The 228541-nt window shown below is 42.1% G+C and overlaps 14 protein-coding genes and 1 non-coding gene across 22 annotated transcripts; 10 read left to right on the top strand and 5 right to left on the bottom strand.

Moving 5' to 3' along the window:
• Positions 1–3674: 3674 nt before the first annotated feature.
• On the top strand, positions 3675–6521 carry mgp (matrix Gla protein). Of its 2 annotated transcripts, none has more exons than XM_053338469.1 (5): positions 3675–3718; positions 5187–5274; positions 5400–5429; positions 5652–5757; positions 6188–6521. In XM_053338469.1, the coding sequence occupies exons 2-5, from the start codon at positions 5214–5216 to the stop codon at positions 6342–6344; spliced, it is 354 nt and encodes a 117-aa protein (XP_053194444.1). In that variant the 5' UTR covers positions 3675–3718; positions 5187–5213; the 3' UTR covers positions 6345–6521. The 2 variants fall into 2 exon arrangements, with proteins under 2 accessions (XP_053194444.1, XP_053194443.1); XM_053338468.1 differs by having other exon boundaries at positions 3681–3718; positions 5190–5274.
• A 2264-nt stretch (positions 6522–8785) lies between these two features.
• Positions 8786–10391, top strand: LOC128379038 (osteocalcin). The gene is made up of 4 exons (XM_053338648.1): positions 8786–9047; positions 9312–9359; positions 9979–10063; positions 10289–10391. The coding sequence occupies exons 1-4, from the start codon at positions 8990–8992 to the stop codon at positions 10389–10391; spliced, it is 294 nt and encodes a 97-aa protein (XP_053194623.1). The 5' UTR covers positions 8786–8989.
• Positions 10392–14035: 3644 nt separating this feature from the next.
• Positions 14036–15890, top strand: LOC128379198 (pleckstrin homology domain-containing family F member 2-like). The gene is made up of 2 exons (XM_053338842.1): positions 14036–14279; positions 15292–15890. Exons 1-2 carry the CDS (start codon positions 14036–14038, stop codon positions 15888–15890), a joined length of 843 nt encoding a protein of 280 aa, XP_053194817.1.
• Positions 15891–17724: 1834 nt separating this feature from the next.
• LOC128379058 (osteocalcin 1) lies at positions 17725–18135 on the top strand. The gene is made up of 2 exons (XM_053338670.1): positions 17725–17807; positions 18033–18135. The coding sequence occupies exons 1-2, from the start codon at positions 17725–17727 to the stop codon at positions 18133–18135; spliced, it is 186 nt and encodes a 61-aa protein (XP_053194645.1).
• Positions 18136–19611: 1476 nt separating this feature from the next.
• LOC128379197 (pleckstrin homology domain-containing family F member 2-like) lies at positions 19612–21476 on the top strand. The gene is made up of 2 exons (XM_053338841.1): positions 19612–19855; positions 20878–21476. The coding sequence occupies exons 1-2, from the start codon at positions 19612–19614 to the stop codon at positions 21474–21476; spliced, it is 843 nt and encodes a 280-aa protein (XP_053194816.1).
• Positions 21477–24610: 3134 nt separating this feature from the next.
• Positions 24611–30108, top strand: LOC128379160 (WW domain-binding protein 11). 2 transcript variants are annotated; one of them, XM_053338796.1, is made up of 12 exons: positions 24611–24756; positions 25218–25304; positions 25441–25472; positions 25585–25678; positions 25939–26135; positions 26459–26592; positions 26778–26944; positions 27121–27276; positions 27468–27593; positions 27694–27963; positions 28126–28311; positions 28847–30108. In XM_053338796.1, exons 2-12 carry the CDS (start codon positions 25241–25243, stop codon positions 29533–29535), a joined length of 2115 nt encoding a protein of 704 aa, XP_053194771.1. In that variant the 5' UTR covers positions 24611–24756; positions 25218–25240; the 3' UTR covers positions 29536–30108. The 2 variants fall into 2 exon arrangements, with proteins under 2 accessions (XP_053194771.1, XP_053194770.1); XM_053338795.1 differs by having other exon boundaries at positions 27121–27348.
• A 605-nt stretch (positions 30109–30713) lies between these two features.
• Positions 30714–35942, top strand: ddx47 (DEAD (Asp-Glu-Ala-Asp) box polypeptide 47). Its single transcript, XM_053338361.1, has 12 exons — positions 30714–30850; positions 31066–31159; positions 32107–32295; positions 32387–32458; positions 32676–32794; positions 32910–32981; positions 33102–33218; positions 33326–33472; positions 34373–34510; positions 34594–34664; positions 34868–34997; positions 35544–35942. Exons 1-12 carry the CDS (start codon positions 30719–30721, stop codon positions 35757–35759), a joined length of 1497 nt encoding a protein of 498 aa, XP_053194336.1. The 5' UTR covers positions 30714–30718; the 3' UTR covers positions 35760–35942.
• Positions 35943–36961: 1019 nt separating this feature from the next.
• LOC128379629 (myosin-10-like) lies at positions 36962–92106 on the top strand. 2 transcript variants are annotated; one of them, XM_053339321.1, is made up of 43 exons: positions 36962–37137; positions 38928–39305; positions 45455–45611; positions 64731–64758; positions 68319–68421; positions 68968–68997; positions 71920–72012; positions 72975–73038; positions 73973–74071; positions 74469–74612; positions 74761–74856; positions 75603–75721; positions 76118–76270; positions 76554–76727; positions 76819–76992; positions 78633–78747; positions 79865–79927; positions 82181–82374; positions 82603–82724; positions 83164–83233; positions 83536–83696; positions 83816–83924; positions 84125–84256; positions 84368–84574; positions 84710–84847; positions 85037–85160; positions 85333–85504; positions 86414–86626; positions 86743–86887; positions 87006–87212; positions 87998–88102; positions 88194–88346; positions 88427–88675; positions 88886–89098; positions 89247–89459; positions 89553–89714; positions 89837–89965; positions 90085–90173; positions 90376–90499; positions 90715–90923; positions 91091–91199; positions 91332–91504; positions 91891–92106. In XM_053339321.1, the coding sequence occupies exons 2-43, from the start codon at positions 38961–38963 to the stop codon at positions 92045–92047; spliced, it is 6036 nt and encodes a 2011-aa protein (XP_053195296.1). In that variant the 5' UTR covers positions 36962–37137; positions 38928–38960; the 3' UTR covers positions 92048–92106. The 2 variants fall into 2 exon arrangements, with proteins under 2 accessions (XP_053195296.1, XP_053195297.1); XM_053339322.1 differs by lacking the exon at positions 79865–79927 and having other exon boundaries at positions 36963–37137.
• A 2609-nt stretch (positions 92107–94715) lies between these two features.
• On the top strand, positions 94716–95865 carry LOC128378769 (serotonin N-acetyltransferase-like). The gene is made up of 3 exons (XM_053338358.1): positions 94716–94872; positions 95227–95381; positions 95497–95865. Exons 1-3 carry the CDS (start codon positions 94716–94718, stop codon positions 95863–95865), a joined length of 681 nt encoding a protein of 226 aa, XP_053194333.1.
• Positions 95866–100042: 4177 nt separating this feature from the next.
• On the bottom strand, positions 100043–112210 carry evplb (envoplakin b). The gene is made up of 22 exons (XM_053338840.1): positions 112170–112210; positions 109423–109522; positions 108726–108880; positions 108407–108530; positions 107926–108051; positions 107777–107806; positions 107500–107661; positions 107069–107176; positions 106799–106894; positions 106586–106696; positions 106179–106325; positions 105942–106093; positions 105736–105833; positions 105431–105603; positions 105111–105289; positions 104784–104922; positions 104470–104663; positions 104226–104376; positions 103994–104077; positions 103773–103907; positions 103588–103680; positions 100043–103489 (listed from the first exon to the last, which is right to left on the bottom strand). Exons 1-22 carry the CDS (start codon positions 112208–112210, stop codon positions 100043–100045), a joined length of 6045 nt encoding a protein of 2014 aa, XP_053194815.1.
• A 4768-nt stretch (positions 112211–116978) lies between these two features.
• ddx5 (DEAD (Asp-Glu-Ala-Asp) box helicase 5) lies at positions 116979–122799 on the bottom strand. 2 transcript variants are annotated; one of them, XM_053337765.1, is made up of 13 exons: positions 122639–122799; positions 121775–121949; positions 121544–121640; positions 121304–121437; positions 121106–121171; positions 120700–120841; positions 120417–120577; positions 120139–120311; positions 119909–120019; positions 119734–119795; positions 119574–119633; positions 117983–118204; positions 116979–117736 (listed from the first exon to the last, which is right to left on the bottom strand). In XM_053337765.1, the coding sequence occupies exons 1-13, from the start codon at positions 122695–122697 to the stop codon at positions 117324–117326; spliced, it is 1875 nt and encodes a 624-aa protein (XP_053193740.1). In that variant the 5' UTR covers positions 122698–122799; the 3' UTR covers positions 116979–117323. The 2 variants fall into 2 exon arrangements, with proteins under 2 accessions (XP_053193740.1, XP_053193741.1); XM_053337766.1 differs by having other exon boundaries at positions 117570–117736; positions 117970–118204.
• Positions 122800–124911: 2112 nt separating this feature from the next.
• smurf2 (SMAD specific E3 ubiquitin protein ligase 2) lies at positions 124912–174286 on the bottom strand. 2 transcript variants are annotated; one of them, XM_053337751.1, is made up of 19 exons: positions 173830–174286; positions 153488–153526; positions 149987–150095; positions 145882–146021; positions 143033–143098; positions 142270–142354; positions 141948–142031; positions 141198–141415; positions 138042–138126; positions 136829–136987; positions 136646–136693; positions 132793–132994; positions 131131–131234; positions 130774–130888; positions 130327–130505; positions 129507–129765; positions 129201–129402; positions 127111–127186; positions 124912–126950 (listed from the first exon to the last, which is right to left on the bottom strand). In XM_053337751.1, exons 1-19 carry the CDS (start codon positions 173879–173881, stop codon positions 126851–126853), a joined length of 2322 nt encoding a protein of 773 aa, XP_053193726.1. In that variant the 5' UTR covers positions 173882–174286; the 3' UTR covers positions 124912–126850. The 2 variants fall into 2 exon arrangements, with proteins under 2 accessions (XP_053193726.1, XP_053193727.1); XM_053337752.1 differs by having other exon boundaries at positions 145888–146021.
• Positions 174287–176340: 2054 nt separating this feature from the next.
• kpna2 (karyopherin alpha 2 (RAG cohort 1, importin alpha 1)) lies at positions 176341–179893 on the bottom strand. The gene is made up of 11 exons (XM_053337753.1): positions 179879–179893; positions 179542–179654; positions 179292–179432; positions 178719–178807; positions 178323–178591; positions 178119–178213; positions 177680–177943; positions 177295–177528; positions 176943–177125; positions 176686–176835; positions 176341–176594 (listed from the first exon to the last, which is right to left on the bottom strand). The coding sequence occupies exons 2-11, from the start codon at positions 179596–179598 to the stop codon at positions 176505–176507; spliced, it is 1572 nt and encodes a 523-aa protein (XP_053193728.1). The 5' UTR covers positions 179599–179654; positions 179879–179893; the 3' UTR covers positions 176341–176504.
• A 1017-nt stretch (positions 179894–180910) lies between these two features.
• Positions 180911–206488, bottom strand: LOC128378449 (nucleosome-remodeling factor subunit BPTF-like). 3 transcript variants are annotated; one of them, XM_053337968.1, is made up of 32 exons: positions 205758–206488; positions 203845–204667; positions 202166–202386; positions 200305–200490; positions 199881–200057; positions 197900–198127; positions 197689–197771; positions 196855–197207; positions 196324–196455; positions 196000–196129; positions 195601–195736; positions 195233–195511; positions 193549–195052; positions 193274–193398; positions 192711–192839; positions 192409–192559; positions 192193–192316; positions 191843–192086; positions 191122–191289; positions 190004–190140; positions 189796–189907; positions 189456–189691; positions 188321–189335; positions 186705–188212; positions 186515–186597; positions 186183–186408; positions 185530–186065; positions 185257–185433; positions 184864–185056; positions 183627–183711; positions 183119–183305; positions 180911–182697 (listed from the first exon to the last, which is right to left on the bottom strand). In XM_053337968.1, the coding sequence occupies exons 1-32, from the start codon at positions 206281–206283 to the stop codon at positions 182682–182684; spliced, it is 10230 nt and encodes a 3409-aa protein (XP_053193943.1). In that variant the 5' UTR covers positions 206284–206488; the 3' UTR covers positions 180911–182681. The 3 variants fall into 3 exon arrangements, with proteins under 3 accessions (XP_053193943.1, XP_053193944.1, XP_053193945.1); XM_053337969.1 differs by lacking the exon at positions 191122–191289; XM_053337970.1 differs by lacking the exon at positions 199881–200057.
• An 18002-nt stretch (positions 206489–224490) lies between these two features.
• Positions 224491–224570, top strand: trnas-aga (transfer RNA serine (anticodon AGA)). Its single transcript has one exon. It is a non-coding gene; the product is annotated as a tRNA-Ser (tRNA).
• The last annotated feature ends 3971 nt before the right edge of the window (positions 224571–228541 follow it).

Here is a 228541-nt window from a genome sequence, read left to right as displayed (position 1 = left end):
GGTTCAAGATTTGAAATCCACTTCTAAACATTCAGCCTGCTTTACCAGAGGAATTAGCAATCCAAATATATTTGTACTCGATCATGTAACAACAGGAATTAACTGAATTACTTGGAGATTGATTGCTGAAGCAGATGCTATTCTTTGTCCACAGTAGCGGTTAGCGTCGCAGAAATGCACTGGTTAGCATTGCATGTCAAATTATCCCATTTAAAGATATAGACATGGTTAAACAGAGGCTACCTGTGTCATCCAATTCCGGGCTTTATGCTAAACTAAGCCATATATTTAGTGTACAGGCATGAGAGTGGTATCAATTTCCATATCTCCCAAAGTGTCAAACTAATTATTCATTATTAAACATATGCAGATTTTCTTGAAGAATTAAAAACCAACACTATGCATTTCTGCAACTTGCTTCAAAGGTCAGTCATGTTCTTTGATAATACTTTTTAATCTTTCCACTTTTTACACATAAGCACAATGCTTTAGTGCTTTAAGTTCCCTCCTTTCTACATGAGGGCTGCAATTCCACTTGCCTACAACATTGTTAATGTTTTATTCATTTATTATTCATTTCTTTTCACTTTTTGTCCTCCATATTCCTGGATTTCTCCAGCACATGGTGTGGGATAGACATTGATGAAGGGCTGACAGTAGAGAAGTTAGGTTGGACCTGATGTAACAAGAGGTAGGTTACATCATCCTTATTCACCGCATACCTACACTGCTTGCACGCCCTAGATTTTTGTTTTTTTAATAAGTGATGTCGCCTGACAGAAATGCTACAAGAACTGTTGCAAATAAATTCTTCTTCTGCTTTCTGCTTCAGTTGACTTTCCAAAAATAAAGAGACCCCTTGCTGCTGTTTTCCTTTGCATGCAAATCCCACGTGTTTAGATTTAAAATAAAACCATAATTGAAAGAAAAAACAGATTTGAAGAGCCACGTGACCTGTGGGACACCACTGCTATGCAGCACCCGTAACCCTACATACAGTTTTGTTGACAGTCGTATGGTGAAAATCACAGCTGCAGGACAACAGAGCCATCAGAGGCTCTGAGGAGGAGGAGGAAGAGTGCTGAGAAATGTCTGTCCTTCATCCTGTCTGGCTGGATCCCCCACCATCCCACGGCAGAGCTTACATCATTAGATGTTTTCACCGACTCTATCTGAGTCACTCACTCCTTAATGCGTCTACTGTTTTCAAATAGAATTAAAATAAAATGAATCACTGAAGAAAATAAGCCATAAAAATAGCAGGAAAAATATTAGGGCATGCCAGTTAAGAGCCCAGTATGGTAACTTTTTTTGGGAGTTGTTGTTGGATTAGCGCAGGTCTGTGTTCTGTCCACTCTGACCAACTGAACCACAGAGCAGCCCGAGGTACACCTGTTCAACCACTAAAGGAAATGCAATCCTGCTCAAACAGGTTCAAATGTATCTTTAGTGTATTAGAGACATTATTTAGATGGTTTACACATTTGTGGCTGTTGCCTCATTGTGAAATTCATGCTCTTTCCTTCACTTTCTCACTTATGTATTGATTCCTTCTGTTTTCTCCCGACAAAATGCTCATTCTGTCCTCACATTCCTCCCTCTTTCATCCACTTGCTGCACTTCTTCCACATGCACATCTCTTGCTATCATTTTCAGACTCAATTCCTCATAGCCTCAATTGACCTTTTTTCCTCCCTTACTGTAAAAACCACCTCCTCTTGAATGACCTCTCTCTTCAGTTGAAGCCCAGATGTGCTGTGCTGTGCTGTGCTGTGCTGTGCTGTGCCGTGCAGGTGCGCCTTGTTAGTCACAACCGTCACAACCGTCAAACTCGTCCCCCTCGGGAATCTCCCATCCTGTTTTTCACGTCCTTCTGTTTTCGTTTAGCAATCATTTATCTAGATCTCTGGCACAGTTCAATGCTAACAAAAACATGATTCTGGCCCTCTAAAGTGCATTCATAACATGACCAAAGAGAGCTAGATATTAAGTTGCACCACAAACACTGGGAAGGATGAAATGGTGACTGGCCAGCACAGGACATTGGCTGCATAAGAGGGAGTGGAAAAGGGAAAAGTACCAAACTTTCATGGAGGTAAAGAGGAGAATATACGCAACGAGAACAGCAGAAATATGACTTTAGAGATGAATAGAGAGAGGACAGAACATTGGGAGGAGGGGTGAAAACATGTACCATTTTACATTTTTTTCCCATGTGATCAGACTCTCCACATTCCCTCATTCCACCTTTTTTTTGCCTCCCCTCTGCTGTCTGACTCTAAGATTAGGAACAACTTCTAAACTTCTTAACTTTAATAAGCTGGTTGAATCACCAGTCCCCTTTACCAGAGTAAACATCTCTAAAATGTGGATGAAAACAATGAAGCTCATTCACTCTTCCTTTCCTTGTTGGTTTGGAATATGCCTGTAGGCAGAGGATGTTAAATATCTACATTAAAGAATAAAACCACTGCTCAGTGGTTCCAGAGTTAACAGCCTATATGACCACATCAGCTAGTATGTCTGTAACCCCAGCGCCAAAACATCTAGGACCGCAGCAACATATGCTTTCTCTTTCTGCTCCGTCTCCCATCCCCCTCTATCCCTTCTCTGAATCATCAGTTCTCCCACTCTTATCTCTCAGCTGGGTTTATCTCCATCTTTATATCTATCTTAGTGTTTATCTATCTGTCTGAGTCCTGCTGATTCCTGTCTTAGTCTGTCCTTCTATTCTGGTTTGTTTACTGTTGGCGAGGGTCTGCAGCTATTCACAGAATTTTTATGACTGAGCCAAATGTGATGTGGTGTTACGTAACACTCAGATACACATGTAGCGATGTTGTTCTGTGTAAAGCCTACATTAACCTTGACATAGGTGTACAAATGTAATTTCTGGGTGAAACACAGCGCTATACTAGGCTGTGTAGCTTATGCACAAGCACTTAACTCTGTTTGACTTGCACCTCAGACATATTCTCTAAAGTATGCTTTCAATAAGCAAAGTGTCACAGTGATCACTTTGTCATTTCCTGTTATGTTTGCGAATGAAATGATTGTTTGTTTGTGTGCAGAAAAACAGAGTTAATGGCCTATATGAGAACACAGATTCCATTGATGAAAGTTAAAGGGATATTTTACCCAAATTCTCCCTTTTTAAAGTCAGCGTAATATACTCTCTGGGTCAGGGTCAGGGTCAGGGTTAGGGTTATTAACACAAGTACGGCAGAACAAAAAGTAAAGTCCTCTATGTGATGTCTGTGTGTTTGATGCTCTTTTCATATTTTGCTGCCATGCTGGCAAACAGCAACAAATATTATCATGTACCTGCTATGGGGCAGGTTAGACGCCCCCTTCTGTGCCAGCCTTCCCTCTCCCTCCTCTCTTCCTCTCTGTTTACCCTCTGCATGTTTTTCTCCGTTCCTCCTTGCCTCTCTGTCATCTTTTTTTTTTGGTGAAGGCGTGGGAGTTGGGGAGAGAGTGAGCTAATACTTTGGTCTGATTAAATGGTGGAAAAGACGGTCGATAGTATGAGGAGGGAGGAGAGAGGACGAGGGCTAAGGGGAGGTGGGTTGGAGGGCAGGGAGTCGGTGGGTGAAATGAAGGGGGTGGGGGGAAATGAGGTGAGTATAAAAAGCGTTGCAGGGAGGAATTAGGGAATATTCTTCAGGAGAAAATACACACAGAGATATTTCCAAGACTTTCTCACTCCATAATCACGGTAAGTACACTGGAGCAAATCATCAAGTATTTTACATCTTTTTACCAAACAAAACTTTATCAAAAATTCTAATTTTCTGTATTAACTGATGTCCTCCAGATCCTCAAATATCTTTACATGTTTTTAACATTCCCTGCTTACTGTAATACAGTAGGCCTACAGTCCTGCTCTGTTTTTGTACTTGATATGTAACCACATGTTGGCTCTGTGCATGTGTAGCATCATGCCAGGGGCTTTTTCCAGTGAGGTGGGCACATTCTGCCTGCAGGGGAGTCTGCTGAGAACCCACAAGGACCCCTACTAAGACTCAGACGGGCATAAAATTCTGCAGACACTGTTGTCAGCACCTAACACGCACAGACACACACAGAGACACACACATGTCTGGCTGTCCGTGCCAACCTTTGGAAGTTGCTATTTGAACTTTGGGCCCCAGGCTTGCTGTTCCTGTGCCCTTTGTGAGTCTGAATTTGACTGAAGACAAGCCAGCCTCAGGGGCCGATGTCATGAGCACTGTGTGTGCGTGTGAGCGTGTGTGTGAGCATGCGTGTGTGTATGCTTATGTATAATGAAAGCAGCTATTGACAGTGAAAAGGGAGGCTGCTGAAACCGAATCCCATCCAAATCCCACAAACAGAAGATGGGGATGAAAGCTTTTCTGGAGTGCAGGCATGCGAATGCAGCATGTGTGTGTGTGTGTGTGTGTGTGTGTGTGTGTGTGTGTGTGTGTGTGTGTGTGTGTGTGTGTGTGTGTGTGTGTGTGTGTGTGTGAGAGAGAGAGAGACAGAGACTGAATGTGTGTGTGCGCTCAGAGTTGGACATCTGGCTTTGTTGTTTGTACAGGTGTCACACACCTTGCCGTAAGTTGCCTGTGTGTGTGTATACGTGTCCAATGTGAGTGTGTGTGCTGAGTCACATAGAATACCAGCTTTTTTGTAATTACAGTCGATCTCCCTGCATTATGCTTAAGTGTATTTCGACTCCATTAGTTGGCTCTTACACAACTATTCTCAGCCACAAATGTTCTTTCGTGGTTCTTCCCTTCAAACTGAGGTTCCAGCTGCTGATTGGTATTTTTTGGATTGGACCTGAGTCTGTCTAAGTGAAGCAAAGGTCTTCAGTCTCGTCTTATGAATAGAGCTTTAGTTAATGTTTGTCCCATGCAGAAAATCTGCAACATATACAGCATGGGGAAGGCAGCCTATACATCTCCAGAGCTGTTTATATCAGTAGTGTATATGTCTGGCTCTAGCCTTCATATGCACAAAACCACAGGCACAGATTTAGAAACTTTGCCACTTTCAGTCATCTATCCCTAGTTATGGTTCTTTCCTGTTTACACACAAAATCAAAATCTGAGCCAATTTCTCTCTCTTTCCCTCCTTTCATCTTTCTCCTTATTTTTTCTATCTAACTCATACTTTGGTGCTGGCATGACTCACTGAAACACCTTTCTACTGTTTTCCAGCAGACAGGCAGATAAACACGCCACAGGATGAGAAGCCTCCTTCAGTGTCTGGCACTCTGTGCTGTGGTCTCCCTCTGCGTCTGCTATGGTACACATCCTTCCCTTCATCCTCTCTGTGCTATCATTCATCAGCTATTATCTATTTATAAGTTGCAGTTCATCAGATTTAGATTGATCATTTATGATTAACCATATTCCATGTTTTTCCCATAGACTCTCATGAAAGCACAGAATCCATTGAAGGTGATTAAATGTTGTCTCTCACATTGATGGAAAAACATGCATGCAGTTCTAACAAAAATGTGACACAGCCTGTAACACAGTAAAGGATTTACACCCCATTTGACCTCTCACTAACATCTCCCCATCCTTTATATATAACCTGACCCTAGATCAGCTGCACGATAGCCATGCCTAACCTGCTTAAAATAGGTATTTTTGTCTAGTAAAGTTTTGTGGTTGCAGATTTGTTTGTGCCGCCGAACCGAGCCAACTCATTCTTCACGCCACAGAGGGGCAACGTATACAACCCACCCAGAGGAAACGGCTTAAACTATTACAACTTTATGAGGTAAAGCACACAGCCACAGACATGCACACAGAGCACATAAACCTTCTTTTATCACACACACAAAATATGTAAAACCACACACCCACCAAAAGTGACGTGCTGACACCCAAGAAAATGCACATTTTACACGCAAGATGGAGATTTAAGACGAAACATAATGAGACTATTAAACATCTACATATGTTTAAAACTTCCAGTGAGCCAAATGCTGAAAATGCTTGAATGTAATAATTATGTTAATGAGATTTAACAAAACATGCAACCAAAACCAAAGCCACTGGCTGTATCTGTTTCTGATTACTATTCTCTTCCTTGTCTCTCCTCTGCTCGCTTCATCCCTCTCCTCTCAATGTCTCTGTCTGCCTTTGTATATCTGCCCCCCCCCCCCTCTCTCCCCTTCTCCCCCTGCCATCCCTTTTTCCGTGTCCAGGAACAGAAAGTCTCCAGCAGAGAGGCGTGCAGAGACCTGTGAGGACTACTCTCCCTGCCGCTTCTATGCCTATCACTACGGCTACCAGCTGGCCTACCAGAGATACTTTGGGGCCCAAAATCAACCCCAGAGACCAGTTGTGGCTCGTCGATACTAAAACTTAAAGTATCTGTCTGTCTAATGCAAAAATAATCATTCTCATCTGGATATGAGTGTGTATTACCACATTCCACGTATCCTTACTTTTATATATAATTTATATTGTTGTTCTTGTGGCCTCTACTCGATGTGATGTTACAATAGTAGAAGACAACACAACCCTAGACTAACCCTAACCCAGTGAGACTCAAATCTCCTAGCAACCCATCATTATACACATGTAGAAATACAGGACCCATCTCTTAGGATCAATTTTGTATCCACTATTGTAACACCTTGCCAGCATTTATGAGATTTATGTGATGTGCTTCAATGAAAATGACTCCGTTTTGCACACTATCCATTCTTCATTTCTTATATTATCCACCTATCTGTGCAGACCAGGACTACCATCAGAGATTATTTCCATTGCTTTGAAAAAAATAAAAAATAAAATCCCCTTTATTGGGTTTTGTCTTAATCCTGTTTGTGCCATTTGTTTGCCACATGGGAGCTTTTTGTATTCAGTGCCAGTGTTTGCAATGCGCGACAGATGTCACATACTGCATGGTGCAACTTTTGTGAGTGCTCAAGATAGCATAGAAGGGATTTCATTCAGAAAATTGATTTCCTGCTGTAATTTTTTAACAAGCAGCCACCCAACAATATCATGCCATAAAGTTAAACAAGGGCACAAACTGCTGCGAGCACTGCTGAGTGAGGTAAACACTGAGTTTCTGTTGGTCTCAGGAGGAATCTCGCATCTGTGTGTCCTTGTTGCTGCAGACAGTCAGGAAAACAAAGGCAGGTCAGCACACAGTCGATGTCAGCCTAAAAAACACAGCGATATTGGATGTTTGTTTTTCTGTGTTGCCACGAGGCCACAAAACGGGACAATTAAAGATGTCCTGGGATTGAATCCTTGAAGTCGCTCCCTGAAACGAGACAAGGCACCAGCATTGAACCAGACAGTGAAATTACACCCCATATAATGCTGTCAAGACCAGTCCAGCATCTAAATATCCAGTTAGAAAAAGCAACATGAAAAGCCGGACAGACAGAAAAAATCTCAGAAGTCATTTTCATATCATAAATTTTAGAAGTTCAGAGGATTTCTTTCGGAAATATATATGTCTAGTAAAATGCTGCATTTACTGTAGCAGCCACAGTACATCAGATACTGTCATTGAGCATGTGGGACATTTTTAATGTAACAAATGTGGATGTTTTGAAAATGACTAACATACATAAAATACAGTTATCAAGTTTAAAGTTGTGTTTTAATTAAAAGGAAATTTCATCTCCCCCTCTACTGTATGTATGTAACTCTCTACTTCATTGGCAAACAACCACCCGCTTGTTTGGGTAAAAATATCTTTGCACATTTCAAATTACCCTTCTAAAAAGCTTCAAACAGACCGGGTTTGTTTCTAAATGTTGCCGTCTTTATGTGGGAAATCACTGCGGTTTGTAATAAAAGAGAAAGCCCTCAGATTAAAATCATGTCACATAATGAGCGACGGTGGTTTCTCCATTTCGGTGTGTGTGTTTCACTGCTGCGTGCACTGAGTGACCTAAATGGGAAAAGTGTGTGGGTGCGCTGTAAAACTCCGACCTCTCCAGGCTGAGAGCTGGCATTGCATTTCTATCACTTCATAAAAACTTTTTTACTATCATCTTCAAATCTGACTTCAATTAGTCTGGTTAATTTTACTCTGCAGCAAAAAAATCCCATCTTTCTATTTCTCTCTTTTTGATGTTTGAAAATGCAATGAAAACTGTTTATTACCTTTTTTTCCATCTTTAAGCAAAAACCTGCTTTTTAAAGATGTAGAAGAAACTGAGATGCACATGCAGACAGTGAGTCACAAGGACAATCTGGTTTCTTAGTAGTTGCTAAGATGACCTAAACAAGGTGTAAAATGGTGTTCACTGAAAACCGCTTCCTGTGATTGATATTTGTGGCTATGAGTCACCCACACTTGATTTCTCATCACCTATGCTTTAAAACAAATACCCACCTTTTGGAAGCATAGAGTGTACATTCTTTCTTTCTGTGTGAGTGAGCATGTATGTGTATGTAGGCTATCATAGGCTGCTATTGAAGAAAAATGTCAGACTAAGGAAGAGTTAATTGGAGACGGTTTCTCCAATTGGAGACGAAAGCCATGTCCCAAATTGTGAAACAGCTGATTTTTGGATCGGTAGTAAGGTTAGGTTAAGGGGTAGGGTTAGGCAAGTAGTGCTTATGGTTGGGGTTAGGGCCTGTCTCCAGGAATGAATATAAGCCAATGTAATGTCCCCAAAAGTGACCATGATCTGATGTGTGTGTGTGTGTGTGTGTGTGTGCGTGTGTGCGTGTGAGTGTGTGTGTGCCCGTGCATGCATGCGTGTGCGTCTGCATTTGTGCGTTCATATACATGAAATGTAATTTTTTTTTTTTTTGTATAGACGATTTTGGTGGAGGTGTGTATTTTTGCATCTGTGTGGGTGTGTGATACATGATTCCCTAACCAATCAAATACCCATGTCCCAGTGAGGGCCACATCTATAAACCCGAGTGTGTATTTATGTATATATATGTAAGAGAAAGAGAGAAGACCGAACAGTCTCTAGTCCCACTTGCAGCTTGATATCACAGACGCTGAAGAAAGAAGTTGAAAGATGAAGACTTTGGCCGTCCTGGTTCTCTGCTCTCTGGCAGTCATCTGTCTGACTTCTGGTAAGATCTACACAGCTGTATACATGCTTACATCCCATTTGTTAGAAAATATGTTATTATAATATTATTTCAACTTCAAGTATTTGTTACTCTGAACACAAAGTTTGAAAACACATTTATTTGACTGAAGTAAAGACGAGAGGATTGCATTAAACATGGTAAAAAAAAAAGAAAAAAGAATCACCTGAAAAAGTGACACTTCTCGGGCTGAAAATTGAACAACAAAATAATTACTATTCATATTTTTGTCTTGGTATTTGACAGATGCCTCAACTGGCTCCCAGCCTGCAGGTGACAACCCTGGTCAGGAGGGTAAGATGATGATTTAACAATATGACTAATAAGTATTTATTCTGCCACAGTTTACAAAACCAATAACTATGTAAATGTCAGTCAGTCAATTGTTTTTCAGACATTTTTGAGATGCTGTCTGCATAAAATAAAATTTCATAAAAACAGTAAAATCTAATTTACTGTAGAATAATGAGGGGGAAAAGCAGATTTCAGTCTTTCACATATTGCATAAATTCTGACGTGCATTACTGTGCATTTCTATATTATGGTACTATAATACTATCACTGCATGATATTCAATATGGTTAACATTATAGTCATTTATATTTAATCATCTATATATTCTTTAGGTTTTTAATTGTATTTCAAGATATCAGAATCTATCTATCTATCTATCTATCTATCTATCTATCTATCTATCTATCTATCTATCTATCTATCTATCTATCTATCTATCTATCTATCTATCTATCTATCTATCTATCTATCTATCTATCTATCTATCTATCTATCATTGCATTTGTATTTGGTTGATTTAATAAATACATAGGCACATTGATACAAAATCTTATGCATTTATACAATTGTTTTCAAAAACCTATAAGACATAGTTATGCTGAATGTGCATGATGTGCAGGTATGTTTGTGGAGAGGGAGCAGGCCTCTGAGATGGTGAGACAGAAGAGAGCTGCTGGAGATTTATCCCTGACCCAGCTGGAGAGGTATTTCAGTGCTGGTGTACTCATATATCAACATCCAATTCAATTACATATCAATCTGCTTTTTAATCTAACAATCCAATCATGTCCCATCGGTTGTGGATGATCTCTTGAGTCAAAGACTAGATTGGATACAGAAAGATGTATGTCTTTATCGTCTGGAATATCTATATGTTGCCTCTCTGTGGTAATGCCCACCATTTCTCTCTCTCTCCTCTCTCCACTCAGCCTGAGAGAAGTGTGTGAGGCCAACCTGGCTTGTGAGCACATGATGGACACATCTGGAATCATCGCCGCCTACACCGCCTACTACGGACCAATCCCCTACTAAAAGCCAAACCACGTCCAGTGGTTGCTCATCAGCACTTTCTTTTCTGAAAGTCCCTTTTTTTATCACATTGAATCCAGTGATATTTCTTTGCAGTTGCACAAAAAAAAGCTTGCCAGTCTGTACAAATTTTTGCACAAAGGGAAAAAAGCAGAAGATGTAGGAATACAGATGTGAGCAGATGGGTGAGAGCGGAGCAAGAGGATTGGCACGTGCCTATTTTTCCATCCTGCATTGACCCACACAATTATTGCTATTGTTCTATCGTTTCTGTCAGCCTGTAGAATAGTGTGATGAAATGTAATAAAGATGATTAAAACTCTGCTGTTTGTGCTCTGTGATTGTTCCCCACCTTTATTGCTGCAAAAATAAACACAGTTAAATCATGTTCTGCTTGATCTGCATTAAATTTATCCTCAAGCTACAAAACTGACCGACACTTAGCAGGTAGTTAAACAGATAATATTGGATTGAAGACAATGTTAGAAACAGAATTTTAAACAAAACCAGGGCAGCCTACGTATGCTTACATTTATATTTCAACAAATAAAACAAGGGGAAAATTTCATTATACATACATACATTTCAGTTAAACCAATTTGTTCCACACCAGACATTGTTTGATTTTACTCCCTTTTCACCAGAAGTAGATATTTTGGAAACACAGTCGGGGCTTGTCACTCCACCCATTACCCAAACACCATGTAATGCTGATGGTATGAAGTTTCAGATGTATCACATTTATTCACTTGCTTTAACAAGTTAAGGCCACTAGATGCCCTAGTCGAACATGCCTGAAGATAATGAGCCTTTATTGCAACAACAGTCATCAGTTCACCACCTGCTTCTATCTTTAATGCAGACTTTGTCTCCTGGAGGTCTGCTGGGTTGTGAATGCCAGTTCAGTTCAGTTCAGTTCAGTTCAGTTCAGTTCAGTTCAGTTCAGCTCAGTTCAGTTCAGTTCAGTTCAGATCTTTACTGTCCCTCGAGGGGAAATTTGATTTGCAGTAGAGGGCAAAAACACAGACACAACACATAAGAGGTCGTAGGTTAGTGTTTCCCATTGAAAGTAATATTTGTTAGTGCACATTGTTAGAGTCACATCTCTCTGACTGACCAACCAAACCATTCTTGTAACAAATCTCTTGTATTTAGGGTAAATCCACTTCTGTAGTTGTACACATCCATGGCTGGAAATATAAACCAGACACTGAGAACGGTTGCTTATTTTCACTGTTTCCTCTCAACATTACCCTTAAGAATCAATCAATCAATCTCAATCAATCTTTATTTGTATAGCGCCAAATCAAAACAACGTTATCTCAAGGCACTTTACACATAGAGCAGATTAGTGACAGCTTTGCAGCAAATGATCCCCATGAACCACACACAGTGTAAAAAGTGCAACAATAACACATTTGTCACAGTAGTAAATGAGTAAAACAACTCTTAATACACTTAATAGGCTACATTATTCTTTTTTTAAGGCTTTTCTTTATGGAATTGGACTGTAATTAACTGGATGGAATTTCTCTGTCGTCAGAATGCATTCAAAAAGTCAGTTTTCTGTTCTTCATAGGATACCAGAATGCTTAATGATGATGAGTAACAGTCTTGATGTGGTTATGTTTTACTAAGGCTGTGTTGATTTCAGGTATACATAGTTGCCCGTCTGGCCGAACTCTTCAGGTTTTAACTTTAAAGAGACCCAACATTCCCACATGAGCAACAGTGGCAAGAAAAAACTCCCTTTTAACAGGAAGAAACCTCAGAACCAGACTCAGAGTGGGCGGCCATCTGCCCCGACCGGTTGGGGTTGAGAGGAGAGAAAAGGAAGGAAACACAATGAAAATCAACAATGAAGCTAGAAGGTCCGGGACTGGAATCTGTCATCCGGACGTCTACAGGCCCAGATTACCTGTGAGACCAGAAAGCACAGACAACTCCGGGGAAGAAGTTTAGGTTATTGAATGCATCAATAGTACATGAATGTTAATGGATATAGATGGATGGATAGAGAGAGAGAGGGAGGAGGAGAGAGGAGCTCAGTGCATCATGGGAGTCCCCCGGCAGTCTAAGCCTATAGCAGCATAAGCTAAGAGCTCTAAGAGCCCTAACTATAAGCTTTATGAAAAAGGAAAGTTTTAAGCCTACTCTTAAGAATATATTGTTATAACACAACATAAAATGGAATCTAGCTTCTCACTGCTGTATTTGCTTCACATCAGATTCTCCAAAGCTCCTCATCACTAGACCAGCATCATCATCATCATCATCGTCTGACACATCACGACATTTTTGGCAGACATGGATGGGATTTTTTTTTCTTGCCTGACACTGTTCCTTGTATATAGTATCAATCTGCTCTCTTGCCAGCTGTAAGTGGCACAGAAACAGTATCTCTGTTAGCTTGGGGTATCTAGTCAGACAGGTCTATCATGTTCATCATCATCATTACTGAAACTACTTTGTTGTTTTTGCTGTTTCTTGTTACTATGAATAGCGCGCAGAGATTAAAGAGAGGGAAGGAATGAGATGAGATAAAAGATTGTGCACAGAACCATGCAACATAAACAAAAAGAATAAACACATCATAATCATCATAATGTATGAGTCGTGTTCCTTAACTCGCACCTCTGTAGTAACTGGATTATTTTATGCTAATGAAGTAAATAAAATAAAATGTAATGTAAGGGAGTTTTCTCTCACAGCAAGTTACTAAATGAAAATGTGCTGTTAGTACTGAGCTGATTCTTATTCATGACAATTTTAAAAGTTGTTTTCTCGAGAATTCCCAAACCCCTTTGCTCATCCGTTAGAGTTCCCCGTGTATCTTTCATGTTTACCGTACACTGCATAATAGTATTACTACTGATCCAGAGGTGTTTTTTCTTTGATGATGTGAAGCATGTTGTTGGTATCTGGGTTCTCTACTCATGTTTACTGGCACGTGACTAACAAAAGCTGGCAACATGTTGCAATTTTATGCATGTGTTTTGTTATGCAGGTGCAACTGTTTAAGCTGCTTAACCAGTCTCACTATACCATGCCCAAAACATGAAGCCTTTTTCGGATCACTGACATTGTATTTTCATAGTTCAAGATTAGTGTCTGTGTCATGGAAAACACACCATACCACACAATAGAAATACCTCACTACAAGTTCAAACACTGCATCCAAAATGCTGATAATTATGTAAAAGTACAGAGGTAGTGACTATTAAATGTACAGTACGAAAGGTAAAGCATTATGCAGTCAGTGTTATTATATTATTGTAACATTGATTCATCATCAGCTTTATGTCATGTGTGTTGTGTGTACATGTTATTGCATGTAGTGTTTAAATTGTTTATCTATAAAGTAATTGAATCTGTTAAATGAATGTAGTGAAGTAAAAATGCAATGCAAAGTACCACTGGTGTCATATTAATATTTACTCTGAATCTAAGTTATATCTTAAGGAAATAAAATGTAAATGCTGCCCCACACCTCCCCCTCCCTTTTGTAAAACATGTTAGCCCAAAATCTAAACTTGGAAATTACCATTGCGTCACCAGGAAGTATTAAAAGCCTTCAAAAGCCTGCCACTGCACACACATTGCTCATTTCTGATCCCACTCCTGCCACTGATTATTTAGCCACCAGCATGGCCCTGCTAACATTTGATAAGGAGAACCGTGACCGTATCAAGGGAGTGGAGAGCTCCTTTCGTCCTAAAGGAACGTCCCTGTCTAAGCCGGGTCGGATTCTGATGGGAGAGGGTCATCTGATGAAGCAGGGTCGTAGGAAGCCAGAGATGAAGGCCTTCTTCCTCTTCAATGATGTTCTGATGTACGGCAGCATCATTCTCAATGGCCGCTGGCATAAAAAACAGCAAATTATTCCTCTTGGTGAGCAAATCATTTGCATCTACTGCATGTGTCTAACCAGAACACTTCATTCAGTGAGGCAGAAAATGTACCCTGAAGGCAAAGATGATGATCAAACTGTTAACCACTTCATTTTTACCTTAACTTACCTTAAGTTTAGAATTGCTTTAAGACTTAAAGGGAAATATGAAACTCAGGTCAGACCAATAAGCTAAACAAAAACAAAGAATTAAATCAATTTAATAATTTTGAAAAGTAAGTAAGAAGAACTATGTTAACACTGGAAAGCCACTTCGTTGACTGGCTCTGATTCAACAGCCTGCAGCTGGACTGACGAAGAATTTGTCAATACTTTGCTGTTGCCTTTTCATAACTTCACACTGTGTCAATGATTTAACACGTTTTATTGGTGCAAACCATAAAATAGAATAGAAAATATCAAAAGAGTAAAAAATATAAACTGAAATATTTTGTTAATTTTCTTAGTCTTCATGGTATTTAGTCAGGCAGATTTTGTTTTTGTCTCATGTACAGATGTTTTGAGATCTCTGCCACAGTAATCCAGTCAAGGTTAATGTAATATCATGTATGTTGTGCACAACCATGAAATAATAGGTCAAGTATTGACAGAGAAGTGGAATCTGAATTGGCATCTCAGAGTAGCAGTTATTTTTAAATGAGTTAAAAAACTAACATTTCAATGCTTCGAGCATCATAAATGAGATTCAAATGTATTATGTGTGGATATCGCAAAACCTCAGCCCATAAAACCAATATTATCTGTGTGGCTAAATCATTATGAAGCATATCAGAGAATATGCAAATCTGTGTGGATTCACTATTATGCCGTTTGTTTTGTGCAGAAATGTGCCAGGCAAAGGTTCATAATAAATCATAGGTAGAAAAGAATGTTAGGGGATAATGACAGTGAGTTCATTAATCAGAGGATAACTTATTCTTAGAGAACAAGTTTGTCGAGGAGTATATTTTTTCATGTTTAGCATCAGTATGTCATTTTCACTGTCATTTTTAGAGGACATCCAGCTGGAGGACATGGAGGATGGTGAGATGTTTAAGAACCAGTGGCTGATCCGTACACCAGTCAAGTCCTTCTTTGTGGCCGCCCCTTCACTGGAGGAGAAGCGGGCCTGGATGGAGCACATTGAAAGGTGTCGTTCTGATCTGCTGCAGGGCAGCAGCACCCAATCTGGGTCTGCCTTTGCTGTTTCCTGGATCCCAGACCACGCCTCCTACAAATGCATGCGCTGCTTAAATAAGTTCTCCCCAACCAACCGTCGACACCACTGCCGCAAATGTGGCTTCCTGGTCTGCAATTCATGCTCCAAACACCGAGCAGTGATTGAACACATTCACCTCAGTAAGCGGTTGAGAGTTTGCAAGCTCTGCCACGCGAGCAATAAGGAAGAGGCTGAGGAGAGAGCTCGCTTGAGGGGAGGCAGCACTGAAAATCCCAGCTCAGAGGAGCTCAGAGCAGATTTTGGAGCATCCGGTGATGAAGAGGAGGTGGCAGAGGAACTGCAGTTCATCACTCCCAGCAGGTGGCTGGACTCCCAGGTGAGCACCTGGGGCAGGACGGGCTCCTATGTATACCTGAAATCAACACAGCCTTAGTAAAACATAACCACATCAAGATCATCATTAAGCATTCTGGTATCCTATGAAGAACAGAAAACTGACTTTTTGAATGCATTCTGACGACAGAGAAATTCCATCCAGTTAATTACAGTCCAATTCCATAAAGAAAAGCCTTAAAAAAAGAATAATGTAGCCTATTAAGTGTATTAAGAGTTGTTTTACTCATTTACTACTGTGACAAATGTATTATTGTTGCACTTTTTACACTGTGTGTGGTTCATGGGGATCATTTGCTGCAAAGCTGTCACTAAGCACCTTTATCTTGTCAGTCTTATTATTATTTGATGTCAGAGGATTTGACATTCAGATCTATACAGTGTGATTTTAACCAAATGCTAGTGTGTGTGTGTGTGTGTGTGTGTGTGTGTGTGTGTGTGTGTGTGTGTGTCATTCAATTGTTTGTTTACATTTCCACTACATATCTACTATTACATTGAGCTCTGTAAATATGTTTGAACAATAAAGCATTTAGACAACAGTTGAAAGATTTGTGTCATGTTATTTTTTTCTCATTCTCATTTCTTATTCAGATGCAAAAATTGTCTTCTCAACTTAAAGGATATGTTCTCAATTTTTTAAGTCTGTCTTCAAGTAACAGATAGGTGCACATATGAACACTACATTTTGCTCGCTGTAGCCATTCCTCCTCTTCATAAGGACCACTGGAAGATCTCCTCAAAATGTGCTTCCAGTGTCACTGATAGATCATATTAGCTTGAAATAAACCTTTTAATACATTTTTGCACAGGAGGAGGACTATGGATTTTGTTGTTCCCCATCACTTACATGGAAAATACATTATGAGGAATCTCTTAATAGTCAGTATGACCATGAGGAAAAACATTTGTCTATATTGATTTTTACCTGACTGCTGTTTTAGAACAGACTTGACATTTTGTGAACCCATCCTTTAAACTGTATACTGCTGGGATTATTCTTCTGTATACATGAGGCTGAAATAGGACATTTTATGTCACTTATTAATTATAAGTCAAGATGCTCATACAGCAATATTTCCTTTTCTTTTGCAGTTAATCAGATTGTTCCAAGAGGTTTATAAAACTGTTTTGTTGCATTTTTATCCTGTCAGCAAGTCTTTAAGAACTGATTTCATCCGTGGTCAGTGGTAACGCACATACTGATCCACCCGGATGTAAAAATGTTTTAACCAAATGTTAGTGTGTGTGTGTGTGTGTGTGTGTGTGTGTGTGTTTGTGTGTGTGTGTGTGTTTGTGTGTGTGCGCGTGTGTGTGTGTGTGTGTGTGTGTGTGTGTGTCATTCAATTGTTTGTTTACCACCCGGATGTAAAAATGTTTTGCTTTACTGGTATCTGTTAGTTGTTAAGGTAACTTGTCTGTAAATTTCCCCACTGTGGGTCCAATAGGGGAATATTTTATCTTTCATCAAATATGTCAACATAACCAAGCATGCCAAGCTCACCTCATCCTTCATATGCGTCTTTGGACAAAAGTTCCCTGATAGTAAACATCATTTAAACTTGGACCACCCTCAGTCACTGCTACTGCTTTTGATTCTATCCAGCAGGCAGATGTACACATTTAACATGTGGATGGTATTTTTAGTAAAGTATTCAGTTTTGCAACGAGCGGTAAAAACTAAAATGATGCCAAATACTTTTTAATAATTGATGAGTCATTTCTGTGAAACTTTTGTCAAACCTGTTTGACTGACCATTCTCACAAGGAACAAGGAAATGTGATAACTTTTCTTGGAAAACTACATTTCTGATTACAATTATTCTCAAATACCTATAAGACATAGTTATGCTGAATGTGCATGATGTGCAGGTATGTTTGTGAAGAGGGAGCAGGCCTCTGAGATGGTGAGACAGAAGAGAGCTGCTGGAGATTTATCCCTGACCCAGCTGGAGAGGTATTTCAGTGCTGGTGTACTCATATATCAACATCCAATTCAATTACATATCAATCTGCTTTTTAATCTAACAATCCAATCATGTCCCATCGGTTGTGGATGATCTCTTGAGTCAAAGACTAGATTGGATACAAAAAGATGTATGTCTTTATCGTCTGGAATATCTATATGTTGCCTCTCTGTGGTAATGCCCACCATTTCTCTCTCTCTCCTCTCTCCACTCAGCCTGAGAGAAGTGTGTGAGGCCAACCTGGCTTGTGAGCACATGATGGACACATCTGGAATCATCGCCGCCTACACCGCCTACTACGGACCAATCCCCTACTAAAAGCCAAACCACGCCCAGTGGTTGCTCATCAGCACTTTCTTTTCTGAAAGTCCCTTTTTTTATCACATTGAATCCAGTGATATTTCTTTGCAGTTGCACAAAAAAAAGCTTGTCAGTCTGTACAAATTTTTGCACAAAGGGAAAAAAGCAGAAGATATAGGAATACAGATGTGAGCAGATGGGTGAGAGCGGAGCAAGAGGATTGGCACGTGCCTATTTTTCCATCCCGCGTTGACCCACACAATTATTGCTATTGTTCGATCGTTTCTGTCAGCCTGTAGAATAGTGTGATGAAATGTAATAAAGATGATTAAAACTCTGCTGTTTGTGCTCTGTGATTGTTCCCCACCTTTATTGCTGCAAAAATAAACACAGTTAAATCATGTTCTGTTTAATCTGCATTAAATTTATCCTCAAGCTACAAAACTGAACAACACTTAGCAGGTAGTTAAACAGATAATATTGGATTGAAGACAATGTTAGAAACAGAAATTTAAACAAAACCAGGGCAGCCTACGTATGCTTACATTTTTATTTCAACAAATAAAAGAAGGGGAAAATTCATTTCAGTTAAACCAATTTGTTCCACACCAGACATTGTTTGATATTACTCCCTTTTCACCAGAAGTAGATATTTTGGAAACACTTGTCACTCCACCCATTACCCAAACACCATGTAATGCTGATGGTATGAAGTTTCAGATGTATCACATTTATTCACTTGCTTTAACAAGTTAAGGCCACTAGATGCCCTAGTCGAACATGCTTGAAGACAATGAGCCTTTATTGCACAACAAGGGCATCAGTTCACCACCTGCTTCTATCTTTAATGCAGACTTTGTCTCCTGGAGGTCTGCTGGGTTGTGAATGCCAGTTCAGTTCAGTTCAGTTCAGTTCAGTTCAGTTCAGTTCAGCTCAGTTCAGTTCAGTTCAGTTCAGATCTTTACTGTCCCTCGAGGGGAAATTTGATTTGCAGTAGAGGGCAAAAACACAGACACAACACATAAGAGGTCGTAGGTTAGTGTTTCCCATTGAAAGTAATATTTGTTATTGCACATTGTTAGAGTCACATCTCTCTGACTGACCAACCAAACCATTCTTGTCATTGATACAAATCTCTTGTATTTAGGGTAAATCCACTTCTGTAGTTGTACACATCCATGGCTGGAAATATAAACCAGACACTGAGAATGGTTGCTTATTTTCACTGTTTCGTGTTTTGGTGTGTTTTGGTGTGTTTTGTTTTGGTGTCATATTAATATTTACTCTGAATCTAAGTTATATCTTAAGGAAATAAAATGTAAATGCTGCCCCACACCTCCCCCTCCTTTTTGTAAAACATGTTAGCCCAAAATCTAAACTTGGAAATTACCCATTGCGTCACCAGGAAGTATTAAAAGCCTTCAAAAGCCTGCCACTGCACACACATTGCTCATTTCTGATCCCACTCCTGCCACTGATTATTTAGCCACCAGCATGGCCCTGCTAACATTTGATAAGGAGAACCGTGACCGTATCAAGGGAGTGGAGAGCTCCTTTCGTCCTAAAGGAACGTCCCTGTCTAAGCCGGGTCGAATTCTGATGGGAGAGGGTCATCTGATGAAGCAGGGTCGTAGGAAGCCAGAGATGAAGGCCTTCTTCCTCTTCAATGATGTTCTGATGTACGGCAGCATCATTCTCAATGGCCGCTGTCATAAAAAACAGCAAATTATTCCTCTTGGTGAGCAAATCATTTGCATCTACTGCATGTGTCTAACCAGAACACTTCATTCAGTGAGGCAGAAAATGTACCCTGAAGGCAAAGATGATGATCAAACTGTTAACCACTTCATTTTTACCTTAACTTACCTTAAGTTTAGAATTGCTTTAAGACTTAAAGGGAAACATGAAACTCAGGTCAGACCAATAAGCTAAACAAAAACAAAGAATTAAATCAATTTAATACTTTTGAAAAGTAAGTAAGAAGAACTATGTTAACACTGGAAAGCCACTTCGTTGACTGGCTCTGATTCAACAGCCTGCAGCTGGACTGACGAAGAATTTGTCAATACTTTGCTGTTGCCTTTTCATAACTTCACACTGTGTCAATGATTTAACACGTTTTATTGGTGCTAAACCATAAAATAGAATAGAAAACATCAAAAGAGTAAAAAATATAAACTGAAATATTTTGTTAATTTTCTTAGTCTTCATGGTATTTAGTCAGGCAGATTTTGTTTTTGTCTCATGTACAGATGTTTTGAGATCTCTGCCACAGTAATCCAGTCAAGGTTAATGTAATATCATGTATGTTGTGCACAACCATGAAATAATAGGTCAAGTATTGAAGTGGAATCTGAATTGGCATCTCAGATTAGCAGTTATTTTTAAATGAGTTAAAAATAAACTTTCAATGCTTCGAGCATCATAAATGAGATTCAAATGTTTAAAATTGAATGTTCAAATTATGTGTGGATATCGCAAAACCTCAGCCCATAAAACCAATATTATCTGTGTGGCTAAATCATTATGAAGCATATCAGAGAATATGCAAATCTGTGTGGATTCACTATTATGCCGTTTGTTTTGTGCAGAAATGTGCCAGGCAAAGGTTCATAATAAATCATAGGTAGAAAAGAATGTTAGGGGATAATGACAGTGAGTTCATTAATCAGAGGATAACTTATTCTTAGAGAACAAGTTTGTCGAGGAGTATCTTTTTTATGTTTAACATCAGTATGTCATTTTCACTGTCATTTTTAGAGGACATCCAGCTGGAGGACATGGAGGATGGTGAGATGTTTAAGAACCAGTGGCTGATCCGTACACCAGTCAAGTCCTTCTTTGTGGCCGCCCCTTCACTGGAGGAGAAGCGGGCCTGGATGGAGCACATTGAAAGGTGTCGTTCTGATCTACTGCAGGGCAGCAGCACCCAATCTGGGTCTGCCTTTGCTGTTTCCTGGATCCCAGACCACGCCTCCTACAAATGCATGCGCTGCTTAAATAAGTTCTCCCCAACCAACCGTCGATACCACTGCCGCAAATGTGGCTTCCTGGTCTGCAATTCATGCTCCAAGCACCGAGCAGTGATTGAACACATTCACCTCAGTAAGCGGTTGAGAGTTTGCAAGCTCTGCCACACGAGCATTAAGGAAGAGGCTGAGGAGAGAGCTCGCTTGAGGGGAGGCAGCACTGAAACGCACAGCTCAGAGGAGCTCAGAGCAGATTTTGTATCATCCAGTGATGAAGAGGAGGTGGCAGAGGAACTGCAGTTCATCACTCCCAGCAGGTGGCTGGACTCCCAGGTGAGCACCTGGGGCAGGACGGGCTCCTATGTATACCTGAAATCAACACAGCCTTAGTAAAACATAACCACATCAAGACTGTTACTCATCATCATTAAGCATTCTGGTATCCTATGAAGAACAGAAAACTGACTTTTTGAATGCATTCTGACGACAGAGAAATTCCATCCAGTTAATTACAGTCCAATTCCATAAAGAAAAGCCTTAAAAAAAGAATAATGTAGCCTATTAAGTGTATTAAGAGTTGTTTTACTCATTTACTACTGTGACAAATGTATTATTGTTGCACTTTTTACACTGTGTGTGGTTCATGGGGATCATTTGCTGCAAAGCTGTCACTAAGCACCTTTATCTTGTCAGTCTTATTATTATTTGATGTCAGAGGATTTGACATTCAGATCTATACAGTGTGATTTTAACCAAATGCTAGTGTGTGTGTGTGTGTGTGTGTGTGTGTGTGTGTGTGTGTGTGTGTCATTCAATTGTTTGTTTACATTTCCACTACATATCTACTATTACATTGAGCTCTGTAAATATGTTTGAACAATAAAGCATTTAGACAACAGTTGAAAGATTTGTGTCATGTTATTTTTTTTCTCATTCTCATTTCTTATTCAGATGCAAAAATTGTCTTCTCAACTTAAAGGATATGTTCTCAATTGTTTAAGTCTGTCTTCAAGTAACAGATAGGTGCACATATGAACACTACATTTTGCTCGCTGTAGCCATTCCTCCTCTTCATAAGGACCATTGGAAGATCTCCTCAAAATGTGCTTCCAGTGTCACTGATAGATCATATTAGCTTGAAATAAACCTTTTAATACATTTTTGCACAGGAGGAGGACTGTGAATTTTGTTGTCCCCCATCACTTACATGGAAAATACATTATGAGGAATCTCTTAATAGTCAGTATGACCATGAGGAAAAACATTTGTCTATATTGATTTTTACCTGACTGCTGTTTTAGAACAGACTTGACATTTTGTGAACCCATCCTTTAAACTGTATACTGCTGGGATTATTCTTCTGTATACATGAGGCTGAAATAGGACATTTTATGTCACTTATTAATTATAAGTCAAGATGCTCATACAGCAATATTTCCTTTGCTTTTGCAGTTAATCAGATTGTTCCAAGAGGTTTATAAAACTGTTTTGTTGCATTTTTATCCTGTCAGCAAGTCTTTAAGAACTGATTTCATCCGTGGTCAGTGGTAACGCACATACTGATCCACCCGGATGTAAAAATGTTTTAACCAAATGTTAGTGTGTGTGTGTGTGTGTGTGTGTGTGTGTGTGTGTGTGTGTGTGTGTGTGTGTGTGTGTGTGTGTGTGTCATTCAATTGTTTGTTTACCACCTGGATGTAAAAATGTTTTGCTTTACTGGTATCTGTTAGTTGTTAAGGTAACTTGTCTGTAAATTTCCCCACTGTGGGTCCAATAGGGGAATATTTTATCTTTCATCAAATAGGTCAACATAACCAAGCATGCCAAGCTCACCTCATCCTTCATATGCGTCTTTGGACAAAAGTTCCCTGATAGTAAACATCATTTAAACTTGGACCACCCTCAGTCACTGCTACTGCTTTTGATTCTATCTAGCAGGCAGATGTACACATTTAACATGTGGATGGTATTTTTAGTAAAGTATTCAGTTTTGCAACGAGCGGTAAAAACTAAAATGATGCCAAATACTTTTTAATAATTGATGAGTCATTTCTGTGAAACTTTTGTCAAACCTGTTTGACTGACCATTCTCACAAGGAACAAGGAAATGTGATAACTTTTCTTGGAAAACTACATTTCTGATTACCAAATGAATTAAACAGACTAATCATGAGTCTTATTATTACTCAACTTATAAATCTAGTAAGGAGTTGTTTAGTTATTTTTTGATGTCTTTAATATGAGTGGTTAAACATGTCACAGTGTGTTTGGACAACAGATTCAAGCACTCATAGTAATGCTGCAGACTTTTATGTGATGTTTTTGGGGTATATCATCATGAAGTACAATGGTGTTTATTACAAATGTAAATATCTATTTTACAACCTATTTGACCTCATGATAACTAGAGCTTGAAGAAACTAAGTTTCACTGACCTCAGTGTTGCCACTCACTGTGGTGTATGCAAGTGATAATAAAAGGTCTTGAATCTATTTTTAGTACATAGGAGAACACAATACTGTGCTTATTCCATTCAGCAATTAGAAGACAATTTCAAAGCATATCTCAGAAGGGACACTATAAATATAAGTAGTGTATGTTTGACAATATATAGATTTATATGATTCAATATATTCTGATTCATAATTATTTATGTATAATTGTATAGTGGCTCTTAATGCATTTTAAGTTCTGAGCAACCCCTGATTCTGATGGTACAATTAAAAATGGGAAAAACAACAACTAAGAATATGATAAACAATTTATAGGAGTTTCGCTGAATAATTAAAATGTTAAAACATGACCAGTGTTTTAATTACTTTTTTTATTTCCCTTTATTTGATCAGGACACACCTGTGCATTCAGGAGATGCACATAACCCAAGCAGAGTTGATACAGTGCTTAATTTAGTTTGTCCATGATGCACACTGGTATATGGATTTGAGCAAATCAGTGTGCAAGACAATATTTTTGGACTTCCAACTACGTCCACCAAGCCAATGGGTTATGCCACTGACACTTACATGTTGCTAAAAAAGGGTTAGGTTAATAAACCCTTAGTTCATCATCACCCTGGATAACTGATCCTGTAAATGTTTACTGGGGGTTATAATATGTTTTGATTGGAAGTTTGACAGTCAAAATATGGTGGCCAAAAAGGCGGATTAGATCTAGATGCGTAATCTTAAAACCACTTACCTGAAACTGGTGTCACACTATGAGCAACGAACACTCGTGCCCTCTAGTGGTCACATTGAGTAGTTACACCTGTGGGGCATGTACTTTCACACTGTATCCAACAGCCGGCAGTGTAGGCAAATTACTATAAATGCTCTTCAGGCAAAGCATTGCACCTTAATTATGATATACATGTTATAACTCTTAACTAATACTTATATAAATAATTAAGACCTAAAATATCAAAATGTTTTTTTTATTTTATAAAAAGGAGGATTACTCCCAGTGTATCACCGCTAACTTGTTTTGATGACGTCAAACGCGTCTCTTCCGCTCTGTCTCGCGGCCGTAAACATGGCGAGCGGCTAACGATTCAGTCCTGACGGCCTTTCAATTTCACCTCCAGAAAATAAACCATACACTTTGCGTTATATTTGGCGCACAGGGGTGCGTGTGTAGGGCGTTGTGCTCTACAAGTTTTCTTGAATAAAAGGTAAAGTGAAGTTTTGTGCTGCTGTCGAGGCTAACGCGGGCACTAGCATAGCTTGCCGGGCCAAATGCTGCATGAGCAGCTAACATTTAGCTTTGTATCACAGGTGATTTATCTGGCTTCATAATGTTTACTAGCTTATTAAAACCCCCTGCAGCGTTTCATTAAGCAATATTTTTGCACTGAATCCTTTTATATTGACCTACCTTGTATAATAGTCATGCCTTGACTATTAATTAACATGTTAATAGTAGTAAACGGTCCATAAAGCATGCAGTGTTTTATCTTTATCAATGCTAACTTATATTCCCGGATAGCAACAACTGTACCAATACCAAACTGTCTATACTGTATATCAACGGTCAACTATACTGTTATCTGTATCTAAAGTTAGCTGGAGTTAACTCATTTGCAGATGTTCGTATGTTTTTAGTCATCATTGTTGGGATTTTGATACTTGGCAGGGTGAAGGAGACGCACCGGCAAAATGGGGCGACGTTCAACCTCCTCCACCAAGAGTGGGAAGTTTATGAACCCCACCGACCAGGCCAGTAAGTATCTATCAGAACCGTCATCTGGCTCCCCTGACACTGACTTGCTAGTTAACAGCTGTAAGGTTAGTTGTCTGTTGCTGTCAAATGTCAGAAAGATAACAAAATGTGTTCTTCTTCTCCACCTTCCTTACAGGAAAAGAGGCCAGGAAAAGAGAGTTGAAAAAGGTAATCGTAGTTTTTAGGCATAAGATTTAACTTTAAATGTATTCTGTCAAAATCAAATACCAAAGTCATTTGATTGTGCTGATCTCAACTCATTTGTGAATACTCCCTCTAGAACAAGAAGCAGAGAATGATGGTGAGAGCTGCGGTGCTGAAGATGAAGGACCCCAGACAGATCATCAGAGACATGGAGAAGCTGGATGAGATGGGTGAGGAGGTTGAATTTGTATGTTGCTGTTGAACTGGCATTATGTAGCTCAAGATGGGTCTGTGACTCTAACTGTTCTTAGTTCTCCTACTGTAAAAAGAGTTGTAGTTTTATTTAAGGAGGCTGCATAATTTGCACCAAGATTTAAGGACCATTTCAAAATTCATTTATCATTAACTGAATTTCACAGTTTTCAGAATTTCACAAATAATTTGCTGGCTTTGCCAACAAACTGAAGCTCTTCTCTACCCTCTGCATTAGAGTTCAACCCAGTGCAGCAGCCCTTGCTGAATGAGAAGGTGTTAAGAGACAAGAGGAAGAAGCTACGTGAGACATTTGAACGCATAGTCCGTCTGTACGAGCGGGAGAATCCTGACACCTACAAGGAGCTTCGCAAACTGGAATTGGACTATGAGACTAAACGTGGGCAGCTGGCTCTCTATTTTGACTCAGTCAAGGTGTGTTTGTGTGTACTCATTCTGCGTGTATTGACTGTATTTCAAGTCAAGGTTTGTAGAAATGTAACTTTGAATGATGTAGTATCTACTCTTCCTGAAAGGCTTGTTTACCCCTTGTACATAACATCTAGGTTTTGATTAATCTTAATTCAGATGCGGTTGAAGCATTGGCATAAAATTCAGTTCATTAATTAATGGGAAGGACTGACATGCACCATGTGTCTTTTGATGTGTACACAGTATGTTGAGCTTCAATACTTCATTTTCTAGTTGCTGTACTTTGCTCCTGTTTGTGATCATGTATGTCATGTCATCTTATTCAGAATGCAGAGTCTGTGGAGGTTGACAGTATCCCTTTACCAGATATGCCTCATGCCCCCTCTAACATCCACATCCAAGATATCCCACTACCAGGGGCTCAGCCTCCCTCCATACTGAAGAAGGGCTCCTCTTTTGGGTAGGTATTGACTTGTGTATGGGAAAGGCTTCTGTTTTCTCTCAACCTTGTGTAGAGAGTTATAGTGCTGTTGATGCTTGTCGTTGTCTTGTAAGCCAGTATCGGTCAGGCACTCTTTGTTTATGACAATGCTTCCATTCATTCATCATTTCTCTCCTCCTGGCTGTTTTTCATGTATTTTTCAGTAAAGGATCTCTAACGTCATCCTCCGGACCGATGTTGGCAACAGTGCCAGGTGTCCCACGTTTACCTCCAGGAAAGAAACCCCCTGGTCCCCCACCTGGGCCCCCGCCCCCACAGGTCCTGGCGCTGTATGGCATTCCTGCTCGACGAGCGTACGGCACAGACTCAGGTAAAACACAAACTGTTCCCTCAATGGGTGCATTTCTGCATTCATTTAAGTGATGGGAACCGGAGTTGAAGGATTTGAGTGTATTTTTCATTTGTTGGTCATGTGGCCTTGCTTTCATAACTGTTTCTGCTCACATTTCTGTGTGTCTCTTTTTTTTTTTTTTTTTTTTTAAACAGAGCCCTCCATTCCTGGTTTAGAAAAGGACTCTGCAATGGAGCTGGGAAGAGACCGGGACAGTGGCAGTGACAGCGACAGAGATCGAGATGATGTGGATGATGATGACAGCGAGTCTGAGGAGGACAGTGAAGAAGAACGAGATGACGGGGCAGACGGTGACCAAAGAATGATTGTGGACAGGCAGGACGATGAGAGGGAAAGAGAGGATGACAGAGACAGACATGCTAGTGAGTGTTGTAGAATTGTAGAAATTGTAGAAATTTCTCATCATTGTTATTTTGGTTTACTACAGTTCTCCACTCTAATGTATTGTTTTAAAGAATGTGTTAATGTCTTTACTCTTTAGGTCGCATTGTGCGTTTTGCAGACATCCCTGCAGAGGCGCCACGTGAAGGAAAGAGGAAGAAAAAGAGGTTGGTGAAGAAGACCAAGGCCATTACCCCACTGCAGGCCATGATGTTGAGGATGGCAGGTACTAAAGTATTCCAGTGTCAGTGCTGCATACTTACTAAGCTTGTACACCATATTTTTAAATTCTGATGACGTTGTATGCTGTTTTCTTTTGTCTTCAGGTCAGTCTATTCCTGAAGAGGAGGAAGAAGAAGAGGTAGAGGAGGAATACACAGATGAGTCAGACACCTCAGACATTGAGGACAGGGGCCCGCCAGGGGACAACCAGTCCCACATGCGTCCACCCCTTCCTGGTGGGCCAGTGGGACAGCAAGGGCCCCCACACATGCAAGGTCCACCAATGGCAGGGCCTCCACCACTGGGTCCACCTCCAGCTCCTCCAATGAGGCCTCCTGGTCCACCCTCTGGCCCGCCTCCTGGCCCTCCACCAGGTAAGTTACAACATTTTTAGAGAGAATACTTCACTCCAACTTTGAACTGGATACTAAAATGAAACTCTGAACTTGTTTTGCGATGTGTGACTGGTACTAAATCTCCATAATGTTAACGGGTACATCGAGCATCATTTAGATGATATGTTCTGTTATCTTAAGGTGCTCCTCCGTTCTTGAGGCCTCCTGGTATGCCTGGAGGCCTGAGGGGTCCAATGCCTCGTCTGCTGCCTCCTGGACCTCCACCAGGCCGACCCCCTGGCCCTCCACCAGGCCCTCCTCCTGGCCTCCCACCAGGCCCCCCACCTCGCGGACCCCCTCCCAGATTACCACCCCCAGCCCCACCAGGTAAGCACATAGTGCAAAATAGTGTAAAGCCACTCGCCTGTGTGTGTTTGTGCATGCATGTACATATGTTTAGTATTGACATCTGTGTGTGTTTGCTTTGCATGAACTGGGAAAATATGGCAATTATTTTTAAAACAAAATTGCCAACAAATGTATATACTAACTAGGACTGTCACTTTTGTCAAAAATCAAGTTTAAACAAATATCAAATGTCACACAATTTATTCAAATATCTGCTCCATGTTTTTACTGGACAGAACAACAACGCTGCCTGCAGAGTATAACTAGCTTTACATAATAGTTTGAATATGATTGTTTCATGTCATGTTCGAATGAATGTTCCAATATTGAATAAAAAATTACAGCCCTAATACAAACATTAACTGCCATTGCTCCTGAGCTGCAGCATAACCCAAACTAAAGCAGTAAAAAACAGATTTGTGTATGTAAACATATTTTATGTTTGAACTTATGGAAAACGTTCAACTGTGTGGAGCGGCATAGATTGATACATCTGCCTTGTGACTTCTTACAGGTATCCCACCTCCTCCCCCAAGAGCAGGAGGGCCCCCACGCCCACTTGCCCCACCACTCTCCCTCTTTCCTCCACCTCTCAACTCCAACGTGCTCAGTGCTCCCCCCAGCATTGTGCAGCGGCAAAAAGGCCCAGGATCTGGCCAAGACGGTTCACAGAGCAACATGCCTCCCCCTGCCATGCCCATGCGACCAGGTGTCATGCAGATGCCCCCTCCCCCAGGGACTGCTGCAGCCTCGTCAGGCGGCAATCCTGGCAGCAACCCCCCCAGCCACCACCATGCAGCCACCATCGAAAAACGAGCCAACATTACCTCTGTGGCTGCCACAGCAGGTGGCCTGGCAGCGGGTGGAGCCTCTGGCGGAGCCACCATCTCTGCCAAACCTCAGATTATCAATCCCAAGGCGGAGGTCACCCGCTTTGTGCCCACGGCACTGAGGGTGCGTAGGGACAAGAGTGGGGCAATGCCTGGGGCAGCACCCGGGCCTATGGAGAAAGTTGGGGGTGGTATTGGAGGAAGGAGGGGAGATGAAGGCATGGGAGGTGGCATGGGGCAGAAACAGCAAGCAACCGCTGCTCACATGGGCATGGTCAACCCAGCCCAGATGGGTGCTGTGCCTCAGTCCAACATGAAGACTAAAGACCAGGTGTATGAAGCCTTTATGAGGGAGATGGAGGGTCTCCTCTGAAACCTGACGATACTGGGGGATAATGTTTAGTGAACAAAAGAAATGCATTTTTTTTCTATGTTTTCTTTGCAGAGTAATAGAAATAGCTTTCTTCAAAGGAGTCAGCTAGACGAGTTTCTCTTTTTAAACCAAGGAAAGGCTGCTACACTTCACACTGGTCTCAGCAGGCTCATCTTCATTTAATCTGGGCTATTACCTCTTGTGTCAAAGAGAATGTAAATGTCTGAATATAAATGTAATTGGAAACATTTCGATTGGTTACTATTCCTCTACGCAACTCGTAAAAAGAACACTATGCTCTGCACTGAAAAACTATTTTTGTCAGAGATTAACAAGTGCTTTTTGTTCATCAGTTTTGTTTTTGTTTTTTTCCTACAACTGTGTTTTTGCCCAGCCAGCTGTTTGTCATTTACCATGACCAGAAAAACATTTTGTATGATTGTATTTGTTTATTTTATTGACCTCCTGAACATGTTGGACATCAAAACAGTAGTGTTTGAATGTTTGTCAACCTTTGACAAAATATGTCTGAAACTGTTAGATCTGCAGCTAAATAAATACTTCAAAACCTGTTTTTAACTGTTGTTTCAGTGTGATTTAATACTAGCAAGATACTATAAGCAACACACCATGAAATGATTGAAAACAATTTGAGCTTGTTTTTATATCTGCAATCAATCTTAACAAAATCCCTACCGTGAGAAATTAAAATTGTAGAAATACATTTTTTCTTGACGCCACATCTTCTAAATCTTTGAGTCATAGTCTTCAGTGATAAATATCTTCTTTTTTTTATTAAACAGCATATAGTAGAATAGACAAGCAACAAGTCATTCCAAGTAAAAAATAAAGTTTTAAAGAAATCAACATAATTCCGATAAAAAGAAAGAAAAATAAGTAAAAGGTAAAGGCATAAGAGATGGACTTCTTCAATTAAAAAATTCAGAATGCATTTTGATAATAGATGAACTTTTCTTGTTTTTATACCATATAAGAATTCAAAATAATAATTTATATCAATTTAAAAATAATTCAAATGATGGGGTTGTTCAAGACCATAGACGCGAAAGGACGGATTTACAAACATCAATTCCCATCATCCATTGCCGCTTGAGTTTGGACTCATTTCCGGACCTGCGCAGTGTAGCGCGCAGCAAAACACGTTCACGTTGGGGCGACAAGCATGGCGGAGGACAGTAAGGAAAGCTCAAAGCTCAAAACAGATGAAACACTCGAAGGCTCGAGTAGTGATAATGATAACAGCAACGATAATGTCGTCGAAACTGAGGAGGTAGTAAAGACCTTCAAAGATTTGGTAAGTTTGTCTCAGACGTTTATTTTAACACAATACACAAGCCCAACATAGCAGTTTGAGTTAGCTAAAGTAAGCTAGTATCTCATGTAAACATCATTTTTATCCAAGGAAGCAGTCTTGGTATCCAACTAAGATTACTGAATGTTTGTAAATTGGTGGTACAACACTTTCCTCATCTTACAAAGCTCTCTATCCGGTTTCTTTGCTGTTTGCAGGGTGTCACTGAGGTTCTCTGTGAGGCTTGTGATCAGCTGGGATGGAAAAATCCATCAAAGATTCAGATAGAAGCTATACCAGTGGCTCTGCAAGGTGAGAGAGCACGAAAACACCTTCTTTCCACTGATCATGGGTCAATGCAGTAGTTTTTTTCTGTGCAACATATTAAAGGTGCTCTCTACAAATGCAAGTGGTCAAAGAAGTATTTAAATCTATTACATAATCAGAGTAAAGTAGAAACAGACAGTGTAATATTCCTGCATTCAATGTGTTACTTAAACAAAAGTACAGAAGTGTTTAGCAACAGGTTCTTCAAGTATTACAACATATTATATAATGTATTGGGGTTGCAGCATTATTATCATTACCTATTAATCTGAATAAGTCTTTTTGGATTAATTGTTTAGTTGTTTGGCTTTTAAAGTGGTCAAAATATTAACTGCTGTTTCCAAAACCCAAAGATATTCAGTTTATTATCATCATAAAACTAAAGGAACCAGGAATTATACAGCTGGAACCAGAGAAGTTTAATTATTTTCTTATAAAAGTACATGAAACGATGAAATGATTATCAAAATAGTTGGCATTTAACTTGTGTCAATCGTTTACTTCATGAATAGTCGCAGCTCTATATTGGATTGTTGTTTATTACTGATGCTTAAACATTTAAGCAGCATTTTAATGTTGTAGCTTACACTGGTGCAGCTATGTCATATATTGTAGGGTGGTTTAATTCACTGTCTAAACTGTGCACTGTATTTTACATGCTTAGAGGTGCAAGAAAGTTTTGTTTCTGACGTTCCGGTCAGTAAGGCTTTCTGGCACACCTGAGCTCTGTAGTAATTATTATAAGTTTTTAAATCCTAAGCATCAAAGTAACAGTACCTGTCAAGTGGATGTGATGGTGTAAAAAGTGCAATACATCTCTTTGAAAAGCACAGGAGTAGTAGGAGAAAATAAAATAAAAACTCAACCAAGTGAATGTACTTAGTTACTTTCCACCACCGCTATATATCAATATCTGTCTTCTTGAACTGCAGGAAAGGATGTTATTGGCCTGGCAGAGACTGGCTCAGGAAAGACAGGTGCCTTTGCAATTCCCATCCTTCAGTCACTGCTGGCCTCGCCCCAGAGGCTTCATACCCTCATCCTCACCCCCACCAGGGAGCTGGCATTTCAGATCTCTGAGCAGTTTGAGGCTCTGGGCTCCAGCATCGGTGTCAAGTGTGGTATGTGTCCATTAAAGATTACTTTATTTCCAATGCTGCTTAATACTGTGTATGGTTCGGTACTTAACACTTTGTCTTATTTCTGTTGCAGCTGTCATTGTTGGAGGAATTGACATGATGTCCCAGTCTTTGGTGTTGGCTAAAAAACCACACATTGTTATTGGTAAGATCTTAAGACCCAAAGCAAGCAAACGTATTTTATATTTAAACTATTTCTGTTGTAGTTAAATCACTAAAAATCAGAACATTAATACCTCGTTACACTTTTATTATAAATATGTATGTATATATTTTCCTCTCCTTTCAACGATTTTAATGAGCTGATAGTTACAGCATCAGTGTGATGAAGAGTACTGTAAGTGAAACAAATGTGTTTGCAGCCACACCCGGTCGGTTGATTGACCACATGGAGAACACCAAGGGCTTCTCCCTGCGAGCTCTGAAGTTCCTGGTCATGGACGAAGCAGACAGAATCCTCAACATGGACTTTGAGACTGAGGTAGGAGACACATTATTATTAATACATGAGTGGAAATATTCCTTTTAATGTACTGTGAATACTGCAACAAGTGAAAATTGACACTTTGAGGCTTTTTTCCTCTTTTTCTTGTCAGGTGGATAAAATCTTGAAAGTGATTCCCCGGGAGAGACGCACCTTCTTGTTCTCTGCCACCATGACCAAAAAGGTAGAAAAGCACTAGTGGACGGAGCAGATGATCCTCAGTCTTTACAGCCTTGTTTAGTTGGCACACTTATAGAGCCTGCATTCTGTTCCCTTGCACTGAAATTCTATCATTTGTCTACAGGTCCAGAAACTACAGAGAGCAGCTCTGAAAGACCCTGTGAAGTGTGCAGTATCTACCAAATACTCTACAGTAGACAAACTGCAGCAGTACTATGTCTTCATACCATCCAAGTACAAGGTAGGGCACATTCTCATACTGCAAACAGCCAGAATATCAAAACCAAAATATGATATTTAAAATTACTATGCTGTGATTAGTAATACAGTTTTTTTTTTTTGTGGCAGGACTGTTACCTGGTGTCCATCCTGAACGAGCTGGCCGGGAACTCATTTATGATTTTCTGCAGCACGTGTAACAATGCACAGCGGGTGGCGTTGTTATTAAGGAACCTGGGCATCACTGCTATCCCTCTTCACGGCCAGATGACTCAGGTAGAGCATCGGAGCAACACAATTGTTCACAGACACTCTCCCAGGTTGTCTCACACTAGGACACTTATAATCTAGTTAGCTTTAAAAAAAAAAAAAAAAAAAAGGTGCAACATGTCCTTTTCGAACCAGACAGTAGACTTGATGATAATGTTCTACTAGGATGTTTTGATGAAAAAGGTTCAGTTTTTGCATAAGCATCAATTTGCATGCTTGGTTTCTCTCTCTCGATACATTTATCATTAAACAGTTAAATATTGCTGATGCAGAGTCTCCACAGCAGAAAAACATTGTTCGAAACCTGTCATTACAGTGCTGTAACCAACACTGGTGCAGAGCTCCACCACACCCCCTGCAGCATAAACCATACAACCATAAAATGTTGATGATGAGTTTATGATGCCAAAAATGTGTCATTTGTATGTTGTTTTTCGCAAAGAAATGTCAAGCATTCAGAAAGCTCGACAAATCATTTTCATTCACTGTCATAACATTGTCTGTATGTTTACCACTCAGAGATGAACCTGTGTTTGAAGCAACTGATAGACTACATAGACTACATTTCCAATCATCAGTCACTATAGAGATCTTTGCATCTTATGTCGGTAGGTTTCACTGCTGCTTTACTGACCAACATACACTGCCTTTGTTCAGCTGTGGTGTGAATGTCAAAAAGCTTTGGCTCAAATTTGAGCTGGACAAAGAGCGCCCTCTTGTGGTTTTGTGCCATAAAGGCCTACAGTTTGTTCTCCCGCCAGATCTGACGTTAATAAGCCAAGATATTCAGATTAATACAGTGTGTGAGGGTCTATGTATTTTGGCAAGTTTCCATCAGTGCTGTGAGTTTGTCTGCAGTGTGTTTTGCTGTTCATTTAATACTGTGCTCACTGTTGTGTTGGTCAGAATAAACGTCTAGGAGCTCTAAACAAGTTCAAGTCCAAGTCTCGATCAGTACTGCTGGCTACCGATGTGGCATCCAGAGGTTTGGATATTCCTCACGTTGACTGTGTCATCAACTACGACATCCCCACTCACTCTAAGGTATTTTGGTGCTGATATTTCCATTGCTGGTTTATTTCATTAATTGGTTTCATAGATTAAATTTAATCTGTCTGCCCTCCTAGGACTACATCCACAGAGTCGGACGAACAGCCAGAGCGGGACGGTCTGGGAAATCCATCACTTTTGTCACTCAGTAAGAACTACTGCCTGGTCATTTCTGGCTACTCTTCCTCTTTAATGACATGATGTGATTTCATTTTCCCCATTTTGCCTTGCATTAATGTTAAACTCAGGAGTGTGCCTGTCTTCCCTTTTCTTTATTTATTGCTGTTTATATTCTAGGTTAATGAGTGGGCATGAGTTGGCTTCGCTAAACTGACACTCCTGTTATCTTAGGTACGATGTGGAGCTTTTCCAGCGAATCGAAACCCTTATCGGGAAGAAACTTCCTGCCTTCCCTACCCAAGAAGAGGAAGTGATGATGCTGGTGGAGAGGGTGAGCGAGGCTCAAAGGTTTGCCAGGCTGGTAAGTGAATGATTTTCAGATGTTAGCTTAAACAAAACTAACAGGGTAAACATTATTGCGTGAACCCTCTTAAACTTCCAAGCTCATCAGTTAGTATTGTCTGAAAATCTTTGATCCTTCTCTATAATATTAAAATTTTGATTTGTTGAGTAAAACATGTTAAGGAAAACTATGAGACCTGGTAAAATGTGTGTTCATTCATTCAGACAAAGTGAATATCCTTTGTTCTAGGGAAGGGACATAAACTAGTGAATTTCTTCATCGAATTACTTGTTAACCAGCTTAAAAATGTGGTATATTTTATATACAGTATCAATCAATAGTTGGGACACAATGTCATTCAAGTGAATTGTAAGTTGTGTCCCAACTTTTGACAGGTACTGTAGTTTGGGGACAGTTTGATAAAGATGGGATGGAGATGGAACGTAATAAGAGTGTTATTCTTATATTTTAAAGATAGATGGATGTATTATCTTGATTGTATTTGATAAACTCACTCAACCAATGAAATTTGACAAACAAAAAACAAAATCTTGTCTTCTCCAGGAAATGAAGGAGCAAGGTGAGAAAAGGAAAAGGCACAAAGACAGAGGAGGAGACAGAGACGATGATGACACAGAACAAGCAAGTGGAGTGAGGAAGAAAGTGAAAGGAGGAGGAGGAGGATTTGGAGGTGGAGGAGGAGGAGGAGGATTTGGCGGAGGAGGAGGAAGAGGAGGAGGAAAGAAGAGGGGTGGAGCAGCCTGGAGAGGAGGACGCTGAACCCTCCACTGTTAACAGACTGTACATAACCACAACATAGAAAGCCTCTCATGTTTTTGATGTTAAATTTGACTATGATGACAGCATATTTTCCAGCATTTATTATGGAAGACTATTTAATTACAGAAAACGTGTTTCTCTTGTCCCCCTACGACATTTTCCATTTGTAATAAAACACCATTGTAAAACAAGCTTGGGTATGTTGTGGGTGAGTTCGACTATAAAATGCTGCAGTTGTTGCTTTCAAACACAAGAGGGGGATGTTTAGTTTACAAGAAGGGAAAGGTGACTTAAACGAACCAGTGTGTAGGATTTAGTGACATCTAGCGGTGAGGTTACAGATTTCAACCAACTAAATACCCCTTTTCCCTCACCCATTCCAAGCATGTAGAGAACCTTTGATGGCCACAAAACATACGAAAGGCCCTCTCTAGAGCCAGTGTTTGATTTATTTTTTATCTGAACTACTGTAGGAACATGACAGACTGTGAAAGAGGACCAGCTCCCTCTGTATATAATATATACAGCTCATTCTAAGGCTACGAAACTAAATTACACTTATTTTAGTTGATTGTACACTAATGAAAACATACTTATAAACTTAAACACTGGTCTGAAAACAGGATACATCTACAGAACCTTATTTAAGTGAATACATTTCCATGCTTGGATGATTTTTTTACTTAGAGGATATTATGTCAAAGCTTGATGACCTGGGGGGCATAAGAATGCGCCAAAAATGTTTTAGCAGGGATAATAGCAAGTTATTTTGGAAGTCATTTGTAAGGGAGACAAGCAACAGTTGCAATATCCATCATTCTTTAATGCCTGTCATTGGTTTGCAGCAAATTGGTGGGTTGGTTTCTTCTATCCAATGATGGAGAGGGGGAGAGAAAGACCGCAAAGTGAGAGCCCAATTGTCTGCAGCCTGCATCTAGTGGGTGTGTGCAATGCATAGATATGTGTGGGGTAGATTTTAATAAGCGCCCCCCAACAGCACAAACTCCTGATAAATATGTTCATGATTGTGTTTACTTGATAGGCTAAAGATACAGTGACAGACATCAGTACAAACAACCCAAATTTCTCCTCAGGTGAGTCATCCCAAACATAGAGTGACGGCGGTGTATTGATCTGCTCGGTGAGTTTCTATGTGAGCACAGTCCATCGTAGGCGGGAGTAGCAGCGGTCAGGTCTGCTCGGTTTAGGAGGGGCCCCAGTGTAGAGGCAGCACTGTGCCTGTGGTGCATACCAAAGCCCAGATACATGCCTGCATTTCAATTGTGTGTAGCAGCTAGTTGCATACAGGGTGCGCATCAGGGGGAGATCGGACTGCTTGGTGAACAGGATCCGGTTGCTGCTTCGCTGACAACACCAGGTAAGTTAAGTTAGTTCATTAACGTGAGCGTGCTGGGGGTGAGAGAGTCGCGTGGGGGGGTAATTAGTCCATCAGTGGACATATCAGTGTCCGGGCTGGAGGACAGAGGTGTCTCCTGAAACTTTGTTGGACTACGGTTATTATTTATGTGGTGAGTTAACCCACCCGTTAATGTAAGGTATCCCCCCCCCCCCCCCTTCTTTTTTTTTCTTACCTAGACAGGTGTTAAGTGACGTTTAACTTACTAATAATAAGAATTAAATGTTGTTTTGGGTTAAACAAAACATACATATAATTACATTTTCTCTCATTGTTTTTGTTTATTGTAATAGTTCTCCTAGACCTTTTAGTAATAGCTGCCTTATAACGTTATTAACCACCTCATGGCACATTCAGGCTAATTTCCAAAAGCTATGTCGCAGTTTTATTACCGTAAATATTAGCTTAATATTTGTAAACAGGACTTCAGCAGCAAGTTTCTCCCCCCCTCTCGAGCTGCTGGTGCCCGTTCGGTCTGCTTTTTGGGGACAGTGCCAATGCACAGTCATCTTATCTAATATATAAGCTCCGTCTGTAGGCTATAGGAGTGCAGGTAGCTGGTACTTATTACCTGGACGACAGCAGTAGTGTATGTGATAGGATGTTTTCTACTCAGCGAGCATTCTAGAAGAAAACGGAGGACTAGTGCCGCTCACGACGTCGCTCAGTCCCGTTTGATTTGCTAAGAGAGCTGTGTAGCCTACGCAGTATGCGCATTACTGTGGCACAGACCCATTCAATAAGTCATGCAGACTTTCAGACCTACACTAAATTGTGTTAATGATATGATACAACTTTTAACTCATGCCCCCGTACAGCATAGTCATGTTCTGGACTGGTGACATACAGTTTCCCTTGGTAAGTAGGTAGGTAAGTAGCCTACCTTATTAATCTAAGGGGGACATTTCTTTGTTAGCAATACACAATAGAATAACACAACAAGAATAACAATCAAATTAAGGGTAGGGATAATAATAATGATGATATTGACATAAATGTATACAAATACTTTTTAAGAACTGGGTGTGCAAAAGAGCAAATGTCCAGGTGCTTAATATGTGTCTGTGCTGTGGGGTGGGGGGTGGGGGGGGGGGGTTAGTCCAGGGATGAGTTATCCCATCCTCACTGTGTGTCCTGTACTGTGTGTCAGATATGGGTGCAAGTTGGGCTGGGCAATATATTGATACTCTATCATTATCATGAAATGAGTCTAAATATTGATATTAGATATTGTATAAACGTGATATGAGACTAAATATTGCCTTAGATATTGGATAATGTAATCTTGCGATATGGCAGTGTTGTCTTTCTTGGTTTCAAAGGCTGCATTACTGTAACGTGATGTCATTTTCTGAACTTGCCAGGCTGTTCTAGTTGTTCTACTATTTGACTTTACCCACTTAGTCATTATATCCACATCACTGATAATTATTTATCAAAAAATGTCTGTGCAGATATTTTTTGAAAGCACCAATAGTCATCCCTGTAATATTGTTGCAATATCAAGGTATTTGGCCAAAAATATTGTGATATGTGATTATCTCCCAACCCTAGCGCAAGACATCTATTTCCATCCATGCTTTCAGTCACACAGAAAGATCTTATTGTTTATAATGTGACTTTTCCTTCTTGAGTCTGTAGAATTCATCGAATCAAAGGAGACTTTTGAGAAGTTTTAGGGGAAGCATTAGGTGTGGCATGTAATGTCATACTACATGTTATACCAATCTCTGCATTTATGTCTGTTCTAGGTGGCCACGTTGCTCTGGTAAACCCCAGATAAGATGTCTCATCGGAGTGGGCAAGAGGACCCTGAGCGGTACCTGTTTGTGGACCGCGCTGTGGTCTACAACCCAGCCACTCAGGCTGACTGGACGGCCAAGAAGCTGGTGTGGGTCCCCTCAGAGCGCCATGGCTTTGAGGCGGCCAGCATCCGAGAGGAGCGTGGCGAGGAGGTGTTGGTGGAGCTCGCAGAGAATGGCAAGAAGGTGGTGATCAACAAGGACGACATCCAGAAGATGAACCCGCCCAAATTTAGCAAGGTGGAAGACATGGCCGAGCTCACCTGCCTGAATGAGGCATCTGTGCTGCACAACCTGAAGGATCGCTACTACTCCGGACTCATATATGTGAGTGACTTAGACCCTTCAGATTGTTGTGTGTTTTTCTAGCAGTTTATAATTTCCATGCTGCAGAATGATTAACCTTCTCACAGATTGCCTGCTTCTCACGGCTGTAGATTGAATTTCACCCTTACTTGTTATAATTGCAAAATGACAGCCGGTATTTCTGCTTGTATGCACGCTAGTTTTAACTTTTAGCCATTTGTATCTGCACATGCGAGATCTCATATTTACCAGAAAGGGGAAAGACAGGGCATTGAACTTTTTGCTGTTCTGAATGAATGCTGACCACACACACATGTTTTTACGCAGTATGAGCGACAGATCTCTCTCTAGTCTTTTAACCATTGCCAGACTTTTCCGCTAACTTGATCACCTCTCCTCTCCTCCCCGGGGTTACAGACAGTTACCTCCCCCCATGGCTTCTCTCTCACCTCAGTTAAAGGCAGGCCTCTTCCATAAACACTGCTGCTTTCAGTTTGTTTGTCCTGCCCTGTGCCCCTACTGGTGGGCCTTGTTTGATCACTGAGATGACTTGACCTCTCTCTCTCTTGTGCAGCAGTCCCACTGTGTAAAACTAAACACGTTTGGCCCAAAATGTGGGGTGACAGGGAGTGTATTTTTCACCTTGAATATCTTGTTGAAATCTTGATACCATATACAAACTTATTTGAATAAACTTGGAAATGCTGTTTACATACCAGAGGATGGAAACCAACACAAGCATTGTCATTATCACTGTCCACTACAACCCTAAGCCAGTAACTGTAACCCAGATCACAAGACATCATACTGTAAGTTTTAAAAGCTCATTTTTGCTATCCCCATTCATAGTTTTTATAGCAGTTAGGGGAAGCTCTGGTATGTTAAATATGTAATCCAATACACATCAGTGTCAGTAAGGCCAGTAATGTGATTTTTTTGTCTGATCTTTTAATTACATAATTTCTTAATTTTACTCTATCATGGCCAGAGCCTGTAGTAATGTGTATTACTGCATTGCCACTGTCCCCATAATCTAATTTCACTACAGATGGAGCTGCTTTGTGATGTTCTAGTTGTGTTCTTGACCCATTTAGTGACATTTTTCCAAGAATAGTATGTGGGTTGGTTATCACCATAGAGACTCTGGTTCAGGGTCTACAGGGGGAATGTTGAATTTATGATTTATCCTCTTCACAAGACATAATGAAATATCACCACTCACTCTCAGCGAGACCTGATTGCTTCAGTGAAGGTGATATTATCATTTGTCTATGCTAAAATGGAGCAAAACACCACAGTAAGTGCTCAGTTCCCTTCTTGGTTCCTCTTCATTTTCTCTTTTATGCCATAGTGTCATGCTTTTTACGTTTTCGTGGTTCAGAATTGGCTTTAGAGCTCGTTAATTTGCCCCTTGGCTAAGAGAAATTGAAAACATGTGTCTGACTGTTTTGGTTTTCTACCAGGAAGAGAGTTTTCCCATTCAACTCACTCTTAGGAGAAGCATCCCCCTAGGTTATAAACCTTTCCCAGTGTATTTGACTTACCCCCCCAGAGCTTAGCTAACATCTTCTGCAGACATATTATAATGCCTCCCTTATAGCTGAGGTGGTCGGGAAGACTTCCATTGCTGAATCATAGCATGAACATCACAGATCTGCTAGAGTCTGCTAAAAGTTTAGGCCATTTGAAACCAATCTTTTTGTAAACTTTTTCTTTTTGAAAGTACAGGTTTTAATAGGCTTGCATGCTGCTCTTTTGCTCTGTGCCATGTTGAAATTGGAACAAATGATAGGCACATTTTTTAACATAGTGAAAACTAAATTGGTGCATTTGTGCAAAGAACCCCCCAAAAAATAAAAAAGATAGATCAACATGCAAAATACTTTAATACTAGCGGTCTCTTGCAACATAATATCATTTGATTTTGTCTCCTGTTGTGGAACCTTTTAAAATGCTTGTGTGTGTGGTGAAGATTTTGTTCTAAAACAGATTACAGGCCACAAATTGAATTTCCAAAGTCAGATGATGAGTCAGTGGTTCTGATCAATTACTCTTATCAACCCCCACACACAGTATTTATTGACAACTAAACATCAACTATCTTAACAGTAACTTTGGTGTAATAAATGTACATACTCTAACTTAGCCTATGTTTATTATGTGGATTGTACCTTTTACTGGCCAGTAACTGAAACCTTAAGCTGCCACTGCATTTTAGGCGCCTGGTCTACATGTGATTCATCTGTCCTAAGCTGTCTCCTTCCATGGCCGTTTGCCCGTCTGACGGTTACAGTTGTGTGAAGTCACTCAGCCTGTTGGGCCAACTCGTTTATTGTAGCAGCTTTCTAACTGTGAGGTGGTGATTCACAGGCTAAGCACAGTGCTACACACTAGGCTACGCCACACTAGCAGGGCTACAAGCGGGCCTTTGTGTCGTTAGATAAGCCTCAGCTGTCAGAAAGCCTCAGCATTCTTCCATGGCAAAAAGATTGTCCGTCTGTCTGTCTCCTGCCGCCCACTTCGGCTCTGCTGCTGCTCAATGTCCGTCCTATCTTCAGCAGCTCTACTCTTGTTTCCCACACTCCCTCTTCTTCTCTCGTCTTTGCTGGCTCACTGTTCATGGACAATAATGACATTGAGATTGACATTGTCTCGCATTTGCATTTTGACCTCGTCTTACTTCTCGCATCCTCACTTTTTATAGCATATTGAATATTTATGCGATTCAAATGCCAGATGAATGCGAGCTGAGCTCATCCTACTCAAAACTTTTTCTTTTTTCTAACGTGAATCTGCTGCAAGGCAACAGGTAAAGCACAGCAAAAAGAAAACAAAAATGCACAATTGTTCTCGTTCTCACATCCTTGTAGACGAGAAAGTTATTTTTAGTGAAGGGGTGTAAAATACTGCTCCCACAGTTCATTTTATGTGTTTGAATTAAAATCACATGTGGTCTCGTTTTGCAAGCTGTTGGGCCCTGACGTAATCTGTTGCCTGATTATAATTGTACTTCTTTGACATTCTGTTTGTTTTCGTGTCACTATGATTTGAAGCATGAACTCTCCGCTCTTACCCTTCTGTGCGCTGAATATAGAGTGCCACCGATTCATACTGCATTGTTAAAGCACTGCAGTGTAAGTTTGAATGCACTGGCCCCGTGCTCTAAAATTCAATGAGCAAGAATAGCCAACTTATTAAAATGTGGAGAAAAAGCAGAAGGATGGCATTTGACACCATGCATCTCAGAGTATTGATCATCATATTTCAAAAGCCTCGTCTGAAGTATTTGATAGCTTTGTAATGAAATAAGTGGAGCAGAGCACCGTCATGGGAACGGTCAAGGTCTCCTGTACTCCACACAGATCAATGGCACCGCAACTTTGCCTCTGCACCCAGAGCGCCCTCCTCTGCAGTGGGGAGAGCGGCCTATCCACGAAGGCACGCCGACTGACTGATCAGATATAGCAGATGGGGTCGGCTGTTGTGTCTGCTGTTGCCTCTGCGTTGCTCAGCTGTTACTAGGCCACGGCCTCCACTCCCCTGGATCTGATTTCACAGTGGAAATATCACCTTCTCTTTCCTGGACCAGGCCAGCCACAGCGGTTTGGCAGGCGGTGTTGAGTTAGTCGTATGGTCTGTTAACTGGCAACAGTGGTAGTAAATGTTCTCTAGTCTGCATTGATCCTGCTTTAGTACTGTAAGATTTTTTCATAATAACTCCAGCATGGCAAAAAGTTTCTGAGGTATTTTTGTCCAGTCATGATAATGGACATGTAACTTTGCCCTATATAAAAATCACAGACAAATGCAACCACTCTTGTTATTTTTAGAGATCAGATTACATTTCAGTAAGAAAAAAGGAAGGAAGGAAGGGACATGATGCAGCAAATTACAGTGCACCCTTTTGCCCTTTAGCTGGCTGGGAAAGTCCTCACTAGCAGTCCAGGTATCTCTCTGCAGCCTCGCCAGCTGTCTGAGTGCCGCATGTCGCACAATTGAAGAGAACAGAACAGCCCCCCCCCGCCCCCCCTCTTATTTATAGCAGCTCCAATTTTCAGATAAGGGGGGGGGGCATTAATTTTTCATTAGCTTTGAAAAGGAGAGCGGAGTGTTAGAATTTCAGCCCTTGTCTATATATCTGAGCTCTCCTCCCCTCAGGTGGGGAGCAGTTTACAGGAAGGCTGAAAACACGGTTCAGTGTTTGTTACACCTCTGCATCTCGACCGGATTGGACCTCAGGGAGCCCTGTCAGCTTCATTTCTGTCTGCCTCTAATGCTTTCCTCACCTTTTTTTTTGTCTACCCCTTTCTGTTCTTTTTTTTTTTTTTGTCTGTATCGTCAGCAGTACAGAGCAAGCTCAGTGCTAATTGAGGGCCCTAACTGAGCTATTACATAACAGCTACAGTATGCTGTTGGCTCTCTGGGGCCCCTTAATCAACCTAGAGCTGATGAGTCACTCTTGCCACAGTGCCTCACTCGGCCTTGAATGTAGCCTTAATTGAAATGCAGATGTCATGATGTGTGGTGGTTTGATATGAAAAGATGACTCAAGGACTTTTTTTTTTTTTAATTACATCTTTTAATTTTTTGGTTGAGCTGTATTACAGTTTTATGGGTATAGTGCCATTTATTTGCAGGGGGGTATAACAGGAAGGAGTAAAACAATAAATAGCTCTTTAAACTATTAAAGCTTTTTAAAACATTGGCTCCTTCATTACAGACTGCAGTCAGCAGAGAACATGTGTCTTTTTATGAACTGTAAGGGCCATGCTGGCAGTAAACGAGAGGAGGCTGTTTTTGAGGAATTTCATCTTCATCACAAAAAGTTTCACTGATCTTGCTCCGCTTGTTAGTTTTCTTCTCCTACACTTCTGGGAGTTTTTTGTTTTTGTTGTAATACAAGAGTTTCTTGACAAAATATAACTGTAGAGTGAGACAGAACAAACAAACATGTCTGTCACTCTGACCTTGAAGTCAGTAAGGGGCCAGCTGCCTCTGATGATCTCAACTGCTTTGGTGCATCCACCACACTGTATTTGTGATATGTGCCATTTTGTGGGTGTCCACATGTGTTTGTATGACGTATTTATACTCACTGCTCGCTTTTGATTTGCTATGTTGTTATTGTTGTGACAATCAGACCTTTTTTCTCACTCTTGAGCCTCGAGGTTGTTTTCATTTTCTGTTTATCTGACATTTTTGATGATTTATTATTTACTTTATAACTAATTGACTTCCCATTTTAGCATTTTATAGTGTTATTACTATACTCTCTCTTGAATAAGTCCATATACTCAACTGTAGTTAAGGTTTACATTCAGTAGGTGCATACTGTATATGGGTAACTATGGAGATAAACAAGGTTGGACATTGTATGGGCGCTTAGGATTACTCTAACATGCCAATGATGAAAGCTGTACCACTGGTAAGCAGTTCCCAGCTCTTTCTCTGTGTCATCTGTACGGGGAATGCAAAGCCCCTATAGCATCTGCAGAATGAGAGAGAGGCAATGCCCCACCAGGGCCTCTCTCTCATTCCTGGCTGCCTTGCTGCCTGGTCGATTCAGCCTACAGCATAACTGAGAAGTGTTCATACCACACACTCTCTGGGGGGAAATCTCCGGGCTAATTACACAGCCAAGTGCAACACCACAAGTCAGAAACTAGGCTAAATGTTTGCAGCACAGGCTATTTGGTGCAACATGGATGTTAATAATATGCATACACACTTTATTCACATTGTGTAATGCTGTTTCAGATTTGAACTCTCTTATTAGGACTCACAAGAGACAAGAGTCTGTTTAATGTTTCATTAAGTCACCGTCAGTCTGCCCTGCCCTATCACTGTGTTGGATGCCCACCATGATGATGTAAGCTCCTAAAATGTGGGCAATGACAGGTCTTGCTGTACTAATACAATACAGGCCAGATGATCTAACAGTAAAACAATATAACCCCTGATGCTTTTACCATTTAAAGCTATTGATGTTTTATATTTTCTGTTTATATTAACTTAAAATAGAATGTGTCTCTTTCAACCAGGGTTTGGAACACAGACACGTCATAGTAATCAACTTTATATTTCTTGAAAATATATTGTCTGCCGGCTGTCTTTGTTGTTTACTGTCTATTCATGTCCTTTGTTTGTCTGTTTTGTATCTTTAATTACAGACATACTCTGGCCTGTTCTGTGTGGTCATCAACCCCTACAAGAACCTGCCCATCTATTCAGAGAACATCATTGAGATGTACAGAGGGAAGAAGAGGCACGAGATGCCTCCACACATCTATGCCATCTCTGAGTCAGCTTACCGCTGCATGCTTCAAGGTATGACAGACAGTCACTTTCCCCCTTTTATATTGCTTTTATAAAGCCCCTAACTATCAATGTTAGTCTTCATTGACAAATGTAATAACATTTTATAATATTTCATGTTTGTCCCAAGAGTCAATTTTAGTGTTTCATAATGTTACTTGATGGAATCGTATAATTAAAACTGATCATTTCCAGTGAGATAGTAACACTTATGGGAAAAGGGACATAAGCCATGGCTTAGTTTATTAGGATGTTTTGACATTTAATTGGCAAGAAAAAATGCAGTATTGGTATTGTTGGTATTGTGCAATAAAGCTGGAAACTGAGGTGGGTTGTTTGCATTTTGGTCTCTCCTGGCCCAGAGTTTAGCTCATTTGCAGGCAGCCTGGGGTTTGGCTACATAGTCCAGGAGATTAGTGTGTGAAGACAGTGTGTAAAGTGTGTGAAAGGTCACAAGGTCAGAGAGGATGTGACGTCACTGGTCATGTCTGAGAGGAAGATTAACTGTCTGGCAGGTTTTCCAGCTGTATCACTAGTGTCGTGTGGTGAATTGGCAATTAAATGGTCATCAGAGACTATTCAGCACTTCTCTCAACACTGTAAACGCCAGGCAAAGTGTTAAGTTTTATTGTTCTTAATATTATTGGTACAAGTTATATGTTACACATATGTTAGTATGCCATCTTTTCTCCAAACCATAAACTGATTTGTTTTTTGAACCACTGTAATGCTTTTTTAACTTTAAATTCATACACCAGTATCTTTAAATATAATTATTTAAGAAGGTAGATTTGAGCAGCTGTACACCCTTATTTTGCATTTGCTCACTCAGATGTAGCTCCTCAAGGCTTTTCCTCCTACTTGTTTTAATTTTGAAATCCAAAATGATCATTCATCTCTGTAGTCTCCATTTGTTTTGCTCAGTATATCACCATGTACTGGTGTACATCTGTGTTTCACATGAGAGTAACGTGCTGCAAGTGGCATGGGTATGATCTCTAAGCTCCTAATAGCGTGGGTGGTGAGAGGCCTTCCTGCTAGAGCTGATGCCCTGTGACAGAGGGATTTGTAGATAAAATAGGGGAGAGAGAATGAGAGAGTGAGACTGATGATGAAGCAAAGAGAGAGAGTGGGTATAACCCTAACCCAGCATCAGTCTTCAGGTTGTCATTAACTACTTAACCTCCCGCACTGATCCTGTAGAACTGTCTTCATCCTGCACACACTTTGCTAAGCTGCTCCTTATTATTAGCTAAAGCTGCTGCACACTCAAACCCTTAGCATATTCATAGAAAAGCCAGAGCTTACGATTATAACAAGTCCATGTCAAGTCATCCACCCTAATTAATGTTTGGTAAATAAAGCATGATTATGAGCTATGTGACTTGTTTTAATGGGCTTGTATTAAAGCTCACACTTGTCTGCTGTAAAAAACCACAAGACACAGGACTGTAACCCACTTTGGGTACTGACTAATTGTTTTTGAATCTCTGATGTAGAAGAACCGCTGTGATAAGCAGAAGCTTTATCAGAGTCTATCAGTGTTTAGACAGCTTTAGCCTCGATGCTGTGTGCCATCACTGTCAAACCCTGGAACAGCAGCATTACTTTCTCCCTTTTGTTTCTCTCGAATGCTGTTTCACATCTGAGATATTCGAACCTTTAAATAACATGTTTGCCAGTGTTAATGTTGCCCTTTATTTTTCAATTGTATCTACACTCGTCATCCTTAATGTGTCCTTGTCACACATTGTCCAGTTGACCTCCACAGCTGCACTTGTAAAGCTCTGGGTTTTGTGTTTCTGACCGATGTGCTTTAGGATGCCTGTCATTACACGCTGTTCTCTGGTCCCTGGACTCAGCAGGCTGCATCTCCAAACAGCTGAGACCTTTACTGGAGCTCTAGGGTGAGCAGGGCCAGAACATGGACCACATGTCATAGTGCCTCAGTGCTTTAAAGTTTGATTCAGTTGCCGAGCGCCAACCAACCAGTTGCATGCTTTCTTCCGCACTGATAGTTGGCAGGTGTAGTTCTGTAGAAAAAATTGTTCCAACACTGATCACAGCAAGGTCTGTAGATTATCTTGATTAACTGGGTCATTATTTCTGGAAAGAGACATTGCTGTTGACTTTTTCAGATGTATTTTTTGGCACTTTGAGCACCACAACCCAAGTGCCATCCAGTTCTATTGTATTTGAGAGAAGGCAGACATACGGCCAATATCTCCAATACTTGGCAACTCGTACCAAAACAATCTAGATGGATAAATAGTGCTATGGGTAAGAAGAAAATTATTTAATATTGATATTGAGCTGAACTCTCCCTTTCAGTGTAGATTAGAGCCATTAAGTTCACATCGAGGTTCACAGTTTACATGTCGCCTAAACCTTCTGATGTCACTTCATTCATTTCCATCTGTTTGGATCTCTTTTGTCGCATTTACCATCTGTTTCACGCTCCAAATGTAGTTTTCCCCAGAACCACCAACACACAAAGAATCACACACACACATTCCCGTCATCCTATTATCGCCATGCGAGATGTTTGTCTCGATATGGGACATCTCTCTTGTGCCACCATTCTTGTCTCTGACCCCCTTTTTCCCTGCAGGAGGTGTTTATTCTCTCGGACCGCTGTCCCGCACAAGGGGCGGGGCAGTAGAATGAGGTCATCGCTGGTCCCAGCTTTCCATACCATGCTGTGCTAAATTCTACAAGCTGAGTCATCGTCAAGTTGTCACAGTCGTAAGAGCAGCCCATTTCCCACTGTCGGGCTCAAATGAGCAGGAGGGCATCACCATGGATACCTGTGTGTGTATCTGTGTGTGTATGCATGCGACCAAAATAACCTTCCCAAGGGATCTCAAATAGAGGTGTCACTTGGTGAGTGACAGTATTTTCGCTGGCAGGAAAGAGGGACTTTTGTGTGTGTTATTGACTGAATCTCCTTCAGTCTGTTGAGTATGGCGACTGTCTTGTTCAGGGTGAGAAAAACTGTGTCTTTTTAACACTCCAAAGCTATTGCAAAGTATTTAGGATCTCCCACTGTTTTATAATTGCTTTCTTTCTTCTCTTAGTGACTAGACCCACTGGCCTCACTCATTTCCACCCTTTTCTCTGCTTCACTTACTGGTTTGCTCAGTCTTCTCCTTTCTTTTTTCTTTCAGCCAGAATGTTCTGGCTTGGAAGAAACTGAAGAGGAAAATTCCCCACATCCTTTAAGGCATTTTGGTCGCCTTTCACTTAACATGAAAAATACAACCGCAGCTCTGTTGGAAGCTTTGTGGTGGCTCTGTTTCCTTTGTTCCTTCCTTCTCCTCCTTTGATCAGGAAACACGGGAGGAAGAGTGTGCGGAATGTCCACTTTCTTATCACTCTTCCATGTCAGGATGTAGCCAGGGTTGCCATGGTTAGGTGGTTGTTTAACTGACAACGTTGTGTCGCCATTTTCTCTCACATCACATCTCAACCAGTCCAACAAACAAGGCGTAGTCTCTGGCAGGTTTCCAGGTTCCCTGTGTGTGCATTTGACTGTTTAGTAGTTTTCATTCATTTGTTTCGCCCCTCACCTCATTAGTTAGTTGTTTGTGGAGGAAGACAGATATGGAGTCTGACAGTAATGTTACTGCAGCCCAGTTTACTCAACGAACCACAAGGTTGGTCAGACAGATGGTCGTTATTTTGAGTAGTAAATGCCAAGGATGGCTCTGCATCTACAGTACCACCCAACTTGTATAAGAGTATACCCCTCTTTAAAAAACTTCAAACATGTTAGAAGTATGCAGACATCCATGTGTGTCTGCTTTTCCGAGGCAATGGACCATTTAATTGACTGAATTTGGTTTGCAGTTTGGCAGAGAGATTAGACATGCACATGCTACAGTGGGATTTCTTTAGATTCTTATGTAGTGCCAGTCTCGTAACTCCAATGCATGTCAAGGTTATGGCTTCATTCAACGGGGTGAAATCACTTGAATGTGGAATCACCTCTGAGGCAAACTTAGACCAACACAGATGGCACAGCGGGCATCACATGAAATGGATGAACGAAGAAAAAAAAAAGCAAAACCGCTGCCTGTTTCCTTCTATTTCTAAAAGAAATGTGAGGACGGCAGATTTGTTTTGACATTGCCTCTAAAGTGCTATACATTTCAGGTATGTGGTTGTTAGAAGTGTGAGAAGGATGAATAACAAGATTTGCTGGCAGTAAGTCTGCATTCATAACCAACATACACACATCGAGTCACACAGAAAACACGAACTACCAGATGTTTCAGGTGTAAAGCATGAAATTGAGCTCTCCCCAATGTGGTCATGGTGCAGCATTGCTTATTTGTATGAGAGATCAGTCTGGAGCTGCAAAAAACACAGAGAGCACCAAGGCTGGCAATATACTCCAAACCAAACTAAAATGTGTGCACTCACAGAAAAACAGTGGGTTTATGATCAGAAGAATGAATCACATTTGGCTTTAATTGTTGCAGTGTGTGCAGGCTAGCCTCTCCTCAGTACAATGATACCTTTAACTGGTGAACAGTGTCATGTTATTAGTTGCTCGCAGCAATATTTTCTGTTTATACTAGTTGGAATAAAAGTTTTTGTGTTGTTAAGCTTTTGAGGTACAAACTGCATTTTTTCCCACTGTAATTTGCAATATCGTCTGATGTGGACGTGATTTAACAAGAGTTGCAGTTTACATACTACTGCTATTTCCATGCAGTATCATATTCAAAAGCAGTCTGCTGGCTTCCATTTGACCCTTCAGAAAGTAGAAGTGCAGAGAGTTCTACCTATATATTGTTTCCAGTATTAATCATGAGTCTTTCCTTACATAAGCTTCAGGTATTCCTAGATATGAAATTTCTCTTATCCAGCAGAGCGGAGACAGGGATATGGAAGGTAACACAACAGTCAGAGGAGTGGAAAATGTCTTGCAACACACAAGTGAGAGGTCCATGCTGGGAGAGATGGGGGGGAGAAAGGAGGGCTTGTTGAAGACCTTAATATTGAAGAGGATGGTGGGGTAAAGCCTGAGCAAGGATAAAAGAGGGGCACACTGGAGACCTCTACAGACACTATCAACAGAATTGGTACTGGGGGTTTAAGCATAAAGAGGAGAAGATAGAAAGGAAAGAGTGCAAAGAAAGACTGAAACGCAGAGAAAGGAAGGGAATAGGAGTCATGCAAAAGCAAGAGGGGGCAGAAGAGACAGAGTTATAGGGGAAACAGAGCAGAGGGTACAGAGGAAAGGCAGAGGGGGTGGCCAGCATTGTACCTCACAATAGGGGCTTTGTGCAGTTTGAAGGGGGCTGGGACCAGAGTGCTGTGTGTGTGTGTGTGTGGGTGTGTGTGTGTGTGTGTGTGTGTGTGTGTGTGTGTGCGTGGGTACAACAGACGGGCAGGCCTAGAACTACAGAGCTCTTCCCTGGGAAATGAGGCCTCTTGTTGGGGCAGTGAGGACTTGAGAGAAGGGTTGGTGGAGGGCACACCCAGGGCCTGAGTGACAAGACAGGTGTGGAGGGTCAATGATAGTAAGGAGTGGGTGTGTGTGTGTGTGTGTGTGTGTGTGTGTGTGTGTGTGTGTGTTCAAAAAGACTGTCTGTACTCGTTACATGTTCGAGAGATGACTTTCAGACAAATGGGGAAGCCTGTTTAAACATCATGCATGAGTGTACTGCAGACACATTCTGTCTTACTGTCTTTTAATGGCAGACAGCTGTGGAGTTCATACAGGAGAAAATCACATACTGTAAGGGAGTCATAGAACAGCTCTGATTTATGGTTACATTCCTCCTTCCTGCTCAACCTAGAAATAATCATTTACAATCCAGAGTGTGCTATAGAGACATTTTTAATTGGAACAAGCTACCAGTATCCAGAATCAATATAAATTTAAAAAGATATTGAAAAGTGAACTGTTGTAGATGACCACATGATCGACTGCTGTTTTATGTTTTTGTTTTTCCTCTAAATTTATCTTGTTTGTCTCTTTTAATGTGATTATTCTCATAAATTACTAAAACTGGAAATGTTATGTTAATCTAAGTCCTCACAGTGAGCATGGATTTTAGACTTCTTTCATGCTTTTTCATTTAGTTTTTTATTATTGTTAATTACTAAAATTATTAATTCATTAATAGCAATCTGTATTGTGTTCTGTTGTAATATTTTCTTGTGAGGACCCCAGGAGGACTAGCAGTCATTCATTTGGCAGTTAATGGGGATCATAATAAAACAATATACACATACAGACACTTTTACTGCCTAAGCTGGACTGGGTAAAGTTTAGGGCCGCTGTTTTGTGTCAGTCACAGATATATATAATATGTGACTGTGTTATAGAAGGAAACCTGGCTTTTGCTTTTCTTTGTACCTAGTATCATCAGATGACACATTTTTAGATATGATGGGCTGATGAATTTCTGGCTGAAATAACAGAATAACAATAAATGTTGAGAAGACTAAATTTATTCTACCTTCTACCTCTTGTGCAACATTTATTTAGCCAATTAATCACCTATATGTAAGCAAATCTGTTTAACCGTAGTATTTGTGTGTGTAATGTACAATATATGTGCGATTGGTGGTTGTCAATACTCTTTGACCTATAATAGTAGGTGTCTATGTGAACATGACAGTCAGAGACATTCATACAATTGAGAGAGGTTGTAAAAAGATGGTTTATGATAGAGCCACTGTCATGTTCTGCCCTCGTTCTTGGACAGCGTTGTCATGAGAGACACATAGCATTGATACCAGCAGCTCCAGCACGACATATAGTGTTACCTGACTGATGCTCTCACTGCCCTCTCACTGACACCAATAACTTTATGACCCATTGCAGGCCAGGAAGAAAAGCAGATAGTGTAGCTGCCCAACTGTGTGTCATACTGTCTGGCTGCTGTCATTCTGTTTAATGGGCTACTGATGACATCTGTATGTGTATTCATCTGAACTCATTCACAGAAGCCTGGCCTTTACCCAAGACTGCAAATCATATCACTTTGTTTAAATTTTCATGGCAATTTTATATTTAAGCTGGCTGTATACTCAGACTTGCTTGTCAGACGGTGGAAATGCCTGTTAAACCCCCTCCCTCTGTACCTTTTCAAGGACGGAGGATAAGGGTTGGCTGTACACGGCCATTTCTGTAACTTTCCAAAACGGACAAACTGACATTCACAACCACTTCATGCAGTGATTGGCCAGCTATGTGGAGGTGAGAAAGGAATCAGGGTTTCAACATCTCTCTCTAACTCTCCTTCCTTCTTTATTTATGTCATTTTTTCATATTAATATTTGAGTGCAGCTCTATGACTGCATTCCAGGACTGTCTGAAAATATATGCCATTATCCCCATATTTAAACAAAGTTGCGTCCCCTTGGTCCCCCTCCCCTCAGATTTTGTGTATCTTTATTTGTATTCCATCAGATTCAGTCATACACAGCGACACAGTTTCCCTTCTGTAGCTAGACCCCTGCTCCCCCTTGTGTGTCTGGATTCCTGTGGGGCTACAGAGCTTAGCACTGTGATATTAGAGGTGCCAGCATAAACACACACGCACACATACACACGAAAACAGCCCTGTCCTGTTGGATTATGGCAGGCCTAGCCATCACAAAGAACCACAGTGGACCAAACAAGCCACCCGCCTGCTCCCATCTGCAATCGATTACATTGCCAAATACTTTCTGCCATATCTCCCACAACTGCCTTCTCTCCCCTTTCATTGGCCTAAAGGCAACACCCAACAGCACAAGGCTAATTTTACACTCTGTAATGTTGCATGCTGTTGTGCAGTACTAGCACTCTGTCAGCATAAACAAAAAGCATTTGTAACACTTAAAATGCAGCTTGAGAAACCCACAGTCCCTGGGCCAGAGAAGTGTGTATCTCTATCCTCTATCAGGGATCGTTAAGAAGCAATGGGAACCATAATAGGTCATCCTTCTTGACAGTGGAGAATGGAAGGAATTGATGAGTTTTGACAGTAGCAGGCAATTTGGGAGTCGTGATGCTTCACAGGAGATAGATAGATTGTGGGGTTATGTGGGTCTTCTGGGCTCACATACAGGAACAGAGGCAACTTATTGCTATTGTTTTTGGACAGAATTCTGAATTACTCCTTTGAATCCTCACCTGAAACATTTTAAAAGCAACCAAATATAATAAATACGTATATAAAATCATGAAGGAAAATAGAGACTCCTGTATTGTTAAGATAATGTTTTTGAATGACAGTATTGATAAGTAAAGACACCAGATTAGTATTTATCTGAAGCAATTATTATTATGTGAATGAAGGCTTTTTAGCCAGGATAAAAAACAATGATCTGAGTAGTGACAGAATCAGGGAATACACCCCACCGCTTTTCAGTCTTGTGGGAAATGAAAACACGAGTGTGTCTGTGTGTGTCCACGTTCTGCTATTTTGACACTGCTGGTACTTTGTCTGGCATGACGGCTGTGATCACTGAACCAAAAGGTGGGTTACGTCTCACTGTTGCCATATTCCCTTCTTTGCCATGTGGTACTCCATGTGTTTGTATTTTTATATTAGCCAGTAACTGAGAGCTACAGCATGCGTAATCTACAGGTAGGGCGATTATTCAATCTGCCCAGTTTGCCAGAAATAAACCATTTCAATCCCACCTTCACCAGATGTGATACTTCCACTCATTGAAGTTGAGCCATTGATTTCTGTTGCCTCTCTGTTATGCTGCCATATAACTGGTACATCTTCAGGGCCACAGACATTAACTACAGTTAAGTCAGAGGAATAGATGTATTAAAATTCAACAAGTCTTCCAATTAGCTCGAAGTTGTTTACCAAATCAGCCTAGCACCTCTCCATGGAAAACATGTGGGGCCTGATTCTCTCCCCCCCCTCTCTCTCTCTCTATCGCCCTATCAATCTTGATACCCCTCTTTTTCCCCATAGCAGACTTTTCTCATTTCGCCCCTGCGTCAGAAGCATTTGAAAAATGTGCTTTGTGGGACTTAAAAAAGGAAAGACTCCAAAAGCCTGTGTAAATGCTCTCTGCACTGTATAGCTCAGACAGTATAATACAAGCCTTACAAGCCAAACACAAGCCCACAGGACACGGAGATAAGAATCTGAAATTAACACGCAAGAGACTATGTCTGCCATATGTGTGTGTGACGCTGTTCTTAAATATTTTAACGACTGCTGGTTAACCTGTTACAGTCTGTTACTCTTACAATAACAGTTACCTGTCACAGTTACATTTCTTTTATTACAATAAGCCATCATCAACATTCAATTTTAAATTTTGAATTAACTGTTGTTTCAAATGTTCAGTAAGTGAACATGAAACAGAGCGTAGAAATCATGTATCCCATTTTTTACTTTACTTGATGGTGATTTTATATGGATGTTTGGTTGTTTTTATTGTCTCTTAACTCTTTATTTTTAATTTAGTTTATTTCTGTCCATGTGCAATTAAAGTGGCCCCAACCACCTAATAAAGAAAGGAAGATAGAGAGAGAGAGAAAAACTGCTAATCCATGAGCTGCCCCTCAGCCTCAGTGTGCATGTGTGTCCTTTATTTTCCTGAAGGTTCAAAGCCAGTGATAGCACAGATCAAGACAATGTCATTTACTTTGGGGTTAAGTCAGTTTTTCTTGGCTTTAAATGAACCGAAGCGCATGTCCTCAAGTGGGCGGAGAATTGAAGCTGAGGTTGTTTTATATGGATCAAGTCATGCAGTACAATTTTGGTATGAAATCACAAAGTGTTTTTGCAGGTTCAAATAATCTAAAACCCTTTTATGCATGTCAAGTTATTGGCTATGGAGCCCAGGAGGTGTCATGGAGTTTACAAAAAAAAGATTCATGCACACAATTTAATAAGTTGTGCTCTTAAAGTAATCATTTTGTGCACATTAACTACTAATATTGCCTCCTCTGATCTTGCAGCCAGAATATTAAAGCACACACACAAAGTGGTTGTGTGCACGGCATGCCATGTCACCTCCAGGGCTCCTTAGTTTTCTCTTTTATTGTTTAATCTACGACACACTGATTGGATGATCAGCAGTGTAACATTTCTTATTTAAGGCAGAGTGGGGGTTAAATGGGTTTCGCTCTGAAAAATTGTATTCACAGCTGCTCGTAGGATGTGAGATCCTTTCCCCCCGCAGTCATCTTCAGTCCTGTGATCTATAATTTATATCTCCAAACACAACTGAACAATAATGAATTGACAAAGAATATAATTGTTTGTTGTAGCTCTGTCCTATTATAATTATGTAGTTAAGTCATTATAAAAACATTGTATTTGTATAGCCAAATATCACAAATTTGTCCCAGGGGGCTTTACACTCTTTACAACAATACAGTGTCCTCTATCCTTACACCCTTTGATTCAGATAAAGGAAAACTCCCCACAAAATCCCTTTTAATTATTGTTAAAATACAGATTAACCCTTTTACACTAGAAGCTGTGGAGTGTTGACCCCCATTAAAGAAAGAGGCATCCTGGTGGTCTAGTGGTTATAACATATAACTGCATTGTTCTCACTTTGATTCCAGCTGTTACATATCACACCCTGTCTCACTCTGCCAGTTTCCATTCTGACTCTATACAAAAAATCTCAGGAAATACAGTAATCTGAAAAAAAATGACAGGAGAACTTGACGAGGAAGCCCTAGGTGTGAATAATGGGAATAGCTTCCTCTCTGCCATTGTGTGTGTGTGTGTGTGTGTGTGTGTGTCGCATCTCTCTCTCACACACACGCACACTTATCTAGGTGGTCCCTCACACACTGTTGTCATTTCCGAGAGGGTGGGGACATTCACCGACCCATGATAATCTATTTCTGTCTGTGATCTCAGCTGCCAAATGTCATCCCTGTGCTGAAACTGAATCAGAAGCACTGAAACACCCATAGGATTTCATCTGCAAGTATGTCAGTGGGCGACATGACATTATTTATAACCCTAAAGCTCCTATGTCTGTTCTATTTCTACTTTCCATCATGACCCTAATGTGCCACTGTGTCATCTCTCCGCTATCGCCATTTCCCCCACTGTTCGTTCTCCTATCTGATCCCTCTTCCCACCACATCCGTATCTCCTTCTCTGGCCAGCAACATCCACCCTAAACTGCTCTACACCCTACACCCCCTCCCTCTCCTGGGAAGTGTTCACTGTTGCCAAATTCACAGGGGAACATAATGTGGCTGTTTGGACTGTCTCCACCCAATTGTTCATTCGTTGATGGTGTGAAAATGTTGCACGTCAACAGCCTATTTTTGCATTGTTACTCTCGACATTTTTGTTACCGACTGGCACTGGAGGGTGGGTGTTATTTGTGTGTGGCAACAAGTTGACGATGAAACATAAGCTTAAAGCCATAAAAACATCCACCACACCTGCCCCTCATTCCCCTTAAACGCCACCTCTGTTGAACGCCCAGGCTGCTGAAAACAACGCCTGTTCCACACCCCAGTGGCCCCAATGCTGATAGGGAGGGAAACCAGGGGCATCCGAATTCCAGCACTCTCACACACACACACATACACACTCAATCACACACACACACAGATTGGTACACGCAAATGGCCAGTCAGCTCTGTGGGGCTGTCTGCCCTTCTGTTCGTCGGGCTCATGAATGCCTATGAATGCCTAACTGGCAGCTGGTTCAACAGCATTGCGGTGACTAATGCAGTTGAGCTGTTTAGTCACTCAGCGGATGCAAATGGCCATGTGTACAGAAACGTACATTGTAGTTACTCAATAGAGCTTGATCTATGAGCCAAAACGTCTACTGCAGCTAGTTATCAGTACACAGTAAAATGTGCCAAAAAGTTGGGTGAGCATTCCTGTGGAAGCCCAGTATTCGTGTGAGATGATGTCATATCATTACGCCTTTTACTGCTGACACTTAACAGTTTGGTGTAAATTGCTACAGATTCAGTTTTTGCCATTATTAGAAACAGAGACCTCCACTCAGTAATAAAAACTGTAAGTGGTGTAACTGGTGGGATGTTATGGGTGGTTTTTGGCTAGAGAAAAGTGAATGATGCATTTAGAGGTGCAGTTTTCCATTTTAGAGACTTTTAGTGTTCATTTTAACAATGAACAAAATACCTAGATTTTCCCACAAGGCAGTTTTTTGTACACTCAAGAGGGATGCCATCACGTCAGCATGTGTTTTTGTGGCTTTTGAGCTAAAGATTTCCAAGCTTTTAAATAGCTCACTTATAGACTCAAATTTAATGCCAGTGAAATATGTCCTGCATTCATTCAGTATATTTCAAATTATGCTTTTAGCCTGCCTTCTCCTTCAATTCATCATGAAATGACTGCACCTTAATCACTATTGGTGAATAAACAGCTTCTTACTCTGTTATTCTTAGCCAAACTGCTGTTGCAGGATGTAGCACATTACTCTTCTTCAGCCCTCTACTTAACTGTGTTTATTTTGCATCTTATCATAATTATTTCGGAAGCTTCCAAGTGACAGTTACACATCGCAGGTACCCACAGACCAGAACACTTACCAGATCATGCTGGCTGTTTGTTACTTCCACTGTCTGGGAATGTGAATGAGCTCTGTCTCACTCACACACACACTTAGAGAGCTTTGTTCCTCTGGCTTTAAGTAGCTCTGGATTGTGTCCTGTCTTTGCTTTAGGTCTTAATGAGTAAGCAGGCCACCATTTTTACATTACCTTTGCACCAATACAATCACCATATTCTACTGTGACTAGGAAGTATTCACAACTGTTAGTGTGTGTGTGTGTGTGTGTGTGTGTGTGTGTGTGTGTGTGTGTGTGTGTGTGTGTGTAGCTGTGGGTAACCCTCACCAAATATAAGAGTAGTTTATGAGAGAGCAGCTCACTGGCCACCACTCAGGATTTCTTTTGTGTTTGTGGTTGTTGCCATGGCACCAGAATTTTCACTGCATTCAGTTGCGTTTTACGACCTCTTTTATGAAGCAAATTGTGAGAGTTTGAGCAGCAGTGTGGAAAAAATGTGTTACATCCAGTTGCAACGACCCCATAAGGTTGAAATCATGTTATCAAGCCAACTTGAATTTTGTAACAGTTTTTTATAGCTTTAGATTCCGAATGGGAAAGCTGCATTTTAATTTCTGCAATTGGTCAAATAGTTTAAAAAGTGGGTATGTAAGCCTGAAGTGGGCAGTGAGTTCCTCCATAATTAAATAATATTAATTTCTGCATATGAGGAGGGGCTGGTGTCAGGTTTTCCTCTTAGTTATCTTGGCCAATGGTATCACAAGTCTGAGATGAATGAGAATCAGTGTGAATATGATTATGGATTGTTTGACAGCTGGCCAGTCCACATGCACAGTGTTAACATTAAAACAAAACAGTTTGCAACAATTAGGAGTACAATTTGTGGGTTAGACTTTTCGTCTAGCGGCATTGAACTTCACCCATATTGCCAAGGACCATTGACAATAAATGGAGGTAATTATGATCCTCGTGCTAAGAATGCTTTTGTGCACTAAGGTTTCAGTATGGCCTTTAATTAGTCACAGAACCCACTCACATAAAAAACCAGCACGTAATATAAGCGCACAGAAGAGTATCTGAATGAAAACAGAAAAAAGAGCAAATTCACTGATATTTCTCCATCCAGAGCATTTTAGATCAGGTCCAGATCAAAACCTACTATACTTAGACTTGTCAAATGTGGACTAGATTACCACGGAGACTCCAGAGAGTCATTAAAACACAGTTTGAGGTAAAACTTTTATTCTATTTGTGAAAACTAAAAGCAAAGCTAGAAATTCATAGCAAGATTCCACATCTCTCCATTTCATTGATTATGGGCATGTGGCGCTCCTCTTTCTACAATGTCTAACACTTTTTCATAAGTGACAAAACGGGGAATGAGATACTAAACATTATTGTTTATGTCTTTCTTTGTTCTCTCAAGCAACTGACTGTCTTCGACTGCGAAAGTGATCAAACCAATCAGCTAATCAAAGGCCATGGTCAGCATTCAAAGTGACTGACCAAAGATGTGCGCTGTCTATTCCATCTCCACCTCCACAGTCGACGTGATGAGCGAGCGAGTGTTGAACAGTTGCGAGTACGTAGGGAGGATCGAGCACTCGTTCGTCACAGTCATGAAACGGTATTTGTGCACATGGAACAGAAATGTTTCATTGCAAGGATGGTTTTCCGCTTGCAGATGCTGTCCTGTGTGCTCGTAACACGTGCGCACGTCTGTTTTTTATGTGCACGGGTTTTGAGACTAATTAAACGCCATATTTCAGCTGTGGAGAATTTTATGGTGGTTGTGGTAGAGCAGGCGTCCTCAAACTTTTGCATCCTGGAGCCTAAAAGAAAAATTAGGTTCCACCCTCGGACTCTGGCTTACTAAAACTGAAAAAAAGAGAAGAAATTATTGTTACTCTTGTTTGACGACCGTCCAGAATTTCAACAAAACTCATTTTGACCCTTAGCTTAAATTGCAGCGCCCTTTTATGCAGTGTGGATCTAGTGAGAATATAGTAGATTTTCTCTGCATCTGGGCCTCTTGTTAATGAAAATCACTACATTTACTAATAAGAAACTCCATATACAGTAAGGGAGGAATAAATATTTGACAGTCAATTACATGTATTGGTGTAAAAACAGAAGCATAAACAAACTTTCTGGAGAGGGTTGTGCCGTGGTTGTACGAGGTTAAATGAGGTTGATAATACGGGGTTATGGTAATGATTGGGGCTTTGGTGGAGACGGAGCGAGAGGGGGAATGCTCTGGAATGTGAAGAATGAGGGTTTGTTTAATCCTCATGGGGGATAAATTATTAGCAGAAAAAGGATCCCTGCTGTGCAAGACAGGGCCGTCGCCTACCATGGGAGCCTCAATTGAGATTCATGTCCGCTTGTATTGATATTGTAACCCCAAGAGACAGACTGTGCAGTTTTTAAATTAATTGCAGTGCCAAGTTGTGTAAGACGTGCATAACGTGTCATATTTTGTGTGAACTAATGAATCAAGCGGCAGAAAAAAAGCATTTCACCATTCAGTGAACTGTGGTATGACACTGCAGCAACACTGATTGGTCTGAAAGCTGCCTTTTCCTCCGCTGTCATTTAGAGTTTTATTCAAACAGAGACTGTACTGTGGTCTAACCTAAAAGTTGATGAATGAATGGGCCAACATATTTCCATCTAACACTCATATTATCAAGATGATTGGCTGTGAGTTGTTGTGGAGGAAATAACAGCACGGCTAAAAGTTCTGATGAAGCGATCAAATTAAAAACATGTGTCCTTGTGGAAAAGAGATTTTGTCTCCAGTAAGGTCCCACTCTTTAGTGTTCCTTAGTGGTCTGAGTAATCTGGCTTTGCACCATTCATGGAGACTTAAACCGGGGAAATGAGGGAAATGAGAGCAACAGAGAGAAAAGGGAAACACAAAGGAGGTAAAGATTTAGCGAGGCAGTAATGAGCTACTGGAAGGGAAGAACATGCTCAGTTTGATTGACCTATGCCTAGCCAGCATGGCATCCTGGGTAAATATGACCCAGCAGTTAGTTGCTGTGGTGATCAAGGAAGCAGCAGCTGCCAAGAGGGCAGCATGGATCAGATACATGCACCCACCCACTCAGACTGCATTAGACTGTTTCACATGAATTTTTACATAACCAATCCACCACACAATGTTTACAGCAAAATAAAATGTTAACAAAAATTTTAAAAAAGCACGTCTTGTTTTTACTGGCAGACTGTTTAAAGATCATGAGATCTGCAAAAGCACTTCTACACAAATACATATATGCAAGAGGCTGCCAAAAGGTGAACATGAGAATAAAGGAGAATTGTAATATCTTGGATGCTTCTTACAGAAAAAACAGCACTTGAGTGATATCACTGTGACTGCTCTCTGTTTGATGGATCAGTGTGTGTTTGATAGAAATGAAAGCTTCTGGCAAATACAGTCAATATCTACTCCATATTGTCTGAACTTCTTGAAGACTAAAATCATAAAGGGAATGCTAGATAAAACAAGAATGATTGTCTGTCACAGGAAGAGCTGAGAGGTTCAAATGTGGTGGTGATGGATGTCTGCAGAGGAGTGTTAGGTTAAATGAAAGGAGGGCCTCACAGATAAGCAGGGTAAATAGATGTTGGATGAGTATAGAATGAAGTGACTGTAGAGCTAATAGAGGCTCAAATAGAACTCAGAACACATCAGTTTCATAGGTCAGTTTCATCATTTATCCTGCAAAGATATTTTAGAGAAAAGCCAAATTGCCACTTCATCTCAGTGATCTGATCAATCATCAGGTGCTGAGGTCACAATGAGCAGAGATTTCTTTAAAATGATAGGCCAGCACATCCAAGATTTTTTTAACATCATATAAAAGTCTGTTTAAGAGATTTTTTCTGTATTTTCTCTTTTTGTTTTTGTAGTGTTTGTCAGTGGAACCAAACTGTCTGTTATGGCTCATGCCACTACTTTTCTAAACAAATGACTTTCTGCTGCCAGAGGGACAAACATAGTTTCTTTGCATCAGAAGTTGTTTTTGTAGAAAAGACTTATTTGTCACATGGTGTTCATTAAGGCACTTGGAGTACCTAGAGGGGCGTTTTCTGCAATCAACAGCTGTGGGGCACCTGGGTACACTGGTACACTTTTCAAATGCAAACACAAAATCAGATGGATCACAACATATTTTTATCTCATCCACTGCAGATTGTAATTAAGGAGATTTCAGATGCATGAGGTCACACATGTAAACTGGTTCTTTCTTCCATCATGAAAAGCTGAGCTGATGTTCTCAGAGGCTATTTAGTGAGTTGATCATTCACAATATTTGTTACACTGTGTTGCGTGCCACTGTCCAGTGGGACAGGAGGTACAAGATCTACATTAGATGCATCTGATAAGCATCAGGTTTGTGTGTATATGGCTGTGAAACACGGACAGGAAGATTAATCAGACTCAGACCTGAGTTTCAAAAGTTGCCTCATCATCAGGGGAGATGGGGCCAGTTATAGTGAGCAGCTCATTCATCATTCCTGCTGTTACAGTTACTCATCCAACACAAGGGGAGATTTGTTTGATTTGTGCACATTGGGCATATTTGTGTTTGAGCTTGTCTGCATTACATTACTTTCATCAGAACAGATTTTCACTGGAAAGAGAAAAGAGAAGCCCTTTTCAATGACACAAGGTCTCCAGATGCACACGCACTCACACACAACAGTTATTGTCACCAGAGGGGAGCTCACACTTTAGTGCAAGAACAAAAGGCAATTTCTTCCGTGAAAGATAACACCTTTAAGACCATTTGAGCTGTGTGTGAAAATTGACCCACATAAACAAGGCGTGAGTTCATGGGTTATATGGGGAAAATGTGTTACTCTGTGGTAAGACCCACAGCTCAGCTCTTTATCCCAACAGAGTGGTTTTTGGATGGCTGGAGTGGAGACCACTGATATTCAGTCGAGGTTGTAGCTTATAATGGTGTTTTGCTGAACTTGCTTCAAACTAAATGGATCAAACACAAATAAATTTGAGAATTTTTTACCATTTAAAAAAAAACATACATTCTCTGCCTTAGCCTTCAGAGCTTCTACGTTTTCACCTAGCGTGACTTCATTTGTCATCTTTAAACTTAACAAGATAGGCACAGTGTAATATCCAGCAATAGAGTCTGCTATCATTCCCTCAGAGTGCAGCTCACAGTTGTGAAGATGATAAAAACTGCATGGGAGATGGCGCATGGTTATGATGGTGGACGTGGTGCATCTTAGGTGGCCCCATTCCTTACAGTTTAATAGAGTTTAGGAATGTAGAGGTGTTCCCAAATTATCTTTTTTCAGGAAATGAAAAATCTCCTTACTTCCTGCCACAGGAATGTCAGCAAATATCAAAGGCCAGCAGGAGGACTCACTCTGAGATTTCACAAGAAGAATTACTCTAAAATCAAAATGAAACCCACTTTTGTATTGTCACCGTGGCATGATCAAACATGTCCTCAATGGAGTCAGAAGTGAATTGATAAACACATTGTGTTAACAGAAAGGTATCTATATTGCTGCTCCTCCTGTGTGCTGCTCTCCTCAGATGTTTTTAGCCTCTGGCCTTTGCTGTTGACACATGTAACACATGAGGTCATGTCAAGTATTCTACCATCCGCGAAGAGCGATGTGATGTCATCGTTCATTCTTCACGTTGTTGTAGTTCTGGAGTTTTAAGTGAAGCCTGCAGGTTTAAATCACAGTAAACTGTTATTGCATTACATGAGGTTTTTATCAGGTTGCTTCAATAGATTTTGATCACATTCCATCTTGATGAACGAAAGAACGCTTTTGTAAAGACAATAAATGGAAAACATTTGTGTGTAAAGCCTTGATGATGGAGATGATGAAAGCAGTTACTTTAAACAGAATGTCATAAACTTTGGTCTTGTTTTGGATTCACATAATTTATTGACTTTTTTCTGTTTATTCAGTAATTGGCTGATGAGAAAATTATACTTGTCAAGTAGGCCTGCAAGACCTGTAAACACTTTGCCTGATCAGTTTGGCAGGCCTAAGTTGTCGTCTCTATAAATACGTCACATTCAGTTCATGTTGTTGACCAGTTGTTCTGATTGTGACAGCATGAGATTTAGTCTAGAGTTTCTGTTAGCTGATAAACGGGTCACTTCCCACCAGATTCTGGTCTTTGTAGTCTGCAGCAGGACCTTGAAAGTTGAGAGGTCACACACTTCAGTGGGCATAGCTAATCCTGTCATCTGGACTTTGTTCTGAGTTCCTCTGTGATGAAAGGTGTAAATGCTTTGGTTACCAGTCTGTGTGTCCGTTTATGGACATTACACAGCATGACATTGCGGTGTAGTCTGGATGCTAGAGGCTGAGGAATGGACTGTAAAATATACTCTTAACACACACATTTCATTTATGTGACTTTGGTGTGTTGCTTTCCTCAAGAAAACATAATCCTGATCCTATCATACAGTTTTATCCAACATAATTCCAGTATTTTCTTGATGCTATGCCCCAGCCTATACCAACAAAATGGTCATGTTGTATTTTAGTGTTATAGTGAAATATCTGGGGGAGGATGGAGCGATGCTGACAACGTTTTTTCTGTTTCCTCTGCACAGATCGTGAGGACCAATCAATCCTTTGCACGTGAGTACTGCAAATCTTAACTCTCCTCTCTTCTCTTCTACTCTTGCAGTCATTTCCCTATTTGGACAGATGGTTGTTCTGTTCTTTAAGGTGGTTCTGGTGATAAAGTCAGTTTGATGGGCTGGAAAATTAAACTGTCCCTCACCTTAATAGGCTCCTTCCAGCCACTGACAGATAAATGTACAAATTCTCCAGCCACTCAATCGTAAATCATTATTTTGGGTTTGAAATCTACCAGCATCTTTAATATTTTACCAACACTTGGCTGCTGGTTGGTGCCAATTTCCCACCCTGGTTATCTTATATAAAGGTAGAGTCTTACTTCTTGTTCTCAGTTATTTTTCTATGTTTCTTACCGTGAGGAGTCGTAATAAGCAATTTAACTGTACATACAACACACTGTAACAATGAAAGTACTTTGTGGTCCTTTCTTGGTTGTTTTGTCTAATTGAACTAACCCCTTTTCCATCTCCCTTCATGTTTCTCTCACCATGAGTCATTTGGCCAGCTCCCTTCATCCTGCTGCTGTGTTTTATTTAAAGACTGGTTTCAAATAGCTTTTTGCGGATGCTGGCTTGCACTGCAGCTCTTCCCAATACTAAGGGAGTTATGAGTGTGGTTTGGTGCCCTGCCTTCATCTTCTATGGCAGAGAGTAATTAGGTGCCACACTCTTTCAGCGTGGCTTGGGTTGACACTGCCAATAAACAGACAAGAGCTATTGCATAATCTGACCTAAATTCAGAAAACTACACCCCCTGTTGGTGACAGTGAAGCCACAGTTTAATAAATAGGGTGGTCACACAGTTCAGAGAGACTGTTTTCTCACTGTAAAAACATTCCTAGAGAGATCATTTCGAAGTTTATGTATTTTTAATGAGATAACAATAGAGTTTGGTGATTACACTCCTTAAAAACAAATCATCTTGAAAAGGAAATGTGTAATGGAAGAATGTAAAAATAGGGTTGACCCAGTACGTGGAAACATGAATTCTCACAGATGAATCTCCCAGAACAACATCTGAAGATCATGTGTTTGTAGTGTCAGCAGTAGATCATGTGCTGTGATATTAGGTCTGTAAGACTTTGATTTAAATGAGATGAAGCATCACTCGGTCTCAGTACTGTTTCAGGTGCTATACCTCCTCCAAAGTCTGGTGAAACACTAAGAAAAGGAAGAAAAGGAAGAAAACAGAAGAAGGAAGAAAAACATGAATATATCAACACAAGTTATCTGACCAGCATCGACATGTTGGCTCACCACCTGTGCTTATGCAGGTCTGACTCTCGTTAGTCTTAGAATTTAAAAAAAGTCTGCATGAACTTCTCAACAACCACTTTTAATCCAGTTAAAATGCCACAAGCCTATTCAGCACAGCGTAGAATTATAGAAGGTCTTTCTTGTTCACAATGTGGTATGTGGTTTAGCAGTGATGTGTTCAGAAAAACATTTGCAGACCTGCGGTCTTGTGTGAACAGTCAAAACTTGATATTTACTTGTGTCTCTGTATTTGCTGATGAATAGTTTGCAAATCTACAATTTCACTTTGGCTACAATTTTCCTCCAGGATTATTAAAGTACTATATCTGTCTATCTAGTCTTAAATAAATTATCAAACCTGTGGTCAGTATCCCATTTTTATACACAGGATTTGAAATAAGGGAGGTATTACTGTCACTGCTGTCAGCTTTAAGAATAGGCTTTAAGTCTTAGATCACAATCAAAACAAACCCCAGAGATGATCTTTTGATTGATTTATCTTATGACACTAATGAAATACACCAGTGAAAAGTAGCTGTGATGTTGCATTATGTCTATATGCTGTATCCCAAAGAACTGAACAGGGAGCAGCCCATGAGACAGAGAACTTGTAGAATCTCTCACTTAAGAGTTGAATATAATGTTGACCCTTTGACGTGTGAGAAAGACAAGTTGTGAGACAGTGATCGTCAGAGGATGTGAGGCAGGAGGTACAGAGGCCCTGTTCACACCAGGCCTTAAAAAGCACAGATAAAGTAAGTACAGATACAAATGCACCAAAGACACATTGAGGACGCATTGATCGATCACTCAGACCACATTTGGAGGTGATCTGGGCCACAGTCTTTTAGCAGTGTGTACGTGAATATGTCCTGGGCAACAGTGAAGGACTGCTTATTCAGCAGATGTTCTCCGCATTAACGGAAGGACGTACTTGTTTGCGGACCAACAGCATCATATTAAAGTGCGAAATAGGGTTCCACTGAGCCCTCATTACATTAGTAAATTACTCTTATTGGCTTTTTACTCACAAAGCTTTTATTGCAAGAGTAACATAATGAGTGTAGTTGTTGCTGTCTGTCTGTCCTCTGCTCCACTCTGTGTGTGTGTGTATGGCACCATACTGAAACACAGAGAGCATTGGAGAGTAGTTTAAAAATAAATTACATCAAAACACAGTAGAGACTATGTTTATTTAAGTTATTTACCTCATTTCTTTGCACTCATGTGAGAGTCTCTACTGTGCTGCATACAGAAATTATGTAAGTGTTTGTTAGCATATAGAGCGCAGAAGTGACATCTGATCACTCGAAATGCATGTGCAGATGCATTCTAATGCCAGACATGACCTGATGCACTTAGAGCTGTCCACTTCAGATCAAATCACCTAGATGCATGTGATCGCCAGGTGTGAACAGGGCCAAAGAGTTCACAGAGTGAGGAGCCCTGCCATTAGTGACCCCATAACCTCACATGTCCACACCTCGTCTATAAGAGACCAGATGTGAGAAAGACAGCTAGTGGTTATTTCTATAGAAAGAGGAATATCGCAACATGACTCCTATAAAACTATGAAGACATCAAGCCAAACTGTGATGTTTAGCTGACGTGACCGATATTGCTACGCCTGCATCCAGTGTTTGAGGACTCGCCTGTCCAATTCTAGTGCAGCATCTAAAACTGCAGTGTCCTATGCGCAGCAGAGGTAATAGCCAGCTAGACTAAAGCCACTGGCATGTAACTAGATGTAGTGTTGCTGGCCTGGTTTCGGTGTTGGCCCTGGTTTTCTGGGCTCTGGGACCTGACTGTGGGAGCTGTGGATTGCCCTGCATGAACACACAGCTATCATTAGGGACGGCCCAAAAGCAGAGCCTGGAAACTTTGGAAACTGGCCCACCAAACCACAAAGTTCTTCAGTAAAATAGACAGACGAACATAGATGTAGAAAACAACAACAGATAGTCTGATGGCCACTCTCTCATTCTCCCTCTCTGTTTTCTTTTTGTTCGTTATTTTCTTGGGGTTCAGCCAACTACTATTAACTGACATAATCATGAGCTATTTTGGTTAGGGTTTTACAGTGTTTTGTGTGTACCTTGCTAAATTGTGGGTAACTTACAAAGACTGTTTCCTGTAATTTGGCTCTGCCTCACAAAGTAAAAGTTATACTCCATGGCTGCAAACAAAGGGTGTTTAATTACTTGCTGGAAGTGATGAGGAAGGTCTGTTTATTTTCTCTTACTCACTCTTCATTCACTCATTGGTCCATGCGTCCGTGCTGTCTAACCCCTTTGTTTTCAGAGGTGAATCAGGCGCTGGCAAGACCGAGAACACGAAGAAGGTCATCCAGTACCTGGCCCACGTTGCCTCCTCACACAAAGGACGCAAAGACCACAACATTCCTGTAAGAGCCCCACTGCCTACGTTTTACACATTTTGCCAAGTTTGGGCTTTATGTTTCTCCTCTCCTCTCCTCTCCTCTCCTCTCCTCTCCTCTCCTCTCCTCTCCTCTCCTCTCCTCTCCTCTCCTCTCCTCTCCTCTCCTCTCTTCTCCTCTCCTCTCCTCTCCTCTCCTGTCCTCTCCTCTCCTCTCCCCTCTCCTCTCCTCTCCTCTCCTCTCCTCTCCTCTCCTCTCCTCTCCTCTCCTCTCCTCTCCTCTCCTCCCCTCCTACACATCATCATTATATTTGAATGAAAAGTAATTTTACTCTGCTCTAGTCTAAAGTGCATAGCTTAGTTTTAATATATGTCTGATAAAGAGTTGTGTATTAATCAGCAGCTAACCTAATAGATTTTAATGTACCCTGATTGATCACTGCTCCTGCTTCATGTCCACTGCCACTCTGTGAGAGTGTAGCCAGTGTGTACTGGCGGTGTGTTTCCAGTGGCTTGTGTCTGCCATAAGCGCTTCAGATTTTAACACTTGCATTTGTTTATCCATAACAAACAGCCCGAATCTCCCAAAGCATTCAAGCTACAGGCAAGTGTATCTCCCGCTATCTTAAAAAGAGTGTGTGGTCAGTTTTGTCTTTGTGTGTGTGTGCGTGTGTGTATATGTGTGTGGATACATGCTCTTCTCTCTAAATCTCCACTGCTTCCATAATGACTTTGACAGACTAATCTAAGCTTCTTTCTTTATGAGGTATTTGTTTGTGCTGGCTCAGTCTCTTCACATGATTATTTGAAGCCCAGTGAATCTGCAGTTAAACCAGCTGACTCATGATAATAAAACACTTTGTTTTATCAGTTGGTTCAGTTTTAGTAGAACAGTGAAAATTGAGAAGTTTGATCATAAGCACATGTCAGTTTAAGTGCAAATAAGCTGTTTTAAAAGTTAAAAGTGCTGCGCATCAACTGACTGTATAGTTTTTCTTTGTACAGTACCAATCAAAAGTTTGAACACACTTTCTCATTTAAGGGAATGGGAAACTTATGATGTATGTGTCAGTCTGTTTCTGTGATTCACATTTTAAATGAACAGTGGGTCTATTGGAAAAGCACATGAACTTTGTGAGGACCGACCACAGCCACAAACATCTCTCCTCAAATGTTTTATGCCAAGCTTCATCTTTTACAGCCAATGTGTAAAAAAAGGGAGATATCAATCACCTTTTTAATATTTATGCATGTTTTCCATTTTTGATGTACTTAAATGCATGTGTATAGCTTGAAAATTCAACTCAATTAATAATAATAATTGATATTTAATTTCTATCTTGTCCTATTCTATAGCCTTGGTTATGATAATATGACCTCTTTAGCCAACTCTGTTCTTCAGTCCATGTGTGGCTTTTATTGCACAGTTAATAACCAATGTTTCTGTTTTCTTGGATGTTACAACCTCATGTGATTTTTCAGACTTAAACTCACAATTGTTTTGTCTCAGATATGACTGAGAATCTTCTGTTTCTTGTGCTCTTTACAAAACTTGGTATTTTATGGCTCTCTTCTTCTCTGCTTGATTTATCCAGTAGCTGTTTTTCTTTCTCCTCTTTAAATCAATACCTGATGTTTCTCTATCTTCTGCAAATCTAATAACGATAGAAGCAGCGTGACTCCTATAGTCTGCAGCTCTGAGCGCACACAATCCAAGTGAATGCTTGTTTAATGTGCTGCATTTCGGTAGCTGAAAGAGAGTAGCTGAAACTCAGTGCCTCAGCAATCGCCTGCCAGAATACACCATCCACACTGACCTCCTTAATGCTGCTCTCCTTCTGCATTGCATTATGGCTGCCTCTGAGCAAAGACCAGAGGAATGTAGAACCAGGGTTTGGGGGAGAGCGAAGATATGCTGGAGGAGAGGAGTATGGAGAGGTGAAAAGTAGTGAAGAAGATGTAAAGCAGATCAGAAAAGGACAAATGGTAATGCCTGTTTGTTCTATAGTTATGCAGGAATGTATGCATTTGTATTAGATGTCATTCAGAGCTGAAAAGATAAAGGGGAAAAAAGGAGTTGTTGGAGAGATAGTTCCCTACTCCCTATTTCTGGCAGTAAATCTCATATCTGTGAGGGGACACATATTATGAGCCCTTCTTCATGTAGGCTCAACACATTCAGACAGACAGAAGAAAGATGGCACAAAGATGTCAAAATGCTCCATGAAAGACCAAATTACTCTTAAGACTTGCATTTCCATGTCTGGACCATAAGTCTGGCCAGAGAGAAACTTTGGTTCTGGATCCTGATTTCTTGTCATTTCCCCTCATTGCACTCATGGATTTTGACCAAATTCTTCAAGCCAGTTGAGTTGATGCTATAATGTAGGGCTAAGAGACACTCAAAAGTACCCTTCTTGTTTTTTCAACAAATTGTTTGCCTACTTCTAGTCACACCTCTCTGGAAGTGAACTTTTTTAATAAAAGGTGTATTAAAAGAAAGGTTAGCTTAAATGTTTGCTTGTCTAACTAGCCTCTCCTGGCAAGTCAAATGTAACAGTGAGATTTTGGTCATGATGGAAGTAGATGGTTCCAAGAAGGGGCTTTTAAAGTGTACTTATGGGATCAGATTGTAGTCATGGTTTAGATATTGATTTTACATGGTGATTCAAGGCACCCCTTATTCACCTTCTTTCTTTTTGTTGTTCTCTTTCCTTGCTCGATCCCTGCTACAGGAATTACAAAATCGTATTGCCAATCTAACTTATCTGACCTTCTAGAAGGGTTTAAGGGATTCTCATATTTATTTTTGATGGCCGGTACTAAATGGTCTCCAGCATCAGCCAGCCAGGCAGCAACTAATTCAGGATGTGATCTGTGGTTCCATGGTTGGTGGCACTAGCAGTAGGGGCTATTTTTGTAATGCCAGTGCCCTGTATAGAGGAGATTGTGTCATGTGTAGGGGAATTGGAGGCTCCAAAGGCTGTAGGGAATTTCCCAGCTGTCTATCAACCCATGTTTTGAGATTTGGGAGGAAGCCATCATTATCATTGGGGTGGTACAGTCTCTGGATATATAGGGTATGTCATTGCTACCATAGGAATGTTCAGGCCGGAAGGAGGCTCTCACTCATCAACCCAAACTAACCGCTTACTATAGGGCATGTGTCGAAATACAATTTGCTGCATTGCCTTTGTGGTTTCATGGGTTCTGTCAAACGGTTATGTTTTCTTGGCGCCTTAAACTTGTTGAGTTCCCTTGACAAAAATCACATTGTATTACAGTTGACTAAAGTAAAGCCAACAGAACCATGATAAATTACTGACTGTCTGAAAGATCGGTTTAGGATATCAAGTCACCTACTCTTTTCTATAGCTGCTCTGTTATGGAGAATGGATGTTGCTTATGTATGTTTTGGCAGACACATAAAAATGTGCCTAGTGATAAAAAGATTAATCTCATGGTGCCAGCCGTTGGAAATGTTTGACGTCCAGTTGGCTTCTTACCTCTCTGTCTTTCTCCACAGGGTGAGTTGGAACGCCAGCTCCTGCAAGCCAATCCCATCCTTGAATCTTTTGGCAATGCCAAGACAGTGAAAAATGACAACTCTTCCCGCTTTGTGAGTTTTCTGTTCATGTTTAATTGATTGTTCCCTTGATTTAAACCTGTGGACAGGTAGTATTCAGTAGGGGGGCAGATTTACGTCAATTCCACATTGACTCTCAGTGCGGTTTACATTTTTCGCAACAGATGTGTACAAAGAAAGGTACATAATCCAAGTCCAGCTTTCAAACATTCATGCTCTCCCCAAAGATAACAGTATTTATGTATGTTAAACATTCGTAATAGCAGATGTTTGCCTCCATAAAGAAAAGTGAATAAAAATTAGAAAATCAAGTTAAACCAGTTATATATCTTTAAGAATACGGTTTGTTTTTTTAATCATGTCTTGCAAAGGCTTAATTTCTTCTAGCCTCTTTGTTTTCACATACATATACTGTATGCACTACTGAAAATAATGGGTTTTAAAATCTTGGCAAATAAACTTTTCTCCTCAATTTATTCTCTAAAATGTTCACTATTATAAAGTGAACTGTGCATGTAATATGTTATTTCTGATAGTTTATGTAGTGATGACTTACAGAATCATAGCAATTCTCAAAGCAATACAAATATTTTTTATGTGACTAAGTTAACTATGTGGCCAAGATTAACCACCGTTGTGCTTAGTCCTCATGAATCACAGGCTGCCTCAGACGAGAAGCAATGAAGCCCAGTAGACAGATGGGCACTAATATTCACACACATTTATACACACACATTCACTGTCAGGAAACCACAGACATGCCTGAGATTCTTTCTCCCTCGTTAACCTGGCTTTTCTTAATATAGGCATTTTCTTCCTCACTGTGTATCTGTCATGTGCAAGAATCCACACAGTGGTATTTAAAACCAATAGTGCCTGAAGGTTAAAGAAATACACGTACAGTACTGTACACAACATAGGCTTTCTAATTAACCTGTGAGGTTTTAACAAGTTCAGCAATGTTTTAACATAAATATGCATCTTGTGTCCTGCAGGGGAAGTTCATCAGAGTCAACTTTGACGTCACAGGCTACATTGTCGGGGCCAATATTGAAACTTGTATCCTGATTACCGGGACAGGCTGAAGGAACAAGTATTGTTTCAAAAACACACCAGAGATAGATAAAAGATAGCATACACATTGAGTTCAGAGCGGAGAGCAAAGCCTAGGCCTCACAACTCACTAGAGATTATACTTAACCACAAGAATGCAATTCCCATTCTGTGTATTCATCGAAGACGAAGTTAGAGCGCCCAAAGCTAAAAAAAAAAGTTTTCATTCCAATTCTTCTATTTTATTTAAACGGGTCGTATTATGCCCCTTTTCCCAGTCAGTATTTTCATTTTTGTGGTCTATTTACAAGCCTTAATATGTTTTTATGGTCAAAAAGCACCTAGTAACAGCTGTACAAGCCATGGCTGCAGCCCCTCTGTCTCACTCAGCCTGAAACGAGTGGTTTTGTGTCTGCGCAATTCCCCTCTCTTCTGATTGGCTCACTGTTTTCTGAGTGATGCACGTTCAGGTCATCAACAGGTAACAGACCTATTATAGACAATGTGGGTAAAAGCTCACCTGTCAATTGTGATCGCCACTGCTGAGGATAATGTTATTCAACCTTTGGAAGGCTGTGCAATAACAAATTTGCTTCCTGACATCCAACAACTGCACAGTGTTTCATCCACAACTGTCTCTCCTCCACGGAGACTCCCCCACAGTGCGGAAATGAAGCAAGTGCACATAAATTAGGTAAATAACATAGATAAAGATATTTTGTTTTTTTTAGAAGGGGCAGGGTTAGGGTTAGTGTGCCTTGAGCATTTTGATCCTTCCACAATTTATAAAGCGAGACCAGCAAGAAATGGACAAAAAAGAAATGGAAATCTCCCTTTTCACAATATGTCCCTTGTGCCTAGTGAGAAGAATTATGGTTATATTTCTTTTTTTGATTGTCAAGTTGTAATTTCCTGGTCAGTCCTTAACATTTGCTCTCAGACCTTCTGGAGAAGTCAAGGGCCATCAGACAGGCGAAAGATGAGAGGACCTTCCACATTTTCTACCGCCTCCTGGCAGGAGCTGGAGAGCATCTTCGAAGTGAGTGTCTAACCAATGCTGTAAGAAGCAATCAGGATAAACAAAGACCAAAAAACAGGGAGGTTTCATGTTTGTGCTAATTTGCTTCAGGCAAGAAACTGAGCTAAAGAAAGCTGGTTTGAATTAGCACCGGGCAACTAATCTTTCTCTTGTTAACTTTTAATTTAGCTTGTTAGTACATTGTTTCATGATGATGCAGAAGGGTTTTAGACTCTTACAAGTCAAGACTTAAAAGCATATTTCTCTTATGAACTAGTGGATTTTTAAAAAGTCACTCAATCTCTCCCTCACTAATGCATTTACTCACGGTAAGGGAATTTTTACTCAATAAGGGGATACTGATGTAAATTAACAAAATAATTACATTTTTAAAAATATCTTTCCTGTCCTTGTCCAGCGGACCTGCTCCTCGAAGGCTTTAACAACTACCGTTTCCTGTCAAATGGTAACATTCCAATCCCAGGACAGCAGGATAAGGACAACTTCCAGGAGACATTGGACGCCATGCACATCATGAGCTTCTCCCACGATGAGATTGTCTGTGAGTAGTATTTCCAGATGTGCAGCAATACACAGTCCACTCATTCTCCTTCTCTTTCTATAAATACATACCACTTTTCTTCTCTTACTCTGCCATTTTCTTATCCCCCCACATGAGTATCAATAATGTGTTATCTTAACCTCGGCAGGCATGTTGAAGGTGGTCTCTGCAGTGCTACAGTTCGGCAATATTGTCTTTAAAAAAGAGAGAAACACTGACCAGGCCTCCATGCCTGAGAACACAGGTAAGCATGCAACATCCAGTCTAAAGTAAAACACTTACACACACCTCCATCACAAGTGTCAGTCATGATTCATGAATCTACAAAATGAGATGACTGCAACCCCTCAGCTTTCACCACAACAGGTGTGGAAACCAAATCAACGTCATACATGCTCACAACATTTTCCCATTGACTGTGTGCACATGTTTTATCAGACACATAATTACACTAAAGTTAGATTGTGTCTCTCTTGGTATTGGAATGGTTGTTATGTGTGAATATATCCTTCAGATCTGTTGTCAGGCAACATATCAGAGCATCACCACCATCAGATGTCTCTGTAGTCTGGACTGTACTCTACTCACATACAACTCAGGATGAGACGGAAGGAAGTCAAATAAAATATACATGACATAGCTGGTTTCAATAAGTGGGGGGTCAGACCCATTAAACTTATAGCTCTTTGTTCCCTAAGAACCTAAATAAAGATCCAAACACAACCAGGATCTGCAGAATCTGGGTAAAGTCATATATCATTGATTGTTAAAACAGAGTAAAGGCACTCTTGTTTTCAGGCTTATTTATTTGATCTATAACTTAATTATTTGAGCCTAGCATCAAACTGAGGTCGGACTCTTAAGATAGTTACAAATCTGTTTTTTATTAAATGTGATGTATTTTTGACCTGTATTTTTGAAGAGTTGTATGAAGTCTGCATTCATATTAAAGCAATAAGTTACATGCTCCCTGCGTCCTTGACCTCCCAGCGGCCCAGAAGCTCTGCCACCTGCTTGGAATGAATGTTATGGAGTTCACTAGAGCGATCCTCAGCCCGAGGATCAAAGTGGGGCGAGACTATGTGCAGAAGGCACAGACCAAAGAACAGGTAGAATATTGTCTATCGCTTTTAATGAAGTTCATGTCTGCTTTCCATGTATTAGTTTTTCAGCTGTTAAAGGAATTAAAACATGATACCTCAAATGGTTTAATTCCAGGTGTATACCTGTGCTTTGATATCCTTCTGTTTAAAGTACTTTTACAAACTTACAGGACATAGGATATGTTTAGGCAGGTCATCTCTACCATCTGGATAATGGTTTGTCCTGACTGTAACTCGTGGTCTGACATCATACTGTCATAAATCCACAACACTCTATTTAAACAAAAACAGCAACTCGTTAATATTCTTATAGTTGCACCCATGGCTCAACAGGCTCTGTATTATTGTTTGACTGTTTCATGGTTACTCTCTCTGATTCTACGCTTTATGTTTTTCCGTCAGGCTGACTTTGCTGTTGAAGCCCTGGCCAAGGCAACATATGAGCGGCTGTTTCGCTGGCTGGTCCACCGCATCAACAAGGCCCTGGACAGGACTAAACGCCAGGGGGCGTCTTTCATTGGCATCTTGGATATAGCTGGCTTTGAGATCTTTGAGGTGCTGATTGTGATGCTTTAACACTAACAAACTACAGCAGTTTCCACAAAACACCTTCTATTTGTTATTGTAGATTTGTTCTTTCACACATGTATTAAACAGCAGCCAATAATCCAGCTTGTCTGTTCAATAGAATTTTCTATTAGTTTTATGAATCAAAGAACTCACTTAATCTGATGATATAAACAAAACATCAGCTGCTTGTGAGGCCACATAAAAAAAACAAGGAAACATTCTAATATCACTTGCTAACTTCTTCTTCCGTGTCATGCTTTCCTTTCAGCTGAACTCATTTGAGCAGCTGTGCATCAACTACACCAATGAGAAGCTGCAGCAGCTCTTCAACCACACCATGTTCATCCTGGAGCAGGAGGAGTACCAGAGGGAGGGCATCGAGTGGAGCTTCATCGACTTTGGTCTCGACCTGCAGCCCTGCATTGACCTCATTGAGAGGCCGGTCAGTGCCCTCCTTCTGTGTGTGTTCGTGTGTGTGACTGTGTGTGTCTGCTTATGAATACATGGGTGTTTAATGAAATCTGTCTTATCAGAATAACCCCCCTGGTATCCTGGCTCTGCTGGATGAGGAATGCTGGTTCCCCAAGGCCACAGACAAGACCTTTGTAGATAAGGTGCTACAGGAGCAGGGTACACACACCAAGTTTCAGAAGCCACGTCAGCTCAAGGACAAGGCTGACTTCTGCATCATCCACTATGCAGGGAGGGTATGTATTTCAGGCCCATTAAGGTGCATCCAGATTATTCTCTTGGGAACTAGAGTCATATACTACTACTAACAGCGTGTCTCTTAAAAACTAAAAAAATGATATGTGCATTTTTGAAAGCCATTACGTTAGTTTATTTCCCCTTTATAGCTTCAGATACATTGAAGTTCTCTTTGTTTTGTGCAACAACATTGGCTGGCCTGTGTTTTGAAACCTCTCTCAGGGGTGAAGGCACAGTTAACCAGGTCATTGCCTGAAAACAAAAGCCCAGTTGTCATACTGCTGCTTGAGGAAACTCACATCTGGTTCACATTGGTGTGAAATTGAGTCTTGGTGCCTGGTGGTTACATAACGGAGGCTTTCAACTTTTACCTTTGTGTGGTGGTCTGCCATCTGTAAAGAGAAAATGATATTCCACAACATTCCAGAGAGGACTGCTTGTCAATCGCAGCATGGAAGCAGATATCATCCCTAGAGTTATAGTTTAATTAGGTTTAACCGTCTTCTTTTCCTCTCTTGTACATGTGTGCATGAACACAGTGCAGGGCATCACTCAGTCATGTCTAAATATCAGTCCTGGACCTGAGCCTTACCATGACAAACAGGTGAAAACCTCAGATTTAGCCAGATATTAAGTATCAAGTATTCAGTACTGGGGCCAACAATAAATTTGAACTTCATAAAATAAATCCTGGATGACAGGGTAATACTGAGGAGGAAAATAAGTGCAAACATTGTGAGTTTGCTTTTCCAGGATTCTGATGAAATCCATATGGAGATCTTACATTCCTCATCTCAGGTTCCTGACCGTGTCAATTACTTCTCATGTTCTTCTCTGCTCCAACACTCTTTATAGAGTGCTAGTATGTTATGTTATGTTACAGAGACTAATCCCATCAACACGTTATGATCAAGTAAGACCTGACGTGGTCCCAGGTGGGCACTGTGCTGTCAGTCAAATAAAATGAGTTTTTATTTTACCCTTGTGCAATTACCAGATGGTTGAAGAATAATGATTCAGTATTGTATGCAATTATTTGATATGATTATCTGATTGTTCTGCTATTTATTTTATGGTCCAACATAGCACATCTGGTACTTAAAATTAACTGCAGACTGGTATTTGGAAACCCTATTAGAACCAGATCTCACTGTCACTCAGGACTTACTACACAGACTGTTACAGACAGGTGAAGCAGCGGAACAGCAGCAAACAATAAGAGACTGAAAGTGTATTTTAAATTCCTTTATTCCCCTGTTCACACAGGGGCCTTAAAGTAAAGAACATAAGGGGATTAGATGACATATAACACATTTCATGAATAAAATCTGATTTAATGCTGAGTTGTTTTGCCTTCTCACCATCAGTATGCCTAACCTTGCAGTTTTTCTTTTGTATAAATATTATAACAGGTGGCTGTGTGGTCTTGGTTGGCATATACAGTACACGTATAACAGTACACATTTTAAGGCATATTAATGCCTTAAAATATCCTAATTTTTCTAATTTTTCCTTTAGAAAAACACAGTTTCTTAATGCTGTATCTGTTAAAGAAGTTTCAGAAAAAAATGAAATAGAAGTATAACATTTTGTTGTGTAACTATTAAAATAATACAGGGGAATCGCTGTATTTCCTCAGGTGGACTATAAAGCTGATGAATGGCTTATGAAGAACATGGATCCCCTGAATGACAATGTGGCCACGCTGCTGCACCAGTCAACTGACAAGTTTGTGGCTGAGCTCTGGAAAGACGGTGAGCCGCTTAACAATATTTTGCTGTGTTGGAGCTCATAAAGCTTTCAATTATACACAAGTATATTAAAATACAATTTTATCTGCTGTATATTGCCAATGGACCTGCATTTATCCATATCTTCCGAGAAGGGCACATTATACATATTGTGTAGTGAAAACATGAGAAACAAAAAAATTAGCATTTAAAAACATTATTGTCTTTATTGATTTCTTTAGCGATGGGAATATTGCTTTAGTTGATTCACTACTTTGGTCCAAACAAATAAATATCTCAACTGGATGGATTGTCATGAAATTGTAAATATAGCAAATACACGTTAAATGTTCCCATCAGCTTCAGCTGTATTTAGGTTTATTGGTAACTAGCAAGTGATAGTGTTCTAACACTCTAAACTGTCATAGTGAGTATGTTAGTATGTGAGTATGTTAGTATGCTAAGGTTAGTGTTTAGCTAAAAGCACACCATCTGTGCTTAAATAGCCAGAACTGCTAGTGTGGCTGAGTGAATGAATGAATATCATAACTCAGTGAACTTCTTATTAGATGGAAATGGGAAATACAGTCTCTCTCCTCTCTCACACTTCTGAGATTCATCCAGCAGTGTGCTTCATGATTTCTCTACTGTGTGAGTTTTGCCAACAAAAACACCAAATATAAGTGAGGTAAACCAGACCTGAATGACTTTTATTAATTGCTAATACTGTATTTTCTCCCCCAGTGAGTACATTGTTAATAAATATGATAAAGTGTTCCATGCTCTTAATAAACTTTATTTTAATGACTTTTGTTTTCTATGGGATCACAAACAGGTCAAATGGAGAGCAAATAGTTATGAAACATTTTCTGCACTAATCTTCCCCTTGGTTAATGATCAGCTATGATAACACTGACTTTAAATAATAACAAGTCTTTGATTATTATGCATGTGCTATAATATTACAGTGGATGAACTGACATTTACTCTTCAGTCCTCTTTTTTTAACACAAAGAACAACTAATGGATGTTTGTTAATGTTTGTATGTTTGTGTGAGTATGTGAAATGGGTGTTTGTAGGCTTTCTTTTTCTCTCTCACTCTCCTGTCTTCTTTCTCTGTCTGTGTCTCTGTTGCTGTAGACATTCAGACGTTTCAGAGAGCCTCTTTCTATGACAATGTGTCTGGGCTCCATGAAGCTCCAGGTGACTGATAGTAACAATTAACCTTCATGTACCACTGGCTTCTCCTCATCCTCTGCCTGGGAGGGATCATTGGTTCCCTGTCCTGTCATGGCTGCTATGTGCACCCCTCTGAAAGCTCCCCTGTGGCTTTGCATGGCTGTACTCCTGGTGTATTTAAATCATCAGATGTCTAAAACTTTCCTTCTTCCACCTTCTCCTACTAATTATTCCAATAACTATTGCTTAAATGTTAAGCCAGGCCTGTTGGCTTTTGTTATAATGTGAATTCACAAATGAAAAACTGATTGACAAACTAAGGCTGGATGAATTGGGCCTGGTATATATTGACTAAAAAGGTTTGTTGTAATGATATGGTGGGACGCCATGTTCAGACGAGGTATCACAATACTTAAAAGTGGGAAATGGCCTCGAAAGATGCAATGATTTGTAATCCGCTGATACAGTTGATAAATTTATTACAATGACAAACAATATTGTTTGCATTCCACAAACCTAGTCCAGAGTGTGTCAGAGCAAACAGCAGTTGAAAATAAATAGCAAAGTCCAAATTTCAGGAGGATCATTGGATCGAGAGATGATTTAAGTTTACCTTGCGAGGCAGCTGGATTTGCGAAATCACAAGATCCAGGAGAATCCATCTTGTCAGGCTTCAAGTTATGTCTTTATGTCTGAAACCACCAGTGGTTCAGAACAATCAGTGTCCTGTGAGGATTCTCCTGTGATCCTGTGAATCCAGCTGCCTTACAAGATAAGATAAGTGATAGGCAGATGGTTCATCCAATTACCTGCCAAGTGCCTGCCCTTTTCCAAACAGTTTCCAAGGACTTCTAAGATGGTTCTGTTTAACAAACCATCTGGCACGTCAGGTTAGATTTAAGTTCCCTCTTACTCATTGCTGGCAGTAACTAAAATAATGGAATATTTGAAGAGCTTGAACAGCAGATATCTGATTTATCTCACTGTTATTAATCTTTTTTTTATTAGCATTTCTGAGAAATGTAGTGTTACTGAATTGTCTTCCAGTTGAAGGTTTAACTTAGAATATCTTAATACTGTCATATCTTGATTTGAGCAGAAGTTATATACTAATTAACAAGAAATTGAAACAAAATAGGGTTTTAGCTTCTATTCCTATTATGTTTTATAACCTTTGATTATTAGTGCTATGATGATAAAGGGATGGGATGTATTTTTTATAACATCCATGAATATTCAACTTCAATGCAGCTAATGTAATTATTGATGAAATGCTGCAATGATACACAGTGCAAAACTGTTGAAATGTAGTTACATACAACCAACTTGCAGAGGAAACATGATGTAGCGCTAGATGTGCAGAGGAGCAATGACATTGTTTTCAGTTTCTGGGTGAAAATTGGTCACAAATGCTGTTGATATGACTTTTGTTTAGTTGCTAAAAAAGTCTCATTTTGTGTCACCAGTATTTATTCTCTTTAGTGCTGTGGTGCATTTTTAATTTTTATCTGCAGTATCATTTCACCCATGGCCATATTTAAATTTTGATAGCAGAGTACTGGTTCAGATCGTACATGAAAGGGATTGAAGTTTTCTTTTCTTGGATAGCTGACAGATGAGTGGTAGGACTTACTTAAATACAAGGATTACATAATGAAAGTGAATCAGTGGAATAATCGTGCTCATTCCTGTTATTTGGGTTTGCTATTTGTTGCAAATTTTTTCCAGTGATTGAAATTAAAATACTTGATAACCTCCCTGTTTTGGCAGTATGGTAATGTCCTGTATGTTACATAATGACTTCACCTCTGTGTCCTGGCTGTATTAAGTAATCAACTGCTGCTTGATGAGCACCAGGACAAATAATTGCTGTGATGATTCATTTTTGAATGAAATACTGTTCAGCAGATGGCTGGCTGGGAGAAATAGGATCAAATCAGCTGATGGTCTCTGATCACAGCTGATGTGACTGCTTCCAGAGCAGCAGCAACATCATTGTCTGTCTTCATGCTTTTTCAGAAAAATAGAAAAGAGCAAATCCTGCTCAGTTTAACATTTCCTGATCAGTATCTACATTGGATTTAAACATTAGTACAAAACCTAAAAGAGAATGTGTTGGCTTTTCTCTTTTCTACATATTATAACTACTCCAGTGCATCACTTTGATGTATTTTACACACATCTATCAATAGAACCAGCATCACAAAAATCACATCATTTGCTGTATCTATCCTTCCATTAATACAGTTATCTGTCTATCTCATTTTTCATCACCAGTTGACCGAATAGTGGGTCTGGACCAGGTTGCAGGCATGAATGAGACAGCATTCGGTGCAGCCTACAAGACCAAGAAGGGCATGTTCCGCACTGTGGGACAGCTGTACAAGGAGCAGCTGTCTAAGCTGATGGCCACACTGAGGAACACCAATCCCAACTTTGTCCGCTGCATCATCCCAAACCATGAAAAAAGGGTCTGTCTCAAGATGGTCACAGTTACCCTCAGTATAAGCTGGGCTGATAGATATTGATAGATAAAGCTTACTTGTGATCAGCTTGAATTGATTTTGCCCAGATGTGAAGTTTGTTCTTTAACCTTCTCACTTTTTCTTCATTTCCATTCCCCCTTTTTTTTCATTCACCTTCTCTTGTTCCCCATCTCCTCCCTGCTTTCTTCTTTCTTTTTCACCTTCCTCACACAGGCTGGTAAACTAGACCCCCACCTAGTTCTGGACCAGCTAAGGTGTAATGGTGTGCTGGAGGGAATCCGTATCTGCAGACAGGGCTTCCCTAATCGCATCGTCTTCCAGGAGTTCAGACAGAGGTAATGGTGTACCACTGACTCAGTTAACATCGGGTCATCACCTGTAAAAGTCTGGAAAATTTAGGTGATACAGTAAAGCATATAACTTGACTAGTATGATATAAAACTATATTGTTGCCATAAATAGACAAACATAATTGCCACAAAAAGATAAATCATAGGGTATAAGACATGACATGATATGCCTCTCAGAAACCTAACAATATGCCTCGGAGCTGTATTAATAAAAGATGGATCCAGTCTCTGATTTTCTTTCACATTCATAAAATTGTTTGATATTTGTAGGTCTGTAACTGTCATTTAAGAGACTCAAAACTCTACATCTTTCTCTCCCTTGTTCTGCTTCTTATAGCTGTAGCCAGTTTAAAGCAACAAATTTAGCACTGTCCGAGTGACTCACTATCCTCACAATGGACTTCTCTCTCTGCTTTGTGTCCAGGTATGAGATCCTCACTCCTAATGCCATTCCCAAAGGCTTCATGGATGGCAAGCAGGCCTGTGAGAGAATGGTAAGGACTTGTGTCTAAGACAGAAATTATTTCAACTTCTGCCTCAGAGTCACAAGACTCATATTTGAAACAAAGTGCTTCATTTATTATGACCTTTTCACTGTTATAATAAAACAATGAAACAATCCAAATGTTCATCAGTTGTAAAAACTGTCTAAATAAAAAAATTAAGAATGACTTTATCTTTAAAGCAGGAATTGATAAATATAAAATTGGTTTTGTGAATGATCTATCCCAATTGCCAGATAACAAAGAACAATTATTCATTTAAGCCATCTCACATCTATACCTCCCTTTGGTAGATCAAAGCCCTGGAGCTGGATGGGAACTTGTTTCGTATCGGCCAGAGTAAGATCTTCTTCAGGGCTGGAGTCCTGGCCCACCTGGAGGAGGAGAGGGACCTGAAGATAACTGACATCATAATTTACTTTCAGGCCGTCTGTCGAGGATATTTGGCACGCAAGTAAGGGCTTACTACTGTTTATAAAGGTCCAGAGTTAATTTGAAGATTTAATCACACAAAATTAGATTTAACTGTTGTCTCAATATTTGTTCTCTTCCTCTCTCATTGTGATGATTCAGAGCCTTTGCCAAGAAGCAGCAGCAGCTCAGTGCACTGAAGGTTCTCCAGAGAAACTGCGCTGCGTACTTGAAACTGCGTCACTGGCAGTGGTGGAGACTCTTCACCAAGGTGTGTGTCTTTGTATATGTACATGCACACTGTCAACTATTCTCATGGTAACAATGGTTGTGTCAACATTGAGGTCCAGAGGAGAATTGGTTAGATTTATCAGTAGACATACTATAATTTCCCATTTATAATCTAGCTCAGACATAGCAGCTAGAATCCGTCTCATACTCTGTAACGTCTGTGTTTATCTATACCTCCAGGTGAAGCCTCTGCTGCAGGTGACCAGGCAGGAGGAGGAGATGCAGGCTAAAGATGAGGAACTGGTCAAGGTCAAGGAGAAGCAGACCAAAGTGGAGGGAGAGCTGGTAGAGATGGAGAGGAAACACCAACAGGTCAGTTACAACCACAAAAAATACTCTGTTAGTGCCACATTTTAACAACATGAATTGACTTTGACATTTTTATGATGCATAATTGAAAGCAATAACATTATTTATGTACAGTTAGTGGAGGAGAAGAACATACTAGCAGAACAGCTGCAGGCAGAGACAGAGCTGTTTGCAGAGGCTGAAGAGATGAGAGCTCGCCTGGCTTCCAAAAAGCAAGAGCTGGAGGAGATCCTCCATGACTTGGAGTCCAGGCTGGAAGAAGAAGAAGAAAGAGGCACGGGCCTGCAGAATGAGAAGAAGAAGATGCAATCCCATATCCAGGTGTGTCCTAGAGATGTGAAAATATACATACTTGTTGCTGAAAAACAATTTTTATTTTATACCTTAAAAGATTAGTTATTAAAATGACTTAAAAACTAAAATGTGTTTGCTATGGTTAACTACTTGTGTGTTTAGGACCTGGAAGAACAATTGGATGAGGAGGAAGCTGCCAGGCAGAAGCTGCAGCTGGAAAGAGTGACAGCTGAGGCCAAAATGAAGAAGTTGGAAGAGGATATTTTGCTACTAGAAGACCAGAACTCCAAGTTCACCAAGGTGGGAGAAAAGGGTCTATATTCAATCGAAGGGTCAGAGACGTAGTGTAGAATTGTGAAGATTGCTTTTAAATAAGGGATGGAGGGTCTCCCTGTCTGTATGAACCTTTTCAGAGTTTTGAAACATGTTAACGCTAATTTGAGAGGTTAGTTGTGTGCTAATCTGCCTGTACCTCTCTCCCATCTTCAGGAAAAGAAACTGATGGATGACAGAATCAATGAGATGACCTCTGTGCTAGCTGAAGAGGAAGAGAAGGCAAAGAACCTGGGCAAGGTCAAGAATAAGCAGGAGATGATGATAACCGACTTGGAGGGTAAAGGAGTAAATTAATATACAGAATGCATAAAATTTAGCAGAGTAAACTTAAAGCTTGTAAAATACATGAGCATCTAAACTTTAAACCACATTAATTTTTACCACTCAGCCATGACAACATGTTTCTTGGCGTTTTAATAAATCATTGTATACTCTTATTTCTAACTCAGAGAGACTGAAGAAAGAGGAGAAGACCCGTCAGGAGCTGGAGAAGGCTAAGAGGAAGCTGGATGGGGAAACAACGGACTTCCAAGACCAGATATCTGAGCTACAGGGTCAGATAGAGGAGCTAAAAACTCAGCTGGGCAAGAAGGAAGACGAGCAGCAGATAATGCAGGCTAGGTAGGAGAGACTGGGTCCACCTAAAGGACAATAGAGCAAAAACAGTTCAGTACAGGTCACATCACTTCACCAATAATAGTATTACATAACTTGTGAGCTAAATATAGGTTTCAGAGTCTTAGTTTTGAGTCATTGAGATTGTGCTGCATGAATCAGTCTGAGATAAGTGCTGCATAGCTGTTCAGAACAGTCATCACACTAAACACTACTGCAAGATGCATTCACACCTGCCAGTTAATATGACACATTTTACTGGACTGACAACACTCCAGATACGTACACAGCAGAGATCTTATAATTTAGTAAAAACAAATAGCCTGTGAGACTCATTGTCTTGCAGGCTGCCTCAACAAAATATTTTTATTCACTGGTCATCACTGGATTTGGAATGTGTTTGTGTTGTGTGACTCTATGATGAGTGTGTGTGTGTAATTCGTGTGGTATTAATGAGTCTCTGTAAGTCTAAAACCATGAATCTATGCAGCCATTACTGCATGCAGCTCATTTAGGAGTCTCCATCATAAGAAAACTGAGGGCATCAAGTATGTTATGAATCAATGATTTTGCCTCTGCTGCCACCCAGTGGCCTCACAGCAGATGACGTTTATTAATTAACACAAAAGGTAACTTCACATGTTGTGCAGGGAGAAAAACTGTAATATGGCCAATTATAAAGCATCATTCAAGAGGTAATCTTATGAAAACATGTAAAACTAATGAACACTTTGAAGAAATATTTTTTCTGATGATACTGAAATGAAATTTAGGCTGCAGTGTAACTTGTGAGAGAAATTGCAGTGAGTTCCCTAGTAATATTTTTTTTCAATCATACCATCACAGTCAATTTTTTTTTTCACTTTGTATCTGATATCTTGTTACATGTTCTTCAATTTTCTCAATGTTGAACAGGGGTGAAGACGAGGTTAGTCAGAAGAACAACGCTCTGAAACAGTTGAGGGAGATGCAGGCCCAGCTGTCTGAGCTGCAGGAGGACCTAGAGTCTGAGAAACAGTCGAGGAACAAGGCCGAGAAGCTCAAGAGAGACTTGAGTGAAGAGCTTGAGGCCCTTAAGACAGAACTGGAGGACACCCTTGATACAACCGCTGCCCAGCAGGAGCTGAGGTGCTGTACTCTGCATTTTTTTTTACTTGTTTTACATATATATCACAGACAGTGGTGCATCCATAAACAAGAACGTTAAGTCTTTTCTGTAATAAGTCTGTCCTTATTCTGTGTAGGACCAAGCGTGAACAGGAAGTTACAGAGCTGAAGAAAGCCATTGAAGATGAGACTAAAAATCATGAGAGTCAGATCCAGGAGATGCGACAGAGGCACTCCACTGCCCTGGAAGAACTGTCTGAACAGCTGGAGCAGGCCAAGAGGGTGAAATACCTTTCCACAATCCACAATCTAATAGCACAAGATTATCACATCCTTCGAAGAGAGAAAAACATCACTTCATCATGTGACTACACTAATGTTTGCTGTTCATTATGTCTAGTTTAAGGCTAATCTGGAAAAAACCAAGCAGAGCCAGGAGAGTGCCAATAAGGAGCTGACTAACGAGGTCAAGAGCCTGCAGCAGGCGAAGACAGAGTCCGAGCACAAGAGGAAGAAACTGGAAGGTCAGCTGCAGGAGTACATGGCCAGGGTCACGGAGGGAGACAGGTCCAAAGCAGAACTGGCTGAGCGCACACACAAACTGCAGGTGAGGGTGGCGTGCAAACACTCTTGATTTAATACAGTGGAATCAGTCCATTGTATAGTCAAACTATGAGAAAAGAAATAAATACTGAAGTATTGTCATTAAGTATAGAGTCAGTGATCTCATGCGCTCACATGACATGACATTTCTTTGCTGCTCCTGATAATGTGTGAGGGGAACAGAAGTGAGCATCGCTCTGGATTCTGCCATATTTCTCTTTTGGTTGTTGCCTTGGTAACGCACATCCATGAATTTGGGCGGCTGAGCATCTGAAGGAACATAAAGAGAGGGGTGTATTTGGGGTGTATCCTATCTGCAGAATGACTGATACTGCTTTTTTTACTTAATGGTAAACTTCAGGTTGCATGTCAATATCTTCAACTCTTCTGAATTTATTATCCTCATTTTCTTTGTTTTTTTTAACAGAGGACTCCATAATCACTTAAATATGAACATATTTCTTGATTGTAAAACCTTGCCATATACTTCAGAAATTTCACTAAACTGTTCCTTTATATTTAAGGTAGATTGTTCTTCTCACTAATAGTGTACAACCAAAATGAACCGTAATGCAGTTTAACTGAACAGCTAAGTTGGTAATAGTTGTGAATTTGATAATCAAATGTGATAATCTGTCAAAATTACAAGCATTCTGTTTATTTGAATTAATGGGAAAAAAGTTATGGTGCTTCTTTAATTAGGATTTTGTTTTTTGACAAGCTTATTTTATAACAATACATTTAACGTAAATTGACAGACTGGTTTAATTTTTGTACCTCTTCATACAGACTGAGTTGGACAATGTTTCAACCATGCTGGAGGATGCAGAGAGGAAGGGTATCAAGATGACCAAAGATGTCTCTGGACTAGAGAGTCAGCTACAAGATACACAGGTGACAAACAGTCTCTGGGCATGAATCATCAAGTAAAAACTAATGAATACTTTCTGTTAAACTAACTGGACAACTATTCATTTTCTTTCAGGAGCTGCTCCAGGAGGAGACTCGTCAGAAACTCAACCTCAGCAGTCGTATACGCCAGTTAGAAGAGGAGAAGAACGCACTGCAGGAGCAGCAGGAGGAGGATGAGGAGGCGCGCAAGAATCTAGATAAACAGATGTTGACCCTACAGGCTCAGGTAGGACACACAGTCAACAATATTTAAGTCACACTTTTTTGTTTATTATTTTCTGAATATCTCGTGTTTTCTGTTTGTAGCTGACAGAGAGCAAGAAGAGGCTGGAAGATGATGTTGGAACAATCGAGGGTCTGGAGGAGATAAAGAAGAAGCTGCAGAAGGACATGGAGCTGTCCAGCCAGCGTCTGGAAGAGAAGACCATAGCTTTTGAAAAGATGGAGAAGACAAAGACCCGTCTGCAGCAGGAGTTGGATGATCTAACTGTAGACCTGGATCACCAGAGACAGATCGTCTCCAACCTCGAGAAGAAACAGAAGAAGTTTGACCAGGTGAGTAAATTCTGAGTTTTGCAGATATTTGGTTCGAAAAAACAACTTTGGAATGAGTTTCTTAATTCGTCCTCAGTATATTTTAAATATTACTAGTGAAGCCTCTAGTTGTAAGGGTTAGATAGATTTCATTTATTTCCTCAAAATACCGTCTTCACAAATTGCAAAGCTAATTTACATGAAATTCCAATCTGATGTCCTCCTGCGTAGATGCTGGCAGAGGAGAAGAGCATCTCAGCTCGTTATGCTGAGGAGCGTGACCGTGCTGAAGCGGAGGCCAGGGAGAAGGATACCAAAGCTCTGTCCATGACCAGAGCTTTGGACGAGGCACTAGAAGCCAAAGAGGAGCTGGAGAGGGTTAACAAGCAGCTACGTGCCGAAATGGAAGATCTGATGAGCTCAAAGGATGACGTGGGCAAGAATGTAAGTGTTGGGATCAATAAAGCATATGAAATAGTAGTGGGTATAAAAAATGTTATTCAAAAAACTTTTTCATTCTCCATCCATCCTCTCTTCCTAAATCACCATCTCTCTTTCACCAATCACCCTCTGTGTATCTCCTCTCTGTCAGGTCCATGAGTTGGAGAAATCCAAGCGTACTCTGGAGCAGCAGCTGGAAGAGATGAAGACTCAGCTGGAGGAGCTGGAGGACGAGCTGCAGGCCACAGAGGACGCCAAGCTGCGTCTGGAGGTCAACATGCAGGCCATGAAGGCTCAGTACGAGAGAGACCTTCAGGGCCGTGATGACCAGAATGATGAAAAGAAGAGAGCGCTGGTCAAACAGGTGCTGGATAACACTTAAAAGAGAAAGTCATGGGGGGAAGAAAATCCTACACGTCCCACAACACTAATATCTTGTTCTGGCTGCTCCCCTCAGGTGCGAGAGATGGAAGCAGAGTTGGAGGACGAGAGGAAGCAGAGAGGTCTGGCTGTAGCTGCTAAAAAGAAACTGGAGATGGATTTGAAGGATATAGAGGGTCACATAGAAGGAGCCAACAAGGCTCGAGATGAAGCCATCAAACAGCTGCGCAAGTTACAGGTTTGAACTTGATACATATGTTTTGAATCAGTTACACTTCATACTTTATCGTCTATTCATGCTATTCCCATTCTAAGCACTACTTTCAGAAGTCATTCTCAGCAATATGTTGTCTCCCTCAGGCCCAAATGAAGGACTACCAGCGGGAGTTGGAAGATGCCCGTGCTTCTAGAGATGATATTTTTGCCATGTCCAAGGAAAATGAGAAGAAACTCAAGAGTCTTGAGGCTGAGATTGTGCAGCTGCATGAGGTACAGGACTTCTTAAAAAACAGCCTAATGCATGATGTTGATTTATGGCAGATAAAGCCTGTGTAAAGTGCTGATGACCTGTGTTTCACCTTTGACCTTTCTCTGCCCTCTCTCTGCAGGACCTGGCAGCATCTGAGAGGGGCCGGCGTCACGCAGAGCAGGAACGGGATGAGCTGCAAGATGAAATCTCCAACAGCACCTCTGGAAAGTAAGTTAGACTCACCCACTCAAACATGACATTTCTTCTTCTAAACTTTCTTCTACTGTTAGCTTGCATCAAACCATAAGTATAATCTCCAGGCTGGATTAGTAGCCAATTTTTAAGATGCTCCTCTCAGCCAGGAAATACAGTATCACATGATTATTGAGGTCACATTTTAACAACATAATTCTTACTTTTAATGCTTTAGGTCTGCTCTGATGGATGAGAAGAGGAGGCTGGAGGCTCGTATTGCCCAGCTGGAGGAGGAGCTGGAAGAGGAACAGGGTAATATGGAGCTACTCAATGACCGCTTCAGAAAGACCACCATGCAGGTATGGTGTTATATTGGAATAGTACTGCAATCATACTTTTTACCATATTTGTTCGTCCCTATTTTCATTGGACTAATATCTAATCTTGAGATGTGCTTACACATTTCACAAAATACAAAGATGAAAGTCAAGTTATAAATAACATGACTTTCACACATGATACTTTTTCTGCCCTCCTCTCTCTATTACCTGCTCCTCCTCCTTCCTCCTGCCAGGTGGACACACTGACGACAGAGTTGAGTGCAGAGCGCAGCACAGGCCAGAAGAGTGAGAATGCTCGCCAGCAATTGGAGCGTCAAAACAAGGAGCTGCGAGCCAAGCTGGGCGAGCTCGAGGGTTCGGTGAAGAGCAGGTTTAAGGCCTCAATCACTGCCCTGGAGGCCAAGATAGTGCAGCTGGAGGAACAGCTGGAGCAGGAGGCTAAGTAAGAAATGATTACACTCTCCTCCTTGCTTAGATGAATGAACATTATTTTAAAGCACTTTTCAAAACCATATTACTTTGAGATCAAAATTGAGTCAAACTCTGATGTTTGCCTATAACACAAAATCTCGCTCCTTTTCTCTAACCTTCACCTGTTCTTCATTGAAGGGAGCGAGCAACAGCCAACAAGATTGTGAGAAGAACCGAGAAGAAGCTGAAAGAAATCTGCATGCAGGTTGAGGATGAGCGTCGCCATGCCGACCAGTTTAAAGAACAAGTATGTCTGTCACTGCTGATATGAACACTGCTAGAATTGGCTGTTCTCAAGCATCTGTTACAATCTAGACCAGCGCTTAAATGTCTTTTCCAGGGTTTTTTTCATTTTTTTTCTGTGTTTGTGTGTGTGAAGGTGGAGAAGGGTAACTCCCGCATGAAGCAGCTGAAGCGTCAGCTGGAGGAGGCTGAAGAGGAGGCCACGAGGGCCAATGCATCACGCAGGAAACTGCAGAGAGAGCTGGATGACGCCACCGAGGCCAGTGAGGGTCTGAGCCGTGAGGTGCACACACTCAAGAACCGCCTCAGGTACGCTGAAGCAGACCAAAGCATCCACCACCTGACATTCACTGTTTATCATATTTTATGTCAGTATTATCCATTATCACTTTTCAAAAGAAATATTGACATCACTCTCAGCCAGCAATGAATTCTTTTTTTCTACACAGTATGTCATTTATAATATAGCAACTGTTAAATGGACTACAAATAAAGTGATGTAGTGATTCACTTGTTAAGATTTTGTGAGGGTTTGATGGAGGAATTAGGTCAAACATTGTACCTTTGAACATATGTCAGCTCAATGAATGGGGGTCAATTTTTGGATATTCATCTTTTCCCTCTTTGCTTATTTTTTAACTTTGGCCTGTGGTTTCAACACTCTTCCTTTACTTCTTCACCTCTTCCTCCTGCAGGCGGGGCGGCCCCATCAGCTTCTCCTCCAGTCGCTCAGGCAGACGTCCTCTGCAGGTGGAGGGAACTTCCTCCTTGGACCTCCTGTCCGATGATGAGCTGGAAAACAAGATCACCGACAACAACGCCAACGAGACACCAACGCCCCAGCCAGAGTAGAGGAGAAAAAGCCTTAACTTTTTGCTCTCCCCATCTACGCATCACCTCTCAACCCCACCAGAAAAACACAGACACTTTCAGCTTCAATAGGGACCCTCTTGTTCCCCTTCTGGCCTTTTCAGCACAAGTCCTAAATAGATCTGCTCTCTCCGAACCGCACACTGCATGACCTGAACAACAATACCTAAAACACATCCTGACCTTACTTTTCAACCCTAAACCTTAGCAGACACCAGCAGTTGGACCCCAGTTAAGCACTACTCTGCCTTACCCTTCCTTATCAAGCTGCAGGGCTGTTTAATAGCAACTTCCATTCAGTATAGACTACTTCAGAAACACCCCAAAAAAACCTTTGTGCACACATTAGAAATAAGTAAAACCTTTTTCTGATGATGGTGTTCATCCACCTGCTCATAATGCAGTGATTGCACACGTGTCTGGATGAACATGATAATTATCCTCAGTTGGACCAGTATTTAGCTGTTTCAAATGCTTCCCAATGCTAATATAAACAGCACTGCAATATCTGAAAGGAACAGATTATGATGAAAGCAAACAACCTTCTGACTTTATTTTTCCATCAATCTACAACATATTCATCGTATGAATCAGTTTAGTTATGTTAGTTGAACTGTAACTGAATAGTATTTTTCCACTCCTATGCTAGGATTGTTTGCTTGCATATGAATATAGAAATGTGACTGTATTCTGCCTTGTTTCCTCAGTGCTACCAAACATTGCTCTCTTGACCAGTATTGGGATGACAGTAGGTCAGTCTCGACTTGTAATTATTTGGCGTGAGTGCTGAAAGCTCATGTTCTTTTGTTTTCTTCTTCTTCTTCTGTGCCTTTTTTCCGCTTACTCAAAACTCAAAACACATGTACGCTACATATACTGTTCATATACTGAAACATGCGTAATTTTGTGAAGGTCAATGTATTTTCATAAAATATTCATAAATTTGCATATGAAATGAGTTGTTAGTGGGAAAATTGGTTTTCTTTGCTTGGATGTCACTACAGTGATCCATGATGTATGTGAAAGCGTGCAGGATTCTTTGTAGATGGGTGCTATGACTTTTCTTATTGATAACTTTTATACTTTTTGAGTTATTAAGATTTAAAAACAATCCAATAGACCGACTGTATTTATATCTCTGCTATTGTATACAGTAAATGAAAGTCCATTCATATTGCAATATGCTCAGTATTATACACTGATAAACTGTATGCTCATTATGTACAGTTTATGAATTAGTAGGGGTTATATAATGCATTAAAGTCTATGGAGTCCAATTCACTTCCATTGTATTTGTAACTCACCTCTGAACAGTCAAAAAACTCAAGTCAAAGTTTCAAATGCATGGAATAGACAGTGATCATCTGTGCATCAGTTCATGATGAGTTATCAGCTACTTCAGTTGTAATTGTATACATTTTTAAAATAATTTGCAGAAAAGTAATACCTGTCTGTATGACAGCGAACACACATTTCTGTGTGTGTGTATCTATGTGTGTGTGTGTGTTTGTACGGTAAAGTAAATGCACGGGCAATAATTCCACTGAATTCAATTCACATTGTGGAAATAGAAATTCATGACAATCTTAAATACCTGAATAAAATGAAAATGATTTGGTTGCTGTAACTGGTCAAATGATACACCACACTAGTGTTCATTTTGTCTTCACGTCTCCATTCATTTCATAAAGAGTATTATGATGTACCTGCTGAAGAAAAACAGAAAGCTTAACCAAAGCTGTCAAAATCAAAGTCCCCAAACATTTCTGATACACGGCGTTCACTTTCTCCAGATGAATGCGCTCTGTCAGAGAGGAGATAAGGTGTTTCTAATGCGCCGAGTTGTGGAAACAACTTCTATAATCCTTCATCATGTGACTCATAGTAATAATCACTCCATAATGAAAAGAGACGTCTGTCGTGTAGTAGGAGAGTCTGAGACAGAGAAGGAGAGCTGCTGCTCAACTAGAAGAACAAAACTTCCTGACCAACACCTCAACCTCCTCCGGTAAGTGACCCTTTAGTCTTGTTGCTGCGCTGGGGGGAAATCATGGTGAGACAAGGCGTTAATTTACATGATTTAGTTTGTAGGCTTGTTTTATTCGTGAAATCTAGAAGCAATGACGGAGCAGAAATCTATGAGGACCAATAGTGCGTCTGAGCCACTTTTACGCACAGCCTATACTTGATTGCACCGACCATTTATTCGTGATATCATGAAATGTGGCAGAAGCGGTTCAATTTAGTGGAACATTGTCAAATATGAAATGTTTTTAAACTGCCGCTGTATTGCTGCTGACTCTGTGGACATCAACATGTGTCGTAAAGCTGCTATAAATGGGCCGGAGGTGATGGTTCAGTGAAAACCACTTTGTCATTATCTGTCAATGCCATTTAGAGACAAAAACCAAACGGCAACAATGAACAGAGTTAATTGTAGGTTACAGCAAATTGCCCTACACAGTTGTGACCTTCAGTCTGACATCAAATATTCAAATGCAAATCGACCAGTGAATCACAGATTGTGAAGCTGTCCTATAAATACGGACACAATCCATCCTGTTCTCTTCGCAGGGCCTGAAAGGTGCTTCCTGCGGAGCGGGAGAGAAGACAACACAACTTTTTTTTGAAGGGAGAAGAGTACAACCGTATGATGTCTGTTGTGGGCGCACAGCCTTTTATCAAACCAATGCAGCCATCACCTTCCGTTTCGCCTGGTATGCAAAGGAGGCACACGCTTCCCGCGAGCGAAGTCCGGCCGCTCAACACACAAGATGCTATAAGCGTCTTTGAAATCGAGCGTGAAGGTAAGAGACCCGTCTTATCAGTCATATGTTGAAGCAGAAACCCAAATCCGCTCTGAAGTTTTGCTGAGTCAAAAGAAGCATTATATCAATGGAGAGTTTTGCGTAAAACCATTTGGCGCGTCGACAGATCTCATTCCCTTCTGCTTTTAATTTAGTTGTCAGATATTATTTTTATTTAACTTTTAAAGAGATTGTGGTGAATCTATATTCCAGACTCAGCAATACGTTTATTGGGCGATTTTGATTTAAGTGTGCGTAAAAGTAGCTAGTACGGAACCATTTAGCTCATGAACTGTTCTAACTCTCTCTTTCTTACTCTCTCTCTCTCTCTGTTTCTCTCTCTCTCTCTCTCAGCATTTATCTCGGTGTCAGGTGAGTGTCCCCTTCACCTGGATGAGGTGCGTCATTTCCTCACGCTGTGTCCGGAGCTGTCCATGGGCTGGTTTGAGGAAGGCCGGCTGGTGGCTTTTATCATCGGCTCTCTGTGGGACCAGGACAGGCTCACTACAGTAAGACATCCTGCACGTCTCCATCTTTTCAGTTCACTGTTTTTACTTCTTAAAAACAAATACATAGCATATACATATGAGCTCTAATTATGACATCCAACCATCTGTTTCTCAGGATGCGCTGACTCTCCACAAGCCCTGTGGCTCCACCGTCCACATCCACGTGCTGGCTGTCCATCGCACCTTTAGGCAGCAGGGTAAAGGCCCGATTCTGATGTGGCGTTACCTTCAGTATCTCCGCTGCCTGCCCAATGTGCGCCGAGCGATGCTAATGTGTGAAGACTTCCTCGTCCCCTTCTACCGCAAGTCGGGCTTCAAGGTCCTGGGTCAATGTGAAATCACCGTGGCCAACCTCACCTTCACAGAGATGTGGTACCCTATCAGCGGCCACGCGTACATGCGGCGCAACAGTGAAGCAATCCGTTTCCCTCTGCATCCCTTAACTGTGCCACTGACAAAGACTGATGAACATGTTGATGTATGACATGCTGGTTTCAGTTTTTTCACTGAGATGACATATCTGCAGACGTTGTCTTTAATTTAAAAGGAGAGAAAAAAAATCAGTGTTGTACTCTTTGTAGCATGTTCACCACTTGGTGAGTATTTCAGGGTCTATTTTGTTTGGAAGCTTGTCAATCTGTATTGTGTGGAATTCATTGTGAGATTGTACAATAAAAACAAGAATGTACTATTCTGTAATGTGATGTATTATATGTAACCGAGTTCATGTTGTTAGACTTATCTGTGTGTATCACCTGTGAGAGGAGTACTACAACAACAACTATTATTGATGAGGTATTTGCAGTACACATTTGGATTCGTGGCTATAAGCTGTCTCCTGCTTAGCACCTTTCTGGGCTTCCCACAACTATGGACTGACGTCAGTCACCAGGCTTTAGCCGCTCAACCGCAGCTCCTCCAGGTCTATTAGGGGGCTTTAGCTATTGCAAACGCTGGAGGATTTAGAAGAAGATCCACTCATCAGTTAGACTGTAGATCCAATGACCTTACTTAAATAAACATGTATACTTTTGGTTAGTGGGGACGGCTGTTTCAGTTTGGGAAGCCAGACTTTGCATTGTGATTTTTATTTGAAGTTTTATTCCCCTTGGGACCCTGTACCTGTTACAATATCACAATTTCAATAAAATGTTTTATACTGTTTTTTAAGATGAAAAATGTCTTGATTTAATTTGTTCACTTCTTTTGTTAGTTTATTGATGTTTATCTAATCCAAGAATTACTTTACCTCATCATCACAGTTATTCATAACGGGAGGTTTTTAGACTGTTGCTGTTTTATGCCAATGTCTTCCACATCGTCTGAACTGCACCACTGGAGACAGTCCTGCCAGTGGGAAGCCTTATGCTCTTGAATGGAGCTTTAATCCATGACACAGTCAACGACTCATGTCTAATCCACTAACATGCCAGGCTGAGCAGCTCTGTGTGCTCTCTGAAGGACAAACTTGGAACTTAGTGGTCACCTCAAAAATGACCCAGACCTCCAATTAGCACCAGCACACTGTGAAGGTGTGATACTTAAACTGCCATCAGCAAATATTTTGTGCCAACGTGTTCATTGTTGCCCACCACCTCAAAAAGTTCAGCCTACCATGTGACAATGACAAAAATCTAAATAGAAAAATGTAAAAAGTAAAATTGAGGGTTAGCAACTCAGAGAAAAATGAACAAATGTATATTTTAAATCTATCAACACCAGTATCACCTGGCCAGTGGTACTTCTTCTGGTTCTTCTCTCACTAATTGACCAGATTGTTCATTTTGTGCACCCAAACATCTACTGTTATAGTCTAACAGTCATCACATCACAGGGCAATCAGGGGTATTGCTGTAAGGATTTTAGCACTGATAAGTTAACATTTGGTCAGAAAACCTCTAAAACTGGCAAAAAAAGGTACAGGTCAAACATCGAACTTTGTAAAGGATAATGATGATGAAGAATGTAGTCACATTTTCTCATCTAGAAGGAAAATTGCAGAATGAAGATGGCTTGCAGCATCATTGCTGTTTCAAGCTGATGCAGCCAGCTGGCATATTTGTATAGTTGGTTGTCACTGAAGTCTGAGATTCACTGGATTTTCTTCCTTCTGGCGGATTGTTTAGAGCAACGGAGAGCAAGAAAAATGGAATGAAGAGCCTTTTTTTAATGTATAAAACGGCTTAACTTTGGCAAATATATTTTAGGATATTTAGGAGTCTGTTGGTGTTGTTTCTTTTGAGACATATCAAGACTTTCCAGTAGCGATCATAAAGTCTGTCTGAAACTGACTGAGCTAAAAATATTGAGGTGTTTTTTTTGGTTGGTTGGTTTTATTCCATTTTCCTGATATTGTTATTTCAGAGGGAAAATACAGAACAATGCTCCAGAATAAGAGGTCTGGTTTATTGGCAAGATTGCAGGGCAGGTGTAAAAGAGCCTTTGTTATTGTCATTCATAGAGTGAATAAGAGACAAATGTGCAAATGCTCATTATCAGGGTTTAAACCATCAGTGCAGTAGTCTAGTATTATGACGATAATAAATGCTGCAAAACAAAAAGGAGCTACCAATTATCATGTACATCACTCAGCCAACGGTCCAATCAGAGAAAATATGCCACTTGTGTTTCTATGTACTGTATGTGACACTGACGTATTCTGGGTTATTTAGCAGGCTTTTCATTCATTCATAGGAATACATCCACCACATATGCACTTTGTGGCATCAGTGTCACTATTAAGGTCAATACACCACTGAGAAGAGCTAGAGTAAAGAAAGCACCAGTTGTATAAAGGCTGTACACTTTGCTGTCAAACCTTGGACACATGTTACAAAAAAACCCAAATAAGCCACAGTAATAAAAGCACAAAGCTATACACTGCTCGTTAGTTTTGTCATTACAGAATCATGCTTGCTAACTGCTTTATGTGAGATGACTAAACCATTATGAAATATCCTTCACCCCCCTCTAGACACAGTGGGGCCACCTCAGCCTCCAGACAGGCTCATGTGCAGTAATCCCACAAAGTCCTTCCAATAACCAGGTAATCTGCCAGGCAGACATCCCAGCGCAGCGGCGGCATATTCCCACATCAACACCATTTACTGTAACCTCTACCACTGGGTCAGATGGGGTCTTTCAGACAATCCCAATGACTAATATCAATGTATAATCCTTAACAGGAAATGTGAAGCTACATTATATGTGCACTATTAATAATCTGCGTAGGGAGGCAAATCAGTTTCTATGGATCTAAATACTCCACAGAAAACCGAAAGAGACCAGATCAGTTGTGGGTTTTTTCATTACTCTTATTTGGCCACATAAGACCAGGCAGTGTATTACATAAAGAACAATGGTTTCCAATCCTACAATGTGAACATTCTGTGTCTGTTTCCAGTGTCTCCATTTGCCGTCTCAATCTGTTGTATATGTGTGTCTGATCCCTGTAGACCAGTGAGTTTGACCTTATTAACCTTTTTCCCACAACATGCTAGTGAGTCATATTTAATCTGTATGCTTAATCCATCATTTCCAAGGATATGACTCACCAGGGTTTACAAGCATTGTATATTAAGTACAGCCATTTTGCCATGAGATGCATTTTCTGAAAGTGCTGCTGAAAAATCTGTTGATTGAATATAATGTCAACTAGGAATACTTATAACACATGTACGTACAAAGTAGGATTTTTCATCACAGGATAAAGGTGATCACTCAGAACAATTTTGCATTGATTTGTATTGACCCTTCCCTCTAGGGTCAAGCATTCAGACCTGTACCAGTTTTTCCTTTAATTTGAAATTTGTAGCACCGAAACAAAACATATAGCTGAGGCTGATGGGAATGTTAAGTACTTAAACCAAATTGGATAAACCAAGATTGAGTCAGAAAATCTAGCTTGTTTAAGTTATCACAATTTACTCTGAGAGTGACATGAATGTCAGTACCAAATTTCATGACAATCTATCCAAAAGTTGTAGAGACCACTAATGTCACCCTAATGGTGTTTATAGACTAAAAGTTGATGGATCATCAAAGTAAAAGGGATACATTGTCTGGGGACAACAAATATCTGTAGAAAATGTCATGGTGATCTATCCAGCAGTTGATGAACATTTCAGTCAACCAACTGATTGACTGACTGACCTACAGTACCAAACCTAGCGCTAAATACCAGATGTCAGATTGAAGACGATTATTTGATAGTAATCATTGTTTAAATATTATGAATACCCCAAACCTTGTCTACTGCATGAACATATGACTCAATCATATGCATCTGTTTTAATGAAATGTTAATATATAAAATAACAGGACAGGAAAAATGAATGCAAGACTTCTGTAGTTTTTATTGGCCCTTATGTAGGTTTTAGGATGATAAAGCTCAAAAAACAATTAACAACAATAACAACAATTATAAACAAACATTACCCTAATTTTGACAACAAACTGAAATAGTACTGAAAAAGAACAGATCCACATGAAGAGTTTCATCCCCAAAAATGTTTTTGCAACATTCCAAATATGTATAAAGATATGAATTTCCTTTTTCTTTTTCTTTTCTTTTTTTTAACATGTATCTAAGCATTATCATACACCCATAAGCATGTGTCGCATTTCAAACTGCACATCTAGACTCTGCTGTCAGAGGAAGTTTAGTATGATGGGGAATCAGTGGAGATAGCAGGAAGCAACAGGAGTCCTGTGCTGGTGTCTCTCTTACACCGGTCCATTGCCTGCTTGTATGATATATTCTCTTTAGTGATGGGGTCCATCAGCTCTTTTGTGTGGGAAGACACATCTGTCAGGTTATTAGCTGTTGTCTTATCAATGAGATTGGTGGCAAGAGCTTCTTGGACGGTTAGGCGGCCAGTTTTACTGGGATCTACCAACCCACCAGTCAAGTACTGCGCCTCTAGGTATCTCCTGGCATTTTCTTGGGGAATGTACCCTTTCTGTGTTGCCTGTCCCACTGCCAGACGCACTTTGGTCACAGGATCCTCGACTCCAGTGAAGGCTTTCTGGGCATTCAGAAGCTTGTACATGTGACCCGAGTCAATGAGACCATGTTGAACTGCTTTGTGGACAGACATTTTGTCCTTTCTGGTGAGATCAACAATTCCACCCGAGGCTGCCTGTGCCTCTAGCAGCTTCAGAGCTGTGTCAGTATCTATGATTTTACGGGTCAAGGCACTTCTGACAGACATACCTCTTTCAGTGGTGGTGTCAAAAATGCCAGAGATTGGGAAGTACTCATCGCCTGCTGAAACATTGAGGTTGTCCAAACTGCCACTATGGTAAGAGTTGAGACTGGTGTAGGAGGACCTCAGAGAAGATGGCATGGAGTTTAAGGGAGAGGCTGGGGTGGGTCTGGTGGGTGATCTTGGGTTTATTAATGCAGTAGGGTAGGGCTTTTTAGTTTCCCCTGCAACAAGAAGGGCAAATTCAGAAATGGGCATTTTCCCTTCCTTGTAGCGGGTCAAGTCATACTGGGTCAAGCGACCATCCCTCAGGGCATCCTTGACAGAGAACTGCCTCCCACTCTTGCGATCCTGCAGAATTGTTGTATCCCCATCTGGACCACTTGAACTGATTTCCTCCCAGTCACACTCCAGCTCTGACAAACGGATGTACTGGTTGCGATCAATAAGTCCTTTCGTGTAGGCATCAAATGGAGATAGGTCTTTGCCAGTGTCTGGATCCAGGATGCTGATCTTCGTGGAAAGATTAGTCTCTCTGGTGTGAGTTTCAGAGTGGTCCTCTTTTTTAATGTTGCCCTGCAGGTCAAGGATGAGTGTGTCTTTTTTGTGTATTTTATCCTTTTCGTCCAGAATGTCTTTCTCCAACCGTTGTATTTCAGAAGATGTCTTTTGACTCCTCTGCCATGCAAGCTGGCTTCTCTCACTCATCATCTTAGACTGTTGCTGGAAGGATATGCTAATATTCTGTCTTTCAGACTCTATCATTTTGAGCTGTTTGAGGAGATCTTCGTTCTCTCTCTGCAGAGCATCTTTGCTGGTAAAGAGACCCCTCTCCTCCTGAGAGGTCATAGATAAAGATGTCTGGAGATGGGTCATTTTGATGTTGATGTTCTGAAGGTTATCTTCCTGGTCACGCCTGAGATTCCTCTCATGTGTAACTAGCTCTCTTAGATGTTCCCGTTCAGCCTCCACTGTTGGATCATTCTCTACACGCACAACTTCTCTGTAAATAACCCTCTCAATTGACTTCTCCTTTTGCAGAATTTCCAACGTGTGACTCAGGTTGAAGATTTCTCTCTCTAAACGACTAACATTGGAGCGCTCAGTGTCCATGTCAACACGAATACCTTCAGTGAGATTCTCCAATATTGGATCTCTCTCCACTTTCAGGACTTCCTCAATGATGATCTTTTCCTCAACAAGTGGTGGAGAACTTTCCAGCTCATAAATGCGAGATTTGATGTGCCGAAGCTCAGACTCTACTTGAATCATCTTCTGGCGTTCATCCATCTGAGTCAGGCTACGCTCTCTTTCTTGAACCAGGGTTCTGAGCTGTCTAACCTCTAATTCAAGCTTTCTACGGGCTTTCACTTCATCATCTATGGACTTGCTCAACCTCTCATGCTCCAGGATCTGCTTGGGATCCTTCTGAAGACGCACCACTTCCTGCACTAGGATCTTCTCCTCTGGCTTCTGCCGTTCAAGAAGAATATATTGATTCTGAAGGTCAAAGAGATTTTCCTCCACACTGCGGCGCTGGTGTATCTCATCTCTAACATTCTTCCGAAGTCTCTCAGCTTCTTTCTCAATGAGAGGGTCATTCTCATACTTGATGATCTCTCTAGTCACTACCTTTGTCTGGACCTTGGATTTTTCACCTTTCAGCTCATCTCTTTCTTTTTGTAGACGGCTCCGCAGCTCTAGGACGGTGTCATAGTTGACTTGCAGATGGGAGACCTGGTTGTTCAGTCTTTGTAATTCCCTGATGACCTCTGGACTTTTCTCCTCCTTGATCACATCCTGAATAACCTCCCTGTACTCCACTTTGGGTTTCTGAGAACGCAGGGTTGTCAGAGTCGCCATAACTGTGTTGATTTCTTTCTCTAGATCCGTACGGTTTTGGCCAAACTCCTGCAGCTCTCTTCTCAGACGTACCAGCTCCATTTCAGTATCAGGATCGACTCTGTAAATCTCATTGATGGTCTCATTGACCTTAACTTTACGCTCGAGCTTGTCCACTTCATCATAACGTAGCTGCAATGTGGTCAGGTCTTTCATCAAGATAACGTTCTGATCTTTCTCTTCTTCCAATATCATACGTAGCTTGTTTGACTCTTCTATCATATCTGGATCTTGTTGCACTTGCTTCACCACCTTAGTGACTACCTTGGGTTGGATGGTGGGAATAACCCTCTGAAGTGTGTTTATCTGGCTCCTTGTGGTGAAGATGATATCATTGAGGGATTTGCTCCGGGATTCCTCCTCTGTAATTTCTCCCCTGAATGAGAGAACAGCTTTCAGCATCTCTGGATCCTTTTCGAGCCTCACCACTTCCTTCTTCACAACCCTCTCTCTGATTCTTGGTTTCTGTTGAGCCAGGACAGTGAGCTCATTTTTGATACGAAACGTCTCAGTGTCTCTTGTTTGAAGCTCCAGTCGTATTCTCTGTATCTCATCTCTGATCTTGGCCGCTTCTTTGTCAAGCTGGGGGTCTCTCTCATATTCGGTCAGTACCTTGGTCACCATTTTAGGTTCAGTTTTGATCAGCTGTGTTTCAAGTTTCTTAACCGTCTCACTCATTATTTTCATGTCTGAATGGGTTCTTGACCTCTTCAATGATTCATCCTGGATCCTGTTCTTCAAGGACTGTAGTTCTGCCTCCAATTTGGGGTCACGGTAGTACTGAACCACCTCCTTCTCCTCCACCCTCTCAACTCCTCTCCTGCTCTTCAGAGACATGAACCGCTTCCGGTATGTTTGAAGGTCATTTTCAGCATGTAAGCGCCTGGCATTTTCCTCACGCAGGTCTTTCTTCAGGCTGTCACTCGCCTCCAGGGTCCTCTGCTGGCTCTGTAGCTGCAGCTGCTGACTGACGACTACCTGACTTATTTTGTCTTCATTCTGCACATTAATAAAATAACAAAGGATATGCCATTGATGATTTTGTACACAACACAAATGTTGCTGATGTTATGAATGAAAATTCAATAGTGTCATACCCTGGCCATGATATTCTTCGCTGTCCTCATCTGGCTGAGTAGCTGGCTATTTTCTGCAGACACCTCAGAGTAAAGGTTCAGTAGGTTTTTCTCCTGTAATAGATGCAGAAGAAAATGTAAGTTTAAAAATTGACAACGATGTAAAAATGTTAGAGTTGTCTAAAAACAACTCTGTCTCACTGTACCTTTCTCTGTACAGCTTGAACCATAGTTAAATTTTGACGTCTCTTCAGAACTGGTTCCTCATCGTCGCTGTCGTCATCATCATCATCATCGACATCCAGAGAGCCACGGTAAGTTTTTGAATTAACCTCATACTCCTAAATGGAAATATATTTGAATTTGAAGGATTTAGTACTTCGGATATGCTAGTCTACTCTAATTGCAAATGGTAAATGAAACTCACATTTAAGATGTTCTGCAGGTCACGAGAAAGAACCTTGACTCGGTTTAAATCCCCTGATTTCTTCTCGACGTCCTCAATCACTCTCTAAACAAGGGAAAGGATTTAATAACCACAACTGACAAGTCAAACTTGTTGAAATAGACTTGAGTTAGTTAGTTTGTAGATGGTGGAGATAAGTTAGCAGGATATGTAAGGTTACATAAAGAAATACTTCACTTTAAGTACCACTCACATTCTGAGAGTTTTGCTTGGCTGTTATCTGTGCAACACCATCAGTAGATTTGATCTTGTTATTGGGCAAATTGACCAAGAAGAAATCCAGTGACTGCACAGCGTTCTCAAAGTCTTGGTTTTGACTGGTTGCTTTCTGTATGAGAGCAGACCTGAAGCAAGATACGAACAATTATCACTAATGACAAATCACAAAAGCACACATACATACAAGTACAATAATGTCAGATTTTTCTTTTTCTCACCTTTCCTGGGCCTGATTCTTGACATTTGTGTAACGGTTCCTCAGGTGTTTCACTGTATTCTCTTGACGGCGGATATCAGGGCAATATTCATTGAAACTCTGCTGCAGGGGGCTGCACGCTTGCTCTGTCAGGTCCAAGTCTCTGCCCAGTTTATTCACCTCTTCCTTTTGTGAGGCAACATCCTTAAGCATGGCCTGTTTGATGGTGTAAGGAGAAAGTGCAGAGATAAAGAAAAGAAACAAGTTTGGATCATATGAGCCTATCCTGACATTGCTAAATCTTTGACTTTTTTTCGTTGTGTTATAGTACAACACCTGGAGCTGTGTTTTGCGAGAGGGGAGGACATTCTTTTGGTCAAGAATGGTGCCATCTTTAGCCAGCTTTTCCTCAAACCCAGAGACAATGCCCTCCACAGTCTGTATCTGCCTCTCTAGAAACATAGAGGCTGTAGCTCTGGTAAAAGAGGGAAAAAGAAACACAGGAGTTAATAACAAAATGGAAAAGTGAATATCATTTGTCAAATGAAAAATGTGTACATGTAGCTGAACTTATATCAAACAATTATGTTAAATGTTTGAGAACTGTCTTGAAACTGTCTAGAAAAACTGCAAAATGTTCTAATTTAATTTGTATCTTCTCACTTTTTATCATAAAGCTCAATAAGGGTGTTGATGTCATCGGCCTTGTTTTTGGCAGTATTGAGTTTGGTGGGCAGTGTAGAGGTGACGGGTCCCAGGGGTTTCTTGGCCAGAATAGGCTCCATTTCTCTCTGGACAGCAGACGTCTCAGACTCCAGCATGCGTACAGCCAGAGCAGATTTCTGGAAGGCAAGTCATGTGGTGTTACTAATCACAACAAGCCAGACACATGAAAACATGCTAAAAAACATTTAGAACATTAATAAGTTAATGAAACTGTGGTCTAGATCTTATTATTATAGCATGAAGTTGCTTATGTTCACCTCATGCTCTCGCAGCCTGTTTGTAAGGTCTCGTGTTGGGTTGCGGTTGTCTAGAGGGGCCCTCACTCTGCTCAAGATTTCTTTTTTACTCTGATCCAGGGCGCTGATGATCTTGTCCAATTTACTGGGTAGCTCTGCAGCTCTAGGATCTTCTGGGGCACTGGATGCAGTGACTGGGAGGAAGTAATGACAACCATGATGAAGTAGTGTTCGACAAGCTCAAACTTTCAAGAGCAAAGACTCTTTTATGGTTGAAAGTCACTGAAAAAACACAGATGTTTCTGTCAAAATGTTTTTCTTCTCACCTGCCCTCTGTGGGCGAACCACTTCCACAGTGCGGTTCTTCAAGGAGGCACTTAGAGCAGATCTACGGCTCTTCAAGTCTGCCAACTCTCTGTCCAGACTGAACACACAAAGACACAATGTTTCATTTAAAATCATCAGTCAGCGGTTAAGCTTTGAACAATGGAGGGAAAACAATCTGATGTGGTGAGTTTGCCACTTTTTTTACCTGTTTACTCTATCTAAGGCCTCAGCATCAGGTGGTGGTACCATGAAACACGCACCAGGCACGGTTTTAATCCTCCCACTGCTGGTCTGAAGCTCCCACTTCTTATCCCAGTTAGACTTCAGGATTAGCTCATCATTACGCCTCACTGTGCCCTAAAACAGACAGAGAATGTGATGAACTAAAGATGATGACCCCAGGAAAATGTTTATGAATGTTGTCATTCTTGTCCTCTCTTACATCTTCATCATCCCAGTCGCACAGAGTGACGACAGTGGTGGGTTTGGTGGGCTTGATTCGGCGCAACTTCAGAGGCACAACCTTGCTGCTGAGCTCCCTGAGGGCAGCCAGGCGCTGGTCATTCCTCCTTATTGCTGGTTCATCTCCCTGAAGGTATTATCAAATTAAAACAAAAGTGACACAACTGATTAACTCTCCTTGTTATGTGTTTTCGCTGATGTTCCTCGTCTACTAGAAATGGCTAATCAATGTACGACAAAGGATTGTAAATCATCTCTGCAATACTGAAACCTACTAGAGGTTTCAACAACATGAAAATCATGCATGAGGAAGTTTTTTTTCCCAATTAATGTTTCTATACTTTTCTAAAGCTGCACAGCAATCATGACAACAGAAAACACTTGTACCTCCAGATCCAACAGGACCTCAGAGTTGCTCTTGGCAGACACAGATTTTGGGTCCACAGTGGTTCTGAGTCTGTCCAGGGACACAGACAGTGTCTCTGCATCCAGCTGGAACTGCATTGAACAAAATGTATTTTTAACAATGAGCTGAGGTGAACAGGAAGAAGAAATATTATTGAAGTCAATTATAATGCAGTGCAGTCAGAGACCCTCTACCTTCTTGTATTCTTCAATGTTTTCCAGGTGAATGTCCTGTGCTAGACACAGGTTGAGAAAGGCTTGCCACTCATTCTGTACGGCTTCTTTGTGACTCTGACAAAACACAAATCACCTCGGTTCAGCATAATTTGATTTTTGAATTCAAAATATAATCGATTATATGATTTCAATTTATTCAACCATAAGAAATCTTATGTTAGAGAGGTTGATGATGATTTATCACAGTTATCATACATTTCTGAAGTCTAACACAGCTGACAGATGTACCTTTATTGCTGAGCTGCCGGGGTGTCTCCTTTGAATCAGTTCGTCTCCTTCTGTCTGAAGCTGGTTGACTTCACTCTCATGTGCAAGCAATCCATTGTTTTTGAATTTCTGCACAAAAACAGAGCAAATAAGGATGTAGAAGACATGACACAGGGTAGCAAGTATTCTAATCTAATTCTGCCAGCAGCTAAGTAGTAACTATGTACCACACTGGTTATACCAGTTGGGTCCCTAGCTGGTGAAACCGGCCCAGAGAGGATTGTGCTTGAAGGCATGCTGATGAACAAGGTTTTAATGTTTCTCTTTAAACCCAGCACTTCCCCGTCTGATCATAAGAGAACACAGTAAACTGGGAAATTATAATAAGTAACTTCATCTCACCAACTGAACACACACACACTACTTGGGCGTCTATATGAAGTGAATCTCACCTCGTACTCCATGCGGATGCTTGCAGGGTCGACCATGCGGTCACTCCAGTCTCTTTGCAGGATTCTCTCCTGCTGGCCTGACAGGTAGCCCAGCTCCTTACTGCAGCTCTGCATGTACTCGTACATAGAGGCGAGGTAGTTGCGCCTCTCCAGGGAGCTCTCCTGCAAAACAAGATGTATTATACACATACAGTACTTACATCCCTCTGAACTTTACTGTACTCCATCCATCAGCTCATACTATAAAGCCTCAGAGTCAATAAGTGAAACAACTCACCAGAAGTCTGTCATATTTATCCTTGATCTCCTACAAACAAAGATGGAAGGAAAATGTTATTCCTCCACTGCCACCTGAGAGACCGACATGATTCCCCCTGCATGTATTCTTGCAGGATGTTTGCATGATGTGTCAAGTTGGTTTGTTACCTGCGAGGTGGTGGGCTGCAGCTGGGCGTTGTACGCGTCGATCTCCTGGTGCAGAATGCTATGTTCTGCAATCTGCTTCTCCACATCAGACAGGTTGGGGCCGTATGCCTCTGACTTTATCTGTCCCTGTACAATAGAACATTACACAGCACAGAAACGTTAGATAAGATCAACTTTAATGTACAAAGGGAAATTTGTTTTGGGCAAAACTGCTACATAGAGCTGCAGTCAAGCAATGCATGACAATTCAATACATAGTCAAAATAATACTTGATTGGCAAGACAATGAGTGCAAAAAGTGCTTCAGACAGCTGCAAACACAAAATACATGGCAATATGTAAACAACAAGACAACACAGTGGTGCACTAATGCAAAAAGTGCTGCTAAACGTGACACTGAGCAGACATGGGGAAGATGTTCAATGACTAAAACTCAAGATTGATTTAAGTCGATTTTGAAGTCAATGTTGAATCAACTGACCAGTTTATCATCCAGCACAGATCCCCAGTCGATCCTTTTTGTTGGCATCAGATCCAGCACCTTGTCATATAGGTCCCTGTAGGTGCCGCAGTCCTTGGCCCAGCGGTCATGGAGATTACTCACACTGAAAGTGAAAAGAATCAGAGTCAGCAGTGAGACGACAGGTGGAGATCAACAGAAGGGAATGTGATAATGATAGTTTGTTGTAAGCATATCTTCATGGTATGCAATGAGTTTAAGGTGTGTCTGCTAGCATGCATGCCAATGTTTGTATGTTTTAATTGTTTTGACTGTGCCTGTGCAGAAAAAAAACCCTCACTCTCTCTCTATCTCAGTAGCCTGCGGGTGCTGCATCTTCTTGGCTTTGCCCACATCCATAAAGAGATCCTTCAGCAGCCCCTCAGCCTCTGCCAGGTTATCTGCATTCTCCTTCTCGTGGAGCAGGCGCTGATTCTTCGCATCACGCTCTTTGTCCTAAACAGGAGCAAGAAGAGACTTTACCATGTTGTTGTTGTTCCATTAAAAGTTTTTAGTTAAGCAGAACAGACTTAAGTTTAGTCTTAGACACTTATGTGATTCTTAGCTAATCATTATGAAAAAGCTTTTCAGGTGATATTTTGGTGTTTTTGAATTGATTCATAGTGTTTAATCTGTTTAAATTAGAAGCACAGTGTGAATATGTGTACTGTATATACTGTAAGTGTTCCTTTTATAGCTGCAAGTCAAATCTCAAATATTCATACACAGATAGCAAAAAAATTGAGATTTTGCAAAGAGCAGATGTTCCAAAATAAAATAGATAGTCAAACGTTTGCAGTCTTTGTATTTTCACCATTAAAGTTAGGTTAAAAAAAAGTGTAAGTTTCATTGCAGTGATTTCCTGGCTCTAAAGTTATCAAATATCTATCTATCTATCTATCTATCTATCTATCTATAAGTATCAAGTTCTTCGTCATTATTTTCATGATCTGAGTGTGACCTAATTTCTCCAAATCTGGCGTGTGTGAACTACTTACCAAATTCAGCAGGTCCTCGCATTGCAGGATATTCCTCTCTACTTGATCTGCCTTATGCTGCATGCGAGCAATCACTGCAGCCAAGTCAGCGGCTTGGGTCCTGGGTAAGAAAAAAAAACAAAAAACAGAGGGAACGACGTCAGTGAAAATCTTTCTGATACACTTCTGTGCAGAAACCTGAGTCTTGAGATATTTGTTTGAACGATTAGAGGACAGTAAGACATTAGAAACCCCCAGAAAATAAAGCATGTGCTCTTGTGACTGTGATTAAATAGCTTGTAGAGTATTTGTAATTTCATTCATTCAAAAATCAGTCATTTTACTTTCGTGCAGGTCGATCTTTAATATATTTTCTCCCTTCTTTGAGAGGGTTCTTGTGTAAAAAGCCCCTTTGCTCTCCACCACTCAAAACAAACTGTTCTCAACCACTTTGGAGCAGCACTGCATTCAGGAGAGACTTAACTATAATTTACTGTTGCAGTAACAAAGCTGCTTAGAACTTGTACTCAAGTAGGTTATAAGACCGACAATGTTAATTCTGCTGTGTGGCTCTGTCAGTCACTGCCTGAATGAGGCATTATATGACACTTGGAGTGAGAGGACTCCAAATCTGGTGTTTCAGATATGAACACAGATATGAGAGTCCAAACAAAGAAGATTCCTTCACCTGCTCAACACAATACAATTCTTCCTGCAGACCTGTTTGTGCTCTTTGAGTGTTTGTACTTTCATTCCACCCCTTCATTCTTACACACCCAGTTCTGGACCCAGAGGATAGATTGTGGGGCAAGTACCCCCCCCCCCCCCCTCCCCTTTCTACACTCACACACACATACAGAAACACACACACACCCATCCCTTCTCATTAAGTGGTCAGGAATGCTGTCTGTATGTGACATGTCATTCCTCCAGAGAACGTATCTTATTGCACCAGTCATCTCTTATCAAATGAATAGCATTATTAAATTCCAGAGAAGCTTTGGCAGTTGTAGTCATGACAGACATTATGTCTTGCACAGTAGTGGGCGGGGTGCTGGACGAGGATTACTCTCTTTTATCGCTCTGTCACTCATTCAGGCGCTTATCTGTGCTGCGAATAGCCAAGTCTAATATGTGTTCATTCACTGCACGCTGCACTGCAAACACAAGAGTGTTACAGTAGAACTGTCTTTTGTCATAATCATTCCTCCTGTTCATACTGACCATTAGGAGATCACTTCATAATGCAGTTACAATGGAAGTGCTGAGGGAGAAAATCCACAGTCCTCCTTGCAGGCAAAACTGTATTTAAAAGTTTATCTAAGCTAATAAGAAGCTTCAGCTGTCTGAGTCTGTCAAATGAAGTGGATATATTTCAAAGATAAAGTCTTCTCAGTTTTTGTTACAATCCTCTAATGCAGCTCAACAGGAAAAGAAAAAGAGGAAGTTTTACTGTAAAAACAAAATAACTGTGGTAGATATCCACCTGATTTTACAAACTCATACAGCTGACTCATATTGGCTTTAGATAAACTTTTAAATAGATTTTTGAACAAGAACTGTTGATTTTTTGTCCCCATCACTTACTTTGCAAGTGCATTTGAAAGGGAGATCTTTTAAAAGTATAAACAGGAGGAATGATTACAGCGAGGAAAAACCTGTTTCATTGTTCATATGCACACCTGACTGTTGTTTTAAGACACTTAAAATATTTTTGTGAACCTGTCCTTTAAGATTTTTTCAAGATCCATGTACAAAGCTCAGAAGCAATGTAACTCACTCACTTCCATTCAAGCTTAAGTGTCAATGAGCTGTTCAAAGCAAACAGAGCGGGCAGCAGGGAGACCCTGCCCTGCCACTCCTTCAGCCCTTCCTCTCTTATGTCACTCACAATCTTGACCCCGTCGGCTACACGACACACACGCCCTGCTGCGAGGGAGCGATCGTATATATGTTCCCCCGGGGGACGACTCACACCGAGAGGAAACTGAGATAAACCACTGCTTAGTCACCAAAGTCAAGGTTGCACAATTTCTACACACAGTTATCGCCCTGAGGAACTTCATAGAACACTCCCCTACTCAAACAGCCCTCTCCTGCTCAACAACTGGCTCCATCACAAAGCAACAACAATCTATCCTTTATTATAATATATTCTCTGTTGACATATCAATTTAATGAGTCAGAACTCCAGCCTATTGATTGACATCACAAATAGATTAAGTCAGTCAGTAAACTTTGATGATACACCCCTTGGGTAAAGACTCAAAAGTGCTGTAGTTCAGTACGGAGTCAAGTGAGGTGACAAGAATCAACAAAATAAAATAGATTGCAATGTTCAACATGTAAAAAACAGTAACATGGTATTATAAGAGTAAGAAATGTGACATTATACGTTGGAGAGAGTGTTTATTCATTTAGGAAAGAATGAATGAAAGGCAGATATTTGGATTTAACTCATACAATCTAATAGTCAGATCATTGTTGCTTTCATATGGCGCCACACTCCTAAAGTGCACTTTGTCCATGAAAATAAACAGCATCGTTGTATGCAAACATTAACAGGTTCATGATACAAAAAAATGCCCACATGCTGCAAGAACCACATTTCAGGTCTGCCCTTCAGGGGGAAGCGGCGTGAGGCAGTAATGCATAAGAGCAGACAAGAGGAGACCAAAACATAACACTAGGAAACCTGACACACACACACACACACACACACACACACACACACACACACACACACAGAGAGAGAGAGAGAGACTCACTTGTTGATCTTTAAAGCATTGTATTCCTTTTGCTTCGACATCTTGGGACGCTGTTCGGGCCCTTTTCTGAGTCCAAGTGTGTTTTCTTCTGACTCCTCTCTCTCTCTCTCTCCTCTTACTCCTTGTCACCTGTCGCGTCTCCCCTCAAGTTAAGGAGCGTCCACCTGTCTCAGCTCCTCCCAGGCCAGCAGGTGTGTCGTCAGAGGAGCAGACCGGGTAGACCTGTTCCACACACACACACACACACACACACACACACACACACACACACACCTACACACCTACATATAAAGTCACAGTCCTCGCTGTGACTTTATATGTCCTGGGGTTTTTCCTGCATGTGCTTGTGATTTTACTTTATAGGAAATGTATTTTTTAAAGCTTGATAATTGCATGAACCCTGAGGGGACATCATGATGCTCCTGATATCACACCTGAAGAGATAAATGTCCTCATCTTGGAGCTGTTTAGTTAAAAATCTTGTGTACCCTTGTGTATATTCAATCAAATTGGAAAATGTGGTTGATCTGGTTCATTTATCATCATTTAAGACCCTTTTGACCCTTTTTGTGGTAATGATTTTCTGTTTCAATCCTATGTCTATGTAGAATATCATATGTAGATTTATACTGGTGGGACAAAGTTTGGGAGGGAGGGGTCATCATGCCACAGCTCCGTGAAACACAAGACGTGGTGGAACATTATGTATGTTTCCACACATACATACAATCATGGTGGAATGTAGCAGAACGAGTTGCTCGAAGGCTGGAAATCATTAACACTTGACATGACAGTAAAAGTCTGATTTAGATTTTTAATAAATCATTATTTGTCAGTATGATTTTATTATCAGTATATGTCTTTGTTTGGTTTGCAGGAACAAAACAAAAAGTTGTGAAAATAACTGAAGTCATGTTTATTCTTATAAGACAAAATTATTGGCAGTAAGAGTAGTGATACTTAAAGGAGTTTTAATTGGTATCACTGGTGTGTTCAACCTTACAATCACTCATGCAACCAGTTTAATAGGAGAAAATGACTCACTCTGCTGTTTTGTGCCACTGTGTGCATCACAATGAACATGGAAAACAGAAAGGAAACTAGACAGTTATCTGAAGGCAGTAGAAAAAAGGTAATAGCCAAACATGGTCAATGTAAAGGACCATCTCCAAAGAGTTTGATATTGCTGTAACCACTGTTGCTGATATTAATAAGACGTTAAAGGCACATAGAACTGTAGCCAACATCAACATCGAGAGGAAAATTGTCCCAAGATTGAACAGAAGGGTTGCTTGAATGGTCGAGAAAGAACAAAGGAAAACTTCAATACAGATCCAAGCTCATCTTCAAATTCAAGGTACAATAGTCTCAAGTCGCACCATCCGTTTCTGTCTGAAAGAAAGTGGGCTCCATGGCAGAAGACCCAGGAAGACCCTTTTTCTAAGAGGGAGACACAAAAAACTAGACTGGACTTTGCCAAAATACATGTTGACAAGCCACAGTCCTTCAGGGAGAATGTGCTTTGGACAGGAGAAAAGAAATTACAGCGTTTTGGTAAATCACACTAATCCTATAAGCCTTTAAAGAAAAGAACACCATGCCAACTGTGAAGCTTGGAGGAATCTCAGTGATGTGTTTTGGTTGCTTTGCTGCTTCAGGCACTGGCTGCCTTGAATCTCTGCAGAGCACAAAGAAAGCAGAATTCTTTCAAAACATTTTGGAGTGAAACATACAGCCCAGCGTGAGAAAGTTGTGTCTTAGTTGCAGGTCATGGGTTTTCTAGCAGTATAATGACCTCAAACATATATCAAAAAAGAACCCAACTATTCTGAAGTGGCCTGCTATGAATCCTGATCTGAGTCCAACTGAAAATCAGTGGAAAGAGCTTAAACTTGAGTTGGTAGAGCAATTTGCTGAAGAAGAGTGGGTCAAACTATGAGTGAAGCGTAGAAACATTATTCAGAGTTATAGAAAGAGCTTAACTGCAGTTATAGTCTGTAGGCTGTGTAACAAAATGTTAAGCTAAAGGTACCCATATTCTTGGTCATTAGCATTTTCATTTGCTTGATTGTAATAAATAATATGTTAAGTTGTAAATCAAAAGTCAAGTTTTGGTTATATTAAATGTTAAATAAAGAGTGATGGATGCCGAATACTTTAGTTTCAACTTAATACAGAAGAAATGGTGCTTTTAAAAAAAGGTGGAGGGCAGTCTGTATATAACAACAGAGTATTGTGACTTGTTCTTATTGAGTGGATTTGTACTTGTAAAGCATCAGGACACTAAGGTACAGTAGTTTTTACACCGGACAGATGACACACTGTAGGAAAATTAGTTATAATAGAAATACACACCAATAATTGTGGAGTAGGAAAAGGTTTCACTTGTTTGTCAGAACACATCTGAGTGTTGCCAGATACCTGATGGGTCTTACAACCTGATCAACTACATAATTAAGAAGTTAATAAGTGCTTATCAGACACACACACCCTTTGAAATGACCTTTAAAAGTGTCAAGGTCTAGTTTGAAGAATGCTTCCGTCTACTGCCAAATGAAACACAGTTAAGAGAGATAGAGGAGATAACATACATAACAGAGCAAGTGTGTTTGTTTGGTTTATCACAAATATGCTCTACTTTATTGTGTTTGTGTTTAGTTGGAAACACCTCAGCTTGAGACTGAATGCTTGAGTGAGAAGAGCATGCTGCTCTGTCTCATGCTTGTAGTAGGTGTGTCTGATGCACACCCAAAGCAGTTGCTCCTTGAGCCAACACCCTCATACCTGTAGGCAGAGGGAGGGTTTAAGGACAGGTGACAAAAAAGGTGAAAAGGAACCAAGATCACAGTTGACAGAGTGGATACAGTGAGTGACAGACCAGAAAGTGGCAACAGGGTAGTCGCACTCAGCCTTAATTAGTACAAGCTGTACTTAAGTAAATGTAAATATTAATTTTAGTCATTGACTGACCTTAATATGACAGCATTTAGACTGAGACATTTCTACTTTGTTACTAATCTGAAAACAAAAGTATCTACTTTTTTTTTTAAAGATCATACAAAGTACAGGTTAGGCCTCGTGTTGATAAGATGTGTGGGCGTGTGTTTGTCTGTGTGTGTAGTGTAATGCAATCCAACAAGTCCAACAATCACATCAAAATTAAATCACTATAATTGGTTTAGCATTTTGCTGATACACCATAAGCTTCACAAAGGCAGTATTAATAGCATTAATAGCAAGTATTTGATTTTTATCATATGAAACAGGTGTTCACATTATTGTGTCCACACCTACACTTCAATCAAGGACAGCCTACCTGTTTAAATTCCACATTGTGAAATTCACTTGAGATAAGCATGGTGTGTCCACCTCTTCTTTTTCAGCATATAAATCACTGATGACATGCAGTATGTTGTAAGATAAAAAAAAAAGATGAAGTTATGCTTTGGTTCTTTTGTTTCATAGTTTAAAGATTTTTTTCTCCTGCAAACAGGTCATAAATATTTTTTATGCAAATTCCGCTGTCAGTGGCAGGGTGTGGCTGTAACATTTCAGGTTGACAAAAAGCAATTCACTCTCATAAAATGAAGGACACTCAGTGGTATTGACACAGCAAGCGTTCCACACATACTTCCATGCCTGGGATCTGTAAATATGTAGAGAGCAATTTAAATCAGCCCCACCCAAAAGCTCTGAGTCTAATCTACAATCACTGGGTGCTGACATGAGAGAAGCTTCAGGCTTTGATGAGGTACATAGTTGTGGTGCAGCAGCAGTATCACACGTAGGAGGGATCCTCAGTAACTTAATAACTTCCCTTAATGAACTTCATAAAAGAAAGATTGAATTCAACACACTTAGTACTGGCTGACATCACAGCCTGCAGGCTCACACTCTGGTTGTCTTTAGCCACTCCACCTGCACAGGTGTTGCTCAACAGCTCCTTAAAGCAGTGATTATCAAACTTTATCATATCAAGAAACCTTAGAATAACACAAATTATACCACCGACCCTCATGATAAGATTTTTGCTGTTTTATTACAGAAAATGTATGAAAGTGAACCAAGTAGTCACACATTCTGTCATCGTGTTACATATGGATCAAACTAGTGATATATATATATATATATATATATATATACACACACACACACGTGTAATATAATAGATTGAGTCTTTGCAACCTAACCAAGATCCTTGTGGTTTCAGTGGACTTTTAAGAAAACTGCATTCTGATCCTCTACCAGCAGGTGAAGACATTTCATCTTCTCTCCCATTTCCTATAACAGCTGCTGGTGTAAAGGTGATAATGAGGCGATTCTTTATTTTAATGACCTTATTCAACATCTTGGCCTATAAGAGATTAACATGCATAGCTACCATGTTCCAACCTTACTAGCATGTGACTGACAGGGAAAACCAGTTACTAATCCCTCAGCTGATGGAACAGGAATACTACTCTGAGGAAGGACGTGGTGAGCATGTCAGACTTATTTACGGTTTTGCTGTAAAATGTTTTGGCAACAATGGAGTAGATCTTACTGTTGTACTAGGATCTACTGTACACATGAGGATGGCAATTTTCTACATGTTAAGGTCACATGGCAACACAAGTACAAGGGTTCCATACCTAGCCACCTGTGTGTATGACAGATGCTTCAAACTAAGATACTTTGATGTAACTTTGCAAAACATGACACCTGCTGGACAGAAAAGGTAGTACCATTATTATCTGATATCTTACCCAGCAGTCAGAGGGATACTGACTTCCTGCACCAGAGTTTAGGAAAGGAAAAACAAAACAAAAAGCCTTTTTTAAAGTTTTATTTGAAAGATCATGCAGTGCACTTCCAGGGTAGGAGCTGAACATCACTTTCAATGATACACATGAAAAATCAATACATTTGTAATTACCTAGTACAAAACATAACTAAACATTACAGAGGAATGTAACAAATTAAATAGTAATAATAGGAAAACGAGTGTACAACATCACTATTGCTGCACTGCAGATCTTAAAAGGCTTGATAGAGGTTGAAGTTGTTTGTAACCCTGTTGTGTAAATACAAAAAAAAAAAAAAAATCTAGATTAAGTATAGAACTTAAAACAAGTCAAAAAAGCAATAAATTACTTCTTTCAAGTGTTTGTGTATTTACTGAGTGAACTGAGGAGGCATGGGGTAGGGCACCAGCGGTGGGGGAGGATGCTGCGGAGCCTGTGCCTGGGGGAAGGGGAAAGGGGGATGACTTGCGCCATTCTGTGCGCCACCCTTATTGGGGGCGAACTGCGGGGCCTGGAAGTTGTTTTGGGCTCCGAAGGATCCTGTTTGGCTGTTAAAGTTGGACTGTCCATTACCATTGTAGCTGCCACCGCTGAAGCCATTGGAGCCGCTGTTACTGCTCCCATAGCCTCCGTTCTGTGAATTTGCGCCAAAGGCTTTATTTGGTCCGTCAAAACCTCTACTGCTATCCCGGTCCCTAAAATTGCCAAAGTCACGTCTTCCCGAAGAATACCTATCCCGGCGGTCATCTCTGTAGTCACCACCTCTGCCGCCCCTTGAACGCCCTGAAAAGAAGACAAAAAACTCATTAGAAACAAAATTGTGACCAGAAACATGGCAATCATCAAAGTTGTTGTTCATTTTATTTTTTTTGAAAGCACAAGTTTAACAAGTAACTGTTCTGAGGTACCCATAAGTTGACAGTGATGAAACCATCTTCTCAGAAGAGACAAAGGAGAGCAGCAGAAATATGTAGTAGCTGCAGTATGTAGAAAATGGCACAGTTTCTGTATCTCACCAATTAGATTTACCTCCTCTGACTTCCCCCATTTGGAGGAGCTTGGGGTTGATTGCCTGGTTGGCCTCGCGGAGCACAGAGATGAGGTCGCTGGCCTGCCTCATGTTGTTTGGAGTGAAGAAGGTATAGGCCGTGCCTGTCTTTTGGCTACGTGCCGTTCTGCCAATGCGATGGATATAGTCCTCAGAGTTGTTGGGGTAGTCAAAGTTGATGACAAATTTCACGTCTTCCACATCTGTAAGATTGTGTTGCAGTGTGGCATAGAGGAAAAGGAGGACAGCACACAAAAGACGTGCGCCGGCGCCACCACAACAACCAGATCAAGAACAAAAAAGGCCAAGTTAGTACGGTCGTGAGGTGGTGCAAGGCTGGCAAATTCCACAAAAGGCTGCAAAAAACTGGCATTAGACAAAAAACTACAGACAAACATTTAGTCCATGGGGAGACTACGGTGGGAAAAGAGAAACGATGCACACTCCATTAGCTTCCAATCCAGTGGGATAAAAAAAAAAAAGAAACAAAAACCCTCCCCATCTTGAACCACTGCCAAACCACCCTCAGAAAGAATGGATCAGAAGTCTTACCCTTTTTTGGAGTATGCATTCACTAGTCCATTCCCATTGCAGCACACGCCCCACATATTGTCAAGTGACCCTCAGGTGTCTCTACACAGTAGGGCTGCTATGCACTCTACTGCCTCCTGGTGTGCTTGAACTAACACTTAACCATGGTCCCTTTGTCACGCACACTCATGAGATGCTTGTTATAAAAAGCTCACTGCAGTGTCTCTTGCCAACAAACTGGAGATCTGAACCAATTTGCAGGATGCCTACAAACAGTGCATCCCCACTCTCGTCATGGCAAGATTTTTCCAAGACCCAGTGTTCACTTGATCATAATGTCTCTCGTTGGCAGGTCTCGACATGACTTTGAAACGCAGGCGAGGGAGGAGTGTGAGCTTGGATTTTGTCCAAGGGTGTCCAACTAGCATGTCCCACTGTCACCAAAAGCGCCAGTAGCCATGTCATTACAGAGGTGAAGGTATGATTGATCGGACAAATTGCTCTTCCGACAGGAGTTTAACTGCGACAATAACGCCACCCATGCTTTACAACGAGTCTACACAACAGAAAGCGCCTTCCAAATGACTCAAATGACTTGCAATGCAGTGCCCAAACATACAAGCAAGGCAATAGGAGACAGTGTAGCTGGGCTTTGAGCTGGGACAGTTACAGAGCCTGGGTGTGTGAAGCAGTCCAAACCATTGCCAGAGAACAGACGAGCATATGGGGGAGGAACTGTGGCCAGCCCTCAACTCGCCCCCACTTTTAGGCAGGCCAGCGCGTTATATGCTGCACTTGGGCCTGGTCACCTCTGTATATCTGCACAACTGGGAGACCCGTGCCTCGCCAGTCAGGACACCTCCAAGAGTCCTCCTTCCCCCTCTGGAGACCTGGGCTTGTCATGCCAAGGCCCTGCCACACAGACTGCTCCTTCAGGTATGGGGAGAAACTCAGAAAGAAGCAGAAGAGTTAAAGAAAGCAAATACACTTTCTTTATGAAATCCATTAAGAGTACAAATACAGTTCAGGGAGGATACTGACCTAGACCCCTGGAGGCGACATCTGTAGCAATGAGAATCGGAGCCTTTCCGTATTTGAACTCTAGAAAATTAAGAACAACAAAAGTCAGACATGCTGCTCTGTAGACTGAAACGCTCAAATTAAAATCAATGATGTCAATTAATGAGTGTTGCTATCTTACCATTGAGTACCCAGTCTCTTTCCTGCTGGCTTTTATCTCCATGGATTCCCATAGCGGGCCACCTTAAAAAAAAAAGTATGGTTTTAATATTAATTCATAGATGTACTTCTTAAATTCATAGTCAGTAAAAACAGAAGTCATCTTGCTGAGTCTGCATTTTAGTTACAAAACTTACCCATCCCTCCTCATCCTCCTGGTGAGGTCATCACACCGCCTCTTTGTCTCTACAAAGATGATGGTCTTGTTCTCCTTTTCACTCATGATTTCCTCAAGCAGACGGATGAGTCTACATAAATAAGACACTCAGTTACTAACATTATAAATACTGTGAAGAAGGCATCAGTCACTTGTGAAAAGATCTGCTTTAACAACACTTGTTGTGAGTGCCAGGGACACATTACTCACTTGTTCTCCTTTTCGCCATCGTTGCAGACATCCACTATCTGTAGGATGTTGTGGTTGGCGCTGAGCTGCAGAGCACCAACATTGATCTGCACGTAGTCCTTCAGGAAGTCCTCAGCCAGTTGCCGAACCTCTTTGGGCCAAGTGGCACTCCACATCAGAGTCTGCCGGTCGGGCTGTATAAAGAACATTACAATTATCAATATATTCACTGAATATATTACGTAACTAAGGAAATTTAAACATGTTGAAACGACTGAATACTGTTGAAAGAAACTTACTCTGATTTGGTCGACAATTTTCCTGATCTGTGGTTCAAAACCCATGTCCAGCATTCTGTCAGCCTCATCCAGTACAAGATAAGTGCAGCGACGGAGGTTTGTCTTTCCTGCCTCAAGGAAATCAATGAGCCTGCCTGGGGTGGCGATGCAGATCTCCACACCTTAAATGGTAAAAGCCATAGTGAGAACTTGACACTTAGGAAAATGAAACTTGTAAAGGAAATCATGCAGTTCTGGAAAACCACAACTTTAGCTGCTAAAAATATAGCACTGTATATTCTACCTCTTTCAAGGTCACGGATCTGGGGCCCCTTGGGTGCTCCTCCGTAGATACAGGTGGACTTGAGGCGAGAAGCTCTGCCATATTCTGCAGCCACCTGTTGCACCTGCTGTGCTAGCTCACGGGTTGGGGCCAGCACCAAGCACTGTCAGAGCAGAAATTATGGATTTATGGTTCATGTTCAACAGGCAGCAACACATTTCTCAGTAATCACCTCACAGGAAACCAAAACTGTGGTGATGACAACCACTCACAGCTGTGTAGCAACAAGCCAATTTTATTTCTAACAAAAGCTGAGTCTTACATCAGAGCGTCTATGTTGCTATAAAATTTATGAAAATGTACTATAGAATGCTTAAAACTATCCCCCCGATTAAGTGTGTAACAAGTAACACATGTGGCTACTTACAATAGGACCATCTCCACGTTCCAGGAAAGGCTGGTGGTTGATGTGGACGATTGCAGGCAAAAGATACTGCAGGGCAAACAGATAACAGTCACTTTCATGAGCTAAACAAGTGTTGTAGTGATAATTAAACCATGTCCCAACTGATCTGACCCAGTCAGTAGAGATCAATGTAAATGTCAAAGAGGCTGTGAAACTTACAGAAAGTGTTTTGCCAGAGCCTGTCTGTGCAATGCCAACCATATCATTGCCCCCGAGAGCCAGAGGCCAGCCCTGAGCCTGAATGGGTGTTGGTTCAGTCCAGTTCATTTTGTTAATCACATCCATTACATAGGCTGAGGGAAAAATAGAATTACAACAATTAGTCAAGATGCAAACTTTTCTTTGAGACATTGTTCAAACTGATTGAGATGTAAGATAATACTGGTAACAAGAACTTACATGGAAAGCTGGCCTCGTGGAACTTCTGAATTGGATTTGGGCACTCTCTCCCCTTCACTGTAATTGTTTTGGACCTCCTGTACTGTTCAACTTCTTGCTACAAGATAAAGATGAAAGACAAATTTACTGCAGTGCTCATGGCAGATTGTGTAACAGCAACACGTGCAGGAGGGAGCACATTTCTGGCAGTGTTACATAACATTTCATGGCGCATGGTGACTGACTACATACCAGACTCCTCCGGGCAACATCAGGATGCTGCTGATAAAAGTTCTTCTCAAACTTGGGGAGCTCGTCCAGGTTCCAATGTTTCTTCCGCAGCCGATCGCCGGGATTGCCAAACTTCCCTCCGCCGCCGCCACCACCACCACGGTTGCCACCAAAGCGAGGAGGACCACCGCCATAGCTGCAATGAACGACAGTCGTGTTTTTACAATGTCAAGATCGGCTCTATCCAATCCTTTAGTGCATCAAAAAATCACTATTTTAAACGAATACAGCCCCGTCTTAACTGCGTCATTCTGTGGAATGATATAGCTGCCATATACTTTCCAGCCAGCAGAGGAACAATGGAAAAACACCCGGCATTTTGTATCCGCATTCATGCTGCCACATGGCGAAAAGCCGACTAGCCAGCTGTATTAGCAACGCTAATCCGCACCGGGACAACACACACTTCATGTTCGCTACAACGTCAATATACGTTTCGTCGTGAGAAATGTGTGCAATATAATAACCTTTCAGTATCAATAATTGAATAAGTGAATAACCCGTGTCCCGCGGCGGTGAAGTGTAACGGAAGGCTAGCTAACGGCATGCTATCTTGAAGCTAACAGAAGGCCTCGGGCCAAACACAACTACAACAGGCTTCGTCTGCCGGTCAGGGCCTTGAGTGGGTGAATACAACCAACAGCTGATATTCATCAAGTAATTGGTTCTTATAAGAATAACGAAAAGTCAGTTATGTCGATTTTACTAAATCATACATCTATAATATTTAGCTAATCGGTTCATTTTGTCCTGTTATAAAAAGTCAGCCATTACGGATCACACGAGGGCAAACCCCGTATAAAACATCGAAGAAAAGGTTCTTACCCTCTGTCTCTGTCTCTGTCACGGTCCCTGCCACGGTCTCTGTCGGCATATCCTGGCATATTGTAAACAAGTAGGTTAAATGAAAAGATAAATAAACTACACTATGGTCCAACTGCCGACTAAAAACCAGAGCGGCAGTGCTGCTGAAATGCCGGTAAAGAAAAAATGAGGCCCGGTATATAAGACAAGAGGAAGTCTTCGCTTCCTATGTATTCATCCGCCATACGACTTTCAACTTGAGCTCCTCTTGACAGGCAACACAAACAAATAGAGCCATGAAACTGTGCGTTGGATCTACTTATATAAATTACTAAATCTATTATGTCCACAGAATATGCGGTACTTGTCTAGGTTAGGACAGGAAGAAGAACATAAAACACGTTTTGAAAAACAAAATCACAAGTCGACTTTGTTTATGTAAACCGGACAAATCTGACTCAATTTATTGTATTTTCATAATTTAAAGTAGTGGTAGCTTTAAAAGTCCCAAAACACTTTTTTTGTGTTTCCTACTAATAAAACTACTGTTGCTAGTTGATGATTTAAGAGAATGTTAGCGGATGAATATGTTCTAGACAGCAACTGGTAATCCGTCTTGACTGTGCTTCCGATGTATTACGGTAAGTGACGTCACCTGGACCAACCCAAACATGAAAGAGGCGACTTTTTTTTGTTTTATAATTTTCCATTACACCAAATGTGACTTGTATTGATATTTCACAGACCCTCTGTTGGAATAAGTTAAAAGGCAGATGTTTAGAGATTATTAAATGTGTTATTGGCAAACCAAACAGATACATTGTTGTTGAAAGTGTGGCGGAGTGCAGTTTTCTCCCCTGAGGGAAAAGAACACGGGTAAATGAGGGCACTTCTGGTGTCTCTGAACTTTGTCTTTACATGATCATGGGCCTGCACCTACATGTATACTGAGCACGCTACCATAAGAAAAGAAAATATTCATACTAACTCTGCATAGAAGTGGCTAAAAAATGTAAGATGTTATACAAACATTGGATATTTGTAGTTTGTTAGCTTTGAAAACTTTTTCTTGATACTGATTGCAGTTTGTTCTTGACTGATGCTGAGGAGGTATCAACATATAAACCAATGACTTTATCCTTATAGTCTAATCTTCCATCCTTTTTCCTTCTTTGTGGTTACATCACTACAAAACAAGTGACACCTTTTTTCTCACCCAGCCACAGCCCTTGTCTAGTGCCTTTCACCCTCTTTCCCTGCCCCCCTGAGACCATCTGCCATACATTTTAATCCAGTGTGATATGAGTGAATATACAGTGGGTGGTCAAGGATGTGCCATTCTGATGTAAACACCCCACCCCCTACCTCCATCAATGTGTATGATAGTCTGTACAGTATCAACAAGCCTGTTTAAGTGCAACTGCTAATGTTAGTAGACTAAAACTAACTGATTAAAATCTATCTTTATATTTGAAACAAGCATTCAGAAAGGAAAAAAGAGGCAAGTCATATCTTTATACAAGGCCTTACATTGTTAGACAAAGGCAAGTTTAATTAGAACTAATTACACACAAAAATAAAATACTCTTACAAAATGATAGTGTTAACATACATCAAATTGCATCAGTCAGCTATGAGAGATATAGTCCTGCTAGTGGATCATGCTATTAAAAAAAAAAAAAAAAAAAACCCAAACAAACAAACAAAAAAAAAAAAAACCCAAACAAGAGCAGCATCTCTCCACTTTGACTTGTTGTATAAAAAGTTCAGTTCTTCAGTGAGAGGCAGCTGCGGGGCAATGCTGAGCGATGTAGTGTAGGAACAGACAGTAGGGCGATCAGCTTGTGCACTGGACTTCTAGGTGTATGAATATCTGGTATAGAGGTCACCGTTCAATACAAATGGCGATCTCATTTCTGTTTGTGTGCAATTCCTTTTTTTTTTCATTTCAAGAAAAAAAAAATCTTTTTCTACTTAAGTTAAAGATAAATTACAGGTTGTTTGATCCACATATATGAACAATATCTTATTACTGTACAAAGCACCATCTGAGGACACTTTTCACTTTGCATACACTTTGTCTACATAAAAGAACAAAAATGAACTGCTCTTTTTGTGTGTATGTGTATATATATGTGTGTGTGTATGCAAACATTAAGAACAGTCCACGGTCATAGAGATTGCTAGACAGGCAGCATCTTTTGAAAACATTCAAGAATTTCATTTTTAATTGTAGAAAACAACCCCCTCCCCCTCATCCCTCCCTCCCTCCCTCCCTCCCTCTCCCCTCACTTTCTCTAAATAAAACATTACTGATAGGACTGTGTAGCAGGCTAAAACAGGAGTTCATCTCATTCAGTTCACTTTCAATCAAAAAGCACATATGGAGACATGCAACAGTTACTGGATGTTAATGGTCTGCTGTGGGCAAAACATACGACGCACGTGACAGGACTGTTCAACCTCTTTAAACATTCAGAAAAAGTAAAAATCAAGACAAATGGTCAGAATTAGTTTCTCGTCAGTCGTCAAATCAAATGACATTACAAACTACATATGACATCTCCTGAGAATGTGGCTAGGTTAAGAGCTCTTTTGCGGCCACAAACAGGTATGAGCATGAGTAGCGTGTTGTGCACTTTAAACAGTAGTATGTCAATGAGTAAAGGTTGCCAATATAAGACAAACGTTAATGCTTTTTTTTTAGCACCACATGGCTAGAAGGTAGTAGAGGTTTTTCTTCTTTTCTTTTCTCTCCCACCTCCAACAACAATATGGAGGCATCACAAAGTAGATCATGACGGACTTTGGACTCTTGGATTCTGAACAGAACATTAGAAATTCGTGGTAGCTTTCATGCTTGTGACATAAATATAGCCCAGCTACAAATGACAAACTGCTATAAAATTGGTAATAGACGGGGAAATGTTACATCACCGTATGTAGCTCCAGGATGAAATCAGTAGAATTTAAAGGGTCCGCTCAATACTTGCAAAGATTCATTCATTCATTCATTAAAAAAAAAAAGATTATGGCACTCAGAGGACATTATGTGTTTAAGATTATTTTTTTTTGCCCTTAAAGATATCCCTCTCCTTGCACAGTATAAGAGGTGATGCCAAGAAATAAACTACAGCATTCTTAATTGAAATTCAGTCAAGCTTAAATTCTGTTTTTTTCACAAATTGTCTTCTATAATTTAAAACAGCAACACTTAACATTAAAAGGTTTTATTTTTCTGAAACAATGGAAAGGGGTTTCTGAAATATCTGAAACAGCAATAAATTATATATATTATATAGAATTTTATTGATTCTTTTTCAGTTTTCCCTGTTATATAAAAATAACACATTTCAAGCTATTCATTCATTTATTCTTTTTTTTTTTTTTTTAAACAAAACTTAGCTGTCAAACGTGTGAAATACGTGTGTTGGGAATGCAACGCTAGATGTTTGGCAGCGACTTGGGAGCGGAGATCCCCCGCTGCGGTCTTTGGAGAGGGTTGTAAACAGTCGGGCTCAGCCTAATTCAGTCTCTAGTCTTGCCTTCTCATCCGCACACATCCCCGGGTTTTTTCCAGCCTTGGCGTTACTGATAGCTTCAATGTGATCACTCTGAGGCACCAATCAGCCTGAGTCATGCACACTCTGTGTCCAAATTTAGTGTTTCCAAGTGGTTGTGGCAACCGTTAATAAACCCCGTGCTCTAGTAAACAAACCGGTCTCATTAATGCAGGGTATTGTTTCAGAGTGGGGGGCTGACTGTGTTCGGCTTGGTGAGAGGGAGCATTGCTACATGGAATACAGTCTATTTTTTAAAATGCTAAAATGATCTTAGAAAAAAAAGGGAAGAGCCGGCAAATTCTGCAGGTTCCACAAGTTAGTAAATAGTCTGAGTTATTAGCAGCTGAAGAGATCCTTTTCAATGATAAAAAAAGACAAAGAAGGGCTGGAGGGTCTAATAAAAAAAAAAAAAAAAAAAAAAAAAAACGCCCCCAAAGTTAGATGATATTTTCTGGTCTTCTTTGCACACCTTCCTTTAGCTTGGCCACATGTTTCCGGGGAAGTTTAGGCGTCCCTGGGTGAAGCAACCTTGGATGCCCTTTCCCCCCCACACCCACCCACCCTCTATCTGAGTGGATTGATTTGTAAAAAAAAAAAAAGGAGGGGGGGGCTGATCATGGTCAAACCATGTTGCTTCTGGTTGTTGCTGAGCTCTGGCTGCACCAGTGACTCACTCCACGGCAAAACCACACGTCTCCTCAATGGCAGTGAGCAGCTTGTCGTACAGTTTGTCGTAGTGCTCGTAGGGAGGAATGTCAATCCGATTGAAACTGAAACAGAAGGAGAAAAAAAAAAGCAATTCCTTAACTTGTATGAAAACTGATTGAATACAGGTAAACCAATAGGATCAACAGTACACTTCAACCTTCATTTCATAAGGCAGGCACTGTGTTGCATGACTGGATAATATTATAATGACAGTTTCCTCACCATGTGTGGGCTTTGGGCAAGTTGTTGGTGCTGGCATCAATCTGGTGGATGGTAAAGAGGCGTGGGCCAGCAGCACCTGCATAAAAACAATAGGTAAGTTAAACTGAGTCAACAACAAGAGACTAGAGATGTGTGCACAGGTATCAGCTGTTACAAAAGGCACCTAGATGAGTCATCGTAGACTGAGCTGTGTCATTTATAACAAGTTTTACTTACAAGTTGGACTTGTTGCGTTTGCTTACACCTGACAATGCTGAAAATAATGATTGAAGCTTCATTTTAATGCTTTACAAGTATAAGCAAGCATTATCCAAAAAAACCCCAAACAAACAATGTCTGCTTTTTTATGGTGAGATTTTCCAGTTTTTTGTGTTCTGTTATTGGAGACAAATCCCTACTTTTTCTTAAATATTCAGATGATTTTATTGGCAAGAAATGTCCAAAAGACAACCCCACAGTGGGAAAAGAAATCCTTGAAAACTTTCAAAAAGCCTGTGAAGATGCCACTTATTACAAAGTAATATCTAAATTATAGTTTGCGCCTAAAAATGTAAAAAGAGACCATACTGTGAATATTAAAGCAAGATGGGAAGCAGAGGGTCATTTCACAATAACACTGGGAGAATAGGACGGGATCTGCTGACAGCAGTGGTTAATGACGCGCTCTCCCTCCTGGAGAGAATTCAGCTGGAACAATGTGACTCAATTCTTCTGTACTCCAGTGTGTAACACTAACTACTCTGATAACACTCCCTGTTGGAGTTCCTGCGGAGGCGCCGTGAAAAACCACTTTCAAACTTTATGGCATTGTTCATCTGTGACTCCTTTTTGTAAAGTGTCCACTTGTCATCTTGTCTTACAGGCAGTTTTAAAAATGAAAATCTATTTTAATTTTACCATCATGTACTTTGGTGATCTAGATGAGCTTCAATGTGCAAAGCGAGCTAAATACTCATTGAATGTGAATTCAAATTGATATCTTTGATTAAAATTGGTCAAAATGGTTTTCCCATGTGACAACTATAAGGCCTGATTTTGTATAACAGTAATATACTGAAATTAAAGGACAATTTTAAATGATTTTCTTTTCCTCAAAGTGCAGAACTTTATTATTTTGATATGAATGTACTCACATATGGGTATGCAGTGTGTGTGTGTATACATATGAGTATGTATTCATTATTATTATTATTTTTCTTTAAAGTGTGAGTTTTGTGGCCGGTTGGCACAGATGCATCACTTTTGTTTATCTGTGCTCTTTACAACTTTAATAACAAAAAATAAAAAAGTATTCAGATGCTCCTCAGAATGCATCTAACAATGCATATTATTGTACAGAAAGCCCAATAAAGAGTACTATATTTAGATACCCACAAAGCCAAATGCATTGATTTTGTCACTTGACAGTAGTCATGTGTCCAGCTTTTAGAATCAAAGCAATGCCACAGGCAAAGTCACTGTGTGTGAATGTGAGTGTGTGTGAATGTGAGTGTGTTGTTTTTGGGTCTTTTGGCCTCTGGTGATGTTTTGACCAAGAAAGGATGACCATGTTATATAAGTTGTGGAAGGAGGCTGTCTGCCTGGGAGACAAGACGAGCTGTGGATCACAGTGTACTCCTCATGCCTGGGTGCTCTGTCTCTGGGCTGCTCTGACTCTGGGCTGCAATGCCTGCCAGGATGGACCCACTGAACCACTGCACTACGCGCAGACTCAGGGTTCACCTCAGGTCGGAGAAACCCAGAGACACAGAGACACGGTGAGAAGCAAAGAATTGCGCACACACACATCCTAGATTGTGGTGACAGAGCCTGTGAATGGGGAGCACTCTGTACAACAAAGACTACACTACCACGCCTTCTTACACTTTGGATCTGACATCACATTAGCATAAGTACCCCTTTAAAATGCATGACCTGCCCATTCATTCTGAATGATCAATCTGGCTTGAGACCTTCACACAAATAAAGCAATTCACACAAAAGGTACTTCGGAGGAAGTTTCATATGTTGGACTTTTTTGTAATTCCAATGTTAGAGACATATTTACACAACAAAACATAGAATGCAGTCTCGATCGTATTCATCAGTACCTTGGAGGGCTTTGAAGCCTTGCAGGGGAACCCTGGAAGAGCCAGTGACAAACTGCAGCAGCCGGGCTCTGCGCTCCTCGTCGAAGGACTCCACAGCTTTCCAAAACCATTTAACTATGTTGCTGTCTGGAGTGCAATGTTTGAGCCGCGTGTTGGACTTCCAGTCATTGATGTCGATTTTACCCAGGCCACATACAATCAGCTGCAGGAAGAAAAGAGAGGATTGGAGTGTCATGAAATCATACCAATGTGTTTAATTAAATTAAGCAATAAGATTTGAGGTGTAACCACGAGAAACTAAAGTACCTCAAGCTCCTTCTCATCGAAAGCCTTGAGCAGGTGTTGGGGGATGACCTCATTGAAGCCCTTCTGCAGAGCCAGGAACTGGGCCTCAATGCCTCGCAGGAAACGCCAGTTGACATAGAGCCGGACGTATTCTTTCTTGGTGTCCTGGGTGACGGGGATGCTCTTGCCATTGGGCTTGAGCTCATGCTGAATGATCTCTCCGTAGGCGTTGTGTTCTACGCAGAAGGTGTGGTCCAGCACACCTGTGATGTCATTGTCCCTGAAGAGAGAGGGAGAAACATTTGAATTCATATTAAATGAGATTAAAAATCGTATCATATCATATAACTGGCTTAACAGTGGTGAGATGTGCAGGTTTGAAAGCAGCAGATGTGATGTTGAGGTGGAGTGAAAATATGACCCGAAGACACATGCTTTACAGACCAATGATGTAAGAAATGTTCAAAAACCCTGGGGGGCGCTGTCACCATTGTATGGGAGAGAGGTTTTATTAAAGGGTAAAAAAACTGAGATGGTAGATTAGTAGATGTGCTTTTTATTTGTGAAATTGACATTGAAGTTGCATATTTTTCTTTGACAAGTACAGTTAAGAATTGCTTGAGTGCTTGTATCTAATGCTAATATTAATGATAATACTGTGTGATGTGTAGCATTCTCCCCCTATTTCATTCAAGTTAAAAAGGATAGACTCATAGCTAAGTGCAGCACATAACAGTAAACACATGGAACCCTCGCTGACCTTGCTGGTCTCCTGTCACTTTTCATTTACATGGAAAAGTCAATTCTGTTATTGATTTTTTTTCTACAAAAATTTACATACAGGATCCAGACGAGGCTGTTGTGCAGGTCGGGGTCTACAGACTCCATGTCGTCCAGGGTGATGGGTTTACCCAGCAGCTGTTTGTAGAAGGGTAAGGTAAAGCCTCCATCTATGTAGTGGCCGTGGAACACTGCCATCCCCATGATACGGCCCACGAAGTGAAAGTATGACAAGTGCTCCTGGTAGTAGACACAACATATTTAGTTTCTAAATGAGACTGCAGTGGGTTACCAGCAGAGATGAGTATCCAAAGGTCTGATTTGGTTTCCCTTAAACATGTATTAACATTAGCAGTTGAATAAACTGTGCTCCACATTGTTACAGGAAGAATACAACCACTGTGACTATGATACTGAATTCCCCTTTTTTGCCAGACTACCCAATCCACATGATACAAGCAGTAAACTGTTCTCAAATCAACTGTTGTTAGTAATGACTGTGACTTACAGGGTTGACAGCAGAGTCTGGATTAATCTGCAGGGTGTAGATGTCATCGCGGGAGTACTGGAACAAGCCATAGTATGGGTTCAGCATCTCGTGCGACAGCAGATAGAGCCACTCTCTGCACAGAGAAGACAGGCAGGAGATGGAGGGGGAGAAGATTAGAAAAAAAGCTTCCTCCTCTGCATTCAGAACAAAAAAACTTTCTGATTAAGAAATGATTGAAAACAAAAGTGAATGAGTGAGTTTTGTGCTATGGTATTCTACCACTAGGGGGCAGACCTTAGTGGAAAAAGTGATGCAGTATTTACAAAACCAAAAAAAAGTTACATCCACCGTGTTCCTTCTGCTATGAGTCCTTACCTGGCCACTCCTCCATAGTCCAGCCCCTCTTCTCCTCTGAACTTCACCATTAGCCTTTTCCACAGGTCCTTCGGCCTCATCTTCATCACTTGTCGATACGATTCCTACAAGGCAGACACACACACACACACACGTCAAAGAAAGTAACCGCATCAGTTAGACAGCTGGTGACCTTACTATGTGTACCCTCTGAAATGAGGAGCCAAAGAAAAGACATCAACTTGTTTGGATACATGTGTGAAGTCCTGCCTTTAATGCTGCAAAAAAATCATGTGTGATGCCAGAGATGCACCCATTCTCTCCCTTCCCATCATTAAACCCTTTACACTTACAGGGTCTATCTTACTTCAATATAACTGCTACACAAAAAAGATTCACCCTATTCTAAAAGCACTGAACTAAAGAGCTACAAGAGAAGAGAGTAGTGGAAGTGCTGTACACCAAGATTTTCTCTACTGTAGCAGTTCTGTGAGAAACGAGACGGTTGCAGTGTGGTGTTAGAGCAGTTACTCCCAATTGCTTGACTGTTGTGAGGCTGAGATCGCTCCACCTCAATCGGTGTGCGTCCCACGTGCAAGACGGCTCACAGCGTCAAGGGGGAGGGTTCATTTAAAGTGGATTAGGGGCAGTTATAATAAACACAGCCGTAAGACTATAATAACACGGCCCCTTCCACAGCCAGCTTCCACTGTGCCCTCCAGATACAGCAGTAGACTGAGAGGTGCTGTGAGAAGGACGGGAATGTCTTATCTACACCGAAAAAAAAAGTACACATAAAGACAGCTCTGACAGCCCGCCGGCTAACACTTGCCTATTCAGTCATAATTTAATGCTTCAGCTGGTCTGGAGAAGCTATGCAGTTATGTCTCGCTCAACCTCAAGACGTCCTCTGCACCACCAACCCGCCCCACCTCCCTCTCCACCCCCCTTAACATTGAGATCAGCCAACAAAAATGTCTTCGTTCAGATTAACAGACGCGGCTGTTCCAGCACATTCCAGTGCATATTTTATGAGGGTCACGCAGTCTGTTGCAGGTGTTGTTGCTCTGATGAAGGCCCCGCGCCTCCTTAGATGCAGAAAAAACTCTCCCGCTGAGTGAGTGCACTTGAGAAAATCCTCATCCCAAACAAGAGGTCTGCTTTAGATTTCGAGCAGACTACCTTCACACACATCATAGATAACCGGGAGTGTGTGTGTGTGTGTGTGAGAAATCATTGTTACAGCCAAACTGCTATGGGCAATAACCTTTATGGGAGCAGACAAGAAGAAGGGAGGAAAAAATCCTTCACATAACTTGGGTGAATCTATAAATAACTTGTACAATTACAAGCAGGTACAAAAGAATGATGTATTGTGCTGTTTGCTTTACTTGCAGGGCGAGCAGTGCCCTGGCATTCATTTATAAAATGAGAGATGTTTTCGGGGGGCAGGTGGTTGTGCAATAAAGCAAATATATAAAGCAAAAGATATTATATAAGATTTCTGTGTATTTCTAGCGTTTTATGATCCATTTCTATTGTTTCATGCATGCTACAGCTGCTATAATTAAATATCCCTCTGGGTTCAATTATAAACTCCTTTCAGAGTATCTTTAAATAACCTGCCTCCATATACACAGATGATATGATGACGTGACTGAGTCTGTGTCTTTCCATCCTTACCTCAAAGATCTCCTCACGGGACACCTCTATGCGGCAGTGGCCAGCCTGAGGCTGCTGCTGGGACAGTTCTTGGCGGAGAATCTTGAGCTTTTGAACAAGGTCTCTCTTGTATTTGGGCACTGTGAGGCACTCTGCCTCCTCTGGGAGCTGACCAGGGGACACCAGAGCCTGCTGGGCCTGATCCTTCAACTGGTTCTGACGACTGAAGGGCAGAGCAGTAAGAGGAGAGAGCGGAGATGAGGAGGGAGTTGAGAGAAGGGGAAGAGAAAGAGGCAAGATGAGAGACAAAAATTGTGAGTCTTAGATGTACCAATACCGATCTCAAACAAGCGCACTTGTGAGAAAAAAAAAAAAAAAGTAGGCAAGTGCTTTCTCAAAAACAACAAGAGGCACGCCAAGAAACTCAGAATACAGTTTTTTTTCTGAGAATGAGAGTTGTGTCTGTTCTTTGCTGACTGCACAGAACCAGGAGTAAACACACTGAGGTCATCTGGGAAGCACATCAAGTCAAACAGCTGCCTCGGCCCCTCAGAGACAGACAGACATAGGTGGAGGTGGGGGTTACTGGAGGTAAGACATCTCCCACGCACACATGCACGCAGGCACGCACACACACACACACACACATACACCTTCCTCTGTCCTCCTCTCCACCTGGCAGAGGCCTGGTGGTCTCACACAGAGAGATGGCTGAACTAAAATAAGGTTTTTTTTTCTTTCTTTTTTACAGGGGAGCAGCAGAATTTGACTGAGGAGCAAAACTTCTACAAATAGATCCTCTGTTGCTTTTGACTCATCATCATGTACACTTGAGGTAATGTCGGGTCATCGAGGGCACGCTGGCACATCTTGTCTAGAAGTTTTGTCATCAGGCACTGTGATAGATAAATAGGCTGAGCTGCTTACTTAAAAACTCATATTTAATTAATAATAAACTGCTGCTTCTTCAAATCATTTCTCGTAAGTGTCTTCTCCCTCTACTGGAAACTAGACAAAAGTGAAAAATGTGCTGAAAACAGAAGAATTTCAAGATGTCAACATTTCAAACACAGTAATATAATTTGTGGTTAATGTCGACTTCATCGGATGAAGAAGACAACTTTTAAACTAGAAGCTGTGTTTAGGAAGAAGGCCTCAGAGGGTGGCAGAGTAGGGAGGGAGGGGGGCACACACACACACAGAATCAAAAGAGCCTTTATGGGGGGCCGGCACTAAAGGATTATTTGCACAATGGCCTTTTGCACTTCAGTGGGGGGTAGCAGGCGAGCAGGGTCATAAACACCAGACTTGAGAGCCCAACACAGAGGGTGGTGGAGTCATACGCGTATCAGTGTGTGCGCGTGCAGTAGGGATATGTAGGCTGTATTAGTCAAAGTACCAAGGTTAAGATAAACATTTTCACACAGAGGTTTGATAATTAATCTGATCTAACGAATAGAGGAGTCAGCCAGCTCTCTTCATGACAGAATACGGTTGTCAGAAGTGAATTTAACTCAAGACTTCTGCTGTCAAGCATCCGCCCGATGGCTCGCATTCTCCTCCACCGCAATGACAACTTCTCTTTAACAAAAGCGACACAGTTATGATTTCCAGTGTTTGCCCAGTCGAATCCAGTTTGGCTTTTCAATCACTTCCTGCTATCCCAGAAAGGCCACAGGGCCCCATAGGACACTCGAGACCTCCTCTTGAATCCCTTTATTTCCTGCAGACTAGACTCCGAGGGTGGGGGTGGAGGCAGGAAGGGCACTCTCCCGACAGCACCCAAACACTGTAGACAACTCGTAGGGGTGGGGAGGGGAAGGAAGGAGAGAAGAGGCACGGGGAGCATCTCTTCCTGCACTTTCACCCATAAATCAAACATTCCTGCTCTGTCTCTCTCTCTTGCTCTTTCTCTCGTGGTTGCAGGCAAACATGCTCCAGAGTCCTCTCTTCTTTTTCTAACTCCTCACTGATGAGCTGAATGGTGCATGTTATTCAAAGTTGCTGTAATAAAAGCAATGATGGGGATTTTTTTAGTTTTTTTTGGCTATATGACAAATCACAAGCGTCTTGGAATAACCGAGTTATTTCTCGTGCGACTGTACAGAGGGCAGTTCTTGCAGCCAGGTTTTAAAACCAGACAAGGATTCGGTTACCTATTGAACAGTGACCTTGACCAGTCAGTGGGGGGGGGGGGTCTGGATTCAGCAGAAGATTGCAACATCACATAGGGAATATAACCAAAACCTTGCTCTGGATGCTCATGCAATGTCTTTAGCAAAAAAAAAAGAAAGAAAGGCAATAAACTATAACTTTGACGGACATATATATATATCAGACATTTTTGTGGGATGACGGCACATGAGGGGTGAAAAATTTCTGAAATCCCTGACTTGATAAAAGGCAGATGTCTTGATGGAAATCCATGACGACTGATATCTTTTCCAGAGTTTTGTCACAAGCGAGAAAGTCCCTCCAAAAATCTATTCGATTTGCAGTTAAAGAGCTGCTTCAAAGCTCCTCGCTTGGTGAGCTAAGACAGAAACTGCACCAAAAAAACGGGTAATAGATCATCTATTATAGTGTTAATATAATTAGAGTGGATTGAGGTAAGCTAAGGTTAAAGCTTAATCATGAAGAATTTCTAAAGAAGTTATTTCACAAATCTCCAGCAAAGGTCTTTGTGACCTTGAATAACCAGGAGACGTATGGCAGAAATCTAACCCTTTATGCTAAGCTGTGATAAAGACTTTTCACTTCACGTCATTTACGTAACAAAACTTGCAAATGTACTAAATGAAAACGCTGCAATACGTATTACACTAATAGCCATAGAGAGACACGTATAAAATAATTCCTGTGATCTTGCTTAAAAAAACACTCTCACTCACTGACTTTGATGTGAACCAATTATCTTACCAGAATATATATACAAAAGAAATTCTACGCATGAGAGATTTTCACACATCTGGCCATAATCATGCTCATGACAAAATCCTACATTAAAAACAAATGTGGCGTGCCAGGCTACATTTTTATAAGACTTTTCAGGGAACCATAGATGAAAAAAAAAAAAAAAAGCAAAAGGAATACAAAATCCAAAACACGTTCTTTGATCCATTTTGAACGGGGGAAAAAAGAAACCTGATCCCTCCGTCGATGCATTCCGTCTCTCTGCACGGGGAAGGAATGAGGTCAGGCGGAGGAGGCCCTCAAAGGCACCCATACACTGCTCCACCTTTGTGGTGCAAAGACCTATGGGTAATTCTACGGCTATCGCAGCACAGTATGTGTTTGAACAGCTGCACAGGGGGAAGAAATTCTGAACAAATGCATCCATGCACGCAGGCATGTACCAAGCACAGAGGCATGAACCAATACACATGAACCTACACAGATGGACACACACACAGTTCATTCATTGACTTGGGCATCAAATTTATGCGCCGTTTCCTGGACGTAAGACGCTCCTCAGCCACAGACACAGCAGCCCTGGTTTCCACTCTGCTATCTGATGTCTGGCCAAAGCCAGCTTTGTGACGGATTGTGTGCTAAAACGCCTTTATGATCAAAACCTCTGCGGGGCTGAGGAATTTGAATTTTTGTGTGGAAAGAAAGAGTGAGGAGGAGTGTGCTTAACTGTGTAGGTATGTGTGTGTGTGTGCGCGTGCACAAACGTCTGCTCAGCAGACGGCTACTCTGAGAGCTGAACCTCTACAGGTGGTGAACACACCTTGGCACAGGATCCCACTGTAAAACATTGACTGAGGGGGAGGCAATGCAAGTAAGTCTGTGAATGTCTGAAAGAGTGTGTGCTTGTGTGTGTTCTTGTCTGTGTGCGGAGAGGATGACTGGAATGAAGCCCAAACCTTACCTGACATTCTGACTCTCGATGCCTCCTCGAGAACCATTGGGGCTTGGACTACAGACACAAAACAAAGAAAAAATGAAGACAGGAAATAAATCAGTTACAGACACTCAATACCCTGTTTTTTTAAGTACTGTCTCACTGATGCACTATTACAGGTTCCTGGCTCAAAGGTGCTGCAGGACTCACTTTAGGACTAGATGCAGATTGGCGGAGAGGCGTGGGTCTGTGAACTGCGTGGTTCGATTGTTGTGGTCAACAAAGTAAACCCTCCCAGTGGCTGTGTTCCGTATCTCCCATCCAGGAGGGAGAGGACCCAGTTCCTCACAGTTCACATTACTCAGATCTCTGAAATGTGACAGAAGAGCACGCAATAAACCATTAAGTGCGCAAGAATTTGAGAAAAATAGAAGCAACTAAGGGTGGGACAGAGGGAAAAGACAAAGCACACGCACATTAAAATTCTAGGTATAAAACATACCAGAGCACTGACTAACTGGACTCAGGCGGACAGCAAGATTCCGAGATGTCTGAGAAATCACTTTTATTCTATTTTTCTTCTTCCTCCCATCTAAATTATTTACTGCTGCCCTGCAACCCCTTTCAGCTGGACTCCATGGAGACAAAAAAAGCTGCAGAAATTACAGCAGGCTTGCTATGCTGGCGCTGACTTTTTCTGTTTTGCGGGGTTCGAGCCAAAGGGACTAGAGTCTCACGTGCGATGAGAGTTCGGCAGCTTGGCTCATCTCGCTAATGTTGGAGCTGTCTGAGGAGCACTCAAGTAAGGTGTGGCGTGACCAATAACCTCCTATCAAGAGCAATAAAAGATAAAATGCGAGAGAGCAGCGGCCAGGTATTAGAGTTTCAGTCATGTTTTATTGATAGCGTCTGGAGTGCAGTGGAGTTTTTTTTTTTTGCAAGTGCACATGCAGATCAGAGTGCCAGTGCATTTCTCTTGAAATATGGTAATCAACTGGATACACATGTCTGAGTGAGTGTTGCCCAAAAGCCTATGGTATGGCTGACTTGAGACCTTTGTGCTTTTGCCATGTGCCCCAGAGTAAGGACTGAATCACTCTCAGAGACATAAGTGTTCACAGGATGTCAAAGTTGTTATCAGCTGCAGGTTTACAGCAAACGACAAGGGGAGCATGACTTAGAGAGTAGCATGACACAACCTATGAGTAATGTCAATTATGTGGGTGTTGGTTGGTGGATTCATAACGGCTGTGCAATGACTGATTTAAGCATCTGTGGTTATCCAAATTCCTTCTTAATATATTCTATTATTCTTTCTGTTTTATGTATTTTACAGTATATACGGAAGGTATTGAAGGGGGAAAAACAATACAAAGTGATAATGGAGAACATCATGAGGTCATAGATCCTGTAGGAGACATACCTGGGTACTCTGGGGTCGTGCCACGTGCTGACACCTGTCTGAGTGTGGAGGAAGTACACTTGGCCTTGCTGCGTGGTCCTCTGCTCTGTAGAGAGACCAAAAAAAAGGGGGTTAATGAATGCAGGAGTTGGAGATATTGGTTAACTGATGGTGTAAAATACATTCAAAAAGGAAACTCAAGCATTGTGAAATAAAGGGAAATAAAATGGACTTTATTTCATGTGCTTATAATCTGTCTGCATAAGAGAAAGAGGATCACACAGATGGAGATAAAAGGACTGCGGGAGTCAGTGGAGATCCCAAAGGCAGCCAGAAAGAGGTGGGGGTGGGTGGGGGGGTGAGAGACAGGGTGACGAACATTGGAGAGGAAAGGAGAGGAGAGATGGGGTTGTCTGACTTTTGAGTTGGTGAGCTCATTCATCACACAGCCTGACAGAGATATTTCCATGGAGCTGCCTGCCAGAGTGCTCTTCTCTGGCATCCCTATGGATACACCGCCCTGCTCTAACATGAGTGTAAACCTAACCTTCCAAACCCACATCCACCCTATGAGTGTGCGCTATACGTTGGAAACACGGGGTGACGCCTCTTGGCTTGTGTGTGCTCACATGAGAAGATTCAGAGTTGCTCACAGGTTTTTACGAGAAGTGTCTGAGAATGAAGAAGTAAGGGCCGAGATAGAAAAGAGCTGAGAGAGATAGAGAGGCGAGGAGCCTCCTAATCTGAAGGACTAAGGGCAAGGCTGTGATACGCTTCTGTGGCTCTGGCTCCAAAATCCTGCAGAAGATTTTACTGTGAGGATAAACAAGACTCTCCAGAGCTGTGTGGGGGATCGCAGCTTCTCTGTGTGTGTGTGTGTGTTTGCTTTTACATGAATGCGTCTGATTGTTTGACTGCATGCAGAAAGGAGAAGAAGGAGGGAGGCGGGGCGGGGAGGAGAAGGAGGGGAGGGGGAGTGAATAGCTGCCGCCAGCCTTTAACAGCTAGATCAATTCAATTAGATTGTCTAAAATGGAGCCAGTATTTCAGACTCCTTGTGTGGAGCTGCAACATCATCAGAGAGGCGCTGGACTGAATGAGGACACAGATTAGCCGGGTTACTGGGCCCAGTGTTGAGCCGGGAGGAGGGCAGAGGCGAAGCAATTAACACAACAGCATTACAGTGAAGACCCGACTCTTAGTGGAAGGTAAAGATGCTTTTCACCAGGGATAAAAACAAAAACAAACAAAACCTCAGCATACTACAGGAGAATTACAATATTCAATATTTATCAGTCTCAATATTACAGAATTTGAGTAAATATGTTATATTAGTAGTATGGTGGTGGTTGCAACATTTTTAACAGACGTACCGCCACACATCAGATGAGCAGATGAACTCACATTTTCAACAGACATTTTTAACACTATAAAGTGTATTTTATCACAACATTTTGTACCTAATTCAACTGTCATGACAGACATGCAGTTCACTACGGGAATGGGAGGGAGAGCATCAATTCCGGTAAGGCATGTAGGTTTGTTAATGGCCATTTTCGATGCCTTTCATGCAATTACTGTGCATTTAGAACTCCCCAGACTTTACCAGACTACTGTGGAGACAGATGCTCTGAGTTTCTGTTTCATTTTCCTCCTTTCCCATTTCTCCTTCTCATTCATTCATTCCAGTTAAAGTCCATGTCTGTAGTGGACAGGTGGCTCACAGAAGCAGACAGAAGGAGCTTGGAGTGAAAACGCATCCACAAACAAATGCCTCTATGTTCTTTCTCTCACTGAATCGTTCTATCTCTATCTTAGTTCTTAAGAGTTTCAGAGTTTATTATCAAAGGGTAAATGGACTGCATTTATATAGCGCCTTTCTTTTTGACCCCTCCAAAATGCTTTACACTGCATGGCAACATTCACACATTCACACACAGACATTAATACACTGATGGCAGAGGCTGCCATGCAAGGTGCCAACGTGCTCATCAGGACACACACACACACACACACACACACACACACACACTGATGGCACAGCCTTCTGGAGTAATTTGGGGTTCAGTATCTTGCCCAAGGTCACTGTGACATATGGACTTGAGGAGCTGGAGATCAAGATCCGGCTGATCTTCTGATTAGTAGACGACCTGCTGTACCTGCTGAGCCACAGCCGCCACAAGGTGACTGAAATTACAATAAAATCTGTTCTCTTCTCCCTGTGTATTCCATACTATCTGGTATTACACAAAATATGGAGAAACCTACATTTATACACCATTTATTAACGGATACAATATGTGCCTGGTTTTATATTTTGCATATTTGTGTAGTATATCAACATGACTTATCCATAACTAAAAGAAAACAACCAAGTCTAAAGGGAACTTCACTGTTGTACGTATTGTGTATACAATGAATAAATCACCAAAATTATGGAGAGAAGTTATTTTCATTTTTTGGCTGCCAGGCCAGTGAAAATATACAAGGGCCCACTAAAACTCAGATCTACTGGCCAAGTGGGCCAGTGGGGGAAATCTTTTATGGCCATTTATCCAGTAATTTTAGCTATCTATTCCAATCATTTGTCCATTACTTTTAGCTATATGTTTTTACCATTTATCAATGACTTTTAGCAAATGGTTTCTCAATCGCAGCATGCAGGAGGTGTTACAGCTGACTCAATATGTGGATACACTGTAAATATTTTTTTTAAATACATTTTTTAATCCAATTACTTGAGCTACTCCACAATCTTTCCAAGTATCCCTGGCAACAACAGAAGTACCCTCTGGGGTACTGGAGCCTCTGGTTGGGAATCTCTGGTGTAGTATTTCTTCAAAGTATTTTCAGTGAATTTGGGGGAACTAAGAATAATGTTGATCTGAACTTGATGCCCCCCTTCCAATTCCTTTCCATCATTAGTTCCAGTAGGTGTTGTGGTTTTAGACCTGTAAAAAAAAACTGAGGGAAAATACACAAACTATTCTGGTGAGGTGCTGGATTGCAGGCACGTTTCAGATCTGCTCATATTTGGCAATTTTATATCATGATACAGAACAGTACATACACAGCACAATCCTGCTTGTAATAATTTCAACACTGTCTGAGCAATAAGATTGATTGGGTTTATATTTTCTTAGCTGCCAGGTAACCTGCAACTGGCTTCTCACTAACCATATCCCTCAGGGAGGTCTGGGGGCGTGTGCAGGTGGGTTCTGCTCATGTAGTTGCGGTGTCTCTGGGAGCGGACGCGTCTCTCTTGGGCCCGCTGGTCACCACCATCGCTCGGCGGCAATACTGTGGTGGGTGTGGCGCCGTTCGTGCTGATGGGCGTATTCTCATCCACGATGCAGCTGAGAGGCCGGCCGGGGCTGGAATACTCTGATGCGGGTCTGAGAGGAACAGAGGGGGTAGAAGGAAGTGTAAATACGAAAACCACAGAGAAGAAAAAGAACGTGTCTACAAACACAAACAGCAGCAAATCTGTAAGTCTTAATGTGCTAATTCACATATCCATTCAAGCACTGACCATCCAACACTAAAGTACTGAGCAATAAGAGCTGTGTGAGGTCAGCTTTGTTAAGAACTGGATGATAAAGAGAAAGGTAGTGGATAAAGACAGGGTTAGGGTTAAAAAAAGGAACATAAATAGAAAAGACAGACAGAATAGGGAAGAGACGCCCTTATTTCCGCTTGTCAGCTCCATGACCTTCCTGGCTCTTCCACGTCATTTAACACCACCGTCTGGAGCGGTCTGTCTGACACCTTTTTTTTTTTGAGGAGCCCACTCCACTTTTGGACACAGTTCCCCCCCCTCCGTTTGGGAGCACTGAGGTCAGAGATGAGGTCTTCCGTAGGCTTGAGCAGCTGTTTGATTTAAGAGGTCTGGGGTTTGAGTTTCTGTGGGCTGTGCAGTGTACTCACCTGGTAGGCCTCTCCCACTGTGTGGTGCGTGTGATGTGGTTCAAGTACTGGATTCGTCCAGACGCGGTCCTCCTCTCCTCCCAGCTGGCAGCAGAAACATACACACACACAGCAGTGAGCGGACATGGTTAAGCAGCCGCAGAACCGTCGAGTAGTGTTCTGTGTCGCTGCTCTGTCTCGCCGCATGCAAATATCATATTCGGTCTATCTTTACCCCCGTGCTTCAAGGCGGCGTTTATTGTTTTGGATTTGCAGTAGCCTCCAAAGAAAAAAAAAAAAAAGATCTTTCTGAGATGATAAGAGATTTCCCCAACTGACTTACCCATCTGGAAGATCATTGTCAAACAGCCGACTGCAGTCCACCACAGGGCCTCCTGTGCCTATCCGGTCCCTAGACTGCAAGCTCACTGTAGCAACACATGGCAGACAGATGCACGCGCACACACAAACACACACACACACACCACCAGGATTACTAGACAGCAGATTACAGTGCAGACACAGATAGTTTATCGGAGCACAAAATGGAGCTATATATCTTTATGAGGAACAGGAATAGGGTTAAATTTTATCAGTGGTATACTGGAGGGTCTGGTTAAAGGAAGCGTGTGTTGCATTTTCCTCTGCTTCTTTATTTATTTATTTTTTTCCTCCTGCAGGGATGGACTGGTATTATGAAATCTAATACTACATTTTACATGGAGACTGTGATAAATGTCACAACAATAAAGGGTCGGTTTTTTTTGGCAGACGAGAGCTAAAAATATTTCCCATTTATAGACTGATAATGATATTAAATAACATCCTCAAGAGTATTTTGACTTAGCAGCATATGGAGAGGTTATTACAAGTTTGGATTATTACAAGAACTGTCAAAACAACCAAGAAAAGAGACTATTTTAATGGAAATTGTTATGGCGATTGCCTTTTTTGTAAATGCTGCGCATCTACACTGCCAAACAAGTGATTAGTATACCACGCTAAGTGAAGTACAACATGTTGTACTGTACATCTGACCTCATGGTCAAGTATTAATGAGAAGAATCCATTCCTGTAGGACTGTTAGGTATTTGATGTGTACTCACCCACTATCTGGCCTCTGACTGTGTCACTGTCATTGGGACTCAGCTTGTTCAAGTCTAGTCGCTGGTCTACTTGGGAGAAAACAGAAAGAAGAAGCGGAGAGAGTGCAGATGCGAAGGCCAAGACAAAACAAAGAGAGAACGACATGAGACAAACAGGAAATGAGACCAGAGATGAAAGAAAGAAGTAGAAAAGGGGGAAGAAAGGAGAGAGGGAGAGACAAAGAGGAGAGAGGATTCATCAGTTTCAGTGAGATGCATGTAAACTAGCATGTGCTGCAATGCATTTTTTTCTCCCCTCCTTAGACAAGTCCCGCTGCTCTGTATCATTTACACCATTTAAGAGTCAATCCCTCTCTTGGTCATTATCTGTCTCTCATTCTTCTGTCTGTAGACCACATATTGGCTGTGCCCCGAAACAGATGGTCTCATCTGTGGAACAGCCACGGGCTGTAAAAATCTCACTGAGCATCGGTACAGAGCAGGCTTCAGTTCAAATGCAGAGGTCAAACATTTGACAAATTTCAGTACAAAGCCTGCACTATCCCGCTCAGTCTTAGCATGGACATGAACTTCTGCCAAAGTCTGGAAACTCTTTGTCTGAACTTCTTAAAGTCTGCGGAATTTGAGAGTGAGGGAGAAGGAGAGAGATCAGGCGGAAAGAAAAAAAAAATGTCCAAGTTGCCTGCAGACATGAGAAATGCCACTATCTGCTCTCTGTTGTCTGGGTGTCATGCAGATCAGCTCAGGATGTCTGTCTAGACTAAACAGGGACCAAAACAGGCGATGGTCAAACCGTTACAAGGCTGGCCGGAGGTCAGCAGCCGCAGAGAAAACAGACAATACACACACACACACACACACACACACACAGGCAGTAAAAATGTATGCGGAAGACTGCTCTCACACTGTGAGATGCATGAAAAGTACATACATTTAAATACTTATGACTGCGAGACATGCGCACAAAGACAAGAAAAGCAGACACTGCAATTATATATAAATGTTACAGTCAACCCAAGACACTCTGCAATTATACACAAATTGTTGTAACCAACCCCAGTGCCCTTGCTAAGCCCCGTGGAACGGTCAAAACTGCTACTGGTGGTAAAGGCACACAAAAACAAAAGAATGACAAATACACACAGGAGGGGGGGTGCGGGAGACCACAACAGAGGGAGCACAACAAATCTACGCTTACACTTAAATAGCTGTACAATTATGCATGTCTGAGTGAAATGACCGGTTGTCTAGATCAGCAGACGGAGATAGAGGGAGGTTAGTCACAATGGCATTTTGTGTGTGTGTGTGTGTGTATGTGCACATGCCAGTCCATGAGAGAGACTGAAGGGGAAACTAAGGGGTGAGGAGGAGGCCAGGAGAGAGAGAGGAAATGCAGAGGCAAACCACTCGCAGCTGTGGCACAAGGTTCAAGTTTCCTGTGTCGCTCCAGGAAAACAACAGTGTCAGGGGCTTCTAGGAAAAGCAGTGGGATTCTTTCCCTTTTCTGACAAATAGGCCGCAGGCATAGCGAGCAGGTACCAGTTCACCCCGCACAGGGAAAAAAAAAAAAAAAAAAAAAAAAATCACTCAAAGCTGCTACAACTGTCTGTCACTGCTTTTACTACGAGCCGTTGACTAAATCCTTCACCTCATTTATCCAGTTAGCTTCTGACATGAGACATTTTTACTGTAATTGCAGGGTGATGTTGATTGGCTCTTCCTGTTCTGGCAGGGGCAGAAGGCTGACCCCTCTAACACCCTGGTCTGGCCTCTGTCAGACCTAGTGAGGGAGACAGGACACTAAAAGGAGCTACTCTATGTTCTGTCACTTGGCTCAGACAGCGGCACTGTGTCATTCGCTTCTGGTTCTTATCACACTGCAGGTAGAAGACTGCACTGATGGATACGTTAAGACTGTGGCAATCCCATAATTCTGGCACGATTGACGTCCCATGACTGCTTGTTGTTTTAGTAAATAAAATGATGTAAAAAGTCAGGAGTAGTTTGCATCTGGTGTCAGCACTGCGTCACAGTTGCATGCATCCACAATGATTTAGTGTTATGTACGACGACACACTGCTATAAAATCTTTGGAGTAAAACAGCACAATTAAATGTGTGTCTTTTTCCATTTCTTAAAATCTGACAAGGCAGTAAGTGAGTGATGTATGTGTGCCAATTATTTAAATAGTAACACATAACACAGGCACATTTATAGACATTTGTTTGAAGCAGATTTCTTTGATGATTGTTAATTTAGAGCTACTTCAGGACATTCTTGGAATATATTTTTAAACATACTATTAAAAAAAAAAGGCAGAAAATGTTTCAGTTTTATATAATACAAAATAAGAAGCAAATTTGACCTGTATGAAGTCCAACCTGCCTGTTAAAACACATTTTTCTACATAATTATAATAATATAATATAATATAATAAAAGTGGTTTCACGGCATAAAAAAATAAAATTAATTTATTTCTTAACTAGTTCAGGAGTTTGTGGCTAGAATGCAAAAAAAGTTCCATCTGTTCATAACAATAAAGAACAAATATTTATAACAAAAAGTTGTCAATATCCATTTTTGTACCTTCTTGTATTCCATGGAAAATTAGCTAATAAATCAGCCAATCACATGTTTCGTTTTAAGCATCTCAGCATCTTTCTGAAGGTATGTGTGCGCTATATTAGCCCACTGCTTTTAACATTTTAATCAGCAACATTTCAGACATTCCCACACTCAAGAATCCAAAAGGGAATAATATTTTTCACTAGTGTTAACAACTTAAAAAACATTTCAAAACATAATAATTAGAAATAATGAAATATTAAAAAGGTGACGCAGTACTGACACTTACAGCCGGTGTCTTTAAGGCGGTTGATAGCGTTGGACAAAAGGCGGACACAGCCCAGGAAGCCAGCCCCTTGCTTCTTGTGAATCTTCTTGTGGTTCCACACACTGATAGTGATGGAATCTGATTTTCCAATGTATCTGAGGGGGAAAACATAAGGAAGAGACATGATTAACATTCACTTATGATAGGCTCTCTCTCAGACACCAGGAGGATCATTGTTGACTCTGGACTCTGCGATACTGTCTGCTGTCAAACATAATATTATTAGAGAAGTACTGATAATGTCAACATGTTTATAGCTAATGTGTTGACATGAGTTTTTATGAGTTTCACTCAGGATGTCACTGCAGGGGAGAGACACACGTCTGCCACAGAGGCTACTACTACGTCTCCTTGTCAAGGACACGCTACAAGACAGGGCTGCGACAAGGCGGTGGAAGGGGAAGAGGAAGAGGAAGGTGCGTTGGCTGAGAGGGATTTTCCATCCAGCGTACGTGAATCTGTGAATCTGACCCGAGCATCTGAGTGTGTGAGACGTGATCATGTACAATGTTCACAGTGGCCCTGCCCACACTGGAGAGGGATTGAGACAAAGGACTGGAGGGAAGAGACGACATCAAGTATTAGTTACGGCGACCGGATGAGTAGAACTACTACAACTATGAAAATACTCTGGCATTGTTTCCAAGAGTCTGTCAGACAGTGGGGGAAAAAGTGTCGACATTTGTCCAACTAAATGTCTTTTTAAATTAGGCTATCAACAAGCTTTAAGCTCTAAGCCATATTGGTTTGGACAGTGTTTATTAATACAACATAAAACGAAGGTTAAACTTTGTCCCTAACATGTGAAAAGAAAAACTGACAAGTTTGATTAAGAATGTTTAAACAGTCAGTCATAATGTAAAATATTAGAGGGTTGTTTGCATCTAATTGAACTATTTTGAAGCAGTTAATGTGATGTTCAGATGTAATACTGTAAACATACAATATGTCTGCATATGCTACCTTCAAAGCCTTCTTTAGTTTTAAAGCTATAATCCTCAAGATGTTCATGAACTCAAACCCCATTTTTGACACTACTTACGGTTGTTATTTTTTCCAGCAACATCCATTCAATTAATTACTTTTGATAATTAATTTTCTATAAAGTATATTTATTATGAGTGCAGAGTCTACCATCCCCATGCTGGATTCAAATTGGCTTTATCACACAAGGAACAAGACCTGAATGTGATACAATGTCATTTTATTTCAGCCTAACTGTTTAATGCTGTGTCAGCACTGTGTTACTGCTAGTTACTGCTAATGCAAACCAAACATTTCCTTCTGCTGTTGCTTCACATTACAAACATTCAACCTGATGAAACACAGAATGGCATAAGCAAGTAAACAACTTCATCATCAGGTAATTATAAGATGTGTCATTTAACACACTCTCCTCTCCTCTTCGTGTCAGGTGAGGCCGGGGTGTGATAAAAAACTAGCGCCATGTGAACCTGTTGCGGCACATCTGCTCGGGTGGGCTTCAGCCTTCACCCTCGAACTAATCATCTGTGCAAATCGCGGTACTGCATCCCAGTGTAATTATCATGCTGCTTACCAAAAAGGATATGAAACAATGGGGCTGTGAGTAAGACGTCTGGACATTTTGAGTCAATGCCAAATGCCTGTCTGGGGTGCGATGTGAGAGAGCTGCTATGTCAGACAGACGTGACGGGAGGGAAGCATTATAACCAAACCCCAGTCATCTGGATCACCCTCCATGTAATAAAATTCATTAGTCTGGCTAAGATTTTTAATACCAGTCATAGCCAATAACACACACACACACACACACACACACACATATACACACACACATACCGCCCAAGAGACAATGGGAAAATTGCAATAAAGAAAGGAAGAAAAAAAGCAAAAAAAAAGCAGCAGATTTAAAGAGTCAGATGTGCTTTCTAAATACATCCTTTTATTTGGCAGACTGTATTCATAGAAGAGGTATCTTTGGAAATGGTTTTAGTAGCTTTTTCTTGCACCAAATTTCTGCCTAGAGCATATGGTCAAAGTGAAAGAAAAGCCTTATATTAAAGCAACATTAAGTCACAATTTGAGATACAAATGTAACATATCTGGACGACTATTCAAAATGCAAGACTAGAACCTGCAATTGCTCTGAAATTGATGGATGAAAATGTTCATATGTGGACTAAAATTTGTTTTCCGATTCATCCAATGACAGCAGCTACAAATGGTTGACACAGTTGGACAAAATACTGACACTTTTCTTTTTTTTTTAAAATCACCATCATGGTTTTTTGTAAATATTTTAAAGCTTGTTACACAGAGATATTAGTGACATTTAATTTTCCTGTTGCCCGGCTCTAATTATAAAACATAGTAAAATTCAGGGTCTAATAAAGCCATTGATGGTGGCGCCGTCTAACTGGGTGCTTCCACAGAAATTCAGCTTGGATGGTGAGTCTAGACAGGGCACTTAACATTGCACATGCATTTTTAATACAAGGACTCCTAATTAACCAAATGTGACTGTGAGTGCGCGCTGAAAGGAGTGCTCCGAAAATGCTTGAAAACACTTGGTGACACTCAAGTCATCGAAAAACATGATTACATAATTAATAATTGCTGCGTCCTTGTCCTTTTACAAACAGGAGCGGTTGTTATGTTAATGTGTCTCTTTAATGTCGACCTCGTGGTTCTCGGCGAGTGTCTCTTTTTACAAACTTGGTGCAGGCAGGCAGGCAGGCAGGAGCGTGAGAGGCAGGCAGCCAGATAGACAGTGCCTGCTATCCTTGGCATGCTGGCCCACATCCTGCAACAATGCTGAAGGGTCACAGTTCACGGGCCGGTTCGCTGGCTGTAGACTGACCAATGAAAGCGAGATCCACACACACACACACACACACAGAAACACACACCCACACCCACGCATGCAAGGCACACTTACACAGGATTTCTACAGCCTCACACGAGCACATACAACAGATGGAAAAAAAGAGTCACCGCCAACAGCTTTAATGCACTGGGCTGTATTTGGAACACCAGGTGTTGCGGGCCCTATTTTAATAAGTGTGAGCCAGCCAGACAGCTAGCTAGCCTGCTCTCAGTCAATTAAACCCTCTCTCCTCCAACACACCACCTGGGAGTCCTGCTGGCCGTGACTATTAACACTGACAGACAGTAAAGGGGGTGAGGGGGGGGTGTGTGTGTGTTATAGTGATGTTAAACTTTTCTCTGGCAAGGAAACAAAAGTAATTGTCATAAACTAGCTAGGTCTGCGGTCTCTCGAAAGAAACTGTACCACGAGCCTCTCATCTCCTCTCCATCAGTCCGAGCGATCTCTTCAAGGTGTGCATACGTGCGCGTGACTTTCCCCTCCCCTCCTCCTCTTTTGTCAAATGTGACATAAATAGCTAATTTAACAGCCATGTACAGAGAGGGTCCCGTATCCCCAGCAACCAAACAAACGGAGACATGTGCTTCCTCTTGCTGTTGGCTACGCATGACAGTTGGATAAACACCGGGCGAATACTGGAAACTTTCACTCTCACATTTTCACTCACGCGCTCCGTCTCTGTTTTTTCCAGGTTACTTTCACGGGACAAACCATCTTTGGGAAAAGGCAATCAGGGTACAACAAGACATGCACGTGTTTCAGTCAATGGAAGAAAATACTATTGGAGACACCTCCTCTTTTTTTTCTGTGCCTTAAATACCGTTCCGAGGGACGTTTTTAGACTGTTGGCTGGCATTGAAGGGGTTGTGTCATTGCAGTGTATATAGATAAGTGAGACGCCAGATGCAATGGGCTGTTTACATCTGTTACTGTTCAAGTCTTGTTAATGGCCAAGTCTGACACTTCTCAGTGTTCTCATTTATCAAGGTTAAATAAAGCAGGGCATAAAAGCTGCAAGAAATTGTTATAGCCCAAACAGGGCCTCAAACTGCTGTTTGTAATCTGATTAAATCCTTAGGTATGTGAAGGTGGGAGGTATTCAAATAAACCAAGAAGAAATGTGATGTTTTTTTTTTGTTGTCTTTGAAAACAGATGTGGAAAATGTGTCATAAAAATACTCTGGTACTCACAGGTCATAGTGTTGATTCCACTTTGGGTCAAGTGTGTTCCTCACAGTGTCTGTAGAGTGGCATTGCCCTGAACCGTCCACAACTACCTTAGCGAAGGGATCAGGGAGGCCTGCAGGGAGAGAGGAAAAAAAGAACACCACCACACTCAAGTCACACTGACTAAAAATAAATGTCAGATAAGCAGTTTAATTTAACACTTAATTGTATTTAAATGTCTTTTTTATTTAGCCATGTGTTGCTTTTATATCCTGTCTTGATGCATTTTATGTTTTATGTAAAGAACTTTTTTAATTGCCTTGTTGTTGAAATGTGCTATGCCTTGCCTTGCCTAATGAGACACAAATGACAACATTACACAGCCATGTTAGCGTTCTACTAGGGGGTCTAACGGTTTATGTACTTGTCCTGAACCATCCGGTGTGGGAAGTTCTGTTCAGTATTCTCCCTCACCCAAACAATTACTGTCAAAATATTTTAATAATACACTTAGTCCAGCATGTGGAACAATAATTCCAGTGCTTGAGTTCCACCAGGAACATTTTGGCAGTGCACCATTTGGCTGCAGCATGTGGGTAGCATGCTCATGTATGTGATGTATGCTCTTGGGGCTATTTGTTACCCTGGTTACACATGCTCATATAAATTATTATATATGTAATGCTGCCATCATCCATATTATTAAAACATCCCTATATTTAAACAATATCACATCTCCCTGCTCCCCTCCCCTCTCCATGACAGTCAACTTTTCACTCCATGTTTGAGTGAAGCCATTCAGAACAACTATAAACACATTTGGTTTCCGACATGGTCAGACAACATGTCGTAAGAACCAGTTCTGAGTGACCATAAATCAGAATAAAAACAGCTGTGAGCAGGTGTCCTGACTCCTTGCAGGAAACCACTGCAGCACAACTAAACTGAAATAGTTTTGGCCAGTGAGCCATTGTTGGATGTTCACCCTTTTCAAAATAAAAAAAGGACCCGAGTATTATTTTCTTCCTTTCTTTATTTTTCTCCTGAACCAAAAACATACCCAACCAATACCCCAAAAACCGAGGTACATTCCGAACCATGAATTATGTGTAGCGTTACACCCCTGCTACATGGCAGAGGGTGGTAAATACAACTGACACAGATGCTGTGGTGTCTACAACACTTCCACAATGGGACCAGTCCAGATTAGTCACAGATTACTCATTATTTACTTCCACTAACTTTTTGTGTTTTGATGCCAAATGGCAGTGACAAAATACAGCTGCACATGCTGAAATAAATGTTTTTAATTTCCTACTTTCAGAATATTTATGGCTGGTCACCTTCCTGTGACAAAGCACCACATTATTTTGTTGAATCTATTAGCGGATGAAAATAATCACTCAACAAACAGATTGTTTGATTTTTATGTGACTAATTGATTAGTCATTTATCAGGACAAATACTGAGCGGGCCTGCTGGCTGTTCTTTGTTTTATTAGAAACAATACAAAGTCAGCTTAGCCTCTGTTGATCTCTGATTACACATTTTTCATTTTAAAACATTTCTTCACTGAATGATTAATTTCTCCAAAAAATACTCGAGAAATTAATTAATAATTAAGGTCTGTAAATGATAGGTGGGGCCTGTGAGTGACATTTTCCTTTCTGCAAACAATGCAGACGTGGTTGAAGCATGCACAAACACGATGTGTGCATAATGACAAACAGACAGAAGCACCATATGGATTTGGTTCCCACGCAGACATTTTTATATATGGTTTCAGTGCTGCTCTACACCAGCTCCCCGCCTGAATGTTTGCTCAGCTCCTGAGCGTTGGAATGGCAGGAATGGGCACCACAGAAACCACCTGAGTGAGCAGAGGACCTTTACATGCTCATTCACCATGACAGCCTGACCCAAACACACCAAAACACTCAGGACACTATAAACACCTACCCAAGTAGTTATTAAGGCTGTGGAGGAGAGAATGAACAGGCTAGTTTATGCTAAATTGCCAAAAAGTTGTAGAAAATGGCATGATAATGGCTGTATTGTAGTTTTGTCATTTTAAAAGGTTGTAAAGATACACCTTGCTCTTCATGCCGCTGATTAATTTAACAGCAATAACAACAACAATGTGTGGTAGTGACTGTTTGTGTCATTTTTACAAACTACCATTTCGAGAAAGTGTGACCTGAACTGTGACCATCATCTTTCCTGTGTAAAAGTTCCTGTACTTTAATAAAGTACTACTCTGTCAGCAGGGACTTTTTTAGGGGTAAAATAATCGCCCTGGAACTTCATTTCCACCCTGGTCTCTCTGGAGAAATGCAGGTCGAGGAAGCTTCCTCAAAAGGTTGTTAGCCTTTGGGAAAAAATTCTGCAGTCAAAACGTGGCTACAGTGGGACCCTCTTACATGGCTCAACATCTAACTGTCAGAACATCTAACCAGAGTCTGCTGGTCTCAAAAACCTTCACATCTCTGCTGGTACTCTAAAGAAAGCACCCTGACATCATCATGATATCACATGTGACACTACATCAGTGAAACAGTGAGGACCCTGAACACGAGGCACCGGAAACAGACATCAGCTGCTGATGAATGCCAAAAGATGTGGGTGAAAGCTCTAAAAACGTTCCCAATAAGAGGACCTTGAGTGTTTTGTGTGTTTATATTTATATTGTATGATATGTGTAAGATTCTGTATTTTCCGACAAAGAACTCTAACTTTTCCACTGCAGGAACTTGGGGTAATTTTTCAGGGCCGTGACCATCTCCCAGGACTTTTACAGGGGCTAAACGAGTCCCTGCCTCGGGGTATGTACTCCGTGCAGCCCAGAAAAATTCCTGGGTTTGAGGTTGACTCAGCACTAAATGGTTATACTCAAAGCGGGATGTGACGTCAACAGAAAGTACCAAAATAAGCACCTAGAAACTGTTACAGAATGATCACATCACCACTAGAGTCCGGTGGGTCCTATCAAAGTCCTACATTTTACCTGGAACTTCCTTAATGGAAACAGGACTTTTATTATTCATAATCCTTGGTTTGATTAATTTATTACTGAACCCGCCTGGCACACGCAGCAGCACCCACCACCACAAGTAAATTCTCAACCTGAGGAAAACATTGTCTTTACATCATATCCTATGTGGAGCAATTGTATAAAGGGGGACACAACTTTATTATGAATATAGTTTCTTCAAGAATAACACTTGAGTCTTAGTCTGCATTTTTATGTTTAAAGTGATGGAGCTCTTTGTAGACACAACACACTCCTACTTCCAAGGACAGAGTTAGTAAACAATCCACATCTGTTTAAATGACTAAAGAAGTAATATCCTTGAGTGTTGTTGAAGGCTAGCACCAGCTATCAGACCAGTGTGACACACATTTCTCAAGAATGAGAGACCTTGACAGTGCATGTATTATATACCCAAAGTAAAAACCCAAAGTAAACAGGCTTTAAAAAAGCAAATACAGGTTGAACATAATCAGCAGTGATTGGTTGATACTTACGGAAGAAGTCCTTCTTCACCAGGTTTTTGGCACAAAGGACTGAAAGACAGAAAGGGAAAGTCAAAGGTTAATTTAATGCGAACATTAACTTATAAACAGTGAAGCAGGTTTGTGTTTGACATTCTTTTATACAATGTAGCAAAACAAAAACTGCTTGAAATTGCTACTTAAAAGTTTTTTTATGTTAACTTTTTACTTCAGAAGCATATGCTAGAAAAGTGGTAGGGAGGTGTGCAGGTAAGCAGCAAGAAACCATCTCTTTCCTACAGTTCAGTTGCATTTCATAGCACGACAATGTATTTAAAGACAGCCCATCAACAGCAGCAGAGGTAGCACCTTCTTAGCCATGAGCTTATAGGAAGTAGAGGATGTTTTGTCTCTTTCTTCCCCCTCAAACCAGTCTGCCTGCATCATAGAGACTGATCCTGTTGATCTGGTGTAAGAGCCATGGAGGCTGTTGCTGAGGTGATGAGGCAGAGACACTTACACCCTCCTCCACTGTGTGTGTGTGTGCGTGCTTGTGTGTGTGTGTGTGCGGATGGAGGAGGACTCACTCACCACCTGGGTGTCTAGAGTTACAGTTGCAGCCGGTGAGTCAGGCGCATGGAAACACAGTTTTGGCTTGGCTTATAATGGGTGATGAAGAAACACAGACACTAACCGGTCTGGATATTGATGTGGCTTTTTTTTTTTTTTTTTTATTGGCTTAAACGGGGAAAAAGATAATAATCAGTAAAAGCGTAATGTGTAACGTACTTCTTGATAAAACCTACAACAGTGAGACTATAAGGTTTATATTTCATTACCTACAACAGTGAGACTATAGTTTTAGATTTCATTACAGTCGCTAATGAGGAAAAGAAAAGTTGTCCAAAGCACTGAACCGTTTTAAAGAATTGGCGCCAAAAAAATCCACTGCTTCTGAGAGTTTGACACAGTTCAAGTTGTAAAACCTATTCGCCAACACTTGAAGAGCGAGTGGAAGGATTCAAGAAAAGACCTCGGCGAGACACAATGAACTCATCGCTATCATTTCATTATTTTATTCATTAAAGTTCACGTGACACGCTGCATATGATGCTGCTGACTTCCTCTCGAACTGTAACTGTTCACATGGTTACTGGCTGCTGCTGCTCACAACGTGCAGGTGCCTCTGTTAAATCCAGATCATGTTTGAAGTATGAATTTATTACAACTCATATTCTTGCTGAATGCCAGTTCCTTTTTTTTTTTTTTTTTTTTAAATATGCTAATTAAAATATGACTGGAAGGCTGAAATAATTCCGCTTATAACTAGCGTAAAAATTGTACTAGAATATGTATTAAAGGCAGCATATTTTAGGAGTATAATCAGGCACCAGCTGCTCTATTCATTTTACATTAATATTCACCCATCCACAATATTACCTGCTACATAGAGTCACAGTTTGGCTCATATTAAAGCAGACTGGTCGGAAGATGATAAGGGGTAATGTGACAGGCATCATGCGGCCATATGAGCCCATTTCACACCTGTCAAGTGTGACATCTGCCTGACGTCTAGTCCAGCTTCAGCTCCAGGGCTGGTTGGATGAGCCTTTTTTTCAGATCTGGTTTGCCCACTACCCTCATTTACTGGTGGAGACTGCTCAGATTTTACTTTGCTAATACATAAAAAGTGAAAAGGCACGTTCATAGCAGCAAACTGCAGCTTAAAGGCCTTTTCACACTGTTGACGTGATGAATAAACAACACGAAAATGCAAAATACTCGACTGCAAAACTATTCATACTGACAACGATATGAACAATGCTGGATTCATCATGATCCGCTGATGATGCCAAACTGTCTTTACCAGGCTGACTGACAGCAGAACTATACTGACCTGTGATAGTTGGCATGTCAGCTTCATGGGAAGAAAGCAACAGTGTTTGTATTTATTCATTAATTGATTGATATTTTTCAGCCCACTGTAGCGAGAGGGGGGGGGGGGGGGGGGGGGTTGCCTGTAGTGAAACAGACTCGGAGCTTTGATCAATCAGTGTAGACACTGTTAATAATTTAAAAGCAGGATATTTGTATGATTTTAAACAGCTGCTTGCTCAGATTACACTTTACTAAACGTGACAGGGAGTCTCTTTTCCTCTCTCGTCATACAATACAGAGAAATGAGAAATGCACGTGATTGGTTACGTTAATTCATGGTGCGAAAGATCAGAAAATTTATATTTGTTTCGAAACAAATGTTGTCTCTTTTTCACTGCAAAATATTCGCATATGTATGACAACAATCACAATTTATAAAAATGTATTGACGTGCTTAACTGCATGAAAAAATAATTTTAAAAAAACGTGAAGATCTTAAGCTATACATCTATTACCCTGAATCACGTGAGATCTGAGCTGAAACAAGTTTGGCGCATGAGGGACACGAGGACACGCATGTTTAAAGGGTTTAATGACGAGAACCCCCCCTTAAAAGACGAGTGGGGAGGAGCGAGAACAGACAACTAAAGTGGATGTGGACCCTCCTGGGGGGAGGAAGGCAGGGTGGGCGTGGGGGGGGGGATAAAGAACATGCTCGACAGATGAGGAAGAATTTCTTTCTGCAAACATCCCTGGGAATGTGTTACGTTCCAGTGAAACCCACCTCATTTCTAAAACATCTGGTATGCATCGCTTTCCGTCGCGCTCTTCCTGAACACACACATACACACACACACACACACACACACACAAATTTGCACAGCTATCGTTGTTAGGGCACTGCATTGACTTTCATTCATTGTGGAAAACCTAACCTTAACCTTAACCAGGAGCTCAGAAATGTCGTCTTGATTCATTAGGACACGGTTTTGTTCCTTGTGCGGACCCAACGAGGTAACAAACACACACACAAAAACACACACACGCAGACCTCTGAGACAACGCTGCATCTAGTGATCTAATGAATTATTAACAGGAGCAGAGGAATAACTGTGTGCACCACTTGAAAGCTTTCAGGGAGGTGAAATAGGTGGAGTAAGGTAACAGGTGTCTGCCCACATGCCTCAGACAACATGTAGAAAATGTGATGAAAAGCTTGATGGTGATTTGATGGTGTTTCCAGAGGGGGAAAAAAAAAAAATCAAAACTATGCTCCCCAAGTCTAGAAGTCACGGTGCAATAAATCCACCGGTTGAAGAGAAAGAATAGTGAACAACTGGGGAATATAACTCGAAAGCAAAGCAAAGCAGTGGCAAAAAGCTACAGTGGAAGTCCAGACAGGAGTACAGAGATGACAATAAAAGAAGAAAGAAAAAAAAGAGACCAACTGCAGGGTACGGCAACCTGCAGACCCTCCTGTGAGTACATATGTGATCTTCGGTTAGCCGTGCGGCAGGAAGGCAACACTACAATTAGACCTATAGGCTTCCTATACAAACATACAAGGGGCCGAATTACAGCTGAAAACAGAAAACGGGAGAGAAAACCACAGGAATGGTAGAGGCAGGGAGACAATGGGAGCGGGGAGGCCAATTAGGAGTCTGAGGCTGGAGAGCAGTGAGGAGAAAGGAGGAGGAGGAGGAGGAAACCAACCATCAGAAAACAGCTCTCATCACCCCCTGATGAAAACTAGCAGACAAAAAACATGGCCGTTATACAATGCAATGATGATGCACAGAAAGTTAAGTGAAGCTATATTTCAAAGATGCAATTCAGTAGAAGTAGTGCGAGAAATCTGCCTAAGATAAACATCATCATCATCATCATCATGTAATTGATTTACACTACCATCAATCCTGACAATTTGTGTTAATATAAACAAAGGGTCAGCATTAAAACAACTTGCTAGAGGTAACTTACTAACATACTAATTATGTGCTAGTCCTACAGCTCTTTAGTATTTGCCAATTAAAATAGGGTTGGGCAATAAATCGATATTGAATATCGTAACATGGTGATATGGAATAAGTGTCTTTTCCTGCTTTTAAAGGCTGCAAATGTAATTTTCTGAGCTTATCAGACTGCTGTATTATCTGCCTTTATCCACTTAGTCATTATATCCACATTACTGATGATTATATCAAAAATATCATTGCATAAATATTTTGTGAAAGCAGCACTGAATTTAAATAACACATTTCCTATCTGTAAGACACTATAACGGTTTCTCCTTTCACTCCTGAACTTCCATTAATGAGAAAACATGTGGGACTATCCAGTCCACACCCCCAATTAGGGAGAAAACTAGTCTCAGAAGCCAAAGTGAGCAGACTACTTCCTTTAGTAAAGCCGAGGGCTTCACTCAGAGTATCAGTAAAAGCCTCAGTCTTTCTCTCTGTGTCTCTTTTTCTGAGGTAGAGCAACTGATGCAATGAGTGTTGGGGACTTCATGCCTTCTCTGATCTCTAACATGAAGGGTAGTGGGCTGGGGCTTTTTAGGGGACCCTTGGTTCAAGCTGTCATGTCGCCCGTCTTTGACGGCGTTGGCCTCATTTATGTTTCCCTCTTTGTGTGCATAAATCTGAATTCCTAACACACCTACAGCTCGCAAACGTCCCTGATGATGAGTTAATTTTAACTCACTTTCTTCTGCAAAGAAATCAAATAAATAAACAGAAAAGAGGAGCAGCGGGGTGGGTGGGGGGGTGGGGTTTGAATGTAGGTCAGGCAGGCGGGAGAGTGGAAAGCACGAGGAGGGAAACAATGAAAGAAGAGGCTTAATGTTTTCATCCAGTGATGTGAAAAAATTTAATTCGGTAGCACAAAAAAATATTTATTTTTACGCAATTATTTTAAGTTTATAAGCGGGGCAGTGTGTTTGGCAGATTTCAGCAGAGAGACTCTGAAATGTTAAACCCCCTTTTGGAGAAATACATCATAAGCAGCTAATGACCCAACATGCACGGAAAGTCATTACATTTTCTTTCCCAATGAAAAAGCTTTATACAATGGCATTAAGAGAAATGGCAGCGCCTCTTTACCCGCCAGCACACTGAAATCCCCCCCTTAAAATTTTATGCCGTTATGGGAAATGGGGTCCTGACGAAAGAAGCCTTCCCCAAGAAAAGGAAGTGGGAGAGCTTGCACCTACAGGGCAGTGTCATAAATCAGTTGTTTTATTGGTCACCCTGGACGGGGCTTTCTCATTCTCACACACGGACAAATATAATTATGTGCTCTTTCTCTCTTTCTTTCTCCTTGTACTTAAAGATGGAAGAGAGACACATACGTCAGCACATGTACACAGTCAAACCCAAAATGTGAAGCGCGCGCGCACACACACACACACACACACACACACATATATATAGCCTTAAGAATTTTTAAAAAAGGGGAAAACTAGAAACATTAAAAACGTCATCTCAGTCGCCAGCTACATTCACATCATCTCTCTTCCACGGCTGCATTGAGCAGAACGCTGTTTTTTTTAAAAAGGGAGTGGCAATTTCAACCAAATAATGTAGCCAGTTGCCAGGATTAATACAGGGTGAGGGGGTTAGACGGGACAACTGCAGCGCCTGAGTCAGAGTGGCACATCTAGCCTCTATTAAAAAGACTTTTAATTTTCATTTATTTTATTCAAGGGTCTTTTCAAGCTGTGATCGTGGGGGTGAGATTACGGACTTTTGCCTCTCCCTCGGTCTCCTCCCTTTGTTACTTTAGGGAGAGACGATCACAGGGGTGCAACTAAATGTTACGGCACAATATTTCACAACAGAAAAATGTGACAATATGCGCCATAAACCCAAAAAAAGTGGACGGCTATATCAGCTAAATCTTGTGAATTTTTTGACAGTTATGTGCTTGTCCTTGGTGGGAAATATAACAACTGTTTCTCCAAACATGTTTTACTTTGTGTGTACATCTAAGTCATTCATAAAAGAGACAGAAAAAGTTCTGACATTTGGTTAACAATGAATATTCTTATTTTACAGTTTTATTTTCCACTTTAGATTGACTTAAAGTATATTCTTGTGATTTGTTATTTGCAAAATATGAGAAAAAATATATATAAATTGGTAAGAAATATGGTACCGTCTATCATGAGCAGTGACGTCTACATCATATATTGTACCAAACCGTGAGACGTCTGTATCATTACGCTTCCTTGACAGTTTTTACTTTTCTCCTCCTCTGTCACAAAAGCACGCAAGACACAAGACTCCGGAAAAAGCATCGAATAACCCCCACTCGCATCTCGGGCCCATCTAAAAATCCTCTGTCGTCATAGCGACGGCGAGTATCGAGGCTGAGCCGAGAGAAGGGTTTCTCTGTGTCGCCTGTGTTTCTCATTCTGGTCGCACCGCCTCACACCAGCCAGGGACTTGCAGCGCTGACTGATGGGGCGCTGAGGCGGGTGGGGTGGGTGGAGAGGAGTGTTGGGAGGGGGGGGGTAAGACGGAGACAGAAAAAGGACCGCAGGGAGACAGACAGGATGAACAGCACTAAGATATACACAGCGAGACTTTTAAAATGACAATATACAAAAAAACCCTGCATTTCTTTCCCCCTGTTTAAAGCCATCATCTGGTCCCAAATGGACTTTAGACAGATAAAACAAGTTAGTCCAGTTTCTCACTGCCAGCTGGTTTTGTTTGAGGTCATCCATACAAGTCAAACACACATATTTGAATTAGTCACCGAGTAATAAGTTTAACATATTTCTCCTCGGCCCTCTTCCACGCAACAATTTTGAAACGGGAGATCTCACACACAGACACACACACACGCACATTTCCCGCCATCTGATAAATGATCGAAACCTTTTAGGCTCAAGGCCCACTTCACTTTTACTGAGCATTGTTATTTTTAAGAAGACCACAGAAAGACGGGTAAGGGAATGTGAGGAAGTGATGGCAGGCTGAGGCAGACAGGCTCACCCACACAAAAAATAGCAGAAACACATTAAGGCCCTGTTGGAGACGAAGAAGAAAAAAATGCAACATCATCTAACAACCACCTACATCTTCACACAGCATCACTGGCAGGAGGAGGAGGAGGAGGAGGGGGGGAGGATGCTTGGCAAATCCGTCAGTTGACTAAGTGGAAATATAACCTGTTGGCTCACATTAGGAGCGGAGGGAGGGTGGGTGGAAGGGGTGTCATGTGTATGCTCTCGGTGGCTGCCCGGCTGACTGCAGCTTATTAGTCACATAATGGCTTTCCACATTACCGCCTGAACTGAGCCGCTTCCACCCCTCCCGAGGACAGCGGGAGGGAAAGCTAAACAAACACTGCACACAACTGATTATCAGCTTGAATTTAGCCCCCCCTCATAGAAAAATGCCCACAAAAATCAATTCCTCTGAGTATCAGCAGTTCCCTGTATGCAAAGATGGAGACTTTGGGGGTGGGGGGGGGGTTGAAGTTAAAGTTCCACCTGTGGGGAAGAGGATGGGCCCAGTTTCTCCCAGGCTGGCACACAAAGGGCCCTACTGTGCGGGGCGAATCAATGAACTCCGCCAGACGCAAGCCAAACACCTGGGGAAGGAGAGGTCACGTGACGTCTAGAGAAGGGAGGGAGGGAGAGGAGAGAGAGGAGGGGGGTTGGCGTCGCCATGGCAGCGATCGCCGGTCGAGACAAGATGGGAAGGATGACGGTTAGACTGGAGAATCTGCTTTCATCTGCTGCGAAGTGACATATAAGCTGAGTCTACGTCGAGAGTCACATTCTCTCACACACACACACACACACACACACACACACACACACACACACACACACAAGGAAGCATGGGAAAAGAAAGGAGCGCTATGGGGAAAAGAGGGTTCACACTGCCTCTAGTCTGTAGCTCTGCGGTTAACCATTACACTGGAGCCTATGAGGGGGAGGAAATGGGGGTGTGGGAAACAGAGACGACTGCCTGGTAATATTCCACCATTCCCATCCCTGTCCAGAGTCAAAAACTGTCTGGAAACGCAGCCTAATAAGAGGAAGAGGGAGAAGAGGGGGGGGGGGCATTTCAAAATATCAGCCGCTCCTCTGGCTGCTTTGGAATCATGACTGTGTGTGAACCTAAACAATTCTCTTCAGGCCCCGTTAGCTCAGGGTTGACCCCGTTGTGAACCGCTCTTCCTGTCCACCTGGTTCCTCCGGTCCGAGTGCGCTGACCCAACCCCGCCAGACAGTCTGACACATCTTCAGGGGAACAGTACTCCCAAACCTCCTCCACACCCCGCCCCCACCCCTCAACCTTTCCTCTGCCTGTCTGCCTGTTTGTCTGTCTGCCCTGTTTTGACTCCAGGCCCGGGACCGTGCACTCTCATGCGCGGCATTGTTCTTCTATAAACAAAAGCCTTCCTTTTTCCCCTTTCCACTCCTCCCTAACATCTATGGGACTTCAAACTTAAAGGGAGGGAGAGAAAAAACTGATATGAAGAAGGGGCAAGTTGTGACTGACAAGTGCTGATGGTAGTGCGAGTGAACCTGTTCTTTATCTGTCTCTTGTTAATCTCTGAACCGTCTCCTAATCAATCTCTCGTGACAGTGCGTTGGGTAATGTTTGGTTTTTGAACGCCGCCTCTGTAAACCCCCCTATAGCTGTGGATCGCACTGGATATTAGCTGGGGTGCTGGAGCTTCCATGCGTGGCAACCGTACAGACATGCAGGCATTTGGTCTGACACAGGAAGGAAATAAGGCGCAGTTGAATGGGAGCGAGTCCAAGTTCATTTGACAGAGTGGTGAAACGGGGCTAAAAAAATACAACTATTATTTAGGAAAGCTAAAACTCTAAATTATTTAACATCTACTTCCAGCATGTGAAAGTGGAGCAACACCCTCATCGTCATCTCTGGAAAGCTGATACCGGTGTACCTCTAAATAAAAAAGGCTGGCTTTATGGTGTAGTGGTGTAGTCCAGTACATTTGCCACAAAGGCGACTGCACCACCCATCACTGAACGCATTCAGCGCTGCCCATGCTCATGACAAAAGTGGGTTACTTTTTAAAGACCTGGCTACACCACTTAACTTCAGCCCTTTGCTGCAGACAGGCAGAGTAGAGTGAGGAAGCCGGGTAGAGTTTCAGGAACTCGAAGGAAATGTGGTTGAGGGGAGAAGTGACTGGTAGGCAACAGGGAAATATCCCAGCTTTGCAGGTTTTTCTATCTTAGCAAATCCACACATGTCAATATGCAAATCTGATAAGACTCCTGCTCGTATATTAGCGATATTAGACTTGGTGAGCAGAGTGATCATGGAACTACTAACTGCCAGGAAAATCTTCTAATACCTCTTAAGTAGACCTGCTATTTCCAAAGGTTTTTAGAAAATTAGGAGGGAAAAAAGAGTAACAGAATCTCCCCCTGCATCATTTTACATTGAGAGGAAAACAGAGAAGAACACTTCAAAAAGAAAGAAAAAAAAAAAAAGAGGGGAAAAATATCTTGATTCCCGCTTTCCGAGTTTTGAAAAATTATTGAGGCATTCAAAGACATGTTCCCTTCTCCGTCTTTCACGTACACCCGAGTGCAGAGAGAGAGAGAGAGAGGGTGGGGAAAGAACAATCTTGTCAACAATTTGAGGAGCGGAGGAGATGAAAGCAGCAGTGAAACATATTAAAAAGGGATCTCATAAGTCTCTGTGATGTGCGTTAAATAGCCGCAAAGCAAACACAGAAACATCTAGATTCCCAGGACTCCTGTTACACACACACATGAGGAAAGGACGTCTGGGGACATCTGTTGGGCTGCAAATCGCTGTGACCGGAGAACGTAAAGAAAACCGGCGGAATCAGAAGAGAAGACGGGAGACATGATATATCTCCTTGTAGCTTCTCTTCATGAAAAAAAAAAAAAAAAAAAAAAAAAAAGGATAAAAGGCCATGACTAAGAGAAGCCGTATATCATTATTCATCATGCTCAGCACCTGCTGGAAAGCTGACAACGGATCTCGTGAAAATGCACCGAGACTTCGGGAGGACGCGCAGACCTGTTGTGCCAGGTGGTTCTGTGTGGACTGTAGATGACACACTGCATAAGCGAATGGTGCGGCATCAAAAGTCCGGTGATTATTACACATTGTTAATATTTGGGCGACCGGCCAAGATTAACAGGGTGGGAAGTTAAGTTTGCTTTTGGATTCCTTTTAGGTGCAGTGATGCATAAAGCCGGTACAAGACAGTCAATATACTGTAGATCTCTTCAATAATGACATCATTCACTATGTCTATCTGATACAAGGCATCTGAGCTCTTGTTTAAAAGGTGCATCTGTGTCACCTGAAGACAAACGTAGAAAAAAAAAAAAAAAAAGCAAAAGCAAACATTTCAGTGACAGTAAAGTGACAACCCGTGAGAAAAACGCTCACTTGCTCGCCTGAGGTGTTGTTGAACAAAGATCGATTTCCGACACAACCGGTCTTCAAACAAAAGACAGAAAAAGAAAAAAGGTGCCGACACCAAGACGCAGAACTGTAACAAATCCACAAACAGAGATGAGTTAGGTGATTATCTTTCTTTGCAAAAAAAAAACCCAAACAACAAAAAACCTGTTTAACTACATAAGAAAACTCCACACACACACACACACACACACACACACACACACACACAGACACACGTGAAAGGATAGGAAAGAGGCTGGCAACGTTCTTAGTGTGAGAACATTTCATCCATCTCACGTCACCTTTTCCCTCCGTGATACAGTCCACTGTAATTGCATAATAAGAGGAGTCCACCCCCAACTATTTTCGGCTCCAAATAGTGGGGGAAACCATGCCACAATGGCAATTTTTAGTGGCATTCCTGTTAAGTCCTGCATAGTACATCACTCTCTTTCCACTCTGTGTGATACAATGTGCCTAACAGGGAGTCATCCAGGCGAGTAAAGTCTTCCACTGTGCCATCACCGCTGCCGCTATAGTGAGAAGTCAAAACAGTGAGCAGAGCAGCATAGCTCAGCTCGGGGCTTCTGCAAGCTTGCACTGCTGTTGGCCGGGGCCCGAGCTGTTTTGAGTGGCTTGAGCGGCTCTTCTGGCTTCTTGGCTGCATCGCCCTCTCTGATGTAATGGGGGAGAGTAGAGGAAAAGGCCTGGACAGAGCTGCAGCCGAGAGGGTGGATAGTACCAACCTGTTTAGCAGAAGTTGAGGACCACCGCTGTCCAAGTGCGGAGCCAGAAAAATACTGCTTTTGCTTCTCCGCTTCACCATCACCAGCACACCCCCCCCACAAATCCTGGGGAGTTTTGTTTTCTAAGAATGATTTCACAACTTCATTTGGGAGCAGTGTTACATCATTACCACACACTTTATACTGTTTACTTCGCCAGTAAATGTGTTGGACTGAGAGCGTTGCTTTTAAGAATCAGGGACAGTAATCACATCAAAATCAGAGATAAAAGCGCTGCGCAGTCATCTACTATTGTCTGCAGAAACCATTCCAATTAGCAAGTGGATGACGGAGGCTGATGTAGTTCTCGGACTGAGCCAAGAATGACTGGTGGACCTGGCTCTCCAGGTATAAAATCGTCACGCCATTTATTCCTATGCGACGCATTTGTCATCATCAGTAACTGTCAGCATGAACTACGCGTGATGTCTCATAATGATGCAATGGTAGTGCTTTCATCAAAAACCCCATGAGCGCATGCTGCAGCGGCGCAGGTGCACGCCATAAACAGCTTTTACTATGTGCACTGCACGTGTCCACGGGGAACATTTCATGTCTGTCCCAAATTTAGCCGAGCATCGATGAAATCATCCCCTTCCGTGCCTCCGGATTGTCTAATGAAGCCACGTTTACGAGTCACACCGAGGTTATTTTTAACAATGCGGACAGACGAATGTCATCAAAGCTGTGGAATGTGATAAATGACCTATTAACACTTTAAAAAAAAGAAGAAAGAATATACTGTAGCTCATCGTTAAAAGATGTATACGCTTCACTGCTATTGAGTAACACTGAGTGCAAAATGTGTTGAATGCTGCATGTGACTATCACTAGCCTGAAATGAGTTAATGAATAATTTTATTCAGTCATGGGGGAAATCAAAGTGTAAATAACTTCTATGTTGGCTATCAAAAGTCTTTTAGCCTGAAGGCGCCGACAGAAAATTATCGCATCAAGTGCTATGCCGGTAATAAGGTTTGTAAGAGTAAATATTGGGCTCTGTCTCCGAAAAAATTCCCAACATGACTGACTGGGAGTTTCTGTAATATCTGCTGGAGAGCTGAAACGTATGAATCATCAGACATCTGGCAATCCCCGTCCTTCATTTAAAGGTTAGTTTCATAATGAATTTCCTGTAAAGGCAAACTCTTATCAAGCAGACGGTTACATCACTGAGACCGATCTCAACAGCCATCGCTAATAGACAACAGATACTGACTCACTATAAGCTGCTGCTGCTGTGCATATTTAGGATTCTTTTACATCCAGAGCCAGAGCGAAAAAAATAAATAAAAAAGTGTATTGAAATATCACATTTGCTTCTCTGTGCGTATGCAGTCAGACTGTTTTTTGTTGTTTTTTTTTTACTACAGAGGAATCCTTTGGTGTATTTGTTCAACTTCGGCAGAGATGCCATTTGAAATGTGATCCAGTGTGAATATAAACATCTCTCTTCTGATCCTGTCTCCTCAGAGGACTGAAGGGGCTCAAACGTCAGGCCCAGGCACGGACAGACGTCTCTTGTCAGCTGTTGGCGTCTTGTGGCTTTCGCGCCGAATCCCCCTTCTGCCCCCCCCCCCAAAAAAACCTTTAAAGCCAGTAACACTGGAGACTTGAGATACCCCCCCACACCCCCCACCCACCCCTTAGCCCCATCTGCTTGAGGTTAGTCAGAGTTACAGAGTTAATCGCATCAACCCGTGTCCATCCAGGTTTAAAAGCAGAGCCAGCACGTACAAGAATTAATCTCAGGTTACTCTCCTCCGTCAGACAGCTGGGTGGGGGAACGCAGCGGCCACCCTGCCTCCACCTCCACCACCTGTCCCGTTTTGTAGGGAAAGTGAAACAAGCCTCGAGTGTGGATATTTATCAGAGCTAATGAGACTTTGTGCAAACTTGCTGAGTGATCTCACCTGGGCACCGCTGAGAGAGAAGATAATGATCGCAGACATCCCAACAAAACAAATGCAGGAGGAAGTGAGTTTAATGCCAAAGCTTTAGTCACCTATCAAAACGTTGAATGTTGAAAGCAACAGCCGTGCCGGTCCACGACCTTAACCTTTCAGAGAGGCGTGAAACATTGACCAGGATAATGATAAGAGGAAAGGGCTGTGGGGTAGCAGGATGGGTCTCTTCCACCAACACAAAAGCCAGACATATTGTCAGACGGTTAATGAGTGTAAGACTTTTCTAAACAGGAACAGCTTATAATCATGAAGCTGGCAGCCGTTTATCAGATGTGCAATTAAGTTTGTTTCTCTGGTGTCATTTTCATACTGAACAGCACCACAAAAAAAGAAATCTAGTTTGAGATTAACTGTGTAGACTGTAGAATTAATTACCCCCTAATTAACCCTTAATTGGTGGGTAGCTGAACACTTAGTCTACGTGTTCAACATGTGACTAACAGCCATGGGAATGTCATAAAAGCAGCACAGCATCAAACAGAAATGATCCAAATCTTTGTAATGCGCTGTGCGACTTAATTAAATATCCAAACACGTGCTGTATGATGAAAGCATAGAAAGCTTCTTCCAAAGCATCAGTGACACACAGCTGTAAGGCTCACCTAGTCAATAAAACAACATGTAATGAAAATGTCTAACACAGAGAACACTCCTGTTTGTGTAGACTGAGGAAAACTATGAGCATCTAAAGTCAAACATGGTTCTACACTGACATCGGATATGCATGCAGCCATCTCTGATAAGGAAAAAAAAAAAAAACACACCCCCGAGTGGAATTTTGAACTTCAAAGCGAGCACCAGTTTGGGAAATAGGCAAGAAATGGAGGGGCTCGGGTGGTGGGCGGTGGAGAAGGAGGGACAGCAGCCAGGCAGAAATGATAGGAGAAGAGCCTGCGGACAAGAATCAGTTTTAGTTCTCGCTCGAGCCCCCCCCCTCTCCAAAACCGCCCACCCTCCACTCGCAGTCACCGCTAATCCAATTCTGACCCATTAACCACCACAGCCAGGTTAAAAGAGCGGGGCCTTTGAAGCAGGTCTATCCCAAACCACCCAGGAGGATTAGCACTTCTCCAAGAGCAGAGCAGACCAGACTCTCATCCTCTCTCTCCTCCGCACATGCTCGCAATGTGGCACAGTGTATATTGAGATGTAGAAAGTCATATGACTCATGCTGGCTCAACACACCGCATTCATTTTAATTCTTTATGAACTGTAATTAATTGTGACTTAAACCATAATGACTGCATAAAAGAGGATACTTGCATGAGTCTTTTTCTTTATGAGCAGAGTGCAAATTACCATTAGAGTATAAGTGTGTGTGTGTGTGTATATTAAATAACCAGATGATGAGTTGCAAGATATCACACAGGTAAAGCCTTATGAAATTCACAGAGCAAAAACCATGGACAATACTGACAAATTGAATGATAAAAATGGCATTGTAACTGTATGATGAGACTATAAAACACAGGAATCTGCAAGAATATAAATGCAAATTATATAAATCTGGGTTTTCCTGAACAGTATAAGACTGAGGCACAGTGCTTAAGCATTTTTTCACAGCTGAATAAACAGAAAAAAACCTATATTAAGAGTCTCTGACGCATTTTGGTCACACACCTCACATACTCATCGGCCAGCAGGAAAGCGTAGTGGAGACAGGTGAGCCAGGTGAAGTTTTACTTGAGTCAACAACAACTGGACACTCATTATTTTAAGTGCAATAAAAGCAGTGCAGAGAGAGAAGGACAGAGGACAGGAGGGAGGACTGATACTGACTGAAGTCTGTGTCCTTCATTCTGTATAAACTTCACTCAGTATTTTGATGTCAGTATTATCTACTTTATTGACAGCTTAGATTTTGTTTCCAGTGAGCTATTACTGAGTTTATATTGTGACTTTGCTGTTGCTGCTGCTAGAAACACGGTTATATCTAAAATAAAAATCATTTCTAAACCTGTTCTGAACGCATTTTATGAGCTGGACTGATGAGGCTATGTATAAGATATTGATCAAATCCTAACATACCCATACTAGAGCTGATCAGTGTCTTCGTTCTGACTTTGGGAGTAAATCGCTGTTCAAATCCCTTCACTATAAGACTCATTTTACCAACGTTATTTTGTAATTGTGTTTTTTATTTATTTAAAAAAAAAAGGTGCACAGTGTGATCACTAACAAATGTGAGGGATTACTTCAGGCCATAGCCCTGATGTCTCTTCTTCATGTCTGAGTGTACTCTATTGAATCACTTTTTTGAACATCACATTTTGAATAATCTCTATCTATTGTTGAAATTGACACTGTTTCTGATGATAGAATGTGCTTGAATTGTACAGCACAGAATTCAGTGCTGCAGATGTTCTGTTGACTGCAGCTGTGATGGTGTTCAGACCGACATAAGCGCTGCGTTAAAAGACAAACAAACCCCTCATTAATTTGGGTGCAGTTCATTGACAGATAGCTCTCTCCGCTGGCACACCCTAATACAGCAAAAAAGTTGAAACGCAACATCATCTGGGCAAGACACCAATCACACACATGCATGTGCACGTTTCAGATGAACGCCACATTCTCTAAGTTTTTGCAGTTGCCTCCTATAACGACTTTCCACTCCTTCCCTTTCCATCGAGCTATATGTGACAGGAGAGGCGATAACACGAACGACAGAAAAACTACAAAAATTAAGTCAACAGAAGCTGTAGGACGGTCAAACAGAGAACGTGGTGGGTCATTTTCTCTGTTCTCTCAGGCTCTAGATGAAACAGGGTGTGTGGATACAGGAAAATATTGTCTGTTGCTAATATTACAAAGCCGACATTCTGAAGTGTTGATGCTCCGCTCGGCAGGAAGGGCCCGTCTCCCCCCAAAACCACACATGCCGCCCACTAATCAAAGCAGCGGCACGCTGTTATAATGCAGTGACATGACAGAGCCGTGAGCCACCCCGGCGCTATAAGCAACACGCTAAATGTCCGACGCCCTGCTGAGTAATATGACTGCAATACTTCACTTTATTATTACAGAGGGAGGGGGGGGGTTCAAAAGAGTGGAGGGGAGGAGGGAGTTCTGGACTGTTCTTCTCTCCCCACCTGTCAGGGGTGACGTTTGGACAAGTGTTGGGGTCTAGGGAGCACTTCCTCTCTCTCTTAAGAAGCTGCCCACTCGCTCTCCTTCTCTCCCCTGCTACATCTGGTCTCCTCCGGGCCGTTGCTGGCGGCGGTTGAGGGCAGAGCGACCGCAGAAGGCTTTGTCCTCGTTGAAGAGCAGCTGAACCAACAGGAAAGCCCGAAGCCCAGCCAGTCAATTAATTGATGGAATCATTTTAAAATGATGGGAGGCTCTCAGTGGGAGGAAGGAAAATGTTTACAAATGATGTGCAAAAATCGCTAATTAAAAAAAAAAAAAAAAGTTATTCATTCTCCCTCCCCGCCCCTTTTTTCCTATAATTTTATTTTCCTTCACATCTTGTTAAATGCACAATGTTTGCTCAAAATTCGTGTCCATGATGGGTCAGTACATACAAAAGTTCGCCACATGCAGCTAATCATTTTGTATTTACAATGTATCCTGTCTGAACACCCAGATGAACCCAAATCACTTCCATACAGCTATTCGGTTTAAAAAAAGAAAAAAGGCTCTGACTGAGACCACATGAATGCCGGCTCAGACCACATTAAACCTCATTTGATCACCAGGTCCTGTGCCTTCAACAGCGCACCCCCCCCCCCGCCATCTGTGTCCAGCTGTGGGGGTTTCTTCTTCAATTATCTGACATCCAAAGACCCTTCGTCTGTAGACTACAGTGGGACTGAGCTGCATTGAAAAAAGCGGAGGAGTCGCGCTAAAAAGAGAGAGACCTAACCCTTTCACTCGAAGCCACACAGTGGGCCAGTGTGAAACCCACCCCCCCAGAGGCCTTTGTTGCATCTTTAAAATAAGTCTGTTTTATTCTTGTGCAGCATAAGTGTCCATTCAACTGTCAGTTGTCCTGCAAGGGGAACGGAGCAGAGGGAGATTCTGCGACTATTTCATCGAAAAATAAGAGCGCGAGGACTCCTATTTGGACACATCGTGCTAATTTGCTATGGCAGCTGATTAAATGACCTAGAGAGGTTCCATCAGACCGAAAAAGAACCAGGGAACGCGGAGGAAGCTCGGTTAGTAAGGGTGGGTGTGAAATATACTTTGGACTGGGTCTGAGAGGGAAGAAGCTTACAAACGGAAAGAACAGGAGTGACTCAGAGAGGAAGAGGTGGGAATGCGAATGGAGAATTCTAGGGAATCCCACTGAGATAGCTCTCTTCTGCTCGTCTGCAGCGCGCCAAAGAATTCAGATGAGTAAACCATATGCTTAACAAGTCACATGTAAACTCCTAGCTGAGACAAAAAGCGGGCAGTAAACACTCAGAATCAGATCGGAAATCAGCTGATTTTTTAGAATTCTGACAAACGTGCGAATATTGTGTTTAAAAAGGCAGAGATGGGACATCTTTCACTCGTTTTTTTTGCGAGTCTGATCTCGCTTGTATGTGACAGACAGTTTGGAGCAGATTGAGGGATGCGTTGTCTTCTCTGCACAGTCTCAAATCATATTCGAGGAAACTGTGACTTGGCGTTCTGCTGCGTGTCATCAAATTTATGGTCGCGTGGAAAGCGATGGAAGCGGCGCCATGAGTCGTGTCTGCATGACAGCATTTTAAGAATGATCAGACGGAGTGATGAGCCGTGACTCCGTGATGTAATCCTGGACCGGCGGGGAGATCACGCATGTTACGCCGTCTGCTGTGTTTGTGTGTGTCACGTAATTTAGGAGTGATCAGCTGTGCGGTATAATGGAAACCTGTCCCCCCGTGTAGTCAAGGGGCAATTCTCACCCCAAGTGTTAGTTTTAGCAGCTTGCTTGCCATATTTTTCCAGTTTAATAGCTGGCAAAACATCTGCAACATCTGGTTCAAATGGACAAGGGGGTGGGGGGGTGGTTGTCAGCAAAGGAGAGACGCCTACAGCACAAACAGCTACAGGCCTGTTTGAGTGTAGCAGCTCATCATTCACGACCTGCCTGGAAACAAATTCATCGGCAGCTTATGTGTCACAAATCGACGCGGCTGCAGATGACGACGTGCGGCTAGGATGTCGGGATGACACTAGCTGGGCCCGTTACACTCTGTGCTGAAATCCAATCAGCCCAGTACACGCAGCTGTGCAGGTGCTAAACAAAGAAACATAATGACAGTGTGTAATGAAGCACTTGGGCTTTACCACTAGACTGCTGCCTTCCTATAGAGCTTCCTCTCCTGCTCTCTGCCCTGCTCTCCAAGCCGGAGAACTGAAAGAGAAGGCGGTGGGCTACATCTGGATGACATGGCACAATATTACATAATTCTTCTAGAAATTTGCAGTATGCTGAAAAATATACAAACAGAGAGGGGGGGGGGGGCATAGATTTTCTCAGAGAAGCAGATCCAACATTTAAGAAGTGGTTGAATTCCTATTGTTCTTTTTCTTTTCTTTTTTTTTTTTAAACATGGGTGATATTTAGTCTGGAGGGTGGTGTACAGTGTCACTCAGCATCAAGAGGAGAGGTGGTCTGTGAGGTCCCGCTCTCACCATTTTTCCACAGTGGACTCGCATTCTTAGCATTCCAGCAGGAGACCACTGCGGCCCATCTCAAACTGCAGTGACAAACTCATTCACAGTCTGGCGGGCTCGTCTGGATTTTTTAACATGGAACATGCTTGCTAAAAAGATTTTGTAGTGACATGTGTCTAAGAAACATCACTCAAGGATGAAGAAGTAATGGAGTGAGGTAGACAGGTTGGAAAATTTTAAGCAGCACCAGAAACTAGCTTTGTCGTCCAACGGTAACCACATAAAAAGATTAATTAGTGCATGTAATTAATAAACAATAACTGTTTTGGAAGCCAAGCAACCTAAAAGCGCTCAATTTCAACCTGTAGAGTTTAAGTTATATGAATGCTTAGTACCTAATTTTTGTGCAAAAACCCTTCTCGCACTGTGAACCCTGGATGACTTACGACAACCGTAAAAAACATTGCCGAAAGCTTGCTGTCCTTGGCCATCTAGCATCTCCAGCTCATTAAATCTATCTCATTAAGATCCCTCCTTGTTGTCTCCACTTATTCCTATCAGAAACAGCACCAGCTTAAATATTTAATTTGGCACTTCCAGATAGGATAGGCTGCCCTGGAATTTGCTTCAGGTCAGATGCTGGATGTACATCAAAAAGGGCAGCTGTCGGCCCCTTCTCTCAGTCAAAACAGTATGCTCTCATGTAAACCTTTTTGCTGTTTGTGTTGAAAAGGCACAAACCAAACAGCTGAGGGAGAGAGAGAGAAGGAGAAGGAGGGAGGGAGAGAGGGAGATGTCCAAATAGACCAGTACAACTGCAGGTTACTTCATAAGCCATAATTCATTTGGGGGGGGAAAAGACAAAAGTGTTTTAGAGAGGATAAAGCTGTAGCCGTTGTTTAAACTTGAGCTCAGAGCAGAGCTGCTTTTTGGAAGATGCTGTTTCTACTGCAGGAAAACAAGTTAATAGTGACCTGTTGTAACAACACTAACAAAGGAGGCAGCTGTCCGTCAGTAGGCAGTTATGGGACACTGCTTACTGTTCAGAGGCAGTTGCAGACTCTTGTGACCTGTGGAGCTGCATGTCGCCCCAGCCGAGGCTTGTTCTGGCATAAAGGCTTGATTATAGCTAACTGCCGGGCTATCTGGCTAAGCTAACGACAGCTAGCCAACTTTATGAGAGCCCGTCAGTCAGCAGAGAACAGTGTGATAGTTGTGTAGCACCCCCATACACTACAAATGTTTACATCCATTAAAACAGGTTAAAAATATCAGAAATGCAAAAATATCAACCCCCACGTTTTGTTTCACGTAGCGACAACTAACTCAGTGGAAGACCAACACAATATACAGCTAGCTACGTTACTCCGGGACCCGACTTATAGCTGGTGGTGGTTACTGGCGACAATCACAAGGTTCAGACTATTTCCAAGAACAATAATATCCATATTCAGCTTTATCTAGCTACAAGTACACCCGCTCATGTTTTTCTCAATATTGGCTAGCTTAACCCTGTAAAACAATGTGTGTTTAAAATGCGCCGTAGCTGTACAAAATCGTTGAAAATCACGGGAGACAGAACCGGCGGTAAGCCAACTCCATGACCCATGGGAACTGTTCGTATCCAGCAAATACACGGAGCCTTCCTAGCTAGTGTGTGTGGGGAGGAATACAGCGTTACTTGGGTATTTAAAAGCATTGCTAGCTACCTGTTAGTCGCAGCTTCACAGGGCCATTCCGCCGAACTCCTTGGTTAGACATCTCCTCTTGGGTCCAGCCTTTACTGCACGTAATAATAAAAATGTGACGTTAAGTGTAAAAAAAAAAAGACAAGGTTTATCAACCTCTCCGCCAGTTTTAGACAATAATGGAGTCAAGGCATTGTGGCCCGGATGTGGACTGAACTGCCATAGCGAAAGCTCACAAATGCAAAAGATTTAAAAAAAATAATATATTTTTTAAAAAAGTGTAGTACTGCTGCAAACTGCATTCACTAGAAATTATTTCTCCGAGGGGGGGAAAAAAGCCGTAGAACCGAGCTAGCTGGGAGTCGCGACGCTGTAACGCGGTGTTTGTCTTCACATCTTCGGAAGGAGCCTGTGCCTCCTCTCCGCTCGTCCAGAGTTGAACTGTTGAGTCCTGCGGTGCGGATCCCACCTCAGGAGGCTGCTGCTGCTGCTGCTGCTAGGAGCTGACCAGTGACGACAACACACTCTGGGGGAGTGAAACATTTCTCTCTCTCAACATGTGGCACCTAGCTGCAATTCACACACAGCTCCCAGTGTGTCCTTGGTTTACTTTGATGGCATGAATAAACACTCCCTGTGTTTATGACAATTTATGACTTTACACAGGGGCGTAGCCAGAATATACACAACTCCAGGCCCCCTTTCACCACCACAGATATTTCATTTATGAGGACAATGTCATCCAGGGTGGATTTAGTGATTTGGTTGCCCCCAGGCAAACTCCGTCTTGCTTTATTTTTACCTTCTCTCTATCTAAGGGCCCTTTAAGGCAGTGGTTCTCAAATGTTTCCACATAGATGCCCCCAAAAGTGACACAGAATAGATAATGGACCCCGATTTGATAACATTTTTGTTTTTAGATGTTTTATTATAGAAAGTGTATGAAACATATGACATATGGTTTGAATTATTGTGGAAATAAATGATTCCCCTTTTTACTGGGGAAACCTCTCAAGGACCCCCGTTTTGCTAACCACCCCTAAGGTGTGCCTTGTCATTAGTAAAAATGTTGCATCAACCATTGAGAAGGACAAAATTCCTTTTTATGGCAACCTGGATATTGTTCTGGGCACTTGTCCAACAAGCTCACCCATTAAAATAGTGGAGTCTTCCCCAGCTTCAACTGTGTTAAACATATTATTATCATAGTGGCAATTAAAATGAATCTGTTCATTTTTAATTCAAACAATGATAGCAGGCTACACTACATGCTGTCAGATGCACACCCATCTACATACCAATCTATGTCAAGTATAGGGAGATGCCTGCAGAGTGCAGAGAATGGACACTGAAGTAGGAGACACCCTGTGTTCTACTGTTAAACCTTTGACATTAAATATTGCATATTTATAGATTAGGATTTTAAATCACAAAAGAGTAGATGCCATTTTAAGGACTTTGATTTTTTTTTGTAAGAAACACAACATCTGACACAAATTATTATTCAGAGTATTTTATATACATTTTAAAACATGTCTGGAGGGGATCTTTAAGTGTAGAATATAATATTTGCACAATGTACTTAGATTAACCTGTCTTCAAAGTGGAGCTTTTAATTCTCTTATAATGCTGGATAGTCTAATGAATGATAATACACAATATTTTAATTGTTATTTTGTGAATAAAATCTGAATCTGCAACATAACCAATAACATGTGTTATGTAAATGTAGTATAAGGTTTTCCTCTGACAGAATTATTCAGTTTCCTTTTTCTGTGTATGTTTTGTCTTTTGTAAGCCATTTCAGCTACAATGAGTTAGAAGGGTACCTTAATTCCATACAATGTTTCATATATAAACATATTACATCTATAGCTGTCTGGGACACCGGGCAGTTGTCTACTTTGCATAATGGTGAAGTCCTTCCATGAATGTCATGTTATATTTCTGCACACTGAAATAATTCAGATTTGCTGACTCACGTAGGCTACTGCACATACTTTTAAATACAGATTAGTGACGACAAGATTTATTGCTTACCACCAAATTGATGATTACTAGTCATAAAAAGCCAATTTGGTCAGCAGACTGTAGAGCTAACAAAGGATTAACTATAAAGGTTGACAATGATTGGCCACATACCAACCCAAAAGGTTTCTTGTTATTGAAACAGTGATTCTCAAAATACATTAAAGTGAGATATTTCAAGACATGTTGGTATTCATGGGTAGACTATTTTAACCATTATATTTACTGCAAATGTACTATCAGTTATTCTGTAAAATGTACATATATGTTTGCCTCTACACATTGTTGTATTATGGGTGAGTGTCATACTTTCAGTTATTCATACCTTCCCACTAATCTGCAGGTTCAATATCTGGATTTTACATTCTTCAATTAAAAAAAGAAAAAGAAAAGATTTGGTTAAGTCTACACCTGCTGACCTTTAAGTACAATACTCATAAGTCATTATCCTCAGAATAATTAGCCTACTTCATGGTGTTTAAATAAAAAACCGAGAACATCATTTGACAACTTTATTTACAATCGTGTTTTATCATTCATGTTAAAACAGTATGTACACTACATACAAAAACAGTACAACCCCACACTTAAAGGAGCGACAGACAAAGTAGAAAGAGGGACAAACAGTGGAAATGAGAGTACAGTATAGATGAGTAGAATACAGCCATCTAGAAATTGAAAGCGTTCTGGCTGTCACTGACTTGGAAAGCATAACCATCAGAGGTTGCTTCTGGGACCACATTCTGCACTTCCTGGTCCTTTAAAATCAGAACATAAAAAAAACATTAAGAACACTCATTGGAAAAAAGTTAGATACAATTTAAAAATCAGTTCAAATGTATCATTTACCTCTCCAGAGAAGTATTTCTCAATCAGGTTGAGAGCTGCTTTGTAAACCATCTCATTCTCGTGACACTGCAGAGACTCGATGCGGTCCAGTCCACCACACTCCTCAATCATTAGACACAGCTTGTCTGATTCCCCAATTTTATCCCCAGCCTGATGGGAAAGCATACATAAGACATCAATCCACATTGAATTGTCAAATCTGGCAAGACTGACAACTTTAAAATTAACTTCTAATTTTTCATGAAAAACACACTTACCAAGAAGACATTGGTAACAGCATCCAAAATGACCAGGACAGTTTTGCTGTCCTTGGAGGAGAGCAGATTGAGGAGAGGTTCAAGCACATTGGCTTGGACCAGGTAGACCACCTGCTCCACAGTGCCCCCGCTGGTGAAGTTTGTAACAGCCCACACAGCCTCCTTCTGAGTTTTGTAGTCACCCTGCAAAAAAAAAGTCAGTAAGAATCCATTTGTTCTATAGCTGCCATTTGACTTGATCTCAGAAACAGGGAAATGCCTCACATGTGCACCTGCTTTAGACAGCAGTATACTGGTAAAAATGAAGCACTCCCTACCCCCGGTTTAAAAACCCCCCAAAAAAGAATCATACCCGTGTTAGCACATCAACCAAGTATGGAACGAGGCCTGCGTCGATGACCTCCTGGATTTGGGTGTCCCTCCCTGCAGTGATGTTGGACAGAGTCCAAGCTGCCTCCTTCTGAATGTTGGCTTTGTTGTGGCGCAACAGTTGGGGAAACAAGGTCAGGGCCCCGGCATCCAGTACCATCTGAGTCTGCTCATCTGTACCAGTCACAATGTTGCCGATGGCACGCAGCGAGGGGGTCTGAAAAACAGGGGGTGAAAGGGGTTATTTTACCACTTGTGAGAGCCTAAAGGGCTGCCTTTAGTTTAATATCAGCGTACCATGTGATATGAGTCATGCAAAGAGGCTAACAGAAATACATATCATCACATGGTTAAGACTTCATACATACTATGACAGACAGCTCCCCCGAGCCAAGCAGCTTCACCAGACGAGACACCAATTCAGATTGGACCACCAACTCAATGCGGTCATTTGAGCCATCTGTCAGATATGACACAGCCCAACAGGCGTCGGCCAACACTTCCTTGTCATCGTGGTGTAGGAGACGAATGAGAGTGGGTAAGATCTGCTGGATTGCAGTCATAGGAGGGCAGGGGTTCTTGTTGCGACACAGGTTTGACAGGGTCCATGTCACATTTCTCAGGTATCCGGGCTAGAAAGACAAAGTAAGAGGGCAGGTATCAGTACATTTCTTTGAGTTAGGATGCCCTCTAGTGGTCACCAAGGAGAATAAATGCAGTTAATATATGTGCAAGGTGACAGTTTTGACCATTTCAGATTTCAGTCATTAAAATGATTGAGAATCATGTTTTATACAAACTACTCACATTTAATGCAGACAGGTCAGGGACTGCCAGCAGACTGACCAGAGGGGCCACAGCCCCATGCTTGATGACCCTGTCTCTAAGAGCTGATCCATCACCTAAATAACAAAAAATAAAAAAATAAAAGCAGAAAGAGATTATGACCTTTTCTTCAAACCAAATAGTCATTACCATACTTAGAGAAAAAAAATACAATCTGTCAATTACCAGCAATGTTTCCTAGGGCCCAGACGGCTTGCTCGCTGATGTGCTGTTGGGGGGATGTGACCAGGCTAATGAAGGCAGGGATGGCACCGCCCCCCACAACAGCAGCTGTCTGATCAGATGTCCCTGAGGCGATGTTAGTCAAAGCCCAGGAAGCCTCAAACTGGATTGAAGGGCAGTCTGACAGCCCCAGGAAGGCGACGAACTTGGCTATCAGCCCAGCACTGATGATCTGGTCAATGGGAGGATGTCTCTCACGTGACAGCAGTTTACTGCATTAGGACCAATACAGTAAACAAAAGAAAAAAGGGAAGTGAGTCATTGTAGCAGTAATGTGTTGTATTTTGGCTTTGCAGTAAAGCTGGATATACAGTGTTCTTTAATGTCATGTTATATTACCGTGCAGCCTGTGTAGCCTGGAGCTGGGAATCGACATTGCCGCTGGTCACTCCAGCCACTATCTCTTCTACTGTCCACTGCCTGGAACACTGTTAATGGTGACACACCATGAGTCATGCATTTTGTGGAGTACAGGATACATGAAAGGCTATACATACTAAATGCAGTGTAGCTTCCAATCAACCCTTAGCTGTCAGAAAGGAGTTGGTTTAACTGTGGTAAGAGACCTCTGAGATCAAACTGGCTTCTCTTATTTTGTCCAACTTCCCTTTGTACTGTATTAATAAGACAAAATATATTTTTCTTCAGTAACACTACCAGTCTCAGATATCACCACAGGCTGAATAAACTCATAGTATATTTATTTGTGGCACTCTATTGATTTATAGTGGTGTTATTGTCTTGAAAAAGTGTTCAAACTCTAAACTGTAATACTTATAGGATGTCAATATCAATGTATCCTTGCATCTTGGTTTCCTCCTTATAATAAAGTTCATTTATATTCAGGTCAATTTTGCACCACATTCCTTGCAACTCAAAATGAACCCTTACCCAATCTCAATAAAAACTTACCTGACTGTTTTGGCTTTTCTCTTGAAGAGGAGAAGTGGCCTCGTCAGGAAATGAGGCCACATTTCGTCTTTTGAACATCTGATCATCTTTCTTCGCCTTGCGGAGCTCGACGTTGACTTCCACTCTTCTGCGTCGGAGTTCCTGTTTTCATTTAAAAGACAGTTACACACATGTTAATGCCAGTAACGATACACTTAATGTGGAAAAAGCATTAAAAAAAAAGATTTAAAAAAAAATGAAAAATACTTACATTGGCATCTTTGCCTTTGTTCTTGAACTTGTTCAGACGAACGACGTTCTCAGACATTTTTCAAGTGAGGGGAAGTTTAGCAGCAGTTGAAATGAAGTTTTGTGGATTAATTCCTGCATAAAAAGTTAAAGAAAGTCAACCACTTGTAGCTGCCTCGTGATGCTTTATCATGTCGAAAATCCTGAATGCCTGTCTGACATTATAAAAAGCCCCACTGGCACCGAGTTCAAGTTCAATATAAATAACCAGCACAAAAAACATGTCAAACTGTACATTTTTTTTGAATAGGAGTACATTCAATTTCTTAAAACTACATAAGCTGTCGGTCCACGCTTACCTGGCTCTGTCTCGCAGAAGTTGTGATATGTTGGAAGAGCCGCACAGACCTTTAAATTCCTGCTACAAAGCCTCCTGATTGGCCTGTTCGAGCAAAAGCATCCAGCTGCCTCCGCTTATTGGTCTGTTCAAAATGCGTCACACAATGCACAGGAAGATACGTCATCCCTCCGGTACGCCACGAATGAATCTGACTCTGGACCAGTTAGGGAACAGAGTGTTGCGTTCTTTGCGTTTTCTCTGTGAATTATAACTGTTCCCGGATCGGATTCATTTCAGTTCTAGTTTTAAGACTGTACATCACATCCTCTTTTCAAATTATTCATGTGGGCTCACAAATTCATATTAAATGCATTTTTAAGTGCGGCTGCAACTTAAATATATCTTCTTTTTTAGCAAACAAACGTATTTTTATCCACTCATACTAATAAAAAAACCCCGGCTTTTGACAGTGTGCTAAAGAAAAAACTCTAATCAAGAGAAGCCAGCGAACGTCTATAAGGCTACTTAGATTTACGAAACTCTCGCGAGACCTATTCACGTTTTTTAAATTATTTTTTTGCGTGTGGTACAACCATAGACTGTAATGATTATGCTGTTGTGACAACGTTGTGGTTAGTTAGGTTTAGGCTCAAAAACACTTGATTAAGTAAGTTAACGATCATGTTTAGAGTTTGACACTCTCGCGAGATCTTGCGCAGGTTAGGGGTGACCCTGTAGACTCCCAACAAAACTTTTCCCATTTGATCAGAACATTTTTATGCATCACAAAACAATCTCTGATTCTAATTGAAAGCACAAAACGGGACACTGTACACATGTCTTTTTTCTTTTATTACTTATTAAGCTAAAATTAATTAGGTCAATATTCAATGTTACGATGTATGGATTGACCTTTGTCCTGTATTCCTGCTGTTTGAAGAAAAACACGTGTCCCATAATTATATTTCACATTTCAAAAGTGTCAATAGTTTAACAAAGATTTCAAAAACACCATGTGTGACAGTCAGCCACAAATACACAGAGGAAGAAATCAGTCTTTAGCATTTTATTAAGTTCCATATACATCAATATTTCTTCAGCTGGAATACAAAAAAAGGAAAAAGAAATGAAGTCAAAATTTGACAGATTTTTACAAACAGGGTAGGAGCCTTCAAATACATCATTTCATCCTTCTCGGTCAGTCACTACTGCAGAGCATTTCATATACAATAGCTTATTACCGTACTTTTAAGTAGGTTATACAGGTTTAACCAAGCAGACTACTGATGTCCAGATATTTAGTACAACTGTCTTTTCATGCCACTTCAGACTAAACAATGAGTGAAATGGGAGAAAAAAAAAAGTTGTTCTGCTGTGATATCTGAATTTAGACAAAACTCTTGATACATTATGCTCAGTAAAACTCAGCCATTGTATGTCAGTATTTAATTTCATATTTCTTATTGGACATGACAACCACAAGGATGGCCTTGGGGACTTTTTTTTTTTTTTAAACAAGAAAGAAAAAGTAAAAAGACTGTGATCAAAAAATAAAGTACATGGAAATATGAGAGCTCTTTAAGAGTCTTTTCTCCGAGGTAAACTTTCATCTGAAATGCCTCAGTTGTTCACGCTCCTCAGTACAATCCCGCTGATGAAAACAGGTCCAAAAAGGTCCCTTAGAGCTGAAACGGGCAGCAGGCAGCTCTGCCTGGACAGTTCTGTGAAAGCAGTGGTGCTGGTTGCACAGACAGTCAGAGGAGCAGATCCCAAACACAGGATGAGGCAGAGTCCGTCACAGAGTTACAGTTCAGAAAAGCCATATTCTTGGCAAGTGCATTTTGTTTCAGCATATCACCAATGTGCGATGCTTTCTAAGAGGCTGAAGAGGACTGTAGCTTGTTGTTATGTGACCTACAGAATGCGGAGAGAGGGGGAAAGTTGAGAGCCCTTTGCTTTTTATTTTTTGAATTTACTGTTGTGACATCTCAACAATGAACACACAGACACAAAGGATGCAAAGGGGGTCAGTGGATGATCCTGCAGCCATGTTGATGTGCAATGCCTTTATTACTGAAGAGATCCACAACTACAAACTGAGGTTATTTTGCGAAGTGAAGAATATAATGAGGTTTTTAGGTCAGATTCCTCACTCGTAGTACATTTTAGTCTCATAAAATAATACTATCTAAAATGATTTGTTTCATAATTATTTAAAACATCCAAACATTCACTTACAGAGTCAGATATATCTTACAACCACTGTACATGATAAAAAGTATGTACATTCAAAATAGCCACTGTAACAACCAGCTAAATCAAACTCAAGGGGAAGGAACATACAAAACCTCTCATAAATATTTCTCTATAATAAAATATGCAGCTTTGTATATTTCTAGAACTGGTCAGGTCAACACATAATTCAGTCCAATTTAGATGTACACCAGAAATAAATACAAATTAAGAAGTGAAATGCAGTTAAAATCCTACTGAAAACAACCAAACGACTGTCATGGATTAATTAAGGCTAATATCCTGATTTGGTAAAATGATGAAAAGAAAGCACATCCTTCAATTACACAATCAACTAATGTCAAATTGGCTGCTATTTTCTGATGATTATAAAACGTCCTAATTATAATTGGTGACTGAGAACTTTCAGTTGGTGGCATTTGCGTGAAAGCACATTTGGTGTTTGAGTGTGTTCTTGTGTTATTTTTCATTTAGTAATTGACATTTTCGCTATTTTTGAAACAAAGTTTCCATGCCATTATTACTAGAGACCCCTGCATCCAGTCCAGACTCCAGCTAGACTGGCCCATTTAAGAATCTGACAATCTGTAAGAAAGAAGAAAATGGGATGGCATAAATCAAAAGGCATGCAGCAAAGGTGAACACACACAAATGCAAGATGATACACGATGTAACATGGACATTATGTCCTAACCCTTGTCAGCTCTTTTGGTTTTAGTACGGCCGAGCAACTCTTAGAATGGTTTGATAGTCTATAGCCGACTGTAGTCTAGGAGAAAAGCCCCCTCCAGTGCAAAAAACCATTACAACACACATGCCGGAGGTACAAACCAAAGTAAATAGTGAATGGCAGGCATAAATGCACACATTACGAACAAATGACACTGACACGACACAACCTCTTTAATACACCAGTGTGGCCGGAGTCAAAGCTTTACTGCACACACATACAAGCGTGGCAAAGAGATAGAAAGCCTGCAAGTTTGCACTTATAAGAGCTCCTTACCTGCTCGCTTTGAAACATTTCAGCTTCTGTACAAAGAAGCCTTCAAGCACCTCGGCACACTGAAAGAAGGGCGTGTCATTGGGGTTGTAGTAGCGGCAGTTGTCAAAGATTTTGGTCACGTCGGCCACAAACTCGGTGAGCTTGTGGTAATGCCGTTTTTGCAAACGGCTTTCCATTGTGGAAAAGTCTAGAAAAAGGGACAGAAAGATATGTTAAGTGTGAGAAGAATCTGAACACAACATTGCCTTCTCCAGTACAGAATAGCACGGAATACACAGCATGGAAAGCTAAATGATCTCTTATCCGGATCATTTACTCAGCATCAGTATTTTCCTATATCCTTGTTTCCCTGAGCAGTTGATGGAATTCATTCATTAATATTTCACCTGTGTGTTTACCACTGTGGCCTGTTAAAATGACATACATTAAAAAGTACTATGGCGCAGACACATTGGACATAGGTTGAAAAAGAAGTCACAAACAGTTACTATCATTTGTTGTGCCTTACCCATTGGCTCCTTGATTACACGATAATAATCAGGTGCGTCATGGGGATCCACTGGTTCGAGGAAAGGCCATGCCATTTTGTGAGACTGTTGAAAAAAAAACAAACAAATCCAAAAAATGAGTACCAATAATACCAAATCCACAAAATGACAATAGGCAATTGGGTAACTATCATCCATTCAGTTTGCTTTGTGATGATTATACTCGTTTCTTTTAGAAATATTCTTGCAATGTGCTAGAAAAAGCAACATCTAATACAGCTGTGTCCCTAGATGCTTTTGACAGAGTCGAGTGGCCTAATTTGTTTTGTTTTATATAAATATGGCTTTGGCCCCATCATTATGAACTGTTTTACAGAGTGAGACACATGCTCTTATTGTTCTTGATGTTGCCATGATGAGCGTCACACAGGATGTCTTTCTGCCACATCTGATCAACACACATAAAGCTGAAAAACTGTTGAGTTGAGTTGAGAAACCACAGCAAAAGCAGAGACACAACCACAGTCATCACAAAGCAGCCACAGTCTTCTTTCTTTGTTGGCACTGGAGCCTTTGGTATGGCAAGAAGAGCTTGAGAAGATGAACAAGGCATCAAAGTAGGTGGATATGACTTGAAGATAAATATCTATGCTGATGACAATGTGCTCTTAACATCATTAAATCATTTGGAAAGTGTTTGGCTATGAAGCAAACTGCAGGTTCGAGTGCAATGGTTTAAATAGATTAACAATATAACAACATGTTTAGGGATAAAAACCCTAAACAAACTACAATGAACCAAAAAAAGTTGACATTGTCCAAACAGTAAAGGTGCTTTAGGTGTCCAGAAGAAGAGCCTGCAACAAGTGAAAAAGCGAATGAATGCTGACCTTTGACTTTTTGGATATAAAATGTCATCACTTCATAATTTTATCCTATTTGACATTTGTGTGAAACTTTGGCATATTCAGCGTGAGTTCTGGAGCCAAAAAACATGTTTTGTGAGGTCACTGGGTATTTGTATCAAAGTCAAATATTCCCTAAAGGCATTCCTTAGATACAGCATTCCCAAAATAGGACAGATGGAACTTTGACATTACCTGTTTATTCTTCGATTTTATTTATAGTCAGTCTTTTTTATACATAAACTGCTCCTTGTTTCCTCGTTTCCAGTTTTTAAATTTGCTTTCAGCTACATTTCTATATCATATTTATTTTTGTTTTTTGAACCAAAGCGGCCTGAAACGGGTTCCGTACCTGTAACGAGCGTAATATTCTTTTCAACCCCTCGTAGTCTTTGTCGGTCAGTGGCGTGAGGACTGTCATGGCGTCTTCTGTCGACTGACACTGCGGGCACACGTACACGTCGATGTGATTGGCCTCACTCTGCAGGATGCCAACGCAGCGGCCGTGGTACCAGTTCTGGCAGCGGTCGCAGCCGATGTAAAACCTGCGGGGCGGAAATCAGATACGTTACGGTCAGCACATCAAACACATGTTCTATAAGTAGAAACGATGGGTTGGATTTGGCATCATTGCTGGGTGTAGGGTATAGCATGTGTTGACATATATCCTTGCTGTCAGTTACAATCATGCCCATCTATATCAATATTAGTTGATGACAGTTATGTAATATTTGAGGAGCCGTACTGTGATTCGTCATATGGTGTCCGGCAGATACAGTATAGCTCCTCGTTGCTTCCTCCCTCCTGGCCACGTTTACAATCATTGCACACAAAGTCCTCTAACTTCTTAGCCTCCTTCTCTGTGATGCCAACACAGGCACCATGGAACCAGTTGGAGCACAGGTCACACCCTATGTAAAACCTGAGAGGAAAAGATCATTTTTGTGTCATGTGAGTGTTATATTAAAAATCACAGAAGTATGTTGAAATGTATCAAATGTTTTTATAGTAGGCTCACTTTGACTCGTCGTAGGCTGTTTTGCAGATACAGTACAATTTTGTGTCCTTCTTGTGATCCTTTGAGGTAGAGGAGAGCTTCTTCTTCTTCTTGTGTTTTGATGAGATGGGATCTCTGTCCTTGTCTCTGTCCCTATCTCTGTCCTTGTCCTTGTCCTTGTCTCGCTCCCTGTCCCGGTGTCTATCCCGCTCTTTGTCTCTCTCCCTGTCTCGATCCCGATCTTTGTCTTTATCTCTGTCTCGATATCTGTCCCTGTCTCTGTCCCTGTCCCGTTTCTTGTCCTTGTCGTGCCTGTCCCTGTCTCGGTTTCTGTCTTTGTCTCGCTCCTCTTCCCTCTTGCGTTTATGGGATGAGGAGGGTGAGGTCACTGTGTGGGTGCTGTGAGAGGAATGAGTAGTGTGAGAAGAGTGGGAGGAGTGGGAAGAGTGTGGGGAGTGGGAGGCCGCCTTGACGGTCGCTGCGGCAGCCTGGGTGATCGCAGCTCGGGCTTTCTCCTTTTCTTTCTGTAGCCTGGCTATGTCTCGCCTCAGCTCCTCCTGAGAGAGACACAAGACATGTAATATAACGTTAAACATCCTGCTTGACTCCTCTCTAAATTTGATGTCAAATAGTGGAAAATAGAACTTTTTCAAATGCTTGAATGCATTGCTTACCTGCACTTGCAGCTGCAGCTCCTTGTCCAGCAGAGCCCTCTTCTTCAAGATCTCCGCCTTCAGCTGCTCTTTGTGCTTGTAAAGCAGCGCTGTCAGCTTGGTGGCATTCTGCTTGGATCGTTTCTGCTCCACCACTTCCTCTTTCTTTCTCTTCTTAGCTGCCTGCTTCTCGTCCTTCTCAATCTTGTCGAGAATGAACTTCATCACCTGGTTGCACACGATCATTCTGAGGAACGAAGATGGCCAAGCGTTAGATATATATTTTGGTTCAGTTAGTGGTGCAGCTGGCCATTCAGTAAAATAATTTGACATATTATTATTAAGACCCAAACCTCTGGTTCTCCTCTCGCTCAGCTGCAGCCAGGGTCTTCCTCTGTTTCAGCTGTTCCGCTGTAGCGTTCTGCTTCACTACCGCCTGAAATCAAACAACCTTACCATTAATATTCACAATATCTGGATGCTTTATGTATGGATTCATTTTTTTAATGTATGGAATAACTGCTCATTGTTTTTGAGCCCCACCTGTTTCTGGATACCATCCCCGGGACTAACAGCCTGCTGATTCTGCTCTTTCTGTTCCCTTTTAGCCTCATGAGTCTTCTTCTTCTTTGGTTGCTGCTGCTGCTGCTGCTGCTGTTGTTGCTGCTGCTGTTGTTGCTGCTGCTGTTGCTGTTGCTGCTGCTGGTCTCTTAGCTGCTGCATCCTCTGGATCTGCTCCTGCACACTTGCCGGTGCCTGTATGGTCACCATGTTCTGGATCTGGTGGGCCTGAATTTGCCCCCCCGTCTGCTGGATCTGGATGGGCAACTGCAGTTTGATCTGCTGGGGAACTGTGCCACCCTGCTGCTGTGCCTGCGCCTGGATCTGGGCTTGGATCTGGGCTGCGACGTGTGGTGGCAGCGCTGAGAGGAGCTGGACTGGTTGTTGGAGCCCTGGAACAGTGATGAGCTGATGCCTGATTGGAGACTGGACCTGAAGCTGAGGCTGCCCTTGAACTTGAGTTTGGTTCTGAGGCTGAAACTGAACTTGGAGCTTAGCTTGGACTTGGGGTTGGGCTTGGACCTGAAGCTGTTGCGGGACCTGGGTGGGCTGCTGTGACTGAACTTGTAACTGGGGCTGGGTTTGGACTTGGACTTGGGGTTGCTGCGAGGCCTGAGGTTGAGGGTGAATCTGATTCTGTTGCTGGAACTGGACCTGAACCTGGGGATGGAGTTGGGTTTGGATCTGGGGCTGAAGCTGGGTTTGGGCCTGAGTCTGAACCTGAGGCTGCGACTGAACCTGGGGTTGTGGTTGGACCTGAGGCTGTTGCTGAGCCTGGGGCTGGGTTTGGGTTTGCGCCTGTGTTTGAAGTGGAACTTGTACCTGTGGGTGGTACTGAGGTTGTACCCTTGACTGGAGCTGGGTCTGCGCTGGGGTCTGGACATGGGGCTGGGGCAAGGTTTGGTTTTGGGACTGAAACTGCACCTGAGGTCGAATTTGAGCGAGTGGCTGTACTTGGGCTTGGGCTGGTTGCTGAGTTTGTGGCTGAAACTGAACTCGGACCTGGGGGTGGATTTGGGCTTGTGCTTGGGCCTGGAGATGCTGCATTTGTTGGACTTGACCGTGGGGCTGGACCTGAATCTGTGCACAAATTTGGGCTTGAGCTTGGGGCTGAAGTTGAGTATGGGCTTGGGGCTGGAGCTGGGGCTGGAGCTGAGGTTGGGTGGGTCTCATGGTAGTAACAACAGAAGAGACTGGCAATCCCTTCATATGAACCTGCACTGCTGAGACCGGTATTTGAGACACCTGCTGCATGGAAACGACGGCAGGGTGCTGGACTTGTGCTTGAGACTGCGAAGGAAGAGATGCTTGAGGCAGAGGGATAACGGGTGAATGTGTGGAGACCGATGCGGGTGTGGAGGCAGGTACAGTAGCCAGGGCAGGGGGCTGCACGGGAGCTGCCGCCTGCTGTACTGGCTGAATTGGAATCTGGGCTTGAGATGAGGCCGGAGTCCATACCTGGGGCTGAGATGCCCTCCGCTCTGTCAGAGCTAAGACGAGAGGGAGAAGTTGAGAAAAGAATTAAAGAATTAAACATACATTTTCAAGTCAAAGTCAACAGTTGTATATATGGTGTATGGTATGCACGGATTCTTTACCTGGCACTGAAGGTGTCGTAGAGGTGGCTGTGACTGGTGTGACGACAGCATTGGCCACAGCAGCGTGAAAGGGAACGGGAGCTGTGGCCTGGATTTGGGTTAGAGCTTTGGCTGGGGACGGGACAGCGATTTGGGTGGACACGACAGCGATGACGGGAGTGGAGACGGGAGCGAGGGCGGGGGTCGGAACTGGGACGGGTGAGGGGAAAGAGGCAGAGACAGACATTTGGGCCGAGTGAGTAGCCGTCGCCATAGCAGCAACTTGGGCAGCGGCCTTGACTGAGACGGGGGCTAAAGCGGGGGCGGGAGCATTGACGTGCATCTGGACAGGGGCGGGGTTGAAGGTGTGTGTCTGGACCTGGGATTGGGGTGCAACTTGTCCTACAGGTAGTGACACTGCAGTTTGGGTTTGTGTAGGGAACGAGCCAGTGGTGATGGCGGGGACTTGGGGTTGGGCCATGCCTAGGCCTGCATTAAGTGAGGGGGCAGGCATGGTTCTTATAACTTGAGGTTGTGTGGGGACAGAAGCTGGTGTGGAGAACGAGGCCTGCGCTGCAACTTGCGGCAGAACAGATGAAGGGGTAGCGGTGGAAACTTGTGTTTGCATTGAGGCCTGGGCTGCGACCTGCGCTGGGCCTGGCACAGGGATCGAGGCCGGGGTCGGGGCCAAGCTCGGCATTTGTGTTGAGGCTGGAACGTGTGTTGGAGTGGGTAGAGGGGCTGCCATTTGGGCCTGGGCTAAGACTGAAGGAGTCGTCTGGACTTGCGCGGGGCCTCTGGCTTGAACAGGTGTTGACATTTGGGTTTGAGGGGTCACAGGGGCGGAAGTTGACACTGATGAGGATGGGGGCACGGGAGTGAAGAGGAAGCGCTGGACCTGACCGTTGGGCATGGCTGCCTGCATTAGTTGCTGCCCGGGGGCCGGGATGACTGTCACACCCTGTGGGATGATTTGCAACTGGCCTTGGGTCTGGCCCTGACCCTGGATCACCACTGTCAGACCTGGATTACCTCCCTGTGACATAATTTAATAATTAGAAACTTAAATAATACAGCAACATGTGTAGTATAGGATTCACAGAGTTTATACTTTCACTATAGGAGGGAAAAGACCAGTAGAAAAAGTGCCCCTTACCTGAGCGCCCTGTGTTAGCTGCATGAGCTGTGCCATAGTGAGTTTGACTTGACCCTGCTGTGGTCTGTTGGTCTGGGGGGGAGCTATAGGAGACTGTCCAGAAGCTGAGGTGGCTGTGGAAGGGGATGATGTGGGACCTGCTACTCTCTGACCTGTCTGCACAGGTGTAGAACCAGGCACAGCTGTGGATCCAGGCTGGCCACGGCCCATTTGGGCCAAAGCCTGCTGAGGTTGGCCTAGAAAGGATGAAGAGAGAAGTAAGAATGTGTATCTTGTTTTTGTAAAAGGCACGAGCCACAAGAGCTGAAGACATATTTGAAAATGGAAATTGACAGGACACCTTGTTGAGCCAACGCTGGACTTCTGACCATTGTTGTGCCCACAGAGGTAGACAGGGTAGATGCCTGGTTCACTGTCGTGCCAGGCTGTGTTTGGCCTCCTGCTTTGATGGCCTGGAGCACAAAAAAATTGACAATCATCATGCTTAACATTCTTCACTTCAACTTCCAAGTAAAAAATGAAAAGGTTGGGGTGAAAACTAAAAATACCTGTTGCTGAGTAGTTGAGGCAGAGTTAGTGGCTCTGAGGTTGATGTTGCCAGTCGTAGGATGTAGTGTGCTGTATGTCCTCAGGTTAGCAGGAGGCCCAGAGGGGAAAATGCCCAGAACTTTCTGTTGAACTACACCTGTTGATAAAAACAATTACGTAAGGAGAGGAGCAACTACATGCAGTTATACAGATCAATCATGTGCAGAAATGGCAAGACATGCTCATGCACATCTTTAAAGACCGTGTAAAGTGAATTCAGGCATTTTCTTCTAAACACATTAATGATAATTGATCATAAATGTATTTGTAAAAAAGGTGTAAAAAGGATTTCAACCATTTCGATTTGAATTGTGGAGCTAGGCTTCACAAACTGTGTTTCAAGATTCTGTGTTCAGGATTTAGTGGGCGGGTCTGAAAATCACTGCCACCTTACGTAATGCAACAGTGATTGGCATAAACCCGCCCCTGCTGCTGTAGAGGTATAAATACATTCAGCACACACTACTACTATTGCAGTCTACAGTTAGCCACTTAGCCGCCGAGCTAGCAACTGAGTTAGCAGCAGAAAGCTCTCATGTTTCTGGTAGAGGTGGTGACTTTGATTGACAGGTGACAGTTGGTAGGGGGCGGGGTTTCAGCGAACTCGGCGGCCACGCCCACAGCGTTTGGGAGCAGAGACAGAGGCAGATTTTTACACAACTTTGAAAACTAATTTCATATATTTGGCAATTTTTTTAATCATTCAAATTTGGCAGGGTGGTTAACAACACACTTTTCTGTGGAATGTCAAACTCAGAACACATATTTATTCTTACTTTACACAGACTTTAAAGCAATTCAAAACACCTTTGCTCTCAGTTCAAGAGATGGTATTAGTTTAAATTGTTTTAAAAAAAAGCTGCTGTACAAAACATCAACAAAAAACAATCCCACTCTTGGCCATAGGAGCTCTTCCATCTAAAAAATAAAAAAACATAAAAAAGTAAAAACAAAAACAACTCAGGTAGAATCATCCATGCTCACTGTCTTTAACACAAGAAAGTCTTTTGCTGCTCCATCCATTTTCGCAAGTGCAAGTCCGAAACCGGCGGAAATGGATGACACTCGTGCTCCCTACCTCCTTGAGTAGTGGGCATGTTGAGCGTGACAATCTTGCTGTTAGCGGGCAGGGGTAGTTTGGCGGTGAGGACCTGGCCAGCCACAGTCACTGGGCTGCCAGCGATCTGGAAGGTTTGCTCTGAGGTGGTGATGCTGCTAGCCACGGTGGCCACCGAGCCAGTGGAGGCTGCAAGACACACCCATGCCACCTGTGGTCACGCGTACCCACAAGGGCCACCACAACAGCCAGTCTACAGCTGTGGTGTCCACTGGTAGGTTTGACTCAACAAAAGGGGCTGAGATTTTGAAACTCTTGGATTATTGATTTGCCGTGTGTTTAAAATTCTGAAAACACACAGGCACATGTATCCCTCTAGGGTGTAAATCAATTTAAAATCTAGTGTTTGCAGGATTGAAAGTGGACACCACGAGCTACAAAGTCATTTTGGCAAGCCGATCACATTTACCAATGTAGAAAAATGACACAAAAAAAGAAAAGTTGTGGAAAGTCATGCTGGTGATTGACCTTTCCACAAATTGATATGACTATCACACAACGATGGAAAAAAAGGGGGAAAATATAAAAATAAAAATGGAAAACCAAAAGAGGCTCTTATGACGAACTTGTCTGTCTGCCCATGTCAAACAGAAAATGATGAAAGGCACATGGCTCTCTAACAAAACCCCTCTATGAAAGATGTTAGATGGACTTCAGATTATTCGAATTCTCCTCGTCTTACCTGAGCTGTTGTTGTTCTGACCCTGCTTGACCCAAGAAGCAAACGACTGGTGGAAGTTCTTGTCTTGCTGGAAGGAGACCGGAGAGCCCAGTTTGGTGGCCAGGACCATCTTTGTTCCGGATGTGATCTGACCCATCCTCTGGCCTGTGGACGCTGGGGTAATGGGAGTGCTGGCTGAGGTGGTGGTGGTTGTAGCTGTGGAAGTGGGGGCGGTTGGGCTTGGTCTCTGCTGCTCAAGCCGTTTCTAAAAACAAACGTTGGAACATTTTTAGTACACTGAGTTTGGTCACATTTAAACCTCAACAAGATTTTCTCACACCAGAAAAAACAATGCAGTGTAGTGTTCCTACCTGCTGGGCAGCCAATCGAGCTTGTTTCAGCTGATTCTCCAAATGGGCCTTGACATCCTCAGCCGTCCTTAGAGTATTGCTACTCTTGGAGGGATCTATACCCTGTGACTTCTCCCTCTCCACTCTGCAACACCAAGCAAAAAGGTGGTAGGTAATGTGTTTCTGAAGAATTCAGTGTGTCCCAAAATAATGCTGTCGAAAGTGTGCGTTTCTCACCTTTCTGCAAAGGCCCTGATCTCCCACAGCTCCATTTCCTCTTCAGGAACCCATGTCTCCACAGCGATAGGCCCAGTCAGTTTGGCAGGCTCTTGTTTCTTGGGCCTCAAGGCGCTTGAGCGCAGGCCTTTCCTCTGTGGAGTGGGAGTTTCTAGTCATAGGAAGGGAGAAACAAATTCATTATCTTTATAAAAAATCTGCCAAAACTCCTCTACTTGAATCTTGATCATACTTCAAATTTTCATTTTAATTAAAAATAAAAAATCCTACATTGTTTCACAACTATAACTGTAATCTTTTACCTTTGGGGGTGTCTCTGTTTCCGAGGGGACAGATGATCTTCCTGATACAGTATTCTGAGCGGATGCCATAAGGCCCAACGTCTTTTCGTTTTATAATCTCTGTTGTGATGATGTCTGTGTCTGTAGTTTCTGTGGAGAGAATCGAATATAATGCAACACTTAATAGTCATATCTCTCATGAGTGCATAGTCATTCCAGTTTATCAGATTAGTGCCTGACTTGTAAGCAGTTCTCTATTGGTCTTATGACTGAAGCTGGTATGTAAGCGAGTTTATTTGCTACTTGCGCATGACATAATGAGTGCAACATCATCCTGAATACTAATGCCAGCCTTTTTAGGGAGGGGCAGAGAACTAATAAAACTAAACATTTAGAAAAGTTTATACTCCAGCTTGAATTTTCATTACCTTAATCACAACAGACAGCAAATGGAGATAGAAAGTTGCATGTTGAAAATGCAGAAACAAATGGAAGAAGAGCTCTCAAAAGCACACAGAGAAAAGCACAGAGGAAGGACGAGCTCGATACAGGTGAAGCAGAAGATGGGTTCACCAGTTCCTCACCTTTCCGTGTTGTCCCTACGGCAGCAGAGGGCTTTACAGCCATATCGTCCCACCTCAGACACGCCCACAGCAGCCTCAGCATCAAGCTGACCCCTGCCAGTGACCTCACAGTCTGGAGACGGTACCTGAATGGGTCAAAGTTATAAAAACAGCAATGGGAAATGGTGTTAAAAATTGCAATAGTAATTGAAGGTAATAAAAAGGTAATTAAAGAAAGGTTTTCACCAGACTGCTGTAATGTATGCTAGAAGTGCAGGTTTTAAATGGTCACTGACCTCCATGTGATCCCAAACGTGGGTCGAGGTGAAGGGTAGGGCCATATATCCGTGGCTGGCTTGGCGTTGTAGTTGAAGATGGGCACCTCTCTGATGCCTGCTCTCCTCGCCAGCCTCTTCAGGTCATCGTTGGGCAGGATGAAGATGCTCTTCTTGCTGCTCTTTGTGACAAACTTGCGGTAGGATGGCAGGGCTGTTCCCGACCGAGCCTTCTTCGATTTGGAGAACCTGAGAAGGCTGACTCGGTCTCTGGTGGAATACTCTTTACTAATCGTCATGGAGCTGGTTGTCGTTGAACTCGTCTTGGCGTCCCCTGCGGTGATTGGTTTGGCCTTTTGGGAGACCGCTGCCCCTGGTGCCAAAGAGGTGGGAGGGGTGCTGGAGGAGGTGGAAGTGGTAGTAGAAGAGACTGAGCTACTTGTTGCTTGAGACGTCACAGCAGCCTTACTAGTGTCTGTGGTGGTGTTAGTCGTGGCGGCCCCTTGTGTGGAACTTTTCATGCCTTCGCTACCACTGCAATTGTCAGTACTATTGCTATTCACACAAGACGGGCTTGAAGATGGAGGCTTGTCCGCGCTGAGAGAGTCTCCTTTCTCTGCCACGTGGTTCTCTAATTTCGGAACTTTCAGGGGAGGTGGGTGACCATCGTTCTGGGAGAGGTTTCCATTCACCAGAGGCTCTTTGATATCACCTTGGACTGAGTTTACGGGAGCAGTGGCCACAGTGTCCCCATTCACCTGCACCGGACTGGTCTTGGTTTGGTCTACCTCCGTGCTCTCCGTGTTGTTCTGTCCGCTGACCTGCTCAACTTCCTCATAGCCACGTTTCTTAGCGTTGTCTCCCACTCGAGCCACCTCTGGCTTCTGCGTTTTCTCTTTATCTATTGCCTCCGTTATACAGTTGTTTTTACTGTTGAGCTCAGTGTTTGCTAAGGGTCCTCCGTTTACTTCTTTGTGAGCTGGGGCATCCCCACCGCTCCCCTGCACAGGATTGACCTCGGTCTGCTTGCTATTATTAGGTGCTGTGGTGTCTGGTTTGACATCCATGTTGTCTGGTTTTACCTCCGTCTTCTCCTGCTCGAAGTTGAGTTTTTTAACCACATGATCTTTAACATGAAAGCCCTCCTCCTTCTCCTCTACTTTAACGCACGGTGTCACGGCAGGCTGCGGTTTGACTAATGTTGATCCTTCTGTTTTAACACTGGACGGAGGCTTCGTACCAGCCAGTTTTAACTGCAGGGCCGCCTGTCTCATCCGCTCTAGTCTCTGCTTCTCCTCCAAGGTGAACTGTTTTACCCGGCGCTCCAAGAGCCCGTCCAGTTTCGACGGCTTCACCTTCTTCTTGTAAGCTGTTCGCAACTGGAAGCTCTCGCTGACGTTCACGACATCGTAGTAAGGCTTTGAAGAAGTGGTCTCCTCCTTCTTGAGTTGCTCGACTTTCTGGATCGGCTCTTCGCTCAAAGGTTGCACAGCAGGCGAGGAAGGGCTTTTGTTTTCAACTTTCTCTACAACAAAGAGTCACAGGGGTGAGCGAATAATGGAAGCAAATGATGAAGTTTCTTCATTGTCTGCTTTTTGTTTTAGTCTGTTCTAGTACTATTAGGATGAGTGGAAACAACATGTGCTCACAAACAGCTAAAAGGAATATCAAAAGATAAATTAGGAGATTTTAATTTAACATTTACCTTTTTCATCAGTTGAAGCAGCAGTTTCTGGACAGGGGTCAACCTCCATTTTTTCATCTTCTTTCTTCTCTTCTGTATTCTTTCCCTGCTCCTCCTCTGCAGGTTTGTCTTCCTCTTTTGACGTCTGTAAATCCTCTGATGAAGCGCTCTGAGATGACTCGCTAACAGACGTTTTCTCTTTGTCCTCGTCCGCTGTGTCTGCAGTAGTCTGCTTCTCGTTTTCCGCACACTTTTTCTGCGTATTTGTGCCAGCCGCTGCTTTTTCCTTTTTCATTTTAGCTGTTGTGAAAACAGCAACAAAAAATAAGTACATACTGCAACAGCAGGAGAATATATTGTGGAAAAATTTAACTAGTACCAACCCTTACCCTCCAGTTCTTTGCGGTAGTTTACGTTTGTGTTTCCTGGTAGCTTTGGAACAAATCGTGGCACGTGGGTCTTGCTGACCCAGTTCCAGCCACCATACCCAGTAACTCTGTACTCCTCTCCTTTCTGCTTCCACACCTAGACAGAAAAAAACACTTAGGTGAGGTAACAAAGTAATGTCATGAAGCTTCCAGATGAAAAAACACAATATATATAGATGATTTCAGAAGATATGTATATCAAAAAGTGTAGCAGATGCACTCATGGACCCAAAGATGCAATGTGAAAAAGAAAGGTGAAGGTCCGCGATGGCAATATCAATACTATCCTAATATCTGACTGCACCAATAAGTATAATGTAAAATACATATCCTACTGATGACAGGCACTTTATATGTTACCTGGTGTTTAATGGGGATGGTGTATTTGACCCAAGTAGCCTGCTGCAGTATTTCCTCGTCCTCCAGTTTTTTCTCTCGCCTTTTCACCTTCTCCTTTTCCTCCCTCTCCATGGATGTCATGCGATGCAGCCTGAAGCAAGAAAATACAGCATATATATATAACAAAGATGTAAGGTGCATGTGAACATTAAGAATCAGACAAATGATTGAATCTGCAGCCTGTTTCAAGTGCTCTCCTAATGAGTAAAACAGAGTCCTGTTTAGTTTCTTGGAAAACACACTACATGTTAATGTGCTATAAGTACAGTTCCCTTCAGTTGTTACCTTGTGTGTCCAAGAGAATCTTTCCACACAGGCAGCATGACCACTGGTTTGATGGCACACTCCAGGATGGCCAAAGCCAGAGCAAATTCCCTGGCTTTACTGCACATTTGCACTGCTTTGTTCCAGTTGGTCCTAGAAACATACCATAAAAACAAAACTGTAAAACATAATTAAAGCTAACACAGAAAAATAATGTTTATTTCTTCCATAGCGCTTCATATTTGAAGATACCAAGCAAAAAAGGGTCTCAAAATTATATATTTTCATTTCCATAAAGGAATTTGGAAAGGAGTTTCACATTTTAGGAAATGTACATGTTTACTTTCGAGAGTCAGATGATAACATTCATATCACTCGTGTGTCTGTGTGGTACTTGTAAAGCTGGAGCCAGCAGGCTGCTTAATGTTAGCCAGTAATTTATTATTTTGACATCACTTGGCCAGGCCACAAAAGGTTCATTTCAATCCCTCCTTATCAAGTAGCAGCCTGTGGAACAACACTGGATTTCCTGACACCTAATCATAGTCGTACCTGTGCGAGGCCCAGTTAGGGTGCATAAACGGACCAGGGACACTGGTCTCCAGCTGGATGATAGTGAGACGCAGGGTGGAGACGGTGAGGTTCCGTGAACCATAGATGGAGCCGTTCCATTTGAACTCCGAGGCGGGGGTCAAGCTGAACTTGTGGGAGAGGTGGCGTCTCTTGTCGTGGTCCTCGCGGTGCTGGTGTTTGTTGAGAGCCAGGACGTTGGTGCTGTACTGGTTGTGGTAGACCCTGTACTTACCCTCCTGGCCCAGTTTGAACAAGTTGTTCAAATTCACCGCAAGGTCCCGTTTGAGGAGGCTGTGACGCGAAGTCTCACCGTCAGAGTTTGCGGGAGATGACTGAAACATGGGGAGGACACGTAACAATTAATCAAACTACTAGATATGGAGAAGGAGAAGAAGAAGAAGAAGAAGAAGAAGAAGAAGAAGAAGAAGAAGCTGCTGCTTTTTAAAATTTAAAATCTTCTGGAAACTTTAATGACTATAGATTGGTAACAATTTTAAATTCTATGATGTTTTTTAGGACTAATTACAAGCACAAAAATAAACAATCATTTTTCTACACACTGCCATTTAATCTTATGAGCAAATAATATACATTCATAATGCAAATTTTGATTGTTGTTCAAACATTAAAAATGTGCCTGAATAAAATGCAGATTGACAATACTTTTATTAAAATCAGGAAATGTCTAAGTAGACAATAAAATTAATGACAAAACATTTAGAAATAACATTTCCAGTTTTTGACAAGATATGTTTTGAACATGGTCAGTATTGTATGTTAGTTTCATTTTAACCAACCATCATCATGACTCACCTCTTTGCTGCCTCGGAGAGTTTGGTTATTAGACTCCTGTGCTGGCGTCCCTTTATCAGTCTTAACCCTTTCGTTATACTCATCTGTCATTCAGAAAGCAGATGACACCGTCAGAGTAATACCAAAACTAACAATGATTCAAATGGAGACACTGAGAGACCGCATAACACTTTGTTTGTGCTCCAAAATGTCCTTTCTGACTCATGTTTACCTGTCCCGTCCTGGCTGGTAAAAGACGACTGAGATGACCGGTCGGCCAGGTCGGGCTGCTCTGGTTTCCTGAGTCTCCCGCTTCCAGGAACCTGGCTGCTGCTGCTGCTGCTGCCGCCGCCGCCGCTCGGCTCCGGCTGAGATGACGGCTGCGGCTGATCTTGGGTTTGTGCTTGCGTCTCATTAGGGTGCGCGTCCTCACTGCTTGACACTGCTTTCATTTCCTCATCTAAAAAGATAAGATAGGAAAGCATGAGTACAGTTGTAAAACTGAGAACTAGTGATGAAAGGAGTGAAAGTGGGTGCCTATATTACAAGCAAAAGCAGCTGTTTGAACCAAAAACAACAACTTCTCTACAATACAGAAAGAAATAGTTAAAATATGACTAACAGATTGTTTAAAGAATAAGAAATGTTTAGAGCTTCATCAGTCAAATCCTATAAAAGCAACTGGGAAAGGAAAAGCTGCATAATTTGAAAATAAGCCAAATTAAGACACAAGCTCTGCCACTGAGTAGTTACAGGAGAGATTTCTGCATACATATTAGTGGTTTTGTTGCTGTTGAGGTAGCAGGTGGGGCTTCCAGGCAGCGAGCCTTTTGTCTGAGGGACAGGAACGCACCCAAATGCCCGTAAATTGGAATGAGAATAAGGAGCTGGTTGTGATGGTCGTGCTGTGCTAACGGCTGCCAGGAACGCCATCTACCGCCGTGCCAAAAGGCGGACATGACACAAAGACAGGACATTCAGCTATTAAGGCAAATGCTGAACCAGCTTTAGTTTTATGTTTAGAGGCTTAGCAGGTAGAGACAAGACGGATGGCAGAAAATGCTTACAGCTTATGGTATCGCTCTCTGTGGGACAATTAAAACTAGGAGAAAATACCTTCTCCCTATCTAATTAGATGTGTAGCGTAGATAATAAAAAGATGCTGTGAAAAGGAGTTTGCAAAAGATGAGGCTAATTATGGTCGCCACAGTGTTTCATCAGTGGTGAGAGCTTCATTGTTTTAGTGGATCTGTTTGAAGAAAAGAGGAGTGTTTGTACAAATGAACATTTAAACTGAGGAAGCTGATTTATGCGCAGGCCAGAGCACAAAGTTGTCTTTTGCTGTGTGTGTGTGTGTGTGTGTGAGACATGTGGGTCGTAGATTTTAGAAATTCAGCTGAGGGAACACAAGTCTCTGCACAATTATGAGTGAAAACAGGGAATGTGTGTGTGATAAAATGCTCACACACACACACTCACACACAATAGAATGACGCCATGTGAAGCACAGATGTTCTATTAACCAGCAGCCTGCCAACACAATAAACTCAAACTGGCTGAAAAACAGCAAACTGAGATCAGCGATAAGGAGTTAACATGGCAATATATGATGTTCAAACTCCCCCCCCTTCCCCTCCCCAAAGGGAACAGCCACACTGAATTTTTTTGGTAGGGGACAGAATTTAGAACGATATCTACACCCTGCAGGCATGGGGCAGGTAGAAGAAGACGAAGAAACGCTGATGTTAATGGTGCTACTCTGGAGAGGCAAAATAATGAATTCAAAAGATGTGCACCTGCAATCGCTGTTATAATATGCCAGCTTTGCCTCGGATGGTTTAAACTGGATGAATTACAACCTCCTCCAGGGGTCTTGGATTTTACTTTCACTGTAATTTATCCGAAAACAAAACGTTGCACACTCAAATGAGCAAATCTGTCCTTCCAAAAAAAAAAAAAAAAATGGACAAACCTGACTGAGAAAGAAACATAATCAGCACGCTCCATGAAAAACATTGTAAAAGTATTCATGATTAGTGTAGCTGTCTCCTCACACCCAGCAAAGCAAATGAGCAGAGCAGGTTATGGTTAATGGCAACAAGCAGACAGATGAGGATGGAAGCGCATGTGCAGCTGGGTGAGAAATGGGAGGATGAGATGAACGGCTAGAGATGCAGGTGACGGCAGCAGGACGCAGGACTGGACGTGAGTACCTGTCCTCTCCTGCTTTGCCTCTGGAGGGGACTCCCCGCTCTCCGGAGCAGCCTGCGTTTCCTTGTTTGATTCGAGGGATTCCGTTTTAGGCGTGGCCGTGTCCTGGTTGGTCAAGCCCAGGTTAGGGTTAGGATCAGACACGCTGCTCTCCTCCGTGGCGGGGGGAAGCGAGGCTGCTGTGGCGTGACATACATACCAGGAGTCAGGATATCTTTTTTTTTGTTTTTGTTTTTGTTTTTCTTAAATCAGCAAGTCGAGCAAAGTTAAGTAAAAGAATCTGTGGTGATGCCGCTGCAGAGACTTCACTGACACAGTTTTACTTTGCACATGTGGGAAACCTGCTCTTACCATTACTCTGCTTAGAGGAATTAAAAGAGGAAGCTACAGCCGACTGCTACATAAAAGCGTCCGCCTTACATTTACCTTCTGAAGCAGCATCTTCCTTGGCCTCTGTGTCTTTTTGCTGTCCGTTGTCGAGCTGCGGCGCAAGCCCGGCGGTGTCCTCCGCTGTCTTAGCGGAGCCCGTTCCCGCCTCCTGCTTCATCTCCTCGGCTCGCCTCTTCGCTTCCTGTCTCTCCCGTCTGATCTTCATATTCTCCAGGACCACGTCTAGAAACAAAAAAAACAAAACAAAATTATATCAATTAACAAACCATCCATTGCTACACTTTCAAAACACAGTAGACAATAACATTTAGACAAATATAACTCCTCGGCCTTGAGCAACTGCATGTTCTAAGTGAAGACAATTTCGTAATAAGCCTGAGATCATATTACAGTAGAAGGAAAAAAGAAACCCAAACTTTGTCCACAAGTGAGAAAACATCGGTTACATTGTGTAGGGCTGAAAAACGTCTATTGTTATTTTCCAGAGTCAAAAGGTGACGCCTTCATTTGTTTTGTCCAACCAAAAAAAGGAAGAGACAAAGAAAGAGAGAGAGAGAGAAAGAGAGGGAGGTGGGGGGGGACCTGCAACAAAGGTCCCTTGCCGAAAGCAAACCAGGCACGCTGCCACAGCATGCGCCTTAACCACTCAGCTACCAAGGCGCTCCTAGAATCATTTTTTATTGATCTACCAATTGACTATTGGTTTCGACTCAATTGTTGTGTAGATACAGTCTGTAGTGCATCATACTGTATTAGTTATTAGGTCAAAAACATTCTTTCAGTTTCCATAAGATCAATTGCTCCAGAAAGCGCATAAGGGACAAAAATGGAAAGAAGCATGACTTATCTGTATGATAAAACGCTGATTTTCTATTTCAGATTAATTCAGTTATTAATGAATTAAGGAATTAACATGGTAATAGTATGGACTGGGCTTTAGATGCTAGCTTCCTAAATAAATTCCATCTACAAACATTAAGACAGCGCAGATCTCCTTTCCCCAGGAGGCCAACATCTCCAGAGAACCATGTTTTATAATTACAGTTTACACTGGGACAGAAACAGCAGTGAACAGCAATGTGCCAGTGAAAAAGCATTGTGCCACAGCAGCAGCAGCAGCAGCAGCAGCAGCAGCAGCGGGGTTTTTAACGGATGAAAAATACCAGCAATGCCCATAAATCATCAGTAAAGTCGGAAAAGATAAGAAAAAGACAAAAAAAAAAGCAGCATACAGCGAAACATGTCTCCCATTTTAGCCTGCAGAATACCTTAACAAAGCTCTAGTTATTGATAGGATGCCAGCAGCACATGCCCACGTACAACACGGCACTTAAAACTCTTTTCTGAGCGCGGCAATCGGGTGAGTTTGGTGACACGCGCCGGAAAACTGTTACAAAAGCAGACGGATCTGGCAGCCTGTCAAAAAGAAACGGAAGCTGCTGGCATAGTAATCAAAAACAGGCTTTTAAAACACTCTGTCTCTGTCTCCTTGGAGGAAGGTAGCGGGAGGATGGTGGTGGTGGTGGTGGTGGTGGTGGTGGTGGTGGGGGCGGTTGTGTGAGAGAACAGAAAGAGGCAGCGTGTAACCTTTTTATGTGTCAACTGCCATCATAGCGGAGCTGCTGCTGCTGCCTGAGGGGGACCGACTACCTGCAGCTGAGACACAGTTCAAGTCTGTAACCCCTGCAGGACACAAACACACTACTACACAGCTTGACTCACACACACTGCCTGATCATTAACTGTCGGATAACACCCCCCCTTCTCCCTCCCTCCCTCCCTGTGTCACATTCAAATGCTGCCTGTATGAGTCTGATCTCTTCAACCAGAGCGTTACACTACTTTAGGGTTAGGGTTAGGGACAATTGAGGCATGGGAGATGATATCGAATCCATACCATTGACAGCGGTGAGGTAGGCTTTATTGTTGCCACGGGCTTTGTTGGTAAGGTCCTCTGTGATATCCATGTGAGCTTGCACTTCCTCTTTCATCTCCTCCAGAGTGGCGTGGAGGTCCATCTCCCAGTACACCTTATCCAGGCAGTCCACGAGCTCCTCCAGCTGAGCTTTGGTGCTGTAGTACCAGATCTTCTTCTTCTCGTGCTCCCCGTCTTCCTCACTGTGTAAGGGACAACACGACAGGTTATTAGACAGACTGTTGTGTAGGAGAACAAACGGTCTCTGCATGCAGAAGCACGTCAGCTGTAAGATATCGCTAAAAGATAGGTAAAACATGGCAAGTTCTACTCATTTTCTAACTAGTATAATAATTCCACAGGGTTTTTGTTGGTTTTAACTTCAGGTAAGATTGTGCTCAAGTACAACAGCACTTGACTTTCTAGATTTCTTATTATACAACCAATTAAATAAACTCTGTTGAGATGTCTGGACATGGTTGGGGAAGCCTGTACAAGCAAGCTGAAACAATCAAATATCCATCCTGGAATTCAATTTCAATAGCAAGTTCATTCATACAGAGAGATCCCAGCAATGTAATAAAACAGAGTGGCAAGTTAAACAGTGTGGCAGACAGTCTACTCCAAATGTCTTCATTAATATTCTCATAGTGCACAACACTTCAGCTCAAGCTCTGAGTCTCCTCCTCATCCAAATCAGAAACATTAAAAAGGTTTCTATCAGATACCGCCTAACAATAGTGGTAAAGTTGACTCAGGCTCTTATTGTGAAGGCCAGCATGAGTTAGTATTGAGGAGGAGCGTTACCGCCAATGAACATGATTATGCGCCAAACGTGTTTCCTGCTAACTTTCAGTTTCGCATTTGAGGTTGAAACAGCATGTGCCCACACACACACACACGGTGTCGAGATCCGTCTGGTAATGTGAGACCTTTTAGGAACCTATTCAACAGGCTACAATTCTGTTTGCATGCGTTCGTTCATTTGTCAAAACTTGGGGTCATACAGAGGGGTGAAAGTGTAAAAGTGCAACATAAACTTAAAGATAAGATGGTGTTTCATGAGGTTATCTCACTACACGGGGTCACAGGTAACTACGTAGCTGCTGCTTGACTGTGGTGACATGTTGAGCATGAATATTTAAGCACAGCAGCATCTCAGGTCTTGAAACTGTTACCCACAATTTAAATATCAACATGTATCACAAACATCTTCACACATGGAAAACAAATGCTTTAATAATTAACCGAGTTGTTTTATGATTATAATATCTCCACTGACAACTGATATGTTATGATTGAGCTATTTCTGCCTGCACCCTCTGCTTTAAACAGCTTGTAAAATAGTTGGTGGTGCAATAAATCAGCCAGTGTGTTTAAACAACCAGAGCAGCACGGAATTGGTGATGCAGCTGCTGCTTTTTGGACTTTTTCTCTCTACTTGTTTTTAAAGTATGAAGTAATAACATCTGTATTGAGTTGGTATGTGATGTAATGTGTTGTCCTGTACTACCTGCAACTCTGTGCTGCTGTGTTCACCTGATTAAATGAATACAAATGATCACATTTTTAGAGCTGCTGTTTAGTTTCCATTTCTAATGCTGACTTAATGCGTCATCTGTTTTAGACACAAAATGAGGGCAGCAAGGGTCCTAACTTACACAATAATCCTTCTGTTTAAGAACCAGTATTTCCTCTGGTGGCGGTCATATCCAATAGGCTCCTGGCGGATGTAAGGCCTGTTCTTCTGCGCCTCCGTCACAGAGTCTGTGACACCTGGCACCTTGTGCGCCACGCAAATCTCGCACTGCCACTCGTCCTCTGGAACCTCCTCCAGTGGCGGTTTCACACACTCCAGGTGGTAGACCGCTGAACATGTCTCACAGCACAGCAGGTCACCCAGGCGGTGACACACGCGGCAGTGGTCGTCATACTGCATGACGCCGTCAGACATCAGCTCTTCACGAGCCATGTTAGTAGTGAGAAACTGGTCCACCAAAAACTGTAGTACCTTGATCTTACTGTCAAGAGGACCGTAGGGGTACTCATCCACCTCCTGGTATGGCAGGACGTGGTGGTACTCCCGGTCACTCTCGCAATACGCCCGCAATACCTCAGGCCATGTCATGCCATCAATAAAGTACAGAGTTGAGTTTGCACTGTCCTTGAGGTCAGCAGGGCCAAAGGTAGTGTTGGAGGTGTCCTCCTCACGTAGGATGGCCTTCAACAGGGAAATGTGTGTCTCTGCTATTAAAGTGCACTGCTCCTGGCCTACCAGCGCTGCACAGAAGTCCTCAAAGCGGAAAGGGGAGAGACGCAGAACCGTGCTGAAGTTCCTTAGCACCTCGTAGATGGAGGTGGCATTGAGCAACTCCTCATTAGGCACCAGGAGATCCTCAGAGGTCTCAGGAAGCTCAAGAGCTGGAATCTCCTTCTCCTCCAGAATGGGTGTGCGGGGTCTGGGGGCCCGAGATTTTCTCTTCCCTGTGGGATACAAAATGATATTAGTAAACCATGAGTACATTGCTTTAATCCATAGGCTATATCAGAAGAAATAACTAGAATAAGACAACGAAAGGAGTGAAAGTCACAATATCTATATTAAAGTATTGCACTAAAATACTGATATATATTATTCTATCGCTATCAACCAACCGCTTATGCAGGACAACATAGCAATAACCATATTTTGTGTACCAACAACTGCAACATAGAAATTAATATTTTAAGTTATAATCACATTATTTTTAAAGATGTAGTTTGCCACTATTCATGGATATATTTTGCATTAAATGTTATCAGTTTATACTGTGAAGTCTGGTTTCAAATCTACAGCAAAACTTCTAAGTATGCTACTTGGGCTCAACACATGGCCAGTGTCATTATTAGCCTCCTGTATCCAGAGGAACCCGAGCTGTCCAATAATGTAAACGTTAGTCAGACATTATAAGCCCTCTTGCTTGGTGTTGCATCGTGGACGACGTAAGTATGTCAGTGTTTTGCTGAGTTTGAAGAGATGAACTACAGCTGGAGGCTGTGCAAAGTGACAAAAATGACAGGCATGCAAGCCTAGCTAAGTTAGTGAGCTAGCTCATTTCTCCATCTCTTAATAACTCAACTCCAGTCACTTACTGCAATTTATTATTCACCCAAGTAGAACTGCGTGTTGAGGAAACTTACTATAAACAACGTTAAATTGCTGTTATGACAGCAGGCTACATTAGCTCATTTGACTTGCTAACGTTAGCTCGTTAGCAGCTAAGTTATTGACTTAGATGCAACTGAGTATTTGGAGCTACGGGCAATTCGCAGTTATTTATAAAGGTAAGTGGTAATTATTGGATATGAAATGTGCTTTATGGTGTGCTGGCAGTATGGTAAGGTAATGATACAGCTCCTGACTGAGTCCATCTGCAGCAGCTTTGGAGAGCGGACTGCGGCCTGTGTTCATTCTCCATTTTGAACAATAACCTCACTGCTTCCTGCCGCCAATCATCATATAACTAGCATCTGCAGCATCTCAGGCTCTATTATCCAAACCCTGCAATGTGTACTCTGACATTATGTTTGTTACCCGGAGTGCTGGCGAGTGTGCTCTGACTCCGAAAGCTGCTCTCTGTACAGTAGCTGGCACCATCCTCCTCCTCCTCCTCCTCCTCTTCGTACAGCACATCATCACCATCATCAAGGCAGTCAGAGTCCTCTTTCAGGGCCTCGTCCTCTTCGGACTGGGGGTCCTCCTCAATGTAATCTTCCTCCTCCGACCTCAAACTGACAGCATCGTCTTCCTCATCGCTCTCGTGGTCGTCGTACACCACTGTTTTGGACACAGCCGTCCGCCTTCCTCCTCTTCTTCCCCCTCTTCCTCCTCCTCTGCCGCCGCCTCTGCCTCGTCCCCTGCCCCGTGTTGACGTGACGGATCCCCCTTTCCTCTTTCTGGCCGGCTTGTTAGTTTCCCTTGTGGGACTCTCCACATCTTCCTCCCCGCTGTCCCTGGCCCTGGGCTTTAGATTCCTCCTGGGTCGTAAGCCCCGGGCCGTCGCAGCGGAGGGCTCCGCGACTGGTAGAGGTTTGGGCGGCCTGCCTCTTTTCCCTCTCATGATAGGCGAAGACTTCTTCTTACAATCCCGATGTTTGCGGTGGTTTAGCCGGTGCGGACCCGAGCGAAAGCGACACGTCCACAAAGCTGGCTCGGCTGGGATTCAGACGGTGCAGTAAACCCCCGTGAGGCCCCCGCGTCTTTTTCGGGTGTGGAAGCTCAAAATGTGAGCCCGGCGTCCCGTTTAGGTTCACTCAGAGCCGCCATTTTTCTTCTCCTCTGCCTCTCTCTGGATGAACAAACAGCAGGCCCTCTACGGCGGTCACGTGGTCACACCGCTTCCAGCTCAGTGGCAACAAGCACACAAATCACTAGTTTATTTTTTTTAAACTCACATTTACACACACATTTTTCTACCAAATTATATTTAAATAATCAGTCTACGAGTTTATCTTAAAAAATAAATTATATTACGTTGTGCATTTAAAGAATAGCAGAAGGAGGTGTTTGTGTGTATGTGAGAGAGAGAGAGAGAGGTTTTAATAAAAATGTATGTGATTTTCTGGAAAGTGTATAGTTTCTGAAAAACACTAATAGATTCCCTTTATTGTTTGATACTTTAATAATAATAATACTAATTTAAAAAAACAATATTGCCCCTGATATACTTTCAAAACCAAGCCTGCAAAAGTAACAGCAGTTAAGTTAAATGTGGGGCAACGTCTCCCTTACACTGCTGAGTTCAACTATAACTTTAAATGAATCGTGTTCAGTTCATCGTAAGTTTTGCATATAAAAGATTATTATGCAAAGTGCAGCTGTTAAATGTAAGTTAGCTTCTTATTCACAGCCTCTGATTGGAGATTTCCGGTCCACCTTAAATGTGATATAAAGCCTGTAGATGGCGCTGTTAAGCCATTTTTCAAGCCATGCACTGAAAAACGTAATAGATAGTGGGCAGATAATTGACATACAATCTTAAATTTTGATCATTTTAACTGTAGAATTTAGGGGCTTTGTGATATGTGTCGTGCATTGGGTTTAGACGTGGGAAAACTGATTTTCAGTCTTATTGCTATTTCTGCGTATTTGCTGTAGTCCACCCTGCGTAACTTTAAAAAGTCTCCAGACAGAAGACACGGCAGGATATCATAATCCAAGTTTTATTAATTTTTACTGTAACATTTAAAAAAATATGTTATTGAACTCAAAACCCTTATTTGTGAAAATGGGAGACTTAATTGCTTTTTTCACATCTTGGCCCACTGTAAACAAAACCCACTGTAATTAGGCTGGTCAAATCTGGACTAGATTAGCCCATAGATGCTAAAGAAAAGAAACACACAAAATATCTTTTACTATATTTTGTTTACTCACTCCTCTAATATTTCTTTTATTTACAAAATGATTGTTGTTCGTTCACCTTTCCTCAAACTGACTGACCATGGTTAACCTCCCTCGCCGCATCTTCCAAGGCCCTTTACTTGGGACAATCTTTTTTATGTGGTCTGTGGTAGAAATATCATAATTCTGTATAAATATAGTATCAAATATAGTAGTTTTTGATCTGGGCCTTGTCTCATGTAAAACGGATGGGGGAAGTCTCGACATCCTCTTTCTTTTTTCTTTTGCAGTTTTCACAAATAGTGTTTTAATTAGTCTTTGCAGTCTCCTTGGTAATATAATCCAGAAATTACAAGTCTAAGTATCGTATGTTTTGATCTGGACCTGGTCTAATATGATCCAGATGTGAAAAAACTGTGAAATCTTACTTTCACATCTCACTTTCTGAAACTATATATTAAAGAGTCTTATCCTCTGTGAGATAATCTAATCCAGATTTGACAAGTCTAAGTATCATAGTTTTGATGTGGACCTGGTTCAATGTGGTCTAGACATGAAAAAACAGTGAAATCTCCCTGTTTACATTTTCACAAACAGAATAAAGGTATTATGGTCAGTAAGAAAAGAAATGCTGCAATAGAAATGAAAAAATTAGGATTGTGATCCCCCATGGTGTCTCTTGTCATACTGGAGTATTGTTGTTGTTTTTTAGACTTTTTAAAATTGAACAGATTGGACCACGGCAAATAAGCAGAAACAGCAATAACACTGAAAATCAGTTCACCACGAGAAAAATAAGAAAAAAGGCTAAATTTAAAGTGATCAAAACTTTGAATTTCAAATGAATTGAAGACAATTTAATTGTATAATTCTCGTTTATCTTTCCCTGTTTCCTTTTTCTCAGTTGATGAATAAATTTGAAAGTGACTAAACAGCGCCATCTAAAGGCGTTATGCCACGTTTTAAAGTGGACTGGAAAATTCCGACCAGAAGCTGTGAATAAGAAGCTAACTTCAGGGTCGTCTTGCCTGCACAGTATGAAATTAAACAAGTGCAAACACAGCCAAACAGCCGTGTGCGTTAATGTCAGTGTAGAAAGAATGCATACAAAAGGGTTTATTTAATTATTACCAAAACAAAAAATACATTACATAATACACAATAAAGATATACGATTTTGCACATATAAACCTATGATATAAACATGTAAAATATGTCGAGCTCTTGTATCCCTCGGCATCATTGTTGCCCGCATACCATTTATATGACTGTGTGTACTTTAATCATGACTTTAATATATATACATATATCACAGAATGCCCTTACTCAGACACACATTCAATCTTCTCTGTGCTAGCAGTCTAGTAGCAGGTTGTCGTGGCCGTACCCTGAGGCGACAGGCCTGCTTTCAAAGTCCTAACACATCCTAACAAAGTCCTAACACATCCTAACAAAGTCCTAACACATCCTAACAAAGTCCTAACAATTCCTAACAATTCCTAACCAAGTCCTAACCAAGTCCTAACACGGGGGCAAAGAGCCCAGCAACCTGTCAATCACGGGGGTAAAGCATCCAATCTGAAGTTAGCTATTTCCGCCCCGCAGTTTGATTGGTCAAAAGCGTTGCTATGGGAATCTCGTCGCTGATTGGATGCGGGGCGCACTGCGCCCGCCCCGCAACGGGGAGAAGCTTTGGGGAAAGTTACCAGAGACGGACTTTGAAGTTACCGACGCTCACCTCAAAAGACCGCTGTCGTCCAACAGGTAAACTTAAGTGATTACAAATGAATGAAACTAGTGTTCATTTTATTTTTTCTATGCCGTAATTCATGTACGGAAATGTAGTTTACCGACGCATGTCGTTAATTTAGCAATATTGATATTAGCATACATAACGCTTCTCTGTGTTGTGTTCATCTTATTTTACGACCACTGTGTTACCGTAAGAGCTGGGAGAATTATCAGAGTCCTCCGTGCCTTTTCTAAAACTCACCAAAAAATATTCAAATAGCCTACCTGCATAGTGATGTGTCTGTCCCTCTTGTATTGAAGCCCTGACATGAGAAATAGTTCTGCCAGTCAGCACTGACTGGGATTTTGTGCTACGAACAAGCTTAAAACATAGACTTTTTTTTTTTTTTTTAATTCGGAATAATTTATCATTTCGAGACTTTAATAAAGAGGGATATTACAGACGAGCATGGAGGTTTTGGGATGTTTTTTGGTGTCTTTTTGGACCAAGAAAAGTGGTATCCTTTCAAAACCATTATACTGTATGGTCAAATAGCGTAGTGCTGCGCAGATTGCCCCCTCCACCCCCTATCCTCCTCTCCTCTCTTCTCCCCTCCCCCAACTCAGAGAAGGCACTCAGGACTCTGAGAATTCTAGCTCTTTAGTCAACATGAGGGTGAGTACATTGCTGTCTGACCATTGCTGGCAGGTCAAGACACACCTGGATTAATGAGTCTTATGTCCAATTCAATAGAGATGCCAAAGACTGGAAAGCCAGATTCATACTGGGCCGGTGTCATGGTCCAGTATGCAAATGGGAAGTACAAATTTACAACTGGCCAGAGACCGGGGTGCAGACGTTGGAGGGCAGTGATTGAGAGGATCAAAAATTGTCCTCTGACCCCTGTATTCGGCCTACCTGTCCGAAAAACAGATATCTTTGGGAAACAGATCCCTTGCAGCTGTGGTTACCATGATGTAAGTGATGTCACTGAATCCTTAAACCTATGATGTGATACTAATAAAAAAAAAGGTAATAATATGCTGTGAAAGGCTTCTTCCTAGGATGTTCCTCATGGATAGTTCTTCATATGTGCTTGATTTTGCCAGTGCATTATTGTTTTATTTAGAGAATGCTAAAAATGTTAAGTAAATCCAAAATGTTGTTTTCCACAGCCAGGACAGCAGGCACAGACAGCTGCAGGTCCACCGGCTGTTCAGGTCAACACCAGCAATCCAGCAGACACACCAAAGGCCAGTGCATGTACTTCAGTGACATGCTCCATTTGTGCCCAGGAAGTGTCGTCTGACCAGTTCACAGAGCACCTGTCAGACTACCACGTCAAGGAGCAGTGTGAGCACTGTGGGGCACAGGTCTGGGGTGCTGTTGGTTTGTCAGAGCACCTTGAGAGCTGTCATGCATCTCTCACATGCCTGCCAAACATTGCTCCTCCTACCCCTGGGGTCCCTCCCTCCACTCCCTCAGCTCAGGAGATGACACAGAGTCTAACCCTCCAAGATCAGCTCCATCCTGCTCCAGCCTGCCTCCCAGCCCAGGAGATGACACCAGACATCCATCCCAAAGATGCTCCTGCCCCTACCACAGCACCAGAGACACCAAGCAACACAGCACTTCTTCCTGCTCCTGCTTCTGCCCCTCCTCCAGCAGCACCAGCACCCCCACTCGGCCGGGCTAGGTTTTTACCCAAGTCGTTCCTCAGGGTCATCAAGCCAGGTGACCAGGAGTGGATTGCCCACATCCTCTACGAGGCGAGTGGGCAGCTGAAACAGGATGTTGGGCAGAATTGGCACCACCCCCCAAGCCCAATCAGATCTACTGCACCTCCTGACCCTCATGACTACTTTCGGCAGCGGATGTTCCTGTGGGCTCCAATGCGCATGTGGGGCATCCCGCTGAAATGCCCCCAGTGCAGCCGGAAGATGCAACACTCTGGTATTTACACCAAAGTCAGAGAGGTCATCGATGTGGACAGTAAATACTATTTAATAGGGGGGGATTACCCAAGGTGCGGCCAGTGCAAATCACTGACCTGTCCTTGGAGTAGTGACATTTTAAAGCAGCTCGACCCCTCAACACGCCACAAATTCCCTGCTGTTTTAACAACACATTTGGCACTGGACAGAAAGTGTGTAACACTTCTGCGTCCCAGAACAGCAGGGAATAGCTCCAGTTACCTGCAGCAGGCCTTTCAGGAGGCACACAGTGAGGACTGGGCTAGGAGATCATGTGACTATTTCACAGATTGTGAAATTCACATGAGATCCTGTCCCACGCAGTCCCAGGCCATTTATCCACCACCACCATCCTTCTGTCCCCTGCCCTTGGCCCAGTGGTTTGAGACAGTTCATACCAACGATGTTGTGAGTCACCTTGATGAGCTCAAAGGTGTCATCACATCAACGTTTGGCAGAATTCTCAAACTTGATTCCACAAAGAAGGTAAATGTACTGTAATGTATATAATGTTGATCTGTTGAGGGTGGCTAAGAATAAATAACCTTATAATGTATGTACTTTTGATATAATATAGGTCACCAAAAAACTGGCTGGGGGGATTGAGGACACCGCTACATGGATGACCAACATTGGGAACGAGCGTGGTCAGGTCCTCAACTCTGTCCTCACAACAGGAGAGGGGTCTGGGCTTGATGAGCTGTGCCAAGGGATTGTCAAACGGTACAAGGATGCTGGTGAGCCACAGCCGGATGCCATCTATGTGGACAGAGACTGTTGCAGTGACAGAGGTGGGTTACGTGTAATTTGTGTTTATACGTGTTGGCTGGAGATGACGGTTTTTCTCGATTGTTTACACACATTTTCAGAAAGCGTGCCTCTACACACAAATCCAAAATCACACGCACAATGGGCAAAACAACTTCACGCTCACGCTCCTGCAAAATGAAACTTAACATTCAAAACAATTTAAGAGCACAATTAATTAATTAATTAATTAATTAATTAATTAACAATTTAACAAGTTATTTCTTTATATTATTTTGCTTTCAAATGACGCACTTAAACCATCATATGAGTAGTATTTGTGTGTAAACAATTGAAAAAAAACTGTAAGACAGTTGATGGCAGGCTGACCGAAAACCAACAAATTCTATTTTGTGATTTTATATAGGAGTGAGCCCAGTCCTCCACTGGTTTCGGCCATGGACGTCCACTGTGCGGTTAGATGTGTTCCACTTCATGAGGCGATTCACCAAAGGTCTCACCACGGAACACCATCCACTGTATGGCACATTCTGCTCAAAATTGTCGAGCTGCATTTTTGAGTGGGACAAGCAGGACGTCTGTCATCTAAAGGAGGCCAAGCAGGCAGAGCTGAAAAAGAAAAATCCGGGTCATGAACCCACAGATGCCCAGGTGTTGGCGAGCATCAGTTCTCGCGAGCTTGCCAAGCACTGCCGCAGGAGAACCCGGGGGGTAGAGGAGACCCGTGCCCTCATCAAAAGTCTCCTTGACTCGATGTGGCAGCTGGTGGACAGCACTGGGCTGCACCTCATCAATCACGAGAGCATGTCTCGAGTGTGGGAGGTACAGCAAAAGCACCTCGCCTGCATCCAGGATCCACCAGGGTTGCAGCTATACACTAACATTGGGTCAGGGCTGGAGAAAGGAGACAAGACATTGGATGTCCTAAGGTGCGGCAGAGGGTCCTCCTCCCTTGAGAGCTTTCATAAGCACCAGTGTGCTTTCATTCCAGGCAAGTTAAAACTTCACATAACTATTGTATATTTTGTTATTGAGCGCCCCTATTTTTCCCCTGCACTATCTGTGCTTGTATTGCAGCGCTTGCTCCCTGCCGGAGTGAGTGCTCCTGCTGTCCTCTGCACCATCTCTGCTTGTTTTACAGGTCCCACCTTATTGTGTGGTGACATTCTGAAACAGACATTCTGTGTGTGTTTTCTATTGTAATCTGTGTTCTTTTGTCTCAACAGGGTGGAGATGCAATGCATTACACACACAGCTGTACATGCTTGAGGGTGTGTCGAGGTGGAACCTTAACCGTTCAGCACAAGCACTTTGTATGACTGAGACATCCAAGACAAAACTGTACGACATACGCTTGATGTGCAATGTGAATGCACTCAGCAAAAAAGTCTTGGGAAAACCACTACTTCCGGAGTTTATTCCCCCTGGGAAACCTACTGGTAAGAAAAGAGATGGCTGTTGATGGTAAATCCCTAAACTGTGACATGGCAAGTTTAAAAAAATATGTTCTTCACCCGGTGAATACTTATTGCAGATGAGCGCATTGCTGTGGAGTATCTCCTGGCACAGTCGAACAGAGGAGATCTCCTGAGCCAGCAGACAGATCCTGGTGACATCCAGTCAGAGGTTTTGGATGAAGGCCAGGATGAATGTCCAGATGAGACGCTGCCACATGCTGTTTCATTGGAGGTAATACTCAATGTCAAGTTTGATCATCTGTTTAAAAAGAACACTAATAGTAACTACACTAACTTTTTTTAAATTGTAAAATCAACACAACTTTTACAAGATAATTGTGTGTTTTTTTTTTGTTTTTTTTTAAATCACCTCAGGAATCTACATTTGGAAGTGGTGGTCCTGGCTCAGATCCCAGTGCACCGTTTGAGGAGAGTGATGCCTCTGCCCACTCTCCATCTGAGGAGAGTCAGCCTCTCACTCCAGCTTTGGTAAAGTGGATTGTGTTTTACCATTAGAAATGTGGACTTCTTTATTTGCTCTTGTATCAGATGTTTAGACTTGTGGTATTTGTTGTGACAGGACACTAGGTGCGATTCCAGGGGGATTCCGGGATGGGAGGCAGTTGATGCTCTGGCAGGGTACCTGGTTGGGCTCAACAGAACAATAACTGCTCTCTCTAATACAGAAGTGGCAGAAGTCCTCAGGTTGTATTCCTGCCTGAGTGCTTTTGACCGCGCTCCCACCACATACACCCTCAAAAATAAAAAAACAACTCTGCCAGGTCCATGGAGAGCTTCTCGGAAGCGCAGTGGCTCTGCTCCAGGCCAGCAAGCAGCCGAAAGGTATCAACATCTCGTATAGTTGCAGTTGTTTAGCATATGTATTGTGTGTGTATATATTTCTGTGAACAAGACATATGATGAGCACTGATCTGGTTATCTATTTACAGATTGTTCATGGTACATGGCCAGGCAGCCCACAGACCAGACCATAACAGGGTTTCAGAATGTCTGGCTCTCAAGCTCTATAAAGAGTACAAAGAGGCCAGAAATAGGCAGAAAGACAACAAGGGACGGACATTTGGAATCCCCCAATCGATTGTCATGACATACTCCCATATCAAGCAGCTAGTTGAGGACAGCCGTGAGATAATGGAAAAGACTGACCTGGTACTAGTTACCATAAATAACTCCACGGTGTCCTCCTGGTGAGTCCACACCTTTGATTGAATTGGATACTTGAACAAAACTCTAAACAATTCACACTCACTGAAAAATGTACTTGTGTTTCGTCTCTGCAGGCTGCATGATCGCCAAAAGAGAACAGAACGGGATTCTCTACTTCAGGGCGTACAGCTGCCACAGCAGATTACTGTGGCTAGAGAATCCCTTCTGGAGGCCCGTGAACCACCATCCGAACCTGTTCACTATGGGCACACTCTTTTGGCGTTCCAGGAGCCTGACAATCGTGAGGGGGAAGCAAAGATCCGTCGGCGCCGCAGTGCCAGAGTGCCAGAGTTTCTGATTCCCTCTGACAATAGCTGTATGGACTGGTCTTTTCCTCAGGCACCACTGCCACCTGCCAGCTACCAGCTACCCCCAACACACTCCCAAGGTTGGTCCCCTAGCCATCATGTACTGTTCATTTTGTCTATTTTTCAATTTAGGTTTAGTCTTGTTTCAAATGCTCTTATTAGTTTCAGCAAAATGTAGTTAAGCATTTTTTGTTCATTCAACAAGTCTTGGCATTTTAACCTACTTTTATTCAAAGAAATAAAGAATATATTTTGTGTAGTCACCAAGTTAACACTGCCATGTACCATCACCACCCCCAGCTCCCCCTCAAGGCTGGTCCACTCTCCAGCCACCCCTGGCACACTCCTACGGTTGGCCCTCGACCCACCAACCACCCTCTGCCTCCACCCAGGGCTGGTCTGCCTCCCCACAACCACCCTCTGCCTCCACCCAGGGCTGGTCTGCCTCCCCACAACCACCCTCTGCCTCCACCCAGGGCTGGTCTGCCTCCCCACAACCACCCTCTGCCTCCACCCAGGGCTGGTCTGCCTCCCCACAACCACCCTCTGCCTCCACCCAGGGCTGGTCTGCCTCCCCACAACCACCCTCTGCCTCCACCCAGGGCTGGTCTGCCTCCCCACAACCACCCTCTGCCTCCACCCAGGGCTGGTCTGCCTCCCCACAACCACCCTCTGCCTCCACCCAGGGCTGGTCTGCCTCCCCACAACCACCCTCTGCCTCCACCCAGGGCTGGTCTGCCTCCCCACAACCACCCTCTGCCTCCACCCAGGGCTGGTCTGCCTCCCCACAACCACCCTCTGCCTCCACCCAGGGCTGGTCTGGTCCCCCACAACCACCCTCTGCCTCCATCCAGGGCTGGTCTGGTCCCCCACAACCACCCTCTGCCTCCATCCAGGGCTGGTCTGGTCCCCCACAACCACCCTCTGCCTCCATCCAGGGCTGGTCTGGTCCCCCACAACCACCCTCTGCCACCGCCACCTCCTGTTCAAACCAACAACCCCTGGGTCCAACAATTCAGCTCCCTCACCAAACACACCAAGGGGGCCTACTTCCCCTCAATCGCTACCGTGAATGGAGGTTGCAAAAGGCAGCCCTTGAAAATCAGGAGCGAGAGAGGAAAGGTGAGCCCCCAAAGAAGCGACATGCTAAACAGACCTACCACTATGACTGCAAGCTGTGTGGTCTGCCCAAAAGCAGACTAACTGGCCACTCTCAGGTGCATGGCAAGTGGTATTGCCCTTCTTCTGGAACCACCATTGAAGAGTGGAGAAACTCTTTGTAGTTTTGTGGGGTTTTTTGTAAGTTTACATTTGTGCAAGCTGCTAATGTATAGTTGGATATTATTTGTAAGTTAATATATATGTATATATTTTTTGCTAAGAAAATGTGTGTATTTTAATGTGTAGCCTACATGTGTGCTTTTTAAAATGTGTCCTCTTTAAATATTTGTGAAGGATGTTACTGTACTGTATTAAAATATTTACTTTTCCAATTTTTAAAAAAATGTTCTCATCTTGTGTTAATGAGGGGAAAATGACAAAAACACAAGTTTTTGGGTGAACAGCTTCATATCTTGGTAGAATTGTCACTTCTCCAAAGTGTAAAACACAGAATACTACCGAGACGTTCTTATATTCGTACACCAGGGCGCATTATAACATGTTTTTGGCATGGGTTTTTCAAAAAAAAAATTCTCCCGCTTTTTTCCCCCCTTTTCTTTCCATTGGTCAATAGCGTTGCTATGGCAATCTCGCCATTGATTGGAAGACGAAGTAATTTCAAATTAAATACTTCTGTCGTCCGTCAGCCTTCGAATAAGAGTTTTGAAGTAAGTACAAATAAATGAAACTAGTGTTTGTTTTATTTTTTATGCCGTAATTTGTGTACAGGAACGTAGTTTACCAACCCATGTCGTTAATTCAGCAATATTGCTACGACGTATGCGTCTGGTATTTACCAGACGCCGGCATCATTCAACCCCGTCCAATAGTAACTTATTTGTTTATTTTCCGTATAAAATCTGCCGATTTCTCGGGAAAAGCCTTAAGATGTGAAAGAACTGTGCCAAGTGTCATTGTCCGTTGGTGGAAGAGTAATTTATCGGCTATCTGTGGCGTCTTCTCCCCTCCGGTAATGGAGCCTGGTTATGTGTTTGAGCAGAGCAGACAGATGTGTCCCGCGAATTCGGGTTCGATTCATAGGTTCGACTTCTGTCAACTGTCAGGAGCTGTCAAACAGAGTCGGTTGGCCTGGCAACCGCGAAATGCATTATGGGAGGAAGGTAAACAATAGGGCGACTCCATATTGAGCGTCCACACGACTTATTTCATGTATGAACTATATATTTTTTCCTCATATAAATGCGTAAATTGAGATTAACAAGCATTTCTCTGGCAAAAAAAATTAAAATACTGAGAAGTGAAAATAAACTAACGCCCCCCATTTGTGTCTGAGCGCCCTCCTCTCAGCTGGATCATTCAAAACGCCCCCCGACACTGTCCTAACGCCCCCTGGGGGGCGGTACCGCCCCCGTTGAGAAACACCACCTTAGACCCTGTGTCCATTGGAATGGACATGACATATGTGCTTAATTGTAAAAGTAATAATAATAATAATAATAATAATAATTATTATTATTATTAATTGGTTATTAGGCTATAAATATATTATTATTATTATTACTTTATTTATATAGCACCTGACTGTGAAAGTGCTTCACAACAATAATAAAACAGTAATGCAAAACATGCCTTCATACATACATACATACATACATACATTATGTACCTACATTAACCTGTTTTATATTTAATGTTTGCAGATGACTAAGACAGGAAAGCCAGATGCCTACTGGAAGGACATCTGTTCCAAATATGCCCAGGGCCAGTACCATTTTTCCACTGGCAAACGTCCAGGTGCCAAAAAATGGAAGAAGGCCCTGGAGAGAATTGATGCTTGTCCCCTGCAGAGCCACACGAAGGATCTGTTTGGGAGAAGCCTTCTGTGCTCCTGTGGGTTCCATAAGGTAGGTGAAATTCTTTACTAAGTCCTGATGAGTCACTGTAGCATGTGGATTTATTTATTGAACAATATATATCTGCACAATTCTGGACAAAACTGTTAGTGTAGTGTGTCTTAGTTGTATGTAGCATGGCCCTCTTTTTGTACTCCCGCCCCCTAGCCAGCAGATCTGTCATCATCCGCTGGCTCCAGTAAGGCAGGAGAAGTTAAGACGGAGGCAGGGCAAGTCCCAGTCGGCACACAGTCAGGGAGAGGGGACACAGAGGCAGGGAGCGGAGACACGGAGACAAGGAGAGGGGACACAGAGGTAGGGAGCGGAGACACGGAGACAAGGAGAGGGGACACAGAGGCAGGGATAGGAGACACACAGACAAGGAGAGGAGACACAGAGGCGGGAGCATCAGTGCCAGGACAGGGAGTGCGGTGCTACAAATGCAACGAGCTTGTGGAGGGAGATACATTCTCCCAACACCTCTCTGACCACCACACAGAGGAAATATGTGACACCTGTGGGGCCAAGGTGCAGGGTACTGTTGGCCTTTTGAGCCACATCCAAGTGGCTCATTATTCTGCGTTCCTTGTGCCGTCACCGCGGAAATTAACACCACCACCGCAAAGGCCAACAGTACCACCACCGAAGCCAATGCCATCTCTGCTCCCAGTAGGTGCAACTGCTCGACTCAAACCATCTTCTTCCCCAAATTGGAAAGGTTTTCTTCCTGACCAATTTCGGAAGGTCATCCAGGAAGCTGATCAGGTTTGGGTCTCAAAGTGCCTTTATGAGTCTACTGGTCAGCTCAAACAGAGGATCACGGCCTGCTGGTTCCACCCACCACTCGAGGCAAAACCATCTCCTCCTCAGCCTGGGTGGTACTACCGCCAGAGAATGTTTGTCTGGGCACCAATGAGGGTGTGGGGTATTCCACTGAAATGCCCACAGTGTTCAGGCAAAATGAACAGCTCTGGCATATACCGGAAGGTCAGGGAGGTGATTGACGTGGATAGCCGGTATTACCTAGTGGGAGGGGACTATCCACGTTGCAGCAAGTGCTGTCAGCCGGTCTGCCCATGGAGCCAGGATATGCTGTCCCAGCTGGATGTGGCACACAGGAGCCTGTTCCCTGCTGTCCTCACGACACAGCTGGCTCTGGACCGCAAATGCGTGTCTTTTTTGAAGCCGAGGACCAGTGGCAACAGTTCCTCCTACCTCCAGTCGGCAGTAGAGGAAGCGCACAGCGAGGAGTGGGCACGCCAGACTATCCGCTACCTCTCAGACTGTGAGCGCCATATGCAGATGGCTACCTTCGTCCCCTCTGCAGCTGTCCATCTTCCTCCACCACCCTTCAGACCCCTTCCCCTTGCCCAGTGGTTTGAGACGGTCCACTCCAATGAGATCCTCAGCCATCTGGATGAGATGAAGGGAGTGATCACTTCTACCTATGGTAGAATTCTAAAGATGGATTCAACAAAGAAGGTTAGGGTTTCAATAGTAAAAAATATAGAAAATAGAACATGTATAATTACAACAAAAGAGGACATGGGTTTACTTCTTAGTGGGGCAATGTATTCAGTTTGTTTATAAAAAGTTGTGTTTGTTTTACAGATCACCAAGAAGCTGGCTGGTGGGATCGCTGACAGTGCTGCATGGATGACCAACATCGGCAACGAGTTTGGCCAGGTTCTGAACTCTGTTCTGACGACGGGTGAAGGTGCAGGGTTGGAGGAGTTGTGCCAAGGCATCGTCACTCGTTACGAGAATGCGGGCCAAGCTGAACCTGAGGTCATCTATGTCGACCGGGACTGCTGCAGCCAGTCAGGTGGGTGAAAATGGCTGCTTTATCAAATATACGTATGAAAAACTTTGCCACACACATACACATTCACACTGTTAGAGTCATTTGTATTAAATGTGTTTATTTGCATTTTTGTTACACTCCTGCCACTTGGGGGGTTAGGGGTACTGGCAATGGGCTCTGTGCACAGCTCCACTACTTCCTGAATTTAAGGCAGCTCCTTTATTTCCTGTCTTACATTATTGGAAAAACTGATTAATCCAGGTGTGTCTTAGTAGTCACAATGATCAGGTGTTGTGGTCTATGTAATTATCAATGGTTGTTTTTCACAGGAGTGTCTTCTGTAGCTAAACTCTTCCACCCATGGAGGTCTGCAGTGCGACTGGACAGCTTCCATTTTATGAGGCGGTTCAACTGTGGCCTCACTACAGAACACCACCCTCTGTATGGCGTCTTTTGCGCAAAGCTCTCCTCCTGCATTTTTGAGTGGGACCAGGAGGATGTGCAACGCCTGAAAGACGCCAAGAGAGCAGAGTGGAAGAGCAGCCACAGTGGACATGCTCCCACTGAGGAGCAACTCATGGCCACCATCAGCCCAGGGGAGCTGAAGAGGCACTGCAGGAGGAGGATACGTGGGGTGGAGGAGTGTCGGAGCATGATTTCAAGGCTGCTTGAATCACTGTGGGAGCTGACCGACACGACAGGGCTGCGTCTGATCAGCATTGACAGCATGCGCCATGTTTGGGAGGTGCAGCAGAAGCACCTGGGGTGCCTCCAAGACCCTGCAGGTGTTCAGCTGTACACAAAGGTGGGGACACTCCAGAAGGGTGGCAAAGAGCTGGACATCCTGAGGTGTGGTAGGGGGTCCTCCTCCCTGGAGAGTTTTCACAGACATCAGTGTGCATTTATTCCAGGTACATTTGCATCAAGACACACTGTATTGTATGTCTTTTTTTTAATGATCTTTTCTATTATATGACAGAGAATGTGGTCATATGTGTTCATTTTACAATAATGGTTGACTGAACAGAGTTTATTGTTTCTTAGGCTGGCGATGCAATGCATTGCACACGCAGATGTACATGCTTGAGGGTGTATCAAGGTGGAATTTGAACCGGTCAGCACAAGCGCTTTCTTTGACTGAGACATCCAGGACAAAGATGTACAACATTCGTCTGATGTCCAATGTGAATGCGCTCAGCAACAAAGTGTTGGGAAAACCTCTTCTTCCAGAGTTTATCCCCCCTGGGAAACCTACTGGTAAGAAAAATCTGCTGTTGATGATGATCAGACCTATTCTGTGACATGGAAGGCAAGTAAAACAATCATTTTCCCCTTGGTGAATACTTATTGCAGGAGAGCTTACTGCTGTGGAATATCTTCTGGCACAGTCCAACAGAGGAGATCTTCTGAGACAGCAGATTGGTATTGGTGACATCCTGCCTGAGATCTTGGAAGAAGACCTCGAGGACGAATGTCCGGATGTGACCGTACCACAAGCTGTTGACCTCACATTGCAGGTAATATTATGTCAATAGTATATCAGACATCAAAAAAATATTGGAAAACTACTAAACAGTTCATTTTTAATGAAAAACAGACACAACAAACATTTAAAAGATTATTTATTCTTTATTATTTATTCTTTATTATTAATAGTTATTCTTTATTCTGTGTATTCTTTTATTAATCACCTCAGCAATTTGGAAGTGGCGGCCCCAGGCCTGGGCCAGATCCCAGGTCACCATTGGAGGAGGGTGATACCTCTGCTGGCCCCGTCTACTCCCCATTGGAGGAGGGTGATACCTCTGCTGGCCCCGGGTACTCCCCATTAGAGGAGAGTGATACCTCTGCTGGGCCCGTCCACTCCCCATTGGAGGAGAGTGGGCTTGTCACTCCAGCTCCGGTAAAGTGGATAATGTTTCACCATTAGATATGTGGGCTTCTTCTATATATTTGCTCTTGTACCAGATGTTTAAAATCAGTTTTATTGGTTCAATTATTGTAACAGGACACTAGGTGTGATGCCAGAGGGTTTCCTGGATGGGAGGCAGTTGATGCCTTGGCAGGTTACCTGGTGGGGCTAAACCGGACTATAACCGCACTTTCCAATGCTGAAGTGGCAGAGATTTTGCGGTTATACTCGTGTTTAGATGTCTTTGACCAGACCCCCACCAGATATACCCTCAAGAGCAAGAAAACCACTTTGCCAGGACCTTGGAGGGCTTCAAGAAAGTGCAGTGGCTCTGCTCCAGGCCAGCAAGCAGCTGAGAGGTATCTACATCTCATATAGCTGTATTATTTTGCAGTTGAATCGGTAGCCTATATTTATGTCAATATGTGAACATGCATATATGATGAGCACTATGTGATGGTCACTATGTGTCTGGTCATCTATTTGCAGATTGTTCATGGTCCATGGTCAGGCTGCTCACAGACCAGACCACAACAGACTTTCAGAGTGCGTTGCTCTTAAGCTGTACAAAGAGTACAAGGAGGCCAGAAATAGGCCAAAAGACAAAAAAGGGAGGACATTTGCCATACCCCAGTCCATTGTCATGGCTTACTCTCATATCAAGCAGCTAGTTGAGGACTGCAGAGAGATCACTGACAAGACTGACCTGGTACTGGTGAACATTAACAACACCACAGTGTGCTCCTGGTGAGTTCATCTTTAATGTCTTCATAAATTGATTGAATTGGATACTTGAACACAATTTTTAACAATTAATACGCTGAAAAATGTATTTTGTGTATTTTGTTTTCTGTCTCTGCAGGCTGCATGATCGCCAAAAGAGAACTGAACGGGATTCTTTACTGCAGGGCGTGCATCTTCCACAGCAGATCACCGTGGCTAAAAAATCCCTCCTGGAGGCTCGTGACCTACCATCACAGCCAGTTCAGCATGGACACACTCTTTTGGAGTTCCAGGAGCCTGAGAACCATGAGGGTGAGGCAAAAATACGCCAGCGACACAGTTCAAGAACACCTACACTATGTGCCATTCCACACACAGGTGGGGGAGATGCAGCTATTGCCAAGCACGATGCTGCTTCCTCTCAAAACAGCTGTATGGAGGGCTGGTCCTCTACCTACCAGCCATCCCCAACACACCACCAGAGCTGGACTTCATTTCTTCAGGCACCCCTGGCACACTCTCCTGTTTGGTCCTCCACCCACCCACAACCCTCAGCATCCTCCCAGGGCTGGTCTGCCACCCACCTACCACCACCACCATCCACCCAGGACTGGCCTGCCAACCACCCACCACCCTCGGCATCCACCCAGGTCTGGCCTGCCACCCACCCACCACCCTCAGCATCCTCCCAGGGCTGGCCTGCCACCCACCCACCACCCTCAGCATCCTCCCAGGGCTGGCCTGCCAGCCACCCACCACCCTCAGCATCCACCCATGGCTGGCCTGCCACCCACCCACCACCCTCAGCATCCTCCCAGGGCTGGCCTGCCACCCACCCACCACCCTCAGCATCCTCCCAGGGCTGGCCTGCCACCCACCCACCACCCTCAGCATCCACTCACGGCTGGCCTGCCACCCACCCACCACCCTCAGCATCCTCCCACGGCTGGTCTGCCACTCACCCACCACCCTCAGCATCCTCCCAGGGCTGGCCTGCCACCCACCCACCACCCTCAGCATCCACCCACAGCTGGCCTGCCACCCACCCACCACCCTCAGCATCCTCCCACGGCTGGTCTGCCACTCACCCACCACCCTCAGCATCCTCCCAGGGCTGGCCTGCCACCTCCTACTGTCCTGACCAACCTAGGTTCCCTCACCAAGCACTAGATCCCTTTAATCGCCAGCGTGAATGGCGATTACGCAAGGCAGCCCTTGAGAACCAGGAGCGAGTGATGAAAGGTGAGCCCCCAAAGAAGAGAAAGGCAAAAGAGAGCTACCACTATGAGTGTAAGCTGTGTGGTCAGCCTAAATCAAAGCTAACTGGACACTCACAGGCACGTGGCAAGTGGTACTGCCCTGCATCTGGACAGACCCTTGAGGAGTGGAGAAGCTCTTTGTAAATACACCAAATACATTCTTTTTTTATTTATATTTTAATAATAATATTTTAATATTTTTTTTTATATATTTTAAGAAAATATGTTCACATTCACTGTTCAAAAAGTATATTTGCTGTTGCAAATAGAAACAAATAATTAGTTAGTGTAGTGTAATTAGTTAGTTAGTGTTATAATTAGTATTTTCAAAAAAAAAAAAAACAGGATAGTTGCTGATGCAACTAAAAAAAAACAACAAAAAAAAAACAACAAAAAAACACAACTCTTGTGGTGTAATAGTAACACACCCATCCTTTGGGTGGGAGACTCCAGGTGCAAATCCTGGCAAGAGTGTGCAACTTGTTGGCCCAATCAATATTAAAAAATAATAATTATGACATTAGCGGTACAAAATATGACCGCCGCTCATACCAATCCTATTTGTATCTGTCTTTAAGCGATATTTGACAGATTCATAGCACTTTGATGCATTAATTGAGACATGTTCCAATCGGGGATCGAACCGGCGACTTTCTGATTTTTCCTCTCTTTTTTTCTTTCTCTTCCCCCCCCTTTCCCCCTCCCTTTTCCTTTTTTTTCCCCCCTCCGAGCAGTCCCTTTTGCCCCGTTCTTGGCCGAGTGGTTAAGGCGATGGACTAGAAATCCATTGGGATCTTCCCGCGCAGGTTCGAATCCTGCCGACAACGGAATTTTTTTTTTTGTAATGCTTTCTTTGCATTCCGTTCCCTTAAGGCACGACACATATCACAAAAGCCCCTCATTTCCACAAAACTATTATATCTGCGTGGCAAATGTCGCGTTTGTGTTCACAAGGCAGCACTGGAAATGACGGCTACTTGACTGAAATCATTACTGTGATAGTTTAAAATAATGAAACAGCGCCCCCTGCTGCTCAGCTGTGCGGCATTGCAAGGCAATGCATTTTATAAGGTAAAACGTCCTAATCTAATTTTGATACGTTTTGAGCCATTAATGAAGACTAAGCTTTTCTTTTAGAGGCAGGGGTTGTTTTGTGTTGAGAATAGTCTGTGTACTTTGTCACACAATTGGTAATTCAATTCAATTGGCTTTATTGACATGAAGGTTTCGAGAACAAGATGCTAAATCATCAAAATACAAAAATAATAATAATATGAACATTAACACACCATTGCATTAATTGACAGCAAATCTCCTCAAGAATTAACGTTCAATAGTTGAATAATGTATTGTAGAATTATCTTTATTGTCTGCATTTTAACATGTATGATTTTTCTGCCTTAATACGGCAAACTCTAATTCAAAGTTGCACTGAAAGCCTAATACATGCACATAAATAAATAATTAAATAAATAAAAGAATACATAAATAAAGTAAAATTAAAATCTGTACTGAGAATTAATCCCAGGATGAAGGTTCCAATCTTTATTGATTTCACTCTGCATACAGACCAGAAAATGTGACCACCACTGAATTATAATGTAATGTGTGCCCAAATATTAGTTCTCCCACTCTGTATGTTCAAACTGCTGTTATTACTGCTATTATATTGGAAATTACAGAAAGGTGACAAAACATTTTCATTTTACCACATAAAATAAACTATGAAGATGAGCCAGTAGGTGGCAGTAATACACCATAAATGACTCAGTAGAAAGCGTGCACCGGTGTCAGTACAAATCAGTTTGAACAGACTTGAACTCATCTAAAATAATGCAGTTGTCTTCAATATTCATATCTGCCTGCGGCTGTATTAAGGAGGATAAGCTTTCCTCCCACACGTCACCTCTCAGTGCTGTGTGCTTGTCTGAACTTTTTTTCAAAAGATGGTTTTACCACATTTGTTAGGTACTTATGAGACATTTGCCAGCAGCACTGTTAAAAATCAAAGCTATTTCTGTTAAACTACTCACTACAATGACAGTTTGTGATAGATAAACCTAACTTGAGGCTGAGGAAAAGATTACCTCTTGAATGAAACTTTGACACCTCAAACGTTACCCTGAAAGCAACCACGAAACAGCCACAAAGGTCAACAAGGGGCATGAATGCTCTCATCTCATCTACCTGTTTGCCGGTGGGGAGTGGAGTGGAAGGTCTCAACCTTTGCATGCCAGATAAATGCATGTGCTCATAGAGTTGAAACGAGTGATCTGATAACTCTATCACATATCAGACACCTACACAGGGACACAGATTGTTTCCATGGGATCATGATTTAATATATTGCTTGAGGGAGTAAGGGTTGAATGTCGCCTCGGTGGCGGACTGCTGCCCACTCAGGTGGTATCATTACCATGGGCATAAACAGACTGCCAAGAGCTCAAGCTGAGGGAAGCAACCACTGATCTTTGTTGTTTTCACCCTCAGTTGGAGTCAGAGATGATGCACAGCAAACAACAGGGCTTTCACACATTCACTTTTACTTATCTCACCTAGTAACACCAGTTATCTGTTTTCTCTACCTCAAATAATACCTAGCTATCTATGAACAAACCTTTCAACACACGTGCCTGTCTAGTCTGAACTGAAAATATCAACGGCTATAATTATGATGCTGGTGGAGCTCGCACAAACGGCTCACACTAGTACACACGGCTGATAATAATCTTCTCAACTCCGCACGAAATGTCCTCCTCACTTGCAAATCCTCAAATCATCTTAAAATGTCAAAACAGGCTTTTAAATGCTGGCATGAGACGGCTGTTGACTACTATAGATGCACTAAACAGCCTTGTCCAGCTGGGGAGGCAAAACCTCTGGGAGTAGAGTGCTTGTGCTTGGGTCTTACACTTTATCAAAGCCTCTCAGACTTGTTATTTTATATTGTTGTACATGTGTAATGTACATCAGAAAGTCTTTGTATTTATTTAATTTGAATTGCAGTCAGGGCCACCAGCGGTCAACAGAGGCTACTGGGTTACATCACTGGTAGATGTCATTAGGATGAATGGAGGCACTGGAGCGAGCTGATATCTTTGAAGTCTCCACTCCCTAATGTGTTTTTCCTACAGTTGGATATTTGAGCTTCACTGTACAGAATGATGCATGTGGAGAGTTTGTTTTCACATTCATCTGCTGAAAGAGGAAAGTTTCTGTTTTTAAGGGCTGGACATACAAACATGATTCCAAACAGTTTGGAAGCCAATTCTGGTCCAATATTCAGCTTATACAAGTGTGATGTGGAAATTTGAAGCCTGCAGTGCACAAACACTGAGGATGAACTTTACAGTGAAGTAGGAGACATCTTGTGTCCAGCTGTTAAACTTCTAAAATGAAATATATTTGCATATTCATAGGTTCTTTAATGTTTAATGAGGGAGAAGGAGATGTCATTTTAAGAATTTTAAAATGATAAGTTACTCTTTTTTGTGTGTGGATAAACCATATAAGACAGATTATTCAGAGTATTTTATATACATCTTAAAACATGCCTGGAGGGGATCTTTAACTACAATAGATTCTAGATGAGAGGGCAAGAAAGAGGACTGCAACACTGATGTAACTGTCTGCTTGAGGCAGCCGGTGACAAAAACGAAGTCGGAGAGGAGCCAGACTGGAGGAAAGAGCTACAGTGGTGCTCAGAGTGCAACAGTCAAAATGTGGAGCAGACAGTGCACTAGACCGTGGCTAACATGATGTTAAAGATCTCACTGTGCTGCAGCAGAGTGCAGCGTGCAGAGCACCCCGGGCTTCTCTCGACAAGAAATGAAATCATCAGCTTCCTCTTCATTGCACCCCCGGATCAACTGACACATGCACAATCTGCACCTCGAGAGAATGAGAGATGCTTTGGATGGGTTTCATAATGAAATGAGGCCTGATGTATTGAATTGGTGTTCAGCTCAAATCACTGACTGAGTATCTGCCACTGCTCTGGTAGCTAAAAGAATTCCCTTCATGTCACAGGGTAAAGGTGCAGTGCATTTCAGATTAGAGCTGAGTTGATTGCATGTAACAGAAGCATACAGCTGCATCTAGATGGGCAAGATCACCCAAGGCTAGGATGTCAAAAAGGACAAATTGCTCATATGGCCATATGGGTGTTTTTCATGTTTTGGCCCATATATTACAGATAAGCATACTGTACTGTTTTGAGTGCATTTTTCCCCTTGTGACTTGTGACTGAAAAATTGAGTCTTTAAACTTGCTTCAGACAGCCCATTCGTCACAGTGAGTATGATCATTAAGGATATGAACAGCTCAAAGCATGGCTTGTCTTGAAAGGATATTGTGCTTGATGAGCTGCTCTGTTTTTTCTCTTTTTGTGACATTTGTGTTTTCGAAGGGTTGATTTTAACCATCAGAGCTAATGACTGCAGCACTCAAATCTTGGTGTTTTTCTGAAAGGTTCCCACAAACACAGAACCGCCATTCAGAAACGACAAAACAAATCTGCACTTTCAAAAGCGTTAACGAGCAACAGCAATTGTGCCAATAATCAAGGCTCCTCAGGCATTCACTGCAGTGGTTTACTCATCACAGGAAAGTTTCAAGTCTGCAAAATGATTACCATACTGCACTGAATAGTGTGGAAACCACCGTCTGCCAAGAGGGTGTGAAGTTGCTTTTATCAATCGCAGAAATACTGATGCTTTGAAAAAATGGCAAGACAAAATCAATTTCTTCTCTTACTAATGAGCTGAATTCATAAGAAATGTAGCCATGCTCTGATTCG

Source organism: Scomber japonicus, chromosome 18 (assembly GCF_027409825.1).
Source record: "Scomber japonicus isolate fScoJap1 chromosome 18, fScoJap1.pri, whole genome shotgun sequence".
Lineage (NCBI taxonomy): Eukaryota > Metazoa > Chordata > Actinopteri > Scombriformes > Scombridae > Scomber > Scomber japonicus.
The sequence above is the reverse complement of the archived record's forward strand: the minus strand, read 5'-3'. Positions and strand labels throughout refer to the sequence as shown.

What these genes read in the sequence shown, in the direction of transcription:
- LOC128379160 (XM_053338795.1), top strand. Translation starts at nt 25,241, where the DNA reads ATGGGGCGACGTTCAACCTCCTCCACCAAGAGTGGGAAGTTTATGAAC. An exon ending in GGAGAAGCTGGATGAGATGG is followed by an intron (nt 25,679 to 25,938) that starts GTGAGGAGGTTG and finishes CCTCTGCATTAG; the next exon opens with AGTTCAACCCAGTGCAGCAG. An exon ending in ACCACCCCCAGCCCCACCAG is followed by an intron (nt 28,312 to 28,846) that starts GTAAGCACATAG and finishes GACTTCTTACAG; the next exon opens with GTATCCCACCTCCTCCCCCA.
- LOC128379198 (XM_053338842.1), top strand. Translation starts at nt 14,036, where the DNA reads ATGGCCCTGCTAACATTTGATAAGGAGAACCGTGACCGTATCAAGGGA. An exon ending in ACAGCAAATTATTCCTCTTG is followed by an intron (nt 14,280 to 15,291) that starts GTGAGCAAATCA and finishes TGTCATTTTTAG; the next exon opens with AGGACATCCAGCTGGAGGAC.
- ddx47 (XM_053338361.1), top strand. Translation starts at nt 30,719, where the DNA reads ATGGCGGAGGACAGTAAGGAAAGCTCAAAGCTCAAAACAGATGAAACA. An exon ending in ACATCCCCACTCACTCTAAG is followed by an intron (nt 34,511 to 34,593) that starts GTATTTTGGTGC and finishes CTGCCCTCCTAG; the next exon opens with GACTACATCCACAGAGTCGG. An exon ending in CTCAAAGGTTTGCCAGGCTG is followed by an intron (nt 34,998 to 35,543) that starts GTAAGTGAATGA and finishes TGTCTTCTCCAG; the next exon opens with GAAATGAAGGAGCAAGGTGA.
- LOC128378449 (XM_053337968.1), bottom strand. Translation starts at nt 206,283, where the DNA reads ATGAGAGGGAAAAGAGGCAGGCCGCCCAAACCTCTACCAGTCGCGGAG. An exon ending in CTCTCCGAGGCAGCAAAGAG is followed by an intron (nt 197,208 to 197,688) that starts GTGAGTCATGAT and finishes CCCATGTTTCAG; the next exon opens with TCATCTCCCGCAAACTCTGA. An exon ending in AGCTAACACAGGGCGCTCAG is followed by an intron (nt 189,336 to 189,455) that starts GTAAGGGGCACT and finishes ATTATGTCACAG; the next exon opens with GGAGGTAATCCAGGTCTGAC.
- LOC128378769 (XM_053338358.1), top strand. Translation starts at nt 94,716, where the DNA reads ATGATGTCTGTTGTGGGCGCACAGCCTTTTATCAAACCAATGCAGCCA. An exon ending in CTTTGAAATCGAGCGTGAAG is followed by an intron (nt 94,873 to 95,226) that starts GTAAGAGACCCG and finishes TCTCTCTCTCAG; the next exon opens with CATTTATCTCGGTGTCAGGT. An exon ending in ACCAGGACAGGCTCACTACA is followed by an intron (nt 95,382 to 95,496) that starts GTAAGACATCCT and finishes TCTGTTTCTCAG; the next exon opens with GATGCGCTGACTCTCCACAA.
- LOC128379038 (XM_053338648.1), top strand. Translation starts at nt 8,990, where the DNA reads ATGAAGACTTTGGCCGTCCTGGTTCTCTGCTCTCTGGCAGTCATCTGT. An exon ending in TGACAACCCTGGTCAGGAGG is followed by an intron (nt 9,360 to 9,978) that starts GTAAGATGATGA and finishes CATGATGTGCAG; the next exon opens with GTATGTTTGTGGAGAGGGAG. An exon ending in TCCCTGACCCAGCTGGAGAG is followed by an intron (nt 10,064 to 10,288) that starts GTATTTCAGTGC and finishes CTCTCCACTCAG; the next exon opens with CCTGAGAGAAGTGTGTGAGG.
- ddx5 (XM_053337765.1), bottom strand. Translation starts at nt 122,697, where the DNA reads ATGCCAGGATATGCCGACAGAGACCGTGGCAGGGACCGTGACAGAGAC. An exon ending in GCTCTGGCAAAACACTTTCT is followed by an intron (nt 121,172 to 121,303) that starts GTAAGTTTCACA and finishes TTTGCCCTGCAG; the next exon opens with TATCTTTTGCCTGCAATCGT. An exon ending in AACGTGGAGATGGTCCTATT is followed by an intron (nt 120,842 to 121,105) that starts GTAAGTAGCCAC and finishes CTGCTCTGACAG; the next exon opens with TGCTTGGTGCTGGCCCCAAC.
- LOC128379629 (XM_053339321.1), top strand. Translation starts at nt 38,961, where the DNA reads ATGTCTCATCGGAGTGGGCAAGAGGACCCTGAGCGGTACCTGTTTGTG. An exon ending in CTCCATGCCTGAGAACACAG is followed by an intron (nt 74,857 to 75,602) that starts GTAAGCATGCAA and finishes TTGACCTCCCAG; the next exon opens with CGGCCCAGAAGCTCTGCCAC. An exon ending in TGGAGAGGAAACACCAACAG is followed by an intron (nt 84,257 to 84,367) that starts GTCAGTTACAAC and finishes ATTTATGTACAG; the next exon opens with TTAGTGGAGGAGAAGAACAT.
- smurf2 (XM_053337751.1), bottom strand. Translation starts at nt 173,881, where the DNA reads ATGTCTAACCAAGGAGTTCGGCGGAATGGCCCTGTGAAGCTGCGACTA. An exon ending in GGTGAAGAAGGACTTCTTCC is followed by an intron (nt 150,096 to 153,487) that starts GTAAGTATCAAC and finishes CTCTCCCTGCAG; the next exon opens with GCCTCCCTGATCCCTTCGCT. An exon ending in TCGATGAGAAGGAGCTTGAG is followed by an intron (nt 129,403 to 129,506) that starts GTACTTTAGTTT and finishes TTCTTCCTGCAG; the next exon opens with CTGATTGTATGTGGCCTGGG.
- LOC128379058 (XM_053338670.1), top strand. Translation starts at nt 17,725, where the DNA reads ATGTTTGTGAAGAGGGAGCAGGCCTCTGAGATGGTGAGACAGAAGAGA. An exon ending in TCCCTGACCCAGCTGGAGAG is followed by an intron (nt 17,808 to 18,032) that starts GTATTTCAGTGC and finishes CTCTCCACTCAG; the next exon opens with CCTGAGAGAAGTGTGTGAGG.
- kpna2 (XM_053337753.1), bottom strand. Translation starts at nt 179,598, where the DNA reads ATGTCTGAGAACGTCGTTCGTCTGAACAAGTTCAAGAACAAAGGCAAA. An exon ending in AGAAAAGCCAAAACAGTCAG is followed by an intron (nt 178,808 to 179,291) that starts GTAAGTTTTTAT and finishes CACCATTAACAG; the next exon opens with TGTTCCAGGCAGTGGACAGT. An exon ending in CTGACCTGTCTGCATTAAAT is followed by an intron (nt 177,944 to 178,118) that starts GTGAGTAGTTTG and finishes TTGTCTTTCTAG; the next exon opens with CCCGGATACCTGAGAAATGT.
- evplb (XM_053338840.1), bottom strand. Translation starts at nt 112,210, where the DNA reads ATGTCGAAGCAAAAGGAATACAATGCTTTAAAGATCAACAA. An exon ending in AATGCTTTAAAGATCAACAA is followed by an intron (nt 109,523 to 112,169) that starts GTGAGTCTCTCT and finishes TTTCTTACCCAG; the next exon opens with GACCCAAGCCGCTGACTTGG. An exon ending in AAGAATCAGGCCCAGGAAAG is followed by an intron (nt 104,377 to 104,469) that starts GTGAGAAAAAGA and finishes ATCTTGCTTCAG; the next exon opens with GTCTGCTCTCATACAGAAAG.
- LOC128379197 (XM_053338841.1), top strand. Translation starts at nt 19,612, where the DNA reads ATGGCCCTGCTAACATTTGATAAGGAGAACCGTGACCGTATCAAGGGA. An exon ending in ACAGCAAATTATTCCTCTTG is followed by an intron (nt 19,856 to 20,877) that starts GTGAGCAAATCA and finishes TGTCATTTTTAG; the next exon opens with AGGACATCCAGCTGGAGGAC.
- mgp (XM_053338469.1), top strand. Translation starts at nt 5,214, where the DNA reads ATGAGAAGCCTCCTTCAGTGTCTGGCACTCTGTGCTGTGGTCTCCCTC. An exon ending in CTCCCTCTGCGTCTGCTATG is followed by an intron (nt 5,275 to 5,399) that starts GTACACATCCTT and finishes TTTTTCCCATAG; the next exon opens with ACTCTCATGAAAGCACAGAA. An exon ending in AACTATTACAACTTTATGAG is followed by an intron (nt 5,758 to 6,187) that starts GTAAAGCACACA and finishes TTCCGTGTCCAG; the next exon opens with GAACAGAAAGTCTCCAGCAG.